The sequence below is a fragment of the Mytilus edulis genome, chromosome 10 (assembly GCF_963676685.1).
Source record: "Mytilus edulis chromosome 10, xbMytEdul2.2, whole genome shotgun sequence".
Taxonomy (NCBI): Eukaryota; Metazoa; Mollusca; class Bivalvia; order Mytilida; family Mytilidae; genus Mytilus; species Mytilus edulis.
In genome coordinates, this window is record NC_092353.1 from 16637819 (window position 1) to 16882390 (window position 244572).

Genomic DNA, 244572 nt, shown 5'->3' on the forward strand with positions numbered 1-244572 from the left:
GCCGGATTGGTTCATGCCAGATGAACGAAAAGCAAATGGGAACCCCCTCCTTTTTATACATTGCTTTATTATTATTTTTTTATACTTTATACTCGCTTGTATATTCTTTGGTTATCTTACAAAATTACTCTTATTCTTGCGCCCACCGGAAGCGTTTAGTATTGGTCAAGTTTGACATATTAACGTAAAATGTAGATGTAGATGTATAATTATTGTCTACCTTAGATGACGATGATTGTCAGTTTTCCTGCCAAAGTTGGTTCTGGACACCATAACAACTCATAGGAGAACAAGGTTGTATGTCCCCAAATATAAAAAAATACCGACTTTTCCATTTCAAATGCAATCAAAATTAGTGAATTATCAATGGACATTTTGAAATTCTAGGAACAGCCATAAGAATACAATAATACACATTCAAGACAGTTTTACTGTTTTAATGGGTTACCATCAATGTTTTTTGAATGAGCTACATTTTTGCTAATTTTTTTTCGAAAATAATATTACATTTTTTTTTTAATATCTAAGCTTAAAAAAATGGAAAAGTCATAACCCCTTTATCTTCTCCCCTTCATCATATATAATTTTAAACTCTTTGACTACACACTTTTGTCAGGAAATTTAATGTAGTTTAACTTCCATAAGAATGCAAACGTCTTTAAAAGTATCAGTCAAGAACCTATAAAGAAAAAAAATCCATGTAATTCGAGTTGTGGTTCTAGTTTCTTTTTTTTTTTTTTTTTTTTTTTATAAAGTTTTGGGATACTAAGGCAACGTTAGAAGTAGGATAGCATTTAAAAAGAAAGTCATAAAATGTAGCTTCAGCCTAGTCCGTTATTTGCTGCCAGCCACAAACAAATAAACATAAAAATCCGCCTATGACTTCAAAAGTTGAAGGTCGGTGAAAATAATATACAAGTTTACAGTAAGTAAATCATTTACAAATTTATAACTATTTTTAGTAAGATGCATGTGTTTTTTCAATTTTCATTGAATTCAAACAATCTTAAACTTTCATGTCGAAGTATTTGTGAAGAAAATGTATAAAAATTTACATTGGCTTCTAATTTTTTTTCAGGCAGCTGCATATAATTTTTAAGTCTAAAGATGTGAACATTATTCGAACTACATAAATTGACAAAGGTCAAAATGTGTATCTGTTCCAGACCGTATGAGTATTTGGACCGTTCGCGTATGGTCTGGACCGTATGCGTATATTTTCAAAATACGCATACGGTCCGCGTACGGTCTGACTAATATTAAGAAGTTGGTCACGTTTATCAGATACAAATGTATATAACAGATCAACATAGCTTACATCTCAAATTAATGTAAAAAGTTCAATAGTAATTGAAATAAAACAAAATAATGTTATAACTATTTTAAAAAATCACGTTTATTTAATCTGTTAATCTCCTGTATTTAGCATGACAGTAATTCATATAAGTATGCTAATTAAAATTGAAGTTATCGGAAGTAAACTTAGAGTGGGAGGACAATCGTTTTAGAATATTAAGGAACTTTACAAAGCAACGTGCATGAACAAATTATGTTACTGTAAAAAAAATATGACGTTCTTTGTGGAAGTCATTGTCACCTTAAGTACCAAAATAGGAATCACGGATATAAAAATAAACACATATTTAAATTCAATTGTTCGCTTAATCATTTCATCCATATACATGTAATAAAATCAATTTGTATAACTAAAAATAATGATTTTGATAAATATTTGTTTAAATTTAACCAATATGATCCCAAAACATCATCTGGACCGTACGCGTATACTCATACGGTCCGACCGTACGCGTATGGTCGGACCGTACGAGTATACGTATACGGTCCGGACCGTACGCGTACGGTCCAAATACTCATATGGTCTGGAACATATACACTATAGATTTAAAAAAAAAGTATTTTGTAAACGATCTCTTTTACTGTTTCGCTTTGTATGCTTAGTGGTTCAGAGACATGCACCATGAATCTAAGAATACAAACAAATTAGAAAAATCGATCAGCTTTCATTGAGACCAATTTTAAACAAACTTCATTACAACAAGTTTGATTTACATTTTCTGAAAGGTTAAAGTTTTTGGTCAAGGTAGTTTTTGATGAAGTTGAAGTCCAATCAACTTGAAACTTAGTACACATGTTAACTATGATATGATCTTTCTAATTTCAATGCCAAATTAAAGTATTGACCCCAATTTCACGGTCCAGTGAACATGTAAAATGATAGTGCGAGTGGGGCATCCGTGTACTATGGACACATTCTTGTTTTTTTTAAAGTTTTTGGCTGGTTTGAACAGGGGGAAACAATCTGATTTTAATAGAGATTGTTAAAAAATGACATGCTGTATGTAAGGATATTGACAAATTGTATTTTTTCTCAAATTTTGACATGCACATTCAAAAGTAACAATTATAAACTCAACGGTTTATTCCCCATTGTCCCACTTTTTAAAATTTTAGAGTTCTGATTGTCCCACATTATTTTATGAAGTAAAATGTTCTTAGATAAACAAGGTAACTGTTGTTTGTTTTGCAAAATAAACAAGAATTAATTATTGCACATAGAATATTAATTTTACAAAAGTATAAAATATCAATTTTATAAAAGTATAAGATATTAATTTTATAAAAGTATAAAATATTAATTTTATAAAAGTATAAAGTATTAATTTCATAAAAGTATGAAATATTAACTTTATAAAAGTATAAAATATCAATTTTATAAAAGTACAAAATATTAATTTCATAAAAGTATGAAATATTAATTTTATAAAAGTATAAAATATTAATTTTAGAAAAGTATAAAATATTAATTTTATAAAGGTATAAAATATTAATTTTATAAAGGTATAAAATATTAATTTTATAAAGTTATAAAATATTAATTTTATAAAGGTATAAAATATTAATTTTACAAAAGTATATATAAAAAAAAGTCATCGGATAAAAACACTTTTAATATAAAACCAATATTATATCTCTGATTTATGAAAATAAAAAATGCATGCAATTTAAAAAGGTATTAACTCATTTACATTCTACCCTCTATCTGGGAACAGTATATCTAACAGTCAATTTATATGTTCCAGCATCTATATGGAATTGTTGATAGAGAAATGTTTCCACCAGTACCTTTGCAATTTTAATAGGGATTTCAGAGGACATGTTAACAATATTCTCTGCGCTATTGAAGACTGCTAAATAAATCACCTGAACCAACAATGTTCTTTATTGATAACGAAGCTGTTGTCTAGATTTTGACCAGTTTTGTCTTTTAAATAATCACTATTAAAGATTATTTTACCAATATTCCTTTTGTCTTTGTCGACAAGACTCGTAACCAACTATATACAGAAGAATCAGACTTCAATAAAAAACAAGATTATATGGTATGATTGCCAATGAGACAATTCTCCACCAGAGACCAAATGACACAGAAGTTAACAACTCAAACAATTCCCAATTGTCCCACATTTAAACTTCCCAACTGTCCCACAAAAATATTCCCGATTGTCCCACAAAATTTCATTACTTTTTTACCTGTAATTTCAAAAAGTGGGACAATCGGGAAGACACCAACTGAACACATAAAATAAATATATTACATAATAACTTAATAATTCTACTTATATCTGTCATTTGATTATTTAGGATTAAAACGACATTCGAAAGAATTCAAATCAGTTTACATTGTAATAAGAGAGAGAAAGGTTAATCAAAAAGTTTTTTATGTCCCATTTATGGGCTTTATGTTTTCTGGTCTCTGAACCATTCTGTTTGTTCATTTGTTCGTTCGTCTGTCTGATCCGCTTCAGATTAAAGTTTTTGGTCAAGGTAGTTTTTGATGAAGTTGAAGTCCAATCAACTTGAAACTTAGTACACATGTTCCATATAATATGATGTTTTTAATTTTTATGCCAAATTGGAGATTTTTCCCCATTTTCAAGGTCTAATGTACAAGGGACACATTTTTGTTTTACATGTATGTATATATTTATTGTGGACAATTAATTTATTTCAGATTGGATTTTAATGGGTTTTATACAGAGAGACTAGAAGCCATTTCTACAGAAAGAGCTACAATGGATGCTTCTTCTACACACAGTTCAGATACAGGTAATATAAACAAAAACAATATAACATGAATAGGTAGATAGATTATGTATATTTTCATTTGTGATTCGTTTGGCAAAATATGAAATTTTATATGTCAAATTGTCTGAATCAAAATGTCCTCAACACATTTTGAAAAATTATAAGTACGAGAAATGAACTACAAATTGAAGAAGAAAAGACAAGATGGAAGAATGCATATAAAAGAAAAGCATGGCAAATTTAGAACTTTGGAGTTATATCAGTGGTAGTCGAACTATTTTTTTCACTCTAAGTTAAACTTTAATTTTCTATTAGACCTGCATTTAACCCAGTCTGTTCATTTCTATTAATATGGAAACAAGGAGATTTAGAATAACTATCCACCAGAAACAGATTGTCATTATAAGCTTGTATATTACACTTCAACCAATTTGTTAATTTTCTATTTAGGCTGTAAAAATTAATGTGAATTAAAAAAAAAATCTATATTAATATTTCAGGATCAACAGGATCATGACCGACTTCATCTTTTACATCATCAAGACCTGACAGTGCACGGTATGTCCCAGGCTTAATGAAATCTAGGTCATCATCTTCCAACAACAGCACTTCATAAAAATCAAGGAATTATTTTCATCAACCAGTAGTATTGCCAAAGCCAGAAATAGCTAGGAATCAAGTTGGAAACCTAGTTTATACTGACTTATTACTAATAGTTACTTATCAACTTACTGCCTGGTATGCCATTAGCATATAGGGCACCAGTAAAGGTACTGACTTACCGGTTTTGCTTCAAATCAAAATTTTGTGAAAACTGTAATTGCATTAGTCATGTTGACTTTTTAATATGGAACAAGGATATTTGTTATGGAATGCAACTTTATTAAGTATATTGTTATTCATACAATACAGACATAAAGATTTGAAAAATTATTTGATTTCATTACTATTGTCTTGTTGTGATACCGGTACAAGAGTACAAAGGTCAGGAAAATTTTGAACTTCATATAATTTCATTCCTTTTTAAAGGTCTTGAAAAACAGAACAATTTATTTACACTGTGTGACATTTTTTCAAACTCTGTCGTTGTACTTATGTACATAGTCCAACCCTGCATGAAAAAATATGATAATCTCATCATTTGAAAACAGTTATTGAAGCTGCCCCAAAAATTTAAACCCATTAGAATACTCTTCTCTCAATTCAACATACTGACTAAGGTTTTGCCACATAAAAGAACCAATAATGTCACATAAATCCAAACACTTTGACAGAAGGATATCAATTAGAACCATACATATCCAGTATGTGTTGTATTAGTTCTTTAAAATGACATAATGTAACACCCAGCATTACCAAGGTCAAGCATTTTTAGCCCACCTGGCCTTAAAGGCCAAGTGAGCTTTTCTCATCACTTGGCGTCTGGCGTCGTCCGTTGCCGTCGTGGTCCGGTGTCGTTAACTTTTACAAAAATCTTCTCCTCTGAAACTACTGGGTTAAATCAAACCAAACTTGGCCACAATCATCATTGGGGTATCTAGTTTAAAAAATGTGTCCGGTGACCTGGCCAACCAACTAAGATGGCACCATGGCTAAAAAAAGAAAATAGGGGTAAATGCAGTTTTTGGCTTATAACTCAAAAACCAAAGCATTTAGAGCAAATCTGAAATTTTCAGATGAATCGGACAACCCGTTGTTGGGTTGCTGCCCCTAAATTGACAATTTTAAGGAATTTTTATTGTTTTTGGTTATTATTTTGAATATTATTATAGATAGAGATAAACTGTAAACAGCAATAATGTTCAACAAAGTAAGATTTACAAAAAGGTCAACATGACCGAAATGGTTAGTTGACCCCTTTAGGAGTTATTGCCCTTTATAGTCAATTTTTAACCATTTTTCGTAAATCTTGGTTATCTTTTACAAAAATCTTCTTCTCTGAAACTACTTGGCCAAATTAATCCAAACTTGGCCAAAATCATCATTGGGGTATCTAGTTTGAAAAATATGTGGCGTGACCCTGCCAACCAACCAAAATGGCCGCCATAGCTAAAAATAGAACATAGGGGTAACATGTAAATTTTGGCTTATATCTCTGAAACCAAAGTATTTAGAGCAACTCTGACTAGGATAAATTGTTTATCAGGTCAAGATCTATCTGCCCTGAAATTTTCAGACAAAACAGACACCCTGTTGTTGGGTTGCTGCCCCAGAATTAGTAATTTTAAGGAAATTTTGCAGTTTTTGGTTATTATCTTGAATATTATAATAGATACAGATAAACTGTAAACAGCAATAATGTTAAGCAAAGTAAGATCTACAAATAAGTCAACATGATCAAAATTGTCAAGTTACCCCTAAAGGAGTTATTGCCCTTTATAGTCATTTTTGTCGAGCCTGCAACTTTTGTTGCAGAAAGCTCGACATAGGGATAGTGATCCGGCGGCGGCGGCGGCGGCGGTGTTAGCTAACTTCTTAAAAACTTTATATTTTAGAAGGTGGAAGTCCTGGATGCTTCATACTTTGTATATAGATGCGTCATGTTACGAAGTTTCTGTCAGTCACATGTCCAATGTCCTTGACCTCATTTTCATGGTTCAGTGACTACTTGAAAAAAAAGTTAAAATTTTTTGTAATGTTAAATTCTCTCTTATTATAAGTAATAGGATAACTATATTGGGTATGTGCGTACATTGCAAGGTCCTCATGCCCTTCAGACAGTTTTCACTTGACCTCGACCTCATTTCATGGATCAGTGAACAAGGTTAAGTTTTGGTGGTCAAGTCCATATCTCAGATACTATAAGCTATAGGTCTTGTATATTCGGTGTATGGAAGGACTGTAAGGTGTACATGTCCAACCGGTAGGTGTCATCTGACCTTGACCTCATTTTCATGGTTCAGTGGTTATTGTTAAGTTTTGTGTTTTGGTCTATTTTTCTTATACTATATGCAATAGGTCTTCTATATTTGGTGTATGGAAGGATTGTAAGGTGTACATGTCTAGCTGGCAGGTGTCATCTGACCTTGACCTCATTTTCATGGTTCAGTGGTCAAAGTTAAATTTTTGAGTTTTGGTCTTTTTTCTAATACTATATGCAATATGTTAACTATATTTGGTGTATGGAAATATTTTATGATTTATATATTAGTTGTGCAGGTTTTATTTGACCTTGACCTCATTTTCACGGTTCATTGCTCAGTGTTAAGTTTTAATGTTTTGGTCTGTTTTTCTTAAACAATAAGCAGTAGGTCAACTATATTTGTTGTATGAAAGAATTGTTAGCGGTACATGTCTTTCTGAAATGGTTCATCTGACCTTGACCTTAATTTCATGGTTTATTGGTCAATGTTTGGCTTTCTTGGATAATGTGAAGTTTATTTGACAGTTGTAATAAAGTTTTATATTTAGGACTATCAACATACTATCAATGATTAGTAAAGAAGGCGAGACATTTCAGTGTGTGCACTCTTGTTTAACAATTTTCATAATTTTTTGTAAATTTTTGTAAATTTGTAGAATATATTTTCCACTGTAATTACTGGGCCAAGTTCATTATAGATAGAGATAACTGTAGCAAGAAGAATGTCTAGTAAAGTAAGATCATGATCACCAAAACACAATTTTGTCATGAATTTATCTGTGTCCATTGTTTTTTTTTTTAACTTTTTATTTTTTTATTTCCAACAATTACAACATATACATGACATACATACAATATAATACATATAAGATAAAACAATGTCATTTTTATAAATAAATCTTAATTGGAAATATTTTACATTTTCTATTTAAAAGATAAATTTAAGAAATAAAAAACAAAAATAATAGAAAAAAAAAACACAAAAAAAACCAGTTACATCCCTATCTATATTTTAAATATCACATAATTATGTTGGAAAAAAAATTGAAAATTTAAGTGACATATTTCTTTCGTAACAGCCATCAACACTGATCAAGTACATAACATGACAATAATATTTTCTTTAAAAAAGATTATTATTAAGTAGGCATACGTAATTGTAACACAAAAAAAAAGACATTAGCTGGTATTCAATAACATTTTTTTTTATTTTTTACAGCTATCATACTCTCTAATTTATACATATCTTTCCGTTTTATTATAATTGCTTGCAATGAGAGGTTCTTTTTAAAACATCTAGAATTATACACATAATTATTGTTTAATATAAAGAAAAATCATGTTATATGGGTTGTTGGAAAATATCTTGGATAAGTCTCCAAAAAGAAAGTTTAATTTATTCATTGGGAGACTTATTCCACCGGAGAGGAACCAGTTATCAACATCCTGTAGAAAATCTTGTACAGTTTTGCAATTCCAAAAAAGGTGTTCTATAGACTCATTATCTGCTTTACAAAATGTACATAAAGGATCATCAGTCAATTTTATTTTAACTAAATACTGATTTGTGGCAATAATGCAATGGTTAATTCTATATTGCAACCACTGTAATTTACTATTTTTAGTAACAGCAAAAGGCAGTCTGAAAATATTTTTCCAGTTCAGATTCTGTTCACCTAAAATTTTAACCCACTTAAGCTGTCCAGTAGGAATAACATTATTTCTTGTCAGTACAGAATACATATATTTTGATCCTTTACAATGTTTTAAAAATATTTGTAGACATGATGGTATAAAAGGACAAACTAATTTGTAAGACCCTTTAGGGAAAGATTTTGATGCCTCTTTCACTGCCGAAATAACACTGTAAAATTTAAGAGAATCTGTGTTAATGTTATATTTTTGCTTAAATTGGTCAAATGAAATATAGGATCCATTTTGGTCAACTATATCATTTACAAATCTAATACCACTTTTGAACCATTCTTGATAAATTACTGATTTATGACCAATCTTAATATTATTATTCAGCCATAGTGGATTTGATAAAAATGAATCATAAGTACAATTTCTTTCTTTTTGAATAATCATTTCCCAGGATCTTAGTAGATCTTTCCAAAAATGGTTGTTAACTGTCATATACAGTTGTCTAATATAATCAACACCACATCTAAACAACTTTCTTTTATCTACATTTGACATGAAAATATTTAGCCATTTACTATCTCTCTGCAAAATCCTCCTAATCCATGTTGATTAAAGTGCTGTAATGAACATATTCAAATCAAGCATTTTCAAACCTCCCTCCAAATAATCTTTGATTAGAATATCCTTCTTTACTCTATGTATAGGTGAGTTCCATATGTATGAATAAATAAGTTCATTTATTCTCTTAATAATATCATCCATTGTTTAATATGCACATAGACCAAGGTGAGCGACACAGGCTCTTGATAGCCTCTAGTTTTCTCCTTCAAATAATGATATGCAAGAGCTGTTAATTGAAGTTATGCAATAAAAACAACAAGTAAGCAGTGTACATTACATGTCAACAACAAAAAAGGGGGAGAGAAGAAGACATCAAAATGACATATAAACCCTAAGGGTGCTATAAACAGTATCGTATAAAAAAACTAGGGGTTATTCCCTGACTAAAAATAGACATGGAGGGAAGTCCCTTTTTATCAACATAATTGGTGAAAAAGTATCATGATTTTTGTATTGGGTTGTAAAACTAAGTTAATTAACTACAATTCAAACAGGTTGAATGATTAAAATAATTTAAAAAAATACATTCAATACTAGTATTCATGTTTTGAGGGGAGTCAACACTGTAAACAACCTGTTTTTTTTGGCAGTGAAAATTGAAAACTTATTTGCAGCCACTGTAGCTCTTTTCGTAGCAGGCGAACGTACCCTGAAATATGAATTTTTTGAAAGACCAGGTAAAAATCTATGAAATTCATCCAGTTTTGATTATGAAAAATGTACAGGTATCATGTCTTCATGGGTGTGCACATGACCTGATTTCAGGTTTTTTATGCTTAGATTAGGCAATATTTTTCCCATTTTCTCTGGATAAAACTTTTTTATACATTTAAAAGTACAATTTGTATTTATTTCATTATAAACTAGAGAAAATTCTGATTCTAGTGATACCTAGTTTTATATAAGTATCTCTAACATTACCCACACTAAGGGTCAATTATACATGGTCCCTCAAAATATGACGTCATAGAAAAAAACTGTTGATTGCACCCTAAGTTAAAGAAAAGCAGACATCATGACCAACAGTCCACAAAACATTACAAGAAAATAAGAATTTGCATGCTCCTGTAGTTAAAACAGTCCCTGTTCTTCTAGTGACAATCAATAGTGTTCATGGCAAGAAACGTAAGAGCAGCAAAGATATCGAAGGGACATTCAGAAACATAAGTCAAAAAATAAACTGACAATGCCGTGGCAAATAAAGAAATGCATAGTACTAAACACAACATAGGAAACTAAAGACTGAGCAAAATTTACCCCTCGAAAAACCATGTGTGATCTCTGGTGATTCAGGAGGGTATGCAGATCCTGCTCTATATGTGGCACCTGCTGTGTTGATTATGTAAGAAAAACCCACTAATAGAATTACAAGAAGATCTGCCCAACTCAAGTACTGGTCACTACAGTAGATAATAAAATATAAGTCTATCATTCATGAAGTTTTTTCTTGGTTTAGATCTACATTTGTTATTCCTATCTAGGTCATAATCTTGGTAATTTAAAGGAAGGGTAAGGTCCAAGGTGGAATATGAATATTATACATATCTTGGCCTGGCCTCAGATGTTAAACACATTTGGGTAATATAATGAATTATGGTGAAGCAGAGGCATATGATAATCGATGCAGTAATAATGTATTATATGTTCTGCTCAAGGGACCAAAAGTACGACAGTATAAAAATGTGCATAACAATTGCCTGGATGTCATGCCGACCGTTAAAAACTTCAATAATCTGGATGACAAAAACAAGTTTTTTTACATAAATAAGGCCGTTAGTTTTCTCGTTTGAATTGTTTTACATTGTTTTATCGGGGCCTTTTATAGCTGACTATGCGGTATGGGCTTTGCTCATTGTTGAAGGCCGTACGGTGACCTATAGTTGTTAATGTCTGTGTCATTTTTTTTTTTTTTTGATAGATGTCTCATTGGCAATCATACCACATCTTTTTTATATTAAGAATGATGAAATTGGCTTGTAGTTTCTGCCAAGGTGTAAAAAAGGACTTAATAACACTTTGAAGCACAAAGAAATATTGGGTTTATGAAACGGACAAAGAGAGGACAGCGTTCATATATGCCCAGCCAAATGAAATCGTTTTATTTAATTTAACAATAAGTTTTTTCTGCTTCTTTTCTAAACATTCAGTATTTGAAAGTATTAGCAAATGATTGTCTGCTCCGAGTCAGAATAAAATATCTAGATAAAGTTACATATGTGATATCCTACAGACTGTAGGAATAGTACACATCAAGGCAAACAATAACACTGTTATTATTTATGTTTTTGTCCTGATTTGCATGTAACATTTGTCACTGGATGTAAAAAATGAACAATGTAATGTTGTCATTTTAATGTTGTAATTAGCATTGCCATAAAAGCATGAGGTTTGGCTAGCCACAAAACCAAGTTTAACCCACCATTTTTATCTGAGATGTCATGTACCAAGTCAGGAAAATAGCAATTGGTATTGTATAGTTTCTGTGTGTGTTGCATTGTCATTTGTTTTCTGTTCACTTCAGTGTTTCTGATGTTTTGTTGTCATAATGTACTATATTGTTTGTTTGCGTAATTATCTGTTCTGAATGTTCTTGCAATTTTTGTACTGTATTCATATCATGCAATGGTGTCATTTCAATGTTATATTTAATATTAGCATAAAGGGTCGAGGTTTGGCTAACCACAAAACCAGGTCCAACCCACCATTTTTATCTTAAAATGTTCTGTTCCAAGTTAGGAAAATGGCCATTGTTATGTTATAGTTTATTTCTGTGTGTGTTACATTTTAGTGTTGTTTCACAGTTCTGCTCTTATATTTGATTTGTTCCCTCAGTTTTAGTTTGCAACCGAAATTGTTTTTTTCTCAATCATTTTTCAATTCGAACAGCGGTATACTACTGTTGCCTTTATTTATCTCCATGTTTTATGTATTACAGACAACACGAACTATTACCACCTGTTAACATTCCATCAAGTAATAGATTTCCTTAAAAAAATATTCAAACCTCTGAATCAATTTGAACCCAATTAGTCAAAACCATCTTTATATGATTTCAGATTCATAGTTGAGCTCATTACAAGCCATCAAAATCAACACCATCCGGACCGTGAATAGTCAATGATTTGAACTAATATTTCACGAATGTCATTTCAAACAATTGACGCTCGTTAAAATGTATTCTGTTTTGAAGCATAATTTTTTGACATTGTTGTACAACAGATCCTATTTGATCCTTTACTAAAACTGTTATAAAAAGTTTAAAATACAATACTGGTGTTTTAAGGTTCAGCTTTTGGTGAAACTAACGTCTACAACACAGTCTTTGGTAAATCGTATTGCTTAATTTAACTTTCTACACATGAATGCATGAGTTACTTGTGGGACAGATCAATTAGATTTTGTGAATCCATCCGGCTTCATGCTATATAACCGGACATTAATACTACTACCTAGTTGTTATTCACAACATAGTAAATACCATTCAGACTATTATATTTAAAATTATTCATATAGATTCCATCCAACTGATGGTCCATATACATGTTTACAGAAACGTTTTATTTAAGAAATAATTCATGGAAGCCATAGATTGTTGGAAATTTACACATGGCCTGGGCCGTGATATTCGAATTTTATCCTGAGCGTTAGTTGGAAATTTACACATGGCCTGGGCCGTGATATTCGAATTTTATCCTGAGCGTTAGCGAGGGATAAAATTAACGAATATCACGGCCCAGGCCATGTGTAAATTTCCAACAATCTATGGCTTCCATGAATTATTTCGATTCTAATAGGACAAATACGGTCATTAAAATACTGAAGCGAGGGTTGGTTTGGTGTGTGTGTGGCTGATCTTTTTTACTCTCTGTTAGATAAAGCTCAAATATCTTAATAAATCCGTAGCTTGCATTAGTAATTTCGTGAATAACCGCTAGAAAACAAATGTTTAATTCTTCTAATTCTCAAACCCAACATTTGCCATTTTTAATTTACATGATTTTTTCGTAAGCTTCCGTCAACTTCAAAGTTGACATTTCGTAACTAAGGAGCCGCCATGTTGACTTGCTGAAATTAGCAAATATGCAAATAATGCAATAGAATAGAAAATAAAACAAAACCTACCTCAAAAATAAGTTTTAATACAATATCATACGAATTTCGATGATTCACGTAACAGAAAACTTTCAACTTTAGCGGTTTCATTTGTATGACGTCATGTTTTGAAATGATTTAAATGCGCCTAAAAAATTAATAGACTTTCGCGGAATTTTATTTTATTTTTATTTTATTGATTTCTCCGAGCTCTTGTGCATTACTTCTTTTTATTATGCATCCGAATAAGAATAACAGTTGTTTTGTCTTTTTTTAATTGCACTTTTTAAAACAATAAAATCGGCAAAGGGTCTGCAAATAGGTTCCAATACATGTAGATTTACGTGGGAAGTATATTGTAACAGCCATTATTATGTATATGTCTGAGTCTGCGCTAAGTATAGATATATCGAGAATTTTATCACAGTGTTGTTTACAAAGCGAAAGAAGCACGTCATATTAGAATGAATGATTAAGTACAACATTTGAAACATTATGCAACACCGTCTTCTTCTCTAGTTACGGAAAGCAAACTTATTTTTGGATTGAAGCTCGATTGATTTTTACTGGTTAAGTACTGGTAAGTACATCGTCCGAGACTTTATATAACATAGTTTTTCTTGTTCTGTGAATGCAACTTGTAAATTCTTAAAAGAACAAATTCACACATAGATTTCACTTGTTCTCAATTATTGTCTACCTTAGATGACAAGGATTGCCAAAGTTGGTTCTGGACACCATAACAACTCATAGGAGAACGAGGTGGTATGTTCAAAGGGCAAATTGTCCCCAAATATAAAAAAAAAAATACCGACTTTTCCATTTCAAATGCAATCAAATAGTTATCAAAAGTACCAGGATTATAATTGTGTACGCCAGACGCGCGTTTCGTCTACATAAGACATAAGACTCATCAGTGACGCTCAGATCCAAATAGTTAAAAAGCCAAACAAATACAAAGTTGAAGAGCATTGAGGACCCAAAATTCCAAAAAGTTGTGCCAAATACGGCTAAGGTAATCTACTCCTGGGGTAAGAAAATCCTTAGTTTTTCGAAAAATTCAAAGTTTTGTAAACAGAAAATAATAAAAATGACCATATAATTGATATTCATGTCAACACCGAAGTGCTGACTACTGGGCTGGTGATACCCTCGGGGACGAAACGTCCACCAGCAGTGGCATCGACCCAGTGGTCAAATGTAACAATTCTTTAATTCGTATTAGTGAATTATCAATGGACATTTTGAAATTATATATCATTTTTTGAATTCCTGAAATAACTCATATTTTCTATTCGTTTAATAATTATTGATATAAATCTTCCTAGACAAAGTTTTGAATTTAGTTATCGCTATTTTGTGCATTTTTCCTTTGATCTTTTTTTGTGATAATTTTTCATACCATGCTACTCGCTTGAGGTGGAAAGTTATCGCTAGAAACTAAGCAGGCACGTGGCGTTGCTAACGAAATTGACATGTCCCGCCTCAAGCGAGAAAATCAATCTCGTTGAGATGATCAACGATAATCTATAAATACATCTTTTCATACACGACCCCTACACTGATAATCAATTGTTGTTATAGCTGCTTCACCTGCCATTTCCTGTACCTCAAATTAAAATGTGTATTAAAATCGACATGTTTGGTGTACTAATTGTGTCAAGTAGTATAATATTAATTATAAAGAAGATTTATTCGTAGCCATTTAAAAAAGTTCAACTTAGTTCATGCTGTATTTGATATCGTGACCATAGATTAATTTAATACATTTACAAACATATAGTAATTAGAAACTTTAGTAACAAAAACCTTACCTTGAAGCTTCCATGCACACACTGATAATTGGGACTTAATATATATAGTTGAAACGCTTCCCCAAGGATGCAACTGATTAAAACATAACAAAACTATGGTTAACTGTAATGATGTAAGGTTAAAAACCTTACCGGGTAGTCAATATAAAATGTATGTGAAACATCGTGAAACATAGGAACAGCCATAAGAATACAATAATACACATTCAATTCAGTTTTTCTGTTTTAAGGGTTACCAGCATTGCACTTGAATAAGCTGCTTTTTTGCTAATTACAATTAATTTGTAAAAAAAAATAAAAGTCAAAACCACTGTATACTCTCCCTTCACCATATATATGACTTTAAACGCTTTGACTACATACTTTTGTCAGGAAATGTAAAATAGTTTAGCTTACATAAGAATTCAAGCGTCTTTAAAAATATAGATCACTTAAAGAGAAAAATGCCTGTAATTCGAGTTGTGGCTCTAGATTTGTTTAAAAGTTTGGGGATACCAAGGCAATCGTTAGAAGTAGGCTAGACCTTGAAAATAGTCATAATATATAGCTTCAGCCTAATGCGTTCTCTAGTGCCCACGACAAACAAATAAACATAAAAATCCGCCACTGACTTCAAAAGGTGAAGGTCGGTTAAAATAATTTATAAATTGAAAGTAAATCAACCTTTTACAAATTTAATAACTGTTTTCAGATGCATGGTTCTTTCAATTTCTGTTAAATGCAAATACTTAATATAAGCCAATACTCCGTGTGGCAGACCATACCTTGACCTATAATGGTTAACTTTTACAAATTATGACTTAGATGGAGAGTTGTCTCATTGGGACTCATACCACATCTTCTTATATCCATTAAATTGTCATGTGGGAGTATTTGTGAAGAAAATGTATATAACTTTACATTGGTTTCTACATTGGCTTAATATATTTTTTCTGGCAACTGCATACAATTATTAAGTCTGAAGAAATTTTATGTTATTGTTTGAAGTGAACATTATAAGTGAACCTACATAAATTGATAAAGGTCAAAATTTATACTTTAAAGATTTTCAAAAGTAGTATTTTGTAAACGATCTATTAACTATTAAGCTTTGCATGTCTAGTGGTGCAGAGACATGCATCATGCATTTAAGTTGACAAACAAATTAGAAAAATCGATCATCTTTCATTGAGATCAATTTTAGACAAACTTTATTACAAGTTGGATTTACATTTTCTGAAAGAAGCAAAAAAACTGGTTTTATTGCATTCAATTAAATACATTTGAAATGTGTACTCAATAACGTTGTTGGAGATTACTAATTGCCAATGAAAATACAATATTTATTTACATTATGATGACCCGGGTGGTACATAAGGATTCTGTGTAGTCAAGGTGCATTTTATACAGAGACGGTGTGCACAAAGTTGAAGGCAACTATAAAATACGCTTTTAAAAGTAGTTTTATACAACGGTGTTTGAAATAACTTTTAAATGTTTTTTTTTTATAATGAAATTATAAATACTGTCTACTAAATCCACATTACTGGTATGGCTATCAAAATTAAATCTTTTAAGCATGAAACAAACATAGAGAAAACGGTATATGTAAAAATTGTAACATTAAATCATCATAAAAAATAACATATTTTCCCGAATTTTCGTACAATAGAATTTTTCAGATTCGTACTACGACGTCATACGAAATTCACCACAAAATATCTACTTCTAGCATTCGTTAATATAAAAAGTGACAGAATACAGTCTCATTATAGTGTCATTTGAACAAATATGCCTCAATAACACAACAGAGTGTTTTTGTTTTACTCTTGATATATAAAATAGGTCAATTTCAGACCCCTGTATTATGCATAAGCCTGGCAATCTCATGACTAATCACATATACATTTTGTACGCCATTTCTACTCTAGTGTATTTTCGAATCCTGGACATAACTATAGCAAACTCATCGAAAATCATTGAAGATCATTGAATATCAAGAAATGGGCTACTAATGAAATGAACTTTACACAAGCATATCTCCGCCTGAACGGATTTGTTTGATTGGTGTTTGCGTTAACGTCCAGTGACAAATATGTCATGCATATTTAGTACGATGACGTGGTTTGGGTAATGTTATAATAATGAAATGAGTTATTATCTGCGCTTAAAGTTTAGTGACAAGTCAGATAAGTCAGATAAAAAGTCCTGAACATGCTTGAAATATTTGCAACAGTACTGGATGTTAAACAACAATCAATATTATTTTTTTCCGGTACAGCCTACTTTGACATATGATATTATGTACATGGGGAAATACCTCAAGACAGCGTGTCGTGTATCATAGAAGATTACTAACTTTAACCTTGGAACTTCAAGGTCAAATAATAATTTTGATATCCATCGTTAAAACAAATATGTTCCTGCTAGCCACGACAAGACCTTTCATTACCATCACAAAACTAAATATATACTATTGCTAACCATTGACAAGACGTTTTATTTCCATCTAAAAATAAAATGAATTCTTATTAGGTATTGACAAGACATTTTTTCCATCACAAAACTAAATATATATTATTGCTAGCCATTGAAAAGACGTTTTATTTCCATCTAAAACCAAATGAATTTCTTACTAGCCTTTGACAAGACCTTTGATTTACATACTTTAAACCGTATACTGTATATAGTATATGATATATAATTGATGGCCATGACGATACCTTTCTTTTGATCCTAAAACCAAATATATACTTGCAAGATACAAAAATACCTTTTATTTCCATTCTAAACCCAAATATATACAAAATATCAACAAAAGAAACGATACATGACTTTAGAATAAAATGATCAAAAAGTATTAAAACTAAAACAAAATGAAAACACTATTTTAAAAAGCTTTCATTTGCAATGCATGCACATATGATATTGAAAATCAAAACCTGTCAAAAAGTAACTAAATTCCGTGTAAACGATCATATATAGGGTGCAAATTATTTTTGCGAAAGATCGACACAAAAACGACACACAATTTTCTTAGTACTAAAAGAATTTTCAGATTTGTTTTAAAATATGCAATATGCAAATCAAGTTATATTCATATTGTAACTAATGGGTTGAAATATTGTTTTTTTTATTTTTTTTTTGGTAAAAAAGGTGTTTTTTGAAATCTCAAAAAAATGCAAAATAAGAAAAAATGTTTTCGTCTCAAATCAATGTTTAGATATGAAAACAACACACTGTACATTTGGAACCTTTCGGATAAGTTTTAAGATTGTTAAAGGTTTTTTTAATTTCACTTTAAACATACTGCCAATGGTAAATCCATTGATAATGTTTACATTTTAACGATTTCTTGTGGGGCCGAACCTTGCTTTACAAATAAACAAAGAAACTGTACAGTTTTTAAAAAAGAATTGATGGCACACATTGTCTTTATCTTTAATTGAGAGGCTGACATCATTAGTTTGAACTTCTGTTTTTAAAATTGTCGTTTTTAAGTAAAGACAATATCAATCAAAACCAAGGAGTAAACAAAGACTCATAAAATCAAAGGACATTTACATCAACAATTATAAATAATAAATAAGAAACAACACGAAGTCCACTAAAAGACTAATTAAATTTTGTCAAAAAATTTAAATTTCGCCAAATGACGTCATGAAAGCAAATTTTTTTTATTGAAAAGATTTACATTTCAATGGTCATTAAATATTACTACCTTCAATATTGGTCCTATAAACGGAAAACTTCATCTTTAATTTGAAAAAAAAGTCGTGTATCGATTCTTTAGTTGACAAGTATAATTATTATTGATAGCCATGACAAGACCTTCAATTTCTCTTATAGTGCCTAACAAGATTTTGTGAGGTAGACGAAATTGACTTTAAAACGATCGTATTGACTTTTGATGTCCAGAAATAGGCAGATCGAACGTATTTTGACTTTATTTACTGACTTCTTAAGTTTGGACTTAATTGTAATTAACACATTCCAATGAGACTGAAAAGTGCTTTTTTTTGTTATGATAAATAATAATTTTACCTGCCGTAGTCGTGCGTAAAATATATTTCGGCATTTCTCTTAAGAAATGACTTGTTTAATGGAACAAAACGTCTTATATGTAAACTTTCTCTTTTATCTCCACAATAGGCTTTTAAAAAATGATCTTTCGACTGTGTATTCAGAAAATTTTGTGAAAATAGAAGAAGTGGCAATTCTTACCTTTCATACCTTAACTTTCATTGATAAAACATAATATTGACTCGTCCAGTGTCCAGTTTGAAGGTAATTTTAGTTACCGTACACATTCATGCACGTTATAATTAATCAATAGTCATGTATGAAAGGCATAAACAAGTTTGAAGGTAAACTAATAACAACTTAATCCAATCAAATTGCCTACGATTCAATAATAATGACCAGTCCACATCATAAAAGGTATAGGGGTAAACTGGGTAGGGAGAAAATGTCAGATATTTTAAGTTCATTATTTTGCAACAACAAATAAAAATTTGTTAACCAATAGATTTGCTATAATTTCATAAACATGTCATTCTGTATTGGTATAGTTTTTGGATCTTTTATTTGCGTATTTAAGGCTGTAAAAAGTTTGGCCTTCAAAAGTCAACATAATCATTGACTTTATACAGAAAATTCGCCTTTTTAAAACATTGTATATATCACGAATAATACGCGACAACAAAGTAAAATCATTTTTTAAAACACTGCAAAAAAAATCATTCTGATTGATACAGTGGTATTGTCATAAATTGCGCTGGAGTGAACAGTGGTACAGCAAACGTCGAATTCCCTCACACAATGTTATCACACACTTTTTATAAGTGTTGCCATTTGCCGTCACGCCCCTCCCACTCGTATAATAGTAAGTTAAATATCTAAAAGAATTGTTCAAATACCAACCAAACCATATATAGTTTAGATGTCCTTTGGCATCATTCCACTCCCCTTCATATCATATCATAAATTGTTGATTATAGTGAAATTAATTGTGATTGCTATCTATTGATAACTTTAGCGTTATGTAGACGAAACGCGTATTTGGCGTGCTAAATTATAATCCTGGTACCTTTGATAACTATTTACAATACCATAGAATGTATGTATTTGTTTTTCGTTACTGGAGTCCAATAAAATAGTTCCACCCAGTTCTTTATGTTCACCACACTTTTCTCTTTACACCAACTCAATTTTAATTGTGGTCAAATACATTTAACTTTAACTTAAAGGTTTCTATATGATAAAAAAATGTTTAATTAAAATTTAGACCTATGAATGAATTAGAGTAAAAATTTTAAAAAAGGCCTATAGATAATACAATTGTCTTTGAGGCAAAGTAAAGGATGTCCTGTATTGTCTTGAAATCGACGACGACTTTCTATAAACATGATTAACATACCCACTATTTAATTAAATACAAAATTATTGAATTTCATTGGAGTTTAGTAAAATAATCTTCGACAACGCATTTCAATAAGAATTTCTAAAATAATAAATCTACTACTATACAAAACAGTTATTTGCTGTCTTTCAGAAAATGTAAAAGTGAAACATTATGCAACACAGTCATCTTCTTAAGTTACTAAAATTTAACTTATTTTGGTAATGAAGCTTGGTATATAATTCTTTAATTTCTTTTATTGAATTATCCAAAGGACATTTTGAAATTCTATTTCATTTTTCGAATTCCTGAAATAACTCATATTATACGTCACTGATTCGTTTAACAATTATTGAGATAAATCTTTCTAGTATTAAATCTAGATACATCTTTTCATACACGACCAGTGCACTGATAATCAATTTGTGTTAGCTAATCGATATGTAATGTTGTGTTCCTTTAACTAGTAACACTTCACGTACCACTTCACGTACTCAAATCAAAATGTGCATTAAAATCGTCATGGTCCCATTGTTGAGTGTACTAATTGTGTCAGTCAATAAAATACTATAAAGAAATTTATCCGTAGCCATTTAAAAAAGTTCAACTAAGTCCATGCTGTTTAAATTTGATATCGTCACCACAGACAATTACTATATCATGTTTATGGTTTAGAATCTGAAGATTCATTTAATACATGCATATGATCTGATGTTGAGTAGCCTTGTCGTTTGTTGGTGTGGTTTATACGTGTTTCTCGTTTCCTATTTGAATGGTCCTACATTCTAGTACTTTTTGGGACATTTCATAAAGCTTGCTGTTCGGTCTGAGCCAAGGCTCCGTATCGAAGATCGTACTTTGACCTTAATTGGTTTAGCTTTTGTGACTAGGATGGAGAGTTGTCTCATTGGCACTCATACCACATCTTCATATGTCTATTATTTTAACCTTCATAAATTGATAAAGGTCAAATATTCATTCTTTATAGAATTTCATAAATAGGCTTTTGTAAACGATCTTTTGTTACGCTTTGTATGCCTAGTGGTGCAGAGACATGCTTAATTTCTTTAAGATCATCTAAGTTGACAAACAAATTAAAAAAATCGACAAGCCTTCATCAGTCCATTAGTACCAATTTTATACGAACTTCATTATACAACAAATTTGAATTACAATTTCTAAAATCAAAGAATTGTTTGTACTGCATTCAATTTAAACAATTTCAAATATGTATTCAAAAACGCTGTAGTAGATTACTAATTGCCAATGAAATACAATTTTCATTTACTTTATGATGATGTGGGTGGTTGTTTACGACCTTGACTACACATAAGTGTTCTGGTATTACAAAAAATACAACATACATTAAAACAACAGTCGTGACTATTTACAGTAATCATGTTGACTAACCAACATGGTCACTTTCGACCATTTCAATAAGTCATATGGACTGCATTCACTTGTCAAACTGACAAAAAACGAGTATGACATATAGTCATTTTGACTACCTAACATAGTCATAATTACAACACTACTCAGTCAAATGTGACTTACCATCTAGTCAAACGACAAATAGCATAGTCAAAATGATCAAAGTGCAACTAAATTGGTCAAATTGATTCATTCGGGTTTTCAATGCATGTCTTTTCATGAATCATAAACACAAGAATCGCAAACTCATCGAAAGCATTGAATAACAAGAAGTGAACTACTAATGAAATGAACTTTACACAAGCATATCTCCGCTTGAAAGGATTTGGTTGATTGATTGTTGTTTGGTTTAATGACAAATATTTCAGGCATATTTAGTAAGATAACAAGGTTTGGGTTGTACTTTTTTTTAAATATGTTATCGCTGCGCTTAAAGGTTACTGACATTTTAAATATGTTTAAGTAGTGTTTCTTCTTATACTGGTTCTTTTCGTACAACCTTATCCGGCCATAAACTTTTTTTTATTTTTTACATTGTGTTATAATATTTGGCATGAACTTGTTTTACGTTAAGAGATTGTTTCGCATAATTAGAAACGTAATTGACCGTTGAAATCAAGATTAAAATGTTTGAAATATTTGCCACTGGACATTATACAACCAACTAGCGATCAAAGAATAAATATCATAATATATAGTATTGCTAGCCATTTTCAAGATGTTTTATTTCCATCTTAAAACCAAATGATTTTTCCTAGCTATTGAGAAGACCTTCTACTTCCATACTGTGTTACATATTTGTTTTTCGTTCATTTTTTGTACAAAAATTTGGCCGTTAGTTTTCTCGTTTGAATTGTTTTACATTGAGGACCTTACGGTGACCTATAGTTTTTAATTGTTGTGTCATTTGGTCTCTTGTGGAGACTTGTCTCATTAACAATCATGCCACATCTTAATTTTTATATTTAAACTTAACCATATACTTGATAGCCATGACGAGACCTTTCATTTAATCCTAAAACAAAATATATGCTTGCAAGACACAAACATTCTAAAACCAAAATATTTTTGAAAGCCATGACAAGAGCTTTTCAGTTCATTTAAGTGTTGCCACTTGCGGTCTTGTCCTTCACTCGACGTATAATAGTAAGTTTGAAATATCGAAAGAAAATGTAAAATAGTTTAGCTTCCATAAGAATGATAGCGTCATTAAAAATATAAGTTCGATGATTTAAAAATATAAAATGCATGCAATTCGAGTTGTGGATCTAGATATTTTTATTTAAAGTTTGGAGATACCAAGGCAACCTTCGAAGTTCCACTTGAAAAAAGTCATATAATGTGTAACCGTTTAGCCTAGTCCGTTCTCTGGTGCCCACCACAAACAAATAAATATAAAAATTCGCCGCTGAAAAGTTCTGTGAAAAATAATATACACATTGAAAGTAAATAAAACATTTACATAAACTGTTATCAGATGAGATGCATGGTTCTTTCATTTTCTTTATAATTCAAATAAACGTAAATTGTTATGTTAAAGTATTTGTGAAGAAAATGTATAAAACTTTACATTTTTTAAGTCTGAAAAAATGAACATTATTCGAATTACATAAATTAATAACGGTAAAAATATGTATTCTTTATAGATTTTTATTAATAGGATTTTGTAAATGATTTATTAACTGTTGCGTCAGTTTACACGCCTAGTGGTGCAGAGACTTGCATCATGAATCTAAGTCGACAAACAAATTATAATAAATCGATCAACCTTTATTGAGAAAAAAATTATACGAACTTATATTTATTACAACAAGTTCGAATTCCATTATCTGAAATCAAAGAAGTGTATATCTTTGGTTTTGCATTCAATTAAATTAATTTGAAAAAAACGCTGTTGGAGATGACTATTGTCAATGAATTACAATATTTATTTACGTTATGGTAATGCGGATGGTTGTTAGGGGACGACCATTTGATATTCTGGGGGAGGGCCAGGAAGATTTGTTTTTGATCGGTTATTTATTTTTGAAAACTAAGAGGACATGTTATCTATTTTCTGCACTATTGAAGCAAGATTTTTCATTTTCATTAAAGCAAGGGACTGATTATTTATATTCACAACGATATATATATATATTTATAATATTCGAAAACATACAATTTTAAAATTATTTGTTTATAAATCATAAATAATACATGTATAATTAAGTCATCATGTACCATTTAATCAGAATTAATCATCATCCTCTGCAGAAATGAATCTTCTATATTCCCAACCGCATATTCATGCATTGCTTCCAGACACTATATTAAAGATTGATTGTATCTAGCCTATTTTAAAAGTATTGGCAAAAACATGGAACGCCGAGCGGAGCGAGGCAATTTTATTTTAAGGGTTTTGGAGCCACTGAAGGCACAAGAAGCTTTAGAAGAAATGATGCAAAATAATGCTTTCTGGGTGTTCCCCAGACCCTTTCTTATTTTTGGTCTCAAAGCGAAATGTATACATTCAGTGTAAGACTCAAGTTTTTAGGGACAACATCAATAGATCAATATGCATGATAAAGCAAAAATGTAATTCACATAGTTGAAGTCTGGGGCTTCTGTTTTTTTTTAACTCATGATCAAGTTAATAACAAAATTACTAAATTACAAAAGGAATGCAACACTAACAGAATACAGAAGGGCAATCAATGAACCAAAGACAAATAAATAAGAAACATTGATCCCGAAAAATCAGGGGCTACGTCTTAGGGATAACAAACTTGCTTCTTGCAAGGCACTCGACGTAAAAACAATTTGATATGGAGACAAGCGTTTGGTTTTGACATTTTTACATGAGGTATTTGCCTCAATGTAGTTACGGCCCTGTTAAATAAAAGTGAGGTAAGTGTTGCTGAGAAAACATACCTCAAGTTAAATGAAGCCAATTTACACACATTTCAAGTATATTTAAATAATATTTATACTTATATTATTAAACAATTTGGGCAGTGTTTGCCGAAGGCGATTTAAAAAAAAAAAAAAAGATAAATTATGAAGAATCTGGTGCCATCTCATACTTTCGATTAAACCTGCGGAGTTATTTATTTTCAATACATTGCAAGTCAGGTAATTTATTTTCAAACGACCACAGAACAAACCATTATTTATTTTTGTGATTATCAAGGCTGAGTTATTTATTTTCAAAATCCTCCTCCCCCCCCCCCCGAAGAATATCAAATGGTCGTCCCCTTAACGACCTTGAATACACATAAGTGTTTTAGGGTTGTCAAGCTGGTTGTAGTTTATAAAGTGCATTCGTTAATAAAAAGTCATAGAATACAGTTCCAATATGCAGGATAATCAAGAAGACATATTCCAATTGTCATTTCAACAAATATGCCATTATAACGTTACATAATGTTTTGTTTCACTCTGGATTAATTTGTAAAAAGCCAATGTCAGACAAGGTACCCCAAAACATACACGTCCACTTGTATGTTACCGTTTGTCCATCTGATGAGTTAAGCCTTTTTCAACTGATTTTTATGGTTTGTTCTTATGTTGTACTGTTATACCACTGTCCCAGGTTAGGGGGAGGGCGATTTGGTGTCACGATATCACAGTAGCATGGGTTCGAATCCCGGCGAGGGAAGAACCAAAAATTTGCGAAAGCAAATTTACAGATCTAACATTGTTGGGTTGATGTTTAGACGAGTTGTATATATATATATATATATATATATATATATATATAAGCCTGGTAATCTCATGGCTATAGTTACCTGCATTTTGTACGTCATTTCTTCCCTGTTCTTTTCGAATCAAGTACACAATTATAGCAAACTCACCGAAAATCATTAAATATCAAGAATTAGCCATCTCTCCGCGTGAAATGATTTGGTTGATTGTTGTTTTCGTTGATGTCCAGTGACAAATATTTCATACAGATTAAGTACGGTGACGTGGTTTGGTTTATACTGTTTATGAAATGTGTTTTTGCTGCGGTTGTCAGATAAGACGGATAAAAAGTGCTGAACATGCTTAAAATATTTGCCACTGGACGTTAAACAACAAACAATCAGTATTATTTTTTTCAGGTACAGAATACTTTGACATATCCACATGAGGATTCCACCTCAGGACAAGGTGTCGTGTAACATGGAATATTACTTACTTTAACCTTTGAACTTCAAGGTCAAATAATTATGTTAGTGTCCATCGTAAAACCAAATTATATTCCTGCTAGTCTTGACAAGAACATTTATTTCCATCAAAAAACTGTAAATATATATTATTGCTAGCCAATGAACAAGACGTTTTATTACCATCTAAAAACCAAATAAATTCTTGCTAGTCTTTGCCAAGACCTTTTATTTCCATACTTTAAACCAAACTATATACGTGATGGCCATGAAAAGACCTTTCTTTTAATCCTTAAACCAAATATATACTGATCTTTTATATCCATTCTAAAACCAAATATATTATTGAAAGACCTTTTCGATTCATTTAAGTGTTACCACTTGTGGTCACGCCCCTCCCACTCGTATAATAGTAAGTTTAAATATTTAAAAAAAAGAACAAATACCCACCAAAACCACAAAAAATTAAGATGCCTTGATAAGAGATCATAAGACATCATATATTTTGACCCTGAGCGTCATGTCACTCGATCATCTAATATCATGAATTGATTAATATATTGAACTTCTGACGTAAACTATTGTTACTTTTTTATAATTTCAATATTGTTAGTAATATGTCGTGTAATGCGGGTATAACACTGATGAACAGAATTATTCCAAATCAATAAAGCATACTCAGTCGTGGTAAAGACACGGCATGGAATATCGAAATGTTTGTGTACTATTTAAAGCGTTTTCGATAAAAATAACTTTTTTTATTGTGATTTTGGAACACGAGTAAAGAACCTAAAGAATTGTTTGCAATTTTCAAAGCTAAATTAATTATATGTGTTATTGTTTCCCATCTTTTATATTGTTTACGGTTGTTGTAAGTCTGTTGTCATTTTTTCCAAAGAGCATTCAATTTATAACAAAGCAAGTAATGGTTGACCAAACCAAGAATAGTGTGAATAAAGTACTACATGATAGAATTACAAAGAATGATGAAACCTGGGAAAATATCACAGTATAATGATCGCCTCGTCCCTTTGTCCTTTTATCCCATCCTTTTAATCTCTCTGACACATATTTCCTAAAAGTAAAAATAACAAAAATACCGAACTCTGAGGAACATTCAAAACGGGAAGTCCGTTATCGAATGGCAAAATCAAAAGCTCAAACACATCAAACGAATGAAAACACGTTCTCTAGTCCTATGATTTCATGCTTATTTCTTGTATGCCACCAACCCAATAAGTGTGTAACTGCATCTTTTAAAATAAATGTGATATAAGGCTTTGTTAGTCTATATCGTTTGCACTCATGCTTATTATTAATTTTATTTTATCAGATATTCAGTTTTACTATTAATGCTGACCCACGTGTTATTATATTATATGACTAACAAGTTATCAAAAATCCAAATATATTTTCCCTCGAGATCAATGTATGATTTTGGTCGGCATAAATCTAGTCAGCAATAAAAGATCTACGTATATAAGAATAAGTACACGCCCCTAAATAAAGAGACGGGCAGATATGTAAAAAAACTTTATATAGATAGATAAATCACAAAGAATAGGTTATGTAAAAAATGCACGTTGGATAAAGTTGAAGATGAAGAACATTTCAAATGTCCCTTTTATAATCTCGTTAGAAAGGAGTTATATATTATAAAATTTTGATATGTTATAGAAAGCTTGAAATTTTAAATACCACTCAATTTAATTGGCTTTTTATTCAAGAAAACATAGAGGGATTGGAAATAATTGCAAAAAATGTTTTGAACTCAGAAAACTATCAATATAGTACAGACAATTTTATATGTAACCCATTTCAAGACTTATCCCTACTAGGATTGTACTGTATATATAACTGCCATGCTTTTTTGGCCTACATTCATATGTCTCTGGTCTGTCTGTGGTTTAAGATCTTTCAATTGAGATGAGTACATTCATTATTATATATGATTGTCAATATTATTATGTCAATTATCTAAATCATTGTTATAAATTACTTTGCTCTTCATGTGCCTTCAATTCGAATAATTAAAATATTTATCTTTTTGTCTAATAAGAGTATGGTTGGGGTTTACAGCATGTATTATGGACAAAACCTATACCTGTACTAACGTTATAAGCAATGTATCTGGTGTTGATTGAATACTCCTCTTTAAAAAGCGGTCAGTGGATTAAATCAAATAGCTGTGTTGGTCTAGGTTAAACTAATGAATCAAAATAAATTCTTTAAAATTATTGAAAATTACTCTTGCATTAAAAATGTTGACCTACCACTATAGAAAGAGGCGTTGTTTTGCGTCAATCATTTGCTTACGTGAAGTTCCGGTCGTTACTATCCGGTACACACTGTCATTTCGAAACGGGTACCTGTAACAACACCTAACAGGTAAGAATAATAATGAAATTCATTCAGTTTTTAAACATTTAGTTTTTTTGGGGTACACACGTTTATCGTATAATATTCTTTTGAAGCTCTACATAATATCGGATAAAATTAGTAGTTAATAGTTTTAACTTAGATATTAAAGACGCATCTCGATTTTTACGACCAAACAAAATAATACCTGGGTTTCCGATGACCTATGTGGAAAAGTTAAGGGTAATTCAGCAGGCAAATATATTTAAAAAAAATTTGTTTAACTGGTTTAACGAAGGGAAACAGTCAATATGTATGGTATGTGCTAATAATTTTTTTTTAATTTTCCCTTTCCACTTTTCTTAAGCAATTCGTGAAACTATTTCATTTTTTTTCCAAACGAGAGTTGTCATACTAAACAGCTAAATTGAAATACTTGACCTCATTGCAGGAGGACTTTTTATTTCATTAAGTTTGTTCAAACATTGATTTTGTTTTTATAAAGGTTTTTAATTTATTTTTTCAAATCATAAGAAAGTAATATCTGCTATTCGATTTTATAACAGACTTTGGGCTATTTTTTTTTTTTTTTTTTAAAGCAAAGTCGCAGGGTTGTAGAACTGTTAAAAGACATTTCCAAACTAAATCAACCTGTTCACTTTATGCGGCTTCTTCCCTGTTGTAAATCTTTAATGTTTATTACTACCATATAAATACTTAAGAATATTTATGATTTATTCTTCGGTAGCAGTTAACTTGTCATGTGTACACGACTATTTACGTGTGTGTTTAGCACTGATAGGGGCCAAGCTCTTAAAAAAGACACCCAAAATGTCTGATCTTCCTGGTAATGTTTTCCCTTACCACATCCACTTTCTTTTTACTTGAAACACAAACACAGGAGCCTCTTAATACAAATAATGTCTTTTAAAAGTAGCATGTAGGTTTGCGAAGTAAAATTTCACCATTGTTTACCCTTTTTGCTATTGATTTCTATTAGTTCTTAGAACCGTTTCCTAAGTAAAGCAGAGTGTATATAATAACATATATGGATTTTACAAATGCGTGGCGTGAAGACAATAAGGTCTTAGGATATTCTTTTATAAATATATGTTGAATAATAGTATATCAATATTCGGTTGACTGACACGTATCGATTTGACATTCAACTCTTCTAACGAATTTTAATATATATTTAATACATTGTCACTCAAATATAGCTGGCTAAATCCTCTACGATTCACAAACCGGCCAATAAGTTCCCACCAGTCTCTGAGTGGCTTCACAGACTATCATCGAAAGTGTTCTAATGTAATTTAGATTACAAATTCAAACGTTTTACTTAAGTTCTAAGATACCATTGATCAATTAGATATTTTAAAATCTCGACCCTCCCACTTACACTTCACATTTGTTTGGTCAAGTCTTTAAAAAAATCTCGAAATCTTAAATTTGCATATACTTTTGTGTGATTGAGGACACGTATTCATATATCAAAGTTCAAATATTGAATTGTTACCAAGACACACGACAATATTTAAAAACATACACTGCAATATTCAAAGTTAACCAATAGACACAAGAGACATAACTTCCCGAGTGAAATGTAAAACAAATGTTTAAAGCGATAGTACTTAATTCTAACAGTGGAATTTCTCTAAAGGTTTTATATTAGAGAACTGACCCAGCCGACCGGCGACACTATAGACGTTCTGGTTAAATGTCTAGTTAGGGGTATTTCGGTACTCTACAGTAATGGCTTGGACACATACATTGTCAACCGAACAAGATGGAACTACTGTAGAGGTTTTTTTTTCACACCACAGATTATAATTTGGTCTTTTCGGGAGTGCATGTCGGGTTATGCCCCTCACACATGTTAACCGAACCCTGTCCCTCATACATGTTCAGCAGACTGCCCCACAAACTTGCTTTGACCTATAACGATTTACTTTTATAATGTGTGACTTGGATGGAGAGTTGTCTCATTGGCACTCATACCACATCTTCTTATATCTATATAAAACAAATATATCTATATAATGACTACGTTTCCTCAAAGTATTTTCGTGTATATCTATATAATTTTAGTGTTTTATTAGTGTAATAAAAGATTTATTGGCGTTAGAATAAGAGAAAATATATAACGGCTGTGACGACTCATTCATCTAGTTATTGATTATGGCTTAAACCATTTGTGTTGACGACGTAAAATTTAAATGTTTACATTAATTATTAACCTTAAATGAACAATAGCTGGCTTAACCCTTATGGGATTGAATGAATGAATGAATACTTTATTTGCAAGAAGCATATACATGCTATGGCAAACGAAAATATATACAATATATGACAAACAAAAGACAGCAGAGAACAGTAGTTACAGAGTATACAATAATATTATGACAATATATGAGATCTAATTTTCCAAGCTGCATTTAAATAGTTACATAGTTTTACTGTCAGAGATTTAGAATGAGCTTGTAATAAATTATCTAACTTGTGCCGATTTGGCCAAGAACAGTAGAATAAAGGTAAAAATTCTATACGCACAGATCTATACGCTGGACATGATAAAACAAAATGATACTCGTCCTCTAAAACATTCATATTACAACACATACAAATTCTGTTTTCTCTTTGAGTATTTAGATAACGACCAACTTCAACATTTAATTTAAGTGTGCCGCTACGTAGTTTTGTTAATATAGATACATTACAATGAAAATCTAAGTATTTTTCAAAACCAAATTCTAGTTTATATCGTTTATAAATACAAAGTTTATTACATTCTTCTAAAGCTGTATTCCAGCTTTGTAAAAATTGATCTTTAATACGTGTTTTTATACAATCAAATGATAATTTACTAGTATCTTGTGAAATCCATACATCATAAAATCCAAGGTTACATAACAATTTTTTTACGTTAGACGCCCAATTAATTTTACCATTATTTGCATCTTTGTACAAAAGTTTATAAACTTCATATACAATATGAGGTTTATTAGTTACAATATGAATCCAATATTTCAGGATTTTATACTTTCTCAAAATATGCAATGGCAGGTGCCCAAGTTCACCATATAAAAAATTTGTAGGGACTTTTTTACCAAGTTTCAAAATAAATCTACAAAATCTATTATATATAAGCTCTATATCACCAGCACGATGAAAACCCCATATTTCAGACCCATAACTTAAAACGGATCCAACCATACTATCGAATAGGAAAATTTGTTGTTCAGTAGTCACATATATTTGTTTCAATGAATTTATTAGTGAAGATAAAGCTCTTGATCCTTGTTGAGATAAACGCTTTTGAGTTTGTAAAAATTTTCCATTATAGTGGAGCAATACACCGAGGTATACATAGGAGTTCACAATTTCTAATTCTCTGTCGTTGTAATAAAAACGGTTTACCACAGGCCTCCATCCATTTCGGAAAACAACAACTTTTGTCTTCTCCGTGTTTACTTCTATGTTCCATTTATTACAATATAGTAGTAATTTATTCAGTAAATGTTGCAACACATTCGTTGGTTTTCCAAAAAGTACGGTATCATCAGCAAATAAGATCAAATATATTAAAAATCCATTTAGAGACACGATGTCTTTATCTGTTTCAACGGAAATATCTTGAATAATGTCGTTAATAAAAAACAAAAACAGCAAAGGCGATAAAGGTTCCCCTTGTTTCACACCAAGAAAATTGTCAAACGCATCTGACAGCACTCCTCCAGATCGTACACGAAGACGCACTGATGAATATAAAGTTTTAATAATAGAAACAAATTTGTTACTAATGCCATTCTTTAGCAGTTTGTATATCAAAATTCTTCTGTGTAGTTTATCAAAAGCCTTGCGAAAGTCCACGAAGGCACAAAAAAGCTGAAGCTTTTGTACTAAAACATGTGATATAATTCCATGCAGTGTGAAAATGGCGTCAACAGTTGAACGACCAGGACGAAAACCAAACTGATTGTCTATTAATTTCTCTTCGTCTTCCGACCACGACAGCAAACGTTCCGTTAATATGCTAGTAAATATCTTAGAAAGAATGCTCACCAATACAATCGGCCTGAAATTGTTAGGGTCTGACAAATCACCGCTTTTGGGTACAGGGATAACTATACATTCGGTCCAATTATCTGGATATATTCCATTGTCAAACATAGAGTTGAAAAGAATTTTAAAAATAGGCGCAAAGAAAAGAGGATTCGCAGCTAACATTTCACCAATTATATCATCATTTCCCGAACTTTTGCCAGTTTTAAGTTTCTGTATAGCTTTTATAATTTCATCTTCTGTAATTTCTGAATCGAGAATATCAATACTTATTTCACCAAAGTCGGTATTGTTTAATAAATGTAAAACTTCATCACAAAGTTCTGGTGGGTTCGATCCCAAAATATTTTCGAAATAGTTCAACATCTCATTATTTTCAACTAAACATTTTGATCTGTTTTTCGGTTTTACAGCGGACCAAAACTTTCTAGGTTCCCTTTTTGCAATATTACAAAGTTCGATTCCTTTCCTTTTCTTGAAGTTAAACTGTGCATTACGTTTGACTTTATTAAATTTGTTTCTAGTCGTTATATATGAATGTCTATTTGTATCTGTCGGATGACGCATATAAAAATTTCTAGCAGTGTGAAATTCTTTTCGTGAATTTGCGCATTTCTCGTTAAACCATTCGTTATTTGGTCGTTTAACATATATATCGTCTCGAGATAAAACAGAGTGTCCAAAAACTTTATATGCACTTTCATAGATAGTTCGGGTTATCTCCTTCACTGCGTTATTAATATCAATTTCGGAAGATAGATCATTCACCAAACTCAAGAGGCTGTCACGATGAGACTGTAAAATTTCAATATACTCATCGCACTTATTGTTGTCCCATTTAATGAATTTATGGACTCGGGGGAGGTTTTGTTGACGAATAACAGATAAGTCTAGTTCGAAGTAAACAGGCATGTGATCAGAAAATTCGTTCATAGGTAGCACTTTAAAATCATTGATTAATCTACATTCGCTCGGGGGCACTAGTAGGTAGTCATTTACACTTCTTCCTTTGGCTGTACAGAACGTAAAATTACCATTTTTGTCATTACAAAGCCTGCCATTGGCTACAACTAAACCCGTGTTAAAACACATTTTAGGATTGCCAACGTGTAAATTACGAATTCAAAATATTTATTTAGATTCGGTCTTACAGCGTTTATATGAATGAAAGGTTGCAGATTTCTAGTAAATTAATCATCATCGATTCAGAATATTGGTTGAAAGTAAAAAAGTAAAAAGAAAAAATAAATGTTTCGAGATTTTTTTATAAAAAGTATAAAATATATAAAGTGGTAAGTTTGAAATGAACTCCGTGTTGAAGATCTATTATGTTCTTTTCTTTTACAAATTGTAACTTGGATGAAGAGTTGTCTCATTGTCACTCATACCACATCTTCTCAAATATATTTTTAGACGAAGTAATTAATGACTATGGTCGCCTGTTTATACATACTTTTATTTTTATGCATATGTGTATGATTAGCTGTTGGTAAGACTCTCAACGGCTATTGGAAACCGTGGTTTTTTTCATGATTATTTAGAACACTGTTTAATTTTGAGTCGAGAGATCATGTGGATAGCCGGAATCGGTTTTATAGTGTATAAAATTGTCCGGCAAAAACCGTTTCTTTATTTGACATTTTGTCCTTGTTTTACCTGGTCTATGAAAAAATTTCTCTTGAATTTATTTTACCCACAGGGTCTTTAACAGAAAGTTGTTGAAATTGATAAAATCTGAATATTTCCAAAAAACTTTTTTTTTTTACAAATTTACAAATTTCCATATTCAGTGGTATACATTGAATACATTTTTGTTACAAAGTCGTAAAATTTCCATGTTCATGTTGTGAAATTTTACAGCAAAGGAGATTTCCCAACATGAACTTGAATAGATTGCTCCTGAAAGATGAAACAGTCTTCCATCTGGTTTGGGTTTTGGTTAATGTCCTTATACATGTCTGCAATTAAATTTAAAGTAAATAATAATTAAAATGGAGAATGGAAATTGGGAATGTGTCAAAGACACAACAACCCGTTCATAGAGCAGACAATAGCCGAAGGCTACCCATGGGTCTTCAATGCAGCGAGAAACTCCCACACCCGGAGTCGCCATTTGTTGTAGTCGACCAAAACTGCAGTTAAGAGCCATCTATAGTGTTACCATAAATATTGTGACATGTTCCACAATACACCAAAATATTGTTAGAACCTTTAAGTATATACTAAAGGCTGTGGGGCTGCATTGGAATTTTAGTACCATTTGGAGATTTTTTTAAATGGAGTGAAATAAATTACGATGAAATTGACCATATCTCTTTTCTGTTTTCATAACCCACCGGTATCATTTATTATGTAATGAAATTAACCATTTGTAAATGATATTCAAAATTCAAGGCATTTGTTTAAATAACTTATTGGCACGGATCGACATATTAATCCCAAATTTAAACATTATTTTTCATGTTTTAAAATGTAATTGACCTGTTTTTAGAAAAGAATTCCTTTTGGAAAATCTAGGAATAATATATAATATTTGATATCTTGCCAACATATTTTCGTTCCTGTTTTGTGCCAAGCATTATGAATTTAAAAAAAAGACATAATTAAGGGGAAGATTAACCGGAACATTTAAAAAATAACGATTTTGATTTCCAAATATATTTTTTCAATTCAATTACAACGCTTGCTCTATAGAAAATTACTTGTAATGCTGATATTTAAAAGATTGACAATGCTATCCCTGCATGTTAGACTACACGACTGAGGAATAGAGTACATGTAAAACAAGCCTCTCAAATATAAAGAAAGACGCCAACATTCCAAACTTGCATTCTGACCTCTGAAAAATATGGTATTTTTAAAAAATTGATTTAAGTTGAGATTTAAAACTGTTGAGTTTGAATAACCACAATTGTTTTTCAGATTTCTTAAATTTTATATTCAACTCATGTATGCCATTGAACAAAGTTTTCTACGTGTTTAAAGTAGCCATCTCAAATGACATAATACATGATCATGATACAGATAGGATCAAATATTACTGTAGCGTGAACAACATTTAAAAATCTCTAAACACGTCACTTGGTCACACTATTTGTATGTCTAAACAACCAGGTCTGTTACTATTTTCATTTGTTTATGTTTACTTTTTTTCTTCTTCTATGACTCGTATATATGGCTTTTGAAGTGTTTAATATCGTGTTCTTGTGTCATGAAATAATACTCATGTCCTTTTCCATTATATATAATTAAAATTCAGGAGTACTCTTAGATCGTACTTTGTTAATTTTGACTGTCGGGGTTTTTTACTGGTATAGATTTGATTATTCTATAGTCCTTTTCATTAGTTTGTTGCATTGCGTTGTCAGTGTCGATTTATAAGTGTGAATGTAACTTTGGCATCTGTCGCCTCTCTTTGATAATTTGCAGTAATAGTGTGTGCTGTTATACCACTAACCAAATTAGGTGTACATCTGACCGCAACCAGGAAGCAGTAAATTCTAAAGGCTTTCTTCTGACATTATTGTTTTTCAATGGTATTTAAGTAAATCAGGTCGTTTATTGTCCCGTCAGACGCAGATATTCAAACGTTTTATGTGTTTCAGGAAATTTTTATTGGGAGCTTGAGTTTTTGTTAAAGCCAAAGATAAGATAAGATAAGATAAATACGTTTATTGCAATAAGCACAATTATGCTATAGCACATTTAAATTACAACATTATCATGTGTAAGCAACATGAAATTTATATTAATACATAGGTATACAAAAGGAGATGTACAATAAATACCTTAATTTCACTTGATATGGTCCACTCAATTTAAATAGTCTATTGTAGTGCAAATATCTATTGTCCTTTATTGTTTGTGTAGATTGAAACAATGCCCTACAATTACTAAATAAAGGGAATATCTCAAACATTTTTCACAACTTGCTTTATTGCACTACCATAATTAAATGAAGGGAATATCTCAAACATTTTTCTCAAATTGGTTTATTGCACTACAATAACTAAAAATCTTTACCGATGCTTTATGCATCTCATTCTGGATATAGATACCAAAAAGGACTTGCCATCACTAAAAATTACGACAAAAAATAACAATGACAACCATATACATCTAAAGCATAGGATTTCGGAAAACGATAAATGGCTTCCTTCTCCTTTAATAAGATGCCATCTTTGAAAACACATGGAAAAGAAACATAAATTAACATTAAACTCGAAATATTTATAAACCAAATCTCCCTGTTTCTAAAATACAATTTGGTACATTTTGATTTTTTTGTTTTTATCAAATATTATGGCTGAACTATATACTGGTCTTGGAAGTATTTATGTAGTACATAAATCTGAATGATTAACGTCTTTAATCCTGCTAACATTTTTAACCCCGCCACATTCTGTATGCATGTGCATGTCCTAATTCAGGAGCCGGCAGTGATGCAGTGGTCGTTTGTTGATGCGTTACATGATTTGTTTTTCGTTCATTTTTTGTACATGTATAAATTAGGCTGTTAGTTTTCTCGTTTGAATTTTTTTTACATGTGTCATTTCGGTTGTCGCATTGGCAATCATACCTCATCTTCTTTTTTATATTTATAACACCATATGTTCAGTACTGTAGTTACACTCCTTAAAGAACTATTTGTGTGCGTATTCAATTGTTCATGTCCTATGTATCTATATTTATTTGTTTAATACTGGATTCACTGCAACTTTCCGTATCGATGGTAAAATTACAAAATTACTGAGGCCCCTCATGGGGGGGGGGGGGGGTCCTAGTAATCACATAATCACCATTTTTTTGCCAATATAATCACATAATCATTAAATATTTGCTTATCTTCAGTAATCAAATAATCATAAACTAAAAATACAGTCCTAGGTAATCAAATAATCATGAAATATTTGGCTTAATAATCAAATAATCATTAAAAAAACGGCCAAGTAATCACATAATCAAAAACCCCATGAGGGCCCTCATTACTACAACGTGAAATATAAAACAAATTTCAATTTTGTGAAATCTTGGTCCAGCTTTGCCACTTAACTGTTCCATCTGTAAGTTTTCTGTACTCAGAATAATGCTGAGGTGTAAACACGGAAGTATTTGTTAAAATTTCAGAAATTTTAAGTGTAAAAATTAAAGTAACATTAATATTCTTTTAACCGACTGGATTAGAAAATATTAATCGCTATATTTATATCTTTAAAGAATAATAATATAATTTACAATTTATTACAAATATTGCCGGCTGATGCCTCGACTAGTCGCATACTGACTAAGTTGCTGAGCAGCGTTCCATTTTTCTCCAGACTTTCAAAAACAAGACTTAGTGCTCTTTTGTAATTCAGATAAGATTTTAAGCATTTCGCTTAGGTACTTTGAAAATTGGTTGTTATCTTTTTTTCTTAAAGTGTGTGCTGTTCTATCAAGTTCGTGTGTGTGTGTGTGTGTGTTAGTCCTCAAACATATGTTCAACCTATTCACACTCTGTATATACCTGGTAAAAACTAGGCGCCTGTGGTCATAATTTTCGTCTGCCATTATTGTGTTTCGTTCATCGATCATATTGACTTAAATCAGTTCATTAGTTATTGATGATGGTTTTCTCATTATGCTATTGATGGAATTAGTAGCTGACCATACGAATTTGTAGCTGACCATACGGTATGGTTGGTCCTTACACATCGTATGACGACGACCTCAAGACCTATTGTTTGTTGTAACCTTATTTCCTCCATTGATGCTTTTGAATTGACATGTTGCTGGACATAATTAATCTGACTACAAACTGTTTGCTTTTTTATGATGCATCGCTAAACAAAATGTCCCTTTAACTCCTTCATTTGATATGCATCTTTGTGGATGCTTGTTGTAACTAGAAATATATTTTTACCTTGGCACTGTAAATGAAACAATATGTTTGCTCTGTTAAAAAACTTAAAATATTGATTTTATTAATCACTGCTTTAAACAGAGAATTGATTGACGTAGAGAAGAGGTCGATATGTATCTCCCTTTTCAATTTAAATACCTGGTCGCTAAAGGACCAGCCATGCATATACAAAGGAGCTTTTGAATATTTTGAAAAAATCATGGCCGACAATATTTTTAAAGGTAAGGCGTCTATGAAAAATTGTACATGGTACATGCCAGTTGATATTATTTGTTGTATTTTGCTGAATGTTCAGTGGCAAATATCTTGTACACATGCTGGACAAGTGAGTAGGGAATCAATAGGGGATAAATGAGGGGAAAAAAACAGTCTATTTGTGTATATGAAATCCCCTGTAAATCAGTAATGCAACTACACAACTTGACGGTTCACATGAAGCCCCATTCACACTGCCCAACATGATCTGTGTACAAAAGTTGCATTGCTTACAACTTTGAAATATTAACTAATCGATTATTTATCATGCATCTAGTATTGCATTCAGTTATATAATGCAAAAGTCAATTGAAAATTACAATGTTTCCCAAAAAAAGCAGTATTTGATTTTAATTCAGCTAAAAAAAGTTGTTTTTAATTAGTTTTAAAAAGAGGTAACATGGCCTTAAACAAAGTATTAAAAGACATGAATGCAAACAAGGACGTATAACTGATATTTAATAATATGCAATTTGTAATTTTTTTTAAAAGGTGGAATCAAATTACGGGAAGCTTTGCTTTAAAAGTGTGTATACAATAAACAAATACATATAATACGTGTTCATTGTGACGTGTATAATACAGACAAATTCTTCACATTTTATTCTAACATGAACTATATAAAAGCACTGAGAGTTTTGAATAAATATTTGAAAAGAAATTAACCATACATTTTTACCTACATGTAATTCTATTATGTTATTACATGTATAAGCTTGATCTCCCTTTAGGAGCTTTAAACACATTGAGTGGTCAGTGAAAGAAATTTAAATTAAGTGAGACACAATAATTAAACTGTACTCTACACCGTCCAATTAAAAAAGACAGAGAAAACCCAATCAATTCTGTCTAGTTACCTGTAATCATACACACTTTAAAATTCATGCTTAACACGGACATGAATTACTATATAAAAGATTTATATGACTTGGAGCAGAATAACAAGGATCATTGATTTCAATTCCCTGTCGGGTACCAGTAAAGTCGGGATATATTTCTTGAATCATGCATGAATGGTAAGAATATCATTTTTCAGAAGTTTATAGTTTTCTTATTTATTTGTTCATTGAAATGTAAGATATAAAAAATATCGAACGCTGACAAGCGGAGCAATCATATTTCACTCAGGTTCAAGATATGTAACTAATTTTAAAAAAAGACTGTTCAGGTGTTTACACTTTAGAAATTACTTTGAGTAGAGACACGCCAGTACTAGTTAGAATATTTTTTAAGGATAAACATCCTCTATTCATGTATAAAAGTGCAATGCATTTAGTATTTCAGAAGGATAATTTGTTCATTATTTTAATTTTTGACGGACGTGTGTTTTTGTAAAAATAACCTTAAATTGTATAAAATAAATATATCATATCTGGTAATAATTGTATGTACTTAGTATAATTGTATTTATTGAGATTATGGAAGTATTATATGAATATAACACTTTCATGTTGAGATGGACTATAGATATTTACACAACCATAGATAGTGTTACTGAGTGGACAGTATCGAATACAATTCAGGTGTTAATACAGACTTACCATTGTCTACAATGACGAAAACACCCACCAATGTCCCATTATACCTTTTTGGAACACAAAACATTCAAAATACCTGTAACTTTTATATATCTAGTGGTTCTAAGCAATTGAAACGGCTTCAATTGCATATATATGTCTGTCCTCGGAGTGAATACCGAGCTGTAAACCAGCATGTTTGGCCTTTTGTTTTGATGAACATTGTGTTTACATTTACCATACAGTTCCAAATTGTTCATGTACTTGCTTATTTGTAATAATGTTTTATCAATTAACTGACAAATCAATGATCGATTTAAGCATTAACTATTTAAGTTGGATTAATTAATTATTCATAACATTTTATACAAGTTCATTCATTTAAAGTTATATGTCAAATTTGGCGTTGTTCTCACCATGCATGATTGGTATGTTCATTTTGCTTCTTTCTAACTTGCATGAGTTAGTTAATATGATTAGTTCGTTATATGACGATTTAAAAGCTCAATAGAGCTTATGATTTCTGTATAGGCTAGAATTCCGTCGCAAATAAAACTTTTAAATCAATATTAGTAACACTTCAAAAGGGTCAACTTCATTTAGTGGCCAGTCAATTTTAAATGCATCAAATCCTATCAGATACGTACGTATTTACAGCCGATTGCATTGAGTGTGTAGTTTATCCATACCATATGAGTATTTGGACCGTACGCGTACGGTCTGGTCTGTCTGATTTTAAGAAGTTGTTCAACTTTATTTAATACAAATATGTAATATAAAAAGTTCAATTGTTATTGGAATAGAAACTTAAATGTTTTCACTATTTAAAAAGTCGCGCTAATTTAATCTGTTAATCTGTCATAATACATATGCATGAAATTGAATATTTCTCATTGTATTTAACATAATGTTATATTTAAATTCATGTTTTAGTCCATTTATATGCTTATGAGTTCAGAATGACGTCTATGTTTACAGAATAGGACATATAAAGTTATGAGACTATATTAGATCGAATATTCCATCCAGCTTTTATATAATTACATAATTTGATCATAAGAGACTAACTAGAAGCTTGTAGTATATTACTCAAATACAACTCAACCATAACAATATCGACAAGAAATGTACAATGTCATAACGTAGGACAGAAAATATCATCCTTGAAGAACTTCATAGATCTTTATGTTAAATATAAACAGTTATAAAAAACTTTCAATTAAAAAGCAATCTATTCGTAATATTTATTTCTATTCCCTTTACAGTTGTTTAAAAGTTTGTATGAACAGTGTCATTGGGTTGGTTAGACGTTTAAAGTATTACTAGAGTTACAGTAAGATAATTGTTTATATTTCATGACTATGACCTTAAAGTTCGTATTCTATTATTAACCTGTTGAATCTCCACTGAACTTGCGTCAGTTTATTTACTTGTTACCATGCCGAGGTATGCTTTAAACAACTTAAACTAATATGTTAGGATGTTTATAATACTATATTTGAAATGAGGTTAGTTAAGTGGAATGACAGAACTTTACATGACAAATTGATTTATCTTAAAGTATAAATAAACGCATCATAAATACCAGGTTAAAATACTATATACACCTGCGCGTTTTGGTTTCAAAAGACTCATCATTGACGCCCGAAGTGGAATAAAAGTCTCTTTAAAATTGTTTGAACAGATTCACCAATATCTATAATACTAAAATAACGAGGTCCAATTTGTCAGCCGTCATCAAGTAAAAACGACGAATCAAAGAATTCAACTTTATATATAACTAATATGGTAAAAAGGTGTAGATTAAAAATTACACCACTCCAGGCCCCTTTGTTTTCCACGTAATTAATATTGCCAATAATTAAGAAGTTCCGGGTCGAGTCCGATACCGATAATAATAGTATATTCACCTTACCTATTACCTTCTCTGTACGTTCCGTATCTTACAGGCGCACCACCAAACGGTGTATTCAGGATTAATATGCTATATACACGGGTCATAATCACAGGGTTGACACTACTAAATTTGTCAAATTGTTACCTATTGTAGTATTTTAATTAGTAAGACTTTCTAAGATAACAATACGAATACTAAAAATCTGTGACTAAAAATAAGGCGTATAGGTACAGTTTTCAATTTGATAGCGGGGATGACGTAAAACAGCGAATCAAAGAATTCAACTTTATTTATAACTAATATAGGACAATGCTGTTGATTAAAAAATACTGCATTCCAGGACCTTTTGTTTTCCAAATATTACCAATAATTGATAAGTTCCAGTTCGACGGGTTACAGAAAGATTTGAAAGCAGAGAAAACTGTGTATCTTATAATCGGCATGACTTTATCAGATGACAATACTAATACTAAAATAAGGCTTGCGCATAGTTATAATATACTTCAGTTCAGTCACGGACCCGCGATATCACGGGTGTGTTCTAGTAACTTATATGATCGTGGAAAGGTTGTAATAAAATTATAGAACTATAAATGTTTACACACTGACAGATTCAGTAATTGAGATATTATTGAATAGGTTCATATACAACTTTGCAATTTGCTCCTAACTCTGAAATCTTCTACTCAATGGAGTGTGTTGACTATTAATGGAACCAAATCATAATATACATTACCAGCCTCCTTTATATTTCTAGGGATACCATTTTGTAAAAGCGAACACGGCGAGACCGCTTAATATATGTAATATGTAATCAGTTGGCGTGGTTTTATTTACCGAATCCGTATATGGTATTTAGGTCACTAACACACTGTGTAACTAATAATAAAAGTCTGAGATGCTACCTTAAGATTAGGTGTATATGAGATTAATGTCCGTAAGTGATAATCTGTGCCCAAGGGACGATGGGAAACCAGTGCGACACACTATTTGAAGGCATATCTCCTCTACCCTTTTTTATGCTGAGGTGAACAGATATACGATATGTTTGCAGCTAGGTTAATCATGTTATATGGATTCTATCCGGCTACTTGCCTTATTTAACGTGGGAAACAGTTGATTCTTCCATTATCTTAAGATTTATGAAACACTTGTGCCAGTACGATTATTTTGTTTCATTTTGTTTAACTGTAGCTCACGACAGACCTCGATTTTAAAAATGGAATATAATTTGCATCTTGAGAATCTGTCTTGTAATTAATTGATCAAAACGCTTTATTTAAGAATATTAATAATGTATATCTTTTTCAGGATTATGAAGCCAGAAACTTTGGAACAGCAATAATTGAAACCCAGAACTAAAGACAAAAACACAAAAATGAAAAAATTTAGAATACGTAACCCGTTTAGCAACCTTGAACTATCGGATTTTAACAATGGAATACGTATGTATATACTTGTAATCATTAGTAGAAAATTATAAAGTGACTGGTTGTTTAATGGGACATTGGACATATTGAAATAAAAATTATAACTATCAGGCAGACTAAGCATTTGATTAAAATCTAAAGGGGCATTAGCTGTCAAATTCGTATTTGACCCAAATTCTCGTATATGACAAATCGTACTAAAACATATATCCAATTTACAAAATAGACCTGACCAAAACAGCCTGGAATTGCTTTGAGTGCATATTTAAGGCTAAAAAACATGTAATTATCTATCTAGGAGGCAGTTGACTGTCAAATATCCCGATATAAGCATATACATACATATATATATAAAGCCACAAAAATTCATGAAATACATTTTGTTTCTGTTTTACATGTATTAGGACAGGGGATGTGGACAGTCAATGACAAGGTTGTTTTCTGATCTCTTCCTTGTTTCGCCTACCTTTCGTTGGCCTTATATGTTGACATATTTTCTTTCATGAATAAACATACTGACCACATGCGCAACCAATATCAACTATAAAAGGTCAGCAACTCGACATTTGTGATAATATTGTTTCTCCCCCTGCTCTTGCCAGAATAAATATTTATGGTAAAATCCCTATGTAAAAAAAAATAAACAGTTATAAAAAGCAATTTATTCGTATAAGTTAACTTGTAATATTTATTTCTACTCCCTTTTACAGTTGTTTAAAAATCTAGCCCGGTACACATATGAACGGTGTCTTTGGTTAGACATTAAAAGTATTATATTAATAATTGTGTTATTACTTCATGACTATGACCTTTTCAATATGGAAAATGTGTTTTGTAAATTTTCAGAACACCTGATAAAATATATATTTGGCTTAGACGATGATGAAACTGAAAATAATGAAGCTCTTCTTCCACAACATGACAAGAATGGAAACAAAGAAATACATCAGAGTACAAAGGTTTACTGTGAACAACACTTGATGGATGGAAGAGTGTTTCTTTCTCTAACTGACGAAAATGGCCAACCAGCACTTCCGGTCACGGACTTAAATAATCCGAAACAAGTTATGTTAGTGATGCAGTCTTTAAAGCCTCAGAATGGAACAAACGGGCATAATCAGAATGGCAGTAAGAACGAACTAGTTGAAAGTGAAAGTGCTATAGTTTCTGGCAAAAATGGCCATGCAAATGGATATACAAACGGCTTCAAAAATGGCCACACAAACGGGCATTCAGTGCAGTTTATCGAAATTGTGCCCGGTATTAAAGGAAGAAAAAACAACGGAAAACTGGACCAGGAAATGTGGAAATTCGGCCTTGCAGCTATTTATGTACTTTTCGTCCATTTCTTTTCGACATTTTGTATTGTAGTAGCTCAATCGCGTTTGCCTGATAAAACAAAATTTAGACCTCTTCCAGACTTATTATTAGACAATGTGCCATACGTACCATGGGCATATCGAGTTACAGAAGGAATTATATATTCCTTATTTGTTATTGGAATTATAATGATGATACTCCATAAGAATAGGTAAGCCTCATTATCTTTTTTTTAAATGTAGATCTGATTTAATAAAGTTAATTAGGCCGCAATTTTTTTTAGTCTGAATTGTTTTACATTTTTTATTTCGGGGGCCGTTTCTAGCTAACTATGTGGTATGGGCTTTGTTCATTGTTGAAAGCTGTACGGTGACCTACAGTTGTCACTTTCTGTGTCATGTGGTCTATTTTGAGCTATCTCAAAGGCAATTATTCCACATCTTTTTTTATATTAACTGTGCTTAGTCTGCAGATTAACTATGCTAAGTCTGAAACTCAGCTGTGGTAAGTTTAAAACTTTATGTGCCAAGTCTGAAACTTGACAGTTCTAAATCTGACAATGACAGTTCTAAATCTGAAACTTACCCGGGCCAAGTCTGAAACTTTAAGTCGTGCAATGGGTTTCTTAAAATTTTAATGTTATCGTAATTATTGAACCAATGCAAGCATATAAATAATAAATAATTATTTTATTATAGTGTCACATATTGATTGACAAGTATTACAAATCACAGTATTCAATAAAACAATCAATACCCAGTCACAAATTTGACTTATGAGACACTTAACACATGCTTTTAAATGCATAAACATGTTTTTATCTTTTTTGATGATAATTTTCAGAATTTTATCGTGAAATTATATTAATTTGTATATAACATTTCTTTTAAAAGATGTGTTCTTTAGAATAAGTTATTACAATTAATCGTCTGGAGCATGTTTGTCGCGGTTTTCCCCCTCGCACTTGCGCTGTGCGGTGAAAGAAGTTACTAGTTAAGGTCACTGCATACTGAAAAATATCGGCGAATTAGTGTCTTGGAAGTCAATACTTCAATATTGGTACATTTATGAAGATTATGATAATATAAAAGGATGACTGTTACTGGACTAATTCTGAAACTTAACTGTGCTAATCAAATGTATTCGTTCATAGTGTGTTAATTTACGTTTTTCTGATTGAGTTAAGCCTTTCAATTGATATTTTATCGTGTGTTTTTCTATGTTGTGATGTTATGTTATTGTTTCAGAAAAAGGGAGAAGGTTTGGTACCATTAAAACGTTTTATCCCTATTGGATGGAGAGTTGTCTCATTGGCACTCACACCACATCTTCCTATATCTATTGGATGGAGAGTTGTCTCATTGGCACTCACACCACATCTTCCTATATCTAAGTATAAAATTAAGAAATGAAGCAAACTCTACATTGACACATCGAATTTGAATTTATTAAATTGTATTTCAGATTTATAGCATTAAGAAGAGGTTTACTCATTAGTGGGACAGTGTACCTCATGCGTGCAATATGCATAGTGATGACAAATCTTCCCATGCCACAAGAAAAGTACAACTGTGACAGATTGGTAAGAATACTTATGTTGTACATTTAAATTGATCAATTCTATTTCAAGTAGATGTACATTTCAATTCTTATGGATGATTTTATTTTCTAAGTATTTTTAGTTTCAAAACTTCAAATAGTTTATTATTATATTAAATCCAACCGACAAAAATGATTGTATTTACTCGGAAAACGTCTCATTGTCAATCATACCACATTTTATTTTTATACTATATATATATACTTTAAAAGAGGCAAATATTTCGTCATTTTGTATTGCTAGTATTTAGGAATTGAATAGAACTAGACAAAACTACTAAACAGCATAGTTGTGCAGTATAAATCATATGTTACAAAGTTTAATTATGATTTTCATCATGGTTCAATAAAAAATAAGGCGTTCTTGTGACACAGTCCTACAACAAAGATAACCCAAATAATTCCGTCCTTTCTCTCGATCGACTCCAACTCGCGAGGGCCTCTACTCTCTTAACGATAACAACGGTCGCGAATCAAGGATTTTGATTGGTGCCATTTGGGTGAGAGAGCCAATCAGCTGAAAGCTTAATGTTATTGCTGCCATCGTGTAGCAGCATAAAATAACGAATGAATGCTTCAAAAGCTCCGTAGTGGCACAGGGAAATGCCACGACTCAAATACTGCTAGAACCCGAGATTTATTAACAATATATTGGATTTATTTTGTATCCGATTCTATAATAACACAATACACGTACGGAATCGTGTGTATAACTTAGACTTGTTTAGATTATTTCTGATTTTAACTTTTCATTCACGGATCCAAGGGGAGGGGGTTGTTCCGGGGGTTGGAACCCCCCTTTTTTGGACGATCAATGCATTTCAATGGGGACATATAGGTAGAACCCCCCTTTTGTCCTGGGTTTGGAACCCCCCTTTTAAAATAGCTGGATCCGCCCCTGCTTTTAATAATAAGCTTTTCCCTTATTTATTGTTAGGTCCCCGTAGTCTTTGAAATATTCATTTGTAGTTTTGTTCGATCTCAATTTCAGGTATTAATCAATCGTTGTTAGTTTGGTTATGTTTAATTTAATCGAACTTGATATAATTTCCAACGTATAGCCAAATGGGTAGAATGTGTGTGGTTTTTTTTTTTTATCTAACCTCTTATTTTAAAACATTTGCCACTGCACGCTTGACAACCGTTCAACGAGATAACCATCAGATCAGCTCCAAAATTTTTTTTTAGTATAAGTTGTTTGATAAACTGTTTGATTAACTGTCGAGTGCAAATTGTAAAGCGTGACATCCTGGTACAAATTCCTGTACACATCTACTGGGAGCTAGGATCCCAGGCTATAAATAAATTGTTTTGACACCTTTTTCATCAAAGAATTGTAAAATTGAACAGTATACAGTAACTTATGAAAATACGAAATTGTTCCATCAACTTTAAGGTGCAGTATCAAAATGCATGTCTGGTAAACAAATATACACAAATGTAAATATTTAAAACTGTGTACCTTGGTCAGAACCAACTTATACATGTAGTTTGTTTATGTTGACGGATTTTTGTTTTATAACAGAAGGGATATTGATTAACGCAATCGGTATTTTAAACATTACAAATCCATTACACAAGTGAAGTTTAGAAATTTAGAGTTTTGACACCAATTTCACGGTCCACTGAACATAGAAAATGATAGTGCGAGTTGGGCATCCATCCGTGTACTGGAGACACATTCTTGTTTGTACAATACCTTATCAAACAAAGAAACAAAATATATGTTCTTTTTTTACAGGAATTTACAAACAACTGGGCGAAGTTAAGAAGAGCTTTGATAATTTACCTCGGAATGGGAATGAAAGTGACCGGAATGAAGACCTGTGGAGATTACATGTTTAGTGGTCATACTGTTATTATAACCTTGCTGATACTATATATTAACCAATGTAAGTGCTTGTATATCTGGGTTGCTTCCTGAATTAAAAAAACACCAATCATATTTGTATTCAACAGCCAAGATTATAGGGGATATTTATGTATGAAAGGCATCCATTTGGATACATTTATTCTGGCACTAGTGAGCAATTAGTAAAATATCAGGTTCAGTAAAGTCTTATCTGTTGTTGGCAAAACATTTCGGAATTTTGAGTCCTCAGTGCTCTTCAACTACTCTAAGAAGCGATGATTGTTATTCCTAAGTTAAGTAATTGGTCTAAAGTCTATACTGTTTTTGGAAAAAACCTTTCGGAATTTGGTCCTCAGTGTTCCTCAACCAAGGAAGGATGCTTATTATTCTCAAGTTTAGTAATTGGTCTGAAGTCTTAGCTGCTTTTGGCAAAACCTTTCAGAATATTTGGATCATCAATGCTCTTCAACTTCGTACTTTATTTGGTTTAATAAAGTTTTTTTTTATTGGAGCATCATTGAAAAGGCTTTAATAGACGAAACGCTTCTGGCATACACAAATTGAATCCTAGTGTCTATGATGAGTTTCTCTTTTTAATAATGGGCAGTGATAAACACATGGATAAGAAATTCTATATAATTCAGTTTTCAAAAATGAAATTTTTATCATAATTCCTGACTTGGAAAATGTTTGCATTTGACAAAATGATCGTCTTTATGAGTACATATTGAATAATATTGTCTTTTTTTATATTTTCAGATACACCCCAGAGATGGTACTTTTTTCATATATTTATATGGATTTTAGGTTTAACAGGAATTAGTTTCATATTCCTAAGCCATGGACATTATTCAATAGACGTAATAGTAGCATTCTTCATAGCTTCTAAAATGTTTGTTACACATCACGTGATAGGTGATAACATGAGCCTGATGAAACGAAGACACGGATTATTAAGAAAGTGGTTTCCTATAGTATATATATCGGAACACAATAGTCAAGGAATCATTCCAAATGAATATGAATGGCCCTTTCCATCTTTAACACGAATAAAAAGGATCTTTCGAGGAAAAAGCCTTACAGAATATATTGTAGAAATATAATTGGTTGTAATTTATTTAGATATAAAGCAAAATTCAATGCACTTTTTAAATATGTCACCCTTCCATTCATAACTAAATTTGTATAATTAAAATGTATTTATCATTGAATTTGTCAGAAGCTGCACTTTTAATTCCCTCCATATTGTCTACTGCATTGTTTTAGAGTTAAAAATTGCATGAAACATGGAAATAATTTAAAGTATATATTTATAGGAACTTGCTTCCTTTCGTGTAATAATGACAATTAAAATTTGATATGCCTTCTATTCAAAAGCGAATGAATACAGACATTATGTAATAAGAAATCGAAAATATTCATCAAATCAAAGTCGAAAATTACCTAATAATTGACACTAGAAAGGGATTTTAAACAGAAAAGAGCAAATGAGTTATGTTCATCATCTTATTGTTGGATAGGCTCGTCGATAATTTTCATCATCTTATTGTTGGATAGGCTCGTCGATAAAGTAGTAGGATTTTCAAAACAATAACGAATTATTTATATGGATGTAAAAGGAGAGAGATATATACACAAGGAATTAAAATCATTTAAGTCTATGTAATTTGAGGGTACAATTTATGTCGGACTCTCGACAATCTATGACGAACAACAAGTTTCCCAAACAAGTGTTCTGAGATATGTACGAAAAACCGAGGGTCCGATGGTTCTGGAGGTGAACAGAGGTTATTCATATATATACTTATGCTTATAGTCAATCATTATTTAGACAATCACATTGCGATTTTTGTAGCATTTTTAGATGATGTCTATGTTACACAAAAAGACAATCATCACTGCGATTTAGTAGCATTTCAACATAATATCTATGACGAACGCTATTTGCCTATGGCTGGTGTTCCGAACTCATTATGCATGATAAACGTTTCATCATGATAAAAATGACGAACGTCATTTTGCAATAACTGACGATCTGAAATGATGATACTGACACATGAATGTATAAAATCAAAATCGCTTGCTTTTTTTTTATGAGAATCTATGACAAATCACATTATTCGTATAAGTATGATTTTGAGATTCCATATTCATCGTTTTCGCGGTTATCATTTATAACATATATTATGTTAATTAAATCGTTATATTGTGACTTTCATCTCACAATTTACATTATTCAATTTAAGGTATTATGATACATGTGTTTTCATTTTATTTACATATCATGCATTTATTATTTATTGTTTGTTTACTTATGTTTATGTTTATGTTATTTATTTTTTTTGAGTTGTAAGCCATGGTCAGAAACTATGACGAATTTTTTGTTGCAAACACTGAAAATTCTGACGTTTCATTAGACTGGCACAGGGCGTTTGCGTTTTTTTTGTGCACTTGCATTGGTGTTATGTAAATCAGTCACGTTTTAAAATTTGTCTTAACCAATCAGTTTGTTGATTTGGTTGGTATAATTAGTCAATCTGCTATTGGAAGAACATGTGATAAGCCAACTATGCAATGTTTTCGGTTTATTTATTATAAGATGATTTTCAGACTCAATTGATTGTTATGAAGCGACCATCTTTTTGACGAATCAAATGAAGAAATGCAGGTCAGGATAACAAGTCTAATAGTTGTTCAAAAGTTTTTGTTGCCAAATATAGTTTTAACTGCAGCGGGACCAGAAATTGATTCACAGAGATTCTGAACAAAACAAAATGCACCGTAAATTTCAAACGCCTTTGTTTCCATGGAATATATATATATATATATAACGTTAAATTTGCTAAATTTTAAAATATTTCAATAACGTTTTTCATCCATTGTGTTTAATTTAAAAGTTCATCCGTCATAAGGTTTTGATCAACACAGAAATTTCACCAGCGATTTTAGACTGTCACAGATACATAGATTGCTTAAATTTTCAAAATTCATTTTGTTCCAAATTTTGGTACCATAATACTTTAAACAGATATACATTATACTTACATATCGAGAATTTCGATTTTTTTCTGATACTTTTGTTCTATTGTTTATTATATTTATAACTGGTTATTGAATGTAAAAAAAATATGATGAACATCCATAACAATTAGAATATGGCTGTTGTCATTAATTCTATTATTTGTTAATTGATTTCAAATAAAGAAATAAGATGCTTCTTTTACTATATGTTGTGTTACTGTTATTTACATGCAGTATTTGAATTATTTCTACTATTATTTAAAGTCAAATATGAAAATAAGATGATGTGGTATAATTGCAAATGAGACCACTCCTCACCAGAGACCAAATGACAATGAAAGTTACCAAACTGTAGGTCACTTCATGGCCTTCAACAATGAGCAAAACCCATACCACGTAGTCAGTTATAAATTGGCCCGAAATGCTAAATGTATTTTAACAATTCAGACGAGAAAACAAACGGCCTAATTTATGTTAAAAAACAAGGACTTTGACGAAATTCAAATAATATACAACAAACGACAACCACTGAACAAAAGCTTCTTACTTGAGACAGGCACATACAGAATGTTGCGGGGTTATAATGTTATCAGGTGCCCACCCCTTCCTTGACCTGCAAAAAGGATGTTATAGTACATATACAAAATCTAATCCTGGTATCTATGATGAGTTTATTATACAGACCTATAAAATCAGTTGTAAAATGGCTTAATTCATAAAATCGATACAAAGCAGAACAACTAGTTACAAAAACACAGACACAACTTGGCAGTGTATTTATAAATCCCAACAACAAATAAGACAACATATCTGATAGTACTCGCAGTTACTGGTAGCTAGTTCAGAGCTTATAAAAAATAATAAAAAAAATAACGTTTCTATGAATAAAGATTCAATCAGTACACATCGAGCACCCAATGGATTTAGTGTAAAGATGTCATTAACATACATTTATAAACAAACTTTACAAGCACTTGAGATTGGCAATTTTGTCACATTTTATTTCAAAAGTTTTGATTGGTCTAACTGTATGCTATTTTGGAATATCACAGATTGCCTTCTATCAAGACGATTTGTGTGAAAACATTTTAAGGCAAAAAAAAAAAAAGGATATATGACATTTTGGAAGCTCTGCAACGATTTTTTGTATGAAATGGATGTACGGTTTACATTTCCGTCTTGCATATTGCATATAACCGTGACTGCATCTCCACGGATCAGTGATATTATTTAGTGTATGTGATATTTGCAGTAAATATTTTCGATTACAATCAACTATCAGCAACATTATCGATAGAGGATATCTTTTTGATTAATCAACTCCACAGACTTGTTACAGTTGTCTTTTTATACTGTTTGTATATGCATTGAAGAAATTTAATTGATTTTTGAAAAAGATAAGAAAGTGAAAAAAGAGACATTACTTTTAATCCAAATTTATGTAAATACATTACTTAAAAAAAATATTTCTTCGTATATTGAATGCTTAGACTTTGGGAGCTTCGCAGAGCGGTGAAAACAATCGGTCACAATTCTCCTCGAATAGTTCCTCTCTTAGTTCTCCTGGGTTAGTGTCCATATACACTCTCACAAAACCACATATATGTGTCCGTGGATGGGAACTCGTAAGACTGTCGAAGTCTTTATTATTTACCAAATTACCATTGTTCGTCCAAACCCATTCTCTGTTTATATATTTAGCACCGACCCAGGCAAATTCATCTGTATTGGAAAATGAAGAAAATTTCTGCCAGAAAATACAACATCGTTACCGTTTAGAGTGAACAAGAAGTTTTAAAATGCCGTGATCTTGATTAATTCTTTAAAATGGATTTTACGGTGACCTATAATTGTTAATTGTTGTGTCAGTTGGTCTCTTGTGAAGAGTTGTATAATTGGCAATCATACCACATCTTCTTATTCCTATACCATACATATGTCGTATTTGGACGTTATATTTATACTAGTAATTATAATTCATTTGTATCTTGTACTCGAACACATGTTAACTGTGATCTGTTGGTCTATGTAAATTTTGATTTAGTGGTTCATGAACAGTGGAATATAGTGGTATATGTATAATGAGTGAGAAAGCTATGTGTTTTGATTTTGACTGTGCAGGTGATGTATATAAAGAGTCATTATTCAGAAGCCTGTAATTCAGCAGTTGTCGTTTGTTGTTGTTCATCATATTCTTGTTTTGTTCATTGTTTTGAATATAAATAAGGCCGTTAGTTAACTCGTTTGAATTGTTTTTTCATTTGCCATTTTGAGAGCTTTTGTAGCTGAATATGCGGTATAGGTTTACTCATTTCTGAATGCCTTACGGTGATCTATTATAGTTGTTTACTTCTATGTCTTTTTGTCTCTGATGGAACGTTGCTCAATGGCAATCATATCACTTCTTATCTTTATAAGTAAGTTATGATTCAGTGGACTTAAATGTTTTACCTTGAAATTGCCCGTCAACATTAGGAATAAGCAAATTTGTCACTGCTAGCAACTCATCTTTGTTAGCAAAATCAATCAGCCGACCACAGTGTTTCTCACAGTATTCCTACAATGAAAGGAAAATACACACATACCATTGAAAAAATGCACAATGCAGGTCAAGTATGTGTTTCTATTCACAATCGAGACAGTTTTCTGAATATAGGCACTTATTTCATATTCTTCATGTACGTAGATAAAGTAAAGTATGAATTACAGACATTATGAAAACATTGTTGTAAGATTAAATTGAGAATGAAAATGGATAATATGTGAAAGAGACAATAACCTGACCAAAGGGCAGACAATAGCCGAATATTATTATTATTGATTTATTATAAGTTCACTAAACATATGTTTTAATAATTTATGAAGACAAAAGGATTGAAAAAGATCAAAATGGTACACTCTAAATTTTGATACATGTCACTTGGTATATTATTCATCTTCGATATCTACGGAGGTTTTTTCTGACCATTTTTTTAAGGAACAGATATATCAACGTGACATTTTTCTGGGAAATCCTTTTGATTGGATCTGCAACTAAGCGTAGTCCACACGATTATTTAATGTTATAAAACTTGAAAGATCGGGGGATTTCAGCGGTCACCGGTAGGTTTTCACTATATACTAGTAGTTTAAATTTCAAACTGGCATTTTGAGCCGTCCGTAAACATTGAAGACAAAAGGTTTACCCAAATTACTTTGATGTTATTTGCATATATATATATTGAATAACTATATGAAAAATATTATAAAGATTGAGATTTCGAGAAGGTCTAGCACACTGGTCCTAATTCCTTTACAAATGTATATATTTTAAATATTTAGTCAAACGCAAATGTTTTTTGTTTCTTTCAATTGTTGTTTCTATTCATATTTTCAAATCTTAATACAGTGGCCGTTTGTGTTTGTTTCTTGGAAAATAATATTTTAAATTATCAAGTTTGATTGTATTCTATTGATAAAAATGAAAAAAACATACGGAGATGTTGACGGACATCGGAATTTCATGAAACGTCCAGTAAACGGGCGTATTTAAAAGGTTCAAAGGAACACACAAGGGAGAAAGCAGAGAGGTACAGAGTAGATAGAATGAACAACTTTTTTTCATAAACAAATAAAGAAAAGAAACCAATCTTGAAATTCATACAATTCACACGACACACTTGGATCTATTCGAACGAAATGTACGATGACCTGCAAATTGTTATTATTAGCATTTGATTTATAATTCTGGATGGCTGAACGCGCCTGCTCAACCTAGTTTGTCTAGCGAATAATTGCGGTTAACTGTGTTTAAGAATTAAATACATGTATAAATACTTATCTATATAATTTGTTAGTTTGCTAAAATATTTTTTGTTTCTGTTTTGTTTGTTTGTTTGTTTGTGGTTCTTGTTCTTGATTCTCAAGTGTTTTCTATATAAAACATCTTACACTTAAACCAATAAAAACTTTTACATAGTCAAAACCTCTATTTCTGGTTAATAACTGCTTACTTTTGCATCTCCCCAATCCAATTCATTAGGTCCGACCATATAGCATGAATTTCTAGTTTCAGAATAACCAATTGGACAGGTTGTATGATCTTGACTATCGTAACTTCCGGTACACACTTATAAAAGAGCATGTTATGATTAATTCGAAAAAACAGAGACAAGCTCCTAAAATTAGTGTAAATAAAACAACAGAGCATGGAAAAGTTCTTAAGTAATCTAAAAGACGCATTCCCCAGACTTCTAGTAGGGTGAAGTGCAAACATGAAAATACTTACTGGGAGTCCTAAAAAGAATGCCAACGAAGGTCAACAATGTTTTAGGTGAGAACATTATCCCGTTGTAATACAGTTGTGGTACATGTTTTAGTATTTATTATTTAGTTCCAAATTAAAACAAAATCTAAACACTGTTATAAGAATCTAAATGTCTACGAATTTTAATAGAGATTGAAAGATTTCTTTTAAAAACTGGCCGGATGTGAAATTAGATTGAAGAATATTTACCATAGCGATTTATTTGTAAATAAAGTGAACTGACCTCCTTGTTGTGGTATACTGGTAGTCGGAGGCTGAATAAAGTTTATATGATCATTGCAAAGATTACTGGTGCAGCAACTTCCTTTCAAAATAAATCCTTCATCTCGACGTCCAATGATGCTCTGTCCAGTCCCACTACCAGTAAATCTAGAACAAAACTTAAAACAAAAAGTGCTATAATGTAAAACTGAAATGTTCAAAAGAAATATCACAAGTTAAGCAAACTTTTACCGCCTGTAATATGTAAGACCAAATTAAGTGAGATATATTAAAAGAAAAAAAATGTTGTATTTTTTTCGAAATTGGCTATGTTTTTAGTGTTGTACTATTTCTACGAAAAGTTTCATTACAAAAATGCTCTTTACCCTGCAAAAGTATAAATTATCCAATGACATAAATCGTTAATGGCGCAGTCCTATATGTGTACACGTAATCTAAAACAAAAGAGGGGGGTGGTAGCAGATTCTCCATGAATGTATTTTATATAATATTTTATTTTATATTTTATATAAAAACCTAAATATGAAATACCACTTTGTGTTAAATTTCTACAGTCAATATCATACTCCAACAATGAATCAATTTATGTAAAGTTTTGAAAAAAGTAAAATCTATATCCTTGTTGTTATAGTTTGTTAAAGTGAAAAAAAAACCCGTTAATTGAAATACGAGACGTCAGTACAAATACTCGCATATCGATTTAGCTTATCAATGCTTCATAAAAAGGAGTCAATGGAATATTACCATAATAGAAGAAACTATTTCAATAGGAAGGAAAGATTGCTCCATATAGCATGTATATAAAGAATTGGAATGATGGTTACCATAATAAATTCAAGCATTATATCGACCGCTATAAATGTTATATAAGAGAAAACACACAAGAGATATTATATAATTGAATACTATATATATGATTTATACGTTGTCTCTTGTCCTACACGTTTTCTTAACACGTATGTGGTAAAAATATCACAGTTAATTTATTAAAACCTGTGTGCGTAAGGTCAGGTGGTGGGGAGGAGATAAAGATATAGCAATCTGTCCTGGATCCCGAAAATGAACTCATCATAGAAACCAGGATTAAATTTTTATATTTACACCAAACGCGCGTTTCGTCTACAAAAGACACATCAGTGACATTCGAATCAAAAAATGTTAAAAGGCCAAATAAAGTACGAAGTTGAAGAGCATTGAGGACTGAAAAATACATCTTCAATTCTTATGAAAGTTATGAAAGATGTAAATCTCGAATTTCCGCAAAACTAATGACTCGATACCAAATTCCTGCAAAACTAAAGGTCCAATCTCTGATGTCCCAAAGATGTCCATTCGCCCATCATACGTTTTTGTGTGTGATAACACAGAATATATTTAATTTGGCTATATAAATAGACATGCATTTTTTAAAGTATATACTAGTATCCCTTTGACTTGATGATATATTCCTATATTACAGGAACAAATATTTTCGTATTTTTTCCAACTATAATACTTTTTTTTTTATTATAATTTAGCTTAATTGATGACGTAGTTATACTTACTATATAACAGAAAAAAAGAAGTTGAAAAACAAAATGTCGGTTCAAAAGTTGTATTTGCTTGTTTGTTTTTGCGTTCAATATGTAAAATCAGATACTTTTTGGATTTTGAAATTTTTACACAATTATTTCATTTTAAAACACAAACTTTGGGTATGCTTACAAACATTATACATACTTTGATCAGACTACCTAACCCTTTTCTTCATTAGAAACAGGTTTTTAATATATAAAGTACTTGAAATTTACTGTCCTTCTATGTAAATTAATATCAAGTTCACATTCACATTCATATTGGCAAATAGCTTTATGATTATATTTAACTAGGTCAAAAACAAACAATTTTCTATTTAAATGTTTCATTACAATTTGAATAGAGGACCTAATTCAATTCTTGATGTTTTAGTGCAATTTTTATTCTAGATTGAATGGAGGGATGTAATTTGTATGAATGATCAAATATCACAACAACGTAGAGAACATAAATCTTTATCAATTTCTATAGGATAAACAATCCACCTGCTTTTGTATTCTACTTCATGTCCACAAAGAAAGTCTGCATATATGGATATAATAATCCATTGGAAAAGATCAAGTTACAATAGAAACTCATCATAGAAACCAGGCTTAACATTGTGAACGTCAGACGCGCATTCATCTACAAAAGACTCACCAGTGACGTTCGACAAAAAAAGGTTAAAAATGCCCCAAAAAGTACAAACTTGAAGATCAGAGTGAATGCTTATGGTATGACTAGATGAACAAATAACACCATAAAACTAAAAGAATTTCAATGAACAACTGAATGCTTCTTTTAGTTCTATTGAGATATAAAAGCATTGAGGCACATTTTATATTCTACAAATTCGCAACATCAGCACTTTTAACAACAATAAACATAACCAAAGTCGCACTTTATTCATGTGATTAAATTTTTATGCTTTAACAATTAAAAAAAACGAGTTTATTCAAGCCGCTTGTTTGTTTTACTCAGCGTCATATTATGCCGGCGTCACACATTGGCGTATAGACCGGCGTGCACCAGACGTACAGAGAAAATTGACAAAGTCCGTATACGTTAGTTGCACGCCAGAGGAACGCTAAGAAATCGTTAAATGCAAGAAAGTTTGAAGTACGTCGAAATGCAAAGTATACGCTTGGTAAACGCTATAACTCCAAGAAATTTTTATGCAGCATAAGATATGACCGGGACGCGTCTAAAATACGTTCAAGAGACTTTTTTTCCTTCGTAGCATGCATTCCATCTACGTTAGACAAACACCAGACAAACGCCAACCTACGTTACTTGGACGCCCTTTAAACGCTTAGGTACGCTCCTCGTACGTTCAATACACGATTAAAGCTCATTGTGCACACGATACAAATATGATTGACATTTGATTGCATCCAAAATTACCAGCGTATTGGCAACGTACATGATTTTTTACCACGCCCGACGTACGTCGGAGCTATACGCTTATGTGTGACGCCAGTATTGTCATCGACAATAGACATCACATGCAATCAATACTGTTGCAGTTGATTGTTTTTTTTTTATATACATTTGTATTTGAAAATTAAGATTGTGTGTTAGAGACGCTTTTGCGATTAATGTAAGATAACTCTGATTAAATTTTGTCATCATTTTATCATTATGGGGAGATGATAAATTTGATTTTCGTATAAAGTCTTTTTTTCAAAATAGTTCAAAGGAAGTTTTCATCGCAAATTTTTGTCAAAAAATTGAACTCTCTGGAAGTTATGAATGTTATGGAGTTTAAACATGTGTTTGTGTGTGTGTGTGTTTGTGGATGGGGTTTTACAAAACATACATGCACATGTCGTTAGGTAATTAAGTAAAGCAAATCATGATAAATTCGTGACAGATGCACTACCCTTTCTATTAGAGTATAATCAGACAATACTCAAATATTTAAGAGCCGTGGTGTAGTGATTGGTACATCGGACTAATAACACAAAGGTTCCTGGTTCGATTCCCGTCGCGGGATGAACATTTCAGGGACTAAATTTTCGGCTCTCCCTTGACACCATTTGCGAGTATGGTCTTGAGGAAACGATGATGGTCCGTCGGAAGGGGACGATAAATGGCTGACCCGTGTTAAGAGAGAGCCATATATCTTGCACGTAAAAGACCCCCCTGTAGATTTCGAAAAAGAGCAGGCTAATGCCGCTACAAGGCAGCACTCGCACCCGCAAAATGGAGAGGGATTAATATAAGTTGCAAAACTTGTTTCCCAATCTACTATAAATAAATATGTTTAAACTAATACCCAAATAGTTTGATGAATTAATATGTATAAAATTATTAACAGGTCCTTTGTATTGGTAAAAGTTAAATAACGAAACTGTTCAAGGGAGAATAGTCTTGTTTGTTCAAAGATATGTCACTTCTCTTGCATACAAATGACACACCGAAAGTTTAGATTAACAATGCATTCAAGTTTCAGCTTCAACGAAAATTCTAAGTAATCAATATAATTGAACAAATGTTAATCTATTAAAAGATGATGACTGCTTACTAATGCTATTCAACAGTAAAGTTCATTTGTTTGCAATGTTTTTAAACCCACTCAGTTTAATGCATGAACTTTTTGATGTGCCTCCGGAGACAATACTACATTATCGTATTACAGGTCTTTAGTAGCTCATAATTGACATATCTACTCATCACTCACAGCAGATCATATGCACGTGTAAACTTAGATTTAATTAGAGCTGGAAAATTTTGTCATTGTATTTTATCCGTGTCAAATTTTTGTATTCAATATGCATATCACAACTTCCTGTTTTAAATAAAAGTCCCAATATTCTGAAATCAGCTAGAGTCGCTTAAATTATCAAAATATAGCAGTAAGTAGTAATGAATAAAAGCGATAGTGGTATACCGCTTTTCAATAGTCATACATCGAAAAGTGGAAACAAATCTGAGTCACTAACCAAAAGCCAAGGGAAACATATCAACTTTAAGGTGGTACCCAACACTTTAACTTAAATTAATTTGGCTGGTTTAATTTTCATAAAATTTTGACAAAGTCTTTACTTTGACCCTTTTACAAAAATATAAAAATTTCAAAAAATTTAAATCAACCGTTTTATCAGAAAAATTACACTGGTTATATAGCAGTTTGACAAACACTTATTTTGATCACTGAGAAGCTTAATATTCCCTTAACAACACAACGTAATTAAAACGTTTATCTGATTTTACAGAGTTATCTCCCTGTAGTGTTATGTACCACCTTAAGAGGAAAACAACGAAACAACATAAACACTGACCTGCTACCAAAACCAAACACCAACATATATAGAAATGGACGATCTGATAACAACTGCCATATCACTGATTTGCCAAGAACATTTTAAGAAAACAAATAGTATGTCGAACCTGGTTTTATGGCTAGCCCAACCTCCTGCTTATATGGTAATATTAAAAGTACCGTAAAAATGAAAACATTGGTAAATAAACTCATCATAGAAACCAGAATTAACTTTTGTATTTACACCATACGCGCGTTTCGTCTACAAAAAACTCATCAGTGACTCTCGAATCCAAAAAAGTTAAATGGATAAAGCACAAAGAGCATTGAGCGATGTTCAGAACGTGTTAATCCAGTTGGCATATATCAAGCAGATACAGACCTCTGGGAATCTTAAGCGACAACACTGAATGCTTGACCCCGGATAAGCGTTACTGTATTACACGAATCACCGGTAATCCGAATCCTTATTGAATACACTATTTACCTGTTGTTGTACGCATCCGACTCTGTATACTTGACGGAAGTCTTTAGTCAAGGTTTCGTAGGCAAAACATTCCTAAAAGTGGTAATATATAACTTACTTACATTAAAAACTAAACAGTTTCATATTTTTGCATGCTTTTGATAGTTTTCGAAAACACTTTGTAGTTTGTAATTGTTATGAAGTTTTTGTAATTATAATTATCGGAAAAACAATAATATAAGCAAAATAAACAACAACAAAAAACAAGTATTATTTTAATGAAAAAGTTTTTGTAGGCGTCTATGTTAGATTTAATATCAACTAAAACAACTTTTTTGTTGGTGTCTTTTGAAATGTAAATGCATGTTGCTTTATGTCTGTGTTGTATGTTTACACTGTTTTGGTCTACTGGATCCCACTATTATGTCACATTATATAATGCCTGTTTGGGGTGACCACCCAATTTTGTCCATATAACAGAACTACAAACAACTGTCACACAGTGTGATATTCAGCAGGTTTAACTCGCCATTTCTTCGGTAAATGTCTGTACTTAGTCAAAAATATGACAGTTGTTTTATATTCGTTTCTTTGTTCAAAACGCTTGAATTTGTCAGTCTTTATGGTATTCTCTTATGAATTGTCATAGAAGTTAGGTATTTTTGTTTATACATATATATATATATATATATTTTTTATCTTTTCCAAAACAAATCTCGTGTATAAAAGTGACTGGTTCATGCAAATTCAAGCCGTTCCTTCTTCCAAGCAGAATATCAAAGTAATTTTTATTATTTCTATATCGGTATGCATCTACACAACACGTATTTAATGCTTCCCTTCTTTCAGTCCCTTGAGATTAAACAGCATGAGCATGCATATTTTACATTTGATAACCATACTTTTTAGACGTTTGTATATTTATTTGTAGGTCAACTATATCTCATAGACGGCATATTTTACTTTAAGATTTGTTTTGATGTTTCAATATTCTCAATGATACATGGTATTTTGTTTTTGATATATTCTTCTTGAAGTCCTTTTCATATTTTAATTGGCTTATTAATATAATGAAACTGCTTCAAGACAGTTATTTACAAACAATATAATGAACAGATAACTGTTCATTTTCTCTTATTATTTCATGGAACAATACACTTATCACAGATACCAGCATTTATATTTTGTACGCAAGACGCACGCACATTTTCATCTTTTAAAGAGTCACCACTGACGCTCGAAAAAAGTCAAATAAAGTTTGAGCATTGAGGACAACATACTGAAAGGTTACGTTAAATACAGTTAATGAGTGAAACATCCTAAGTATTTCGATAAATTCACAATTTTGTAGACAACTAATATATAATTATGACCAAATAAACGATAATTCATGTCAAAACAAAACGGTTTTCGATGAGTTTGAAAGAAAAGTTTTACTTACACTTCCTGATGCACAGTGAGTGGTATTCTTGCAATCTGTGAGACTGTTAATATCATCACATGTGTAACAATTAACTGAAAAATCAATAACAGATTTGATAAATGGATTAGACGTTTGTTTTTAAATATTTATCATACACAATGTTTCAACCCACCATTTTGTCTTAAAATGTCCTGTATCAAGTAAGGAAAATGGACGTTTAGGACGTTTCAGTGCGTGTTGCATTTTCATTGCACTTCAGTGTTTCTATTGTTTCATTGATTTCCTTGATACATGATGTGTTTCCCTCGGTTTTAGTTTGTAACAGGAATTGTTTTCTCTCAATCTATTTATGACTTTTGAACTAATTTGCCTTTATTTATCAAGATATTGAAGTTTAAATCTTTTTCTTCTCTGCAAGGTAAAGACTAAAGGCTTATCTTTGTTGCAGGCTGTGCTGTAATATCCAGCGGGAAGTACAAGCAAGTCAACAGAACCAAACAAAAACAGTTCAATTTCATATATACACGATTCCATCGATTGCAAGGGTCTATGAGCTTTGTTTAGTATATATAATTTCATTTGGAACTTTTGTTGCATAGAAGATTATCTTTTGAATAAATATTATAGTGAAACATGTGTACATTTAATATCAGTGAAATCATACCAACTCCCAAGAACGGAGTAATGCCATAGCATTTTCACATCATTATTATTTCATAAAGTGTTTCTTTACACATAAACTACTGTTCAAGAAAGTATCATCTCAAATGTGGTACGGTCACCGTTGTTAAATGTTTGACAGACTCTGAAATTCTCAACTTTCTAGAATCATGTTATCTTCGTTGCTTGTTCCACACGTTCACTATCGTCCTTCTAACATTGTTACACTTACATCCATGAATATATTTTACCCTACATTTGTTTAAATGGTACACTATATCTAAATTTACTCGTTTTGATCAGGGAATTTCATTGTTTTTTTTTCATTATAAAAATAAGAAGATGTGATATGAATGATCAGAAACTCCGAGAATGCTAAGAAGGAAAAAACTGTAGGTCACTTGTGTTCATCAACAATGAAAAACATAAAAAACTACATAGCAAGCTATACAAGACCACGACATAATAAATCAATATACAACAATTCAAACTAGAAAACTAGCGGACTGATTTATGAACAAAACAATAACCGGAAAACAAATACGATATACAACAACAAACGACAACCACTGAGTTTCTGTCTCCTGACTTTTGACATTCATAATGTTGAAGGGTGAGAACATATTTTGCGGGCGCCAGACCCTCGTGGTAGCATTGGACAGTGGCGTTACAGCACAAAATAAACAGAAACTATAAAAATTAATTAAAAAAGGCTACAAAACGCAACTAACATAATCTCTGAAGATGTATGTTTATTTAGACTAACGGCAGGTTATCACCTTCACATGTTTGAACCCTTGTTTATGAAATGGTTTCTGAACTTATCATATTTGTTCTGAAAGTCTATAATTTTCATATTCAAAATGTTATCTAACGCTTATCATAATAGCATAAAAAAAGCTACTTTATCTTTTCATTCGTATACTCACAGCAACTCCCACATACACCTGGACACAGTGATGCAAAACATCCACCAGATGAACAGAGTGACGGATCTGCTTGATTCATTCGTGCACAGGCGGTATCATCAAGATTGGTGCAACTATTTTGGTTCAACGTTGAAGCACCCGATGGTAATATAACTACAGTTCAAAAAGCGTAATAAAATAAGTCATTCATATAAAATATTATCATTTTTATGAACAAAACAATCCTCCGAATTGATTTTCCTCTAAGTTCAATATTTTTGTGATTTTACTTTTTGCTAATTCATATTTTGATGAATTCTGTTTACTTGAAACTTGCATCATGTTAGACCGTTGTTTCTCTACATAGATGTATCGTTAGCACATGATACCTTCCTTTATTCATTTTCATAATAATATCCGAAAAAAATTGTGATTAATTTACAGGGATGTATTTGTTGCGTTCAGTACTAAATTCTGGGGATCGCATGCATTTACATGTAAAAAGGAGCCTTGTGTTCAACATTTATCATTATTTGTCATTAACATCAAGTTATCATTAAATTTTGGAATGTAGCACGTCTGATTGGCTGAAAGTATTTTGTCTATCAGCTCACAGACATATATTTGTCATGTGAACGTGACGTCATCAACGGAATTTAGTATCAAATTATAAGTAATGACTGTAATATTTTTTTTTAAATTTTTCTGTCTTTATGAGATAACCAAACGAAATGTGGTGCACACTTCGAATATACCCTTCAGTGTGCACCACATTATTTATTTTCTTTCTTCATCGATAGAAAATGTATAACAGTCATTTCTTAACTTAAAAAATAATTCAAACACATCAATCTATTAGGATCTTTCAAAAGAAGAACTCTTACCAATGTGTGGCGGTGATATACCTAATTATAATAGCCTGCTGCCAATAAGTGAAACAAATAATTACTAGAATTTACACAGGAAAAAAATAACTGCAAGGTTATAAACATAAGCAAAAACAAAAATATGATATCAATACCACATTGAAGTATATTTTTAAAGGCGATGAAAAAGAACCAATTTGTTATGAAATCAGGTCGTTGCACACATCAATTTTAATGGCTCTAGTTCACATGAGATTGCATGCACAATGTCAAAATACAGTTATGACCATATGACATTGTGCACTGTATTAGAACAAGCCTGCAGAGAATCGCAATGCATACGAAACAAAACAAATAATATGGTCATGCCGACAAGGATAGATAAATATTCGATTGTGTGATTATCTATGTGATGTATTTCCAGAAACTTCAGCGAAACTCATTTGTACATGATATTGTTTTAACAAAAAAATGCACTTAAAAAAATTAACCAATATCTCTACATTCATAAAACATTAGATTTTCCCATAATACATCCCTGTATAGAAAATGAACCATTGTATTTATGATTTAATTGCCCGTTAGACGCCTCCCTACACAAAGTAAATTCTAACCTGTAGAGACGGACTGAGAAGGCAGCGTCTGTGAAGTAATTATATCGTATGGTAATCTGTTATTACAATTGTCTTGCGTACAGCAGGCCCCATTGACGTCTATGTTTCTCCTGTTGGTATCTGGACCCAAGTAAAGACTGCATATCTGTTACAATGAAACTTTAAATATTACGTGATCTGATAAAGAACTGTAGAACAAGCATTACTTCCCTTTTATTGGATTTGGATCTGCATTTTGCTCTGATGCGATCCAATTATAGGGGAGTAATGCATGTTCTACAGTTCTTTATATTGTCAATTTATATCTTTATATCTTTATATCTTTTGATGTATTGGTTTTTAAATTGACTTAAAAAAAAATGTCACAAATATTAGGTCCAGATGAATTTTTTGTAGTAAAAAACATCCCTTGTAACTGGTTCCCTGTTTACCTTTTCAATAGGCGTAACAGTAGACTGTTTTGTGTTGTAAAGAGTTTAACACTAATTTGAATGCGGCATCTGAATAAGAGTTTCATGAAAATAAACTAAAACATTCATCGTATCTCCAAATGATATAACAAAGCCCGGAAATGAATTAAACTTACTGATTTTAGAGCACATCCCATTCGGTAGATTTCCCTAAAATCAGAGGCAAAACTTTGTGTTGTATAGCAATACTGAAATATAAGAATAATGACACTTTGGATTAAATAGTGTAATGCTTGTTACACAAAACAAAAGTAATAGCGTCTTAGTTTGTAACTCGTATAATAGATAAACTGTGTAATGAGGGAGTTATGTATAAATATTTGAATTTGAACCACAGAAGAACCAAATCGCTATTCCCTATATCGCAACTAAATGCATTTATAAACTTAAAGTTTGACTGACGCCGCTATGGCTTGGTGGACCTTTATGGTATACTTGTACTATGTTTCACCTGTCTTTATCGCAACATTTTATTTATTATCACACAGTCTTATGCAACTTTCACAGAATATTTTCGTGCTATGATCAAAACGACGAGTGTCACAATTGAAACGGAAACTTTTCGGATTCGGATCACACGATGTCCTCATAACCACTGATTTGAGTGTGATGATCCTTGCTCAATATCAGGTTTTATGCGTAGTATTTATAAAACTATTTGTGTTTTCTTCATTTTTTTATGGTCCAATTTATGTGTTTTTCTATGTGTTCATTTGCTCGCTAAATATATTCTTCCTGTTTTCCATAAGAACGTGTTGTATTATAAGTGCATTAACATATTGCTGCACAAAATGCAATGTACTCTAAAAAACATGACATAATGGAATGAAACTTACATGATCTTTCGAAGGACAATATACGATGTTTGTGCAGTTCTGGGGAAAATTAACCTCATCGCACTGATAACACTTCACGGCTGAAAATATAAATATATTGAACTAAATGATTTTTTCTTTAATTGTGCAATAAATAGAAATATGTTAATTCATGTCATAAAACATAAAGCATCGTAAATTGAAGTTTTCCATTACTATTGAAGTAATTAATGCTTGATAACAATGTTAATAATCTAGGATAGAAAAATAAATTCATTTTTTTTCGCTACTCAGGTACTCACGGCAATGTCCGCAATAACGGTTACATAATGTAGACAAACATGGGTCACTACATAAATCTGGTCGTTTGTTAGCAAGTAGTTCACAGGCCTTCTTGTCCACGTCATCACATGCTGATGAACAGAGCGTGGCACCTGCAACTGTTAAAAAAAATGATGATTATTTTTTACTTCGAGTTTGAAAGGAATCGTAAAGATTTGCGAAGTATGATGCACTTGATTACATTAATTCTAGGAATATATAGGTCTTTTAAAAAATTCAGAAAGACATATTCATACTGTTTAAACGAAATCCCTTCCTTGTTATAAAAAATTTTGAACACAGATTCGAAAAATGGATAGACACAAAATATTTCGGTTAAATATACTTTTGTTTCCACTAATTCCAAAGAATCTTCTGATTTCACAATTTTTTAATTACTTCTTTAACTTAAGAACGATAATTATTATTTCAGCATTGGTTCTTAAACATGACTTTATTCAAGATTGTAGGTACTTTGTCATCAAATGCTGTGATAAAAGTGCTCAGTTCGAATAAAGATATGTTTGGTAAAACAAAAATGATTTTCGTTTCACTGATTTCAAATATTTTTTGATTGCATGTAATACTAAAATTTAAAAGGGAATACTTTCATTCATTCGTTAGATCTTTGTAAAAACAAATGTCCTCAATGACAAAGCAGGCGACTTTATATTTATCATATGCATCAATATGGATTTATATGCCAAAACTTGTCCATCTTAACATTTAAGGTGCAAAAAGACAAATGTTTGTTGAACTGTTTTAACATGCTATTTCTTTTGTGAAATACAATTACATACTATAAATGTATAGTTTTACAAAGAATAACATGATTATTTTTTATTTAATTGAATTACATTTAATATTTATCAAAATAAATGATTGATGTATGTTCATAAATGTTAATGGACATACATAGAGGCAACAGTAGTATACCACTGTTCGAAATTCATAAATCATTTGAGAAAAAACAAACTAAAACTGACGGAAACACATCAAATATAAGTGAAGGAACTACGACACAACAGGAACATTAAAATGTAATACACTCCTAAACGAACTATAATATAAAAACGACTATTTTCCTGACTTGGTACAGGACATTTTAAGAAAAAAAAATATGGTCGGTTGAACTTGGTTTTGTGGCATGCCAAACCTCTCGCTTATATGGCAATGTTAAATATAACATAATAATGACAACATTACATGACAGGACTACAATACAAATAAATGGGAGAACATGGAGGACAGAGAAACACACGAATAATAGCTAACAAAAGGTACCAGGTTTAAAATTTAATATGTCAGACGCGCGTTTTGTTCACACAAGACTAACCAGTGAAACAATCACATGAAACAAGTTCGAAAGCCAAAACAAGTACAAAGTTGAAGAGCACCGAGGACCTAAAGTTCCAAAAAGTTGTGCCAAATGCTGCTAGGGTTTCCGCCTGGGATAAGAACACCCTTATTATTTAGAATAATTCATATTTTTGCGAACAGTAACTATATAATCGATATACATGATAAAACCGAAGAGGTGACAACTACATCCTCAACCAGCACATACAAATTCACAACCGAGTTAGCCAAAGCCATCAACGCACAAAGTGTCATCACATAGAATTTCTAAAAGCAAATGTTCACAAAATATGATATAATTCAAGATCAGATTGGTAATACTTAAACCCGTCAATAAATTTATAGACCTTATAGCACTTGAAATATAACAATGTTCCAAATAATGTCACAAAATCTGTTTCTGTAGCTCTATGAAGTTTAAGTGTTTCTTATTCTATAAGACCATCTTTAAGATCAGAGGTTGACTCAACATTTGTCTTCTGGTTTTCTAAATAATTCTGCATCAGTCATTGACACAATCTAGGAACATTATATATTATTATACCTTACATATATCACAAAGAATTTTATGGGGTAACACGTTATTACGTGACATGGAATGATTCAGTTAATTTTTCTTTAATTGTAAGGAAGGACGAATAACCCTAAATATTTACACCAACGTTGAATAACCCTATTGTTCACCCGCGAATAACCTTTTGAGTTTCTTGTCTTGTACGCGAGTTACCTCCCATGAAAATGACGTCACAGGCGTAATTAAACTAATTGGAAAGGTTCAGCACGGTACAGGAAGAAATAGAAAGACAAGGACATATGGCTTTGGACATGAATCTACTGACAATGATATATCTTACAAACAGTCCTTTTCAGGGTCATCAATATTTTACAAGAATTTGTAAGACAAAATTGAGAATGGAAATGGGGAATGTGTCAAAGAGACAACAACCCGACCAAATAAAAAACAACAGCAGAGGGTCACCAACAGGTCTTCAATGTAGCGAGAAATTCCCGCACCCGGAGGCGTCCTTCAGCTGGCCCCTAAACAAATATATACTAGTCCAATGATAATGAACGCCATACTAATTTCCAAATTGTACACAAGAAACTAAAATTAAAATAATACAAGACTAACAAAGGCCAGAGGCTCCTGACTTGGGACAGGCGCAAAAATGCGGCGGGGTTAAACATGTTTGTGAGATCTCAACCCTCCCCCTATACCTCTAACCAATGTAGTAAAGTAAACGCATAACAATACGCACTGTATTCGAACGACAACTTGAATTTGAACTTGTGTTTGATAAAGTAAGGTTAGCGTTTTTTCAATGCTTCAAAAGGCACTTCTACTGTTAGTTCGGTATAACAAAACAATTGTTGCCCCTTAGAAGCGTTGAATATCCTTCGCCCTCAGTCAAATAGCCTTCTCGTGTTGACAATTTTGGATATTCACCTTTTCTACCGATCATAATTGTATATAAATGACTATAATTTCCACAATAAACGTAAGACCTGGTCTTACTTGTCTGTATGAACAAATAATGTCTAAGCGTATCGTTATTACAAACATTCTCTCTTTATTATGTAAATTATCACACTTCATATCATTTTAGGCAGACACTACTTTACGCATATTATTTCAAAACTCAAAAAAAGCTTCGTCATCCCCAGAAATTTAATAGTACCGTCAATATTAATAGGTTTCGTCCTTTTGCTGCTAACAAGATAAGATCATAACTATGCGAAAATTCACTTTATTCTACCTCTTTGCAATGTCAGATGGTAAATTATGAAATTGAGGCAACAGCAGCTTACCGATATGCAAATCACATAATTCAAGGGAATGGCGACAAACTCAAAAACTTACGCAATCGCATGAAATCAAATACCCGAAATAATAACATTAATATGATAAAATAAGAAATTTAACAGGATATTGGAAATAAATTGTTTTGAATGCATAAAAAAGAAAAAGAAAAAGAAAAGAACTAACATTTTATTGCTACTAACTGTCTAAGCTTCCGCTTGGTAAAGTCAAATTTAAAGTCATATGACACCTCAAATTAAAAAACAATTATGTATATGTTTTTTTTATAACAAAATGGGTAGTTTTTATTCTTAAACTTGTGTACATATACTTTTTCCTGAAGAATATTCTTTAATTTGTCCACATTAAGAAGAAGTTTACTTTTTTAATAGCTTATTTCCAGGAAGCAATTCGCCGACATAAGTAAAGAGCTGCCATATTTTCACATCATAACAAATAGAGAGAAAAAAAATTGACGATTATACGATATATTTGCGGAATAAATGATAAAATCGTCTAAGTTGATGATATATACATTCATTGGGTTGAAGAATTGGATAAACATTATTTGTCATCAGTCACTTGTTTCATATGACTTTAACAAATGCAGTTATAGCAATTTACTACAATTGAATTTATAGAATCTAAATAAAGGTGTAATATATATATATATAATATATATATATATATATATATATATATATATAAGATTGCATACACATAACTCAGCAATTAAATTTTTCCTCAATCAAATTTTGGAAATTGCATAAAATTATAAAATAAAGATAATTTTAATTAATTTAATAATTACCCATCAGAACAGCCCATAGCATATAAGCCATGATGAAAGTAAAAATGACGATCGTCAATAGTACACCATTTGATCTACTTTTCCCTTATCAATTGTGTTAGTTATGATAAGGTTGGAAAGCAATATACACTTATAGATTGATAATTTCAGGTCAATATGTGTGCTAATGATAATTCCTGTTCCCTCACAGTTAGGTCCAACTTGATTCACGAATCTACAAATACGTAGTAACTTTAAAATGTAAAGATGTTTAAACAAACATTAATGTAGTTTTTGCACCTAACCCACTAAAATGATGGCACTTTGTTGACAAGTTTTTTTCCCTTATACATAGAAAGATTCGTTTTGTTTATTTGCAAATCATACACATCGCAATTATCCGGTTATATACAACTGTAGATTCCTTATATTCAAGAACAAGTACATTGTGTCACCAAATAGAACTTTTCGAGAAAAATATGGGCATCTGAGACACAAGTTGCTTGTTGTAGGTCATGAAAAATCTTGCATGCTGAGTTTGATATATTGATATTTCAACAAACAGTAGGAACAGAATTTGTGCAAGCCATTTCCAAACACAATCAGGAACAAAGTTTTTCCAATGTCCTTTAATTTCACTTTCATATATATTGAAGATGTTTGGTTACTCAATAACCCACACAAGCCACTAACCAGTTAATAGTTATCAAAGGTACCAGGATTATAATTACGTTTACCAGCTGATAAGTTACGCTCGTGGATGCTATAAATTAATGGATTTCATTATCAGGGTAGTGCTGCACAAAATGGTTAGTAGGAATAATGACTGAGATCGACACATCATAAGTTTTATGGTCAGTTAAGACCCACCATTTTTTCTTGAAATGTCCTGTACCAATTGGCAGTTGTTATCTAATGGTTCTTTTCTATGTTTGTTGCGTTGTCGTTTGTTTTTATTGCAGTGTTCTGTTGTTTCGTAGTTTTCCTCTTATAGTTGATGTTTTCCCCTCGCTTTTGTCTTTGTAACCCGGATTAGTTTTCTCTAAATGGATTTATGACTTTTGAACAGCGGTATACAACTGATGCCTTTATTTAGAACATAGAATTGCATATAACATATATATCCTTTTTAATTTATTTCAAAGAATTCAACATAAACATTAAAAGTCTGCTTGATCTCATGATCTTTTTTTTCTTATATTGACACAGCTCGACGACTGAAATCTATTACAAAATTGATGATGTTATCTTTTCCATTGTCTTCTTCCCATTTCTCCTCTGTAATATAAAAAATCGAATTACGTTTACCAGCTGATAAGTTAAGCTCGTGGATGCTATAAATTTATGGATTTCATTATCAGGGTAGTGCTGCACAAAATGGTTAGTAGGAATAATGACTGAGATCGACACATCATAAGTTTTATGGTCATTATCATTCGTGTCATTAGCGACAACATTTTGCTGTCTAAGACGTGAAGATACCGGAACCATCGTCCGATTTATGAATTGACAATGTGATTTTTTTTTGACTTAGTGTGAATTTGCATGGCATGTATTGCATGCATAACATGAGCCGCTAAGACTATCGAGACAAACGTACTGGATCCTTTTGTATTAGTACAATTACCTACGGATTTGTTTTTACCTTGATTGGCATTTCTGTGATTACTATTGTTGCCTCTGTTATATGACTAAGTATAACCACAACAATAGTGTTTGAACTTTTTTTATGATTTGTATCAAGTTACATTACTGGGGGTTGTCGCTTTTTTGTTTTATTGTTTGTTTTCTCTTTTTGTTGAAGTTCTTTCGATGTTCAAACGTAGTTCTAATTCTTGTCAGATTTTTGTTTTCGTACTGTCAAAAACGGTGTTTTCTGGTATGCAATTCAACGAAGTTGGACCTCATTGTGTATTATATACTGTATCATTTGTTCCGCCATTATATCTAGCAAAACATTTTTGACTTCTTAAATATATGAAAAATTGACCTAATTAGATAATCAATTAGTTATGATGCATAAAACATACATTACTATTTGATTCATGGTATTCGTCGATAACTCTAAATGGAGAGTATGCTTAGAGAGACAGTAAATACTATGTCATTCAGTTAATACCCTTTCATAAAAAAAACATATAAGTTTGCAAATGTGTAAACAAGGATTTCTACTTTACTCAGGTTCGGTGGCAAGATTATCACAATATATATACAATGTTTATGTTCTTCAACTTCGTACTTTATTTGGCCTTTTATAACATTTTTGATTCGAGCGTCACTGATGACTCTTTTGTAGACGAGGCGCGCGTCTGGCGTGGGTATAAAGTTTATTCCTGGTGTCTATGATGAGTTTATAATCTAAAGTTACTTAAAATTATATGAACGTTATCGAGGAAAATCTCCCACACGTAATAGCGATAACAGTGTGTATAACTTTTCGATGTATTTCTAAAACTACTACTATCTAATACGTAACATGTTACACCATTGATAGAACATGTAGAAGTCGGTTATAATTCATGAAGAGGACAGAAGATCGGAAACATCATTCTGAACATATCATTGACTATCTATGTTACAGTTATTCTGTTTCTAATAATTGATGATGGTGTTCATGACTTATTACTTTAAGGTAAAGGCAACAGTAGTATACCGCTGTTCGAAACTCATAAATCGATATAAAAAAAATCCGAGTTACAAACTTAAACTGAGGGAGACGCATTAAATATAAGAGGGGAACAACGACACAACAATAAAATGTAACAGACACAGAAACGAACTAAGCATTAGACAAAATACGATGAGAATAACAAATATAACATCAACACTAAATACAAGAATTTGGGATAGAAAAGTACCGTGTTACGTCTTATGGTAATGGTTTCGTTAACTTTCCGTTAAATTACATTTTAACAAATTTAAATTCTTGTTGCAACAGATAATGTTTTACTTCTTTTGATCGTAAATCACCGTTCAATATCGTCATCCAGGCATTGAAATTATGTTTATACCAAGTCAGATATATGGCAGCTGTTATCATATATAGTTCGTTTCTATGTATGTTGCATTGTCGTTTGTTTTTCAGTGTTTCTAATATTTCGTTGTTTTTAACTCAAAGTTGATGTGTTTCCCTCGGTTTTAGTTTGTAACCCAGATTATTTTCTCTCTAAGTCAATTTGTGACTTTCGAACAGCGGCATACTAATGTTGGATATGTTTATACCAAGCTGTCGTCATTTGGACATTGAGAAATGTTTAAATTTTAAAGTTATTCAGAACGTTTTTTTTTAAATCCATATTTCAATCCAAAGGTATTAATGCCCCATTTCCGATCTCAATTTTATTATTATTATCTTATGCATATACTACTTTATCGCACCGTGGGTAAATTATGACGTTGTGATGGGTCACATGGGGACCCCTAGGGATCCGTAAGTGGTTATTAAATTTCGTTTGGGGTTCCTGAGGTCACGTCTATTGTTAATGGCAACGTCATTTTTTGATGTTGTTGTATTTCATTGTTTTTTTTTTTTTTTTTTACAAAACTCGGCAGGTAAATACATACGGTTCACTTCTGAGCCCCTAAGGACCATAGATGTTAAGTAAAATCCATGGGAGATTCTGCTTTTGGTCCAACCCCTTATGTATTTTTCTAAGACTCTATGGATTCATAGGGGTTCAGTAGAAAACCATATAACTTATAACGTCATGGTGAAAATATATTTTAAAACTTGTACTGTTTTTCTTCTTTTAATGGTTGCATCACTTATGAGTCTTTTGTAGACGAAACGACGTCTGGTTTACGAAATTTTAATCCTAGTATCTATGATGAGATTATTTACACAGTCATTAAAGGTGATAGAGCTTTTTGTTTAAAGTGGAACGTGAAAGAAAGGAATAATTCTAGTGTCTTTCAATTCTTTATTATAAACTTCTGTTTGAAGCCTGTCTCATCTGATATGATGATCAAGTCGGTAAGAGAGAGATTTAGTCTTTTCCAACGGTTGAAGTAATGGTCTTGGAAAAGATATTTCTGAAATATTTTTGAATGTATGGACGTTGTTTCATTTAATATGAATACATGTTTCTAAATAAATCTTTTGCGAACGATTTATTTCCTTTTTTAAAAATTTCATATTAGTATAAAAGCATGCAAAGGGAGATATTTCGTTACATCATAAATTCTACCAATGCGCTTTCAACAATCAATGACTCTTACATAGTGATTAAGGCAAAACTTTTTCTAAATCCGAAATCTAAAACAAACGTTGGCGAGCATATCAAACGGAAAAAGTCCAAATGTAAAGCTAAACTCGGAGAGGAATAAAAGCCATGTATGAGTAAGATATTCATTCAAAACCACTTTCAAAATTATAAACAGAAAATATCAATAAACATTCACAACACAAATATTCAATTAATTTATTACTTATTCATATTCTGTCTTTGACGTACAATACTACAGAATCAACCAGGTAAATTAATTTCTGGAAGCTTCACAGAGTGGAAGATGTGTTGCGCTACACCTATCGGCTATTAAGTCTTCGGTTGTAGTAGGTGAAAAAATAATCCCTCCTGAACTCGTATGAACCATTGCAAATCCACATGCACGAGTGGTCGAGTGTGAAAAGACCAAATTTCTAAAGGAACGTGAGCTGATGTGATTACCATTGTGACTCCATACCCAACTACTCCGGCTGTATGTAGCATCTGTCCATACTCTTTCGTCTTAAAAATAATATATAAGTGCATGAAATATATGAATGAAACAGAAAGATAAAACAATGATATAAGAAAATACAACAATACAAGAAATCAATTTTGCATTTTTATTTTAATATTATATACCATATACAAATTTGATGGATCATTGCTGTAAAACTGAGTATGATTTAACTACTCACCCTAACGTAACACATAATATTAATAACGATACATAAATGTTGACGGACGGATAGATACATGAAGTAATTGCGTAAGGGCATGACGGATTAGTGTGTTCATAAGATGTTATTGAAAACCAAGGCCTATTATGTCATTGAACCATCATAGCATAAAAAATATTCCCACACAAAAAGTCATTAATGTCCAGTTTGTAGCTGTCCAACTAACAAAATAAGTTTATATAGTTACAAAATGATTAGAGCACTATCAATAATTAATGCAATGACATATACACGACACAATCTCTTACATGATCACATTCACGATTTAAAATAACGCGATAACCAGATCTTTCACGACCTTAATTCTTAAATTACAATAAGGTCCAAACAAGTTTGTGATAAGGTCAGTCAGCTTTGCATACATATTTAAATAACGAGTGTTTAAGGTGAACATATGATTATATTTTGTATAGTATGGAAGAAAATTTACGGTTGGAAAGTAGCCCGGTGAAATATGAAAGTTATTACTGACTTAACGACAAGCCATTGGAAATATTAGAATATCGTTACACATTACAGGACAGGCCAATCAAATTAACACATTTTTAGTAGCACTTATTTATATCACATTCAGAAATATCAGTAAATTGTATCTGATCATTATCGCATCGTTTTATCGAAAGCAATTAAATGTAAAACACTGTTCAATAAATAACAAAATATAATCTAACCTTGATAGTGTCCTTGACGATGCGGAACTAATAATTCAAAAACATCTTGCATATTAGACCTAGATGAAAAGTCAACTAGTCTGGCACAATGAGATTGACAGTAGCTCTGAAAAGATAAAAACAATAACACTAATAGAAGTTAGTTATATAAAAAAGATATCTTTTGTTATAGATTTGCGTGATTTCAGAATTGTAAAGTTAATTAAATTAGACTGTCGGTTAGCTGTTGAAATGATTTTTAGTTATTACAAACTAGGATATTGTTTTGCAAGTCGGTTTGCTATTGTAGAGAAAATATCCTGGTATCTATGGCGAGTTTACAACAGATGCATTTTGCTTTAAATTCGACAGATTGATTAATTGAATGCTGGTGTTTAACGCTTCTTCTATTACAGTAACATTTCAAATAATTATATAGATCAAAATACTACTACTACTACTACTTTTGGTAATAATATGTCAACAACCCGTGCAAATTGAAAGATAAAGCGATTTTACATGCGGAATCTGTAGGGAAAAACAAATGCATAATATTGGTTTTTAACCTTAGCATCTTGCCAAGACATACGTTGTGGACCAATCATGTAGCAAGAAGAATCTAAAGAGTGGAATCCTGCCGGACAGTGTTGATGTAAGTTGGTACAACCTAACAAAAAACAAACCCTCATATCATTATACAAATTACATATCATGATAAAATATAACTCTAACTTGTATATTACAGTATAAACATTATTCTAACAAAAAAGTAAAACAGAAATACCCCGAACTCCAATGCAAATTCAGGATGAGAAACTCCATAAAAACTGACAAAATCGAACGTTACCAACCAACTGAACGAGCGTAAAACAACTGTCAGATCCTTTAGTATTAATGGTTTTAATGAATCATCATTAGTATACATTGTGTCTATTAACAGGAGCATTATCCTTTTTCTCTTTTGGTCTGATTTGCCAACAGGTACACAGTTCTTCGTTTTGTTTTATTTCTTTTGGAAATTCTTTTTCATCTTCGACATTTATCCTCTTAAATATGAATCCGTTTTTTTGAACAATTTTTCGTCCAAATTGATACACACTTTGCTATAGTCGGATGATCTGCAGCGAATCGATAAACTTGATCCAAGTTGATTCATTTGTAAGTTTTTAACATTTGTTTGAAAAAAAGAATAAAGGGTATCTTCTGAGTTTTGTTGCGGAAGAAATGCCAGTAAAGATGACTTCGAACTTCTTAAACAGCCACTTTAGATCAATCACATCATCTTTAATGTTATGCAATTGAAAACATCTGCTTGTTGACCACAATCTCTATGTAGCAATACTGTAGTTCGGATGATTAATATTTTGTTTTTACCTCGATCTATCACTTTGTGCTTTAAATTATCTATATTTTCAACGCTCCCCGTTTTTTTTCTCAGATTCGTTTCTCTTCTAAATTATTTATTTTATTGACAAGTGGATTGCAAAACAGCTATTTTCTCAAATTGCTGTTCAAACTTCTCAAATGAATGCTAAAAATTGTTAAAAACGGTACCTGGTTTGTGTAAAAACCGTACTCAGACATTATTATTTCACGACAAGTCTTTCACGTTCAGTAAATCAGTAACGATATAAATGTACCGAATCTAAGTCGCCATATTCAAAACAATTTACAGATTAACAGTCTCTTTGTAATAATGACAAATTAAGATCATAGACGATTAAATTTGGTGTTCAATATTAAACTTACAATAAAGTCGATCGGGCTTAAATCATTATATAAATGAAACGTTCGACTTTACACCTAAATAGTTATATTACGTAATAAATCAGAATCCGTAATTTTGATTGGCAGACAACAGTCTCGAGGTGTTCTAAAATGAAATTTGATTTGCTTAACGTACTGTATCTATTTACAATTCGTTATATTAGGGTATACATTTTCCAAATTCTGATCTCGAGCAACATTGAATTGACATCAAATTTAGAAATGAGTTTTGGTACAGCAAAATTGATATCGTTTAGAATCCATTTATTTTGACATGAGTAAACTTTCATCATTACGTACCTAATGTTGTTGGTTGTTGGGTTGTTGTTGTTGTCGGTTGGTTGTTAATTGTTTCCACGTGGTCATTACACAAATCGCTCTTACAACATCCTCCTTTTAAGGAAAATCCATCCCGTCGGCCAAATATATTACCAGTGCTAGCTTGGAATCGCGAGCACAACTAAAAATACAAAAAAAAGAAATTACTCTTAGCCAAACAATCTTTAATAATATGTTAACCAGGACTTACAAATGATCAAACAAATGGGTTTAACTAGCATTGTTGAGACAATTACAGCTTTGCGTTTATGTGGGAACCACTTTGTTACAAGAGAACAAATTATGTTAAAGTTAACTACCATGGGTCACCATACGGTCGTAAACAATAAGTAAAACCAATAAAGTATGACAAGTAATTAAGGCCCAGACCTGACAAATATAAAACAATGATAATAGTTGTAATCACTTCAAAGGAGAAAACTAATTGTCTGATTCATGAACAAAACAATAAACAAAAAACAATATGATATACCACAACAAAGAAGAACCACTGGATTACATGATCTCTTTAGTGTCAATATAGAAAATGGTGGAATTATGTTATTGGAATGCAGCTCCCTCTCTAATGATAACCTAAGACGACAGTGGAATAACAGCACAGCATAAGAACAAATTGTTAAAACATTGTGGTGTTAAGTGTAGATGTTATTATTGCCATATATGTACGTAACAATGCTCCGATTGTGGTGCTAAGTGTAGATGTTATTATTGCCATATATGTACGTAACAATGCTCCGATTGTGGTGCTAAGTGTAAATGTTATTATTGCCATATATGTACGAAACAAAGCTCCGATATTCGTTTTTCTCGATTTGATTACTAATAGAATGTTCTTTGTTTTTTCTTTTAAACTGAAAATGTAGAGAACTTGCGTTTTAAATCTGAATAGTCTACCTTTTCCTCGATACATCCAACTCTGAACACTGGTCTCAGATCAATGCTTAGTGTTTCAAGAGTAAAACATTCCTAAAACAAATAAATCTAAATTGAAAATGTTAATGTAATGTAATGTTATAATACGAAGTATTCTTTCTCTCTGATGAACAAAAGAGGACAATATTATAGTCTTCAATTTTAAATGATATCGTGTTTTTCATATTTAGTCATGCAAAAGGCTTCTAGAAAAGCGCTAGTAACCAATATTATCCCATATATTGTATTAAAGTCTGTCTAAAGGAAGACAACTCATTTGTAACAAATGTTTAATCACTAAAATCAAATGCATTCTATGTATGTTAGATAAATCTGCTAAATGAACGTAAGTTTAGGGTACATATCGATTACGTGTAGAAAAGAACCTCTATACTGTCAGAAAAAAAATCAACGATATGGTTCCTACGATCTCAACGTTCGAAACTTTGGTTTCATTTGTTTTGGGTTATATCAAAGTTGATAAAACTCCAAAAGCAGACACTATTTTCATGTTATTCATATGCTATTAATCTTACGTGTCCAGATTGACAAACATTGATGGTTGTACAGTCTGTTATGTTGTCAATATCATTGCAAGTGTAACAGTTTACTGGAAATACATATTGACAAATGCAGTATTATCATTGTGTAGTAACATTATTATGTATGTGTTTGAATTGAACGTTAGGCAAACAAGAATGCAGTAATCCTCGAACGGGTTGGATGCTTAATACAATATGTCTCGATGAAAGAAAAAAAATATATGGAAAGCAACAACAACTAAGCAAAAACAAAAATACAAATAGGCAACAACACGTTTTAATTGTTTTACTCAAACGGATTCAATTATCATGTCAATGAGTTTTGACTATATGAAAAACGGTAAAAAAAGGACAACAAAAAATTAAAAATTTAATGCTAAGACGAAAACCGATTAATAGGTGTTGTCTCGCTAAAAACTAATAGAGTGTACTTACAACATGATCCACACATGCGTGGACAAACATTTTCAGCAAAACATGTATCAGAGCATATGCCTGGGCTTGCCAATGCTAATCTCTGACATACGCCATCATCTAGATTTTTACATGAATTGGGGTCTGCTGTTGTATTGACGAATGTAACTTAAAAAAGAAGAAAAAGAATTTATCTGATATCGTTTTTACCATAATGTTTTTAAAAACTATGTTGTATGGATTGTGATGATTACAACACATAGTTTTACGAAGAGGGGTTTGATATGTTTGATTTTTAAACAGGTTCAAAAAGCGGATGAAAGAGTTGGGTAGAACAATTTCTCATTCTTTTCTAGAATAAATAATTATGCAGGTGTATTGACACATACTGATTGAAACTCGAAGTAATATATATATATTTCTTATTCATTAGCAACGTTGTTTAATCAAGCAGTTCAAGATTTCTTCGAAGTAGCATTAACTTTTTTTTTTAAAGATTTGTGTTTGGCTATGGCAAAAAAAGTTGCAGGAAAAAACATTTTCGATAAAGTTTATTGATTTCTTTCAGTTTATATATCCGTTATCTTTGTTTTTGCTGAACTATATGATATAATATACCTGGTTGTTGTGTTGTTGGAACCTCTGCCCCCATAATGACTAACGGTAGTTTGTTATTGCATTTGTCCTGCATACAACAAGCTCCATTTACATCTATATTCCTTGTCATACTTTCTGCACCACCTAGGTACTGCTGACATACCTATAATATATATTGTCAATATACTGATAACATTAACCTTGCATACAACAAGCTCCATTTACATCTATATTCCTTGTCATGCTTTCTGCACCACCTAGATACTGCTGACATACCTATAATATATATTGTCAATATACTGATAACATTAACCTTTGTAGAACTTGGAACTTTGATCGATTTATTTTCTGAAAATAAATGTTTTTACAATAGTGGTTTATAAAATCATACAGATTTAACCGCAACAAATATATTGATAATTTTTGCAAATAAAATAAGATTGATTTTTTGTTCTCGGAAAATAAGAAAATAATTGTTGTACTTACACTTTTAATGGCACAGCCCATTTTGTAGACTTCTGTGAAATCGTCTGTAAATGTCTGTGTGGTATAACAATACTGTAAATAAGGCATATAAGTATTAGAAGATGTGATATGAGTGCAATTGAGACAACTCTCTATCCAAGTCATAATTCTGAAAAGTAAACCACTATTTAGGTCAAAGTACAGTCAAACCTGCTTGAGAGACCATCTGTATTAAGCCAAAACATATGATGAAAGACCGCCAATTTTAGATCCCTCTGTGGTACATTTCATATAAATTGGAACAAAGACCACCTGTCATAAGAGACCACTTATTTTACTCTCCCTAAAGTAGTCTCTTAAAACAGGTTTGACTGTATAAACATTTTATGTTTTACTATCAAGTAAGCTACGCCGTCCTTCGTATTAACTATGATTTAAATCGGATACCCTCGGAGGCTTCTCTTGTTTAGTTTTCAATTTTCGGTTGTGCATAAGAATTTTAGATGGTAGATAGCGGTTGTGTAATGCTATGTGTTATCTGTAGCTTCACGTTATATAAGAGCGTAATGAAGCGTCAGTCCATCGTTGTAAGTATTCAAATAACATTCAAAGTACTTCCAGTTAGCGTTTGAATTACGTGTTACTATGAATAATGACCTGCCATTTCTCGAGATATACAGTGCTTACACCAAGTTTGAGAGGTCGTTGGTTCGATTACATATAAGTTCAAATCAAAGACTTAAAAATAATAATATTTGCTGCTTCTCCGCTTAGCACGTGGAATTTGGAAGTAAGAACAAAGACTCATTGATTCGGAGTTAGAATAAAGTGTCGGGATGTGGTAATATGTTAATAGCAGGATATGCTTGAAATAGTTGCCTCTGGACTTTAACACCAAGTGAACATTAACATCATCAATATGTGTTAAAGACATTTCAAAATATCAACGACTTTTACTAAATAGAGAAGTGTTGGTATTCCACGTACGTAATGGTATCCGTCATATCCATAAAAGCCTTTTTTTACTTTTTGTTATTGGAAAGATATTTATCTTTTAATAGAGCAACGTACTTTTAAATCATGCATTTTGTTTTTCTTTAATATAAATTGATAAATCACTCCGATGGTTCATATGATTATGCGTGAATGACACCCAATGAAGTTCTAAAGTTATTTAGTACTAACATATATATTCTATTTAAAAAATTTGGTAAATAAAAGAAATCAATTTGAAATATAGAAATTATGATATTTCCTGATTGGCTTAACCAAGTTGCACGATGTCAATAGGACCATGTTAGCCTGTTATGGACCTTATTTAGGACACTCTTTATCTATCCGATGTTTGCAATTTTGGTAGGGATTATGAGATTAACTTTATACGTAAAAGAATAAAAAGATGTGCGTCAATATAAGGCTTTCTTATACTCACGTGATCTGCACTTGGACAGGCAATAAGATTGGTACAATTAGATGGATCGTCAATTTCATGGCACTGATAACACTTAACAGCTTAAATAGAAAATAAATAATTAAACATATTACTACATTACAGCAAAACAGTTTTTGTAAGATTACGCGTCTAATCTCAAGTGAAATCAATATTAATCGTATTTACATCAAAAACATCACTTTTCAAATTAGAGTCATATTTGTTAGTTTTGATTATACTCAGAGAATAATGTTCATATATGGTCATGTATGACTGTCATATTTGCAAATGGTTGATTAGCAACAATAAATCAATAAGTCAAGATTAGGTATACAGTTTGATGAAATCAAAGCAATTCTTCGTTTATAGAGGCAATTCTTTTCTTAAAACAGATGCATGAATAAAATAGAAATAGTAACTGAATAGAATGAATAATTGCCAAGACATACATATAATACATAAAAAATGTTTAAAATGCTTATTTATTTCTTTATATTTAACATAAGATATTTGTTGGAACGAATGTTTTCCATAAACTTAATCACAGATAAAAACAAAAAAATGTGGTATGATTTTCAATAAGACAACTCTCCACATACCACATCTTCTTATTTTTATTTATGGAATCCATTGGTTACAACACGTATCTTATGTAAACCTATCATATAAAATGACAATTGAGTCAAACTTACGGCAATGGCCACAATGTCTGGTGCACAGCTTAGATAAACAAGGATTGGAACATAAATCTGGACGTAAAGCAGCTAATATTTCACATGACTTCGTATCCACATCTTCACACACATCACCGTACGAAACTGAAACCAACACGACTGAAAGAACACTGGAGTTACAGTCGAGATTCAACTTTTAATTCATATGAAATGAGTCTTTTAATAATATAATATTTCGTTCAGTGATCGTTGATCGGAACTTTATGAACTATCGAGTTTGTTACCGAAGATTACCCGATCGTGAAATTGCTAATCAAAATAAAAACAAGGCAAATGGAGAACGTGACAGATAAGTGAATTGAGAAAGCCATAAAATGTCTGTTTATATTTTCCAAGTCATTTCTTAATTAAATGTAATTTAAAACTTTTCCTCAACAGTTGTTAAACAATTTGTTGTTTTGTCTGTTCTTTAAGAATCTATTTACCAAATAGCAAACGTTTGTTTACATTTACTCCTAACTGTTTTCCCCTCGCACATGCACTGTGCGGTGGCCGCAGTTATAAAGAGATATCTAGTAGTTAAGGTCACTGCATACGGAAAATATCAGTGAATTGGTGCGTTGGAAGTTAATTATTCAATATCGGTTAATGAATGAATATTTTGATAATGTGAAGGATTTTCTCTTAATAAAGTGCACGTTCCCCCTTGTTTTCATTTTTTTTATTGAAAAAGATAGCTAAGAATTTAAATCATATTTAATTGTTTTTAAAATCGACGTTTCATACGACTGATACAAAATATTTTTATTTTCGGACCCGCATCATGTGAAAATAAATTATATAGCTTTATGAACATGTTTATAAATGACTACTCGTTACGGATTTTATTCATTGTTGAAGGCCATTTGGTGACATATAGCTGTATACTTTTATTTCATATAGTCTGTGGGTGAGAGTTGTCACATCGGAAATCATACCACATCTTCTTATTTTAATCTGTGATTAAGTTTATGGAAGCAATTCGTTACAACAAAGCGTCAATATTGAAACATTTTGATTTGTTGTTTGAAAGTAACGTTGATGTTAGTGAAAAGCATTTTTAACACGGTTATTTGACGAAAGGACGAAACAATTTCTTGGCCAGACTGTCTAAGGCATACTATTTATTCTAAAAACATGTCCTTAAACATACTTAAATGAAAAAAAGAAACAGCATTAGGTACTTACTTTTCAGAATTAATACAGCCGCTTCTGGTCATGAACATTATTTTAAGATAATGGCTTAAAATATATTTCCAAATAATAGTAACATGTTGACCTCTATCTCTAAAAGCAGTTTTGTTATTCGTCGTTTAGTTGGGTTTTTTTTTTCAAAATGAACTTAGGATGTTTAACAATTTGTCAATTGTTCATTATAAAAGATAAAAAGAACGTACTGTAAAATTATATTCAAGTTAGTACATACTACAAAAATGGATATGAAAATAAACGAAAATAAACGAAAGAAAATAAACGAAAGAAAATTAGACCGACACTCAAAAGTTTCATTAACCAGAATAGGATCTTTTGAAAGTAATAATCGCTTGAAATGCACACATAGTTGTAGAGTACACTAACTAAAAAGTGGTCTAAGAATTACAAAGCATTTGTTTAGAGACTTAAGAATGTCTATCATCAACAGAAAAAAATCAAAATGTTGAATAAAAATTATCTACGATAGTAAGGTTCGAGGTTCCTTACTTGGATGAGGCCAAACACGTTCATGTCAATACAATGTTTCCCTTTTTTCGTATTCGGCCATCTGATGTGATAATTGACGATAAACATACATATTATACAAGACGTATATTTCGATTAGATTTATTTTCTCGACAGGTTAGTAATGAATAATCTGACTGTTAATATCTATAGCAGCATGTAAGGTTTTCTTCTAAGGTCACAAAGAAACCTATATTCTACACAACTTTATAATATTGATAAGACAATTCTAATGAGTAACAATCAGAAAGTTTAGAATTATTAAGATAATAGGATTGATTACACAGTTTCCCTTTTATATCTACTTTAATATAACTATGTCTTCTAAACCATATAACATTGTGACTATAAAAGTCAATTACTTACAATATTTCGAAAAAAAATAATAAGACTTACCAAACACTATAGAACGAAGTAATTCCATCATTTTACCTATGAATCTATTTCTAATATCGAACGTGATACTCTTATCTTTCTATTGAGCTGTGAAGTAGGGCAACTTATGTTATATATGATTGACCTATATAGGACGTAGTCCGAATGTACAATACTCTCTTGGCTACCAAATACCATTCAACCTCCTCCACTCCTACGAACTTTTTCTATGTATCCTTTGTAAAAAAGCATGATACTGAATATGCCTATCTTTAAAGAAAATAACAGTTTAAGATATCGTTTTAAAGTAAAATCATACAAATCATTCTTAAAGACAAAAGAAGAAGAAGAAATAGCTACATGGTATTTAGTTTTTATGTTCAGTTAAGGTAGCACAATACAAAGATTTTTCATCCCCAATCAGACATCTTTAAACTGATGTAATTCCATTCATCTTTCTTTAAATTTTATAAATGAGGTACCAAAAGAAAGAAGAAGGATTAATCTTTCAAATTGTGATAATTTCATTATGACATAATTATTACATCATTAATTGTTATGTTATTAGTTGCCATATTGTGATGTCTATACTTGAATGAATTTAGCTTCTTTGTTATTCATAGCATCCAAAAATATTTTATAGATTCTTGCACAACACAGTTTGACCTCCAAAACTGTGTCTCAGATTTTTCCTATTGTATTTCATTCTCTCATAAATCTTCAATGAAGTTTGCAACATCAATTCATAAGAGACCACTAAATTGAATTGGGTGTAAAATTTGTTCTATTGATGTTTTTGGAAATCTGAAACACAGTTTTGGAGGTCAGGCTGTGTTGTACAAGAATATATAAAATATTTTGGGATGCTATGAAGAACAAAGAAGTTAAATTCATTCAAGTGTGGACATCACAATATAGCAACTAATTACATAATAATTAATTATGTAATAATTATTTCATAATGAAATTATCACAATTTGAAAGATTAATCTTTCTTCTTTCTTTTGGTACCTCATTTATAAAATATAAAGAAGGATGAAATGAATTACATAAGTTTAAAGTTGTCTGATTGGGAGGGACAACATCTTTGTATTGTGCTACCTTAAATGATGATATAGGGTCATGCATTAAAAGCACAACATAGACTGCTTCAAACTCGTATACCAAAGTGAGCATTAGATTAAGGGTATAAGCAAACCGCGCAAGTTTGCAATATTACCTATATTTCTTGACATACAATAGCGAATTTAAACTCACAACTAAGACAAATGTGACTATTTAAGTTTCAGTTTAGCTTCCAATTTCGCAGTTGTCATATACGGCCTGTTCCTTATTAATACGTTTGCTAATATTGATGTATGTTGCATGCGTACAGTGCATAATCACATTACACCGGTCGTGCTCAAAACGCAAAACGTCCATTCGTAAGGGTAATGATAAAGTTCACTATAGAAGTTTTACAGTAGCCATCACTTTTTAATTTACCGGTACGATGTCTCAAGAAACCATTCGCCCAGATATAAATTTACCGATTGTATCTTTATTCCCTAACGTGTTTTTTACTATGTCTGGATTAGCTGGAGACATTAATGCTGTCGGCACATTCTTGTGGAGTTCCCCTTATATATGTTATTACTGTATATCAAAAAAAGTATTTACGAATTTCAAACATCAGGAAACTGCATTTTGTTTTGTATCCACAGTTAATGGAAAGTATCAGCAATAACTTTTATTTACCCTTTCCGGCGCACAAATTCCACAAAGTGCAACACACATGTATCGCTAACATGTTAGCAGATACCAGTATAGACAGCGCATTCTTTTTTACATTTGGCTGTTATTTTGCATATTTAGCCGACATTGAATAACAAAAAAAAAAAAATGCCTTCAGAGTGTTCACATTTGATAATTTCGGTATTTAGCAAATGAACATGTTTTAATCATCTTGATGGTTATTGGGAGGAATTGCACGATAATCTAAATAACAAGACGAAATGTAATCTTGACGAAAAATGTATTACTGTTTAATATACATTGACAACAACTAAATACAATAAGACTTGCAGATTTTGTTTCCTAAACGACTTTTTTCCTATCATTACGTTTACCAAAAAAAAAAACCATACTACCACAGGGCATTGTCTAGATCGTTTCTGACAAGAAATACTAGACTTGAAATTGGAAATAAAAAAGTACTAATTTAACTTTCCATGATGACCTTGTGATGTCGCAGAACATTGTATAGCATAGTTACCTCTTGATTTCGTTGAATACTATAAGGCAAAATCTTTAGATGTCGTAGACGGATTTTGAAGACATCTACAGGCCAGTAGAGATGATATTGTGACAAAAAATGTCGTTGCAGATAGTTTCCGACCTCTATAGGTCGTTGAAGGTGGTATATCGACATCTAGGTATAGTTGAAGATGTATGGGAACATTAAGGTATAGCTGAAGATGACGTGGTTACCTGTATATGTCGTTGAATATGACATAATGAACCCATGAAGACTTTAGTTGTAGGTGATATGACAATCTCTAGATGTCGATTTATATATTCATATTGGTTGGTGTCGTTTTGAAGATACTCTAAATCTCAAATCTGTTGCTATAAATTGTGTAAGGACCGATAAAACAATCATTTTAAATATTTCAAATGAAGTAGCTGAAACGCTTTTAGTTTGTCAGAATTTTATGATATGTCAGTAATTTATGGTTCCTACATTCAATGACCATAGAGGTGTTTGCCGCATGAGCACAGAGGTTCAGAAATCAAACTTGTGCTTTTTTATTATTTTTATAATATTTGAAGTTGCATGATGAATGTTGTCTGTTATCAGTCATGTACATATGTGTCTACTTTAAATAAAATGTATTTACTTACTTTCTGACATATGAGATTTTAAAGAATACTACTAAAACTAGAAGGTTGGCAACTTATCTTGATCTTTTTCTTATATTTTAATATCGACGGACGACTACAACCTAGAATCTATGAAAAACAGGATGATTATAACTTTGCAATTGTCAACTTGCAATTTCTCAATAACTCACGTCTCTCCCATCGCCTGCCTTATTAATATCTCAATAATTAGCTTTATAAAACAATAAATAAGCTAACCAAATTGAGAATCAGTGCAAATGACTTGGACAAGAAAAGGAAAGAAGTAAAGGAATACTCCCAGACAAAATATTTTGTAAGTTATGTAATAATGACATTGATCAAGATGAAATTCATTATCTTCTTCAGTGTCCATCACTTAAAACTGTAAGGTCCAGTTTCATTTGAGATTTATCCTCTCAATTTACTTAATATTTTAAATTTCTAAATGACCAATCAAAATGTGTATGGTTGATGTCAAATAAAGATCAATTCGTTGACAGCATAATGATAAATTTGATTGATAGTTTGATTATTGCTAAAAGAGAAAAAATAAGTTATAAAACATAAGTAGCACCTGTTCTTTTTCAATAATACAACGGTACAGTTCTGATTGTGTTCACGCATTCATTATCTTTGGGAATAGACTGTGTTTGTTGTCTCCCTTTTCCTATAGAGTGTTAGTTTTATTGTCTCACGATTACACTGTACTAAATACAATTACATGGGAAACATGACATGGAGAATAAAAAATAACTGGCTATCTATGATTTGTTGTTATATCATTTATATATTTTCTCTCCTGGAAAGCATTATAGGCGGAAACCCAGTTGAAATAGAACAAAAGAATCAAAGCTCTTTGTTAGAGAAGGTGATAAATGCTTACTGCAATGTTGACTATATCAACAAAAATTTTAAAAGGTAATAGAAACAAATAAAATGAAAATTTTCTGCTCAATAACGAAGTATTTTATTTAAAAAAAAACACTATTTGCATAGGTTTTCAATTTATCTATTACATACAGTTAAGCAGAGAAATTAGATATCAAGTCGACAACATGGGTATCTATCAAGCTGGATGTAGAAAATAAATAACCCCCGATTAAAAAAAATAAAAATATCACGGACGGAGAAATATCACAAATAGATATCGAGCTCTAATTAAACAGTAAGGGATTGCTCAGTATAGATCAAGTGCGTACCATCCAGAATCTCAAGGTGCCTTAGAACGTTTTCATCAAACATTGAAGAACATGATTAGAACTTTTTGTCTTCAATTTGACAGAGACTGGGATGATGGAGTTCACTTTCTACTTTTTGCAGTCCGAGAGGCTGTTAAAGAATCCCTTGGATTTAGTCCCTTTGAGTTGGTATTTAGCCATACTGTAAGGGGACCGTTAAAATTGATTAAGGGAAAGTGGCTTACTGAACATACTGACTTGAATCTTTGAGACTATGTATCTAGATTTAAAGAAAAATTGTATACTGCTTGACAAATTGCTCAGAAAAACTTAAAAAATGTACAGAACAAGATGAAAATTTGGTATGATAAAGATGCCAGGGATAGAGTTTTGGAGCCTGTTGATAAGGTACTTGTATTTTTGCCAGTCCCTGGACATCCTTTACAGGCTAAATATTGTGGTCCTTATACAATAGAGAGTAAAATAAATGATTTGAATTATATTGTAAAAACTCCAGGTCAGCGCAAACAAAATAGAGTGTGTCATATTAATATTTTAAAACCATATTTTGAGCGTACTAATGAATGTGAGAGTAAACCAGTTGCCACTTTAGGCATGGTTATATTTGAGAACAATCAAGACAAACCAGATGTAATTGAACCACCTTTTAGTTCTAAAACTATGGAAGAGACGGTTAGATTGAAAAATTCAGAAATTTTGTCAAATTTAGACTCAAAACTTGCACATCTGTCTTTTGATCGTAGAGAAGAAATAAAAACTTTGGTATTTTCTTTTAAAAATCTTTTTCCAGATGTGCCAAACAAAACAACTGCTGTTCGTCATGATGTTGATGTATGAGATTCTTCTCCAATTAAGCAACATCCTTACCGGCTTAATCCACTCAAACTTGAAACTATGAGAAACGAAATTAAATATATGCTTGACAATGATATTATTGAGCCGAGTAACAGTGAATGGAGCTCTCCTTGTGTCTTTGTGCCAAAACCAGATAAAACCTTTCATTTCGTGACTGATTTCAGAAAAGTAAATTCAGTCTCAAAATCTGATTCCTATCCGATATCAAGGATAGACGATTGTATTGACAACATTGGTCAAGCAAAATTTGTGAGCAAATTTGATTTGTTGAAAGGTTATTGGCAAGTTCCATTGACACAGAGAGCTCGTGAAATATCAGCTTTTGTTAAACCAGATGGCTTATTTCAATATACTGTAATGCCATTTGGCATGAAAAGTGCACCAGCTACATTTTAAAGAATGATCAATAATGTTATAAAAGATTTAAACTATTGTTATGCTTATATTGATGATCTTATTGTATGTAGTGATAGCTTGGAACAGCATTTAACACATTTGTACGATATTTTTGATAGATTGTCAAAATCAATTTTGACTATTAATCTTGGTAAAAGTGAATTTTGTCAGGCCACTGTTGATTATTTAGGGCATACAGTTGGCCAAGGTCAAGTGAAACCTATTATGGCTAAAGTGGAAGCTATTTCCAAATTTCCTCCTCCTACAAATAGAAAACAACTTATGAGATATTTAGGCATGATTCGATTTTACAGAAAATTTTGTTCAAATTTTGCTACTGTGGTTCAACCATTGACTCATCTTTTACGAAACGATTTTGAATTTATCTGGAGTGAAAATAGTCAAAACGCTTTTGAAAAATAGCAAATCACTTTTAATTAATAGACCAGTTCTGATTACTTTAGACTTTGAAAAACAATTTAAACTTGCCGTTGATGCAAGCGATGTAGGAATTGGAGCTGTTTTATATCAAGAGATAGATGATAATGTTGAGAAACCTATATCATACTTTTCCAAGAAATTAGATAAACATCAGAAAAATTATTCAACTATTGAAAAAGAGTGTTTTGCAATGTGTCAGCACTTCGACATTTTGATGTATATTTGAATCCCACTGTATATCCCATTCTTGTTTGTACTGATCATAATCCTTTCACCTTCATGCATAAAATGAGAAACAAGAATCAGAGGTTGATTAGGTGGAGTTTATTGTTACAGGAATATGATGTAATTGTCAAACATATTAAGGGTAAAGATAATGTAATAGCTGATGCTTTATCTAGAACTTATTAAAAAACTTTGTATATACTATGTATTTTTGTTCATATTATTCATGATAAGTTTTTGTTACACTAAAACTTCTTTTAAGGGGAGAGGTGTTATGATAATGTATTTATTTATGTTGGCCTGATTTGTGTTGTGTGGCCTGATAGTTGTTTACAGAAGAACTGTGCAGTTTAGAAATAACTGAAACAATTACAGAATGATTGGAACTTTCCAGAATGATCCAAATAAAAGATGCGTTATATAAACTTCTACATTTTACTAGAAACTTCCGTTGTAACTTTCTAGGACGTTCCATTATAGAGTGTTCTAGAATTTTCCGAGACAACTTTATATATATATATACAGACACTAAAGTTAAACACACACTCTTGGACTTAGACATCGATAGACATTAGTATTCACAGCATTTGGATTGACACTTTTATTCTACAAACAACATCATACTGGATTGTGATCTTAGTAGTGAATGTAATATTCAGATTGGATTCCAAAAGATTTCCGGATACAGATAAAGATAAAAGATTGGACTCATATTTTGACAGTTAAGTTGACAGTAATATTTGTGTAATACTTCTTGTAGTACTTCTTTTGTATAATAAATATTGTTAAATTTTATTATTGATTTGTGTCTTTTGTTGGCTACAATTTAAAGGTAATTTCTGGCCGTAACATTATAACAAATATCAAACAACTATAGCTACTTTGAACATTGTTTTTATAAACTTTTTATAACAAAACTCGTTTTTACAGCTATGTTGATATTCTTTTCCAATGTCTCTGCAATTTCATTATGGACTGAAAGACGCCAGTATTAACAATAACAACACTAATTATAATAACAGAAATGAAGTCTGATATATTCAGCAGCGCCATCTTCATACGGTTTTACAGTCGCAACAGTTTTAACCCCTCCAGTCTGACAGGCCCATGTGATGGTTTCTTCAGACACAGACATGGATTTTACCTTCTGACACGAACCAGTATACCGTAATAGGTAAAATGGATTTCCAGTGGGTAGTTTTATTTCTAAGACATCACTTCCATCATTTCTTGAAGACAAAAACAAAAAAGCTGATTAAAAACAAAATCGCTGTATTTAAAAAAAAATCAAAACGATGTCAAATTATTCAAGTAGATATATTCGATTTAAACTTATTATTGCTTTATAAATTAAGAAAATATTTCAAATACTTACAATGTACATAGATTATTCGGTATTCATACTTATTAGACCTAAATAAGTTTCTGATCAATTTAAAATATAACTAAGATCTGCTAATTATATTTCATTCTATGACGATTTAATTTTGGTTGTTTTTTATCTATAAACTCATATACAAAATTTTGTCGTGTTACCATGACGTCATCAACATTTTTCTTCATGATTTCTTCCTATAAATAGAACTGAAAATTAAATTTTCAGGAATGATTGAAGTTTTTTCAGTTCATTCCAAATAACTTAAAAATAAGGATACACAATTTTTCTTAATTGTATACCACATTTTTGTATGTTATTTCTTCATAAAAAGAACAAACGTTGCAATAATTCCAGTGATAAATCTCTTGGTTTTAGTTTGGTGCCCAAGGTTGTTTTCGCTCAATCGATTTATGACTTTTTAACACCGGTATACTACTGTTGCTTTTATCAACATATACAAATACATGATTATTTAAACAAAAAATAACCCACCGCCAATGCTTATGCCTTGCAAAAGGCAATTAACATGGGGTTCAATTAACATATTTGGATTTGGTAATAACATGACTAAGTTGAATGCCAAGTTTGATCAGTGAAATAACAAGTTATTTCGAAGGGCGTAACTCATAGATAAAAAGGCAATCAATTATGTAATATCAGCATTACAATCAACTAAATCATATGTACACTTAAAAGAATACTAAATACTATCCCATGGAATAATATTCGTAGTTACTAAAAGCAAGTTAAAATATCTTATCTCCTGAGGAGAAATTATGCCGTCGTATACATCAATATCGACCGTTGTACTTCAAATAGATTTCACGAAGAACCGTCATAAAACTTTGTAGAACGATAAGTTTTTATGTAATATTTTAAGTCACGGAAAGGAGGAAGGAAACGGAAAAGATAATTCACTTCATCAATATAAAATGTTATAAAAGACAAATAAAAATAATCACATTCCGAGACATTTGAACAGGATGCGGAGTTTTTCCAGATTTTGAGATGTCATCCTTTCTATTTACGCCTTGATCAGTGTATCATGAAAAAGAAACACAGAATGTTCAGTATAGATTAAAAAAGAAAATGCAATTAACAGTATACTGATGTTTGTTTTCATATTTTTATCTTTAGTTAAAACAAAAGTAAATAAGACCGTGTATTTCCGTATTTACCTACAACAGTAGTATATAATAGTGTTTGTATTATATACTCCCGATGGTAACGTCCCAGATTTCTCATTGGCATTCATGTTGCTTTCATCGTCCCATGTTATAGAACCCTCCGTAAAGCCTGAAAAATAGTGATTTTTTTCAACAGTTGAGATTATTTATTTCACGAATACTGCATCTTTATAAAATTATTAAGTAACTGTCGTATTGCAGTTTTTTCAATTGTTGTTTTTGTTTTTTGCTTAACTTAACAGATAACAACTGTTAAACTGCTAGCTAGCTAAGATTTTGTGAAAACAAATTACATAAAACAATTTGTAGATTTGTTTCTTTGCTTGTAGAAAGATATCAAGGAACATGGCAGTTGATTTTGGCTTTTTGTGTTCTTTTTGGTGATATACCTCTTCAATGTTTGTTTTTGTATATCCTTGTCTTTCAATTATCGGGCGTAATGCGTTCATGAAGAAGGTAAATCCAGAAAAGCGCTTACGACCATAAAATCAAAAACATATTGTTTTTTATATTTGTTGTTTCACCGAATAGTAAATGAATATACTTCATTTTGTATAGAATTTCTGGCAATTAAGTCCATACTTTTAAATTGGTTTTGTCAACCAGGAATGATGAGACGTTTCTACCGCCTGCTATTTTTTCTCATGTAACACAATATTTTGCTTGTTATATCAACGATTGATGACTATAATGGTTTACTTTTACAAATTGCGACTTGGATGGAGAGTTGTCTCAATGGAACTCACAACACATCTTATTATATCTACTTATACAATTTAGGTAAACAAATATCGTTGCCCTTTCTTTGATTTAGAAAACTGAATGAAATGAAAAAGACAGAGAATGTCTAAAGGATATTAAAAAATCATAAGACGATAAATCTGTGGTGCAGTAATATCTTGAGTGTAAAATAAATTATGATTGCACCCGAAGGGATGACCAATTACATAATTTATGAAAGATACCAGAGGGAAAGTCAAACTCATGATCGAAAATAAACTGACAACGCAATGACTGAAAAAGAAAACAAAAAGACATAAGACAAAAGACAAATAACAGAATATATTTATAACGTCTTACTGATTTCTCATCTAAAAATTTACAAGAAATTATTAAACGTATTGTTTTCAATTTTTTACATCACTGTGTCGATACCTCTGCTGGTGGACTTTCAGTCCCCGATGGTTTAGTTTAGTTTAAACAATATTTATTCAAAAAGTGCATGAAATATAAATATACAATATAAATACAGGGATTCGGAAACAAGAAAAACTTATATAAATCCGTCTCCCTTAAGAAAAAATAACAAAATTAGGAACATAGTATATAAGAAACTCGTATAATCTAATTTTCAATTCACATTTAACATGTTTATTCTGTGGTTTGCCCGTTACTCAGAAGTCAGTTTGATCGAAAAATGTGATCAACTCTTTTTATTATACTTATGGTTCATGTATCTGAGAAATATGTAAATGTTCCGAAAAAAAGGTAACATTAAAAATCAAAGTTTCAACATCTAAATCGACATCGACATAAAGATAATTGTTATGGACCAAATCTCCCTGTTTCTAAAATAAATCTTTGTCCCCGATGGTTTCATCAGCTCAGTAGTCAGTACATCGGTACCGACATGATTTAACAAACTCTACTGAAATTGTCCGTTTATAAATTTTTAAATTATTAAGAAACTAAGGTTTCAACTCCCTCAGGCAAAGTTGGTTTTAGATGTATTTGGCGATTTATTTTTGGTATTTTTGACATATAGGTCTTCAAGTGTTTCGGCACTTATACATCTTCGGATTTCAAATGTTTGGCTTTGAGCCAAAAGAAATTATTAAACATGTTGTTTTCATTTTTTTTTCTGTAAAAACAAACTTATCGAAGTGTATAGGTCATTGATGATAGTTTTTCAGAAAAAATGTGAGAACAGGTGAACATATTTATTTTGCCAGATACATGTATCTTTCAGATCCTTTATATCAATTTATCATATACTTAGCATTGATATGATAGTTTTTGCATATATGTAATGTACACAAGCCATACTTTCCCATCCGGGCTGATTTAACCCATATCAGGGGCATCTCGTGCACAAACGCGTAATAGTGCCTCTCGTGCAAGTTACTTTCGGTATTTCCGGAATCGTTTGTTTACTTTTGCATTGTGGGCGTCAGATGTTTTTTATATTATGACGTCACCGTTTTACGGGAACCTTTTTGAAGTCCATTTATGGCGGACAAATAGATGTAAACATGGCCAAATCCAATGATATAGATTTCCAAAATGATGATAGTTTATCATTGATTTACAGGATCTACAGGATCTATGTTATCTACATATATATCGAGGTAGTGATGCTATTGTTGGACAATTGTAGTGTATATTATGTTGGATGCATAATTTGACCTTTTTGTAAAGCTTTTGACTGTTGAAGTAATTTCATTTTGTTTTTTACCTTACATAAAACAATTGTCGGAAGTATATGATAAAGTGATTAATACATGGCCTTTTCCATATCAGCCCGGGTATCATCCGTCAACCCATAACAGCACCGCGACTTCGTCTTGGGCTAATATGGGGTCTCGGGATGATACCCGGGCCGGTATGGAAAAGGCCATGTATTAATCTCTATATATACAGTTGATAATGTAATGCAACGGACATCCTTTTTAGTTTTGTAAGTGATATGCGTGTATGCTATATTGCGTAATGTATTTCATATGCCTACCTGTTGGACATGTGGTGTATTTCATGATACAATAATTCCCAGCAGGCCAGTCACTCTCACTGCCAGATGTTGAAGGTTTGGTGCAGAAATATACTCTTATGTTACTATATTGGTCCTGTACAACTAGAAAATGCTTACAATTTAAATACAGCTATGTAATTTCTGCTTGTCAGTAGGGCTGCTTAATAAGTGAATGAATAAATATACATGATATGTGGCATGAATACTAATTAAACAAATATACGTAGGGACCAAATGACAATAATATGAACAATTTTATGTAACCACACGACTTCAACAATGAGCAAAACCCGTGATGTACAGAAACTATAAAAGATATGTAGCTTCCCCTATCCACTTTCAGTGGTGAAACAGCACAACATAAGAAAAATACTGTAATAATTAGTTGGAAAGACTTTAATTTAAACGCGACAACAATAGTGAAAGTGTGAATTGTGTACGTATAACGGTGTATGGTGAACAGTGTAATGGTTTATGTATGAAGTATTTACCATTTCAGGATTGTATATTGACCAGCCGGTAAAAGTCTAGAATGGTCGTTTACTATAGGTAAAATACTCTCTTAAGTTTCGAATTTGTACGCTCTTAATCAGGTTAAAATTAGTCAATCAAACAAAAACCTCGATCACAAATAAAAAAAACCCAGTTATATTGAGGAGTAGATTGGATTTACATTTGAATATGGAGCAGTTTCTGATAACTATCCTCCTTATCTTGTAAAAGGTAAAATCACAAAAATACTGAACTCCGAGGAACATTTTTAATGGAAAGTCTTAAATAAAATGTAAAAGATCAAAAACTGTCATATTACTTGGTAACAGACACGTTAACTACAAGAGCTATTCATTTGATGAACTTACACGTTGACAATGAAGGTGTAATTGAGGAAAACTATCACTTGAGATTATGAAAATTGAATTAAACTATCTTGACACATCTTTTTAACGCATTCATTCAATTAATTGCTTCTTTTCATCAATTAGGAAACACACTTAATTCAAGTACATGCAGACGCTTGAAGTAGTGTTGAACTGGTAAGTCTACTTTTTCATCCAATATGATGTCTAATTCGCTTCCCTTGTTTTCTGTAATTTACTTATTTCATATAAGAATACACTTATATAAGCTTTGGATTTCAAATATTTTGGCTACGAGCATCACTGACGAGACATGTATTGTAAAAATGCGCATCTGGTGCAAGAAAATTGGTACCGTTAATTTTATTAAAATGTACACCAATGGTAGTATACAATGCAACATGCTTTATTCCGGTTATATTAATCCATGGCATTAACAGCAAATAAACGAGTTCATATAAGTTGATAATTCTTAGCACTTAAACAGCATGACTAAATGCTATATATATCGAACCTGATAAATAAATCAACAGTTAAACAATTTCTTCGAAATGCATTTATCAAGAAATATACAGTTACAAGTACATATCTAAATCGACTGAGTTTAAACAAATAACGTCCAGTGGTTGTGGTCAGTTGATTAGTTTTTCTTTTATTGTGTTAGTATATTTGTCTTTTAAACAATACAAGATTTTGTTATGATTTGGCTTTTGTTTTTTTTAGCTGATTCAAAGATGAATTTTGTAAAAGCAGCTGTATGAATTTTGCCTGTTAAATACACATGAATAGCGACCAAATTGAATTATGAGGAACACCCATGGTAAAGGGAGTGATAGTACAGAATTTTAGTATAAATTTAAACTCTTAGAAGTCTGAAGGCATAAAACTGTAAAAAATATGCCTAATGGCTGTATGTTTTGTAAGCCTTATTAATTGTAGGATATGATTTTTTACAAAGTGACACAGTTTTAGTGGTAAAAAGAGTTCCTTTGGGAAATGCAGTGTCTTTATTAACAGACGTGTAACCTAATTAGTTCATGTTTCCTCCTTGCTTAAGCCGTATTTGATGGATAAATGTCTAGTTGACAGTCGTATAACACGCCCTTAGTTTTATTTTTATACAATAATACCGAGAACAAATGTACATGCTTTAAATAATTTACTTTTACATGATTTCAAAAACCTCAGCTGCGCATTTTATTTTTTATTTGTCATTAAAAATATTAAAAAATACATATAATGTACATTTACAATTTCGTTTAATTTTCTTATCGTTGAAAGTGCTAGTTTTGTTCAGTAAAGGTATTAATAATTAATATACTAATTAAAATTTGTTGGAACAAATGTCATATATATCATACTTCTAGGAATATAAAGATATAAAGTACTAAACAACTTAACCCGAGACTTTGAACCTGCAATAATATGGCCCTCTTAATGCTTGCAATGTTTCCACCAAGTAGTATAACAATTAGGTCGATAGTTTCAATGATAATGAAATAATTAATACTATGTACATTCAGCTTTGAATTTTACATTTTTATTCAATTATAATAAATTTATTCTTTTATATGGTTGATCGATATTTAAGATATTAAGCCTGCAATTATCCAATGTTCACCTTGAACATAGCATGCATATCTATACAGCTTTTTGTGGTCCAAATTATAAAAAGTGTCGTTATACATTCCATGATAAGTGATAATTAAATCTATAAATTAAAAAAAAACTTTGGCAAATATTGAGACTTTTGCCTCAAGCTTCAACAAGATCGACTTTGATATCAATATACAAACTATTATCAATTTAAATCTCAACTACAGATCAGTCTGGTACTGCCATTTTACAGGTTTGATTGATTGATTGTTGGTTGCTTAACTACAGTGGCAAATATTTCATGCATATTCAGGACGAGAACAAGTTCACAATAAATACAATAGGTAGGTTGATACAATAGAGGCCACCATGGATGATGGTCGGAGAAATTTGGACTGCCATTGGAAAATGAGGGTATATTGGATAGGGATAGAAATTTTGCCTTGCAACAGACCACCTACGGACCCCTCAAAGAGTTGTTGCAAGGGTTCTTAACGTGCAAAGAGCGTGGCACTCTCTTTACACGAGGCATCGGATTTAACGTCCCCCTTCTGACCGGACGTGACTGCGAACTTGATACATCCCGCACAGCCAAACGGACGCCCCACTTCGGCAAGCGTTTTACTGCCGGTCGGGAGAATACCAAGTGACCATATATCTATACCCCAGTCACCCTTGGGGTTCAATTTTACAGGAAGGTGCACGACAATCTTATTTGCTTTAGTATGAAAAGCTCGCTAAGAGTTGTATGAAATGTTGTGATTTTTAAAGTAAAAAACATTGTTGATGAAATCCATGTAAAACGTATTGCTTGATCTTAGCGTGAATCGCATTCTCAAAAAAAATTAAAATATATATATCGATTTTTAAATGCTCCACAGTTAAAACGTTCACGCAACAATTTGCGTTGAAATTTGATTCGATTTGAAAGTTTGTCAAAACCTCAAACATAAATCTAGTTTGTTAAATAAATAATTGAATGTTATTGTTCTGAATCAAGTTTAACAACTTAAATACATTGCTTTATTTCATTTTATCATTTTTTAACTGTTAAATCAATGATAAACTAATTGCATTATATAGCATAATGTTTGTGCTGAAAAAGTATCATTTATTTCGCATTAAATCGTCGCAAAAAAATTGTTTAATAACAATAGATTACTTAAAAAAAAAATTTCATTTCATTGAATCGACAATGTACGAAATAAAAAAAATGTGGGATATAGATTGAAGCACAACTTTAACGCTTGAAACTTAGTGGATAGTACCCATAACTGTTTAAAACAACATTCGTAGACACCAAAATGACAAAAATATGAACGATTTCATGTAACTACATGGCTTTCAGCTATGAGAAAACCCAAACCATATAATAAACTATAAAATTTCACTTTACGTCCAATATTCGCGGACACTGGTGAAACAGGAAAACATGAGAATAAACTAACAATTAGTTGGAAATGACTTGATTACAACGGGACAACTTAGTGAACGAAAGGATTATGTAAATGTAACGGTGTATGGTGAACGGTGTAATGGTGTATATGTGGAGTATACGAAGGGATTATGTACATGTAACGGTGTAATGGTATATATGTGAAGTATACGCAATGGCAGGACTTTATATTGACCAGCAGTTAAAAGTATACAATGGTCGTTTTCTAAAGGCAAATAAATCTTCAAGTTTCGAATTTTTACGCTCTTAATCAGGTCAAAATCAGTCAATAATCAATTAAAAAAACACGTTAATAATGAATGTGTAATTGCGGAAAACTATCATCAAATTGTATAGAAATAGAAATTTGGTATTTTGAAACACATTTTTAACACATTTATTCAATTAATTGCTACTTTTTATCACCTAGACAACCTACTTCAAGTACATGTAGACATTCGAGAAAGTGTTGTACGGGAAAGTGCGCTTGTTCATCAAATGTAATGTCTGACTTATTCCTTTTCTTTCTGAAAGTTAATTACTTTATAAGAGAATAAATATAGAAATGTGCACTAATAGTAGAATGTACAGGAAATGAAAACATGCTTTATTCCGGTTACATTAATCTATACAATTTACAACAAACAAACGAGCTCGAGTGTAATAAGTTAATAGTTCTCAGCACTCAGACAACATAACTATATGCTATATTCATCAGACCTTAAAAATGAATCAACAGACTCTTTAAACAAATCCGCAAAGTGCAGCAAGAAAAAACCACATAGCAACAAGTAAATAATAAACTTGATCGTGAAAGTCCAATCAAATAACTGAAGGAGTTGCTGCTGTGGTCAGTTGATTGTTTTCCTTTTATTGTGTTAGTATAAACACTTTGATGTTTTTTTGTCATTTGAACTGTCTCATTTTATTATCACTCGGCTATTATTTTTTTTAGCTGAAACACCTTAGGAATTTTACCAGCTGAAATACACATGGATGGCGGCCAAATTGAAATATGAATTACCAAAGTAAAGAGAATGGCAGTACACAATTGTAGTAGAAGTTTAAACTTTAAAAAGTTTGAAGGCATATGAATGATGATAAATATTCCGCAGAGCCGTTTGTTTTGTAATGCATAGGAACCAGAATATAATTTTTAACGGACTTTTGTAGTACAAGTGACACAGTTTAATTCGTAAGAAGAGTACCTTTCGAAAATCTTTTACTAGGGTATTTGATGGATTACTGTCTCATTTCATTGGCAAGAATATAGCGCACCCTTATTCTTATTTAATACAAAAATTTAAAAATACGAGCATGAATATATGCTTTATTTATCAAACCTGACAAATGAATCAACAAACAACGTTTAACAAATTCATCAAATTGCATGTATCAAGAAAAAAACCCTGTACCAATTAAACAATAAAGTGATAGTTTAAACAAATAAATTCAGAAGTTAAAAGTTTTGTAATGCATGTGAACTCTCAATTTTAGGATATAATATTTTACGAAACGTCATAGTAAAAATGACACAGTTTAATCGTAAAAAGATTTCTTTTGGGAAATTGCATTGTCTTTATTAACAGAAGTGCAACCTATTGAGTATTATTTTATGTTTGCTGTTTGCTTAATGCAGTATTTGATGAACAAATGTCTCATTGACAGTCATATAACACACCCTTAGTTTTATTTTAAACAATTTACAAAATCCTTTACATGTTTTAATTTTTTTGCTCTTAAATAAACTCAGGAACCCCTGCTGCGCATTTTGTTTTCCATTTGTCATTGAAAGTATCGATCAATACAATACTACAATTTCACAAACACTTTCAATGATGAATAATAAATCTTTACATGTTTTATTTTTTTTGCTCTTAAATAAACTCAAGAACCCCTGCTGCGCATTTTGTTTTTCATTCGTCATTGAAAATATCGAACAATACAATACTACAATTTCGCTTTAATTATTCATCGTTGAAAGTGTTTTCCAAACGTATCTTGTACATATTGTATAAAACAAATTTCGTACAAATAATACAACTAGGAACATAATGTTCCAATCATCTCGACCTAATGCAAAAACATATAGAATAAAACTATACTACACCAAATAAGTCTACCATATGTCAAAACTGAAAGACGAACAAGACTATGATACCAACCTATTAGACCACCGACGATTAAGAATAAGATATTTCATAGTGAATGTATGCCCTTACTCGGCTGTGCAGTAAACATCTGTAATGGCTTTGCTTTATTATAATACTGTGCAACCAAATTGATGTTTGAATTGTTCCACTTGAAACGGAAACAATAATTGAGGTTAGTGACACCGTTGAACGCATTACAAGAAATGCAATATGTCAGTCTTTGAACCAGAAATAACTTATAGTATTTTAAATGTTTTACTCAAACATCATAGCAATAAGGTCGAAAGTTTGAATGATAATGAAATGTTACCATGTGCATTCAGCTTTGAATTTTTCATTTATATTCAATTATTGTAGAAGTATTCCATTATATGATTGATCGATGTATAAAATATTAGCCTGCAAATATTCAATGTCCACCTTCAACATACCATGCATATGTATGAAGCTTGTTATGTTCAGAATGATAAAAACAATACTTTAATTATATATTACTAAATCTATAGATAAAAAATGGTTCGACAGATATTGAGCCTTTTGCATGAAGCTTCATACAAAATAGACTTTGATATCAATGAACCAACTATTATCAATCAAATCTCAACTACAGTTCAGTATGTTACTGCAATCTTTCAGGAAGGTGAGCGACTTCCTGTTTTGCTGGCGTATGAAAAGCTCAATAAAAGTTGTATGAAATGTTGTTATTTTAAAATTAGAAAAATCATTGTGGATGAAATCCAAGTAAAACGTGCTTATTGTTCTTAGCATTATTCGCATTCCTGGATATATCTTTATTAAAATGCCTCTGAGGTGAAAGTTTCGATTAGCATTAGCTATTTTGCATTAGAAATTCGAATTGATTTGGATGTTGGTCAAAATCTGAAACATAATTCGAGTTTGGTATATATAAATAAGTGTTATTTGAAGTGTTTGGAATCAAGTATAACAATGTAGTACATTAATTAATTTTATTTATTTTTTACGGCAAAATCAATGTTAAACTAATTGCATTATATAGCATAATGTCTCTGCACATTAATTTTCAATTATTATTATAAAATAACATTTGTTTAAAAAGAGTAGGTTTCTTAAAATACAATTTTATTTTCATTGAATCGATAAGGTACCAAATACAGTTTTCTGTTGCTTACATTTATATTGTCGATCATATTTCTTAGTTTTATATTTCACAGTGAGTTGGGTTTTCCAGCGGAAATTGCTTATTGTTGGTGGTTTCCCCTTAATCGATGAAAATATGGAACGTATACAAACTTTAATTCAAACGGGATACAACAGCCTATCGTTTACCGTAATACCATTATGAAAACCAATATAACTGCAATAAATGTGCATATTGACAACACTTTTCTCTTCAGTGAATGACTTATTTATCTTTTGATAGACAATGATTGAGGTCACTTGTAATCACATTAATAAGGGCATAGCACAACTAAAACACTGGAGACTTGGTTAATGGTATCCAAAACTCTACAAAATCAATATAAAACCAGATTTATTTGGAATTCAGCTTACCCTAAAATGAAAGTTTAGCTATGATAAAAATATTTAAATGAAAAAGTGAAAAGAATTATCCATTTTGTCTGTTAATAGACATTTAAGATATTTTTTGAACAAATAAATTAAGATTTTGGGTGTTAACTGATGCCAGAAACAGACAGAAACTGCATTTTGATTATACCACAGTCATTCTAAATGTAATGAAATGACTGCACGAATAATGCGATATATACAGTGCACTTTGTAAATACAGCTGTTTCACAAGATACACCTCTTTTAGGGAGATATATAATATTGAAAGATATTTTGTTTTGTTTACCTACAGGTTACCATATATGATCTTTATGTTTCATCCCATAAAGACATAACTTGGGGAAATTACAAGTATAAAGACACATAGGGTATATGCGAATATTGAATTCTGAGGAAGGGCCCAGAAGTTCGGGGAAAATCAATGTTAAAAATATGTCGAACATATGTTCTGACCTTTGAATAAAATACAAGTCTATATTTTCAGAAGTGCAACATTTAATCTATATTCAATAACTAAACCAGTCATCTTAAAAATCCGAATAATCAAATATATATATTTTTCTATAAGATGAATAACTGCAGTGTAAAAAGTAAACCTACACTGCTGCTGGAGCAGATAGTTTTGAATATAAATATTCTTAATGGAAATTACCTGTCATGCTCGTAGAGACAACATAGCCATTGTAACGTTGGTCATCTTCAGTGTCATGGTACCTGTTGCCTTCCATCCAGGTGATATCATTTCCTGGACATCCAACAGCAGGTTTCATTAAACTGTATGTTCCACCTGGCCATGATACAACAGTTTCCACAGTTGTTGATTTAACTGTAGTAGTAATAACTTCAGTCACCTTTTCTGTCGTGGTAAATGTTTCTGTACTTGTCTGCAGATTTTTCACTGTAGTTGTTTGTATCGCTGTAACATGATGACAATATTTTGTACTTAAGCAATGAAGCTAACACTATATATTTAGCAGGTCTTTATATAGAAAATGATTAATCATGTCTTGAACTCAGCTAGTGTGATTTCTTTTTCTAGAAAAACAAAATATTGAATTGGACAAATCTAACATGGAATGATTCATCAATGTGATGTAAGATATATGAAGATTGATTTGATATTTGATATTTGGTGTTTTAACGCCAGTTTTAAGCACCGCATTTAGACTATTTCGTGGCGGTCATTTTTTATTGGTGGAGGAAGCCTGAGTGTCGGGAGAAAACCACCGACCTTCGATAAGAAAACTGACAATCCTAGTCAATAATGATTGGAGTCGAGTGCACCTGCACGAGCGGAGTTCGAAAAATATTCGAAGAAGAAACTTATAAAGGTTTAAGCTTGAGCGAACACACAAATATTTATGTCTGTAAAAATAAACAACTCGTTACAAATTTCCGAAGCGTTTTCTGGATTAACCTTTTTCAGAACGCTCAAAGCGGAATATTTGAAAGATAAATTTGCATAAAATCGAAACAAGAAAAGAGCTATATGTCAAAATTTAGGTGAGAATGTTTTCGTCTAAAAATTTGAACGTGCCCGTTCATGAACAGAATAAGCTGAAACATGTACTCCTTTTGCTTAATGAAAAAAGAAGGTAATGAGTCGATATTTATTCTAAATACATCGGATGGTTTCCGATTATTCTATTTTAACTATAACTAATCCATTTGTGATATAATAATGAACTATTAAGTATTGATTAGATCCTAATAGTTTCTGTATTAATGAATATGCAGCGGAGTTGACATTTATCAACCAAATAAAAAAGATAAAAAATATTATTAAATTATCACACTCACTGATATATCTATGATCAAATGTCAAAATGAAGTGAGACTCAATTTTATACCAAAGACCTGATTTTGCTCCTTATTTTTATCATTAGTGCAGTGTCAACGCTCTACAGCACATACATGTTGGCTTTATTGTCTATCACTAATTGAACATGAACTTGAAATAAAAGAATACCGCAGATAATCATAAAGGTCTAGTTCAAATTTTCGACTTACAACTGACAGTTTGATTCAGTTGTAAACGTAGGTAAACATGGGTTTTCAGCAAAAGAGATAAAATGAATTTTCTCATAACGTAGTACTGTTCATGAAGATGATGCACTGCAAAATCAAATTAGTATACATGGCTTACCATTTAGAGGTTGACTGAAATTTTCTTAATGACAACGCTGAAGTTATAACATCAAGATTTAATGGACGCATTCAAACATAATTGATAGTTATGAAATGGCATTGCCAAAGATGATTCGGATACTAAAATTGTGCTAGCCACATTGTCCCCATTTTTCTTCGTTACAATAATCAAGACAGGTTCGACAAGTGGAGTAGAATAAACGTATCCTTCGGAAATTCCAGAGAGTGTATACTTGAGTGTTGTGTTTTATAAAGTGTGGTTTGCTTGCCCTTTGTGATCTCCTATCGTCATTTTGTTCATAAGACATTGAATAAAGTAGTAAACTGTCGTTCAAAGTAATGAATCGAGTGAGAGAAAACAAATCCGGATTTCAAACTAAAACTTAGGAAAGCACATCAACTATAAGAGAAAAATAACAAAATAATATAAAAACTGAAGCGCAACAAAAGACAATCGACAATGCAACATACATAGAAACGAACTATTGTATAATAACTGCCATAATTCTAACTTGGTACAGGAAATTTTAAGAAAAAGTTTTATAGCAATGACTAATATATAACTAAAATAAAAGTATTACATGACTGGAATACAGTTCAAATAAATACAAGAACACTCGAGACAGAGAATAACATAAAAAAGATAATATAATAGTACATTTCAACATGTTGACCACAGAATAACAACGAATACCTAAAATGATTTAGGACAATACGCAAAAACATGCATAATAGAATGACGAACTTTGCGTCATACGAATGTATAAACGCCACAAAAAGTAACGTCACGGGCAAACTTCTGAATATTGGATATAAATCACGATTAGGTTAGTAATTATGGTATTTGATGTTTTTTATAACAATAACAAGAAAATCAATATGGAATTGTGTTAGTAATTGTTCAATGTATATGTTCCAATATTGATAAGATGTGAATTTCCATTGATAGTTAGTGGATACAAATAGACCAGATTTGTAAAGTTTAAAATATGTTGTGGCACATATATTCACATTTTGGCGCAACTGGATACCCCCCATATAATAATTTAATACTCAAACAAAAACAGAGAGAATCGCATAACCTCCAAAGAAACAGGAACAGTGGTGTGAACAGGATAAGCATCTCCTACTTTTCATGTATTACTCACACTGCATATCCTCACTCTAAACAAATTTCACAATCAGAAAAAGTACATAATCAGACGACTTTTCTGGTTAACAAAGATCATAGGCGGTGAAACGTGTCATCATTGAGTTATATTGTTTAAAACAGAAACAATGATGTTACTAAAACATGTTTAAAACGTTACGATAGACTAAAATGTCAATATATATGTAGAAAATACAACAAACACGGAGCAATGTATAAGTTGAAGCTTTACAGGTAGTGCATCTATGTAATTATAGTGGACGCACAAAGAACAAAAGTAAAATTTACATGTTACATGTTCTGAATGTTTAGATAATAAAATATGGAATGTAACAATTTCTTATTTTTTTCGTTTATATGTATTTGGTTATAAAATCTGCATAGCTTCAAGCTGGGATTTGAATGTAATGAAGGCCAACGCACTACGTATGGCACGTTCACCAACATGTTCACGAAGTTTATAATGACATATTCTTGCAAAGAAGAAGGAAATACTACATTGCATAAATGGCAAATTCCTTACAAAATGTAATTAACAGAAAACTGAAATGCCGATATGAGGTCCTGATGAATAGCTTGTACGACTATGGTATACAGCATAATATAACTTACATAATTATATAGAAAAAGAACTGAAATTATTATTTGACCTTTAAGGATGAATAAAAAAGTCTACAAAGTTTACGGTTAATGCGAGTTAAAGGTACAATATTTAATTGATTATTAGATTGTATACGAATATGAATAATTTCAGTCGTTCTATGACAGGTTTTCACCTCATTGTTTTTTTATTGATTGATTGGTTGTTGGATGTTTAACGTCCAGTGGCAAATATGTCATGCATGTTCTGGACGAGAACAAGTTAACAAAAAATAAAATAGGTAGGTAGTAATAAAAGATGCCACTCAGGATGATGGTCGGAGAAATTGTGACTGCCACTGGAAAATGAGGGTAAATTGAATAGGAATTGAAAAAGAGTGGCATTCTCTTTACAGGAGTCATCGAATTTAACGTCCACATTCTGACCGGACGTGGCTGTAAACTTGATTCATCCCGCACAACCAAAACGAACGTTTTTGTTTTTAACGTAGTCTTCCATTAGGCTTCAGCGTCAACTTTGAAATTGAATGTCGGCCTGGATTAACAATCGCTGTGAAGTCCCTTGTTATATAATTTAATTGTCGATGTAACGCGTCTTCTAATTGGCTGACGTCGTTTTGTTTATCATATCATAGACACAATTTTGTCGTAAAATGGAATTTAGAATCAAATTATAAGAAATAACTGTAATATTTTATCTATCTATTCGAAATAACATAAAAAGAATGTGGTACGCACTGTTAAATAACCCACTATGCGTGTTATTCAGTGTGCACCACATTTTTTTATATTATTTTTTCATAGACATAAAATATATTATAGTTATTCCTTAAATAACAAATGAAAATGATGATTTTCTTTTTATAATAATGACAAAAAATTTGAATAAATGTGACATGTTTTTAGAAGGTCGCAAATGGAAAAATTTACTAGATGGAAGAATGAATTCAATAAATATTATAATAACATACTAATTTGTATTTTTTTTAAACGTAGTCTTCGATTAGGCTTCAGCGTTAACCTCGAAATTGACTATCGGCTAGGATATACAATTGTTGTGAAGTCCATTGTTAGATAAAAAATGAAAATGATAAAAAAAACAAAGACGAAAAATTGAAGAAATGCAACATGAGTTTAGAAGGATGCAAATAAAATTGACTAGATGGAAGAAGTTATTCAAAAATATTATAATAACCTAATTCTTTTATTTTAATGGACAAACCACATGACTTTATTCTACCATTTTGTTTTCTTTCAAAATGTATTATACATATCCGGAAGAACATTTCAATTACAGATGCATTTTATCCTCTTATCTACTGATTTTTAACAAATATTGAAATGTATAAGATTTTATTTTGAAAAAGCTTATGTTTAATACCAATATGGTTTTAATAACTTTCACGGATGTAAACATATTGTTCAATTAACAACAATATATATACAGAAAACACGCAAGTTATTCAAAACAATATCATGACTCATCGATCATCATTTGGGTTTTTCGAATGGCGAAGTGCATAATTTGATTGATGCGACAAGCAAATTCTATTTCTATCAAAAAAGACAATCTTTCCGGGTCATTCAAAATTCAGTACAAACAAGTTCGACATATTGAATATAAGAGTTTAATTAAACTATTGATAATGACTTCAAGGTATCCCCACTGATGCACTTTCGGAAATAATATTATATTATACCACTACATATTGATACAAAACTTGTCATTAAGGTGGTACCTAACACTTTCACTAAGATAAATTTGGCTCGTTTGATTTTAATAACATTTTGACAAAGTATTTACTTTGACCATTTAACAAAAATATAAAAATTTCAAAAATTTTGAACCAACCGTTTTGTCAGAAAAAATACACTGTTTATATAGCAGTTTGAAAAACACCAATTTTGATAATTGAGAAGCTTAATTTTCCCTTAAGATCCCAACGTAATTAAAACGTTTAGATGACTTTACAGAGTTATCTCCCTGTAGTGTTAGGTACCACCTTAACCTGAACAGTAAAAAGAAAAATAACATAATTAAAAACTAATTATTTAATTGAAGGTTATTCCATCCGATACGGTATATTTTGATGCTAGAAATATAATTTTCCGTGCCCAATGATTACCTTTTGTTTTCTCATTTGATAGTTAACTTGACACGGATTCTAAAAATATATGGTTCTAAATACTTTTACAATAAATAAATACAAATAATGTTACTTCCGGTTTACAAAAGGTAATTTCCAGATGATTGTTTCAAGGTCATATGACTTGCAACCTAATGCACAAAGTCTAATAGGTTTATTATGTATGAATTAAAATTCAAAGCAAAGGTCAAAATCTAGAACGTCAAATCAAGCTTTGACTTCGACTACAATTTCAAGGTCATGAAACAAGGGTCTCAAATAAAAAAACTCTAGGTCTCTACTATATATTGTTAATGAGTTATATTACATACGACTAATATTAGATATAAAAGAGAAAACAACTCCTATTAAATGTCTACATACACTTTCAACTAAAATTTACGTGTTACGACATGTCCCAATTAAAAATTCTGTGAAAATATTTTGTCGATATGTTATAAGATTCTGAAAATAAGTGATAAGAAGCCAAAATCAAAATCTTGAACATTGACCTTTACCTCATTTTCATTTTGTTTTACCAAGAACCTCAAATCCAAAGATTCTAGGCCTCTATCGTTTATGGTTTTCCAGTTACATATACATTTAACTTACATCAAATACAAAGGGGGAAATAACTCTCATTTGGTATCTTTATATGGCTTCGGTCTAAATTTAACGAAAACCTCCTGAGGATATAACGGCCAATTCAGAAAAATAAATTTGTCGGTTTTTATACGGTTGCGAAGTTTCAGAAATAAAAAAAAAAAAAAAAAAAAAAACAGTGTTGGGGGGGATAACTATTAAATGGAAAAGTATTCGGCTACGCAATGTTAGTTACAAAAGCGTACAAAAGAGGGACGAAAGATACCAGAGGGACAGTCAAACTCATAAATAAAAAATAAACTGACAACGCCTAGCTAAAAATGAAAAAGACAAACAGACAAACAACAGAACACCTGTCACAACATCGAAAACTACTGAATAAGCAACACGGGCCCCACCATTAACTAGGGGTGATCTCATGTGCTCCGGAAGGGTAAGCAGATCCTGCTCCACATGTGGCACCTGTCGTGTTGCTTATATAATGACAAATCCGGTAAATAGTCTAATTCGGTAGGTCACATTCATGAAAGGGAAGGGGATTGTATTAATGACGTTAGGAACATATCCGATATCATTTGTGAAACGGTTATTCCATAACAGTCAACCAAGTCGTGATGACGTCCGTAAAATTTACGAAGGGATGATTATTTCAACTTCACCATATGGAACTCTTGGTTTAATAGCTTCCTTGTGAGCAGTAACCTTCTATCAAGATAGGAAATGCAAGCACGGGAATATCATATCAATTAAGAGATATGTACCCCGTATGCAGGTGCTGCTAAAATGTTGTTAGTTAGAAATGGAAAGTTCACTATTTGAAAGCTGAAATCATCTCTTTTGTCGTAAAGTTTTGTTTTCAACCGACCCTCATGGTCAAGTTTTAGATGTAAGTCAAGATATGAAGCCGATTTAACTGTATCTGTTATATCCTTTATCTCTAGTTCGATTGGATAGATGCGTTCAACATAGTCACCAAATTTTGAATTATTTAGTGAAAGAACGTCATCTTTATAGCGGAAAGTAGAGTTAAAGGATATTGCTAACTTCTTATCTTTATTCCTACGAAGTTCCTGTATGAAGTCAGCCTCATAAAAACAAAGAAACAATTCGGCAAGAAGAGGGACACAATTGGTTCCCATTTGAATGCCGAGAGTCTGTTGAAAAACACGTTCTCCGAATGTAACAAATATGTACAAACTGTACGATATCATATTCCAAATATCTCAGCGACATCTTGCGAAGCATCAATACAGCGAGAAAAACAAAAAAGGCGGAAGAAAAAAAAATAATCAGAAGAAAAGCAATAGGTCTTTCCACGGAAAAGTGGAAAAATGTAATTACCGAAATGCGAGAAAAATTCATAACAGAAAGTTCACTTTTAATGGCAAAATCAAAACGCAAACACATCAAATGAATGTAAAACAATTATTTAAATCCTGGTACCTTTGATTACTTTTCACACTTCTGGATCGATGCCACTACTGATAGATGTTTCGTCCCTGAGGGTATAACCAGCCCAGTAGTCAGCACTGCGGTGTTGACATGAATATCAATTATATTGTCATTTCCATAAATTTCCTGTTGACAAAACTTTGAAGTTTTTGACAAACTAAGGATTTTCTTTATGTAATTTGGGTCCTCAATGCTCTACAACTTTGTACTTGTTTGGCTTTATGACTATTTTGATCTGAGCGTCACTTTTGAGTCTTATGAAGACGAAACGCACATCTGGCGTATTAAATTATAATTCTGGTACCTTTGATATCTATATTCATATTTCTGATTTAACTGTCTGATCATTCGGAATAATTATAATTATGTGGAGAAATTATTTTTTAAAAACGCTCTGACATCGTTGTCGTCAATTATTTCATGATTATTTTCATAAGAACGGTGTTCAATGGTGAAATAATTTGTTCTTTTGTTGCACATTACTTTTGAATAAAGATACAAGAAGGTTTGAAAGAAATTGTTAACATAATTCATATTTACTTCATATAAAAAATACTATAAGCCATTCTGACCAAAGGATTGGCTTATGTTGTAACATAACAGTATTGTATTTTCCTCGAGTAAATAGATATCTTGGCATGTTTTTATCTGACTTTTTATGAAGTTTCTACACTAAATCTCTTGGATGTTGGATGTGTACGGATTGATAATTTAGTCTTTGATGCTTTTCTTATTAGTTGTTAGGGCCTTTGAACTAGCTGTCAGTATTCGCGAGTACTCTCAGATCAGTACAATGTATTTTTGTTGTTAGGATATACAAGTACACGGCCCCGTCCACCCTGTGTGTTTGTTAGATGTATTTCTATTTGTTTCCATCTAATAAGTTGAGCCTTGTTCAACTAATGTTTATAGTTCGTTCTTATGTCGTACTGATACATCCCTGTCCAAAGTTATGAGAGGGTTGGGATCCCGCTAATATGTTAAACCCAGCAACATTCTGCATGCATGTGCTTGTCCAAAGTCAGGAGCATGTAATTCAGTGGTTGTCGTTTGTTGATATTTAACATACATGTATTTGTTTTTCGTTCATTTTTTATACATAAATTAGGCAGTTAGTTTTCTCGTTTTAATTGTTTTACATTTGTCATGTCGGGGCCTTTTAAGCTAACTATGTGATATGGGCGTTGAGCATTGTTGAAGGCCGTACGTCGATCTATAGTAAATTTCTGTGTCATTTGGTCTCTGGTGGAGAGCAGTCTCATTGTCAATCATACTACATCCTCTGTTTTTATAAAACCTAAAAACGTTAATTCAAATAAGAATTCAAAGGTCAACAACTGTTCGTAAAAAAAAACCTATGTACTAAAAGTAGCAGAACTAGGCTAGTGTTGTTGATTCGCAACCTCTTTTAGTTGTCACTGTAAAAATGAAAAAAAAACCAGTTTTGTGTAAACCGTTCATAAACTGTTTTGGGCTGTACCAGTGGAATAACAAATCAACAAATGTTGTGAATACTCAGTTGGATAACAAAAATAAGTGTTGTTACTTCTCAGCCCTCCTCTAGTTGTCCCGGTAACTGGAATAACAGGACAGGAAATTTAGCGAACAGTAGGATCAACTGATCTAAAACCGAGTATTTTGAATAAGAAACCCATTTCAACTATTCTGACCAGGGCATCCCGCTTCCAATCCACAAAATTGGTGAAAACGCTACTGTTGTGATTTCATCACATAGCAGTCAAACTTGTGGAGTATTAAACACCACATAAAAACTAATAGAAATCACCATACAAAAAAAAACCCGATACAACTCAAATTCAGAAGACATATACAGTAACTTGTATAATTAAAATCATACTTGAAACTTCCAAACTACAACTTCTTAAAATAACCTAAAATTAACTCGAAAACGAAATAAAAAGCAAAGTGTCATCCACTTTGTGATCAGCTGTCACCATTTCTCAGATGTAAGGCCAGACTTTACACACTTTTGTTGCGAACAGTGTTGAAACACAATTCCGCAGAATGTCGAAGACTTAAATTTGTAAGCATACTTTCCATTCTCAATTTCCTGTCATTGTAGAAAATAAAACTAAATCTTTTTACTCATGTTTCAAACCGTATTATATGAATAGTTCGATATGAAAAACAAGATAGACTTGCATGATACTAGAATTAATAAGGCACAACAAAGTTTATATATTTTATCAAAAAATCTACAAAGCCAAAAATAGGAGTTTTTAAAAGTTAAATTAACTTAATGCATGTTTTCGTAATACTATGTATTTTTCTGTTTTAGTTAACAGTAAATGTTGGAAATAAGCTTTACAGTATATGTAAGAAAAAAAAAACCTAAAGGCAGCGAGTTCCATACTTTTATACTCAGATGAATAAAATTAACGTCTGTTCTAAAGGGTATAAGGATGAAAGTAGTTAATAAGCTTATGAAATATAATAGCAGTCGAATGACAAACTAACATTCGAAAAAAAGGCATAACAAACATTCTATGAATTACATGACATAAGTAAAAAAATATGTACCATTTCAATTAGGTGCAAACTGACAGGTTCTATATATCCTTGAATTTCAAATATTCTGTAATCAGCGGTTCTGATGAAGATAAATCCAGAAAATCTTTCGGAAGCTTAAAATATTATTTTATTTCTGATATAATTTGTTGGACATTGTTTATGTATCAGCTAGGTTTTGTTTTCTTTTCCGATTATTTTCATTTGAGATTTGATATACATGTATTTTCATTCAGTCTTGTATTGTCATATAATGTTTTTAACATTTACAAGTCCATTTTCTATAAAAGTTAAATACTAACCTTCATTTTGATAAACAAGCGTTGTGTCACTGTCAATAACTTCTGACGAAATAACATGTTTGTGCAATCTGCAAGTGAAGTTTGCACGTGAAAGACTGGACGCTGTACATTGCGCCTCATTTGTACACAATAATCCACATAATACTAAACTATATCGTCCAATTTGTATAGAATGATACGGATCATCCAATCTGACGCCATTCTTTATATATAAGGGGAATATTCTCTTATCTATATTTTCTGCATGTAATATTGTGATATGAAATATGACAATACATAACTGTAAATAATTTCTCATTTTAAAGTCTATCATATAACCAAGTCATATTCTTTTGCAGTGTAAAACATTATAGAAAATGTACAATTTTTCACTTCTAATGTTTTCTACTATAATGGCTTACGTTTTATAAACTAATCATACTGCTTAATTTTTTATCGTATTTTCTAAATCGTATTCGTAATGATTACGCCTGCAAACTTCTATATTGCTTTAAAAAGTCTATGAAATTGAAAACCGATTTAACATTATTTACATTAGATAACCAATTAAAACACGAACCAGCATTTTACATTAATTGTTGATCGTAAATGTATGAAGACAGTGAAAATTATTATTCAACATTTAACGTATTTTGAATTTATTTCAAACCTTTCAATTATAGATGTATATAGCATTTTAACTGTAAAGAATTAATTGAAAAAATAATGAAGTTTAGATAACATTTGCTGAAACAGGATATAACAAGCGTTGGCTGTGTTACTTATGGAATTAAGCCAATTTTTAAACATATTAGCAAAATAATAAACGAAATTTAAAATTGAAGGGAAGTTGCATAGATTCAACTAAATATTCAATTGTTTAAACTAACTTAAAGGTGATTATAAATGGTTCGTGTATCCTATTTATGTGCTAAATTTCCGTTGTAGACCGTTTGAATCTCTTTCTCGGATTATAAGTTGATAATCCCTTTTTGATGGAACGAAAACCGTTAGGGTACTTATTTTGAAAAAAATCTTATTAAAGTGAGAATCGTATGTTAAACTATATTTGTACGATATTTGTAATTTTGCTTGTAACATAAAAAAAATATGTTGCTACTGCATCATTGATATGATCATAATTATAAAATAGCTGAATACAAAGAATTTTTGAAATACTAAGACTTTTGTAACTCAGGAGAGTCACTGATGAGTCTTTTGTAGACGAAACGCGCGTCTTATCTACGATAAGTTTATATGGTCAAGGTAATAAGGCAGTGATGCACATTTTGTGGTTTGACTCGTCATTCATTTCAGAGAAGTTCTTAAGTAAAACACAAAAAATCAAATGTTTGTAATAAAACTAACTGTAATTTAAGAATACGCAAATTTAAAAATGCATTTTAGTTTTATAAAATAAGGATGAATTATGATGTGAACTCTTCGTCAATGACGACTTAACTTCTTGTAAATTAATTTGCAGCATAAAGTTATATTAACTTTGTATTGTCTAATTTTGTCCTAATATTCCGTTGATGTAAAAAGCCCTATCTTAATTTATTTTCATATCGAGTGATTTTTTGTTTATGTTTAACGCCACTTTTATCACTCTTGGCTATTTTGTGGTCGGGAGAACATTGGCGATCCTAGTTGACTGATTAAGGAGTCAAATGCCACAATAGCGTGCTGGATTATTGTAAGGTAGCAATCACTTAAACTTCATGGGGGGAGATTATGTTATTTTTTGTTTCAGTCAGAAATTTCTTTCATGAAATTGGGAACCAGAATATTTGTTTAGGACAAACCAAACCCCCTGAAGTAAAATGTTTGTTCTCTTATTTCATGTTTCTATGATAATCAATTTGATTTTTTTCCAACTGGTTTCCTTATATTCAAGAATGAAATGAAAAAAATAATTGTGATCTGCAAAATGTAATCATTTTCCTCACGTTTAATTACACCTCTTTTGCCATTTGCATGTGATGATTAAATAGTTTTATAAAGGAATCTTGGAAACTATTTTTATTATTCAGATAATTTTAACCAATGTAAATATAGTGTATAGTTCCATCACCTCACCATTTTTTATGACCTGTCTGTTATCCAGAGTTTTGCTTATATCCGTCTAGATCATCAGGGGATCCTCCCTCCGCCTGTCTGTTATCCAGAGTTTTTCTTATATCCGTCTAGATCATCAGGGGATCCTCCCTCCGCCTGAATCCCGATTCCCTCCGCCTGCATCCTGGTTCCATCACTCCGGAATATTCCGGACAGTCCGGACTACTCCGAACCCAACGTGAATCCCGATTTCCTCACTTTGGAATAGTCCGAACAACTCCGGAATATTCCGGACCTCGGCCTGAAAAATCCCGATTCCCTCACTCCGGAATAGTCCGGACTGGTCCGGAATATTCCGGAGTCACCGCGGATCCGGACTCCGACCACTCCGGAATATTCCGGACACACTCACCATGCCCAATTTTGAAATTGCCGTCCAGTCCGGAATATTCTGGAGCACATTTTTATGGGACTATTTTGTTTCAGGAGAACGTTTAAATCAAAAGCAAGGACTCCAATAGCTTGTTGCTGTGATGATATATATAAAAAGTGACACGAATAAGAAAGAAATATTCAAACTAAAATTTGTTTAACAATTAAATAAGAGACATATGAATATTTGGTATTCAAATTAAATATATCTTTCTTGTATTTGTATACTTCAAATGCCCTTTAATGGGGTGATACATTTATCACAAAACACTTTTTTCACTTCTTTCCCATTTAATATAATTGTTTTGTGGAATATAGAAACTAAACTTTGATCATCAGGTTGGTCAAAGATTAAAATTTATATTTTATGGTTGTTGTTCCTTTTGTTTCTGGTAAAAAAAAATGATATCTGTTTTTTTTTCACTTTAAAACCCAAAAATAATCCTGGGATCGGTTTTACTTCTGAAATGTGTCTCTTTCAAATAACATAAGGGTGTCGTAAATGTCCACTATGAAAACAAAACATGAATCTGACTCATTGTTGAGGGCCTTACAACAACATACAGAGGATAACATTTAGTCATTGCCAATCTTACAACATCTTACATAATGTATAACAAAGTTTAAACCATTGTCATGAAGAAATAATTACATTAGATGTATGTTTCATTATAATACGTTATTCTGATTGGCTATATTGCAATCTCGTGTCATTCCTTAATCAACTTCATAACACAATAAAATTTATCCTTCATGATGACACGAGGTTCCACAATAAAGTGCACCGTGCACATGTAAATTAAATAAAAACTTGATAAAAACCGTGTTTTTATGATCCTAGTTGAAAGAAATGTAATTATAAGTATTGAATGCTTCTTTTTGTAACTTCATGGGGTTGTAAAAGCGTTGACCGTGTGCACATATTTAGATTGAAGCGCTTCCGAATATACTTCGGACTACGCTTTTAAATCCCAATGAAGTTACAAAAAGAAGCATTCAATTCTTAAATAATGGTTTTTAAAACCCGATTAGAAAAACAAATTTGACAGAAACCAACCGACCAAGGTTTCATATAAGCACTGCAGGTGTATTTGGAGTCTCTGCATAATGATTTCACACTGATGTTGATTACAGAAACTCAATGATAATCATTATATTAACAAATGTATTTTTGTTTTCATTATTTTGTTTGAAATCCGTGATAAACGAAATACGTTTTATGATTTTAAATTGACTAGACAATTCTCCACAAGAGACCAAAATGACACAAAAATTACTACAGGTCACCGAATGGCCTTTGACAATGATCGAAGCTCATATCGCATTGTGAGCCCCGATATGACAATGTTAAACAATTCAAACGAGAATACGGCTTACTAATATACAAACAAAATATGTACATGTAACACATAAACAAACGACAACCACTGAATTACAGGCTCCCTATATCATGTTCTCAGATATCATCTCCCATTAAAGACAAAAATACACGAACAAATATTTCTTTTATGTGTTGCTCTCCTTGCTACAAAATGTATCCAAAATCAAAGATGTGGAACATATTCTATCGTAATCATTTGGTAATTAATGCAATCAGTGTCCCAGTTAACACAATTAATATCATAACACCATATAGGAAAAGCACAGAACTCCTTCTGTCATATAAAACACTGTCAAACATCCAAACATACTCTCCACACTCATCTATTTCCACACTTGTTGTGTATGTAATATGTATTTTGAACTTTACTGAACTGATATTTTACACATGTCACTATAATAAAAATTACTTATTTACTTACTGTAAACTGTTTTAACAATCTATATGAAGACATGGAAATGTATTGATTACAATTTTACCTAAAAAATTGTGATTTTTGAACCTATATGTCTATGTAAGGAACATTTCGGAAACGCATGCTCATCCCGCCACGATGGCGATTATATATCACCTAACTTCATTCCATTTCATATTCATATATATTTCTTTTTGTTTGAAATTGGATTTTCGCACATTTTCGCACATTTTTGCACATGTGTAAAAAAAATCCAAAGCAATCATAGGTTGGAACGTTGTTTAGACTTGTATATATATTATATCTGTACAACCTTCAAACCTATGAAACATCAATTGTTAATAGAAAAATATCGTTAGTGCTATTTGATAAATTATGTAACATGAATGAGACAATTGTGTTGCAAACAGAACATTACTAATCTTCTTTTTGCTGGATGAAATACTGTCGCACTGTTGAAGTTCAATTGTAAAACTACATATGGCAGTACTTTTTTTAACCAAAGCATTTTGATTAAACCAATCAAAAAACCTACATTGAAAGACTTGTTCCCTGTCCTTTAAAGGACATCTTAGATACCCGTATATTGGAGATAGAGGACCAGCCTGTTGTATTTACTGCATGGTTTCGAATTCTAGATAGCATGTCTCACTGAACCTACATTTACTAGAAAATTTTTAAATCATACGCGAATTAAAACTGAAAAAATACCGTATTATGTCATAATAAATAATTTGAAGTGCAATCGGCAAAATGAAGAAGAAAAGATCACAAAAATTGGTATTTTCTAATTCATGATAGAAATATATCATAATGGCATATCATAGAACAATAACATACTATGTCTTGCATCTGCAATGACTTTTATTTACCCTTGCCGGCGCACAAATTCCACAAAGTGAAACAAACATGTTTTGGCTAAAATTTGGCCAGATACCAGTATAGACAGTGCATTTTTCTACATTTGGCTGTTACTTTGCTGTATATCTAGCTGACGAAGATAACAAAAAAAAATACTTTCAGAGTGTTCACATTTGATAATAAGAATGAAAACGTTAAATAATTCTGTACTTATAAAATAAACATATTTTAATCATTTTGATGGTAATTTGGAGGAAATGAACGATAGTCTGAATAACCTGATGAAATGAAATCTTGACGAAAAATTTATATAAGCATTACTGATAGTTGTTTAAAAAATAATTTCTCCACATAATTATAATTATTCCGAATGATCAGACAGTTAAATCAGAAATATGAATATAGATATCAAAGGTACCAGGATTATAATTTAGTACACCAGACGCGCGTTTTGTCTACATAAGACTCATCAGTGACGCTCATATCAAAATATTTATAAAGCCAAACAAGTATAAGTTTGATGATTGGTATACATTGGAAAATAACTAAATGCAAATAAGACTTACAGGTTTGGTTTCCCAAACGACTGTTTTATTATCATTACAATTACCAATTACCAACAAACCTACTATTACAGAGTTGAAATTAGAATTAGAAAATTACTCATTATACGTGCCCATGGAGCCATGGTGACCTTTGGATGTCGCAAAACATTGTATGGCATGGTTACCTCTTGATTTCGTTGAATATTTTAAGGCGAACTTGCCATGACGATCTCGTAATTTAGTTGACGATAACCTTGCTATATTTAGATGGCATTGAAAATGGTAGGCGATCTTGAGATGTCGTAGACGGATTTTGACGACATCTACAGGCTGTTGAAGATAATATTGTGACCTAAAACTGTCGTTGTAGATGGTTTGGCGACCTGTATAAGTCGTTAAAGGTGGTATGTCGACCTCTAGGTGTAGTTGAAGATGTATGGCAACATATATGTATCGGTGAAGATAGCTTGTAACCTGTAGATGTTGCTGAAAATTACAAAGTGAACTCCTGCAGACGTTAGTTGTATATGTTATTACCTCTAGTTTTTGGTTTATATATTCGTATTGTTTGATTGTTGTCGTTTTGAAGATACCCTCAATCTTAAGTCTGATGCTATAAATGTTCAAGGATCAATAAAACAATCATTTCAAATATGTCAAATGAAGTAGTTAAAAAGCTTTTATAGTTTGTTAGTATTTTATGAAATGTCAGCGATTGGTGGTTTCCACATTCAATGACCATATAGGTGTATGCCGCATGGGGCACGAACGGTCAGAAATCCAAAATATGTTTTTTTAATTTTTTTATAAGTATTTGAAAAGAGGGACGAAAGATACCAGAAGGATAGTCAAACGCATAAATCGAAAATAAGCTGACAACGGCATAGCTAAAAATAAAAATTACAAACAGACAAACAATAGAACACATGACACAACATGGTTACATGATGAATGTTGTCTGTTATCGCGTACATATCTGTTTACTTTAAATAAAATGTATTTACTTACTAACTGACGTATGAGATTAAAAATATTACCAAAGCCCAAAAGTTGGCAACATATCTTGATCTTTTCTGATATGTTAATACAGACGGGAGACTTCAACCTAGAATCTATGAAAAACGGGAGGATTATAAATTTGCAGTTGTAAACTTCCAATTCATCAATAACTTACAGACTCTCCTATCGCCTGATGTATTTATATCTGAATACAATTAACTCTATAAAACAATAATTGATTGAACCAAATTTAGAATCAGTGCCAATGAACTTGGAAAGAAAAAGGGACCCAGACAAAAGATTTTGTAAATTATGTAATAATGACATTGTTCAAGATGAAATTCATTTTCTTCTTAAAAGACAATCACTTTAAACTTGAAGGTGCTTTATAAAACAAAGCAAATAATAATAATAATAACTATAATATATCATTATCTTTATTATCATAAAATAATAGATCAAGAACGTTTATAATTGGTTTAAATCCTCATATACTAATATTTAATTTGTGTGATTAATATCATTTAGTATAATTCGTAAGGTTACTAAAATGAAACATTTGATGGAAACTCATTGAAAGTTGAAAAGAATACAAAACTCCATTTTGTCATTATCTATTCTTACGACAACTTCTGTGTTAAGTAATGAAAATTATTGCTACAGTAATAAATCTTTAATTTATACATATTGAAATAGCTGAAACAAATATTATAAATATTGAACGCTGTTATGAACAATACAAAACAACTTTGGCTATTTTAAACATTGTTTTTATATATTTTATATGACAAAACTCATTTTTACAGCTATGTTTATATTACATGTTTCTTTTCCAATGTCTCTGCCATTTCGTTATGTATCGAAACACACCAGTATTAACAACAACAACACTAATTATAATAACAAAAATGAAGTCTGATATATTCAGCAGCGCCATCTTCATACGGTTTTACAGTCGCAACAGTTTTAACCCCTCCAGTCTGACAGGCCCATTTGATGGTTTCTTCAGACACAGACATGGATTTTACCTTCTGACACGAACCAGTATACCGTAAAAGGTAAAATGGATTTCCAGTGGGTAGTTTAATTTCTAAGACATCGCTACCATCATTTCTTGAAAACAAATACAAAAAAGATGATTAAAAATAAAATCGATGTCAAATTATTCAAGTAGATATGTTCGGTGTCAACTTATTATTGCTTTATAAAATCAGAAAATATTTCAAATAATTACAATGTACTTAGATTATTCGTTATTATGTATAATGTTCATACTAAATAGAACGCAATAGGTTTCTTATAAATTATAAAAGATAACAAAGATCTGCTATTAAATTGAATTCTATGACGATTTAATTTTGGATGTTTTTTGTATCTGTCAGCTCATTAACGCCGTCATAAACATTGTGTTTTCATAATAAATTCCTAAAAAAGGAATTTAGAATTAGATTTTAAGGAATGATTGAAATTTTTTCAGTTTATTTGAAATAACTTTAAAATAACGATATAGTTTTTTTTAATGTGTACTACATTTTTGTATGTTATTCTTCATAAACAAAACAAACGCTGCAATAATTCCAGTGATAACTCTCTTGATTTGAGTTTATATCCCGAGGTTGTTTTCGCTAAATCGTTTTATGACTTTTGAACACCGGTAAACATGTGTTTCTTTATCAACACATACATATACATGATTATTTAAATAAAAAATAACCTACCGCCGATGCTGCTGCCTTGCGGAAGGCAATTCATATGGGTTGAAATTAAAATATTTTGTTTTGGTAATAAAATGACTAAGTTGAATGTCAATTTTGATCAGCGAAATAACCAGACATTTAGAAGGTCGTAACTCATAGATAAAAATACAATCAGCTATACGATATCTGCATTGCCGTCAACCTAATCTTATGTAAACTTAAAACAAAACTAAATAATAGCGCATAGAACAATATTCGTAATTATTAGAAGCAAACTTAAAATATCTTATCTCATGAAGAGAAATTATATCGTCGTACACATCAATATCGACCATCGTATTTCAAATAGAAGTCATGAAGAACCGTCATAAAACTATGTAAAACGATTAGATTTTGCGTAATACTTAAAGTCACGGAAAATAGGAAGTATACGAAAAAGATAATTTACTTCATCAACACAAAATGTTGTAAAAGACAAATAAAAATAATCACTGAACATTCCGAGACATATGAACAGGATGCAGAGTTTTTCAAGACTGTTGAGATTTCTATATATTTTCTTTTTAAGCTTTGATCAGGTAATCATGAAAACACAGGAACACAGAATGTTCAAATACAGATACAAAAGAAAATGCAATGAACAGAATAATTATGTGTTTGTTTTTCGTGTGTTTATCTTTATTTAAAACAAAAGTAAATAAGATATATAAAAGAAGATGTGGTATGATTGCCAATGAGACAACTCTACACAACGGGACCAAAATGGAATTATAGTTCACCGTACGGCCTTAAACAATGAGCAAAGCCTGTATCGCATAGTCATCTATAAAAGGCCCCGAAATGACAATGTAAAACAATTCAAATGAGAAAACTAACAGCCTTAATTATTTAAAAAAATTAACAAAAAAACAAATATGTAACACATAAACAAACTACAACCACTTAATTACAGGCTCCTGAACATATATACATAATGTGGCGGTGTTAAACATGTTAGCGGGATACCAACCCTCCCCAGCCTGGGGCAGTGGTATAACGGTACAACACAAGAACAAATTATCAAAACCAGTTGAAAAAGGCTTAACTCATTAAATGGACGAATATACAAGTTGACGTGGGCAGGTATTAGCACATCCCAACAACATAATGACACTAGAAACAGATCTGAGAGTACTCGCAGTTAACTGACAGCTAGTTAGCATGTATTTCCATATTTACCTACAACAGTAGTATATAATAGTATCTGTATTATATACTCCCGAGGGTAACGTCCCCGATTTCTGATTGGCATTGTTGTCTTCATCGTCCCATGTTATTGAACCCTCCGTAAAGCCTAAAAAAATAGTGATCCTTTTTATACAACGGTTAAGATTATTTATTTCATGAAAACTGCATCCTTATAAAGATATTAAGGAACTCACGTATTGCAGTTTTTGTAATTGTTTTGTTGTTTAACTTAACGGATAACAACTGTTGAAAAGCTAGCTAGCTAAGATTCTGTGAAAAAATCAAATAACATACTACAATTTGCAGATTTCTTTCTTTGCTAGTAGGAAGGGAAGCAAGTCATTTCGTACCTTGACCATTTTGTACATCTGTCATTTCGTAGCAATTGACTCTTTGATAATTTTAAATACACTTTCTTTGTTTGCAGTATTTATCCTTAATTAATTGTTAATCTCTAGAAATATGAGGTTAGTTAATCAAAAAAAAAAAAGAAATAATTATCTGCAACTGCCTTTCTTAAAAGTTATTAACAGTAACAGGCACTAAATAGTATACATACAAACCTGTCATGATGTACGAAATGATAGACATATAAATCTTCCATGAAGTTCAAAACAATCTTTCAGATCCCTTATATCAATATAACCAACTGATAATGTAAAGCCACTGATATTCTTTTTAGTTTTGTAAGTGATGCCTATGTGCTATACTGCTTAATGTATGTCATATGCATACCTGTTGGACATGTCGTGTATTTCATGATACAATAATTCCCAGCAGGCCAGTCAGTCTCACTGCCAGATGTTGAAGCTTTGGTGCAGAAATATACTCTAATGTTACCATATTGATCCTGTACAACTAGAAAATGCTCACAATTTAAATACAGCTATGCAATTTCTGCTTGCCAGTATGAATGCTTAATAAGTGAATGAATAAATAAACATGATATGTGGCATGAATGTTAATTAAACAAATATAATTATACGTAGAGACCAAATAACAATAATATGAACAATTTTATGTAACCACGCGACTTTCAACAATGAGCAAAACCCGTTATGTATAGAAACAATATAAGGCACTTAGCTTCCCCTATCCGCTTACAGTGGTGAAACAGCACAACATAAGAAAATACTGTAACAATCAGTTTGAAAGGCGACAAAATAGTGGAAGTGGGAATTGTGTACGTATAACGGTGTATGATGAACAGTGTAATTGTTTATGTATGAAGTATCCACACTTTCAGGACTGTATATTGACCTGCCGGTAAAAGTATACAATGGTCGTTTGCTAAAGGTAAATGACTCTTCAAGTTTGAAATTTATACGCTCTTAATCAGGTTAAAATTAGCCAATCCAACAAAAACCTAGATCAAAAATAAAAAGAAAACCAATTATACTGGGGAGTAGATTGGATTTTCCTTAAAATCCGGAGCAGTTCCTGATAACTTTCCACCCTTATCTTGTAAAAGGTAAAATCACAAAAATACTGAACTCCATGGAATATCTTCAATGGAAAGTCCTTAATCAATTGTCAAAAGCTCAAACACACAAAACGGAAGGACAACAACTATCATATTACTTGGTAACAGACACTTCAACAACAAGACCTATTCATTTGATGAGCTCGCACGTTGACAATGAAGATGTAAATGAGGAAAACTATCACTTGATATTGTAAAGATCGAATTTAAGTTTCTTGGCGCACCCTTTAACACATTAATACAGTTAATTGTACTTTTCATCAACTAGGATACTCGATTTAAGTACATGCAGACGCATGAAGAAGTGTTGAACTGGTGTCTTCTTTTTAATTCAATATGATGTCTGATTCGTTTCCCTTGTTTTCTGTTAGCTACTTATTGCATATAAGAATACACATAAAAAAGTGCACCAATGTTAGTATGCACCGGAAATGAAATCAAGCTTTATTACGGTTATATTAATCAATCGAATTAACAACAAACAACCAACCGTGTTCATATAAGTTAATAATTCTTAACACTTAAACATCATGACTAAATGCTATATATATCGAACCTGATAAATTAATCAACAGTTAAACAAATCCTTCAAAGTGCATTTATCAAGAAACATACAGTTACAAGTATTTTTTTTGTAAAAGCAACTGACAGACCGTATAAATTTTGCCAGTATAAATACACACTAATAGCGGCGAAATTGAATTATGAGGAACACCCATAGTAAAGGGAGTGACAGTACTGAATTTTAGTATAAGTTTAAACTCTTAGAAATCTGAAGGCATAAAACTGTAAACATATGCCACATGGCCGTATGTTTTGTAAGCCTTATTAACTTTTAATTATAGGATATAGTTTTTTACAAAACTTTATAGTAAAAGTGACACAGTTTTAGTGGTAAAAAGAGTTACTTTGGGAAATTTCAGTGTCTTTATTAACAGACGTGCAACCGAATTATCATGTTTTCTCCTTGCTTAAGTCGTATTTGTTGGATAAAAGTCTCATTGGCAGTCGTATAACATGCCTTAAGTGTTATTTTTATACAATAATACCAAAAAAACCTCAAAAACAATTACATGCTTTAAATAGTGTACTCTTAAATAAATTCAAGAACCCCTGCTGCGCATTTTATTTTTCATTTGTCATTGTACATTTACAATTTCGTTTAATTTTGTTATCGTTAAAAATGCGAGTCTTGCTCAGTATATTTGTAGTAATAATTACTATATTAATTAAAATTTGTTGGAACAAATGTCATACATATCATACTCCTAGAAATATAAAGATATAAAGTACTTATCAACTCAACCAGAGATTTTGAACCTGGAATATAATGGCCCACTTAATGCTTGCGATGTTTCCCTCATGTAGTATAGCAATAAGGTCGCGAGTTTCAATGATAATTAAATAAAACCATGTAAATGCAGCTTTGAATTTTACATTTTTATTCAATTATGATAAATTTATTCCATTATATAATTGCTTTATTAATAAGATATTAAGCCTGCAAATATTCAATGTTAACCTTCAACATAGCATGCATATGTATACAGCTTTTTGTGGTCCGAATCATAACAAGTGTTTTATACATTCTATGATAAAGGATGATAACATCTATAAATTCAAAATGCTTCGGCAGATATTGAGACTTTTACATGAAGATTCACACAAAATAGACTTTGATATCTATGAACAAACTATTATCAATCGAATCTCAACTACAGTTCAATCTGGTGAACAGCTTTCTTTTGTTGATGAAATCAAAGTATAACGTGATATTTGTTCTAAGCGTGATTCGCATTTCCAAATATGCATCGATTTGAAAATGATCCATAGATAAAATTTTTGATCAACATTAACCATTTTGCATCGGAAATTTTGATTTGATTTGAAAGTTTGTCAAAACCTCAAACATAAATCAAATTTGCTATAAATGGTAACATTTTATTGTTTTAAATCAAGTATAACACCTTAATACATGGCTTTACGTCATTTTACTTTTTTAATGTTAAATCAATGGTAAATTAATTGCATCATATAGCATAATATTATGCTGAAAAAGTTTCATTTATTTTGCATTAAACCGTCGCAAAATATTTGTTTGAAAACAGTTGATAACTTAAAAATACAATTTTCATTTCATTGAATCGACAATGTACAAAATACACTTTGAAAGTTGTAAAGATTTATATTTTAGATCAATATACCTTAGTTTTATATTTAACAGTGATTTGGGCTGTCCAGCAGAAAATTTTATGTGTTGATGGTTTGTTCTTAATCGCTGTAAATATTGGACGTATGTAAACATTAATGCGAACAAGATACCAAAGCCTATCGTGTACGGTAATAATTTAAGAATACCAATTAATAAAATTAACGGTACCAATTTTCTTGCACCAGATGCGCATTTCGACAATACATGTCTCTTGAGTGATGCTCGTGGCCATAATATTTGAAATCCAAAGCTTATATAAAAGATGAGCTATAATCCAAAAGGTCCAAAAAGTATAGCCAAATCCGTGAAAGGAATCAGAGCTTTGCATGAGGGAGATACATTCCTTAATTTATAATAATTTCTATCATTTTGTTACAGCAAATTTTATTAACACAAAAAAATCGTACTTTCATGCCAGTACTGAAGTACTGGCTACTGGGCTGGTGATACCCTCGGGGACTAATAGTCCACCAGCAGAGGCATCGACCCATTGGTAGTAATAAAATTAACGGTACCAATTTTCTTGCACCAGATGCGCATTTCGACAATACAGGTCTCTTCAGTGATGCTCGTGGCCAAAATATTTAAAGATGAAGAGCTAACAAATAAAACAAACCTATCATACTAGGGAGTAGATGGTTTTATCCTTTAAAACCGGAGAAGTTCCTGATATCTGTGCACTCTTATCTTGTAAAACGTAAAATCACGAAAATTTTGAATTTTCAGGAAAATTCAAAACGAAATTATTATAATCAAATGGTAAAATCAAAGGTGCACACAAGTCAAACGAATGGATAACGCTGTTTTATTTCTGACTTTGTAATAGACACTTCTACCGCAATATATATTTATTTGATAAACTCCCACGTTGATAATGAAGGTAATATTGAGGAAAACTATCATTCAATTGTATACAAAAGAAATTAAGTTTTTTGAAACACCTTTTTAACACATTTATTCAATTAATTTCGTTATTTCATTACCTAGGACACTTAGTTCAAGTACATTTAGACGCATGAGGAAGTGTTGTTCTGGTTTGGTTTATCCAATATGATGTCTGACTTATTCCTTTTCTTTCTGAATGTAAATTATTTCATAAACATAACTAGAGGCTCTTAAGAGCCGGTGTCGCTCACCTTGGTCTATGTGTCCCTTTAGATACAAATTGATGAAAATTGTTAAAAATTGACTCTAAAAGGGCAATAACGTCTTAAGGGGTCAACTGATCAGTTTGGTCATGTTGACTTATTTTTAGATCTTACTTTGCTGAACATTATTGCTGTTTACAGTTTATCTCTATCTATTATAGTATTCAAGATAATAACCAAAAACATCAGAATTTCTTTTAAAATTACCTATTAGGGGGCATCAAGCCAATAACCAGTTGTCCAATGCATCTGAAAATTTAAGGACAGATAGATATTGACTTGATAAACAAATTAACTCCTTGTCAGATTTGCTTTAAATGCTTTGGTTTCAGAGTTATAAGCCAAAATCTACATTTTACTCCTATGTTCTACTTTTAGCCATGACGGCAATCTTGATTGGTTTGATGGGTCACCGCACACATTTTTTAAGCAAGATACCCTAATGATGATCGTGACTAAGTTCGGTTAAATTTTACATAACAGTTTCATCAGAGAAGATTTTTGTAAAAGATAGCAAAAAATTGGTAAAAAATGACTATAAAGGGCAATAACTCCTTAAGGGGTCAAATGGTCATTTAGTCATGTTAAATTATTTGTAGATCTCACTTGCCTGAACATTATTGCTGTTTACAGTTTATCTCTATCTATAATAATATTAAAGATAATAACCAAAAACGGCAAATTTCCTTAGAATTACTAATACTCCAAAGAATATAAACCCATTAACTCGACCGAAGACTTTTGTTTGAACCTGTAATGATATATTCCTCTTAATGCTTGTGATGTTTCCCTCAAGAACTTTAACAATAGGGTCAAGAATTTTAATGATAATAAAATGTAACCATGTGCATTCAGCTTAGAATTTTACATTTTTATTCAATTATAGATAATTATTCCTTTATATGTTTGATCGATATATATATAAAAGATTCAGTCTGCAAATATTCAATGTTCACCTTGAACATAGTATGCATATCTATATAGCTTTGTGTGGTCCGAATTATAACATGTGTCTTAATACATTCTATGGTAAATGTTAATCAAATTTACAAGTTCAAAATGCTTTGGCAGATATTGAGACTTTAACCAAACGATTCATACAAATAGACTTTGATATCAATGAACAAACTATTATCAATCAAATCTCAACTACAGTTCAGTATGTTACTGCAATTTTACAGGAAGGTGAGCGACTTCCTTTTTTGTTTTCCTAAAAAAATATCACTTACAGTTGTATGAAATATTAATATTTTAAAATTAAATAACATCATTGATGAAATCCAAGTAAAACGTTCTGCTTGTTCTTAGCTTGATTCGATTTCCAATATATGTATCTATCGATTTTTAAATACTCCACAGTTAAAACTTTCCAGCAACATTTTGCGTTGGAAATTTGATTTGATTTGAAAGTTTGTCAAAACCTCAAAACAAACATAAATCTAGTTTGTTATTATAAATAATTAAATGTAAATGTTCTGAATCAAGTATAACAACTTAATACATTGCTTTATTTCATTTAAGTTTTTTTTACTGTTAAGTCAATGATAAACTAATTGCATTATATAACATAATGGTTGTGCTGAAAAACGTTCATTTATTTTGCATTAAATCGTCGCAAAAATATTTAATAACAGTTGATTACTTAAAATACAATTTTCATTCCATTGAATCGACAATGTACGAAATAAACAAAATGTGGGACATAGATCGAAATACAACTTTAACACTTGAAACTTAGTGGATAGTATCCAAAACTGTTATCAAACATTCGTAGACACCAACACGACAAAACTATGAACGATTTATTGTAACTACATGACCTTCAGCTATGAGAAAAACCAAAACCATATAGTAAACTATAAAGTTCACTTTACTTCCAATAATCGCGGACACTGGTGAAACAACAAAAAATAAGAACAAACTGTAATAATTAGTTTGAAATTATTTGATAACAACGGGACAACTTATTGGACGAAAGGATAATGTATCTGTAACGGTGTATGGTCAACGGTGTAATGGTATATATATGAAGTATACGCAATGGAAGGACTTTATATTGACCAGCCGGTGAAAGACTACAATGGTCGTTTGCTACAGGAAAATAAATCTTGAAGTTTCGAATTTATACGCTCATAATCAGGTAAACATCAGTCGATAACAAATAAAAACAAAGAATTTTACAGGAAGTTTTATTATTTATATCCTCAGCAGTTTCTTATATCTATGCATCTAATCTTGTAAAACATAAAATCACAAAAATACTGAACTCCGAGGAAAATTCAAAATGGAAAGTTCATAATCAAATGGCAAAATGAAAAGCTTACACAAATCAAACGAATGGCCAACAACTCTTATATTCCTGACTTGGTAATGAACACTTTAACAGCAAGATGTATTTGTTTGATGGGCTCTTACGTTAATAATGAAGCTTCATGGCGAAAAACTATCATTAAAATGTATGAAAATATAAATGTAGTACTTTGAAACAGACTTTTAATACATTTATTCCTCAATGCTCTTCAATTTTGTACTGATTTGGCTTTATAAATATTTTGTAATGAGCGTCACTGAGTTTTTTGTAGACAAAACGCGAGTCTGGCGTACTAAATCATAGTTCTGGTACTTTTGATAACTATTTACACCACTGGGTCGATGCCACTGCTTGTGAACGTTTCGTCACCAGCCCAGTATTCAGTACTGCGGTGTTGACATGAATATCAATAATGTGGTCTTTTTTTTATAAATTTCCTGTTTGAAAAAAACTAAGAATTTTCTTATCCCAGGCATAGATTACCTTAGCCGTATTTGACACAACTTTTAGAAATTTTGAATCCTCAATGCTCTTCAACTTTGTACTTGTTTGGTTTTATAAATATTTTGAAATGAGCGTCACTGATGAGTCTTGTGTAGACGAAACGCGCGTCTGGCGTACTAAATCATAATCCTGATACTTTTGATAACTACTATTCAATTGATTGCTTCTTTTCATCACCTAGACAAACTTAATTCAAGTACATGTAGACGCTTGATGAAGTGTTGTAAGGGTTAGTGTACTTAATCCAATATGATGTCTGATTTATTCCTTTTCTTTCTAAAAGTTAATTATGTTATAAGAGAATAAATATAGAAATGTGCACTAATGGTAGAATGTACAGGAAATGAAAACATGCTTTATTCCGGTTATATTAATCTATATCATTTACAACAAACAAACGAGCTCGAATGTATATAAGTTAATAGTTCTCAGCACTCAGAAAACATAACTATATGCTATGTTCATCAGACCTTAAAAATGAATCAATGTACCAAGTAAATAATACAGTAATAGTCTAATCAAATAACTTCAGAAGTTAAAAGTTTGAAGGGGTATCAATGTTGAAATATGCCGTACAGCCATATATTTTGTAATGCATATGAACTTTCAATTCCAGGATATAATATTTTACGAAACGTCATAGTAAAAATGACACCGTTTAATCGTAAAAAGAGTTCCTTTGGGAAATTGCATTGTCTTTATTAACAGAAGTGCAACCTACTAAGTATTATTTTATGTTTGCTGTTTGCTTAATGTAGTATTTGATGAACAAATGTCTCATTGGCAGTCATATAACACACCCTTAGTTTTATTTTATACAATTATATAAACATCATTTACATGTTTTAAATATTTTGCTCTTAAATAAACTCGAGAACCCCTGCTACGCATTTTGTTTTCCATTCGTCATTGAAAATATCGAACAATACAATACTACAATTTCAACTTATTCATCATCGAAAGTGTTTTCCAAACGTATCTTGTACATATTGTATAAAACAAATTTCGTACAAATAATACAACTAGGAACATAATGTTCCAATCATCTCAACCTAATGCAAAAACATATAGAATAAAACTATATTACACCAAATAAATCTACCATATGTCAAAACTGAAAGACGAACAAGACTATGATACCAACCTATTAGACTACCGTCGATTAAGAATAAGATATTGCATAGTGCATGTATGTTCTTACTCGACTGTGCAGAAAAACTTTAATTGCTTTGTTTTCATTATGATACCGTGCAACCAAATTGATGTTTGAACTGTTGCACTTGAAACGAAAACGATAATTGAGGTTAGTAACACAGTTGAACGTATAACAAGGAAATGCAATATGCCAATCTTTGAACTAGAAATAACTTATAGCATTTTAAATGTTTTACTCAAATATCATAGCAATTAGGTCGAGAGTTTTAATGATAATGAAATGTAACCAAGTGCATACAGCTTTGAAATTTACATTTATATTCAATTAATATAAAAGTACTCCTTTATATGTTTAATCGATATATGAAGTATTTAGCCTGCAATTATTCAATGTTCACCTTCAACATAGCATGCATATGTCAACTACAGAAGGTAATGCAATTTTACAGGAAGGTGAGCGACTTCTTTTAGTGCTTTAGTATGAAAATCTCACTAAGAGTTGTTTGAAATGCTGTGATTTTAAAAGTAGAAAAATCATTGTTGATGAAATCCAATTAAAACGTGCTACTTGTTCTTTGTATAATTTGCAGTCCTGGATATATTTTTATTAAAATGCGCCAGAGTTTAAAATTTCGATCAACATTAGCTATTTTGTATTGGAAATTCGAATTGATTTGGATGTTTGTCAAAATCTGAAATATAATTCGTGTTTGCTAAATATAATTATTTGAAATGTTTGGAAACAAGTATAACAATGTACTACATTGCTTAATTTCATTTTAGTTGTTTTACTGGAAAATCAATGTTAAACTTATTGAATTATATAGCATAATGTCTGTGCTCATCAATTTTCAATTACTTTGCAAATGACTATTTCGCAAAACATTTGTTTAAAATGAGTTGGTTTCTTAAAATACAACTATAATTTCATTAAATCGACAATGTGTCATAAACAGTTTTTCTGTTGTTAACGTTTATATTGTCGATCATATTGATTAGTTTTATATTCTACAGTGACTTGGGTTGTCCAGGATTTTTTGTTATTGTTGGTGGTCTTTTCCTTATCGTTGTAAATATAGAGTGTATGTAAATTTTAATACAAACGGGATACACAGCCTATCGTGTACGGTAATAACATTAAAAATACAATATAACTGCACCAAATGTGCGTACTGACGACACACATTTCTTCAGTGAAAGACTTATTTATGTTTTGATAGGCAAAAGTATAAAATGATTGAGGGCATATATAATTACTGAATAAGGGCATAATCCATAATCTGGGGGCCTCGGTGGCCGGATGGTCTAAGCAGTTACTTCTGTAATCACCAGCCAGTCAACACTGATGATGTGATTTCGAACCCCGCTCGTGTAGGTGCACATCGACGGTTGTTGGTTTTCTCCCTGCACTCTTCGTCCATTAAAAAAACTGGCCGCCACAAAATAGCTAAAAAGTAGCACTCAAAGTGGCGCTAAAACAGGGACAATCATTTAATCTTGATCTCCAAACACAGATACATAATCAAGTACAAAAAATATACTGCTGCTGTAGCCGATCTGTTTGAATAAAAATAATTTTAATGGAAATTACCTGTCATGCTTGTAGAAACAACATAGCCATTGTAACGTTGGTCATCTTCAGTGTCATGGTACCTGTTGCCTTCCAACCACGTGATGTCAGTACCTGGACATCCAACAGCAGGTTTCATTAAACTGTATGTTCCACCTGGCCAAGATACAACAGTTTCCGCAGTTGTTGATTTAACTGTAGTAGTAATCATTTCAGTCACCTTTTCTGTTGTGGTAAATGTTTCTGTAGTAGTCAGCAGATCTGTCACTGTAGTTGTTTGTACCGCTGAAACACGATATGAACATTTTGTACTATATCAATCAATTCGAAGACAAATATATATATAAGTGGGTTTTTATCTAGAACATGAATTAATTATGTCTTGAAATCAGCTAGTTGCAATGTGATTTTATGTTTAGAAAAAAAAAATTGATTCGGAGAATTTTTAGTAGGTATGATTAATCAACGCGATGTAAAATATATGAAGAAGAAACTTATAAAGGTCTATAAGCTAGACCTAACAAACAGATATTTGTGCCTTTAAAAAAAACTCGTTACAAATTTCCGAAGCGCTTTTCTGAATTACACGTCTTCAGAACGTTTAAAGCGAAATTTGTATAAAATCGAGACAAGAAAAGAGCTATATGTCAAATTTTATTTGAGAATATTTTCGTCTAAAAAGTGAACGTGCCCGTTCATGAGGAGAATGAGCTGAAACATGTATTGCTTAATGAAAAAAGAAGGTAATGAGTCGATATTTATTCTAAATAAATCAGATGTGTTTCTGGTTATTTTATTTTGACTATTACTAATCCATTTGTGAAATAATCATGCTATTAAGCATTGATTAGATCCTAATAGTTTCTATATTAATGGATATGCAGCGGAGTTGAAATTTATCAACCAAATTAAAAAAGCAGAAAAATATTATTAAATTATCACACTGACGGATATGTCTATGATCAAATGTCAAAAAATATTTAATATTTCAATTGCAAAAAGAAGTGAGACTCCATTTTATTTCAAAGACCTGATTTTACACCTTAGTTTTATCATTCGTGCAGTGTCAACTTTCGACAGCAACATATATTGCGGCTATATTGTCCCTCTCCAATTGTACATGAACTTGAATTAAAGAATACCGCAGATAATCACAAAGGTCAAGGTCATATTTTGACTTGCAACTGAACATTGACAGTTCAATTCCATTGTAAACATAAGTTTTCAGGAAAAAAGGCAACATAAATTTTCTTATTACTTGGTACTATTCTAGAAGCTGACGACCGCAAAATGAGTAAACATTGCTTACCATTGAGAGGTTGACTAAAATATTTTTAATGGCAACGATGAAGTTATAACTTCGAGATTTAATGGGCGCATTCAAACATAATTGATAGTTATTAAATGTTAATGCCAAAGATGACTTGGATATTCAAATTGTTCTAGCCACTTTGTCCCCCTTTTTTCTTCGTAACGATAATCATGACAGGTTCGACAAGTGGAGTAAGATAAACGTATCCTTCGGGAAGTCAAAAGTTTATCTTTGAGTGTTGTGTTTTTCTAAACTGTTGTGTATTTACCACGTGTGGGTTTTGCTTGCCCATTGTGATCTCCTATCGTGATCTTGTTCATAAAACATTGAATAAAGGATACAGTAGTAATCCGTTGTTCAAAGTCATAAATCGATTGAGAGAAAATAAATCCGGATTTCAAATTAAAACTAAATGAAACACATCAACTATAAGACAACAAAATAATAGAAACACACACTGAAGTGCAACAAAAAACAGTTGACTATGCAACATACATAGAAACGAACTATTGTATAATAACTGCCATAATTCTAACTTGGTACAGCAAATTTTAAGAACATGTGGTAGGTTGAACTTGGTTTTGTGGCTATCTAATCATCGCGTTTCATGGTAATGTTTAATATATAGCTAAAATGCCAACATTACATGACAGGACTACATTACAAATAAATGCAAGAACACTCGGGGCAGAGAAAAACATAAAACAATATAAAAGTACATTTCAACAAGTTAACCGCGAAATAACAACGAATACTTAAACTAATTTAGGAGAGTAAACAAACACAGAAAAATAGAATTACGAACTGTGCGTCACACGAATATATTTAAACGCAAAATTTGATATAAATCAATTTAGGTTTGTAATAATGTTAATAGATGTAATCGAACAATAAAAAGACTATCAATAGTAGTTGTGTAACGTATTACGTATGCTTATGTCAAAATATTGCCAAGATGTGATTTTCATATGAGAGTAAGCGGGTACAAATTAATCAAATAAGTAATGGTTAAATTGGTAATGGTTAAAATATATTTTGGCGTAAAAATTCAGTGTTTGGCACAAATGGATATCATCGTATATATGAATTTCATACTAACCAAAGCAAAAACAAACACTGAGAGAATCGCATGACTTAGCTCCAAATGAACAAGAACAATGTGTCAATAAGCATTTCCTGTTTTGCATGCACCACCCACACTGCATGTCCGTACTATAGACACGTTTCATAATCAGAAAAAAGGACATAATCAGACGACTTTTCTGATTAACAAAGATCAAAGGCAGCGAAACATGCCATCATTAAGTTATAACGTTTAAAACATAAAACAATGATGTTACTGAAGCATGTTTGAAACGTTTCGGTAGAATTAAATGTCGATATATATATGTAGAAAATACATTTAACACGCAGCAATGTATAAATTGAAGCTTTACTGGTAGTGCATCTATGTAAGTATAGTGAACGCATAAAGAACGGACGAAAAAAAAATATAAGGGATTAAATGTATTGCATGTTTTAGTCGTTTTTTTAGTCGTTAATTTTGCTCGTTTATATGTATTTGAACTAATCTAGGATATAAAATATGCCAAACTTCAAGCTTGGATTTAAATGTAATGAAGGCCAACGCACTACATTTTGTACGTATAACTTTTATGGCACATTAACTAACATGTTCACAAAGTTCATCATGACACATTCTTGTAAAGAAGAAGGAAGTACTACATTGCATAAATGGCAAATTCCTTACGAATTATAAATAAAGAAAACTGAAATGCCGATATGAGGTCCTGTTGAATAGCTTGTACGACTATGATATACAGCATGTTATAACTGACATATTATAGAAAAGAAGCTGAACATTATTCATTTGACCTTTAAAGATGAATAAAAAAGTCTACACAGTTTACGCTTAACGCAAGTCGAGGGTATAATATTTAATTGATTATTAGAATACGAATATGATTAATTTTAGTCGTTCTATGACAGGTTTTCACATCATATTTTTTTTATTGACTGATTGATTGTTGGATGTTTAACGTCCAGTGGCAAATATTTCATGCATGTTCGGAACGAGAACAAGTTAACAATAAATACAAAAAGTAGGTAGTAATAAAAGAGGCCAACAAAGATGATGGTCCGGGAAATGTTGACTGTCATTGGAACGTGAGGGTAAATTGAATAGGAATCGAAAAAGAGTGGCACTCTCTTTACATGAGACATCGAATTTAACGTTCCAGTTATATTCTACCATTTCAAAATGTATTATACACATCCGAAAGAACCTTTCAAGTACAGATGCATTTTATCCTCTTATTTACTGATATGTAACAAATATTGAAATATATAAGATTTATATTTTGAAAAAGCAAATGTTTAATACTAATATGGTTTTAATAACGATCACGGATGTTAACATATTGTTCAATTAACAACAATATATATACAGAAAACACGCAAGTTATTCAAAACAATATCATAACTTATCGATCAACATTTGGGTTTTTGAATGGTGAAGTGCATAATTTGATTGATGCGACAAGTAAAGTTTATTTTTATCAAAAAGACAATCTTTCCGGGACATTTAAAATTCAATATAAAAAAGTTCGACATATTGAATAAAGGAGTTCAATTAAGCAATTGATACTGAATTCAATCTCCATTGATGCACTTTCGGAAATTATATTATTTATACCACTAGATATTGATAGAGAACCTGTCATTAACTTGAACAGTAAAAACAATAATAACAAAATTAAAAACCAATTGTTCAGAGAACAATTGCAAACAATTGCAGGTCTTTTCATCCAATACGGAATATTTTGGTGTTAAAAATAATAAAACGCGGTTAGAAATGTAATTTTCCGTGCCCAATGATTACCTTTTGTACGTTGAATTAAAAATATATGGTTTCTACATATTTTTGTTAGAAACAAGGGAGATACTTTGTTACTTCAGCTTTGAAAAATTTCAATTAGGTTCTCATTTGATAGTTAACTTGACACTGATTCCCAAAATATATGGTTCTAAATACTTTTACAATAAATACAAAAAAATGCTGCTTCCGGTTTCATAGTTCATTTCCAGATGATTTTTTTAAGGTCATATGATTGATTGATTGATTGATTGATTGTTGGTTGCTTAATGTCCAGGTGCAAATATTGCATGCATATTCAGGACTAGAACAAGTTAACAATAAACACAATAAGTAGGTTGTTATAATAGAGGATGATGGTTGGGGAAATTTGGACTGCCACTGGAAAATGAGGGTATATTGGATAAAGACAGAAATTTTGCCTTGCAACAGGCCATCTACGGACCCCTCAGAGAGTTGTTTCAATGGTTCTTAACGTGCAAAGAGCGTGGCACTATCTTTACACGAAACATCGGATTTAACGTCCCCCTTCTGACCGGACGTGGCTGCAAACTTGATACATCCTGCACAGTCAAACGGACGCCCCACTTCGGCAAGCGTTTTACTGCCGGTCGGGAGAAGACCAAGTGACCATATTTCTATACCCCAGTCACCCCTGGTGTTAAGGTCATATGACTTGCAACCGTATGCACAAAGTCCCATAGGTTTATTATGCATAAATTAAAAGTCAAAGCAAATGTTAAAATGTAGAACGTCAAATCAAGCTTTGACTTCGACACATCAAATGTATGTAAAACAATTTTTTAAATCCTGGTACCTTTGATAGCTATTCACACCACTAGATCGATGCCACTGCTGATGATGTTTCGTCCCCGAGGGTATCACCAGCCCAGGATTCAGCACTTCGGTGTTGACATGAATATCAATTATATGGTCATTTAAATAAAAGATTTGTGAGACAAAATTGACTTTTGTGAGACAATATTGCTTTGTGAGACAACATTGACTTTTGTGAGACAAAATAGTCTTTTGTGAGACAAAACATAATTTTGTGTGACAAAATTCAATTTTGTCAATATTGTCTCTCAAAAGTCAATTTTGTCTCACAAATGTCAATTTTGTCTCACAAAAGTCAATTTTGTCTAACAAAAGTCAATTTTGTCTAACAAAAGTCAATTTTGTCTCACAAAAGTCAATTTTGTCTCACAAAAGTCAATTTTGTCTCACAAAAGTCAATTTTGTCTCACAAAAGTCAATTTTGTTTCACAAAAGTAACTTTTGTCTTACAAAAGTCAATTTGGTCTCACAGAAGTCAATATTGTCTCACAAAGGTCAATTTTGTCTCACAAAAGTCAATTTTTTCTCACAAAATTCAATTTTGTTTCACAAAAGTCAATTTTGTTTCACAAGAGTCAATTTTGTCTCACAAAAGTCAATTTTGTCTCACAAAAGTCAATTTTGTCTAACTAAAGTCAATTTTGTCTAACAAAATTCAATTTTGTTTCACAAAAGTCAATTTTGTCTCACAAAAGTCAATTTTGTCTCACAAAAGTCGATTTTGTATGCAAATTAGTTCACAGTATCCAAACTAAACTAATTTGCCTACAAAATTGACTTTTGTCGCCCAATTTTCAAATTAGGTAACAAGAGTAAAGTCTGTTTTACAAAAATGAATTTTGTCATGACAAAAGTAACTTTTGTCCACTGAAAGATAACTTTGTATGACAAAATTTTAAATTTGTAGTATTCTACAAATTTTGTTAAACTGAACTCATTTTTGTTGAACAAAGCTCACTTTTGTCCGTACAAAATTGAATTTCGAGTACAAAACCACAAGAGTCCCATTCGGCGCCCCGTATCGAATGACGAACTAACATTCAATATAAGGAAGAAAAAGGCATGACAAACATTCTAAGAATTACATGGCATGAGTAAAAAAAATCTGATGAAGATGATAAATCCAGAAAATCGTTTTAGAAGCATGAACTTATCTTTGTTGATATAATTTGATGGGATATTGTTTATGTATTAGGTTTTGTTTTTTTCCCGACTATTTTCATTTGAGATTTGATATACCTTCTTTCAGCCTTGTTTTGTCATAAAATTTTATTTAACATTTAGAAATCCATTTTCCATATTTATATATAAGCAAAATACTAACCTTCATTTTGATAAACAAGCGTTGAGTCACTGTCAATAACTTCTGACGAAATGACATTTTTGTGCAATCTGCAAGTAAAGTCTGCACGTGAAAGACTTGAAGCTGTACATTGCGCCTCATTTGTACACAATAATCCACATAATACTAAATTATATCGTCCAATTTGTACAGAATGATAAGGATAGTCCAATCTCACGCCATTCTTTATATATAAGGGGAATATTCGCTTATTTATATCTACTGCATGTAATAATTTGATGTGAAATATGACTAAACACAACTGTAAATAATTTCTCATTTTAAAGTCTATCATATAACCAAGTCATATTCTTTTGCAGTGTAAAATATTATAGAAAATGTACAATTTTTCACTTCTTATGTTTTCCACAATAATGGCTTACGTTTTATAAACTAATCATACTGTTTGATTTTTTATCGTATTTTCTAAATAAAGTTCGTAATAAATACGCCTGAAAACTTCCTATATTGCTTTAAAAAGTCTATGAAATTGAAAACCAATTAAACATTTACATTAGATAACCAATTAAAACACGAACCAGCATTTTACATTATTTGTTATTCGTGAATGTTTGAAGACAGTGAAAATTATTATTCAACATTTTACGTTTGAATTTATTTCAAACCTTTCAATTATATATGTATATATATATATACACGGCCACTGAAAGCTTTATTATAGTGAAGCCCAGTTGGTCGTGTGGTCTAACGTGACGGCTACAGTGCAGGCGATTTGGTGTCACGATATCTCAGTAGCATGGGTTCGAATCCCGGCGAGGGAAGAACAAAAAATTTGCGAAAGCAAATTTACAGATCTAACATTGTTGGGTTGATGTTTAAGACGAGTTATATATATATATATATATATATATATATATATATATATATATATATATATATATATATATATATATATATATATATATATATATATATATATATAATAATATTTTTAAATTTGCAAACTACATTTCACATCAAATAATAACAGTTCGTTAAAATATTGTCACTAGCGCTTTCATGCCTTCTGGTAATCTTCAGGCGACGTTTTAACAATGTCCTTGACGACACTGCCGTTGGTAACGTTTATTACGTTACAATAACGATAAGGGGAGATAAATCAAACGTGTTTAAGTAGATCCGTTTAATTTTGGCTGAAAGTCCTTTATAAAGTGTGCTTCCTTTGCCAGTCTTTTATATTTGTTCGATTCGTTCATTTTATAGAACGGATATACGGTAAATTTTCCACTACTGCACGTTTCGAAATGTTCGCTCACATCTTGCATTCGTGTGGATGGATCTCGTATCTGTTGTCTGTGAACACGAACTCTTTGACAAATTGAGTTACCAGTCTGTCCGATGTACCATTCCTTGCAAGTGCTGCATACAATACAGTAAATAAGGTTTACCGTTTTGCAATTCATGTCTGCATTTGGAATAATGGTTTGGCCGTTTTTCAATGTTATTTGCGGGCCGGTTGCCATGTATTCACAAAGACCACATCTAGGGTCATTACATTTTGAAACGTTGTATTGTATTCCATTTGGGTCATAAAACTTAGCCCTTGTTAAAATCTTTTTAAGATTTAAAGGCTGTCTTTTACTTTTCAGGAATTTTTCTGTAGGGAAAAGCTTTTTTAATTTTTTCGTTTTTTGTAAAACTGGCAAATTTGCTTTTATGACGTTGAATATGTCAGGATTGTACGGGTTATGAGTGCTAACAAACGGGATAAGTTCTGTATTACTCTCTTTGCGTGCTGTGGACCTGAGTTCCGTCATTGGTATAGCTTTTGCCTTTTCTATTCCCTTTTCTATTAGTGGGTTTGGATAGTTTTGTTCTTTCAAAAACACCTTCAGTTCATTCAAACGTAATTCCTTCGTGAAATCATCACTCACAATTGTACATACACGTCGTGCTAGACAAAACGGGATGTTTCTTTTCGTATGTGAAGGATGGCATGAATGAAAATTCAGGTATTGGTGGGTGTCCGTCTTCTTATAATATATATCTGTGGTTAAGGTTGTTCCATTCTTTTATATTAAAATATCTAGAAATGGCAGTCTTTGTTCGCTAGATTCGATGGTAAATTTAATCGAAGGATGTAATGTGTTTATCAGACTATGAAACTTCTCTAAATTGTGACTTTTGTTTAAAATGATAAAACAGTCGTCTAAGAATCGCTTCCATTCCGATTTTACGTACACTTTAAAAGCTGTATCAAATTCACTTTCAACTTGTTGATACATTTTATCCTCCAGAAATCCCATCACGAGAGTTGCGTATGTGGGAGCAACTTTTGTTCCCATAGCTGTACCAGAGATCTGTAGATAATATTTTCCATCAAAGAAAAAGGTGTTATTATCTAGTATGATTTTCAATCCCTCCAACAAAAAATTATTCGAAAATCTTTGGTCGATAATGTGCCTATATGACTCTAGCCAAAATTTTACAGCATCTAATCCTAGTTTGTGCGGTATATTGGTGTAAAGACTTGTTACGTCGAAGCTTACCAATATTGCATCTTCTTTGACTTCGGCTGGTAAATGATTTAAAAAATCAAAATTATCACGGATAAAACTAGGTACATATTGGCATAAAGGTTTCAAAATTAGGTCAATGAAATGGCTCAATCTATGAGTTGGACACTGCGGTCCAGCAACAATAGGCCGAAATTTTAAATCTTTTGGTGAATTTATTTCGATATATGCGCAATTTTGTTGTTGAACTGCTGTTTCTACTTCCTTACTTTTGTGGATTTTAGGTAGTCCATAAAAGTTGCTTGTCTTTACCTCAAATTTTGTAAGATAGTCAACTTCCTTTTCAGTAGTACAATGAGGAAATTTTGAAATAAGTTTGTTTATATTTCTCTTAGTTTTCTTTTCCATATTGTCGTTGAGTTCCCGATAATATTGTTTATCATTGAGCTGTTCCTGAATTTTGTCTCGGTAATATATTCTGTCCATTATTACTAATGCACCACCCTTGTCAGCTTCTTTTATAATTATCGATTCATCTTTTTGTAATCTGTATAAAGCTTGCTGTTGTTTAAATGGTAAATTATTTTTTACTTTGTCCTGTGGCTTCGGTATTAATGGAAAGTTTGACAGATGATTAATGTATAAGTCTAAATCTTTATTTTTTCCTTTTTCCGGTGTAAATGTAGATTTATTACTTACAATTGATTCGTCAGCTGTCTTTGATTCTTTATCCCCAAAATGATTTTTTAGTCTTAATTTTCGGCAAAATTCTTTGATATCCACTGAGAGTGTATCAGTGTCAGCTGGAGGTGTTGGAGTATATTTCAATCCTTTATTTAACACTTTCATTTCATCTAAGGTGTGGGTCGGAACAAAACCGCCTACCAAATAGAGGAACGTTCCGAAACCAATCTGAAACAAGTAACAGGGTCGACCCAAAAATAATTAACTTGTCTAATCGCAAACTTGATTCCGATGAAATGAAAGTGTTAAATAAAGGATTGAAATATACTCCAACACCTCCAGCTGACACTGATACACTCTCAGTGGATATCAAAGAATTTTGCCGAAAATTAAGACTAAAAAATCATTTTGGGGATAAAGAATCAAAGACAGCTGACGAATCAATTGTAAGAAATAAATCTACATTTACACCGGAAAAAGGAAAAAATAAAGATTTAGACTTATACATTAATCATCTGTCAAACTTTCCATTAATACCGAAGCCACAGGACAAAGTAAAAAATAATTTACCATTTAAACAACAGCAAGCTTTATACAGATTACAAAAAGATGAATCGATAATTATAAAAGAAGCTGACAAGGGTGGTGCATTAGTAATAATGGACAGAATATATTACCGAGACAAAATTCAGGAACAGCTCAATGATAAACAATATTATCGGGAACTCAACGACAATATGGAAAAGAAAACTAAGAGAAATATAAACAAACTTATTTCAAAATTTCCTCATTGTACTACTGAAAAGGAAGTTGACTATCTTACAAAATTTGAGGTAAAGACAAGCAACTTTTATGGACTACCTAAAATCCACAAAAGTAAGGAAGTAGAAACAGCAGTTCAACAACAAAATTGCGCATATATCGAAATAAATTCACCAAAAGATTTAAAATTTCGGCCTATTGTTGCTGGACCGCAGTGTCCAACTCATAGATTGAGCCATTTCATTGACCTAATTTTGAAACCTTTATGCCAATATGTACCTAGTTTTATCCGTGATAATTTTGATTTTTTAAATCATTTACCAGCCGAAGTCAAAGAAGATGCAATATTGGTAAGCTTCGACGTAACAAGTCTTTACACCAATATACCGCACAAACTAGGATTAGATGCTGTAAAATTTTGGCTAGAGTCATATAGGCACATTATCGACCAAAGATTTTCGAATAATTTTTTGTTGGAGGGATTGAAAATCATACTAGATAATAACACCTTTTTCTTTGATGGAAAATATTATCTACAGATCTCTGGTACAGCTATGGGAACAAAAGTTGCTCCCACATACGCAACTCTCGTGATGGGATTTCTGGAGGATAAAATGTATCAACAAGTTGAAAGTGAATTTGATACAGCTTTTAAAGTGTACGTAAAATCGGAATGGAAGCGATTCTTAGACGACTGTTTTATCATTTTAAACAAAAGTCACAATTTAGAGAAGTTTCATAGTCTGATAAACACATTACATCCTTCGATTAAATTTACCATCGAATCTAGCGAACAAAGACTGCCATTTCTAGATATTTTAATATTAAAGAATGGAACAACCTTAACCACAGATATATATTATAAGAAGACGGACACCCACCAATACCTGAATTTTCATTCATGCCATCCTTCACATACGAAAAGAAACATCCCGTTTTGTCTAGCACGACGTGTATGTACAATTGTGAGTGATGATTTCACGAAGGAATTACGTTTGAATGAACTGAAGGTGTTTTTGAAAGAACAAAACTATCCAAACCCACTAATAGAAAAGGGAATAGAAAAGGCAAAAGCTATACCAATGACGGAACTCAGGTCCACAGCACGCAAAGAGAGTAATACAGAACTTATCCCGTTTGTTAGCACTCATAACCCGTACAATCCTGACATATTCAACGTCATAAAAGCAAATTTGCCAGTTTTACAAAAAACGAAAAAATTAAAAAAGCTTTTCCCTACAGAAAAATTCCTGAAAAGTAAAAGACAGCCTTTAAATCTTAAAAAGATTTTAACAAGGGCTAAGTTTTATGACCCAAATGGAATACAATACAACGTTTCAAAATGTAATGACCCTAGATGTGGTCTTTGTGAATACATGGCAACCGGCCCGCAAATAACATTGAAAAACGGCCAAACCATTATTCCAAATGCAGACATGAATTGCAAAACGGTAAACCTTATTTACTGTATTGTATGCAGCACTTGCAAGGAATGGTACATCGGACAGACTGGTAACTCAATTTGTCAAAGAGTTCGTGTTCACAGACAACAGATACGAGATCCATCCACACGAATGCAAGATGTGAGCGAACATTTCGAAACGTGCAGTAGTGGAAAATTTACCGTATATCCGTTCTATAAAATGAACGAATCGAACAAATATAAAAGACTGGCAAAGGAAGCACACTTTATAAAGGACTTTCAGCCAAAATTAAACGGATCTACTTAAACACGTTTGATTTATCTCCCCTTATCGTTATTGTAACGTAATAAACGTTACCAACGGCAGTGTCGTCAAGGACATTGTTAAAACGTCGCCTGAAGATTACCAGAAGGCATGAAAGCGCTAGTGACAATATTTTAACGAACTGTTATTATTTGATGTGAAATGTAGTTTGCAAATTTAAAAATATTATTATATACATTCTGTACACCGTGTTTATTTACTTTTGCTATATATATATATATATATATATATATATATATATATATATATATATAAACGAGTCTAAATTGAAAACTACGTTCAAACCTATGATTACGTTGGATAAAAATCGCAATTTTTATACGTATGCATGTAAAACACATTTCGTTGTAGAAGGGTCTAAAAACAGCACAAACAACATTTTCCAAAAGACCAAAAAAATGAAAAAGTATATTTAAACAAAACGCATTTGACTAACTGGTCGAACAACTGATGTTCTTTAACCCTGCTGACTGCCATTGGCGATTGCCAAATAAAATTGATCACAAGATGTAACAAAATGGATCTTAATATAAATGTAATACTAAACAGAACAAAAATGAACTTGTGGCCACGATGTTATGCCACAAACATACGGTGTCAATATATTTTTAGTACACCAGATCCAGATTTCGACAATAAATGTCTCTTCAGTGATGTTAGGGATCAAAACGGTATTTGGAAGGCCATATAAAAAGTACCCTCATTTTTAGATAGACTCTTGAATTTTAAGAGTCAATATAGGATGAACGTATCATATAAACTGGAGGAAAAATATGATACAAGCCCAAACGAAAAAATATAAACGAGTCTAAATTGAAAACTACATTCAAACCTATGATTGAGTCGGATAAAAACCGCAATTTTTGTACATGTGCATGTAAAACAAATTTCGTTGTAGAAGGGTCTAAAAACAGCACAAACAACATTTTCCAAAAGATCAAAAAAGTGAACAAGTATTTATATATATATATATATATATATATATATATATATATATATAAGAATATACCAACCAGTAAACTTATTAGGTATTGGATCATCAAAATTGACAATACTACACAAACAGGAAAAAATATATGAGTCTAAAGATTGTGTAACAATACCGATAAATATATATATATAATTTTAATTGTAAAGAATTAATTGAAAAAATAATGAAGCTTAGATTAAAATTGTTGAAAAAGTATATAAAAAACGTTGGCCGTGTTACAAATTGAATTCAGCCAATTTTTAAACATATTAGCAAAATCGGAAACGAAATTTTAAATTGAAGGGAAGCTACGTATATTCGAATAAATATTCAATTGTTTAAAATAAGGTGATTATAAATGGTTCATGTATCCTAAATTTCCGTTGTAGACCGTTTGAATATCTCTCGGATCATAAGTTGATAATCCCTTTTTCATGGAATAAAAACCATTAGGCTACTTACTTTTCAAAAGGGTTCTTAAAGTGAGAATCGTTTGTGAAACTATATTTGTATGAAAATTGTATTTTGCCTGTAATATAAAGAATATGTTGCTACTAGATCATTGATATGATCATAATTATAAATTAAGGCTTTTATAACTCAGGAATAGATGACCTTAACTGTTTTTGGCAAAACTTTTAGGAAGTATTGGTTTTCAATGCTCTTTTACTTCGAACTTTAGTTTGCCTTTTTAACATTTTTTTATTGGAGAGTCACTGATGAGTGATTTCTAGACGAAACGCGCGTCTGGTTCAAATATAAAATTTCAATCCTGATATCGACGATGAGTTTATTTATTCAAAGTCATGTGGCAGTGATATACATTTTGTGGGTTACTCGTAATTCATTTCAGATAATTTCTTAAGAAAAGCACAATTAATTAAATATTTCTAATAAAGCTAACTGTAATTTAAGTATACGCAAATATAAAAATGCAACGTTAGGTTTCTAAAATATGAATGAATTGAGATGTGAATTCTTCGTCAATGATGACTTAACCTCTTGTAAATTAGTTTGGAGTATATAGTCATATAAACTTTTATATTAACTAATTTTATCATAATATTCTGTTAATGTGAAGAGCATCTTATCTAATTTCATATCGAGTGATCTTTTTATGTTCAAAACCATTTTGAGCACTCCTGCCTGTATCGTTACCAACAGAAACAGGCAAACCAAGTTGACCGATGTAGGAATCGAATGCAACAATCAAGCGCTTGAGTTTTGCAAGGTAGTAATCACTTAACGTCCTGATGGAGATTATGTTTTTTTTTGTCTCAGTCAAGAATTTGTTTTTACAATATCAGGAATCAGAATATGTGTTTAGGAAAACCCAAACCCCCTGACGTTAAATGGTCGTTCCCTTAGTTTAAATAATACAATTATTTATTTCACTTTTAATTATATCTGTTTTGCCATTTGCATAACATGTGATGGCTAAATAGTTAGATATGCATAACATGTGATAACCAAAAAGTTAGATATGCATAACATGTGATGGCTAAATAGTTAGATATGCATAATATGTGATGGCTAAATAGTTAGATATGCATAACATGTGGTGGCTAAATAGTTAGATATGCATAACATGTGATGGCTAAATAGTTAGATAAAGGTATATTGCAATACTTTATCTATTCGAAAACGTTTATTTTATTTTTCAGAAAATTTTAAATAATTTTAATAATGTATAGTTCCGCATTCATTTCATGATTTCTGTTATCAAGATTTTTTCTTATAAACTTATAGATCATCAGAGCTTAGCTTATGTTGTAGTCATAATCCTAATATCCTTGTTTCATAATTAATGGTTGATAACCAAATATTTCAACATGCCACAAGTTTCCTGACAAGGACAGATTAGCACCATAAGCTTTACGACAATAGTATATACTACATCATGGACCATGAACAAGACGGGGGCACATTCAATTTCTTGAATAAGTTACTACAATCGAGTGATCTTAAGATCAGATATTTAAAGAGTCCAGTAAAGAATTCCAATTACATATCTCATTAATTTAAATTGACAGTCAAAAATATTGATTATACCAAACCAGTACAAACAAAAAGTAAAGTCACAAAAATTTTGAAAGTTCCTAATCAACTAGCTTTTAAATAACAGTGATCTCAATGACTGGCAGTGGGTTAATACACTCTTTGAAAAGATTAAACTTAAATTATATCATAAATTTCTTGATCGGTTAGACTCGTGTGTACCTGGCCTATTGAAGGTTATTTAACAAAATGCACGAGGGCCAATCATTCACATTACAACTGATTTTAACTTCTGATTGCCTATTTTGTCATTTACATGTATAAATATACATTGTTCTTGTGTATTTTTTTCATTGTAACTTTTTTGCTGATTTTCGCCTCCCTTTTGACAAACATAGATAATGATCGTCCTTGCTGAAAATCGAGCAACATATATATATATATATATATATATATATTTGACCTCCGTTTTAAAAGCTTTAGAGTTGATATTTCTACCTGCTTATCAATATCATTTTATATGATAGACATAAAGAAGTAACATTGATATGTGAGACATTAACAATTAAGAAATCATTATTGTCCAGAAAAAAAAGAATATGAAGTTGATGACAGTCCTCTGACAATTTTTAACCTACTTTAAACTTTTTAAATATTATACATGTTTGCCTCTAATTGTCGTTTAGTTATGTCTGCCTTTTTATTGATGTTTCGTTGACGTTTAGTTTATATGTCCTTTTATTCATCTTTAAGTGACGATTGATAACCGTAGAATAAATGAAAAATAAAAATAAAACAATAAAAAATAATCTTTTAAACTAAATCATTCCTTATGTAGAATCAGTTGTTCAAAACTAGCTCATCTATTTGAAACAATAAAGTAAATAAATTAATTTGAATCATATTAATAAAATTGTTATAGTGAAATCGAAAATTGAGGTTTAATTTAAACATTCATCATCAAATCTCATTTAATGTTTTTTAACCTTATTATTCATCAATGCAATGACTTTTACTTAATTAAAACACGATGTCAATAAATGAAGGCAACCAACAGTTGTAAAATATACAGTACATACTGGTTCAATAGTTAGTATCACGCAGTGGTAATGTATTTTGCCTGTAATCTTGTCCTCATGGTTAAAGGCTTATTTATACAATGTAACTTTTTTCAGTTGATCTTAAGTCAAATAGAAATGTGTTGTATTTACAGACTGTTTTACATTAACGAAAAGCAAATATTATCGAAGTATAAGAGGAGAAAATCGGTGGTATATTTCCGGAAAATTATTGGTCGAACTGTAAGTGACCTGTAAAGTTTCTATCATTTTTAACATGATATGTTCATTAAAAACCAAATAGAAATTCCACTGTCTTATCGATTGTTATTTGCTGAAAATGCGTCATATTTATATTCTAGATGAGAACAAATTAAACAATGAAAATCGATCCAAAAAGTTGATAGGGTGTGATAAAAGGCAGGAAATTTTGACAACCACCTGAAGTAGAGCGTAGAATGGGAGGACCAGCATTTTATCTTACCCTCATTCAAGTACAACAAGCATGATCAAGGGTGCTGTAACGTGTAAAAAGCGTGACACTTTCCACACCATCACAAATATTAGATAAGACGCACTTAACTAACTGGGCGTAGCTGTGTATTTATATATTTTACAAACGCAGACTGGTCTTGTAAACGATGAAGGGAGTGACTTAATGTGTAAGTTTGGACAATCACGTGTGTTTCTTCTACGACTAGGCTTTTATCATTAGTATAGTTATCAATTGTACCATAAAAATATACATTCTATAGTATAATATCAAAACTTATAATGCCATATTCGATCGTTTTAAAAACTAACCCGATACCCTGAGATTGCATTCGGCATCTATTCATTATTGCAGTTCTTTTGAATATACAAAAACTTCATTTAAAGTTGTATAAATTCTTATTTTATTTTATTAATCCTTTAATGCATTTATGCTCTGTTTTCATGCCCTCTGATAGAAAGAGCTATTTATTGTAAACTAGATGCCCTTATTATAGAAAAACTAATATCATCACTTCTACCTATTTGACACAATTATGAATTGTTCGGACCGCGTTTGTGGTGAATATTGAATTTCGAAAAAAGCATGACAATGTTGTCGCTACAGAATGATAAACCTCCCGTCACTTAAACTCTCAATACAACTAGATGTGTCAAAGCGATACGAATGGCCCCGTCCCAACAAGTTGAAAAATCTGCAATTTCAATATAAACACATATGGACACAAACATGATAGTAGTCTCACGCATCAAACATCAGCTCAAAATCTGGAGGCGTATAGAAAAAAAAATTCTGTATAACTGTGATTTTCAATAATTCATCAAAGTCCAAAGCCCGTAATTTGGCCCTGTAACTCATCTTGGTTAGCTCACATACCAAAAATCAGCGCAATATCTGAAGGCGTTTAGAAAAAAAAAAACGTATAACTGTGATTTTCAACAATTTCTCAAAGTCCAAAGCCAGTATTTTTTGCATAAATTAGTGGAGCGGAACTAAACTTAAACTTGATCTGTAACTCTCCATGGTTAACTCCCATATCAAAAATCAGCCCAATATCTGAAGGCGTGTAGAGAAAAAGTCCGTATAACTGTGATTTTAAACGATTTTCAACAAATTCCTAAAGTCCAAAGCCCGTAATTTCCGCGAAAAGTAGTGGAGTGGAACTAAACTTAAACTTGATCTGAAACTCATCATTGTTAACTAACATACCAAAAATCAGCCCAATATCTGAAGGCGTTTAGAAAAAACTCCGTAAAATGGTTTGTTGCGGAATAACGGAATGACGGAATTTCAGAATTACGGAATTACGGAATTACGGAATATCGGAATTTCGGACAATGGTAAAATTATATGGCACCGACAACTTCGTTGCGGGGCCATAAAAATAAGGAGATGTGGTAGAATAGTCCTTTGTGTTTATTTTGGTACATTTACACAGATATGTTTTGGAGTATAGTGTTGCGTCTTATTCTCTGAACACGGTTACATTATTGTTGTGGTAAACTGAAGCCCGCCTCCGGGTTCAGGATTTTCTTGCTGCGTTGCCAACACTTTGTGCTGTTTTCTGCTCCTTAATCGAATTATTATCTTTTTATTTACACATTCCTCGTTTCCATTCTCAATTTTTGTTTTTAATTGATTATTTTCATATACAGAAGAACTTATGTACAAACATGTGTTTAAAAAAAAGATGAAATGAATCATCGCACCAAAATATCCAATCAAAATATTTTGATGTGCGATTCAGATAGATGATTTTCTTTCACTGAACAGTTCCTTTTATCATTATATAAATGCATTGACAACCACCGTACGGTAATGACTTAATATTGATATAATTGTGATAAAGTTTAAACGAAGGTTTGTTCATACTAATTGATATCTGAACTTAAGGATTTTTGTCAAACGCAATAAGTTATGTCACCCCTACGGCGGTCGGGTGACATATTGTTATGTTTTATTCATTTGTTATTTATGATAATTATTAATATTGTTTTACACTTTTTTTTGCCTTTTTCATGAAATTGTATGTTAACTACCATGTGCAGATGTGCAATCGGGGGTTGGCATTTCCTAGATGTCATAGAAAAAGAAAGAATGTAAAAAAAGTTAAATCAGAAAAATACTGAACTCCAAGGACAATTCAAAACGGAAAGTCTTCGAATTTGAAAGAATCTTTATGGAAATGTTACTTAGAATGTGAAGATCTGCAATTCATCTTTGAAATTTTCAAAATGTTGATGACAAACTAAGAAACTGTACGAATGAGAAAATTTTCAAAATGCCTTAAACTTTCTGCTAATTAACAGAATGATGTGTTGTAATGCGTATATTTGCAATCAATATTCAGAAATTTCAAATTGGCTGCCGTTTATTTGCAATATGCGGACCAGGGTGACATCCACTGTTGCTTGCAATGGCAATTCTTGTTCACTTCAAAGAAAATACTATTTCCTGTTCCCAACTCACAAGTCACAATTGGTTTTTGTCATGTCATTTTGTCAGTTTGTTTTGCCATTGATATGCTATGTCCACTATGCTAAGCTGACATTTTTACCGGCTTCGTGATTGGTTTGGCTTGACTTTGACATCTATAATTTTATCATTTTGATGTTACTTTGGAAATGTCCGATGTATGAAACAACAATAAGATGTTGTTAGATAGCCAATGAGCCAAATGCAATAGAAGTTTTACTACAGGTCACAGCACGACCTTCGAAAATGAACAAAAACGATACCAGTGAGCCATTTAATTCTCCTACAAGATGAATGCAAAACACTTCAAAAGAAGAAACAGCATGCATGCATAACGGTGTTGGTAGCCTTTTATGTGCATCTGACACCACTCTGTTTCGAGTAAAATTGATTCCCTTTTTATATTTGAATTTTGCTGTTTAAGGTATCTGTCTTTTCATTATATATATATAAAAACACATGATACATGTCTATAAGGAATATTGCCAAAACATCCAAATCGTCAATGAAGGGCATGCAATGATTTCGATAAGGTTTTGAAGAATGATTTATTCAATTTGACATCTTTCCTTTCGGTGCATCTTTGCTTATTAAAGTTGGTTCCCTCTATCCTCTACATTTTCAAAAAAAAAAAAAACAAAAAAAAAAAAAAAACGCGAGTATATGAGACTTATATGAGTCCCGAAACCAAATATCAGAAATCCTTATAAGGTGGTTGCTGAGAAAATTGTGACGAACATTTTCAACTTGAATGTCATGTGTAAAATGATACAAGTGCTTGGTTAACAGGAAGTTTTTGAGGTATGAATTTAAAAATGCATCACACGGTATATCTGACTTATATAAACACTTAAACCAAATTTCAGAAATAATTTCTTTGTAATCAAAAGAAATCTTTAAGTATATATGTCAAGTAAGTACCTTAATTTATGATATAAAATTAAAAAAATTGAACTCAAATTCAAATTTTATGAATAAATTATACTTACCTGACATATGTTACCCACCCTCCTCCCTAGGAAGTTTTTAAGTTTTCTTAACGGGGTCTTTCAAGTCGCCGTGAGAAAACTGATAGTTCGTGGTGAACCGGATGTAACCTAACATCATGTTCCCGCGCGTTTTGAACTTACGGTCGAGTCTAATACCAACGAGATTGAAATCCGATAGTTCCTGTTAAAAATGTGAGTAAACGTTTTAATGGATTGACGAACGGACAGACAGAGGTAAAACAGTATAACCCCACTTTTTAAAGGTTCATATACAATTAGATCATTGATGGATTCAGAATCAAATGTTATTATTGAAGTACATATTTCCATGCTCCAATTGTGGTTTCCTTAATTTGTTCTCCTATATACTGCCCTTTTTTCTAAACAGAAAGTTGAGAGCGTGTGCTTTGAATTTAAATAGTTTTCCTTTTCATCGATATATCCAACTTTGAACACTGGTCTTATATCGATGCTTAATGTCTCAACGAACGGCTTTTAGATCAGCGCTATAATCAAAATCTTCAAATATATTTGATTGAATAACGTGAAAAGGAAGACAACTCAGTTTTACCCAATACGTTTATCAGATAGATCGTCTACATGAAAATAAACAGATCTTCCTCTATTCTGAACTAAAAATATTCTCTTATTAGAAAAAAAAAAAATCCAAAAATCCTATTTTCTCACCGTTTATACATTTTGAGTTAAAAAAAATTGACAAAACAATTGAAAAGAACATATTTGCATTTTACATGTTGATTTATACATATCATGTTATTAATCTAACGTGTCCAGATTGACAAACATTTAAGGAATGACTGTAATATTTTTTCTGTCTATGAAGGAATAACATAAAAAATGTGGTGCACACTCAATAACCCGCATAGCTGGTTATCTAAAGTGTGCACCACATTTTTTTAATGTTATTTCGAATAGGCAGAAAGTTTATTACAGTCAATTTTTATAATTTAATCCCTAAATCCATTTTAAACCGGAGAAATCAGGAAAAAAACCTTGATGACGCCACGGTCACATGACAAAATTATGTCTATGGGCTGATAAACAAAACGACGTTAGCCAATCAGAAGACGCGTTACATCCTAAATTAAATTATTGATAGTTGTACAGTCTGTTATGTGGTCGATATCATTAAAATGTACCAATTTACTGGTAAGTCTCATTATGTTATAACAGTATCGTGTAATTCTATTTGTTTTCATATATCTTAAAGCAATAATTACGTCACGTTAAATATTTTAAGTGCTGAATGTTAGATGCCTCGATGAAACCAAAATATAATACAACCAAACTAGACAACAAAGAATAGACTAATAAATATTTTTTTACACATGTAGTTATATGATAATGCGTATAATATAATACATTTTTCTAAGAGATTGATACAATGATAAATACAGAATGTATTTTGTTGCAGTATTATAGGCTTGTAAATAAAAAGGATCCCAATACATATTCGATAAGAAGTTCTTTCAAATCTGAATGCATATACCATGACAAAAGACCTTTTAGCTATTGGGGGATCTGCTAAATTTGACCTGAGAATTTGCAAAACTTGAACTTTTGACATCATACAACAATCACTTTTCCTTTGTCGTGTAATATATTTTCTCTTGTTACATCAAATGTGTATGGGAACTTCAGTAATATATCCAGTAATGGCGGACAAAACAAGATAAGGACTTGAGACTTATTTCTGACTATGTTGAAAAGGGGTTAAAAATGAAAAATAATTAAATTGAAAAATTAAAGCCGAACAACAACTGGTTAATAAGGGTCGTCTTGCTACAAGATAGTGGACGATCGATGTCTTTATTCCCTACCGTGTCTTTTTCACACTGTTTCTGAATTAGCTGGAGACGTTGAGCTGCTGACAAATTCGTGTGAAGTTCAAACGATTCCCTTAAATTTTAGTGTTTTTTTAATACATATTCAAAACGGATTTTCTAATTATCAGCATCGGGAAAATACTTATTGTACATTTTTTTTATCCACATTGAATGGACAGTGTCTGCAATACTGTTTATTGTTCGATAACCCCGCTAGTGGCCTATCAGTTCCAGAGTTTATCAGCAGCTCAGTAGTCAGTACTTTGATACTGACATGAGTTTAAACAATCCTGTCTAAAACTGTCCGATAATTAATTTTGAAATTAAAAAGAACTAATTACTTAAATTTGAACTCTTTCAGGCAGAGTTGGCCTAAGATTGATTTCTATTAAGTTATTTCGGTCATATAGCTCTTCAATTGTTTCGGTTTTTATAAATCCTTTGCTTTCAAACGATTTGCGTCCAGCGTTCCTGATGAAGGTATATCTGAAGGACAAAAAACGCTTTAGGATTCCCAATGGGTAGTGTAATTTAGTTGACATTGCTTCCATCATTTCTTGAAAGAAAAAGAACAATAATTACGCTGTAATCTTTATAATAAAAACGATCTTAATAGTTGCAAGTAGATGCGTATAATGTGAACTTTGTTTGCTTTCTACATTTGGATTTTTTTTATTAATTACAATGTACATAGATTATTCAGTATCATAGTATTAGAATATTTTTGTGTATTCTGTTAAAGATCGAAACGTGAAGATTAAAAAAAAAGAATACTTTTTGCACGTTTTTGAGTTTTGCATTATATTGAAAAAAGCTTGTAGCAGTAAAGCAGACACACTTCAATAATATGTACGTATCTGATGAATGAAGTGAGTTTTTTTAACATGTAAACGATGTTATTTGAAAAAAAGTATAATACGTTTTGATTTCTTCATTCAAGGCCAACGCGTTGTCCTCTCACAACTTTTCCTAAAAAAATCTCAATTAATTAATTAATGTGTAAAATATAGATAAAACATCGACAAAAAGGCAATCAACTATGTAATATTGGAAGTGCAGCCAACAAAATCACAGGTGCTATTTAAAAAAGTTATGAAAAAGGCATGAATGTAATATCGATATTAGTATTTACCTAAAGGAACTTAAAATATTCAATCTTTTGGGGGTGAATAGATGTTGTCGTACACAACAATATCGCCCGCTGTACTTTAAATAGATTTTACGAGGCACTGTTAAAAAACATTGCAGAACGATAAGAATTTGCGTAATATTTGAATCCACGGAAAATATCGAGTAGATTGACAATATAATACCTTCCATCCACACAAAATTTTGTAAAAGACAAATAAACATTGATATATGGTTAGAAATAATCACTGAACATTTCAAGACATATAAAACATTTCCGGAGTTTTTCTTGATTTTTGCGATTTTCAACCTTTTCTTTTTTAAACCTTGATAAGTAAATCATCAAACAGATAACTTACAATGTTCAATATTAGAAATAAAGGAAATGCCACTAGCAGTAATATGATGTTTTTTTATCTGGAGTTTAAACAATAGTAAAAAAGAGTCTGTAAATCTTATTTACCTACAACAGTAATATATAAGAGTGTCTGTATTATATATTCCCGATGGCACTGTCCCCGTTTTTGTTGTTGAAATTAATACCATCTTCATCGTTCCATGATTAAAAACCCTCTGTAAAGCCTAAAAATAGTTATCTTTTTACACAATTAGTATTATTTATTTTATACATCCTTATAAAACGAAATTACTGATGAATAGAAGTAATTGTTTTATTGAGTTTTATTTACTTAACGGCGATGTTGGAAGGATGTCCTGAAAGATAAATTAAATCTAACACTTTGTAGATTTGTTCCGTTGCTAGTAGGGAATTGATTTTGGCTATTTGTATCTGCTTTTTAGTCATATATCTTTTCAAAGTGATCATCCTTCACTTTCAAATATTCGGCTAAGAGTTCCTGATGACGGTAAATCCAGATAAAGGCATTCAGACTCATAAAACAATATCTTTGAGTATTGATGTCGGCCAGGAACTGTTTATGTCGCTTTCCTATCATCTGCTATTTTCTCTCATGTCATGCCATTTTTGCTAACCATATAAATAAAGGATTACTTAGCATAATATATTTTTGCAAATTCTATTCAAGTTGAAAGGCGGAAGATACCAACGGAATAATGAAATACCCAAAGACAAAGAAAGACCAAAATTGTCGAAAAAAACCCAAACGGAAACGACGTTAAAATTAACAACAATTTAATTTATCTTTCATCAACACAACATTTTGTAAAAGACAAATTAACATTGATATATGACTAGAAATAATCAGAGAACATTTCGAGATTTTTGAGAATTCTATCTTTTGTTTTTAAACCTTGATCATTTAATTCAAATAAAGGTAACATACAATGTTTATTCTATCTTTTCGCGTTGTTGAAATTGTGTTGCTCCCCATATGGCACCCTACGAGTGACTCGTTATGAGTGAACACAATATATGTTAAGTCTTATACAGTTCCACAACCGTGTAAAAGAGAACTAGAGAATGACGTTGACAATTGAACGTTTTTGTCGAAATCTAATTATAACTGTCAAACAACTCAAGATTGCCCCCGTTAAACTATATCAGTCATACCATAAAACTTATCTACAAATGTCTGTAAAACAAATTCATAGAAGTGTAGGTCACTGGTATTGGATTTATAATAAATGCTAAAAGGTACTTAACAGGTGAACTTATAATTAATTTGCCAGGTACATGTATCTTTCAGATATTTTTTATCAACATATCCAGCTGATACTTTCATTGTAATGCAACTAACCTTTTTGGTTTTGTATTTGATATACATATACGTGCGAATATTGCCTAATGTGTGTCATACGCCTACCTGTTGGGCATGTGGTGTATTTCAAGATACAATAATTCCCAGCAGGCCAGTCACTCTTACTTCCAGATGCTGTAGCTTTGGTGCAGAAGTAAACTTTTATGTTCCCAAATTGGTCCTGTATAACTAGAAAATGCTCACAACTTCAATAAAGTTATGCATTTCTGCTTGTTAGTATGGATGTTTACAAATCAAATGAATAAATATATATGATGTGTAGCATGAATGATAATAAAACAGATCAATTCATTTCATGTGTTTGAGTTTTTTATTTTGCCATTTGGTTATTTCATGCCTTTAAGTTTTTTTTTATTTTTCCATTTGCTTAGTAACTTTCCTTTTTAAAGTTTTCCTCGGGGTTCGGTATTTTTTGGTAGAGACCAAATGACTCAAATTTTAACTATAATATGTAATCACTTGGCCTTTAACCATGATCAAAACCCATTCCCAATAGAAACGAATTCACTCAATTTCCCCTATATGCGAACAGCAGTGAGACAGCATAACATAAGAACAAACTGTAAAGATAAGTTGGAAAGGATTTTATTCATTAGTTTGGACCAAAGAAAACAAATTAAAAACAGAAAAATAAGGAAAACAAAAAAAAGACGAAAGACACAAAGCACCGATCCAAGGGTACTCGCCTTTGGCCAAAGTTATATTTTAGTACAAAATGTAAAATCAATTGCTCAAATACCCATGTTCGTCCTCACTATATCTCCTTTAAAGAATGTACGTTGGAAGAAAAACCACATCTTCCTAATATCTAATGTCAAATTACCTAAAAAAATAAAACATTTTAGGGTACACTTCTTTGAAAAGTTTGAACAAGATCCTGCCAAAAATCAGGATTTTGTTTCCAATGAATAAGTATGGTTACTAGTAGTTTAAAAGATACCACATGTCTTTATCCCCTCGCTAACAAAACGACGGTACATGAATAGTCTCTGTAGCAATTACTTATACAGATTTAATTGTGAGTATATTAAAACAGATATATGTAAAGTTTATCACTGCAATACGTATGTTGAGATATTTTACCAGTATTCGAGACAATTAGCCTTATTATATAAAGGATTACCGAGCTTTTGAACCTATCAAAAATTTAACTGCTTATGTTATGTCGATTGCTATGTACACTTTATTGTCAGTAGACTGCTATGTCCCCCAGCGCATGTACTTACTCCACATACTAACAAATTCATTTTCGGCACATAGTACTGCTTTCATATCCCTCCCCACACTCATAATGGGATGAAATTTTCTCCAGAATAGTAAGAATGGTGTTTGCTTATAGTCTAAATTGGGGGTAAATGAGTCTAATAAAACGAGATTGTATTTATTTACGATACAATTAAAGTATTAAATATCTAGTGTTGTATACAACACATATCGGGCCTACATTGAGTATCGACATCTGATTTTAACCGCATATAAAAATTGATTTTTATCAATGCGAACACAATTGAGTTTCTCTAACGTATTGTGGACAGCAACACCACTCTGAGTTAAGCTCAATGTGACCACAGCCTATTTAAAAACCATAAATACAAAATCTCTGAAAACCACGTTCAATACATAGGCTCAGTGGTAATGTCTGCAGTGTATTTTTCACCTATGTAAAAATTGTAGTTTAACTGTAAGTATAACATGTAATTCAAACGCCGACTCGTCATACAGTAGGTCCAAGGACACAGTTATCGTCCTTTGGTTTTCGTTGTCTTCGAATATATTTCCTAGTGTAAACAGTGTATAACTTGCATGTTTTATTTGATACACTTTCCCAATTTATTTCTTGATATTAAATGCATGAAATATTAAGTAGGGGGATGTATTTACATGTTAAAAAAATTTGGGTGCTGAATCTTTATGTTAAGTAGTGATTTGGTCCAGTTCAAAAAGGTCAAATTTTATCACGTCTGAAGCTGTCAAACTGAATGTTACACCCCCTTAACACAGAATTGTCAATATTTTGAGTTAGAGCTGGTAGAAGTTTCTATAATTTTGATATTATTTGTCTCACTAGTAGTACACTACACTGTAAAAATCTTTTTGAAAAAGAGCAGGTACGATTTTTTTAATTTGAATTTATTGTCTAAAAGAAATGCACTACGAAATACCTGTGTTCTCGGGCCAGTATATCCTGAGTCTTGCCTGTCTTTATAAAACTTTTTCTTCAAAGTATGTAAAGTTTCATCACAGATACAAGGCGTGTAATTTATGTGGCTAGACGTTATTTTGAATGAAGTAATATATTTATTCAAAGATACATACATTAAGGCAAAATCAATAACTTTTCAACTCACATAAATAAGTCGTTTCGAAGACAGAAAAGTAACAAACAAAAACTGAGGGAACCACATGAACTAAGGAAGGATTGAGTCCCGATGTGTCGACATGGTAAGCGTCTTTTGCATTAGTCATTTATATGTGTCAATTTTCCAATTAGGCGAGTATGGTTTAATGGTGTATGCTATTTTTTAAATCTTTTCCTACTGGAAATGATGTATGAGGCACGAGGAATGTTGAATGGTGTTGGATTTTCAGTCTTTGAACCAGGAATGACTTATACTATTTTTAATGCTTGAAAGGTTTTACTCAAATATCATAGCAATAGAGTCGAGAGTTTTATATGATATTGAGATGTCACCAAGTGCATTCAGCTTTGAATTTTACATTTATATTCAATTATTATAAAATCATTCCTTTATATGCTTGATCGATGTATTATATATTTAGCCGGCAAATCGTCAATGTTTACCTTTTTATGTATACAATTTATTTGTGTTCCAAATGGTAGGATACATCTTACTGCATTCTTTGATGAATGTTTATCAAGTCTATTAATTCAAATCCTTAAGCAGTTATTTATATTTTCCCCAAAGATTCATACAAAATAGACTTTTGATTTACTTGTGAAAAAAGAAAAATCTGTTATAAAACATCAGTTCCGTCTGTTAATGCGGTTTTACAGAGAAGTGAGTCACGTCCTTCTTCTTAACTATTAAAAGCTCACTTAGAATTATACGAATCAAGAAAACAGAAGTAGACCACTGTTCAATAAAGTCAACAGAAGTAGACCGCTGTTCAATAAGGCAATAGTTGTATACCGCTGTTCAATAAAGAAAAAAGAATAATACCGCTGTTCAATAAGGAAAAAAGAAGTATACCGCTGTTCAATAAGGAAAACAGTAGTATACCGTTGTTCAATATGGAAAACAGTAGTATACCGCTGTTCAATAAGGAAAACAGTAGTATACCGCTGTTCAATAAGGAAAACAGTAGTATACCGCTGTTCAATAAGGAAAACAGTAGTATACCGCTGTTCAATAAGGAAAGCAGTAGTATACCGCTGTTCGAAAGTCATAAATCGATACACAGAAAACAAATCTGGGTTACAAACTAAAACCGAGGGAAACACATCAGTAGTCATAAATCGTGTGTGAGAATCCAAGTTAAAAACTAAAACAGAGGGAAACACAACAACTCTATGAGAAAAACAATAAAAAAAAAAGAAACACCAACGTGCAGTAAATCCAAACGCCAAAATATAATTATAAAGAAACGGAATATTCGGTAATAACGACCATATTTCTGACTTGGTACAGGACATTCAAAGAAAAAAACATGTGGATTGAACCTGGTTTTATGGCTAGCCAATACTCCCACTTATATGAAATGTTAAACATATTGCTAAAACGACAACATAACATATCAGGAATATTGTACAAACAAACACAATAACACTCAGCGCATAAATTAATAATATAATTGTACATTTCAAAATTTCAACTGAAGAATACATCATTGCAACCGACGTCAATACACGTCCAAATAATAATCATGAATATGAAGGTCTAAAAGACTATGATACGATCTATTTTAAATAGGAATATATTGTTGATAAAATCTTAGTAAAACACGTAAATGGTCGCTAGCTCGATTTGCCGTCTATGGTTTATCTTTATCAGGATGATCCGGTGTAAAAACTATTGAAGCTCGTTTCGTCTGCATAGGGCTAATCAGTAATGCTCAGATCAAAATAGTTTGAAAGCCAAACAAGAATAAAGTTGAAGCGCATTGAGGACCCCAAATTCAAAAAAAAAAAAAAAAACACAATCGAGATACAACAGTTAGTAGTTTGCGGTTAGAACATTAACAGTTCTAATTTTAGTGCATCAGATGTCTGCGTAATACCAAATTTAATCCTGATAAAATTGAGAATGAAATGGGGAATGTATGATGAGTTTATGTATGCATGTATTGACAATTAATTTCTCGTCAGTAAATGATTTATTCAATTAATTATACTTTTAAAAAATGCAATGCTAGACGGTATTTATAATCTAATTTAGAAAAGCATAACACATGACCGCCTCCGGAATTGTAACTTTAGTTATTGCATATTATTTCTTCGGAAACTTGGTGGAGAGTATCAAAAACGGTTCCCGGTCTGTATAATCAGTGTGAAACCAAATAAATCATAAATTTAGCCTAATCAAAATGAACTCTCTGATAAACTTCGAATATTCGAATAAAATTATTAAATGACTGATTGTTTTTGTCTGTTAATTAAGGAAATAACAATACTGTTGTTGAAGAGTTGCCACCGTGAAATCAAAATTGTCGGTGGCAACTCTTCAATTACAGTTCCGGTATTCCGTTTCTAATGCATAACAATAAGAAATAGTACGTTAGAGATCGAAAAAATGTATAAATTTGAAATAAAATAAAATTCTGCGAAACTTCATGAGTGATTTTGGGGCAAAGACGTCATGGCTAAAGATGACGTCATACAAATGAAAACTTACAAACTGAAGGTTACTTCGTTACTTCTACGATTCAAATTTGGATAAAATAACATCAAACGGCGTTTTTTAGGAAGGTGTTGTTTTATTTTCAATAATGAACTTTTAGCAAATGAAACAAATTGTTACATGAAAATTGCATTAGAATAGGTATTTCAGAATAAGTTTTATAAACTTGAGTGTTAATCAATGCAACATCGTAATTAAAACGGAATATACATTTTGGTTATAACAAACATTCTAAATGTAATTACCATGATGACATAACAGGTAGAAGTCTGCGTAGGCTTTATATATATAATAAAGAAGATGTGGTATGATTGTCAATAAGACAACTTTTCACTAGAAACCAAAGGATGCAAAAGTTACCAACTAAAGATCAACGCATGATCTTCAACAATGAACAAAGCCCATACCACATAGTCAGCTACAAAAGGCCCCGAAATGACAAACAACAATTCAATATAGAACACAGCATTTATGAATTATGTGGTTGAATTCACACTGTCGAGTTGATTTGATTCCTTTATTATTTTTTTTCATCGATTAATGAATTCTTAACATCATTACATTACTTTTATATGTTCAGGAACTGGTACATGCAGTTTTATCTAAATCTAAAAACAATGTTTCCAGTGACATTCGAAATCAAACCTCTAGGCATTTTTATCAGTGACTTTATTGGATTTCCTGGACATTAAGGTCTTTCACCATGTTGGATTTTGAAATAGCAGATAAAATTCGGTTTAGATCTTTAAGATTGTCGACCGTTATGGATGATGTCTGATATGTTTCTTACGTCGTAACTACAATCCCCTTCCGTTTCATGAATGTGACCTATCGAATTAGACTATTACCTGGGTTTGTTATAACACGAGCAACACGACGAGTGCCACATGTGGAGCAGGATCTGCATTTCCTTCCTGAGTACCTGCGGTCACTTCAAGTTTTTATTGGGGTTCGTGTTGCTCAGTTTTAAGTTTTCTATGTTCTTTTTGTGTACTATTATTTGTCTGTTTGTCTTTTTCAATTTTTTGCTTTTGCGTTGTCAATTTAATCTCGAACTATTAGTTTGACTGTTCCTCTAGTATCTTGCACCCCTCATTTTCTGAAAGTGCTGAGAATAGTATGTAATTCATGTGTAAGGCTTTTCATGTTGATATACAAAATTATGTGTTTTATCATATTTACGGCTGTAAAAAAAGATGATTTTTATTAAATAATTTTTGGTCAAATATGTCTTAAAAGGGGAGATAATTCAGAATTTTTGTATTATATTGCAATCTATATTCAACATCTAAATAATCAGTCAAATTTAACATCTAATTTATCAAATCTAAAAATCTCCTATAAGATAAATGACTGCAGGGTACAAGCTCTGTTCGAATGAGAATAATCTAAATGGAAATTACCTGACATGCTTGTATTGACAACATAGCCATTGGTCATCTTCAGTGTCATAGTATCTGCTGACTTCCAACCAAGGGACATAATTTCCTGGATAGCCAGCAGCAGGTTTCATTAAACTGTATGTTCCCCCTGGCCAAGATACAACAGTTTCCGCAGTAGTTGATTTAACCGTTGCAGTTATCATTTCAGTCACCTTGTTTGCTGTGGTTAATGTTTCTGTAGTGGTAAAAACTTCTGCAGTGGTTAACACTGCCGCAGTAGTTAACACTTCTGCAGTGTTTTTTTCTTTCTGAAATTGTTAATGCTTCTGCAGTGGTTAATGTTCCTGCATTGGTCAATGCTTCTTTATTGGTTAATGATTCTGTAGTGGTTATTGATTCTGCAGTGGTAAATGCTTCTGCAGTGGTTAATGCTTCTACATTGGCTAATGCTTCTGTAGCCGTAAATGTTTCTGTCGTGGCTACTGTTATTTCCGTAATCACTAGAGTTGTCTCTGTTGTTGACTGTGTCGCTGTAATATAATGTTTAATTTATAGATGACGTAAAAATTATAAATCTAAAAGATCATTTGGTCTTTTTCCTTTTCGTGGAAAGACCTTTTTTTTCTGATCTTAAAAGATTTTAGCAAACTGTTTTCACCAAATTGTTCGTCTACTCTTGAGAATGATTAGGTTTATTTTGACTTGAGTGATCGGAAGACATTTTATGGGAGTTATTTCCCTTTGAAAATTTCAGATAGGCGATTTGTTGGATAAATTCATACGTTATAAGTCATAGAGGCCTACAGTCTTTTGATATGAAGTCCTTGGTCCATTTGAAGGAAATTGAGGTCAAGGTCAAAGGTCAAGGTCATGTTCTAAATTTTGAATTTTACTTGTTATCGTTATTCCACAAAAACTGTGACAGTAAATGATATGATGTGTTTGCCAAATAACTGTTTACAATAAGGCGCAACTTCAACCTATTTCAGTCAAAGTGTTTTGGTTAACCCTTATAGGAGTTTTCTCCCTTTATGTATTTCAAATCAGTATTTCTCCACAACCATACAAGTGATTGACCTCCGGTCTTCCGTTTTGAGTTCACTGACCTATGACCTTGAAATTGAGATCAAGGTCGAAAGTCAAGGTCATATTATAAATTTTTGAATTTTGCTTGTTTTCGTTATTCCAAAGAAACTGCTACAGTTAATGATATGATTTGTTTGCCAAATTACTGTTTACAAAAAGGCGCAACTTCAACCTATTTCAGTCGAATTGTTTTGTTTAACTCTTATAGGAGTTTTCTCCCCTTATGTATTTGAATCAGTATTTCTCCACAACCATACAAATGATTGACCTGGGGTCTTTTGATTTGAGATCACTGACCTATGACCTTGAAAGGTCAATTTGACGTTCTAGATTTTGAACTTTGCTAAAAATTATTTTCTGTTCATAATAAAACAATTAAGTCTTCTGCATATACCTATTAATCTTATTTTTTTATATCAATTTGAAGAACCATATTAAATCAACAAGGAGTGACATTTTCTCTACGGCACATAACTTATTACACCTTATCTATTGAAACTTGAAATAAAGAATACCACAGGTGGATGTAAGGTTCTTTTCTCGATCTTTACGGCAAAGAGATACGACATAAAAGGGATTCAGTTTTGTAACAGAATTTACTTGATATCAGGTTATTGCATACCACGAAACGATTGACCAAAGGTTTTTTAATGACATCGTCTCTACTAAACTTTATGGACGCCATCATAATAGTAAACCGTAATGGAATGACATTGTCATCCCTCTTACTTCATATTTAACGATAGTCACTAACGGTTCTAAAGTAGAGAGGGATAACCTTATCTTTCTGGAATTCCCAGGTATATCCCTGAGTGGTGTGTTTTATAGACTGTTGTATATCTTCAAAATATGGGTAGTGCATGTCTCTATCATGATTTTGTTCAAAAGTACATTTCATTCTTCTAATGTTTCAATATTGATAATATGTGATTATGCTTTGATAGTTAGCGAGTGTATATAAATCCTTTCTGAGTTGAAATCAGATTTTCTAATGTTCAAAACTGGATATCCCTCATATACGAATTGTATACAAATCAAGAAAAAGGACAAACACTGAGGTAATCACATGAACTCCCCCAAGCTTAACATAAGCAAGACCGAATGTGTCGACAAGACAGACGTCTTTTGATCTGCATGTACCAGCCACATTGCGGATCCATGGCACCCTCCAGTCACAATCATAAAAAGGACATAATTGGAAAAGATCAGATGGCTTCTCTGGTGGACAAAGATCATAGGCAGCGCATTCTGTCGCTTTTCAGTTTTGACATTTAAAACATAGTCGTACAAGCATATGAAATACGTAATGAAATATGAAATGTCACTATATATGTAAAAATTACAACAAATAAGCAGCAATGTATTCACTGAAGCTGTATTGATAGAGCATACATATAATTTATAAGTGATTACATGTGATGAATTTTTAAATAATGAAATACACAAATGTTGAAATAATTATTATGTTAGTTTATATGTGTGCATTTAAATCTTTACTTTTTCATAACATTTGCATAGTTTAATTCTTGGCTATAAAATTATAGATACGAAACGCGCGTCTGGCATATTAAATTATAAACCTGGTACCTTTGATAACATTTTAATGAAAGCTTACGCAAAAGAATAACTCTTTTAACTAACATGTTCACATAATCAACAATGACATAGTCTTTTAAAGAAGAAAGAAATACGGCAATATGTCAATATGAGGTACTACTAAATAGCTTATATGAATAGTGTATTTGCATATCTAGAATAAAATATCTACACTGTATTTATGTGATTTAAAAAAAGGTTTACATAGTTAGCAGTTAACGCGAGTAAAGGATACAATTTTACATTAATTATTAAATAAACAAATGTAATTCATTTTAGTCGATTTATGACAAGATTTCACTTTATTGTGTTTTTTTTTAGAACATGTAGTCATCAATTATGCTTCAACGTTTACTTTTAACTCGACTGGCGGCCATGATTAACAACTGCCGTTAAAGCCATTGTTAAAGTAAAATTGAAAATGATAAGTTATGGAATTACAGAAATTATCAAGCCCTAAACCAACCAATCAATAAAAAAAAAACACAAAAAGAACCACATGGCCGTCCACAACCCCCACAAGAATCCAGAAAAACTAATTTTATTGACTATGAGACATAAGTGCCTAGAAAATTAACCTAACGATGTTAGAGAAGATTTGATTCGTAACTTCCTCCCCGGCGCTGGGGCTGGAACCTGTACTTTATTTTCTAACTTCTACGACAACATCGCCTAGCATTGAGCAGAGACATTATCACCTCCTCTAACTCTAGCTTATAAAAATAAGCTTTCGTTTCGGTAGGTGTTACCTTCTTGTAGGAATTTAACAAGAATCTCTGATACAATTCACGAAGTATTTATCTTTAGGGTACAGAAAATGATCGTCTACTCATCTTTTCAGTATAATTGCAGGATGCTAATCTATTTTTAGAAGCATACGCTCACTGTTAATAAATATATGTGTATTCTGACATCAGACTCGGACTTCTCTTAAACTGAATTTTAATGTGCGTATTGTTAAGCGTTTACCTTTTGCATTGGCTAGAGGTATAGGGGGAGGGTTGAGATCTCACAAACATGTTTAACCGCGCCGCATTTTTGCGCCTGTCCCAAGTCAGGAGCCTCTGGCCTTTGTTAGTCTTGTATTATTTTAACTTTTAGTTTCTTGTGTACAATTTGGAGTTTAGTATGGTGTTGATTATCACTGAACCAGTAAATATTTGTTTAGGGGCCAGCTGAAGGACGCCTCCGGGTGCGATAATTTTTCGTTGCATAGAAGACCTGTTGGTGACCTTCTGTTGTTGTCTGCTCTATGGTCGGGTTGTTGTCTCTTTGACACATTCCCCATTTCCATTCTCAATTTTATGTCTACCTGTGTGTAGTGACAACTGCAAAGTATACTTTGTCAATCGGATTTCTTATGATTAAGAAATACCAGGCCTAAAATTTTATAACTTCTACGACAACACCGCCTAGCATTGCGCAGAGACCTTATCCCCTCCTCTAACTCTAGCTTATAAAAATAAGCTTCGTTTCGAGAGGTGTTATCTTCTTGTAGGAATTAAACAAGGATCTCTGATATTAGACACGAAGTATTTATTTTTATCGTACAGAAAATGATCATCTACTCATATATATATATATATATATATATATATATATATATATATATATATATATATATATATATATATATATATATACAACTCGTCTAAACATCAACCCAACAATGTTAGATCTGTAAATTTGCTTTCGCAAATTTTTGGTTCTTCCCTCGCCGGGATTCGAACCCATGCTACTGTGATATCGTGACACCAAATCGCCTGCACTGCAGCCGTCCCGCTAGACCACACGACCACCTGGGCTCTCTAAAATAAAGAGCTTTCGCTGGAAGTGTGTTACCTTTCCTCGTCAGTTTTAATCTAGCGGCGTACTACAGTACATGATATATAAGGCATGAAGATGTTATTGTTACAGATCAGCTAAATATATATATATATATGTAATCCACATGGAAATAAAGAAATATGAAGGTATTGTATTTAAAAAAAATATATATAACATGAAAGTATCACCAGCCCAGTTGTCAGCACTTGGGTGTTGACATGATTATCAATTATATTGTTATTTTTTTTATAAATTATTGTTTGCAAAAGTATAAATTATCCGAAATACTAATTATTTTCTAATCCCAGGCATATATTACCTTTGCCTTGTTTGTCACAACTATTTTTGGAATTTTGGGGCTTCAATTCTCTTTACCTTTATACTTATAGGGCTTTTAAACTTTTTTAATCTGGGCGTAACTACATGAGTCTTTGTAGACGAAACCCGCGTCTGCCGTAACAAATTATTAGTCTGGTACCTTTTGGTTCAATTTTAGTAATAAAATATAATTCTTTACAGTTATGTTTGCTATAATAGCAGACGTATTGAGTTTTAACAAAAAATCTAATCCCCCGGGACATTTCGAGATCTTTTCCACAAAAAGAAAATCTGCCTTAATGTTTTAAAACTAAGCAAAGAAAAAAGTTAAAACATACATGCTGACAATTACACAACATGAATAAAAAAAGAGATGCAGAATTTCAATGAGGCGGAAACTGACAGGATCTTATACATATATGGCTTTCAGCGTTCTGGTGAAGTCAAATCAAGGAATGTGCTTCGGATGCAGAAAACTGATAAACACTTCGATGTTGACATAAATATCAATTATATGGTCATTTTAATAAATTTACTGTTTGCAAAATCATGAATTATTCTAAAAACTAAGGATTTTCTTATCCGAGGCATAGATTACATAAGCCGTATTTGGCAGAACTTTTTGGAACTTTGGGTCCTCAATGCGCTTCAACTTTATACTGGTTTTTGCTTTGTGACTTTCTTGACCTAATCGTCACTGATGAGTCTTATGTAGACAAAACGCGCGTTTGGCGTATTAAACTATAAGCATGGTACCTTTGATAACTATAAAGCGTCGTTTTCATTTCACAAATTTTGAAATAAATGTTTTAATTGTATCAGGTCTTTTGCTTTTTTATTTGAGACTTGATATTTGTAATATTAGAGCCATGTATCGTCATACAATTATAATTGACAACTATGGATTAATTTCCATATAGTTAAAATACTAACCTTCATTCTGATAAACGAGTGTTGCGTCACTGTCAAAAACTTCCGACGAAGTTAAGTTCATGTGTAACGTGCAAGTTAAGTCCCCTCGGGTAAGACTTGAAGCTAAACATTGCGCCTCATTTGTACACAATAATCCACATAATATTAAATTATTACGTCCCATTTGAATAGAATGATACCTATCATCCAATCTCACTCCATTCTTTATATATAAGGGAAATATTCGCTTATGTATAGCTACTGCATATGGTAAAATGCACCTGTAAATAATTTCTCATTTTGATGTCTATTGTTTAACCAAGTCACATTATTTTGCAGTTTTACACAATATATAACGTAGAATACTTTCACTTCTAAATAAAGGCAACAGTAGTATAAACTTCTAAAGTGTGCTACCATATAACGGCTTACGTTTTATGTACTACTCATAATGTTTAACTTTATCGTATTTTCTAAATAGTATTCTCTCAGAAGACGCTTGCAAACATCTTATATTGCCCTGGAAAGTCTATGAAATTGAAAACGGTTAAACATTGAAATAAGATAACCAATTAAAACACGAACCAACTTTTCAAATCGATTGTTTTATCGGGGATGTGAAATGTAGTGCGGTGACGGAATAGGAAACAGTCGATTATTTAAAGAGTTTAATTTCACATCAGGGTATACGGCTCAAAATTGGATATCTTTCGACTCTCTTTCCTATGCTTGCATTTATTGTAATAGAATAAAACTGCACCCAAGACAAGGAATAACACTCTCTAGCACAGCATATCCAAGTAAAGGCTTCACTTTAATTCAACTTTATTCATGAATTACAAGGAAATTTACAGAAGCAAGTTTTTTTTAACATCATCAGCGTGATATAGATGATAATCTTAGTTCAGATATCAAATTAATTATACAGACCTGACTGTAGGGCAGAATGATCACGACAATGGAAAATGTCCACAGACTACAGTCATGTGATCATCGCAAGTGTATACTGTCAATCAGAGATGGCTCTTTTACCTTTGTCTAGAGATATTTGGAGTTTAGGACAGGGTTCATTTGACATTTGTCCTATAGGCGCACTGATGAAACAGTTTTTTTTATATTCTCCCATTTGAAGATTGATACGGCCAAAATGTATTTTGCAATGACAAAATTTTGTGATTTTAATGTCCAATGATGTTGGATAAATTGAGTGGTACACAAACATTTGCCACCACTCTATTCCAAGGCACAGCAGGTTTAAATGTTTAGCATTTATATTCGCAATATTATTATAGGATTTTTGGCTTACTAATTATGTCGTGTTCATTAAACACTTGGGACCAATACTGACTCGAGATTTGCTTACCCTTCCATGTAGGAACATATGTATTACAGCCAAGGGTCATAACATCGTAATATCGTTCCAACATTACAAAAGTCATTTGAGGTCTGAGTTCTGATCAAATGCAGTAATACAAATATTAACTGGTATGTTAAACTGTTCTTGATAGAAAAAAATACTATCTTGCGTAACTAAGTTTGAGATTGAATAACCAAAACTTAAATTATCTTTTAAACGAAGAAAAGGCGGTTCTGTCATAAAACATGTCTTTTTAAAGTTTTTAGTCTTTTTTACACTGATTTATATTCCTATAGATACATTTCATTTCATAGAAATCGTCAATACATTGTAGGAACTCAATTATTAGTTTGTTTTGAAATATGTTTTGTTGTCAGTTTTGCATGTACCGAATTCAACGTGTATGGTCAAAACTTAACTTTCCCCTTTCATTAAGGCATACTAAATTGACATATTAACAAATACATATTTGTTCATAATTTTCTATACATTTTGTAAACTTTTGACAGTCGTAGTTCTTATAAATTGAACAAAATACATCGTTTTAAACTGAAAACTATCCCCTTTCTGTAAGGTCGCATACGTGTACTCGAAAATCTCATTTAAGGTAGCACAATACAAAAGCAACTAGATTTTATCAAAATTTTATTTTCAGCTGTTTTGTGTACTTCTTAATATTCCAAAACCACAGAAGAAAATTTTATTTTCATATCTTTCACTGTTAATGAGTTTTGATGATAATTAGTTTTATTAACAAATGCACGTGTCTGACCGATACAAGATAAAAACATGAGGGCAGTACTTTTTGGTTAATCAATAGAATCATTCGATAGCTTTATGACAACTGACCAGCAATAAACTTGTGCACGGTGAAAGGAGTGACATAATGTGTATTGGAAAACAATCGAGTTTGCATTCTTCCACGACTGTTTTATTTTCAATAATATTGACGGGTGATACATTCTACAGTATAAAATCAAATCGTATCCTTTTTCGAACATTTTCAATACATGTGGTTAACGACACAAGACCATGACATTGCATGTAGAATTCAATCATTATGACATTACTTTTGTTGAACATAACAAGTTGAAGATTGATCTTATGATATTCACCTATTTTAACTTTAAAATACATTATGAAAAGATAATTGCTTGAAGTTGTGCGATTTTTTTTTTATTTTATTAATTCATTCATGAATTGATGATCTGTTGAAAGGTGATACCTTTTACAGAATAAGATTAAAATGTATAAAGAAAATCATGGCCGAACAATTTCAATCGGTGACGACACGATACCCTGAGATTGCACGTGGCACCCAATCATTATGACAGTACTTCTATTGAACATTACAAGTGTTATAATGTTATTATTATTTACTTCTCTGCTATTTTCAACTTTAGAAAAATACACTTGTTTCACCTTAGATATGAATGTCCTGTTCACCTTAGATATGAATTTCAAAGTAGCGGGTGCATTTTTTTCTTTTATACCTGATGTCATTACAAAACAAATGTTTAAACAAACCTTGTAGTACTACTTCAATCATGTTAGGTATAAAAAAAAGTGTGACATGTTTGTCACAATAATATATAGTAAAAAAATGAATTTCGAAACAAAGTAGGCATAAGAATGCTAACCCTAACGTTATTCAAACCCTCAAAATGAAAATAAAGATATGTGATATGATTGCCATTAAGATAACTATAAAACCTTAAATGAATCTGGGTGGAATATGTATATGAGTGAATTTTCCATTTTGGTTGACACCATATTACTTGAATTATCATTGATATGGTTATATTTATAAATTAACTGTTTACTAAGTTTTGCATTTTTTAAATACTAAGGCTTTTCTCCTCAGGCATAACTTTACCTTAGCTGTATTTGGCAAAACTTTTAGGAATTTTGGTCCTCAATGCTCTTCAACTTCGTACTTTATTTGGCCTTCTTAAATTGTTTGGATTCGAGCGTCACTGGTGAGTCTTTTGTAGACGAAACGCGCGTCTGGCGTATATACAAAATTTATTCCTGGTATCTATGATGAGTTTATTTATATAAGGTAGGTCAACTAAGATTCAAACAGGTACACTATATCCGAACGAGTTCTTATTGTATACTCATACTAGTTAAGTAGCTTATTTCATATGAACAAGAATTCAATTTCAATTCTACAAAGTAAGTATCATGTTTTTGAATTTAAGGAAGAATTTAGAATTTAAAATTGATACTATAAATTGTTTTTAAACATATGACATGCAATCAATGTATACAAAACAAATCAATTCAAATGATTTGATGTGCAATTCAGATGCTATAGTACATGAGTTCCATATACTCTATAATATCTTATATTATGATATAAATACATTAATCGCTACCGTACCGTTTTCCTCATATGAAGAGTAGTTAAATCAAAAGAAGGTCTGTTCATGCTTATGGATATCTTGCATTGAGGATTTCTATTGCAATCTTTTGCTTTCTAATAATATGAATGATAATAATTTTCATTTCCAGCGTATTCGATTACTTAAACGTATATTACCCGATACAAATTTATTTTAGATAAGGCGTTTCTTATGAAAAATTATATGAAAACATTTAAAGCAAGATTATCAAGATGGTTGATTCAAAGTATAGCTTCAAATGCTCTTCTGTCGATATATATCATGAATTGTTTAAGATAAACAATATCTCAGTTACCAACTCTCAAGTTAAAATCGTTTTTGTTTTTGCCCTGTCATTATTAGTCAGTTTTGATATCGATCTGGCATGTTCACTTTAGTTTTGGGTTTGTTTTGGAAATATGCGATTTATGATATAAAAATAAAAAGATGTGATATGAACGCCACTGAGACAGTTCGCGACCAGAGACCAAAATGATATAAAATATAATAACTCTAGGTCACCATTCTGACTTTACAAAAGTTAGAACCTTTACCGCACAGTAATCTTTAACATTTCTCGAAATGACAAATTTAAAACACCCAAAAAAGGACAATTAAGCACATGCATGTACTATGTATGTTTCTTACCTATTAGATGTACCTAATCGCATAATTTTCCGAGTTAATTTGATTGCTTTAAATAACTAGTTTTTCATGAACAAAAGATATCTTAACTGAACATCAGTTCATTGCTTTAATGAATGTTTTCAAGTACATGAAGTTTATCAAAAAAGTGTACGATAAACAAACTCATCATAAATACCAGGATTGAAATTTAATATTTGCGCCAGACGCGAGTTTCGTCTTCAAAAGACTCATCCGTGACGCTTATATAAATTAAGTGTTAAAAAGGCAAAAAAAAACAAAAAAAAACAACAAACAGCTCTTTAAAATATTGGATATATATATACATGATGTAAGCCAGTGAGGTATTATGGGAATTTTTGTACATTCAGTAGCATGTCTCTTCTTGAACCTGTTCATTTGTGCTGTATATTCAAACTGTACCAATTACCTTAATACTTTTTAATTCCAAATAAGAAACCGTTTTGGTAGCTAGATATTCATTTGTGTCAGACTTATGTAAAAAAAAAAAATTACAGTTAGTATTTGAGAGAACCATGTATTAACTTTATTTATAGCTGAAATTCACTAAAAAAAAACCTTTTTTTTGGACATTTTAGCGCCTTCATCCGATTACGTTTTTCTTTATAGTTCCGGCTAAACTTGATGTATTGGTCGATACCCTAGCGTGTGAATATGAATAGATATGATCTTGCAAATGACCTTAAAAATTAGTAATAAGTTGAATTTTCATAAAAATCGAGTAGGAATAAAAATTATCACATAAAAAAAAAGTTAAAGAAAAATTACACATAATAGCAAATATAAACTATTGCTCGCATTGTTGTACAGTTCAAGATCAAAAGATCAGAACCAAATGACCAGACAAATATTAGTCTGTTATCAAACAGCTTACGTTTGACCCACGCAATAGCTGCAGTTGAATAATGCACTAGGAAGTAGTTATGTAGGTTTTAGGTTGCACTTGTGTAAAACCAGCAATGCAGTTTTCCATAGGAACTGCCTAAATTGCATATGCAGTCACTCTTCATTCAGGAAGTTTTGAGGAGAATGTTATATTTCCCTTGAAAGGAGACATGCACTACTTTTTTTTGCACTAATAAAAACATATAGCTGTGCGGCATATTTTCAAGTTTTACTGCCCTCCATTTATAAACATTGCAGGTTCGCACTGAATTTTTCCATTAAATTGACTCAACACCCAAATGTCTTCCAGTCCTCCTGAAAAATAAGTTAAATAAATAGACATTTTTATTTATATCCATTTAATTCTCCAATCAAGTCTTAATTAAAAAAAATTACTTTGCATCCATGGCAACAACTATGTAAACAGTAGCAGTATTTTATGCACATTCAATTTCTCCCCAAAAGAGGCGTGACTTGCAAATCACACTTGATTTACAAAGTGCAACCTATACTGTACTTTCAAACCCCTTTAAGTATCAAAATATTCTTATATTCTTGTTGTTATTTATGTAAGTAATAGAAAATAATAAGTTACAATGGTAGTTTTTTTCATTATTGTATTTTTATAGTACTTCTAGTAACTATACCCTGTTTGCGGCAAGATGTGTTTTTTTCCTGTTCACTATTTTTTTTTTATTCAAATTATAATTTTTTTTGTCTACTTAATAAACTCATTATATATTTGTGTTTTTCTTGTGCCTTTGTGTAATAGCTATTTGAATCATGGTTAGTTTTACTACAATCTATTTATTTTGTAGAATTTTTGTCTTCTTTATGTACTATACCATAAAATGCATAAAAAGGTGTCATACAAGCTTCAAAAAACTATCCCTATAACAAAAACATACACCTTATCTTTACTTTCTGTTTATGTTATAGCACAAAAGCCTGTCAGCACCGATAAAAAAATTAAATGAAGAGAGGTCAAATTATATGAACTTGTCAAATTACAAAATAATGAGATTAGCCATCATGATTTATATAAAAAATCTTACATCTGGGGTCACCTTCAGTTCCATCAGATATAAACAAAAAAACTTAGTCATTCATGATTGTTTAGTTGTTAGGTCCTATATTTGATGTTTAAATATTAAAATACTGGAATAAAGTGCATTTCAAACAATTCTTACAATAACAATGGGTCTAATCCCATGGCGTCTAAGGAAATACACATTTCAGAAAGGAAACAACCCATATAATAAGGGGAAAAAATACAGAAATAAAACTTTACCTGCTGAAAAAGGCAAATTTGTGAGACTACCAAAAGACTTGTATGACTTAGTGACTAAATCTGTTCATAAAAAGAATGTTCAACTAATTCCTGCCTCTACAAAGTCAGCTCGCTTTCTAAGGCCGAAGCCTCCGACAAAAACAGAAGTTGAAAAATGTGCTGAAAATAAAACAAAAACAGGGTAAGAATACTTTTTTTGTTATTAAGCTTTCAAAAATAATTAAACTTGCTTAAAAAAGCCATTTATAAACAACTATGAAGAAAAAGGCATGTGTCTTATATGTCAATTCTTTAAATGTGACATTTGAAGAAAATGCAAGCTAGGATTATACTTATTTTAAAATTTCTAGTCCTATATATATTTTCAAGAGCTAAATAGTGCATGGTTTTTATATATAATATATATATAATATATATAAAAACACAGGCAAAGAAAAAAATATGCACTTTTGAGAGTACATTTGATCAAAAAGCTTATTTAAAGAAAACACTATTGTAAGGGAGGTAATTCAAAATAAAATTATTTTCACATTTTCCAAACTTAGTTTAACAAATAAAAAAACTAATTCACTTCAATTTTGGCAACATTTTTCAACTTCAGGTCAGAGAAAAATAGTTTTCGACTCCTTCTGATCAATGAACTTGAACAGATGTGGAATGAGGTTTTCATAGAACACAGACAAATATCCCTATGTGTACAGGGTTCATATCATGGGATTTAAGTGCAGAGCAGCAAAGAGGGGCTGCCTGGAGGGAAAAGGCAAGCTGCAATGAGTGTTCTTACCATTCAAAAATGTTCAACCTTTACAATGAGGTGATCGCTAAGAAACGTGGTCGTCGAACAGCAGGTATTAATCTATCCATACAAGTCGCACTTAATCACATAGCTATCAGCACAACTGGTTTACAGAAATTATTTCTTGGTTCTAATATACCAGCTCCTTCCACTTCAAGTATGCAACACAGTGCTAATGTTGTTTCTGATATTATAGAAGAGTACAATCAAAAGGATTTGGTTCAGAAAAGAAAATTAATTAAGGAAATAAACATATTAAGAGGTGATAATCCTAATATTATTAACATTCAGGCCGACGGAATGTATAATAACCCTATTTATTCCGGAATGGGTAAAACACCATTTCAACCAGCTACCCAATGTACATATACCATGTTAGAAAATAATACTTATAAGCACAGTATTGTAAGCACAAGACAAGTGTCTAAGCTTTGCTCAAATAAGAGTGAACATAAAACAAAAACAAAAGTTAAATCTCACAAAGGTCACTGTTCCGCAAACATTAAAATGCATGACAGCATAGGCAGTGAGGAGCGATGGGCTAAAGACTGCTTGTTAGACCTGAAAAATGATGGTCTGGAAGTTCAAGAAATTACCACTGACCCTGACAGCAGTGCATTTAGAGCTGCAGAGTCTCTTTTTAAAGCTGGTACAACCAATACTCAGCCAATTCATTTTCTAGATACAAGACATGTGTCCGCAAATCATAGAAATTTTATTAAAAAAATGTCAGGTCTGAAGGAAATAATGCCGGCAAGATTAGTTTCAGAGAAAGATAAAATGCTAAAAAGGTTTGCATTAGATATGGCAGCACGTTGTCAGGCAGAGTACAATGCTGCCTTTGATAAATTCAATATGGACTCTGTACGGGTAAAAGTTCACCTATCATATGCATGTCATGCTATAGTTTCTTGCTATCAGGGTGATCATAACGGGTGTACAAAATATTCCCTTGTTTGTTCAAATAGGAACAGTTTGAAGACATGGACTGAAAAATAACTTTAAATTAAATAAATCAGAGAACACAGCAGCATTGTTACGTGAATGCGTAAAATATCGCCTTGGACCTACCATGCTAAACCGTACATGCAAAAACACTAACACACAAAAAGCTGAAGCAACTAACCGTGCAATACGTGCAACTGTACCTAGCAATGTAACATTTACCAGAAACTATAAAGGAAGGGTACATACAGCTATACACAATGTAAATAATGGCCCTGGAGAATCCATCGTTAAACTCTGTAAAGCGGCTGGGGTTCCCATCGAACCAGGAAGTCGTGCTGCCCGAGGTCTGAAAAATATTCAACAACACAATGAAAAACATAAATTATATAAGCAGTCAAAGCAGTACACAGATCAGAGATGATCAAAAAAGCATGAACTATATAAAATATATGATGAGTAGCAAGAGGAAAAAGACTATGAGAAAAACAAACTTTTACCGACAAAACGGCTGGCCGCAAAACAGCCTCAAGAGTATTCGTTTACCAAAAAACTCCGATCAAGACATGTTAAAAATAAATAAATTACCTGCATCAGATAAGACAACACGGTAAATGATTATTTGTACACTGTTTTGTCCGTCTACAGAAAATTCTCTCTATGTTTATACTGTGCGACTCTAAAATCAGGTGCTCCGGTTTAATACATTTGGGGTTATGGAAAAGGTGTGAAATATCTAAAGGATCGCCGTTTGGAGAGAAACGGGGAAGATTTTTTTTTAATATTCTTTTATCTAGCATATAAGATAATATGTGAGCTTTTTCAAGAGTTCTAGTGCCATCAGCCAATTCATAACTTTTTTCCCATAGACCCCATGCTCCAAAGCTCCAACCCACACTGTACAGTCATAATTTCCATAATTTTTTTCACTTTTCTTAGACAAAGCTAAAGCCAATGCATTCCAAAATGATTCCATGTTGTTTCTGTAAAATGAAAACCCAAAAGGGGTCCGAAATTGGGATCCCAGGGAGGCTGAGGGGTGAATTCCCATTATTTACCTTATAGGTTGCACTTGTGTAAAACCAGCAATGCAGTTTTCCATAGGAACTGCCTAAATTGCATATGCAGTCACTCTTCATTCAGGAAGTTTTGAGGAGAATGTTATATTTCCCTTGAAAGGAGACATGCACTACTTTTTTTGCACTAATAAAAACATATAGCTGTGCGGCATATTTTCAAGTTTTACTGCCCTCCATTTATAAACATTGCAGGTTCGCACTGAATTTTTCCATTAAATTTGACTCAACACCCAAATGTCTTCCAGTCCTCCTGAAAAATAAGTTAAATAAATAGACATTTTTATTTATATCCATTTAATTCTCCAATCAAGTCTTAATTAAAAAAAATTACTTTGCATCCATGGCAACAACTATGTAAACAGTAGCAGTATTTTATGCACATTCAATTTCTCCCCAAAAGAGGCGTGACTTGTAAATCACACGTGATTTACAAAGTGCAACCTTTAGGAAACATATGCACAACTTAATTGTTTTTACTTTCCCGTTGTCTAAAAAAAATCCCTGTCAGAAGTTGATATAACAACCCACAAGTAAGTGTAATCTGTCATAAACTCTTCCGAAATGATTTCTAAACTAAGTATAACCACTTAAACAAAAGTCATATCAGACGCATACATATTTGATTACTGTTATCTCTTATCAGTTCAGATTTGAATTCAAAGGTGTATTTCAAAGTGTTCAAAAAGGTCATTTGTACAGACAGACATGTTTGTTTTAATTCTTTTAAACATTTGTTTAAATGTATTGATTGTTAGTCCTTTGACGGATGATTCCAAAAGACTCTTACTTAATGACCCGGATGTTATACTTGATCGCCTGACCAAACTTGAAAATTTGGTTGTGCAGCTGCAGAGTGATAACAGTAAATTAACACAGGAAAACCAACAACACACATTAAATATGAAGGCAATGGAGATTTCAATTTCAACTCTACAAAGTGAGTATCATGTTTTTGAATTTAAGGAAGAATTTAGAATTTGAAATTGATAATATAAGACAGAAGCTCTTTAGATTAGGAAAAAATAATGTTATAAATATTAAAAGGACATAGAACTCCCTTTCGAGATAATATATTTATAAAAACAAAGGTGGGAAAAGGGTGATACGGACTTTTACCTTATATTTTCATTGGTAGTATTTGGGTCTCTTATTGAAAGAAAAGAAATAAAGAATCTGTTTAAATTTTAGTAAAATATTTTTAATGAGCTATTGAGGTCTTATATAAAAAGAAAATAGTTTACCCTGTTTGATGGACAGAAACACCAAGTAGTCCGAACATGTAAAACAAATTTCCCAAAACTGACCTAAAAAAATCTTTTAGATGACGAACATATTGGTAAAAATAAGTGAAATAAGAACAACAGATAGCGTAATCGTTTGACTACAGCATACATGCCGAAAATGTTTTCGATCCACACACTGGCATCAGATACGTATAAACTATCGAGTCTACAATACTAATATCGTAAAATATCAAGAATGAGCTCGTTGTGAAACTTATTACGAGTGTGCCCAATGATATCTGTAAACATAATTCTGTTAACTACGTTTTCTTTACCATATCTGTTGTTTCTCCACCTGCTATTTTTCTTGATTTTCAGAATAAGAATTATCCTGACCAGGCTTGCAAAGCTTTTTATGCCATTCGAATGTGACTGATAACTTCTGTTAATTTCTAAAAGAGAGGTAGAAGACGCAAAAGTGATAGTCAAATTTTATAAGTCGAAAAGAAATCTAACCAAATTACAGCAACAGACTCACAATATAACACATACTTACCCCATCAAATCCGTGAATGACTAAAATTTGTGATATAGGCGCAGGTTAATACGGTACACATTTCCTTTTTATCCTCATTTGTCACTGTAGGTACTTCCAAATCAGGCTCAACTTACACTATTTGGGGTCGTACTACCTGTCCGGCGACAAACGACACAGAAGAAGTATACTCCGGTAAGTTTATAAGATCAAAAGTAAAAAACTAAACGAAAAACTATATGTACACGCGAATTCATAAAAGAATATGCATGAAGCTAGAAACATGTACATTTCAGAAGCACATAAACAAATAATCATTATCAAAGTTATCAAACCAAACGGGCGTCTGGTGGTACCATTACACTGAGTATCATCGATTGGTTTAGACAAATATTTCTATTTAACATAACATTTTTCTACAAGATGGAGGTATACTTTACTAGTGGGCTATTTTGTTTAATGTTTTAAGCAACCATCATTTCTTCGGATTATTGTTATGTCATATTTTATTTTAATGTATTGGTTTCGTTTTGAATACTAGTAGTAGATTTGCTTTGTTCATTGCATTGTCTTCATAACTGACATTTTTTTTATTAAGCGTTAATTTACTTCTTGTCTCTTTTTAATGTTTTAAACATAAAATCGTTTTTGCTGACAACTGTTGAAATTTTTCTAAATATTTGGTTGTGTCCAGTGTAAAGAGACAGTGTTTTTCTCAGTTTTGAGGATTTGTTTTATTGTCAGCTCACTTTTGAAATAAGGTTCAAATAAAGTAAAATTGATCTTTTATCTTATTTTCCGTAGTAAACCAAGATCCTCAATCACCATGAATGAGTTTGCATAAGACCTATACCAAGTGGTCAAAAGTTGACATGAGTTATTTGATCTGATCACATAAAACATGAGTTAAAATAGTTCACATTTCTCTTTTGTAATCTTTTGTGATATAGACAAAAACATGACAATTTTCAAATTGTTTTAATCTGTAAATATTAGTCCAGAAACGACGAAAGTGTTTTCAAAAATACCAAATTCAATAGGAAGTCCAAAAATGAGAATTTCAGTAAATATGACGAAGTGAAACGCTAACATCTATAGACAAATGGATAACATATTTCATATGTCTGACTTGGTTCAGTCATTTTCCAAAAAAAAAAAAAAATAGTATGTTTCAACCTTACATTTAAGTTAGTGTTAGTATTTAACGGTCGAATTGATGTTAACAGATTTTGAAAAGTCTGGACATTAATTATTAAATCATATCTATTCTTTCATTCAGTGAACTCTCTGACTTGAATGCGGTGAATTAAGAACTGTTAACATAACTTTCAGAAGTAAATTCAGTACTTTCAGTGTGTTTTGAAGACATTTCGTGTATTTTTTTATGGCAAGGCCTTATTAACTTTTCGTCCAATTGTTTGAAATTTTATGACCCTTTGGTATCTTCCGCCTTTTTTTGCATGACCTATGTCATGGTGGGTTTGGAAAACAAAATCCATTCAATTTCTACAACTACATGTACGCAGTTAATTCTCATCCACCCAAAATAATGTTCAAGCGTTGATGTAAAACTGGTTTCAAAGTCAACAACATTTCAATTTGGATAATGGTTGTCTTTTTGAAAATTAAATGTGTTTGTCATGGACAGAATCCGGTACGACTGACAGATCTATGAAACTCTTTTTTCAACTTTTAGAATGTCACATTTTACTCATAATTCAGAAACATTTAATCATAGATTTCTGTGGCGTTTGTCTAAGTCTAAGTCTTTCTTTTGGGGTGTTAGTTTCTCTTTAATTAATGATTTTGTGTGCGCAATTTTACATTTGTATTCTTCGACCTTGAAGATTGGTATAATGTAAAAATACCTGCAAACTGTTTATTGCTGGAGAGTATATTTTTTGTTTTATATTTATATAACTTTGACATTGAACCCACATTTCTTGTAATTATATTATCAAATAGTCAATCCATCTACATAAACTTTTTCACAGTCTTTTGTATATAGTTTTTCTAATGATATCCGTCAAAACAGTAGTTCTAATCTTGTCAAATTATTGCAAGATCCCTATCAAAAACGATATAGAAGTCAATGAGATTTCAGAACAACTGAACATAGTCAAATTACTGATATAGACGATCAAATATATTTCTGAATAGACAAAATATTAAAGACATAGATATAATAAATTTATTTCAGACCTGACTTTGTCAAGATACATTTTTAAAAAGACAACAAATCAATCAGAATATAATTTACAAACGAAAATAACTATTTCATTTGTCTTTATATATAGGCTATGCAGCTGGTGGTTTATACTCTGAACAAGGCTCATCACAAGATATACTTTGCGCTACCACAAATCCAGTTTTTGGGAAAACAAATGGTTATGATTATGGACATTTATTAACTTTTCGTCCAATTGTTTGAAATTTTATGACCCTTTGGTATCTTCCGCCTTTTTTTGCATGACCTATGTCATGGTGGGTTTGCAAAACAAAATCCATTCAATTTCTACAACTACATGTAAGCAGTTAATTCTCATCCACCCAAAATAATGTTCAAGCGTTGATGTAAAACTGGTTTCAAAGTCAACAACATTTCAATTTGGATAATGGTTGTCTTTTTGAAAATTAAATGTGTTTGTCATGGACAGAATCCGGTACGACTGACAGATCTATGAAACTCTTTTTCAACTTTTAGAATGTCACATTTTACTCATAATTCAGAAACATTTAATCATAGATTTCTGTGGCGTTTGTCTAAGTCTAAGTCTTTCTTTTGGGGTGTTAGTTTCTCTTTAATTAATGATTTTGTGTGCGCAATTTTACATTTGTATTCTTCGACCTTGAAGATTGGTATAATGTAAAAATACCTGCAAACTGTTTATTGCTGGAGAGTATATTTTTTGTTTTATATTTATATAACTTTGACATTGAACCCACATTTCTTGTAATTATATTATCAAATAGTCAATCCATCTACATAAACTTTTTCACAGTCTTTTGTATATAGTTTTTCTAATGATATCCGTCAAAACAGCAGTTCTAATCTTGTCAAATTATTGCAAGATCCCTATCAAAAACGATATAGAAATCAATGAGATTTCAGAACAACTGAACATAGTCAAATTACTGATATAGACGATCAAATATATTTCTGAATAGACAAAACATTAAAGATATAGATATAATAAATTTATTTCAGACCTGACTTTGTCAAGATACATTTTTAAAAAGACAACAAATCAATCAGAATATAATTTACAAACGAAAATAACTATTTCATTTGTCTTTATATATAGGCTATGCAGCTAGTGGCTTATACTCTGAACAAGGCTCATCACAAGATATACTTTGCGCTACCACAAATCCAGTTTTTGGGAAAACAAGTGGTTATGATTATGGACATTTATTTGGGGTAGAGTATGATAATGATTTTTTTGCACCTCATGCTAATGGCGAAGATATGCCTTGTGCAGTTTGCAATAGAAAATCTACGACATCATCTATAATGATTCCGGGGACCTCAACTTGTTACCCAGGGTGGCGTACAGATTACCATGGCTACCTCGCCACGGGGTACCGAACGTATACCACTGGAGCCAATTATATATGTATTGATATAAATCCTGAATTTCTAGTTGCAGGATCAGTAAACACAAATGCTGGTAGACTGATGGGACCAGTTTTAGCCAAATGTGGGGTTCTGAAATGCCCACCTTATCATGACAACTATCCAGTTACGTGTGTTGTTTGCTCAAAATAAAACACAAAAAGACAATTTCGACTTTATTGTTTTTAAAAGGTAAAACAAAAAACTTTCAAAACTCACAAGAAGACACTACATGCGGTTTACAGCTATCATCATGTCGTTCTAAATAAACACTAAACAATCTAATTAAAACTAAGACACCAACAACATAAAGGTTGTTGTAATTTTTAATTTTGTAGAAAAAATAAATATCATCTGGTACTGTGTAGGGAAACATAATGACTTATGAATGTCTGTACCAAGATCATATGACATTTGTTTTCTATTCACTTGAAGTGTTTGCGTTTTGAATTTTGCCATTTGAAAAGGAACTTTTCGTTTAAAATTTTCCTTGAAGATCGGTATGTGTTGTTATTATACTTTTTTGTATATACACACTTTCCCGATAAAATAGATAGAGGAATTTGTGTTATGAGTGTTAATGAGACAACTTTCCATCCAAATAAAAAGTACCTATTAAGTTGACTATGATTACGAGGGTATACAGAATAAATAATAAGACAAGAGATCACCCCAAGGTTTTGTTAGGGTTTTTCTAACTCAGTCATTAGTTTATTATGTTGCGTTTTGTGATAGGCGAGCGCCAAAACAAGGATTCGGAGGTTTTTAATGCACCTACCTAACACACGGCTATACGATATATCATTGAAAGGTCTTTTATCGTACATTCAGAATTGCCTGGTCGTCAAATTGGGAAATGGTCACATTTTTCTAAAAACGGCAAAAAAGGGGGAAAAATATAAGTCATAATTTGACGATATTGTTCCAAAAATGCAGTTTAAAAACAAATTCATCTGCAATATAATATGAAATATATCATTTGATAAACTATAGTCTATTTTTTTTCTGAAATAAAAATTAAAAAAAAAGTGTTTAAAATGAAAAAATCTCGTATTTTTGTGAAAATCATAATTTTTACGGGTATTGACGCAAACCGCTCGGTAATATTTAATTTTGCATCGAAAACACATAAATTCTATTGGTTTTATATTAATAACATATATAACTAGTTTTTAAAGTTCTATTGTCTCGCCTAGCATGTTTTTTTTTATACCGACAAAATATTGATACTATATTAAAACATATCGTAAAACTGCTCTTAAGCGCATATTTACCATGTTTACAGCACAGTTAAAAATATATGTTAATTTAGTCTCCTGTTAGTTCGACAGTTATAAATACATTATGATTTAATTGTCTTAAGCTTGCCAACCACGTCAAGGTCGAAGAGCCTTAATTTTTTTTTAACTACCACTATCATCGCATACGGAACTAACGTACAGAACCATTTATCTCAGATTGTAGAGTTATTACAAAAACACAAAATTAATAAAAATATACATATTTACATTGAATAACAGTGAAGAAAATGAAACTTAATGTTTCCCCTTTGCTCAAATGCTCTTTCGTTAGTCAATAATATCGTTTTCATCTTCATTATCGTCATTCATTTGATATTCGAGGTCGATGTCCTCTTTAGAATATATACTTTGGCAGGTATCACTACCCTGACATGGACAAAGCTTAGTGGCAGACATCTACTGTTTTCGGCAAATACATTACTTGCTACATATATATTTCCCCTTGCAAGAACATATTAAATCTTGCAGGAAATCGGACGTCTCATCATGCTTAAAAAGTAGACTGGATCCGGGTTATGTGAACTCCATCCGTATTCATAAGGAGAAAAAGGGTGTGGGTGATCGAGATGTGAGGACATCCAAATTTTCCTTTGAAGAAATGACCGCAAAACATGTTCGTTGAATGCAGGTTTGCTTGGTGGCAATCGCAACAAACTTGTGTCTTTGCATGTTTCAAGTTTTACACGTAACTTGTTTAAGTCAACATGTGATGAAGTGAATTTGTCTTCTGGGTCATACAAGCTTGAAATAAGCCCTCTGGCTGGTGACCACGATGTGGAAAAATCAATCTTGTCAAAGTTTTGGAGATTTGTAAACTTACTCGGAGATTTTCTTATCAACTTGAATACAGTATTTTTGCCAAACCCAAATATAGCGGAAGTGGTATCACAACCAGTTAAAGCATGAACTGCAGGGATAATGTTAGCTAGTAAAGGTGAAAGAGATATACTTAACTCAAGGATTGGTATGTACCTTCTACATTCCCAAAGAGAATTAGTTGACCCCGTCAAAAACCACATTTGTTCAGTCGATACAAAAACCACGAAACAATGAACACAGAGCACAAAAACATCTGTATCAGAATACTTTACTATGATTCGTCCCCTTCTATTCATCTGCTGAAAGATTTTATCAGAGTGTATAACATGAAGCAAGCTTCTTGTATGTGCTTCTTCGTGCGAACAGAAAAGGTCTGGGAGATGATAACATGCTCATTAAAGATTTGTCGCACTATCTCTGGATTGGAAAATGCACCGGCAAGAAATAAACTTTTCTTTTCCTCCTGGAACATATCAGACAACTTGCTGCTCAGATAATCACCAAGGAAAGTAATCAGAGCTTGCTTCTTTTGGTTGCTTGATAGAAATTTTTTCCAGTCTGGAACAGTTCGGCCTTCAGCGATATGATAAACTTTGCGTAGTTGTTGTTGCCGATCGTCTATGTCGCTCTGCAGATTTTATGGAATATTCAGTGTCATAGCGATTGAAGACATCAACAACCTTGTCTGTGAATCGGAAGCATGATAGTACCTGCATAATATAAGATTTGGCCAAGTCTCCAAATGTGGACATCCTTTTAACATCAAATGACTGAACTAAGTTTATGCCATCTCTTATTAGTACGGTAGCACTGTGGTCGAATGGAGGAATGTTAGGGACTGATCCCACTAAATTTTCCAATTCATGGTCAAGATCAGACTTATTTGTCTTCCTTATAGTTCCATCGTCATTAAATAATGCAGTGGGAATGGGACAAATTGGATAGGACAAAACAATTTCCACAGATACGTCATCTACATTTAGTTACAGATAGTGCACGTCTAAAAACAAGCTCGGGATTAAAATGACCTTTTACAACTTGTCCAGATTTGCATTTAAGTTGTGCTTTTGGGTTTCTTTATTTAGTTCTTCCAGTTTCAACTGATTTTAAGAGTGAATATTTAATGTCGTGATTTGCATGGAGACCAGTTGAAATGTTAAGCTGACAGGGGTGATTATGAGCGTCAAAGGGATTTGTCATATTTTCTGTTATATAAACAATTAGATCTTGTACATGTTTTTCATCCCTTTTCTTTGCAGCTGTTTATGCTTCATCATGAATAAAGGCAACAGTAGTATACCGCTGTTCAAAACTCATAAATCCATGGAACAAAATCGGGGTAACAAACTAAAACTGAGGGAAACGCATTAAATATTAGAGGAGAACAACGACACAACATTAAAATGTAACACACACAGCAACGGACTAAGCATTAGACAAAATCCGATGAGAATAACCAATATAACATCAAAACCAAATACATGAATTTGGGATAGAAAAGTGACACGTGACATTGGTCATCAACCTGGACAGGACACGCACGTGCTCTCATTGCCGATGTTATCTGACTAAGCACATGCCTTGAATGAAGCCTTCTTCCTTGTTAAACAAACAATGCCTCTAATGTATCAATCTCACTCAAAAACAACATAAACACATGATCTTATCTTTGCCTTACCTTACAGCATTCATTAAGGTTGTAAAACCTCTATCAGTTGTCATACTGAGAGTCTCTTGTGTAATATTTTGACATATTATACAGCGTTGCCAACTTATGGACATGCGACCGCGCTTCATTGAAGGTGGCGCACATTTCACAGGACTTGGACACTCATCCATAATGAGTAATTTTGATAATATTTAAGAATATACTATTCTACAAAATGCAGTCTGCTGCTTACATATCACATGTCAATATCGTTAGTAATGCTTACAATGGTCTTTCGGTAACACATATACAAATATTTATTCAGTAATATGTTAAAACACGACTTGTGTTTTGGCAACTCAAATGTTACTTGTGCAAATTAGATACTCGATTTATATATATTTTGAGCGTCTGGGATAAGCACGATACAAATCCGGAATACCATTTAATAATGCAGATTTAATAGAAGTCGTCAAACATTCATTATCCATAATTGAGTTTCGATGTGTGTCGCAATCTTTTCAAGGTATATGGAATTTATAAAAACAAAACATATTAGAGTTTTAATAAGTCCTTGACACTGACAATCTTAAAAAATATGGTATTTTTTTTTACATTTTAGGGTTGGTCTGACAGATGCCTCTGAATTAACTAATTTTTCATAAAATCTTCTTTTTTTTTGGATTCGATGTCTTTTTAGAATGTAGCCAAAGCTATCTTAGATAAAAATGAATAAAATATTTACAACAATGCCGATATATTCAATGTTAAATGTCACCGTATAATCCAAAGTATTTCGACATGTCTGTGTTCTCGTGAGATTTGCAAGAAACGTGACCATAGGGAACTTTGACGACCACCCAAATCGTATGCACTAGAAGTTTTTCTTTCACTTGATACCAAAATTAGCTGTGTGTTAGATAGGTGCATTAAAAACCTTAACAAGAGACTTTTTCTCAAATCGGCGCTCGCCTATGTAGTATTGTTTGTTTATTGGTCTTTTTCTTTTTTATCCATCGTGTTATCTGCTTATTTTTGACATATGAGTTTGAATGTCCATCAACTCTTTCATCCATCTTACTCCATATCATTATTTTTTATCAAAATGACTCTATGTACTAGTTCTTGGTACTAGTATCGTTCGATGAACTGTTTCAAAAAAAGGACGAGACGTTTATTGGCAAAGCCCTGGCATATTGCTCATTTGCTCAGATACCGATGATATACAAAGTCTGAGAAGCAGCTGGAAGCTTTTGAATATCGTATGAATGTTTGAGAAATATATTCCCACCACATGGGTGATTTTGCATATTGCTGATGATATGGTGAGGAGAATTTATAAATACAAAATTGAAATATTCGTGACTGTTATTGAATCTGAACCGTTGTGGTCGAACTGTAGTTATATGTCTTGAATTGATACATAAGAAGCTGTGTTTGTGTTTTTTTTTAGTGAATTTTTAGTTTGTAGGATATATTAATGGGACCTAGTCAAACGTGTTTATGAAAATAAAAGACAGGAGTAAGACCCGAGATGGACATTCAAACGTATAAGTCGAAAATAAACTGACAACGCCATGGCTTAAAATGAAAAAGACCAACAGACAACCAATAGTACACAAAACACAACATATAACACGAACCCCATCAACAATTATGGCGATCTCAGGTGCTCAATAAGGGTGAGCATATTACGTGTGACACTCGCCGTGTTCCTTATGTCAATACTTACCCGGTAACACGTCGGTACATGACATCAGTAAAAAGGGGACGGAATTGTTTTCAAAATTAGGAACATATGATCTATCCTCTGTTAAACGGATATGCAAAAACGAACAACCAACTCGGGATGGCGACTATGAAATTAACAAAGTGATGATTTTAACTTCACAATTTGGAACTCTTGGTTTAATAGCGTCCTGGTGAGCGTTAACTCTCTATAAAGGACATAATGATAGGAAATACAAGCCCGAAAATATATTTTCAATATGGAGATATATACTCTGTATGGAGGCGCTCCTGGACTTTGTTACATAGAAATAGACGGTTCACATTTAGGAAGCTCAAATAATCTCTTTTAATGTGTTTTAAACCGATTCGCACTGTCAATTTCTAAATGTAAGTCAAGATATTAGGCAGACTTAACTGTATCTGTTGTACTATGCATCTCAAATTCGATGCTTAAGAAAGTTATCTTTTCTCCAATGCAAACGGGTTTTAAAAGTCTGTGACAATTAATATCCGAGTGTTTAGCAGATATGAGCGGTAAGTTTGTATTGGTTTGAAAGGGGTTTGTCACATTAAATTTACAGAGAGTTTTATTTTTAGGAAATTTATATACACCTTTATATGATGTTGACACATTCGAAACGCATGTATCGAGAACCACGATTTGTTTAAAGGGATTGAGCGAATGAAGTTTGAAAAGTAGTTGCTAAGTAATGATTATATGCAGTCCCACTTTTAACACTAGAAACATGTTGATCGTGTCAGGTGAGTATACCGAAATGAAATGCAAACATATTTCTGAAAGCGGAAAACTTGACCAAACAAACTACATTATTTGCATTTAGTATTTGGGACCATGATGAAAACGGAATATGAAGCAGGTTATGCCTATCCTACTACAGCATCTGATGAATATCCGGATTCCATGAGATTGTCTATCGCTTAACACGTATGTGTTATGTGTCATTGCATTGTCTGTTTTAAAATTCATCTAATTCTGAAATTTAGAAAATGTAAAAGGAAACCGATTCGTACATTCTGGGATGACTAATGATATGGTCGGTATTATTGTGCTTTTTAAACTTGTGAAGCAGGGTCGGCGTATCCTACCAGAGCACCTGAGATAGCCCTAAATTGTGATGGGTATCGTGATTATATATATAGTGTTTTGTAGACTTATTTGTTGTCCGTAGCGTTTTTTTTTTTTCTTTTCACTATATTGTCAGATTTACTTCGATTTGTGTGTTGAAATCTACAATCGAATCTTCTGTTCCTGCTTTTCTCTAATCGTATCGAGTAGTTATTGCACAAAGAATGCTGAATTTATTTCGGGATATTATACTGCATAGAATATAAAGTTCATTCTACACTAAATATATCAGGTAATTAATTACATGTCTATTTGGATCTTCTACATCCGTTAAAAATAGCGGCAATTTAGTTTAACTTTACAATATATTCTATATCATAACACAATGAAGGAAAACTAGTGAATGACAAGGAAAAATTAGTTTTCAGAAAAACAAGTATACATTATAACTCACAATCAATTAGGTGAAAAAAAACCAATAAATCCTTAATTGAAGATTTTTCCTAAACAAGTGAACTGTATTCAATATATTGTAAAAGTAAAATAACAAAAAAAAAAAAAAAATCAAAGAAAATTTCAAACGAAAAGTCACAAATCAAATGGCAAAATCAAAGACATGAAACAAATGTAAAACAATTGTAATGTTCCTGGCTTCGTACATATATTTCATTGTGTATAAAAATTGAGTTTTAAACCTAGTTAAAAGATAACTGACATCTAAAGAATGTGAAAAGCAACATTTGATCTCGTACCGAACGCATGTTCGTACTCAATGACTCATGTAATAAACTAACAATAAAAAAATCATTTTATGTTTGAGACACCACCTTAATGATAATATCAAAATATCATGAAACCTTGTCTGTTAAATCTATAACAACAATGTAGATCTTGTCTTTCATATGCTATTTGGTATTAGACGTGTTAGGAAAGTCGATACTACTGCTGGCGCTCGTGTTGGTCGGAAGAAATATACAATATGATTGGGGACCTTCTCAATGAGTATAAAAACTGAACTCTTTTGTTACCTGTTTGGGCGTGTTTGATACCGCTGAGACAAATCTGTAACAATTGTATTTATTAGAGTACGCAGGAAAAGATCAAATTATTTGTTTAAGAACCAGAAAAGATTCAATAAATACATTTTTAGACAAATTAATATTAGTTTTGTGAATAATTTATCTTGTTTTAACATCTTGTAAGCCTTTGTTATTTTATTAATACTTTTACTTTCAGTAACTGCAAGTACTTTGATATTGGTACTTTGTGTCTATTGTCTTTATGTTATTTCTTTTAACGATTCCTGCCGATATAATGAGTCATGCCATTTTCAATCGATTTGCATAGTATGTACTTATGAATTACTGTTACAATTACACGACTGTCCGATGTTAGAAAAGGGTTTCGTCAAGAGCTCTTACGAACATATTTAACCCCGCAATATTATGTATGAACCGGTCACACACCATCAGCCTCTTATTCAGTAATTGAAGTTAGATTTTGAACGCGCACACTGGTAGTATACAGCAAATAAAAATAAGTACAACACAAAACAAATAAACACAAAAATAAATACCCCCCCCCACACACACACACAGACACACACTTCTCGTCTGTTATAAGACTATAAAAAGGTGTCCACGATTTTTGATTCTATATCATAAGCATACGTCTCTGGAAAGATCGTTATAAGCTTTTCTGATAATTCTGATTTTAGAAACAAATAGTTTAAACGACATTTAAAGAACGATACAAACAAACTTTGCTTTAGTTGACATTTGACGATTTGAACCCCATTGTCTTCGTGTAAAATAACATCTGTCTGCATTTCCGATTCCAATGGGTTCAAGTTTATTCTCTCTCCTACAAAATTCGAGGGTTTCTTTACCCTCGGTCCGCCTTTCCGTCCGTAACACACTTGTTGACACTCTATATTTAACAACGTTCTAGGAATTTGACCGTACTTGATTCGTTTTTAGTCCTTATGAAAATCTAGAATCCTATTAATTTTTGAAGACAAAGGTCAAGGTCACAGTTGGAATTATTTGACGCAATAAGACGTCCAGAGACAGTCAGAGTCGTTTGTGACCTTATGGGAACAGCAAAGGAACGAACTAAAACAAACAGTTGAATTGTTTGGTGGACTTTTCGGGAGACATTAAACAATGCAAATGCTACCCAATCATACAATGCTAAAAGTTATTAGGCAAGTGAACAACAAAATCCCAAATTTGCATTATAAAATAAATCATCGAGCGTTCATATTGTGAAAAGGGGATTTGTGTTTTCCAAAATATTTTTTTTTTTTTTTATTATTTTTTTAAATCGTACCAGAATGAAGCAAAACGATACTAGTAGTTTGCTTCCATTGAGAGATCAAGCGGGCCAAAACCCTTATCAAATTTTTTTTGAAGGAATTTTGTTGATTCTGAGAATAAAACAAAAACATCCCCTCTTTTTCATGTGTATCTTTAATTTACAAATGTACCACGTAATTTATTTTAATTATGACATTTGAAAATTAATTTTGGTTCTTAACAATGCCCGATCGTTCATGTATTGCACACTATAAATAACGTATTTCAGTGGCCATACAGGTAATAAAAAATAGAGTATTTATAATTTTGGAGATGACCCCCCAAATCTTATTGTATTTATCTTCCATCCAACACGAGCACCAACAGTAGTATCGACTTTCCTAACACGTCTATTTAAAGTTTCTATTTATCTTTGAAAGTTTTCAAGATAATAGGCAAAACTGATAAAAATTGTTATTTAGGTGCAATAAATCCTGTATGAAGTCTTCGGACAGTTCAGACGTAAAGAGATAATACTGTATAAACATAAACTTTTAGTGGGGTTAAAATTATTTCGTGGTTTTGTATCCAAAAGTAAGTTCGTGCGAATTTATTTTCGTGGTTTTTAAGTTAAGAAAATAAATGTCACTTTATAATTCTCAATACTCAATAAAACTGATCTTAACTTTCGCTGTCGGGAAAAATGAATAATTGCATTTCATAGTAACTGTGAGCACTAATCAAGTATTGTAACATGCACACGCAATTTTGCCTTTACACACCTTTGATGTTTTATCTAGGGACAATGATTGTGTAATCAATGTATTGCAACTTGAGGGCATTACAGACCAATAGACTGCCAAATGACTATTAATTGAAATTTCTTGATCATTATTAAGTACTGTACAAACAAAAGATTATGATAATCATCTGACTTCGTTGTCTAATCAATTAACCTATTTATTTCATTGCATCTATGTTCATCGTTAAAATAATGTTAATAAGATTTGGTCAATTTGTAAAATAATGTAAATCAATAGTTAAATTTTCGTTGGGGTTTTGATTTCGTGGATAATTCTTATCCACGAAATAAACGAAATCAAATCCCCCACGAACATTTCTGCTTTCCCATTTTGTAGAACGTAACAATCTGAATAGTTTTGTCCTTGTCATATTTCTCTATTTATAGTTGTTTAAAAAATATAAACAAAACCTGCAATATACCCCTTTCTTTAAGTTTAAGCCATATCACCCATATTTGTCGGTAAATAGCATAATCAAACACAATTAATTATACTAGATACATCAATAATCATTATGGCCAAGCTGAGTTACATGTGCCCCTCAGTTTCAGAGAAGACATTTTGGGAAAAATTACGAAAAACAGACAAGGGACGACAAGTGCCTTAAACGGGTGAAAGATACCTGAGGGACATTCAACTTCATAGATCGAACATAAAGTGACAACGATATGGCGTAAAAAGAACATGTCAAACAGACAAACATTAGTACTCTAGACACAACATAGAAAATAAATACTTAGCAACACGGACCCTACCAAAAGCATTGAGTGATCTCAGGTGCTCCAGAAGGCTAAGCAGATCCTGATCTACATATGGCTACCTTCGTGTTGTTACTGTTATTTAAAACCCGGTAAATATTCTTATCTGGTAGATTGCATTTGTGAAAAGGGAATGGTATTGTGGTCTTTTGAACATATCTGAAATCATTTGAGAACACGGATATTCCATAACGGTCAACCAACTGTTGATGGCGTCCGTAATATGTACGAAGGTATAATTTTAACTGCACCATTTCAAACTCTTGGCTTAATAGCTTCCTTTTGAGCAACAACCCTCTATCAAAAAAAATCATAATAGAAAATACAAGCCGGGGAATATCGTATCAATTGGGAGATTAATCAGTATGCAGGCGCTGCTTGAATGGTGCTACATAGAAATGGAAAGTTTATAATTTGGAAGCTGAAATCATTTCTTCTGTCGTAAACATTAGTTATCAACCGACATTCATTGTTAATTTCGAGATGTAAGTTAAGATATTAGTCAGGCTTTACTGTTTCTGTCTGGTTTTTTTTATACTTTGCATTTAGTAAGTAACACTGTAAACATATATTTGCTCGTGTGTGCTCATGAGTAGTATGCATGTTCCACTATATTGCATTATTTTAAAAACAGTTGTTATAATTGAATTACACCATGTACATGTAATATGACAACAAATGGAAGTTTTTAACGACCTTAACTGCCTATACATTCCTTGCACGGCCGGCTATGTAATATGGATAGAGCTTTTATAGGCTGTGCCTGTTGCTCAATCCTTTTCATATCTTAATGAATAAAATATGTTTAAAATCAAATCAAATATCTGTCTATATCTCTTGTTGTTTAATGGAATAGATATATTCAACATAGTTCCCAATTTTTCATAATCTATATAGCGGTAAAGAAATTAAAGGATATCGCTACTTATTTTCTTTCTTTCTAAGAAGTTCCTTTATTAAATAACTCACTTAAGAATAAGCGAACAAGTCTGCACGCAGATGGGCACAATTTATTTTCATGGGAATGCCGATAGTTTGTTGATAACATGTACTTCATAGGTATCAACTATGTTGTCAATCAAGAAATCAAGCATCTTGATAATTTCAGTTTCAGAGAATTGTTTGTTTGAATAAGAATGAGTTTTTACAAAGAAGGATTTATCCCTTCCTACGACAATATACTTGTATCTACGTTGGCCATTCTTTTTTATGAAAAGAAAAACAATCCCAACTATTTGAATTCGTCTTTTAGTTTGGAATAGGGAATACTAGTTTAAAGTGCAGACAAGTCAAATGTTTTAATAGTATTGCAATATGAAAATGTCTTAGAATGTATGTACTCTAAAAGATCTTTGGAATTTTGTTAGTATTCCCATTTGGTTCACGCTATCTCTAGAATAGACAGTTTAACAACAACTTTGAAGCCATTTCGATGAATGTTGTGTATTATCCACTAAAATTAGACCTTTTTATTCGAATTTGACAGTATTGTCTACCCACTATGTTATAAACAGCAATTATTATAAGGTATTCAGCAAATAAATGTGTTCGAAAATTACTGTAATTTACAACAAAAAAAAAAAAAAAAACAGTACAGAAACTGCATGTAAAGAGTGCTATATTGCATAGAAGTTGCGAACATTATATCTCATAAAATATTCTACTACAGCAGAACAATACAAAATATTTCAATAATGACATACAGATTGAGGAAATAGCAAAGTAACAGTCGTCTTAAAATAATGATTACTAGTAGCAAATTAAATCCTTCTGTAATCGTTGATTTCAGTTGAATTTTGATACTTTGTAAACCTTTTGTTTCCACTGTAAGTTACTAAATTTAAAGAAATCGTCTTGCTATGTAATGCTGGATGTTATGCCGTTCTTTATACCTATAGCCGTCGTTGTACTGTCATCAGCTTTAGCATAACTTACTGATGTAGAATGTTCTATGTGTTTGTTATATGCAGAAGTTGTCATGGAAGAAAGCAATGGTTGTGTAGATGATGAAAGCCCTAAAATGTTAAATAATGTTTTATATTTGCCTTCTCATGCTCTGAAATACAGAAAAAAATAGAAAAAAATAACACAGGCAAAAAGAGAATCCGTTTTTGAAAATAGGTATATACCAGATTATATGGGTTTTCTGAAGAAAAAAAAAGTCGCGTTTACAAAACATTAAAAATTGGAAACAGGGATATAGCAATTACTGTTGTAAGAAGATTTTGTAATGCATGTTAAAAACTGCGAGATGTAGAGTTAGTTTGAATCATGTCAATAATTTAAATTAGGAAGTAAAATGTTTTGGGGCCAAGCTACAACCTCATTACCTTTATAAGGTGTATGCTTCAAATAATAATAATGAACAAGTGAACAAACGCCAAACCCTTTGATAATTGATTTAAAATCCTACAGCAAACATGACTATGCGGTATGGGCTTTGCTCATTGTTGAAGGCCGTACGGTGACCTATAGTTGTTAATGTCTGTGTCATGTTGGTCTCTTGTGGAGAGTTGTTTCATTGGCAATCATATCACAACTTCTTTTTTTTTTATAAAAATTAAAAAAAATGTGTTGATCTATTAAAAAATGAATCAAACTTTGAGAAATCCTGTTCGTCCTTAAAACCGCCTGCCTACCTTTTTCACAGTCTTTTTTATTACAGAAGTTATTGTCACAACAATAGTAACACAAGTCGAACCCATCAGAGCCACCTATCACTTGTTTCTTGGTTTTTGGGTGACCTGCATACATGGAATATTTAGCGATATCAGTACATTTCTGAAAAAAATAATATTCAATGATTAACTTTCCTTTACACAAGTCGATGTAATGTTTGAGTCTATTATTTACGTTCGTTTTGAGCTCTAGAGTACATTTTTTGTTGCCCCCGTACTAAAAAACAAAAGCCACACAACTGTTTAATTGTTTTTTTGTTGTGCTGGTTAGTATTCGGACTTTCAAACATTTTGGCCTCAAGGATCAAAGATAATATATATCTGAAATTGATACATCATATCCAATCATTTCCATTCGCATAAAAAAACGATCGAAAAGTACATCGAACACATATCTTAGGATGACAAAAGATGTAATATATTTTAATGAATTTGGTTTCAATTTTCTAACATACATGCATCAATTGCTACAAGTAAACAAATTATACTCTTTGAAATTTTCTATCCACCAAAAGATGTTCTCTTTCAAGTATACCAAAACTTACAAAACAAGATTCTTGTACACACAAATTTATGCAACACTAAGTTATGATTAACACTTTGTTCTGCCCTTTGTCTTTGTTCCTTTAAAACTTTTTATTATAAAAATTAAAAAAAAAAATGAAATCTTTAAGACGCTCATTTACCAAACATTGTACAATAATTTTGTAAACATAATTAAAAATCATTCCATCAAAACTAAAAGACGAAATAAATAAATGTCGCAAATATATTTTTCTAATCATACAGTTCTGTAAACTTTTGACATTTACCCAAAGCCTAGCCTAACATACTAACTGACAAAGACAACAATTGAGTACTCATCTGTTAATCAAAATTTGAATAAAACTTAAAACATTTAACAAAAGCACATTAAATTTTCAAGCATGTCATTCAAATGTGAGAGATTCACGACAGACAGTATTGTCTGGATTTGGCTATTATACTTTGTTCCTTTGTGATGTGGTCAAAGTTAAACATTAATCTAGATTTGAACTTTCAAATAATTGACCTCGAGAATCAATGAAGAGACATTTATAGTCGAAACGCGCATCTGGTGCAGTAATATTGGTCCTGTTTATTTTTTTCACCTGTTTTTCTTCGCACCCAAGCCTCCATCTTTCTTCAAACATATCAGTTATGAAGTGTCTTGCAAAACATTTCTATAAATAAAAAAGTTATTGTTAAAACATTGATTTCGCTTAATTTGTCGTTTTCTAGTTCGGATGGTTTTACATATTTGGAACCCTTTATAGCTTCTGTTCGACGTGAGTCAAGGCTCCGTGTTGAACGCCGTTCTTTTACAAATTGTGACTTGGAAAACAAGTTGTCTCATTGGAACTCATACCATTAGTTCTTATGTCTATTTAATAAATAGTTATCCTTTAGCTATTAATTGTTGACTAATAAATTATTAAAAATATTGATTATAAGTTTCAAAATATTTAACAAAATAATTCTTGTTCGACGTTATTCAAGACCGTTTTGAACGCCGTGCCTTTACTAATTAGGACTTGGAAAACGAGTTGTCTCATTGGAACTCATACCACATGTTCTTTTGTCTATTTAATGAATATTTATCCTTTACCTTCAAATTGTTGACTAATGAGTTGTCAAAAATGTTTTTTCTTTAAATTTCAAAATATTTAACAAAATAAATCAAGTTTCATTTCATATGCATATTTTTACAATTGATACTAAAAATTAACCTTTGTCGTGTCATGGATATTTTGAAAGCCGTTGTAATGATTCGGAGCCTATATCTGAATTTGTCTTTACCTTATCGGTATCACATACACTTATGACATCACAGTCGCCTGGATGTGCTACGTCTACGCAGTTGTAACACAGTGTCCTGTTCAGCATAGCTACAAGAAACAGAATTCAACTTGAAATGATTTATTTCCTTGAGCTGCAGTACTAATATTCAAAAACACGTTCGTTGGTGTTAGTGTTAGTTTTTACACACTTTTTTTTTGTAAGATGAAACCGGGTGTTGATGGTATATAATGTTTGTTGTAATTTCTAGTATTTTTGTGATACGTGATATATTTTTACCATTAAACTTTTGAGTTATTGCATTAGAAAGTCAAAGAGCCAGCATTATGTTTACATTTGAATTTCCAATTTCTATTATTCCATTAAGAAATGGAGTGTTCGTTCCTATTTTGACAGCGCATTTTCAAGTTGTGATGTATTTTTGACCTATTTATTTTTGATTTTGTTACAAATTAACTTTATCTAAAGGACAGCTGTACACTTAATTGTTTGATATGTATTAGAATTGAAATATATTAGTTTTGAATTTCCTCTTTAAACAGTTCGTATTAATTTTAACGTATTGAACGTACAGTAAATCCGACCTAAAACTGGTTCCATAGCATGCAAATATTCTGCCTAAGTTTTACCATGAATAACATCTAAAAAGCTATGACTTCCTGATACAGAAACTGTTGATTGAAGTTTATATTACAACTAATTGCTAATGCAGATACTTCCTCCATGGTAAAAAGCTCAGCTTTATATTTGTATTGTATAGTATGTTTTTCTATTGACAGAAAACAATATTTCTTTTTTAATGAATTTACATTAAAACTGCATATTACAAATATTTGGTTTTTATTTTGATCAAATTTGAATTGCCAAACAAAGAAATTTCTTTAGATTTACGCCTGACATATAATACAAAGAATCCCTTTGTTTAAAGTAGAAATTTTGAAATAGTATAGACACCTGCTGTTTTCATCGACAAGGTGAATTAATAAATGAACTCTATCAAAATATAGAAAACATGATGCATTGCTATTGTTCTATATAAAAGTAAAATTGAATATAATTTAATCCCCTTTACATTATTTGTTTGGTTCTTTTAAAGAATCGTCTTTTAAATAACAATCAAACTAGTATTCATTTCAAAAATTAAAGAACTAAATAAAGTGAGGACGACTATTTAAAGCTGCTATCAGACTGAATGAACCAGGAAGTGGGTTGAGCTTCCTAAGTGTCAGTAAAATATCAATCACATAAAAACGGTGAACACAAGACTCGATCCATACTACCCTTCAAATATATTACTCTATCTCCTTTATTCTAGTATCTATGATAAGTTGATCAACAAGTTGATGGACAGTCCCAATATCAATCCAGTGAATGTGTTAATTAAGGATAGAAATAGTATTATTAGTTGTGAAGTTTTTGTTAACTAAAGTTTAAGTTTATAATGTTTATTTGATCTTAATCGAAGCGAGCTGCAACAATTGTAGAAATTGTAGTAGTCAACAAATGTTTGAAGAGTAATTGAAAATGTATGTTTAAAGTCTGTACACGTCTTATTTGGTGAAGTATTTTTACTTTATCCTAAAATTAAATATAGATTTTAGGATTAAAATTTGATGTTCAAAATTTGATACTTTGTAAGAACAATTTTGTGTTCTTGCAAAAACTTCTTTTTTCGAAAACCTGTTTGTTATATTTAGGTCTAGAAAGTAAAATACCTTTATCTGCACAACCATACAGATTACAATGCTCGGTGTCACAACATTCCTGACAAATATATAAATTTTGGTCTTGGCGTTTATTTGTTATATCTCTCTTACCGAATTTCGATATAGCATCGCAAACCTGTGAATTGAAGGAAAAGTAATATAAGAAAGGTGAATAGTAGTGCTAGAAAAAGAGATCAATGGTATGAAGAATTATCATTATAAACTGTCAAGCAGAAAATTTGACTTGTAGCAGACAATATATATAGGGTTTTGAACATTTTAATATCATATACGTAGAACTTGGAATCCCTTTCATGATAACTTAATAAAAAGTCGCTTTAACTGTCTGGTTTTGCCTAAGAGTTAAATATCTATATTTTCGAATTCATTTGCCAATGTTGGTCGTTGAAATTCTTACGAAATTTGAGTTATTTTTCAGATATTTTCTTTTTGTAAAACCTGTACTCCTAAAAAAAAATTGTTTACTTTTCAGCATCTTTTTAAATTTGATAAAAAAAGGGGGATATAATATGATTGTCAATAATACAAATATTAATGAGGTGGATGTAAGCAATTACAGGCAACCGTTTAGCCTTCAACAATTAGAAAAAAAAACACATTGATGTGTAGTGAGCAGCAAAAGGGTACGATATGAAAAATACGAAACATGTCAACTGAGAAAAATTAAAGCCTTGTTGTTTTGTATAGATAGATAAAAGCTATTGAGCAGGTCAATGCACGAAATTAACATTGTACTTTTATTTCAGGTCTTAGTTCTGTGATTATTCAATAATTACGATGGAGTGTTAAGGATCTACATGTAACTTACCCGATTTGATCGGCATCCAAGATCATAGAAAGCATGCCCTTGTGGTGTTATATAAAAATCTGCAGAACATTGCTAAATTGAAAAAAAAACACAATATAAAGTCAATTATTCAGATTGTCTGTCTATGAAACAAAATCTTATGAATAATGACATTTCGAAACATACCACAAACAAGTATTAACTTTCTCCATACCCACACGTTATTTCAAAAAGATCTATTTCTCTTCATTTGTGGAATCTATTTCATATTCATTTGAGTGTTCTATTTTATATTTATTTGAGTGTATACCTAGAAGGTAGAATTATTGACAAACAAAGTCACTTAAACTGTTTTTTTTTTTTTTTTTTTTTATGAAATTCCATACTAATAATCTAGCTTATATATATTATAAAAAAATCTCATTAATATTTCATCAAATCCAAGTTCAGATTCTTTATCCGGATTTGTCGACATTTTTTGTCTTATTTTTGGTTCATAGCCTCTTTAGGGTTCATATAAGTGTCAGTTTTTCCCCAAGTTTGGGACTCGGGCATGACTTCAAAAACGTTGATTGTCGAAAAGCACATCTTATACAGTAAACTAATTTAATGCAACTGCAATACAAGTGAAAAGCTTAGTTAGTTATAAAACCAGGTTTTATCTACCATTTTCGACATAAGGAACTACCTGTACCACGCCAGGAATATGACAGTTGTCATCCATTTGTTTGAGACGTTTGAGATTCTGATTTGGCCATTTGATGAAGAATTTTCTGTTTTGATTTTTTCGAAGATCGATATGTTTGTTATTTTCTTTTTACAAAGATAACGTATATATTTTATAAACCATATAGATATGCTCCAATACAATCAAATAATAAAATATTTTATAAATGACTATCAGGGTTTTACTCATTGTTGGAGACAATATACGAATTCATTTGTTTACATCCATATTCTGGTTTAGTAGTTGTCTAATTGGAAATCATATTACATCATATCTCCTCGTATATATTGAGTGAGCTTTGGCTTTAAAACATGACAATCATTAACCAGAACATGATATTCGGCTTTCCTGTTATCTTTTAAATATTTTTTTGAAAATTGAAAAAATTGTCAAATTGATTTTAGAATGGGTTAGAAAAATAAAATTATTTCAATATAAGATTCAGACAAGGTACTAAGGAATTTTTCACATTTGTTATTTTTTGGCTTGGTCCGCTCCGTAAAGGTTGTTTAAGATTCATGGTGTTCATATAGTTTTGACTTAAGTATCATTTAACGGTCGAAATGAATATTTTGTGTATAAAATTGGTCCTGTTTTATATCATTTCAATGTAAACAGACAATAAACAGATATCAATGGTATGAACAATTCCTTGAAAATACTGTAAAACAGCATCGATAATTAGTAACATACAACTGTATATGGTTTTTATAATGCAGCTAAGCTTAATGCTTTTGTTTATTTTTTTCAATTTTCAAGAACTTTGTGAGAATAAATTTTACTGAGAAGTAAAGCAATAAGGTATCTAGGGGACGGTGGTTATGGAATTGTTTGCTTTCTTCGTCTATTTGTCGTTTTGGAGCATCTCAGAATTTTCCTCCCCTTTTAGCTACTGCCGGGTTGTTGTCTCTTTGACACAATTCCCCATTTCCATTATCAATTTTATAATCATAATCGTATACAATATACCTCGTGTTCAGCACAAGTGATAATTTCTTTACAGTCATGAGGTTCTGCTATTCGTTTACAACCCATACATTGTTTTAAACCTTTGAATTCGGAAATAATGACATTATAGTTGTATTATCAAGACTGCTTATAGTTTAAATGGCAACAAATTAACGCATTAGATAAACAGCATAGTGTTCATGGTACTAAGATTATTCTCACAGAAAATGTCAATTATGCATACAAAGGAAAGTATCCAGCAACTATATTTTGATCTTTTTAATTTGTTTTTCGATACGCTAGGAATCATGTTGAAATTGATCAGTTGAGGCTGTTGAATAACGTGCGACTGATTCTTAAGAACAGTGATATTTCACCAGCCATAAAAAAAAAACAAATCAGTAAAAACGAGCTTAATGTCAGCAACCACTGAAGTGTATTTTGTCATGTAAGACTATCCCGCTGTTTATGCGACAAAAATACAAATATATATCTAAACATCGAGAGAATAGATATCACATCAAGGCCATTTTTAACAATACTTCCCAAACGACCATACCTTTACAATTTAAATTTTTTGTATTTTAAAAAAAAATGATTCACATTATTTTTAACTTTGTCACCCAAATAATATGCTGAAATTACATAAACTGGGCATAAGTATGCCCTATATTGGTATATACGAATAACACCCTCTCCTATGTCAAAGTGTAGGTAGGAAAAAGATTCGTGTATCATTTTAGATGAAGACGTATACTTTCACTCATTTTCGTTCTGAATACACGTTGGTGCAAATTGTTACAACTTCAGGAAATATGAATATAGTTTCAAAATCTCATGGATACAGACAATATATTAATTATATATAAGAAGATGTGGTATGAGTGCCAATGAAACAATTATCCATCTTAGTAACAATTTGTAAAAGTAAACGATTATAGGCCAAACTACGGTCTTCAACACGGAGCATTGGCTCACACCGAACAGCAAGCTATAAAGGACCCCAAAAATGACGAGTGTAAAACCATTAAATCAGGAAAACCAACGGTCTAATCTATACAAAAAAAAAGAGAACCACCTCAACAAACGACACCCACTGAACAGCAGGATCCTGACTTAGGTCAGCTGCAAACAATGCAGCGGGTTTAAACGTTTCAATGTATTTTACCTCAAATAAAAAGCATTTAAAGAAAACTCTTAAATTAATCCACATTTTTAAAGATTCCTATTGATTTTGTAACAAAACTGTACAAAAAAGTATATATTGGTAATAAAAATTAGATACAAAAATGTCTATTTACATTGATATGTAAAATCATACTTACTTGGTGAGGTCGTTCTTGGTGTTGTTGAAATTGTTGGGGCTAAAAACAAAGAGGTACATTTCTTGCATAATTCAGAGAAAAATCCTATATGATTGTGCTATCTTTTCAAGGATCTAATAAATAATCACTCAATTCATATCTACGAATAGTTTTAAGCCTTCCAAGCACCTTAGTCAAATGTTTACTGTTGTTTGTTAGTCAGATAATGATAATATTTAGTATTGAAATGTGACTAAAATGGACAAATATTACGACAATATAAGAGCATATACGGAAAACGAGTCATTGACGACTGTGTTGGGTAAATAAAGAGCCATCAAAAGTAATGGCTTTTTCATTCGTGTGTTTCTCTGTCCTATATGTTCTCCCATTTATTTGTATTGTAGTCCTATCATGTAATGTTGTCATTGTAATGTTATATTGAACATTACCATAAAAGCGGGAGGTTTGGCATGCCACAAAACCAGGTTCAACCCACTATTTTGTTTATTACAATGTCCTGTACCAAGTCAAAACATTGGCCATTGTTATATTATAGTTCGTTTCTGTGTGAGTTACATTTTAATGTTGTGTTTCTGTTGTGTCGTAGTTCTCCTCTTATATTTCATGTGTTTCCCTCAGTTTTAATGTGTAACCCGGATTTGTTTTTTTCTCAATCGATTTATGAATTTCTAACAGCGATATACTACTGTTGCCTTTATTTAATGGTTTAAACATTTTGCGAGATGTGCAATTGAAAATATATTATTGTTCAAAGCCTTGAAAAAAATCAATTAAAAACATATAAAAAATGAAATGAAATACTTAGTACTCACGTAATGTCTTGAATGGCTCTTAATTAATAAGAAACAAAAAAAAACACGGTAATAATATTTAATGTATCATCAACAACAATCACCACACAAGATTAAAAGGTAAGTAAGCGTTAGACAGACATATTGTACATTCAGAAACTTTTCGACGACTACTAAAACGACAGAAAAGTTGACACATCGGAATGAGATTCTAAGAACAATCTGCCAATTTAATGTTGATACGAAATTATATTTTATAAAACGATATATATTAATTTAATGGAAAAGTTAAATACTAGAATACTTTAGTTTTGAACCAATCAGCAACTATTATGAGTTCAAAGTTCGTCAATTGATTTGGTTTTTCGATTTTATTCAACATGTGAAACGGGTTGCGCATAAGCCATTTCTATATAAAGAGTATGAAGTATATTTCGAAAAAAGTAAAATCTCAAAAATGTCTGAACAACAAAAACAATTAAAGAAAGCAGTAGCATAAACATTGACAGCTCTTTCAAACTCAATGTGAGTTGAATCTTTCAACGAACTTTTCTTTGAAGTAAAATTCTTGGCTACATAATGGTGAAATAATACTAAAAAAATATCGTAGCATACATGTTTAAAGTACTAAATGTTATATAAAAAACATGGCGGTCTACAATCAAGTTTTGTATTCTTAAAAAGTTCACTTAACTGAAATGGATGTAAGTATTTACATGCAACAGTACGGCCTTCAACAATGAGAACAACCAGAAAGTCGACAATAAAAGGCTCTGACATGATATATATATATCAAACAATTGTATTGTATATGACATGGATGTTTAAAAATAAGCGATACTTACCACAGCGTATATGACGTAACGGTATATGTAAATCCAGATGATCTTTCACTGTGTAAACATGTTTGTCGTCCGTGCCAATCAGTCTCAATTCACTCGGGTTCATATTACCGATACCGATGGAGAATGTTTCTATGTTAGTTTGATGTAGTTGTGCTGCTTCTTTATTAGGACGGAATTCTAATGGCCCCGCACGACCATCCGTAATTACAATTAAAAAGTTCGGTACATTCGGTCTCTCTCCAGACTTATTGTTAAAACTATGATCTAGAATATACTGTAATGCAGTTGAAGTATGCGTTCCATGAACATCATCATATTGTATTCTATCCATTGCTGTATTTAATGCCTGTCTATTACTATACTGGTTCAGGCCGATTTCTTTTCTCACTGTATTAGCAAATGTAACAACTCCTATTTGCACATTATTGTGTCCAATAGTGTAATGTTTAGCAAAATCTTTTATGAAATTAAGCCCACGGCGGAAGTTTTGTATTTTCACACTCCCACTCCGATCAACAAGAAAAACAATATCGGCCGGATCATTTACACAACCTGAAACACGATGAAAATTGGACATCGAATATTCGAAAATATGCTTAAAATCATGCGATTGTTTTAACACATTTTGTTTTAGCTTTGATTGCTTCAATTGTGTTTTGCTTTGATTGCAGTTACTTCTTTGTTAGAATCTCTTTTTTGTAGCTTTCAATTTTGAATAAAAAGTTTACAAAACAAATCGCACAAGTTTTTTATTACTTTTAGAGTATTGCTTGCTGCTTTTTTTTTATAAACTACGTGTTACACATATAGCTTCGGCTTGATTGATTATGTATTTTCTCTAGATAAGAATCTGTTATATCACTTTCTCAGCGGTTTGGTATTAAGTCTCCAAAATAGAATTTTTTTTTGGTGCCAGGTGGATGGTTGTCTCATTGGCAACCATACCACATCAACTTATTTTCATATTTTAGAAACTTTCTTTATTTTTGACTTTGTTTTGGTTCAATGGGTTATACATTTTATAAGACCCTTTTTCATAAGACCCTTTTTTTCTCCAGAAATTTACATATTTACATTTGCCGCTTAACAATTCACTTAAATGCGTTACCAAATCAATAATAATGTATATTGAGCTACATAAGGGTTATCACGGTTAATCTTAATTATTATCATATGCACCTACGTGGTAGCAAAGTAACACATGTCATTTTGATAAAGTATACTGAATGTTCAGTCTTTGATGGTCAATTTTTGTTGTTGTATTTTCCCAGTTTGTTTTGGAATATATAAGAGAGATTTGCGGAACATTGATTACCGCTGTGCTCAGATAAGGGTAAAAGTTCACTGCCCGTAAGATCCAACATGTAACTTCAAGTATAACAAACTCAGTGACACTAAGATTCCGTGTATAATCTTAAAAAAGGATTAAAAAATAAAATAAATATCTTACCATGTCTCTGATGAACAGTTGTTCTGTTGTGAAGTTTAATATTCGGATAATTGTTCGTAATTGCAGACGTACTATTATGGATATGATTTGAACTGTTATGAGTATTTGTAATGTTATGAGTCGACACCGTGGAAAATCTGACGACTGACACTGACAGCACACCTGACAGCAGTACTGACAGAACTATTCTGAAATTGGTATACAAGATTTGAGAAAACTGCTAGTGTTGAAGTTTGAAGAATTTATAGTTTTGGATGTTAGGAAAATACTTAGGTGATTTCAGTATCAAACGATTGCCACATTTGATTGAAGGGGAGGAATGAGCCTTTAATTTTTGCAGCGTCACATATTTTTGTTCACTCACTCTCTGAATTCCTCAATACATCGATTATAATCTGAGTCCCTGTTCTATTTTGAAGTAAAATTTGTATTAAAATATCTATGCTAACCTATACAATATTCCAGAATTGTGCATAGTGTAAAGGATTAAACTTTGATTTAAATTATTTAAGTAATATCCCGAAGTGTATAACTAGCTTACATCGGATGCTAAACCCCATATTTGTTAACATTCATTATTAAACGAAAAAGAACGGATATCATATAAATGGACAATATCAAACCATGATTCATATGAAGTTTTTGTTTTTGTTTCATGAAACCCCATTAGAAACCATATACTTTGGTTTATATTCATTCAAACTTTAACAAGTGAGTAGATTTTTGCAAATTACCGTTAAATATATTTTATAATATGGACCAGCAGGTAAAGGTTGACCATTTGGTGCATTCTTATCACAAAAAAGACATCATGCTCCTTGTATGCAGATGTAAATACTGACTGGCTTATGACGGACGACAGTTTTAGTTAAGCGTTGGATTTGGTAGAAGAGACTAAAGATGAAGGCAATATTATAGCGCAAAGTACCTACATGTATCAGTTAAATGAAGTATTTTATATGTAACGGTTTTTATAAAATAAAAACCCCGTCCCCCTCTTCTAAAGATAAAGATTATATTCGGACAAACTGAGGGGAAGGTGTGTCTGGATTAATAACTCGACGATCGGACACACTTAACATTCAAAAACACAGATTGAATATTTAAGAACTCCCTTTTGGGAGTAATCTTGGGGATTGTCCTGGAAAAAGAATCCCCATTTTGGTTTAAAAATAATGCTTTAAAATAGGGACATATAGAAATTAACTTGCAGTAATTTCTTATGTTCATGCTATTTAAAACAAACTTCATTTTTATTGTTATATGAATAACAATGAGCTTATTTTCGTAATGTACAAAGCAGGGGTTCTAAAAAAACTCGCTAATCATACCCTGTGGTCGATATCATTTTGTTATTCATAACAATAGATCTATTCAATTTAAACTTGTTTAATAAATAGAAACTATGAAGTATAACAATAGAACTGGGGTAAAAGTTAGTTTAAAACTTTCTCTCTTTCAATAGTTGCTTATCAATAACCAGCATTTCTTATTATTTAAAACTTATTTATTGAAGATTTTGTGCCAAAAAATCTAAAAACGTTAATGCTATGTAAAAGACTGGGAAAATAAAATAGAGTTAAAAGAAAACAAGTGAAAAGATTTTTGAAAGGACCAGCTGAATATGCGATATGGAGTTTGCTTATTATTGAAGGCCATTCGGTTACCAGTAGGTAATCTAACGTCTAGTCCATTCTGTCTCTAATGGATAGTTATCTCATTGGCAATCACACAACTTCTTATTTTTATGTTAAGCTTTAATAATTAAAACATAAAAAAATTATGAAAAGAAAGTGTTTCAAAACACTACGCAGAAAACAAAATACCGATGAATGACCAAGACGAAAAGGAAACGATATCGACGGTTTACTAACGGCATACCTTATAAATGTCTATCGTTTAACCTACGGTAGACAGACCTCAACTATTTCATAAATCGAAAGCAACACGTCGAGTGGCACACGCGGAGTTAGATCTGTTACCCTTTTGTGGGCATCTGAGATCACCTTAGTTTACTATTTAGACAGCAGTTTTCAGTTCTTTTTTTTTATAATGTTATTGTCAGATTTATTTATTATTTATCGTCCCTATGGTATCCGTTTACTCTTTTAAATCTTTTTTACAGTTTTGAAATTTATTATTCATGAATTCTTTACATACTAGTAATTTGGATACAAAATTCAAATCTTTGGTATATGGAATATTATTGAATCAAAATTGTGTTGAACTTACATATGTGTCCTCATAGTTTGGTGTTTCCTTCAAATGTGTACGTACTTGACCTAACAAAGGTCACTGATAACGGTATATCAATTACTTTTGGTTTTCGTGTCGAAATATTTATATTATAATAACATTTTTAAAAAGATATACAGTACAACTTTTAATTACTAAATGAAATAAAGAATCTCTGACCAATCATATGAATCATTAGTCTATGGTAACATAAAGTTGTTACAATTCCGATTTACCTGATAGGTAAGTATAATGTTTCCAGTATATCTGTCCTGGACTAAGGCACATGTTTGAAAAAAAACTATTTCAATCAATTTTCTTTGTTTGTTTATAAATATTAACTGAACTGATTTTGCCTTTTAAATAATGATAAGCCTCCTATTCCTGTATATAATTTTGGAAGAAGTTGATTTATACAATTTGATATGTGTTTGTATATACAGTATCCCATTCGTTGAAATGTACATTAATGAATTCGTTAAAAATGTGTGAAAAGAGAGGTATGTTTGCGTCAATATATTCACAAAAGATCAATATTCAATCACAAAACAACAAGTCAACATGTCTTTTTTTTCATTCAGGTGGCACTGATTAGTCTTTTGTAAACGAAACGTGCGTCTGTGGTAAATACAAAATTTCAATCCAAGTGTCTATGATGAGTTTTTTTATATATATGTTGTACTCGATATTATTTGGCTGTTATTTATTATTTCAACGTATGGGATACTATATATACAAACATATATCAAATTGTATAAATCATACATCAATTTCTTCCAAAATTATATAGAGGAATAAGAAGATTATCTTTATCCAAAAGGCAAAATCAGTTCAGTTGATATTATTCAAAGTTTGTGTGAAGATTCAGATGAGAGTTATCGGTTTTACTGTTCATTTGTTTTTTGGAAGGGAAAAAAATGGGGGGGGGGGGGGGGGGTATTCGTAGAATTTATAACAATTGACAGGTGTCTGTGTAAGTTTACTGGCTGTAATCTATCAATATAAGGGGAAATAGGGAAGAAAATGCACGGATACAATCATAGAGCTATCATTAACCTCGTACTTAAAAATACACATGAAACCATACTTGAGACAGGCACAAAACCGTTCCTTTTAAATTAACATGAGAGTTCGATATTTATGTAAACCGTTTTTGTAAGATCTCAGCTTCCTTTCTAAATCTTTCCTAATGCAATCATAGCTGTGAATAAGTTTATCGAGATTCCAAGATCTATTAACGACACCAAGTTCCCATTCAAATATATGGATAAATTTATAAGCAAAATAAATTAAAAAACACGCTATAAAACCAGGTTTAATCCACTATTTTCAAAGGACCTGTACCAAGTCAGGTATATTACAGTTGTTGTCCATTCGTTTGTTCTGTTTGAGCTTTTGATTTTGTCATTTACTTGGAATCTTTCCGCTTTGAATTTTCCTCGGAGTTCATTGTTTTTGTGATTTTATTCTTTAAACAAAAACAATACAATACAATATAAAATGCATTAATATCCTATTTCAATATAACAAAGGAATTCAAAAAGATATAAACTTGACAGTGAATAGACTCAAGCACACTTGGCAGAGTTGAACTAAGTGTTCTTTTGTAAGATCTCAACATCCCTGTTTATTAATGCACTGACAAATGATATATCAAAGAATAGGCTATACAAATATTGAAACACAAGTACAAATTGATCATGTTTATACTGCACTAATGAAAACTCAACGCTCAAGTTAACCTTCTGATTTGAATTCATGACATTTCTTAGCTAGATAACCCCACCACGTTTTAATGCTCCAGTTCCAAGCCAAAGATGTATAGTGCAGTGGTGGTCGTGATTTTCCGTCTGTATTAATTCTATAAAGGTTGTAATCTTAATTCAGGTTCTTTTTTAGCAAGTCGGGTGAAGATGATGGGGGAAGGTTGGGGTTTGGAATGGTGCAATGTTGTTTTAATCACGGTCTTTTATTGTCTATATGTATGTGTTTTTACTCATTGACGAGTCTGTTTTTATGATGTGTAGTTGATTTCATCCTTGTTCTTTGTTTATGTGGTACGTCAGGTAGTTGTCTAAACGGCAATTCAACCACATGTCTTTTTTTATATATACATAATTTATGAATTTTTCCAAAATATAAAAAATAATTATGTTAATACAACATGAATTTCAAATCGGATCTGACATTTTGAACAAAAGTGAAACAAAGTGAAAAAACGAGCCAAATGATGATCTGATATGATAATGAAATTGTATACATTTGTCTTAAAACTTTTCCCAAATATTTCCTGATTCTTGTATTTGACCCTGGCTGACAAAACAATGCGTAATAAACACAACAACTGTAAAGTAAGTCTAACGTAATACATTACGTATTTAACCTTGAAGTGACATAACAACCTTGTAATGCATTCAATGGCCAAGATTAATGACAAGGTCATATTGATAAGAAACAAAGTTTACATTGGACACTCAATGAACGTATGGAAATATCAATGCTAACAGTTAGGCTTAGGGATTTAAAATACTTTTTAAACATCTATAATATGTGATCTGATCTGATATATGGCTTTTATCTATACTAAGAGTCCCTTTCCTCGTCCTTAATAATCAGGCTTTTGTATTGCCTATTATAAGTATATGCTAGTTGTCATTGAACAATACAGATAATTTACTTTTAATCTAATTTGAACATTTACAGACGTATTTTTACAAATATAATTACATAGCAGCATCTTAACAAAGATAGGATTTTGCGAAATATTGTCTGACAGAAAACTTAATCTTACATCTTACAAGGGGGGCCAAAGATATCAAAGGGACATTTAAACTCATATATCGTAAATAGACAGACAACACCATGGCTACTAAAAGAAAGACAAATAGACAAACGATAGCAAACAAAACACAACATAGAAAATAAATACTGGGGTGAACTCAAGGGTAAGGTAGGCAGATACTACCCCTCAAGTGGTACCGTCGTGTTGCTCATGTTATTACAAACCCGGTCATTAGTCTAATTCGATAGCTCACATTCGATTAAAAGGTACGGAATTGCTATTATTACATTAGAAAAATATCCTTTATCATCTATTAAACATATATTCCAAAAACCATAAACCAGCTCGTGATGGCGTCTGAAAAAATAAACGTAAGAGTGACTACAAGTTCTCCACTTGGAATTCTTTGTTTAGTATCTTCCTTATACAACTTTTCTCATTTGCACACTTGAGTGTTTACAAATATGGGAAATTTTTATTATCTTTATGCTGTAGATGTCTATTGGCCGACGTAAAAAGCAGAATATACAGTCATAATTCTGATATGATTTGTATATCTATAAATACTTGAAACGGATTGATCAATTTCATTTTTTTCCTTGGTTAACACTTCGATAAACCATATTTCCGAAACTACTTTCGTAACCTTCATTGTGATTTATTTAAGAGCAATACATACATGCAGGGATCCGGAGATTTTCAGGAAATTGAGATTGAAAAAAAAAAAAAAATGTAACAGTTGTTTCTAATTTAATGACTATGTAACAGAAAAGAAATAATGCATAAATGCTTTGAAAATGTAGAAAAATTAAATTCGTATAAATACAGGGAAATTTTACGATTGATTTTGGGAATTAACGTCATGCCAAAATACAACTTCATACCAATGAAAACGTTGTGCTTTTGATTGTAAACATAGTAGGCATCAAACAAATTTTTTAAATTTAAATTCGCGAATGTTTGGTTGGAAAAATACAAGGATTAAACACATTTATTCTAGAGGTTATTGATGTGTAAATTGGGGCTCTTACTCACAAACATAGAATAAAAGTCCTTCGGGCTGTTATTTAGTTTGTGAGGTAATCGGCCCGGTTAACATATCAATATCCTCTATAAAAATGTGTTTAATCCTATAATGTTATTTTTTACGTTAACTTGCAAATTTATAGGAAGAGAAAAACATGTACTTTTAAAGATTTGTCACAAAGTGTATCCGTTTTTTTCTTTTATAAATTTCAGTAAACTTTGAAGGTCATAACCGTATTTTAGTTAGGTAAGTACCTATAACATTTTTATTCCTATGTTTTTTGTTATACATTGTGAAGATTAATACAACTAATGCCAAAAACAAAAAAACAAGAATACACATCAAATTATTAGCTGTCAATTATAAAACTGTACTCTAATTTTGTAAAAAAAAACCAAAAAGGTAATAATGGAATTGAATACTTCTTGGCTGTTTACATTTATATTTACAATATTTCGGTCCTTTTATTCAATGACAAGTAATGACTTTAAACTAGTACGTAGCTCTCTACCCTAAACGTCCACAAAGTATTAGAACAAAAATTGTCTAAGAAAACCAACTTTTACTTTGAATTCGTTTATTGCGCATTTACTTGCGGCGATCCGTTATAGTCTTCTTCTGAAATAATCCTTATCAAGTAAATTAAATGTATTTATAAAGGGAGAAGAATTATACTCTAGTGTTGATCAAAATCTACAAGTTGGAAGAAAGAAACAAGTACAACGGTTTAACAGAAACACTAATGATTGAGTTCACACCACACATACATTCTATATCGATCAATCCAGTTATTAGATATGGAAGAAATGGTATAAGTGTCAATGAGACAACTCTCCATCCAAGTCACAATTTATAAAAGTAAACCATTATAGGTCAAGGTACAGTCTTCAACACGGAATCTTGGCTTACACCGAACAGCAAGCTCTGAAGGGCCCCAAAAACTACTAGTGTAAAACCATTCGAACGGGAAAACCAACAGTCTAATCTATATAAAAAACGAGAAACGAGAAACACTTATGAACCACATAAACAAACGACACCACTGTACATAAGATTGCTGACTTAGGACAGGTGCAAACAATTGCAGTTAGGTCTGCATACAACTCTTCAAATTCATAATATCAATGTAATCATTTCAAATCCTTTATATCAATTTCTTCTTTTCAAATCCTTGGTTCAATAGCATCCTTTAAAACAGGTCCCCTCTTTCAATGAAAATATAATAAAAACATAAGCCGTTGGTTATTGTATCAACATATGCAGACGCTATACATGAATTGAAAATTTACAAATTGAAAATTGAAGTCACTTTTTTTGTCGTTTAGTTTTATTCTCAACAGAACCTCCTTGTTAATGTATAGATATAAATGTATCTATTGTATCCTTTATGTCAAACTCAAACAGATAGATACGGTCAATTATATTCAAATATTTGCATATATATATGAATTTTTTTAGAAGTTGCGATTCTGTCGCTATCATTATTATGACAGGTATAAAAAAAAAAGCTATGTACTAGTGACAGATAATAATGAAATGTTCGAATTATTGTTACCACAATTTTGCACTCTTTCCCTCACTGGTAACTCAACCGAATAAGAATCAGTCTCTAATACGAACGCCTATGAATAACACAACAAATGCTACTAGCAGAGTGAAAGCTGCATACCCTTCTGTAGCACCTGAGAACACCTGTTGTTTTGATTTTTGTATTGCTTATCCTTATAAAATAAAAAGAAAAAAAGTGGTATGATTGTCACTGTGACAACTATGCATCATCACCTACTTTATAAAATAACAATTTACGAAAATAACAAATATGACAGACAATGAACTAAAGACAACCACTAAACTACAGGCTCCTGACCTAATTTTGTTCCGTATTTGACCTTTACTTTTACATTCTCATTATTGGATACAGTCTACCTGACACATATTGCTCGTTTAGAAAAATCGTGCAAGGTCTTAGTGTGATCAAATAATCGTAACCTGACATGATTGAAGGATAATATAGTTCATGTGTTAATCTTTTCGCTTTTGGATTATTATCATAAGGTAAGATATTATATGTTTATTATTATCGAAATATGAATTTATTGTCTTTCCCCATAATATGTACCTTATTGTGTTTTGATTTAAAGTTTTAGAATAGGTGTAATTTATGGGGTTTTCTTTACGGCCGCTGAGGTGTCAATTATAATTTTGCATTTATAGTATTTCATTTTAAAGATACTTGAGTAAATATTTTGTACGTTATGTTTCGAAACTATATATGAATATTATGTTTACGTATTTTATAATCTAACAGTTTAAAGAAATTTGCGAAATTTGCGAATTAGATTACTTTTACGTTCTTTTACACATCTGTTAACTGCAAAATATAATTCAAATTCTTTTTTTGAAGATGTTGTATATGTCGGCAGACTACTTTTATTAATTACTCGGGAGGATAGTAATGTCTTTGAAAATCATACCGCATCTTCTTATTTTCATATTAACCGTGTAATGGTAAGACTGTCGATATGTTGCTAAAATCAAAATGGCCAATGAGACTTAAATTAATGTACTAATGAAAGATTCGGCTAAGATGATTCAAGAACTTTCTGATACATCATTGTTCTTTTTATTTATTTTTTATTTCTGCTTCACATTTTTATACAAGACGTACGGCAGTTACAAAGATGAAAATGGATGTGTGTGCTTTTGTAGTTATGGCGTACTTGGAGAAGTATTCTGTCCCATCTGCTTAGTCGATATATATGACTGTGTTGTGTTCATCTTTTGAACTGCTGTACTAAGTTTTCCTAAAATTATAAAATAATCAAGTTATTAAAATACACTTCGAAGTAGGACATTATCTTTAAAATATATCAGGGACAGATAACTATGCTGACTTTTATGTAAAAAACATTTTGTATGATTTTAGAAATAAAAATCTAAATTCTGATAAAAGTAAAATAACTACAAATTTAATTGAACTTTAAGGAAAATTCAAAATAGAAAGTTTTTTTTTCAAATGGCAAAATCAGCAGCCCAAACACATCAGACGAGTTGATAACAACTGAAATATTCTTGCCTTGGCAAAGGCATTTCCTTATGTATAAAAAGGTGGATTAAACCGTTTTGCATAACATTACCTCTCTAAAGTTTGACAAACAATTTGAAAGCATCTGTGATAAACTTAAAGAGTATGCAAATGGTTAAAATTATGACAATACATGATCTAATCAACTAAAAGTAGAACAAACCCTAGCCATTACAATATAGCAACAAGGCGAAAGTGCGCCGAACAATATAGAAATGCAATCATCTTATAATAGACGGTTCTAAAAAACTTTATGTAAATAATTAACTTATGTTTTTCAGTAGCTTACATATTCAACGTACAATTAAAGACACTTTAGTTAATCAATTTCAGCAAAGATAACGGCCTTTTGATACATTATCATTTCAACAAATGAGATTAAAAAAATGATCGCATGGGCACCAAACGTCGACAAGGTTAACGTCTTCTGATGATTATATATCAACCGCCGTCATTCAAACCATTCTCAGTCTTAATGATATAATTTGGGATATGATTCTAAACTAAGGGTCGTAATGTCAATTGGATTTCATATCGAATGATTGCTGTTTCGCCAACGTATACTCGACATCTTTTTCCATATTTGATTGAACAAACTATAATGTCCTCAAGTTACCCATGACTCAATGTGTTCCTGAGTGAAGAAAATGTTTCTGATAAGAAACAAGACACAGATTCAAGTGTTTGGGATTAGAAGTTACCAAAAGCAAAGAAAACATACATTCGTATAAATGGTTTTTTTATACACTATTGGCCGTTACCTTTTTCACATTCTTTTTTATTACAGAAGTTATCATCACAACAATAGTAACACAAGTCGAATCCATCAGAACCACCTATAACTTGTTTCTTGGTTTTAGGATGACCTGCATACATGGAATACTTAGCGATATCTGTACATTTCTGTAAATACAAATGAATTCATGAATTATTTGAACAAGTACAAATAAATGAATAAAATCATATATGTGTACCGGTTATTCAATGCTTTTTTCCCTGTTTACCATTGCATGTTTTTTAGTTTGCTATGGTTGGGTGTTTTGTATATATAAATGTATATATGTGTGAAATTTGGCAGTTTATTGGTTTTTTTTTATTTCTCCATATGGTTTAACTGTGGCTTTTTCTATTATTAATTTTTGCCGTATGTATTTTGTATGTAAATAGATTTCCGATGTATTGCCTTTTCGTCGAAAGACTCACATATATAGTCAAACAAAGCATGAACCCTATTATTCTTAATTCCGCAACAAATCTCTAAAACGCATCACTGTGATATTTATTGACAAGGATATATATAAAAAGACGTACATGACTCAGCAAAACTTCTAGACAGCACACAAGACTACACAAATAACCAAAATCTGACGATTTCGAAAAACAATTTACGGACAAACAAAATCACACAATAGAGAACAACAAATTATGTTTCAGATCGGGCTCACCATGTGGTGGGGGTAAACTTGTTTTTCACATATACAAATATCCGTCTTTTCTAGACAATATCAATGCTCAAAATTTGAATTTGATTCATGATAGTAAGGGGGAAAATATATTTCTGCTCTTTAACATCTTTCATATAGTCTTCAGAAAGGTTTATGTCACCCATAGAGCATTTTTCAAACATAATGACTTATAAAGGAAACTAATACCCGTCTATCTTCACATCCCAATCTCCACCGTTCTACGAACATATCAGTGATGTAATGTCTTGCAAAGCATTTCTGTAACGAAAAAAAATCACAAATTAATAAAACTATTGTTAAAGTCAAAATAGAAAAAAAGACATAAATCGGCATCAAAAGATAACACGTTATGCACATTAATGATGTATGAATTAGTTTGTTTCTTTTGATTCAAGCATTTAGAAAACTTTATTTTTACTTTAAACAATACTTTGAAAAAAGGGGAACGTGTATTGTATTAACGGCTGTCATTGTGATTGTGTTCAATATACTAGCCTAGGATAAATTGTTGTTACCTTATCGACATCACATATTTCAATAACATCACAGTCACTTGGTTTGGACACGTCTACGCATTTAAAACAAACAGTTCTATTCAACTTAGCTGTAAAAATACTAACAATGATATTACGACTATGAAATGTATTAAAATGTTGTTATGTCATCAAAGAAATTACTAATACATTTATTTATATGAGATCAAATTAATATCATTATTTTACATCTCCTTATTATGGTGGTAAATCGGTTTCTTTAATGATATTTAAATATATGCAGGAAAACAGATTTTCAAATGGTCTTCAAAAAGGTATGTTCTTTCTGACGTCATCAGGCATGGTCGTTTTTTTCCCTGCCAACTCGATAGGAAATTCAGAGGTGAGCAAGAAAATTCGACGTTATAATAGAATTTTGACCAAGGAAGAAATGAGATAAAACGTAGATTAAATAAAAATAAATCAACAGGTCAGGAAATGGATAAATCTAGAAGAATTAGAGAAAGTATTTTATCTGTAATATCATCTGTACAACGGTGAATAGAAGATTTAGGCAGGTACGTTTAGTCGACATATACATAATGGTAAACTCGCTAATGTCTACTGTACTTTCATATCCAGACACGTGTAAGCCCGTGACATTGCTTAAGAATTTAGATATATTAAATTATCATAAAACAAAATACGTGAGATTTGTACTTTTATTGATTGTAATTTTTGTAACATAAAATACATCGCATATCGTTTTGGGTTTTACAGGGGTGGTTTTTTTCTCTCAGTTCATTAGGGTTATGACTCATTGATGTATACACAGTTCTACTTTCTTATCAGTTCACATAATCATTCCTTTTTTCAAAAAGACCCCTTACAGTGAATTATTGATATGTCATTTGCGTAATGTCTATTTTTTTTGTAGTTCCAGAATTGCCACTATTTTACTCAGAACCGAAACTCTGTCTTTACATTTTAATGTTTCTTTGTGTTTTTCTCTGTAGTGCAAATGCAGTGACTTTTAGCTACAGACGTTGTATAAATCACAATGATTCTTCGTGGTAAATCAAATTCAAATACTTTTTCTTTCAGAAATATCAACTGAGCTATTATGTTTGTCAAAATTATGTCAATTCATGCTATTATTGATCATTATTCAACCTTTCACTTACGTAATGTAATACATGTTTTATAAAGACTGTATCAACCGATTTCCAGTATGAAGAATGATATTCTTTATTCCAATACTCATTTATTAGTTGTGTCCTAGTCACATCTTAAAAATAATGTATTGGGACAAATATGTTTGCTCTAGTTTGAATATAAGAATGAACCTTCCTCCTTGGAAACCTCCATTAAAACAGTTTACTAGTACTGCATTGTATTCTGTGTGTAGTGTCGTATGCTATATTTCTCTCTTTCAAATATTACTGGTAATTATTTGGGTTCAAAGCTGACTTGGTCCATAAAGTGTACAGTACCTTTATCTATACAACCAAACCGATTACAGTGTTCCGTATTACAACATTCCTGACATACGTATAAGTTACCATCTTGGCGTTTCTGAACGGTATCTCTTTTTCCGTATTTAGAAATGGCATCGCAGACCTTAAAAATATGTGGATTACTATATATGCAAAATCCTTTCGATGCTTTAAATGAACACCTAGGCAAAAGACAAATCGGTTTCCACTGAAGGGATATGCTACTTACTACAGTTTTTGTGGTTTCTACTTAGTTTAAAATGTTGCAGTGCAAAATTAATGATAGTAAAATAAATATGAATGACTTGAAAACAAACATCATCAGTATGTTAATACAAAGAAATACAATTAAGGAATTGCTATATAAACATTTTGTTTTACATTTGATAATCAAATAAGATTACTGTTCCAGCAATAAATATATGACTTACTCGATTTGTTCTACATCCAAGGTCATAGAATACGTGTCCTTGTGGGGTAATGTAGAAGTCTGTTGAACATTGCTGAAATTCAATGCATTCTTTTCTCATTACATATTTATTTTTAAAATTAACGTTACTTTTCATCACATTAAGAAATATCAACACGAGGAGAAATCCGTATAATGTAAAAATTATAAGAATAATTATAGACGGCACATGTACAAGTTCACGGAGCTAAGAACTTATCAATCTGTAACCATTTTAAATTCAGTTGGCATTTGAGTGTGCTCCAGAAATCTAAGCAAAGTCGTCTCCATGTTTTCTTCCCTAGAGTTGCTAATAACTTTATCAGTCCTCGACGAGGAAAAACGGAACATTTGGAAATGGAGGATACACCTTATTATTTGTTATACAGAATCAACAAAGTAGACACTCTTTTTTATGTTCTAACAGAAATTTGTTTCCGTATTTTATTCAAATAAAAAAGGTAGTATTTGGTGAAGTTATAGTCACACTAACTATTGTGTGAAGTTATAGTCACACAAACTTGACACTTAGTAAACATTATCTTTCCTATGTGGGCTATCTAATTTGCCTGTCAATTTGATGTATTGATCCCAATATCTGCCAATTTGTACTTATTCCTGCTCATATCATATGCGTTAAGATTTCAAAATGAAACGAAATTGAAAATTGGATGCCTCTATGATATTTAAAAACTGTATATACATAGGAAGAGAATGATGCTTTATGAATAGTTGTTATGTATTATTTTTTTTTAAACAAAATGCTATTTATCAACTCTATGTTGTAGTTCATTTTAACCTGCTTTGAACTGGTTACTTTAAACTGATGAACTTCATTAAAATATATCTTTAAAATAAACAAAACGTTATTCAAAATAAATATGTTAACCATGTTAACGAAAACAAGTACCTCATGTTCAGCACATGTTATTACTTTTTCACAGTCGTGAGGTTCCGCTATCCGCTTACATCCCATACATTCTACTAAACCTTAAAGAAGTACATTTTAGGCTAAAATATTTCATTTGTACTACGAATTATCGAAAATTAATTTACAATTGTAATTTAATGACTGTTAAATAATACTTAATGTTTAAATATCAAGATAAGTCAGAAACAATACACTACGTCTAAAAGGGGTGTCTATTTTCTTGAATGTATAATTATATTGTGACTATATATGCTGCTTTATTTTAACAGATATCGATATACTGGTTAAAGTTTGGTCGGTGGTTCAACTGCATTATTTTTTGTAAGATTATCTACTTGATTGATCTTAATCATATCTCAGTATTTATGAAACGATCAAAATAGAGATTTCAGAACATGCAGAAGATTTTTGCTTCTTTTATTAAATAAGGATGTATTCTTTAATACATTTAAAAGCATTTTATTATTGTTTTATAACTAGCACCAATAGCTAAATAATGGCATGAACATAGATATATTGTGGATATTATTTTAACATTGATTGAGCTTATTGAATCATTTGAGATTAAGGAATGCATTTCAATTTTGTACCGTTTATTTTTTTTACAGAATTTTAATAGTTTATAGCAATATTGGATTTGAATATTCCAAAGACGACATCTTAGTCACATTTTGATTTTTTTCTTTTTTGTGTGTGAATAAATATCTAATTTAAAATGTCAAACATATAACTAGTGAGTACAAATGTGCTGAACGCTTAGTACTTAATCTAATGATACAAGTTCAGATCAGTTTAGAAAAAATTGTTTCTTTTCAGGAATAATAATGTTTTCGTCAAAATATTTAAAATAAGATGCTGATATTTTGATCAATAAATTATGCCTTACCCTTTGCTTTTGTTGTTGATAAAGTTGTTTGTGTTGTCGTTGGTGTTGTTGTTTGTGTTGTAGTTGGTGTTGTTGTTTGTGTTGTCGTTGGTGTTGTTGTTTTTATTGTTGTCGTTGTTGGTATTGGTGCTGTCAGAGTAGTAGAAAAAACTTAAATTAAAACCAATGAATTGTATTATAATCGAAATTTATGATAAACACCTATAATAATGAGAACAAAATGGAAATTCAATTATTCATAACTACTTTTTAAAAACACAATTTATAATTAAACTCCAAATTATTTTTAATGAACAGTTTAAATCCAAGATGAATATTTTTAGGGGAGAATATAACAACAAGGTCAATAAAAAAAACCTAGAAAAACAAAACAACAAACACCATGACCAAAAAAGGAAATTTATTTTAATTTTTAATCTTATTAATCTAGAAGGTAAGATGCCAACTGCCTCAGGGAAAGTTTACCATAGTTAGGTATGGTTAACTACCTCAGTGAAATTTTACCATAGCTAGGTATTTTCAACCTCATCATGGAAAGTTTATCATCGATAGGTTTGGTCATAATTTTTCTTAGTTCACTTTTGATCATAAAATATTCACGTATACTTACTTGTACTTGGGATTGAAGAACTGGTTGTTGACAATGTAGTAGTCCGTACAGTTGTTTTGGTAGTTGTAACTTTTGTAGTTGTTGTTGTAATGGCTGGTTTGGTTGTAGTTTCTAATGTGGTTGGTGCTGATAAGTAAATACTGAAGTTTAACAGCATGTTTAACTATTGTTTCTATTAAGCAATCATATATGCAAATGTAAGTGTTTCATTATTTACAACTCAATAATGATTAATTTGAATTTGCGATGGCATTATATTGTAAATGTAATAGTTTATGCACTATAAGATTAGAGTAGAAAAAAATGGACCGGTAAATTTGCGCGCGCCCTTTTCTTCTGTTTGAAAAGTTGCCAATTTACGATAGTTTATCATTGTCCTTAATTCCTTCATACTTTTATTCGTCATGACCTCCTACATGTACCAAAACTATATAGATATTTTATTTTCCTACTATTTGAGGAAATAATATTCAATGTTCTACCTACTTCTATTAACATAGATCTTTTTTACATGCATAATCTGTCGGATGTTAATTTCATGTTGTATATGTTTCGTTTCTAATGTGTAGTGCTATGAGCTTTGCAAATTGGATTGTGGATGATGTAAGGAACTTAAATTGAATATCAATACGAATATATGTTTGATCTAAAACTTTCGTCCAATTAAAAGCTTTAACGTATAAGAATGAAAAGATATAGGAAAGAATATGCCTTGCAATCGGTCATCTACGCACATCAAAACAATGTTTGCAACGGTTCTTAAACGTTTAAAGAGCTTTGCAATATCCCAACATGAGCCAATTATGACTTGACAGGTAAAGGTAGTTAGTTCAATCCTTTAACAATATGGTTTCTTGTTATCGGTACTCCTTCCTATAATGATATACAGGTATAAGGAAGGGACAATACACAGCATGGCACTTAAAATAAAACGAGAAAAGGAAGAAACATTTTCAACAAACCACTTCATGAAACGAAAATCGGTGCGACATAGATAAATGCTCTTCTTATTATGATTAATGATTTTTTTCAGTTCAGATCTTTGAACAAAAAAACTCTCATTTTACTCGGTCATATGTTCGTTTACCTACCCAGTGACTGAAACCTCGGTTGTTGGTTGTCATAGGGTCTTGGTGGCAAATCTTTGATTGTTTCTTTAAAATCTATTTTATGTTAAACACGGAAGGATCGTAAATTATATCGACAAATCACGTGTGTAGACAACACCCTCTTGCTGGAGGTATTGTGTTGACGTTTAAATTCTATTTTTAAGTCATTTGGTTGCTTTTCCTTAACGGTCAAGTGCATCCCAAATATATTCAAACTATAGCCGCGATTCAGCCTGATACTATTAGTTATTGGGTACTTAGTCAGTAAACAAAAAGCAGCTAACTAAATTTGCCCTAAACTTATTTCCCAGGGAAATCTAAAACAGATTCTTGCAAACAAGGTGTTGCAATACCCTTTCACAAAAGTTGTCACATTATTTGTCCAAGTGTCGCTTTAAAAAGATATCTGTCTCTACGAAAAGGGTACACCAAATGTTACATATGATTATATTTGTGTCTCCGGTTGTGGCAAAGCTGAAACCATTTTATCAATTATGTTTCAATTACCCTACACAGCTAACGTCTACAATGATAATTCTTTCATTATAGGAGGCATAAGAAGTTTGCCTTGTGGACATTTTAATAAAATTATAAGGCAGGTGGTCATTTGAATGTTATACACGGTATATTTAGTCCATTTAAACATTCAGGCCTCATCATTTACATGTAGTACTAGCAATAAAAGAAGAAATTATACCTTGGGCTACAGGTGCTTTGCATCTGCATTTTGAATTTTCGATAAAATTGTATAGTTTGATACATTTTTCCATCTTATCCCTACAGTTTTATGTGTATAAATTTCATTTTTATCTCAAAAGTGGAAAACATCAAAAGTGAAAATATACTACAATACTCACGTAATGTTTTGAAATTATCTGTAATGAAATAGTCACATTAATAATCAACAAAACGAAGTTAAGAAGAAGATTTTGCAATTGTTCCGTTTGAACAAAATTGTGAGATTTTATTTAAGTTAAAAGATAAACAGGATCGCTTTCCAAAACACATTTTGTGGCAAACCAGCATATGTGCATAAGGTATACAAAATGTAAAACCACTAATCATAGTATGTCACATCCGGTTGCATACGAAAAAAGGTCGAAAAAAATATTCCCTTGAATTTGACTGTTGTAGGAACATGTAATTAATCCTACATTTCATTGCAGTAAAACATTTCTGGATCATAAACATATATAGCGCGGGAATTCCAAAGCTCCATAATTTTTTTTTATATTTCACAGCTCGTTCGCTATTCCCGTGCCTGTTGTGACGTTTTTGATTTTAACGAACGTAATCTATGTTTTACTGGTAAATTATTAAGCCAGGGATTTCGTTACCATAAATTACTAAAAACTTTCACTAAATTTTTCATTGATATAAAGATTTGGTTTTGAAGTTTGGTTGTACCTGTAGAAAACTTATTTCAAATGGGATAGCACATCCTCATTTTCACGGAAATGATGTTAACAATGCCCGGAAATTAAGAAACGATCCTGGAAAACTACTTATTCTAAAATGTTACCAATTCAACACTGTAATAAGATCATTGAATATTGTTTTTATTCGTATAAATATTGACTTTGTTATCAGTAAATTAAAAGCAAACTAAATATTACTAGTATGTCATATACATATACACATTCATGAATCTACAATATGTCGATACCTGTATCTTTGCATTGCACAATGTCATGTTTTTCTCTGACTGTTTATGACGTCTTTATACTAAATCCATTGGATGTTGGATGTGTACGGATTGATTATTTAGTCTTAGATGCATGATTTTTTTACTAGTTGTTAGTTACTTTGAACTAGCTGTCAGTTAACTCCGAGTACTCTCAGATCTGTACCTAATGTCTTTTTGTTGTTGGGATGTACAAGTACCCGTCCACGTTCAATTGTATGTTTGTCCATCTGATGAGTTAAGCCTTTTTCAACTAATGTTTATATTTCGTTTTTACGTTGTTCTGTTATACCACTGTCACTGAGGGTTGGGGTTCCGCTGACATGTTTAACCCCGCCACATTATGTATGTATGTGCCTGTCCCAATTCAGGAGCCTGTAATTCAGTGGTTGTCGGTTGTCGGTTGTTTATGTGCAACATATTTGTTCTTCGTTCATTTTTTTGTACATAAATAAGGTCGTTAGTTTTCTCGTTTGAATTGTTTTACACTGTCATTCGGGGTCTTTTATAGCTGACTATGCGGTATGGGCTTTGCTCATTGTTGAATGCCGTACGGTGACTTATATTTGTTAATGTCTGTGTCATTTGGTCTCTTGTGGAGAGTTGTCTCATAATGATATGAAAATGATATGTAGAAGTTCAAAAATCAAACAGTTTCGTGTTTACGACGCGCTATTCTTGTTTTACCAAAAGTAGTATAAGAGACCAATAAAAATTAATATTTACTAAGAAAGAGGAAAAACCTCAAAACTCGTTAAATGAAAAGGATTTATAAAAGTTTTTTCAAACTTGATTTTGAATACGATATCAGATTTTATGGTAAGTTATAGTGCTTCATTGTTGTAATTTTTTATTTAAGAATTGAATGCTTCTTTTTGTAAATTTATTGGGGTGTAAAAGCGTTGACCGAAGTACATTTTGTATGAAGCGCGGAAGCGCTTCATTCTAAAAATGTACGCACAGTCAACGCTTTTACAACCCTATAAAGTTACAAAAAGAAGCATTCAATACTTATAATTACGTTTTTTAGCTATGATTATGAAAACACGAATTTTATATATTTTATTATTTAATTCACCTGTGCACTTTATTGTTGGAGCACGTGTTATCATGAATGAAAAGTTGTATTGAGCAATGCAACTGCTTACGGAATAACACGTGATGTGCAGTTAGCCAATCAGAATAAAATATTATAATGAAACATACATCTAATGTAATTATTAATAAATATTGGATGAATTTAATTGAAATGAGGCAAATCTTTTTCGATTGCCTAAAATTCAGAACATTGACATCTGAAGTGTAAATAGGTCTCCTGAAAAGATAGAACTATAACGTTATATAAAGCAAAACCATAACAATAACAATCATGCACATTAGAATACAAGTAAAAAATATGTCTGTCACATTCTGCAAATTTTTGACATCAGAGTGAAAATGGTATTTGAGCAAATGAGCCACGTCCTGGAAAATCTGACGAAAACCTGATTAATTCTAGGTCAGTGAATGGCTAATAAATTATAAGCATCGACTCAAACAATATTCTTACAAATGTGATTATTACGATTAAATATAATTAGACCCAAGCTGGCACATTTAAGTCTTATACAGGTTTTTTTTTTTTTTTTTAGGCATATCAGGAAAATTAGCTGCTATCTCGATTTGCTTCTACGAATTGCTCCCAGCTTGAGTCTGTGTATATTTAAACAATAATTCATTTTCTCTTTTTTTGTAAGTTAACATGTTTGAAGATGTTACATACATAACATGCTATCTTTTTGAAATTTTAAAATATACATACCACATCGGATATGCCGTAACGGTATATGCAAATCTAAATGATCTTTCACTGTGTAGACATGTTTGTCATCCGTGCCGATCAGTCTCAGTTCACTTGGGTCAATATTACCAATTCCAATGACGAATGTTTCTATGTTTGTTTGGTGTAATTTAGCCGCTTCTTTGTCAGGATAGAATTCTGCCGGTCTAGAGTTACCATCAGTAATTACAACGAGAAAGTTTGGCACGTGTGGTCTGTCTCCAGATTTAGTAGTGAAACCGTTTTCTCGAATGTATTGCAATGCAGTTGATGTATGAGTTCCATCATGCTGACTGGGATATGTAATATTATCTATGGCTGTATTTAGATCGTGTATCTTTGCATATTGCTTCATATTGATTTCTTCTGTTGCACTACCAGAAAAAGATACTACTCCTATTTGCACATTTTGAGGTCCTATTTTGTAGTGCTTTGCAAAATCTTTAATGAAATTCAATCCGTGACGATAATTCGCGGCTCCGACACTTTTACTTCTGTCGAGAAGAAAGATAATATCTGCTGGATCGTTCACACACCCTGGAAAACATAGATAAGAAACATTGAACTTATGACAATCGAGTACACAAAAACATTAGTTTATAAAGTTATCTGTAATGTTCTACTCGATATTTTACTTACCATCATTTAACGTACATAATTGTCCGTTTTGTTCTACTTCGGATGAGGACAAAAACTTATCTATTACAAGTTTTTCATATATTTTTGTAGACAATTGAAGATAGTTGTGTAAACAAGAGGTGAAAGATAAACCAAAGATATATTTTACTCATAAGTCAAAAACAAACTGATAATGTCATGGCAAAAAAAACCCTAAAAATACCAAAATGCAAACAACAGAAAATATGCAATTCTGAATATTTTATTTTTTGAATTTAATTCTCTTTTTTAATAACAATCTATGCCATGACTAAATCAGAAGAATGATACAACAACACACATACATTTCTGTCTTTAAAATTCGATGATTATTTGTGCATCACTTTAATATTACCATTTATTTTATTGGTTCTGTTATGTTGATGGCCATTTGTATGATTAAGCGGCGGCGCAGTTGTGCTGTTTATGGGTATTTTCTTTGTTATGGGTTCAATAGTAGTTGTAGTACCAACACTGTTATGGGGATGAGCTGTTGAACTGCTACCACTAAGATGTGTGGTGGTATTTTCATTTGCACACTTGTAGCCAGACAATAGCAGTGACAGAAGGATTCTACAAAAGAAAACAATTTAATATTTCTTTCGATTTTTGTTTACTGGTAATCAATACGTCATATTACTTCCAGAGGGATTGAGCACTTCAAAAAAGGACTAAATCCTATTGTAAACGATCAAATGATTTCTTCTGTGATTTAAAAGCCAACACATGATGGAAATTTTGAAGTGTTCATGAGTTATTTTCAGTTCAGTGAGTATTGAAGACGATTCCGTCACGATCTTATCTTTCTTAGAAGAGTTGAGCTTTTTGTGGTTCTTCGTCTCAAAGTCACTACTTGTTCTCTAATGGAGAACAAAAGCTCTCATTGTATTCTGATCATTATAAGACCTTTTTGGATATAATTCGTATTTATACATTGTAACATGGTACCACTCTTTGCATCAGACTGCAGACTATTACACACAAATAAATTGAATAAATATTGTCATGATATCTGTTGACCATTATTTTGTAAATAACGGAACAATGCACACTTTAAGACAACAAAAGGACACGTCAAGATACATGTGATTGATGAACTATTGAGGGAGATAAATATCTCTTGTGGCTTGATAGTACAACATTTTTACATTCAGTTATACTGTAGTACGTTCATGTGTATATACGGAGCAAAGCACAATAGTCAGAAGAGCTGTTGTTTAACATGTTTACAATGCGTATTAAGCCTTTTGGGGATTAAATGATTGCCATTGTTCACTTCATGATTAATTTGTGATGATTTTGATCGTATGCTCATTGACTATGAAAATGAAAGCCTCGGCAGAAGAAATATAAGTCTCGATTGAAGAAATGCAATCCATGTTGAAGACATGGTCAAGCCTGAACACAAGATTACATTCTGTACTAATTAGTTTTATTTCAATATTTCGTCATCTACTGTTTCTAAATTTTTTCCTTTGTATTATTCAGACCGGCATCTTTTCACATTGTTCTTTTTTCGAAATTTAACCTCTGGTTCAAAGGGCTAACTTAAAGCTCGTTTCTTTTTTTCTCAAGATGGATGTAGACGTCTATATTAAATTCAGTGTTTGGTAATCGGATTTGTTATTTGTGATGTTTTCACATAAACTTTTATGAAGCAATGTGAATTATTTGAAGAAGCCTTCCTACTTGTATACTAAAGACAAGGTAAGCATTGAGTTCAGTGTTGTCTTAATTTATTGTCTGTGTTTTGTTTTTTTTTCAGTTATGATAATGCGTACAAAATAATTTATGATTATTTATATGTGGGTTTAACTTTAATAATCGGGCATATATTTCTTCTTAATAAAAGGGATACTGATTAAGAGAATGAAAATGAACATGGTAATATATTTATATGATTAACATCTCAAAATGTATTAACATGTGTCATACAGATGCCATTTAATGTCGTGTACAAAAAAGATGCACAGAAACGTTGATGTACATTTGTTATTCCCGTTTGCCCATATTGATATACATGTATGTTTATACTGCCAACGATACAACTCTCCACAAAAACTAAACGACACATAAATTAACAAGTAAATGTCACCGTACGGCCTTCAACAATGAAAACCCCTTACAGAATAGTCAGCTATCAAAGGCCCCGAAATGACCAATGTGAAACAATTTATTTTAGTCACCTGATTCCGGTATCAATTTGAAGAGTATTTCAATAGTTCGAAACCCTTTAGACTATGGTTTACAGTATATTTAAACCTTCAAACACACCCTAACTTTAATCACGCCTTTATCATTGTATTCATTTACCCAAATGGTTATACTTATATTAATTGCTGAGTTTCGAATACAATTGTCTAATGAGTGTCATTACAGATAACCCTCAAGGTTATATATATATCCCAATATTCTTCATAAAAAGAAGAATTTCAAAACAAACGATATTTAGCAAATAAAGTCACTCTCTCTCAGTTAAAAATGATTTGATAAACTTTTTAACTATTCTCAAGCCAATTTTTATTTCTAATTTTATTAATATTTGAATAACAAGTTGAATCATGTTTTGGATAATGATACATACATGTCCAACATCTCTGGGGGTGATATCTGAGTTGACAACAATCTGGTCAAAGTATCCAGATCTATTCACCACAACAGTATATCTATACTTATGCCATTCAAGTAAATGCTTCATGAGTAAGAGAAAATATCAATTCACCTGTGTATGATTGAACGTCTAATTAAAAACGTTCTTGGAACATTTATTATATCTACCTCCTCTGATATTCCTTTAACTAAAAACATAATGAGCTTTTTTTGCAAGATCTGCTTACCTTTCGGAGCACCAGAGATCACACCTAGTTATTGGTGGGGTTCATGTTGCTCAGTCTTTAGTTTTATATACTGTGTTTATTTAAGGTGGTACCTAACACTACAGGGAGATAAATCTGTAAAGTCAGCTAAACGTTTTAATTACGTTGTGTTGTAAAACGAATATTGAGCTTCTCAGTGATCAAAATTAGTGTCTGTCAAACTGCTATATAACCAGTGTAATTTTAATTTCATAAATTAAAAACCTACCTGACATATGTCCGTTAGGATTTCTTTCCCTCGTTGTTATTTAACTCGCTCCCCACCGGAAGTTAAAAACTAGTACTCAGGTGTACTGTTATGACTTCCGGTCCAGATAAACGAGATCAGTTTTCTTTCTCGGCGCTTGAAAGACGGTCGTGTTTTTCAGCGTGGTATACTAACTTATGTAAACTGTAGTTATAATGAATAGCGACAGTACTAGTGAGCACGTGGATGAACCACGAGATGAGAGCAGTGTTAATGGCGCGGGAACCGCCATTAGCATTAGAAAAACCAGTTCTTCAAGTTCATAGACGAAGAAAAAGCGGAGAAGCAGATATGACATTCTTGAAGAGAAAATTAACAGTAAGTTGGACAATGTTAATGATAAATTTGATACTTTGATAACATTGTTTCAAGCCAAGAATTGTGCCGAAAATGGCGACAAAAATTCTGAGGCAAAAGGTATGTCACAAAGACAACCTGAAGGTCGTGAGCGTGAGCAAACACAAAGTTTGCGCCGGGAATTGTCAGAAAATGAAATTTCTGATGACAATGTTTCAATCAGACCAAGGGACGATGAAATATTAGGTGAAAGTGACAATGAGTGGGACACAAAGTCCTCTGATGAAGAACACTTGTCCGTAGAGACAAAAAAAGTGTTTGTTTGATCTCTTTGGGGATGATGCCTTGACAAAAAAGTCTGAAAAGAAAATGGGCATTGAAATTGACGAGGAACAAAAGCAGGTATTGTTAAATAGTTGGAGAGCTGAACATCCTAATTTAGTCTCTGCTTTTGCTGAAGAAAGCAAAGATGATTTTCCAGTACATGAAGATACTGAAATTTTTTTACTGGTTCCTACTATTGATGATTTGATAAGTAGATGTTTGATTAAAAAACATGGCAAGAAAGCTTCAGTTACAAAAGGTGGTAAATGTTTATTCAGTCAACCTAGTAAAATGATTGAAAAAATAGCTTACAGAGGTCAACAAGCTGCCTACATGGGTATTGTTATGCATATGTTCATGCAACAAGGTTTGGTTGCGCTAATGCAAACTTTACAGTCAGACAATGTAGATTCTGATAAAGCAATACAACAGGTTAGAGATGTATTTGCCAGGTCCACTAAAAGCTTAGATCAAGTGGGGCGTACAGGTACTTTTCATCACATTGTACGAAGGCAAGTAGCTATGACTGATACAGGTTTATATGAAATTGATGAGGCTAGAGACTTGTCTGATTTACCATTATCAGCAGATGGTGTGTTTGGATGTGACTTTGAAAAATTTCTCAAGACTCGTAAAGAGAAAAATAAAGCTCTGGACGATTTACTACCAGGCATTAGTGTTAAAAAGTCCTATTTGGGTAAGAGAAAGACTGTGTCTTCTTCAGAAGCCTCTGGTTCTAAGAAACCTTATGTGGTAAAGGACAAAACAGAGTCATCGGATCGTTCTGGTTATTCAAATAAGCCAAATTTTAATAGGAGACAGTTTGAGAAAAAAGTTGGGCATAGTGAGACTAAAAATGAAGTTCCACATTTTCGGATCCCTAAGTTTAAAAGAGGGGCTAGTAACAGCAGAGGAGGGAAAACCTCAGGATAGTTTAGATGACAAGGTGAGAAAAGTGAAGTTTCGGAATATACACATACTGGTCGGGGGGCGGTTAACACATTTTTTTACAAGAATGGGAGCAGATAACTCAGGATCAGTGGGTTCTGTCAATAATCAAAGACGGTTACAAACTGGAGTTTCTGCAAAAACCTCCTTTTCAAGGAATAAAAAAGACAGTAGTCAGTACAAAAAATTTGGATATTTTAAATTCAGAAATAAATTCTCTTTTGGAAAAAGGGGCTATAGAAAAAGTACCAGTCAAAGAAAGAATGACAGGTTTTTAAGAACGGTTATAAATTTGAAACCACTAAATCTGTATCTTCGGAAGCAACACTTCAAAATGGACACAATTTCAAAGGTGTTAAACTTAGTAAAACAAGGAGATTGGGCAATAAGTCTGGACTTAAAAGACGCTTATTTTCATATAAAAGTATTCAAGAATCACAGGAAATACCTCAGATTTTCTGTTCGAGGTCAAGTTTACCAGTTCAAATCCCTTTGTTTTGGCCCAACATCATCACCACGAGTTTTTACGAAGGTGGTGTCAGTAGTTGCTGCCCATTTAAGAAAACAAAACATACGTCTAGCAGTATATCTAGACGATTTGATGTGTGTCAATCAGTTTCAACAAAAACTTGTAATAGATCGAGAAATAATGTTGAATCTCCTTGTTCGACTAGTCTTTTTAATCAATCACGAAAAGTCCAGTTTAATACCAAATCAAACAATCACTTATTTGGGAGCGGTGTTCAAGTTCGATCAAGGTTTGGTATTACCAACTCAGGACAGGATACAGAGTCTATTTTTATCAGTACAAAAAGTAATGAATGGCATGGTAACAGCCAGACATTACATGGAAGTATTGGGGAAAATGGCATCTTGTCTAGAGTTGATTCCGAATGCCAGGTTATTTATGAGGCCTGTCCAATTGCATTTACTTCGAAATTGGACCCCATCAAAAATGAGTTTAGATTTTCAAATTCAATGTACTCCAAACCTAAAAGTTCATTTGAAATGGTGGTTGTCTTTAGCAAACATTATGCAGGGAAGATCTTTAAAACAAAATCAGACATCAGTTACAATCACGACGGATGCCTCCAAGTCGGGTTGGGGGGGGGGGGTCACATGAACAATCTAACAGCTCAGGGTTTTTGGACAGAGGAGCAAAAACTGTTACATATAAACAATCTAGAATTGGAAGCAGCTTTTCTGACTGTGAAGAAATTTCAGAAATTTTTGAAAAACAAACTAGTTTTGATTCGGTCAGACAATGTTACAGTAGTCCAATACATAAACAAGCAAGGAGGGACTCGGTCACTTCAGCTATGTCAAAGGACTTGGGATTTATGGATGTTTGCCCTAGAAAACAAAATTTATCTGAAAGCAGCACACATTGCGGGAGTAAACAATATGTTAGGAGATCAATTGAGTCGGATAAAAATTCAGGCAACAGAGTGGGAATTAGACATTTCAGTTGTGCATCAAATTTTTCAAAATTGGGGGCATCCAACAATCGATCTTTTTGCGACAAACGAAAACAAAAAAGCAGTTGTGTTTTGCTCATGGATTAATCACCCACAAGCATTAGCAGTAGATGCTCTATCCATAGAATGGAACAACATGTTTGCCTATGCATTTCCCCCCCTTGCACTAATTCCAAAAATTTTACAGGACATGCAAAAATTTCAGTGCGAGATAATACTAATAGCTCCACATTGGCCAAGACAACATTGGTATCCCCAGTTGTTACAACTACTGGTTGCTTGTCCTCTAAAACTTCCACTAGTAGAAAATCTGCTGGTTCAGGGCAAGAGAAAAGTGGCACATCCGAACCCAGAAGTGTTTCAGTTAACTGCATGGCTACTATCGACCAGCAGCTCAAAACAAAAGTTTTTTCTGAAAACGCTAGGAAACTCTTGTCAGCATCTTGGCGGGCAGGTACTCAAAAGGATTACAAAGCTAAATTTAGAAAATACAATAGCTGGTGTTCTGAACGGGATATCGATCCATATACAGCTTCTTTAGAAAATTGTGCAAATTTTTTAACACATTTATTTGACAAAGGTTTACAGTATAGGACAATTGCAGGTTACAGGTCTATGCTGTCATCAGTATTATCTCCTATTGAAAAATCCTTGTTGGTCAACACCCTTACATTATAAGATTACTGAAAGGGGTTTTTAATACGAGACCGCCTAAACGAAAACTTGTACCTGAGTGGGATTTACCTTTAGTCTTAGACTTACTAAAGAAAGAACCTTATGAACCAATGAAAAAAGCTAGTTTGAAATATATAACTTGGAAAACAATTTTTCTTATTGCAATTACTACTTTTAGAAGATGTGGGGATTTGCAATCTTTGAGAATTGGTGAAGGTTCAGTTAATGTTCAGAAAAAAGGGGTAACTTTTTTACGTCATGGTTTGTCAAAACAAGATAGAACTTCTCATCAAAGTCTAACTATTTTTGTTCAAGCTTTTGAGAACAACAGATTGTTAGATCCTAAGAGGGCTTTGACACATTATTTGAGGAATACAGAGGATTTAAGAGACAAGAATGGCAAAGATGAACTGAAATTGTTTTTAACTGTAAATAAACCACATAGACCAGTGTCTTCACAAACTATTTCAAGTTGGTTAGTTAAGGTGATCAAGCATGCATATAAGAAACAGAAAAAAGATATTCCTTCAGTGAAAGGACATTCTACTAGGTCAATTGGACCTTCCTGGGCTCTTTTCAAAGGAGCAAAAATGAAAGACATTTTAGATAGTGCAGATTGGAGTCATTTTACTTAAAAGATGTACAGGTGGATTTTTTAAACATTTGAATACTTTCCCGACGAGTTTGGTGGAGAGAATGTTTTAGTTTTGTGTGTAAATATTAGCAGTGGTATATTTTAACTGTATATAGAAAATACTTACAACATGAAGTTGTGGGAAACATTTTTATAAAAAAATGCAGAAAAATATTTAAAAAAATCATAAAACTTTAAAAACTACAAAAAGATGTTTGTACATATATATAAAATGAACTGATGTGAAGAAGAGGAAAATGATTCCTAAAGATCTATAGAGGCAAACTTCTATTTATCCACATCCAGAAAGGGATTGCTTTGGAATCAGAGATAATCCTAACGGACATATGTCAGGTAGGTTTTTAATTTATGAAATTAAAATTCAAATATTTGTAAACAAGTTAAAATTTTATGAATAAATTATACCTACCTGACATATGTCAGACCACCCTACCTCCCCGTAAATGAGAAGTTTGATACGAGGTGTCTTTCAAGCGCCGAGTGAAAACTGATCTCGTTTACCTGGACCGGAAGTCATAACAGTACACCTGAGTACTAGTTTTTAACTTCCGGTGGGGAGCGAGTTAAATACCAACGAGAGAAAGAAATCCTAACGGACATATGTCAGGTAGGTATAATTTTTTCATAAAATTTTAACTTGTTTACAAATTTTTGAATTTTTCTGACAAAACGGTTGTTTCAAAATTTTTGAAATTTTCAACAATTTTTTTTATGAAAATTAAATGAGTCAAATTAATTTTAGTTAAAGTGTTGGGTACCACCTTAATGGACCGTTGTATGTCTTTTGGTAATTTTCAGTTTTATCATATATAGATATAAGAAGATGTGGTGTGAGTGCAAATGAGACAACTCTCCATCCAAATAACAATTTAAAAAAAAGTAAACCATTATAGGTCAATGTACGGCCTTCAACACAGAGCCTTGGCTCACACCGAACAACAAGCTATAAAGGGCCCCAAAATTACTAGTGTAAAATCATTCAAACGGGAAAAACAAACGGTCCTATATAAAATTAAAAAAAACGAGAAACGAGAAACACGTATAAATTTCATAAACAAACTACTGTACATTAGATTTCTGACTTAGGACAGGTGCAAACATGTGCAGAGGGATTAAATGTTTTAATGGATCCAAACCTTCTCCCTTTTTCTGAAACAATAGCATAACATCACAACATAGAAAAACACACGGTAAAATATCAATTGGCAGGCTTAACTCAATCAAAAAACGTACATTAATACACTATAAACGAATAAATTTGATCTGCAATATCTGAATGTAACTGCATAAATAATTATATATTAGGGACAAACAAACAAGTCCAAACAAAGCCATGGCAAGTCACCACTGCGAAATATTTAACCCTTCGAAAATATTCACTTTAGAAAAAATTGTTTTAAAAAAAATACAGGTTAATCTTGAAGTTGTACAAATGTAGTAAGAAGAAGTGAAACTTAGAATATATTCCAAATAATCAAAGCTGGTCTATAGAGAAGATCCATATAAGATAAAGATACAAGATAAATATAAATATAAAATAACAAAAAAACATTATAAATAGTATCAACCGGTAGAACTAACAAGAAAATACGATTTGAGAGTACTCGCAGTTACTGACAGCTAGTTAAAAGCCAAAAACAATTAATAATAAAAAAATCATGCATCAGAGACTAAAATCAACTAAAACACATCCCAGGGATTTGGTATTTTAAAGTCATGAACAGTCAGAGAAGACATGACTTGTGCAATGCCAAAAATAAATATATCGACAGGTAGTACGATAGTGAGGAGCGACTTCTATAGAGATACAAATTAACGTGTCTGTGTCTCTATACATCCCGACTCAAAAGAAGATACAATTTAGTTATGTTTTAATTTGCTAATGACAAAATCGATATTATGGCCAATGTAAACTATATTCAGAGATCTAATTTCAATATTGGTTCGATAACCTTTACTTATAAGTTTGTTTACAGGTTCAATGAGCTTACACGGATCACATAGTGATTTCCTCGCTTTAAGTACAATATTACCATAAAATTTAGGATGTGAAATACCATTGTTGATAAGTTTTCTATAGGTATAGCCAAATTAAGTAATCAAATCTTTGTATCTATGAAAGAATTTAGTAAAAATTTAAAGTAATTTATGGTATCGAAATCCCTTAGACAGCAATTTCCCAGTGATGCATTGATTACGTTCGTTAAAATCTTTGACATCCGAACACCCACGGGCAAACCGAACGAGTTGGGATATATAAACACCGTATGATGGAGCCAAAGGCACATCGCCGTCTAAAAAAAGGAAAATTAACAATAGGAAATGAAAAATCGTCTCTTTTGTCGTAAATTTTAGTATGAAGTTTCCCGTTTGAAATTGAAAAGTCTAAATCTAGAAAAGGACAAATGCTGCTGTTTATGTTAGATTTAGAAAAAGTAAGTTCTTCTGCCGGTACGAACATTTGAGTTTGTTTTTTATTCTAGAAATGAGAATATCATGGTTCCTATAATTAATTTCAGAATTGTTTTCTAATTGAGATATTCGAATATTAACAGTATTCATAATTTTATTCAAATAACTATCTAAAGATTGTTTATCAGATTTTTTCACGTTTGCACAAATTTTTACAGTAGGCAGACAGAGCGTCTTTAATGACCTGACGATACTGTTTCCAATCTATTGTAGATGGAGGACGGTATTTCGGTCATCTCTTTAGAAAAGTTATGACCTCACGGTCTTCGACGATGTTGAGGTCTCCTGTAATAACATGACCATAGGGAACATATTTAAAACTAGATGTTTCGCAATCTCAAGTGGAAGGAACATTCTTTTTTATACTGACGTCTGTTGTAATTGACGTATAATTAAAAAACAAATTTCTGCTCGTTTTTTTTATAAGAATACAAAATAATGGGTTGTACTATATTATCAAAAATGGAGGTATTACGCTATAGACAGAATAGTCATTGAATATGCTAGACAGATTAATAAAATCAATACCTCTATTTATATCTTTTAATTTAAGAAAAATTGCGTTTATCTTGTAACAGTATTAAAACATTTGACTTTTCTACTCTTTACACTAGTTTTCCACATTCCAAACTAAGAGACAAATTGAAAGAGTTGATATTGCTTTGCTTCATAAGAAAGAATGGTCAACGTAGATACAAGTATCTTGTCTAAGGGAGGGATAAATCCTACTTTGTAAAGGCTCACTCTGATTCAAACAAAAAATTCTCTGAAACTGATATTATCAAGATGCTTGATTTCTTGATTGACAACATATTTGTTACGTTCGGAGGACGTGTTTTTCAACAGACTGTCGGCATTCCAATGGGAACAAACTGTGCCCCTCTACTTGCCGACTTGTTTCTTTATTATTAGGAGACTGACTTCATGCAGGAACTTCTTAGAAAGAAAGATAAGAAGTTAGCAATATCCTTTAACTCTACTTTCCGCTATATAGATGATGTTCTTTCACTAAATAATTCAAAATTTGGTGACTGTGTGGAACGCATCTATCCCATCGAGCTAGAGATAAAAGATATTACAGATACAGTTAAGTCGTCCTCATATCTTGACTTACATCTAAAAATTGACAATGAGGGTCGGTTGAAAACAAAACTTTACGACAAAAGAGATGATTTCAGCTTTCCAATTGTGAACTTTCCATTTATAAGTAGCAACATTCCAGCAGCACCTGCATACGGGGTATATATATCTCCAAATTGATACAATATTCCCGTGCTTGCATTTCCTATCATAATTTTCTTGATAGAGGGTTGCTGCTCACAAGGAAGCTATTAAATCAAGAGTTCCAAATGGTGAAGTTGAAATCATCCCTTCGTAAATTTTACGGACGCCATCACGAGTTGGTTGACCGTTATGGAATAACCGTTTCACAAATGATATCGGATATGTTCATTACGTCGTAACTACAATCCCCTTCCCTTTCATGAATGTGACCTACCGAATTATACTATTTACCGGTTTGTTATCACATAAGCAACACGACGGGTGCCACATGGGGAGCAGGATCTGCTTACCATTCCGGAGCACCTGAGATCAACCCTAGTTTTTTGGTGGGGTTCGTGTTGTTTATTCTTTAGTTTTCTTTGTTGTGTCATGTGTGCCGTTATTTGTTTGTCTTTTTCATTTTAGCCATGGCGTTGTCAGTTTGTTTTAGATTTAAGAATTTGACTGTCCCTTTGGTATCTTTCGTCTCTCTTTTATGATTTTCACATGTCGCGCCGTATCTCAAAAACAATTTATGATTATTGCTTGAAACTGTACACACTTCTTTGTTATATTAATCTAAAGATCTGTATACTTTTTGGTTTGATTCAAAATTTTATTTTAGTGATATTTGTAAAAATAAAACAGGGTGGGGGGTTTCACATGTCCTGCTGTGTCTCAAAAACAATAAATGGTTTTTTGCTTAAATCTTTCTCAGAAACTATTGATGATTATTGCATAAAACTTCCACACAAGACGTCGGGCGTATCATGCGCTCATGGCGCAGCTGTTTATTGCGTTTACCGTGAGACCTACTATTTCTAAGTCGTTTATCAACAATATTAATGACATCGATAGAAGTTATAGATATGTTCCCTTGCCCTAATTTTTTATCATTTAGACCGAGAGGATAAGCTGTTTGAAGTCTTTTTATTCAAAACAATTCGCGAACTTCGCGTGATTTTTCAAATTGCTTGTGCGATTCTCCTGGTTGTTTTTGAGGGGTTGGAATTTTATATATTTCAGATTATGATTATGCGTATCTAAATGCTGATATACTAAACTTTTGAAATTTTTGGGTCTTCGAAAGCGGTAGAGAGAAAAAACATGACGGGGTTAAATGGACTCCAAACAGACCGGGGCAGGGTTGGTCGTCATGGAAATCGATACCTAATATATTTGAACCATTATATATCTGACAATGATACATGCGTATCTACCGTTGATATAGTTGATATGATTTATTTTAAATATATTTTGAAATAACTAATGGTTAAAATCAAAACATCAAGTAAATACTATTTCAAATTGCCAATAACTGTCAAAGTTGAATATATGGTCCGTTATATGTCAATAACAACATGCATTTTTTAAAATCTAACTTACAGATATGACCCCATTTCATGTCTTATTCCTTAAAGTCTGAACAAATCTGATAAAATTCAGGTCACATTTTCTGTAAGATAGATAGTGTTGAAGACAGTCACGATATCAACAGCACTTCTTTGTTATCCTCAATATACTTATTAAAATCTCCTTAGAATTGTAGTTTTTGATACTGAAATAAGTCAGCGTTATGTTATGACATAATTATTTCAAAAAAATTGTCAATACAAGCAAGGATATTTGCCAACAAAGAGTGTTTCTAATAAAATATCTTCCTGCAATTCGTCTTTATGTTTGATAAATAAGACTCTCAAAGATATTAGAAATATAGAAATACTGCAATACATATATATCAATATTGGAAAAGCACATTTCATGTCGATCTTACCTTCATCTTGTCTTTAAA

General features: G+C 31.6%; 10 protein-coding genes and 2 long non-coding RNA genes across 18 annotated transcripts; 4 read left to right on the forward strand and 8 right to left on the reverse strand.

The window, feature by feature from the left end:
• Positions 1-3183: 3183 nt before the first annotated feature.
• LOC139490502 (uncharacterized) lies at positions 3184-5040 on the forward strand. Its single transcript, XR_011656354.1, has 2 exons — positions 3184-4128; positions 4608-5040. It is a non-coding gene; the product is annotated as an uncharacterized lncRNA (long non-coding RNA).
• A 23303-nt stretch (positions 5041-28343) lies between these two features.
• On the forward strand, positions 28344-51505 carry LOC139493523 (sphingomyelin synthase-related protein 1-like). Of its 5 annotated transcripts, none has more exons than XM_071282005.1 (6): positions 28344-28470; positions 43388-43521; positions 44353-45037; positions 46291-46408; positions 48167-48317; positions 49037-51505. In XM_071282005.1, the coding sequence occupies exons 2-6, from the start codon at positions 43455-43457 to the stop codon at positions 49378-49380; spliced, it is 1365 nt and encodes a 454-aa protein (XP_071138106.1). In that variant the 5' UTR covers positions 28344-28470; positions 43388-43454; the 3' UTR covers positions 49381-51505. The 5 variants fall into 5 exon arrangements, with proteins under 5 accessions (XP_071138106.1, XP_071138109.1, XP_071138108.1 ...); XM_071282008.1 differs by lacking the exon at positions 28344-28470 and adding an exon at positions 35468-35619; XM_071282007.1 differs by lacking the exon at positions 28344-28470 and adding an exon at positions 38492-38628.
• Positions 51506-52708: 1203 nt separating this feature from the next.
• On the reverse strand, positions 52709-71265 carry LOC139493522 (uncharacterized). Its single transcript, XM_071282004.1, has 12 exons — positions 71160-71265; positions 67170-67307; positions 66889-66968; positions 66169-66240; positions 65583-65727; positions 64124-64276; positions 62553-62626; positions 61133-61204; positions 55828-55984; positions 55291-55406; positions 53750-53855; positions 52709-53020 (listed from the first exon to the last, which is right to left on the reverse strand). Exons 1-12 carry the CDS (start codon positions 71188-71190, stop codon positions 52785-52787), a joined length of 1380 nt encoding a protein of 459 aa, XP_071138105.1. The 5' UTR covers positions 71191-71265; the 3' UTR covers positions 52709-52784.
• Positions 71266-75545: 4280 nt separating this feature from the next.
• On the reverse strand, positions 75546-86145 carry LOC139493524 (uncharacterized). Its single transcript, XM_071282010.1, has 12 exons — positions 86030-86145; positions 83894-84034; positions 83202-83281; positions 81791-81862; positions 81326-81467; positions 80729-80875; positions 80288-80361; positions 79734-79805; positions 78801-78960; positions 77300-77400; positions 76755-76860; positions 75546-75865 (listed from the first exon to the last, which is right to left on the reverse strand). Exons 1-12 carry the CDS (start codon positions 86058-86060, stop codon positions 75618-75620), a joined length of 1374 nt encoding a protein of 457 aa, XP_071138111.1. The 5' UTR covers positions 86061-86145; the 3' UTR covers positions 75546-75617.
• Positions 86146-92954: 6809 nt separating this feature from the next.
• On the reverse strand, positions 92955-108216 carry LOC139492615 (uncharacterized). The gene is made up of 5 exons (XM_071280765.1): positions 108210-108216; positions 105566-105829; positions 97301-97423; positions 94564-94681; positions 92955-93236 (listed from the first exon to the last, which is right to left on the reverse strand). The coding sequence occupies exons 1-5, from the start codon at positions 108214-108216 to the stop codon at positions 93014-93016; spliced, it is 735 nt and encodes a 244-aa protein (XP_071136866.1). The 3' UTR covers positions 92955-93013.
• Positions 108217-123297: 15081 nt separating this feature from the next.
• LOC139492364 (uncharacterized) lies at positions 123298-142646 on the reverse strand. Its single transcript, XM_071280569.1, has 5 exons — positions 142149-142646; positions 135822-136085; positions 126153-126275; positions 125409-125523; positions 123298-123606 (listed from the first exon to the last, which is right to left on the reverse strand). Exons 1-5 carry the CDS (start codon positions 142459-142461, stop codon positions 123384-123386), a joined length of 1038 nt encoding a protein of 345 aa, XP_071136670.1. The 5' UTR covers positions 142462-142646; the 3' UTR covers positions 123298-123383.
• Positions 142647-144199: 1553 nt separating this feature from the next.
• LOC139492616 (uncharacterized) lies at positions 144200-145492 on the reverse strand. The gene has a single exon (XM_071280766.1). The coding sequence runs from the start codon at positions 145490-145492 to the stop codon at positions 144200-144202; it is 1293 nt and encodes a 430-aa protein (XP_071136867.1).
• Positions 145493-145623: 131 nt separating this feature from the next.
• LOC139492617 (uncharacterized) lies at positions 145624-147819 on the forward strand. The gene has a single exon (XM_071280767.1). It carries the CDS (start codon positions 145624-145626, stop codon positions 147817-147819), a length of 2196 nt encoding a protein of 731 aa, XP_071136868.1.
• Positions 147820-180008: 32189 nt separating this feature from the next.
• On the reverse strand, positions 180009-182235 carry LOC139492365 (uncharacterized). Its single transcript, XR_011656807.1, has 3 exons — positions 181900-182235; positions 181091-181190; positions 180009-180080 (listed from the first exon to the last, which is right to left on the reverse strand). It is a non-coding gene; the product is annotated as an uncharacterized lncRNA (long non-coding RNA).
• A 361-nt stretch (positions 182236-182596) lies between these two features.
• Positions 182597-187462, forward strand: LOC139492366 (uncharacterized). Of its 2 annotated transcripts, none has more exons than XR_011656809.1 (3): positions 182597-182857; positions 183790-183873; positions 185976-186088. XR_011656809.1 is itself a non-coding variant. In XM_071280570.1 (3 exons), the coding sequence occupies exons 1-3, from the start codon at positions 182626-182628 to the stop codon at positions 187445-187447; spliced, it is 780 nt and encodes a 259-aa protein (XP_071136671.1). In that variant the 5' UTR covers positions 182597-182625; the 3' UTR covers positions 187448-187462. The 2 variants fall into 2 exon arrangements, 1 of the variants encoding a protein (XP_071136671.1); XM_071280570.1 differs by lacking the exon at positions 185976-186088 and adding an exon at positions 186984-187462.
• An 11885-nt stretch (positions 187463-199347) lies between these two features.
• Positions 199348-213174, reverse strand: LOC139492618 (matrilin-3-like). Its single transcript, XM_071280768.1, has 12 exons — positions 213070-213174; positions 210838-211025; positions 209388-209939; positions 208564-208581; positions 207749-207787; positions 206445-206524; positions 204770-204841; positions 203950-204076; positions 202235-202323; positions 201547-201618; positions 200378-200519; positions 199348-199753 (listed from the first exon to the last, which is right to left on the reverse strand). Exons 1-12 carry the CDS (start codon positions 213081-213083, stop codon positions 199596-199598), a joined length of 1551 nt encoding a protein of 516 aa, XP_071136869.1. The 5' UTR covers positions 213084-213174; the 3' UTR covers positions 199348-199595.
• Positions 213175-219492: 6318 nt separating this feature from the next.
• On the reverse strand, positions 219493-244277 carry LOC139493525 (uncharacterized). 2 transcript variants are annotated; one of them, XM_071282011.1, is made up of 13 exons: positions 244167-244277; positions 231901-232118; positions 230871-231425; positions 228243-228260; positions 226277-226402; positions 225667-225816; positions 224760-224839; positions 223833-223904; positions 223399-223525; positions 221948-222036; positions 221619-221690; positions 220728-220869; positions 219493-219685 (listed from the first exon to the last, which is right to left on the reverse strand). In XM_071282011.1, the coding sequence occupies exons 1-13, from the start codon at positions 244178-244180 to the stop codon at positions 219591-219593; spliced, it is 1758 nt and encodes a 585-aa protein (XP_071138112.1). In that variant the 5' UTR covers positions 244181-244277; the 3' UTR covers positions 219493-219590. The 2 variants fall into 2 exon arrangements, with proteins under 2 accessions (XP_071138112.1, XP_071138113.1); XM_071282012.1 differs by having other exon boundaries at positions 225667-225795; positions 244167-244276.
• Positions 244278-244572: the final 295 nt, after the last annotated feature.

What these genes read in the sequence shown, in the direction of transcription:
- LOC139492366 (XM_071280570.1), top strand. Translation starts at nt 182,626, where the DNA reads ATGTTTGTTTTAATTCTTTTAAACATTTGTTTAAATGTATTGATTGTT. An exon ending in TTCAATTTCAACTCTACAAA is followed by an intron (nt 182,858 to 183,789) that starts GTGAGTATCATG and finishes TTGTCACTGTAG; the next exon opens with GTACTTCCAAATCAGGCTCA. An exon ending in CACAGAAGAAGTATACTCCG is followed by an intron (nt 183,874 to 186,983) that starts GTAAGTTTATAA and finishes CTTTATATATAG; the next exon opens with GCTATGCAGCTAGTGGCTTA.
- LOC139493522 (XM_071282004.1), bottom strand. Translation starts at nt 71,190, where the DNA reads ATGGCTTATATGCTATGGGCTGTTCTGATGG. An exon ending in TTCTCAGTCCGTCTCTACAG is followed by an intron (nt 64,277 to 65,582) that starts GTTAGAATTTAC and finishes TTTGAACTGTAG; the next exon opens with TTATATTACCATCGGGTGCT. An exon ending in TGGATTGGGGAGATGCAAAA is followed by an intron (nt 53,856 to 55,290) that starts GTAAGCAGTTAT and finishes CTTTCATTGTAG; the next exon opens with GAATACTGTGAGAAACACTG.
- LOC139492617 (XM_071280767.1), top strand. Translation starts at nt 145,624, where the DNA reads ATGAAAGTGTTAAATAAAGGATTGAAATATACTCCAACACCTCCAGCT.
- LOC139492618 (XM_071280768.1), bottom strand. An exon ending in AACTGTTCATCAGAGACATG is followed by an intron (nt 209,940 to 210,837) that starts GTAAGATATTTA and finishes ATCGTGTTTCAG; the next exon opens with GTTGTGTAAATGATCCGGCC. An exon ending in TAAAAAAGACTGTGAAAAAG is followed by an intron (nt 199,754 to 200,377) that starts GTAGGCAGGCGG and finishes TTAACATTTTAG; the next exon opens with GGCTTTCATCATCTACACAA.
- LOC139492615 (XM_071280765.1), bottom strand. An exon ending in ATACACCACATGTCCAACAG is followed by an intron (nt 94,682 to 97,300) that starts GTAGGCATATGA and finishes ACTATTTTTCAG; the next exon opens with GCTTTACGGAGGGTTCTATA. An exon ending in ATTATATACTACTGTTGTAG is followed by an intron (nt 93,237 to 94,563) that starts GTAAATACGGAA and finishes TTTGTCTTCAAG; the next exon opens with AAATGATGGAAGTGATGTCT.
- LOC139492364 (XM_071280569.1), bottom strand. Translation starts at nt 142,461, where the DNA reads ATGATAGACTTTAAAATGAGAAATTATTTACAGTTGTGTTTAGTCATA. An exon ending in GCTTGTTTATCAAAATGAAG is followed by an intron (nt 136,086 to 142,148) that starts GTTAGTATTTTG and finishes ATCGTGTTTCAG; the next exon opens with CGGTACAAACAACTACAGTG. An exon ending in TGTTTCTACAAGCATGACAG is followed by an intron (nt 126,276 to 135,821) that starts GTAATTTCCATT and finishes AGCATTTTCTAG; the next exon opens with TTGTACAGGATCAATATGGT.
- LOC139493523 (XM_071282005.1), top strand. Translation starts at nt 43,455, where the DNA reads ATGAAAAAATTTAGAATACGTAACCCGTTTAGCAACCTTGAACTATCG. An exon ending in GGATTTTAACAATGGAATAC is followed by an intron (nt 43,522 to 44,352) that starts GTATGTATATAC and finishes GTAAATTTTCAG; the next exon opens with AACACCTGATAAAATATATA. An exon ending in GATACTATATATTAACCAAT is followed by an intron (nt 48,318 to 49,036) that starts GTAAGTGCTTGT and finishes TTATATTTTCAG; the next exon opens with ATACACCCCAGAGATGGTAC.
- LOC139493525 (XM_071282011.1), bottom strand. An exon ending in CAGAACCAATAAAATAAATG is followed by an intron (nt 231,426 to 231,900) that starts GTAATATTAAAG and finishes TATGTTTTCCAG; the next exon opens with GGTGTGTGAACGATCCAGCA. An exon ending in TGGGATGTGAAGATAGACGG is followed by an intron (nt 220,870 to 221,618) that starts GTATTAGTTTCC and finishes TTGTATTTACAG; the next exon opens with AAATGTACAGATATCGCTAA.
- LOC139492616 (XM_071280766.1), bottom strand. Translation starts at nt 145,492, where the DNA reads ATGAAAGTGTTAAATAAAGGATTGAAATATACTCCAACACCTCCAGCT.
- LOC139493524 (XM_071282010.1), bottom strand. Translation starts at nt 86,060, where the DNA reads ATGATGGAATTACTTCGTTCTATAGTGTTTG. An exon ending in ACGCATGTGTGGATCATGTT is followed by an intron (nt 80,362 to 80,728) that starts GTAAGTACACTC and finishes ATGTATTTCCAG; the next exon opens with TAAACTGTTACACTTGCAAT. An exon ending in ATGTTTGTCAATCTGGACAC is followed by an intron (nt 79,806 to 80,287) that starts GTAAGATTAATA and finishes TATTTGTTTTAG; the next exon opens with GAATGTTTTACTCTTGAAAC.